Raw genomic sequence first — 288358 nt, forward strand, 5'->3', positions numbered from 1 at the left:
AAATGAGGCGCTGCACGTGGCAGTCTGCCTTTCTTTAAAAAAACAAAAACAAAAACAACAACAACAAAAAAAACTAAAAGTCGTATAGTAAAGATTTATCAGACTAAGAAATAAATAATCCTACTTACAATAGCAGCAAAAACAATAAAATACTTAGAATAAATTCAACCAATGAGGTGCAATATCTGTATTAGAAAATACTGATGAAAAAAATTGAAAAAAAAAGATAAATGAGTATCCCATCTTCATGGATTTTTAGAATTAATATGGTTAAAATGTCCACACTACACAAAGTCATCTATAGATTCAATGTAATCTTTGTTTAAGATTTCAGGGGGCATTTCTTTTCACAGAAGTGGAAAAAAAAGTCCTAAAATTTGTATAGAACCACAAAAGATCCTGAATAGCCAAAGCAACCCTGAGAAAGCCAAAGTGGGAAGCATCACATTTTCTGATTTCAAATTATATTATAAAGTTCTAGTAATCAAAACAGTATGGTACTGGCAAAAACAAAGCAAACAAACAAAAAATACAACAAGCAAGCACATAGACAAATGGAACAAATAGTAAATATACCTTCTATATGGTCAACTAATATTGAAAAGGCAGCCAAGTCTACTCAATAGAGGAAATAATCTATTCAACATATGGTGTTGGGCAAATTGTGGATATTTACATGTACAACAATGAAACTGATCCCTAATGTCCACCTCTCAAAAAATTAACTCAAAATGGATTAAAGACTTAAATGTAAGACCTGAAACCACGAAATTCTAAAAAGAAAACATGGTTTTTGACATGGTTTGTGGCAATGATTTTGGGGGGGGGGTATGAGAAAGCACAAATAACAGTATAAAAAATAAACAAGTAGGACACATAGAACTAAAAATCTTCTGGCACAGCAAAAGAAACAATAAACTAAATGAGAAAACAACCTACAGAATGGGAGAAAAAAATTGCAAATTATATAGCTCATAAGGGGTTAATATCCAAATATGTAAAGAACTCATATTACTCAATAGAAAAAAAAATCCAATTTAAGAACGGGCAAAGGATCTAAATAGGCATTTTTTCCCAAAGAAGACACCTAATGGCCAACAGATACATGAAAATGTGCTCAAAATCACTAATCACTAAGAAAGTGAAAATCAAAACCACAATGAAGTATCACCTCACACCTGTTAGAATGGTTGTCAACAAGACAAGAGATAGCAAATGCTGGATAAGGTGTGGAAAAGGGAAACTGTGCACTCTTGATAGGAATGTAAACTGACACAGCCCTACAGAAAATAATATGAAGATTCCTCAAAAAAGTAAAAAAATAGAGCTACCTATCATATGATCCAACAATCCACTCCTGGGTGTGTCTGTGTGTATCTCCAAAACAAATGAAAGCACTATGTTGAAGAGATACCAGCACTCTCATGTTCATACCAACATTACAATAGCCACACATGGAAACAACCTAAGTGCCCATTGACAAATGAATGGATAAAGAAGTGTGGTATATTTGTACAATGCAAGGTTATGCAGCTCTAAAAAAAAGAAAGGGATTCTGCCTTTTGTGATAAGCTGGATGGACCCTGATGTCATTATGCTAAGTGAAATAGGTCAGAAAAAGATCAATACCATATGGTCTCATTTATATGTGGCATTTTTTAAAAAATTCATAGAAAAAGAGATCAGATTTGTGGTTACCATAGGTGGGGGGTGAGGTGGGGAAACTGGATCTGGATGGAGGTGGTAAAAAGGTATAAACTTTCAATTCTAGGATGACTACTGGGGATGTAACATGTAACATGGTGGCTATAGCTGACGTATTTGAAGTTGTTAAGAGTAAACCCCATGCTCTCATCGTAAGGGAAAAAACATTTTTCCCTTTTTTCTCTCTATATGAAATAATGGATGTTAACTAAACTATTGTGGCAATCATTTACAGTATATGCCAATGATTATGCTATACATCTTAAGCTTAAACCATGCTGTATGTTGATTATATCTCAAGAGAAATTGGAAAAAAAAGATAAAGTCAGACAGAGTGCAATTTCACAACTTGTCTTGAACCGATCAGAGAGCTGAGGTCATAGGATAATCTACTGGCCTCAAATCTCAGGAAAGACATGCATTTATAGGAAGAGACAGGAATGCAAGCACTTATTTACCTAGAAAAGTTATAGTTGCACAAAAGTAAAAAGGGTTAGCTAGATTTGGTTGGAGAGAGAGTGTAGAGACCTAGGGTGCTCTCATGTAAGATTTCATCACACACCCCACATGGAACTCACAAAAATATTGGTAAGAGACATAAGAAAGCATTTTTACTGGGGTGCCTGGATGGCTCAGTCATTAAGCATCTGCTTTAGGCTCAGGTCATAATCCCAGGGTCTTAGGATCAAGCCCCATGTCAGGCTCCCTGCTCTGCGAAAGCCTGCTTCTCTCTCTCCCACTGCTTGTGTTCTTCCCTCTCTTGCTATCTCTCTTTCTATAAAGTAAATAAAATCTAAAAAAAAAAAAAAAAAAAAAAAAAAAGAAAGGATTTTTCTTGGTACAAGACTGGGAAAGCAGAATAGCAGCCACTGAGGGAGGAGCAAAAATACCACTTGACCTCCTTTCTCTTGTATACTCTATAGACAGAAAGTCAGAATTCGTGAGAGAAATGGCAACAGGCTGTGTGGCTTCCTATGCAGTGGTGACAACCCATTTCAGATGGGGGAATATATTTGCAAATTATCTATCTCAAAATTTGGATATATATATTTGGATATATATAATTTGGATAATATATCCAAAGTATATAAAGAACTTCTCCAATTCAATAGGAACAACACCACCAAAAACCAATCCAATTAAAAAGTGATCAGATAAATGGAATAGACATTTTTTGAAAGACGTCCAAATGTTCAAAAAAGTACATGAAAAAATGTTCAACATCACTCCTCATGAGTGAAGTACAAGTCAAAACCACAGTACAATATCACTGCCCACCTTATAGAATGGTTATCATCAAAAAGACAAGTGATAAGTGTTGGTGAGAATGTGGGGAAAAATGGGAACGCTCATACACGGTTGGTGGGAACGTTAATTGATACGGCTACTATGGAAACCAATACGAAGTGTCCCGAAAACAGTTACAAATAGAACTACCATAGGATCCATGAATCCCACCTCTGGGTATATATTGAAAGGAAATAAAAACAGGATCTCAAAGAGCTACCTGCCCTCCCCAGTTGTTTGTAGCAGTTTTCACAATAGCTGAGATACAGAAACAACCTGTGTGTCCAACAATGGATGAAGAGATAAAGAAGTTGCAGCATATGGCAAAATGGAATGCAGCAATGGCAAAGAAGGAAATCTTGCCATGTGAGATAACATAGATGGACCCTGAGGGCATTATGCTAAGTGCAATAAGTCAGATAAAGTGCAATAAATATAGCACTTATATGCTAAGTGCAATAAGTCAGATAAAGATAAGTACTGCATGATATCATACATGGAATCTTAAAAAGCTGAACTTACACAGAGTATAACGGTGGTGTCCAGGGACTAGGGGAAATGGGGAATTGTTAATCAAAGAAATAAACTTCCTATTATAAGATAAATAAAGTCTGGGTTCTAATGTACAGTGTGGTGATTACAGTTAACAATACTGTATTATAGACTTGAAAGTTGCTAAGAGTAAATCTTAAATGTTCTTACCACAAAAAAAAATTGACAATTATGTGATATGATGGAGTTGTTAGGTAATGCTATGAGGGTAATCATTTTGCAAGTGTAAGTATATCAAATCAACATATTTTACAACCTAATCTTACACAACGTTGTCAATTATATCTTAGTAGGGGCACCTGGGTGGCTCAGTGGGTTAAGCCTCTGTCTTCGGCTCAGGTCATGATCTCAGGGTCCTGGGATCAAGCCCCACATCGGGTTCTCTGATCAGCGGGGAGCCTGCTTCCCTTCCTCTCTCTCTGCTTGCCTCTCTGCCTGCTTGTGATTTCTCTCTGTCAAATAAATAAATAAAATCTTTAAAAAAATTATATCTTAGTAAATCTGGGGAAAGAACAGCATAAAACCACCCAGAGAATGTTAGAAATGTTTGCAAACTGTATCTGATAAGAGGCTAATATCCTGACTATATAGAACTCCTAAAGTCAACAACAGAAAACACAAATTGACTTAAGTGGACAAGAACTTGAACAGATTTTTTGCCAGATGATATTCAAATGTCCAATAAACACATGAATAATTGCTCAATATCACTGATCTTTAAGGAAATGCAAATCCAAACCACAATGATAAAGTACTTTACATTCATTGGGATATCTATTATAAAATACACATACACATACACATACCAGAAAACAACAAATGTTGGTAAAGATTTACCAACAGATGTTGGTAAAGAAAATTGGATATCTGTGTCCTGTTTGTGGGAATGTAGAATGGTACACCTGACGTCAAAAACTATATGGCAATTACTGGAAAAAATTGCAAATAGCATTATCATACGATCAAGCAATTTAACTTCAGCATTGAAAACAGGAACTAGAAAATATATTTGTATACCCATTTTTATGGCAGCATTATTTGAAGTAGCCAACAAGTAGAATCAACCCAAATGACCACTGATAGATGAATAGGTAACAGAATGTGGTATGTACATACAATGTAATATTATTCAGCTTTAGAAAAGAAGGAAGTTCTGACATGTTACAACATTGATGATCCTTGAAGATACTATGCTAAGTGAAATAAGCCAGTCACAAAAGAACAAATACTGTGTGATTTCTCTTATGTTAGAGCCAGAAGAATGGTGATTGCCAGGGACAAGATGTAAGAGAAAAGAGGACTAATTTTTCATGAGTACAGAATTTTGGTTTTGCAGGATGAAGAGATTTCTGTGACTGGATGTTGGTGATGGTTGTGTACAATGAATGTGCATGATGTCACTACACTACACCTAAAAATGGTGAAGACGATAACTTCTTTTTTTCTGGTTATGTGTATTTTACCACAATTAAAATTTTGCAGCACATTTTGAGTAAGAAACTTTTGTTTTCTTTAGTCTTCATTCTCTCCATCATATTTTATGCTCTTTTTAGAAGGAGGAGCAGAAATTTTGTTTTTTGTTTTTGTTGTTATTGTTGTTGTTGGTTTTTTTTTTGTTGTTGTTGTTGTTCTTGTTTTTGGCTTACTTATACTGGCGGCATGATTACTTCAGTCTCTAAATTCAAGCAGTGAAGACACCTTCTTCTTGTACTCTTCATGAACTTTAACCCCTATGATTTTATTGCAGAGGAGTTGAATTTCCAGTGGGCAGAGATCCTTTCTGGGTCAGTACACAGCAGACCAATACCTTCAACCCCACCCTCTTCACAATTCAGTTTTATTTCTAACTCAAGGTAATGTTTGCCTTGTTTTGGAACACTGTTAAGTACTGGGGGCTAAGTTTTTTAAGATTTTCTTTATTTGTCAGACAGAGATAGAGAGAGAGAGAGAATTGTAGGCAGAGAGAGAAGCAGGCTCCCCCTGAGCAAGGAGCCCGGCACAGGACTCAATCCCAGGACCCTGGAGTCATGACCTGAGCCAAAGGCAAATACTCAATCAACTGAGCCACACAGGCATCCCTGGTAGCTAATTCTTTTTAATTATTTATTATTGCAGTGAATTTGTATAAGAGATTATAGTTTAAAGAGACAGGTTTACCATCTGATAAGAACTGATGAAACTCTAGTAACTCAGAAAATTTAATGAGATTTATTATGATTTTAGCACAGTGGATGCAGCAGAAATATGCTATAGATCACACAATACTAGAGATTCCATGAATCTGGACCCTGATGAACTAAAATACATTCATGCAAATATATACCCTAGAAGTCATTTAATAAATTTAATTGGTTCACAAAATTACTTTTGCAAATTTAAAAACATAAAAACAAATATTATTACTAATTTTGCATTTTTATGGCTTTACATTCATATTTGTTTTTCTTGGTTTGAATATCTACTGTCTTTCTAGAAGTCCTACCCTATGCTGTGTACCTGTTACTCAATTCTTTAGAAGGAAATGAAAAGAAAAACTATCTTGTTCTGAAATATTTTATAGTGCCCAGAAAGACACAAAAGCATCGAATTATAATTATCCATTATTAAATAATCAAAGATGCTACTCATTCTGGCTCATAATACAAACTCATTATATATCAACATCTATAATTTGTAGCAAGTTGCATTGTAACTTATAATATTGGCTCTTATATTTGAAATCTCTTGACCTCTTCTCTGTTCATATTTTACTAATCTATTGTCAAGCTTCTCCCCATCAATAATTGTATGGATTTCATAATACAATACAATTTAGTCCGTTGCAGAGAACACCTGTTATTTTCAAATGTTCACTTCATTAATCATCAATTTGAATTGTATCATATATAACCACAATTTTAAATCAGACTATCCTAAACATAACATCAAAAGTTAAGTGAAAATCCGTCTTCAATGCTGAGTATCAGTGAACATGGAGGCTAAAGAAAATTATCCAATGCTAGTGAAAGATTTCTCCAAAACGAGCTGAGAGAACAATTCATGAACCTTACACAGAGCCAAAAAGACAAAAATCTGGTTCTTTAAGAAAATCACTAAGTTGACAAATATTTAACAGAGGGATGAGGAGAAAAAGGTAAAACACACACAAAAAAATGCTAGAACCGGAATGCAAAAAGTGATGTACTACAGAATTCAACAGATATTTAAAAAATAAGGGGATATTATGAATAACTTTATGGCCTATTATTTAACAGTGCATAAGCAATGGACAAATCTCTTGAAAGACAGAATCTATTAAAGCTTACTCAAAGGAAACACAGAACTTAATTAGCCCTGTATACAGTGAAGACACTGAATATGTAATTTAAAACACTTTCAAAACAGAAAGTTTTAGGCCCAGATGACACCACTGGTGAATTATACCAAACATAAAGGAAAGAAAAAAAATACCACCTGTACCCGAACTATCCCAAAACTTGAAGAGAAAGTCATACTACAAAATTCATCCAAAAGAATGTTGATTTTCTAATACCAGAGAAAGCAGACCAACAAAGAACACTACAGAGCACGATCCCATGTAAATATAGATCCAAATTTCTAGCAATTCAAATCCAACAATTACATAGAAATGGTAATACATTATGACAAACTGGAATTTATCCCAAGAATGGAATGTTCATTTAATTGTAGAAAATTAGTATTTTCACTATATTGAAAGTATAAAAAAGAAAGGCTATATGGTAATCAAGAGATTCACAAAAAGCATTTCATAAAATCTCATGTATGTTCCTAATCATTATTTTTTTAAAAGATTTCATTTATTTATTTGACAGACAGAGATCACAAGTAGGCAGAGAGGCAGGCAGAGAGAGAGAGGATGAAGCAGGCTGTCCGCAGAGCAGAGAGCCCGATGCAGGGCTCGATCCTAGAACCCTGGGATCATGACCTGAGCCAAAGGCAGAGGCTTTAACCCACTGAGCCAGCCAGGCACCCCACGTTCCTAATCATTATTAATAATAAACAAGTATCAGTTAATCAACTACGGAGGGAACTTTCTCAGCCTGATTAAAAAAAATCCCCCCAAATTCTGCAGTTAACATCTTATTTCATGGTTCATGCCTGATGCTTTCTCACTAAGACTGCAAACATGATACGGATGTTTGTCCCGCCACTTCTATTAAACAGTATCCTGAAGGTTCTTGTAAGTGCAATAAAGCAAAAAATAAGTAAAAGGCATCCACATATGGAAGAAGTAAAACTGTCTTTATCCACTGATATGATTGTTGATGTAGAAAAGCTATGGAATCTACAAAATAAAGTACTGTATCTAATAAATGAGGTGAGTAATATTGTAGGTCATAAACTATATAAAAATACCTAATCATATTTCTATGTGCTAGATACTAGCATTTGACATAAAGGTTTTTAAAATACTATTAACAATAGTATCAGAAATATGAAATACTAGATAAATTTGTAAAAATAGGTCACAAATTTGTGTATTGAACACTACTAAACAGATCAATTTTAAAACTAAAGGTTAAATAAGTGAAGAAATAGATCATCTTCATGGATCAGGATACTCAATATTCTTAAACTCTTAATTCTCTAAAAACTTCATCCATGGATTCAGGATGATTTTTTTTTTTTTGCTTTAAAAAATATTTATTTCTTATTTTTTATAAACATATAATGTATTTTTATCCCCAGGAGTACAGGTCTGTGAATCTCCAGGTTTACACACTTCACAGCACTCACCATAGCACACACCCTCCCCAATGTCCATAACCCCCTTCCCCTCTCCCAACCCCACCTTCCCCCAGCAACCCCCAGTTTGTTTTGTGAGATTAAGAGTCACTTATGGTATCTGATAGGAGCTTAACATCTACAATATTAAAAACATATAAAACTCAACACCAGAAAAAAACAAATAATCCAATTAAAAATGGGGAGAGGACCTGAATAGACATTTTTCCAGAGAAGATATACAGATGGCCAACAGACACATGAAAAGATGCTCAGCGTCACTCATCATCAGGGAAATGTCAATCAAAACCATAATAAGTTATCGCCTTATACCTATCAGAATGGCTAGAATTTAAAAATAAATAAATAAATAACAAGTGTTGGCAAGGATGTGGAGGAAAAAGATGCCTTATGCACTATTGGTAGGAATGAAAATTGGTGTTAGACGCTCTGGAAAATAGTGTAGAGATTCCTCAAAAAATTAAAAATAGAATTACCATATAATCTAAAAAAAAAAAAAAAAAAAAAGAGTCACTTATGGTTTGTCTCCCTCCCAATCCCATCTTGTTTCATTTATTCTTCTTCTATCCCTCTAACCCCTCATGTTGCATCTCCACATCCTCATATCAGGGAGATCATATGATAGTTGTCTTTCTCTGATTGACTTATTTCACTAAGCATGATACCCTCTAGTTCCATCCACGTCGTCGCAAATGGCAAGTTTCATTTCTTTTGATGGCTGCATAGTATTCCATTGTGTATATATACCACATCTTCTTTATCCATTCATCTGTTGATGGACATCTAGGTTCTTTCCATAGTTTGGCTATTGTAGACATTGCTGCTATAAATATTCGGGTACACGTGCCCCTTCTGATCACTACGTTTGTGGTAAATACCACAAACTATTTAGGGTAAATACCCAGTAGTGCGATTACTGGGTCATAGGGTAGTTCTATTTTCAACATTTTGAGGAACCTCCATGCTGTTTTCCAGAGTGGTTGCACCAGCTTGCATTCCCACCAACAGTGTAGGAGGGTTCCCCTTTCTCCGCATCCTTGCCAGCATCTGTCATTTCCTAACTTGTTAATTTTAGCCATTCTGACTGGTGTGAGGTGATATCTCATGGTGGTTTTGATTTGTATTTCCCTGATGCCGAGTGATGTGGAGCAGTTTTTCATGTGTCTGTTGGCCATCTGGATGTCTTCTTTGCAGAAATGTCTGTTCATGTCCTCTGCCCATTTCTTGATTGGATTATTTGTTCTTTGGGTGTTGAGTTTGCTAAATTCCTTATAGATTTTGGACACTAGCCCTTTATCTGATATGTCGTTTGCAAATATCTTCTCCCATTCTGTCAGTTGTCTTTTGGTTTTGTTAACCGTTTCCTTTGCTGTGCAAAAGCTTTGATCTTGATGAAATCCCAATAGTTCATTTTGCCCTTGCTTCCCTTGCCTTTGGCAATGTTCCTAGGAAGATGTTGCTGTGGCTGAGGCCGAAGGGTTGCTGCCTGTGTTCTCCTCAAGGATTTTGATGGAAAACTTCCAAACTCATTTTATGAGGCCAGCATCACCTTGATCCCAAAACCAGACAAGAATCCCACCAAAAAAGAGAACTACAGACAAATATCCTTGATAAACACAGATGCAAAAATTCTCACCAAAATACTAGCCAATAGTATTCAACAGTACATTAAAAGGATTATTCACCACGACCAAGTGGGATTTATTCCAGGGCTGCAGGGTTGGTTCAACATCCACAAATCAATCAATGTGATAGAATACATTAATAAAAGAAAGAACAAGAACAATATGATACTCTCAATAGATCCTGAAAAAGCATTTGACAAAGTGCAGCATCCTTTCCTTATCAAAACTCTTCAAAGTGTAGGGATAGAGGGCACATACCTCAATATTATCAAAGCCATCTATGAAAAACCCACCGCAAATATCATTCTCAATGGAGAAAAACTGAAAGCTTTTCCGTTAAGGTCAGGAACATGGCAGGGATGTCATTATTACCACTGCTATTCAACATAGTACTAGAAGTCCTAGCCTCAGCAATCAGAGAACAAAAAGAAATTAAAGGCATCCAAATCTGCAAAGAAGAAGTCAAACTATCATTCTTCGCAGATGATATGATACTATATGTGGAAAACCCAAAAGACTCCACTCCAGAACTGCTAGAACTTGTACAGGAATTCAGTAAAGTGTCAGGATATAAAATCAATGCACAGAAATCAGTTGCATTTCTGTACACCAACAACAAGACAGAAGAAAGAGAAATTAAGGAGTCAATCCCATTTACAATTGCACCAAAAACCAGAAGATACCTAGGAATAAACCTAACCAAAGAGGCTAAGAATCTATATGCAGAAAACTATAAAATACTCATGAAAGAAATTGAGGAAGACACAAAGAAATGGAAAAATGTTCCATGCTCCTGGACTGGAAGAATAAATATTGTGAAAATGTCTATGCTACCTAAAGCAATCTACACATTTAATGTAATCCCTATCAAAATCCCATCCATTTTTTTCAAGGATGATTTTCTTTTAATTAATGGTCAAGTATATTCTGGGATGTGTATGAACCCATAATATTTAAAACAACTTAGGGAAAAAACCTTCAAAGATTTACTCTCTTGAATGTTTTCAAGATTTCCTAGAAACTGAGCCTAAGATCTGGACTCATATGATTTATAGAAAGGATGCTCTCAGGGTAACAGAAGCAGATTAGGTTACAGAGAGGGTCTGAACAAGGATACTGGCTCACCTATAATCCAGTCTGATCCCAAAGGGGAGTGCTGGTGTATGAATTACCCCACAGCATTGGTCCGACTTTGTGGCGAGGAAGAGAAGCCACCTTTTGCATATACATTTTTCTGGTCATTAGCTAATAATTGCTTCTGAGTGCAAAATAAGGAGCATAAATGTCAGAGCCAGGCAACTCCTACTGGCCAATAAGAAGCCTGTGGAGAGGGGGCAGCTGTCAATCTCCAGAAGCTGACACCCACAGGAGCTGAGCAATGAGTAACCTGGCCCAGTAAAGGGACTCTGGTTGGGCATCAAAGTCATTCACTAGAAAGGGTGAGTACATGGAATTACAGACAATCTCTTTTTGTGGTGGTAATAATAAAATTGATATGCGAAAAGGTGATATGCACAACTAAGCTAATAATATGTGACATTTAATGAATTGCAATGTCTTGGATACAGTGTTAAAGCTTTATACTTCTGTATCTTTTTTGAAAGATTTGAATTAAATATGCTACAGAAAAATAATTTAATCTAAAATATTTTGGAATACTAAGTAGCTCTTACAAATCATGTTTTACTATATCAGGATATGCTAAATGTTAATGATTGATTTTTCTATCCATAAAGGCACGTTACAAGACAAAACATACAGCAAAATTTAAAGCTACTATTTAAAAAGGATAAATGCATACATCTATTTAAACATCTTGGAATGACAAAACATTAACATGTTTATCTCTAGGTGTTCAATTAAAATTATTTTTATTTTCTAACTACTCTCTTAGGTCTCCCAGCAATTGCACTACTGGGTATTTACCCTAAAGATACAAACATAGTGATCCGAAGGGGCACGTGTACCCGAATGTTTATAGCAGCAATGTCTACAATAGCCAGACTATGGAAAGAACCTAGATGTCCATCAACAGATGAATGGATCAAGAAGATGTGGTATATATACACAATGGAATACTATGCAGCCATCAAAAGAAATGAAATCTTGCCATTTGCGACGACGTGGATGGAACTAGAGCGTATCATGCTTAGTGAAATAAGTCAATCGGAGAAAGACAACTATCATATGATCTCCCTGATATGAGGACATGGAGAAGCAACATGGGGGGGTAGGGGGATAGGAGAAGAATAAATGAAACAAGATGGGATTGGGAGGGAGACAAACCATAAATGACTCTTAATCTCACAAAACAAACTGGGGGTTGCTGGGGGGAGGTGGGATTGGGAGAGGGGGAGCGGGCTATGGACATTGGGGAGGGGAGGCGAACCATAAGAGACTATGGACTCTGAAAAACAACCTGAGGGTTTTGAAGGGTCAGGGGTGGGAGGTTGGGGGAACAGGTGGTGGGTGATGGGGAAGGCACGTTTTGCATGGAGCACTGGGTGTTGTGCAAAAAGAATGAATACTGTTACGCTGAAAAAATAAATAAAAAGGGAAAAAAAATAAATAAAATAAAAAATATTTAATTTGAAATAGAAAAGAACCACCTATTGTATACTTATATGCAAAAATAGTAGTATTTGTAAAACTAACATATATTATTATCATAAAATTGCATATGTACTAAATATGTGGGTATATAATGGGATTTTTATTAAAGCATATTAAAACAACTATAATTTTGATACTTCAAAAAAATTTTAAGACCTTAATTTGAATGAGAGATCAGAAGGGGTAGGGGCAGAGGGAGAGAGAGAAGCAGGCTTCCCTCTGAGCAGGGAGCCTGATAGGGGGCTCAGTGCCAGGATCCTGGGATCATGACCTCAGCTGATTGCAGACACTTAACTGACTAAGCCACCCAGGCACCCCAATTCTGATACTTTAAAAAAAATCTATCATACTGTTATTTTGTGTTTGATCCTAACTATGTGCTAGATACTAAGCTAAACATTTATTTTTTAATATGCATATCTTATTTCATTTTTCTAAGACCGCTAATAAAGAGATTTTATTTTCATCCCCATTTTACAGACTTGCTCAAGGTTAAACAGTTACTAAGAAACACATCAAGATGGACATTGGGGAGGGGAAGCGAACCATAAGAGACTATGGACTCTGAAAAACAACCTGAGGGTTTTGAAGGGTCAGGGGTGGGAGGTTGGGGCAACCTGAGGGTTTTGAAGGGTCAGGGGTGGGAGGTTGGGGGAACAGGTGGTGGGTAATGGAGAGGGCACGTTTTGCATGGAGCACTGGGTGTTGTGCAAAAAGAATGAATACTGTTACGCTGAAAAAATAAATAAAATGAGAAGAAAAAAAAAAAAAAAAAAAAAAAAAAAGATCTGTATCCAGGTAAGGGTATACCAGAGCTCCCTGACCATAACAACGGTTCATATTCAGTTCTAATTTCTTCAATAAACTGATTTTTATCTCTTTGCATTTGCTGCTCTCTCTACAGATTTCCAGCAAATGAATCCATTTTGAGACTGCATTGGAAAAGGAGATGAAAATATAAGTCATTAACATAAAATGTCTATCTGACCAACAGGTGTTAAAAAATCAATCATAAAACATAAAACTTTTAGCCTGGAGGCAGTGTATTTACTGGAAATGGTCTTGATCATGTAAGGCAGGACTTCCAGAGTTCACCAGCTTACAAAGAATGAAGTAGCATTACAAGGTCATGTGAGACATCGAGAATTCAATTTCTTGTTTTCTAAAGGCACAAGCACCTTTCTATTATAAGATTCTATTTTTGAGGATTAGTCACTAACCTGCCAAGTTATCAATTATTTAAGTCAAAGCAATTATGTTACCATCTCTGAACTGAATGCTGTCTCCCTTTTGTAACTCTTACCCACAAAAATTCCATTTATCATTTATATTTCAGGCCCATGTGACAATATCCTGGATGTACTTTCCAGTCATCACAGTTTACTTTGCTCTTTCCTCTAAAGCGCATGTCACTTATTGGTGATACTCACATAGCACCTAGCATTTGATGCTTTGTTTAGTAACTTTAATATAGCATCATTAGATTATAAACTCATGGAGGACAAAAGCACATCTTTGTTTCGTTCGTAGTACCTTCTGCAGTGCTCCAGACTCAATACACAATTGTTGAATAAATCATGATAGTTGCTTTTAATCAGCTGCTCTTCTAAGATGCCAGAAAAGGAGTCCATTGTGATATTGAATTAGAAACATGCACAAAAGAGCTGCTGCTTCTACAGATAAGAGTCACTACTTCAAAGCTCCATAGGGAATAGATTCTTTGGAGACAGGAAAAGCCCATTATCAGAAAAACATGACAGGATCCAAAGTTTATGCACATAGCTATGTGGCAATTTTATACTGTTGAATTTGGGACTTCATTATCATAATTTTGAATAGAGGCTGCTTAATGTTTTCTTTTTACTTTATCTCGAAGCTATTTGTTCTAGTTCATATTAATTTCTAAGGCTAAAACATTAGAAAACACAAAATTTGAATTGTTTTTCTCATTTCATGGTTTAAAATCTACAAAATGTAGGTATAGTATAAAGCAACATAAACACTTCAAAAGTACATCCATTTGGTAGATATCAACAAGCAGGACAAAAAATGACTTCTGGAGTTAAAGTCTTATTATAGACGATATAGGATGTGCATCAGGTGTCTTGTTTTAGACACTAGAACTTAAAGAAATTTCACAGGACAGTAGATACTTCTCACTAACAGCCTTCTATTAATGTTTGCTTTTGAGCAGTACATTAAATAACTGAAAGAACAGATCAATGTAACTTTTCAAGTCCAGTGCACAGTTTTGCGAATTTGCAACAGTAATTTGTGAAAAAATTACTTCCTGGGAAGAGGTTTAAATTATTCTTATTATGGGATTTTCATTTTTAAACTATTAACAGACTTTGATGCGTGGTACAATTATTTGTTTAAGAGCATTGCTCATTGATCAGAAAGTGTACTGTGTTTTTTTGTGTGTGTGGGTGGGTTTTGTTAAACATGCTGCAGGGGCAGTCTGTTGTAAAGGTTTCATGTTTTATTTTCAGCTTTTATGTAAGCTTCACCATGCCCATTTTCTAATATGATTAGATGGTTGTAAATAAAACGCACTGAAGCAGATACAATCTAATAATAACAATGCCGAGCAACTGGAAAGACTCTATAATAATAGCAATGAGATTCTTCGGAAAGGCAAAAAGAGAAGTACATTTCATTTGAAGTATCGATAACAAAGCAATACCAAAAACATCTGAAATATCATAAAGAGCAGCCTGTGTGCAGAGACCCCTTTTCTAATTTCATGAATTGGCTTCCATTTACTCCTCCAAGCAAGCAGGAATGTACTTTTGGAAAAGCAATGCCATACTTAATCCATTCTGACAGAATCTTTAGTAGTGCAGTCTGGTGACAAGAGTGCTCAAATGGCTGTGGTACCCAGTGAAACAGAGCCTAATTATCTTATTAAACCATTGTAGAAGGCTGTATTTATTTATCAGTGGGAGGTGTGAAAGAAGGGCAAAAAGGAAACTTATTTGGATGAAGGTTATGAAATGTGCAGTTTAACTGTCACTATAAAAATAAAATGTGCGTGGGAGACAGATTTAGAAAAAAATGTGTTGTCCTTTTTTTACTTTAAACAAAAAAATTGCTGGGGTTAGAATACATTCTAACTTGCTTTTTTTTAACATTTTAAATGATTTTTTTTGAGCAAGTAGGAAAGTAATCACTTCCATTTCTATTTAAATATTTTAAATTATATTTTCAGAAAAGACTCTATGAGGGCATTTTTCATTGCGATAACTGAGTTCACCAACAAAGTGCCTTACTTAAATAAAAATCGTAGTAACATTTTCTATGACTATAATCTTTTGTAGCTTTATCTTTTATATATTATGTGTCTCAGAATAGAACCCTGGGAATTGCAAAAGTAATACAAAGAGGCTGCATGCCTGGTCTAAAGATTTTCTTGAAGAAATAATCATTTTAGGTGATTAAATTGCTGAGGTTTTAGTTTGCAAATAGTGAGTGAATAAGAAGTAAATGTTTTAAATTCGTCCTGTGTATCAACTATCATATGTACATTATCCCTCTTACTAGGTTTATGTTGGTTGTACTCCATTTCCTTTTCTTTTTTGTATTAACCCTTTCTTCTTATATTTGTTGTTGCCTTAACATATCTGTTTCAAACCTATAATTTAACTCCATTTATTTTTTCAACATTGGAAAGCCATGTTGAAAGCCTTTGATCATCATCGTAAATAAAACTCAGGATGGGTATCTTTGTGCCAGGAAAGAGTTCTAGGACACCCCTATTTTTCTTTCCCCAAATTCACACAAAACCTACATCCACACACACCTTCCTTCTTTTTTCTCATGTGTTCAGTTTTGTCATATTCCTATAGCTTGACTAAACACTGTGGGTTCTAAATAATCATTTGCATTATTATTTGCTTTTTCTATTTATTATGAGTTACTTGAGGCTAAGAAACATGTTAAACTACTCTTTCACCACAGCTGGGTTAGTAATGAGCAAGCCTTCACTATACATTTGTGGAAGGACTATATAAAAAGACCAAAGGTATATGAGAACACGTTTAGTATACCACCATAATTTTTATATTAACCTCTGCATTTTTGGTATCTCTTCTCCTGTACTTATCTTTCCTTCTCACTAGATAACTATGGCAATTTTATTCAGAGTTATAAGTGTCTTGAAATTTTTTCCTCCTCTTGTGAAATATACAGCAACTTTCTATTTTTTAAAAATGTAATTAAGGAAGAACATAGGTAAGTGTAAAACATATTATCACAGGGAATATCTTATAAAAGTCAATTATTCAGAAAGACAGAACAAGTCATTTTATTTTAGAGATCTGTCATGTTAAATTTCATCATGAGGTGAATATTTTTAATAAAGCTGTATACATCCTCTTGAAAATAAATGGCTTAGGTTGAAAAGGCAGTCAGGTCTTTTAGTAGACTACCAAAACCTGATGTGCAATTGGAAGCTGATTAATTAACTAATTTTATTCACATGGCTAAGTTATCTTCCTCTTTTTTTATCAGAGCTATAGTTATTGAATTTGTATGCAAAATAGGAGTAATTGTAAGCATTCTTTCTAAGACCAAGCATGGATATAAAGCAGAATAGTTTAGTTGAATTTTCAAGAAGTAAGGGTTTTTGAGTATTTTCCTCAAGGAAGCTTGCTGTACCTACTCAATTTTTAATTTTCTAAGATATAAACTTAAGGGAAAAAATACATGTAATTTTAGATACCAGAGTGTTCTCGGAGTCTGAGCCAGAAGAAAGGGCTTTGTCGCTTTTGCTATGACTTATGATATAGATGACATCAGTCAAGCTGCCCATCTTTCCTCTGCATCATTTCCCTCATGCACAGTAAAAAGATTAAAAAATGCTAACTATTTCATAGATTTTTAAAAGTTAAAAAAGGCAATGAATGTAAAGAAAATATGCAGTGTCTGGGGCGCCTGGGTGGCTCAGTGGATTAAGCCTCTGCTTTCCGCTTGGTCGTGGTTCTGGGGTCCTGGGATCAAACCCGCATGGGGCTCTCTGCTTGGCGGGGAGCCTGCTTCCCCCTCTCTCTCTGCCTGCCTCTCTGCCTACTTGTGATCTCTCTCTGTCAAATAAATAAATAAAATCTTAAAAAAAAAGAAAGAAAATATGCAGTGCCTGACAAACTAAACACTATATGAAGAAAATGATTATTTTATTTTTGTAGATGCTTTTAATAACATTAATATTACTAAAAATGATTCATGGATATAATCAAGCGTGCCTATTTTTACCATTAAACATCACTCAAAAGGATAGAAAACAAAGTACTAAAATTGAACATAGGAACCTTGTCACTTAAAATTGCAAATTATTATCAGCCTTTCAGTAAGTCTGTACTTTGTTTCATTTATATAACTAGGAGTATATGAGATGATTTAAGAGCATAGAATATTTAATATATATGGTTAATGTGTTGTTTATAAATTTGTAAATTTTAAATGATTTATTATTTTATTATATTTGTAAATTATTTTATGTTCATGAAAGTGCTTTAATCATAAATCCAATTTCAAGGATCCTAGCATGGGAGTCTTTGAAAAGTTATAATTTATATCTGAATGTAAAACATTAATATGCAAAAAATAGCAAAATCTAATTCAAATAGGCACATTCATGCATGCATGGGCTGTTAGTGAAGGCTATTTCTTCTCATGCATAATAATCTTAAATAATCTTTCTCAAAATAACGAAAGCAAAGAGTTGCTCAGTTGGGCCTTTTTTCTCATTTATTTTGTAATTTGTTGAATTTACACTTAAGTCATAGAAATTTTATTTCCCATGAAAACTGAGAGAGTAAATTCATGTAATTATTTACTAATGTCTACAATGCCTCAGTTTGGTTTGATTCCCATGTACGTTAACAAAAATACTTTGGTTGATTGCAACATCTGGAAGCATAATTCATTACATGAACTCCTTTCTCCTTTTTCTTTCAGAGAGAATTCAAAAGAAAGAGAATTTCCAAGACATTTTTATTCTCCTATGGTGTCAGGAAATATTGATCTCCTCCATTTTACTTAAATAATTAATTCTTCATACGTTTGCTTGATCACTGCATTATATGAAACCTACATATCTGGGGCAACATTCTTTTCTGACTATGAACTAGATTTCTATACATTATAAAATCCAAAATGATTACCATGAGTCTCTATAATAACAGATTTGTAGTCAGTGTACACAACTGTACCTAGAATGGAAGTAAACCTGCGTAAGAACATTGCCCCCCTACCTTTTTTGAAATTACCTACTCTCCTATTGCTACTTATTATTACTGAGGCCTTATTTTTGTTAGGTAGACAAAAAATTTTAGTCCATATTTTAGGTGAGACATACCAAAGTGTAAAGTCATATCAAATCTGAGATGAAGGAAAAATATATCCTATTTTCTTATATGCCACCTTCCTGAATCTAAGGCAGGGAGAGGGATGTTCAACCCGTTAGTCAACTGTAGAGGAAGGATTGGAGTTTTCTCTCCCCAAGCATGTGGGAACTGTGTGGCTACTAGAAAGAAAATTGAAGTTATTCCTAAGACAAGATGCTTTGGGAGGAAATGGCCATGTATATGTTAGGCCCTAGTAGCCAAAGAGTCTAGATAGGTAGTGTGCATTTGGCTTATCAAAAAAAGGAAAGCAGCATGTAATAATCCAATCTTATGCCATAATCATGTATCTATATGAAAGACTTAAAAAGAGCTAGCAGGGTACTTTTTTAGGTTAGATGTTGTTTTAAGTACACAAAAGGTCTTTTTGAATCACAATTACCTAAAGAGGTAAATACTTTCTTAGCATCACTCAAAACGTTAATGATACAATGATGATGTATTTGATATCAGGATATTCAGAAAGAACAAATTTAATATGTACTTTAAGTTGTGTTTTTGGTGTTCATGTGTACATGCACACACAAACCTGTTGCTCCCAGGGCAAGCAATAACAAAGCTTAGTGGAATCACTGGAATAAGCAACAATGTCAATTATATAACAGCTAATCCTGGCTATTCAGGAGGAATAGAAAGATAACATTGTAAATTCCAAAATTGGCAATCTAGTTTTATTATTTATTTTAAATTATCTGTGCCTGACAAGTAAAAGATGATAGAAGTTCAGTGTTCTGCAACAGTTATCTCTTAGTACGCAGTGGTCCAGCTCATTGACCACATTCACGCAAAGAGAATAAAGTTGACAATTTAGTGGGCATTAGTCCATTATCTCACCCCAAAATGTAAAATCTAATGAAAGGATGATAAAAACTTAATTCTTGGGGCGCCTGGGTGGCTCAGCGGGTTAAAGCCTCTGCCTTTGGCTCAGGTCATGATCCCAGGGTCCTGGGATCGAGCCCCGCATCGGGCTCTCTGCTTAGCAGGGAGCCTGCTTCCTCCTCTCTCTCTCTCTCTGCCTGCCTCTCTGCCTACTTGTAATCTCTATCTGTCAAATAAATAAATCTTAAAAAAAAAAAAACTTAATTCTTCATCTGGTTTAGACTAAAATATATGTTAGGAGGTTTTGCTCATTTTTAGATGCAACACCAACACAACAACCTAATATGTCAATCTCAGAATATTTTCATTTAAATTTATGTGGAGGTTTCAGTGAAATATGAAGAAAAAACAAGTTAAATTTTTGTCGTCATCTTAAGATTTATTCAGATATTAGAATTCTGGAGAACTAATTTAAAATGTTGATCCTTAAGTGTCTTTTAGTATGGGGTTTGGGCTTTGGCAGGATTCCAGAATCACATATAGTTTGTAACAAAATATGCATATGAAAAAATCTGGTAGAAAACTGTTAACAATAACTTCACAGCAGTCTGTATCAAGTAGTTTTAGTTTGGCAGTGTCGTACAGGGAGATACCTCTTGCCAAAAAATCTTTTGCTGATGTACATATGGGGAAAGTCAGTGTACTCACAGCATGCAAATTTCAGTATTGATAATAAACTCTACATATATACTGTGTGTGGTCTTTGCGGGCATCTGAATACATACTTGCCAGAATTTGCCAAGAGTATTTTGACAGTTCTAAAATATTTATTTTAGTATATGTGTTGCCGAAGCGAGCACCTAAAATATTTATTTTAAAGTAATATATCTTGGCTTATGAACTCTTATTAATGCTATCTGAAGTTAAACATTGGTTGAGACTAATGGGACAAAAGAAAATACCAATAAGAGGGAAGGTTACTCACATATGTTACCGCCAAGAGAAGATTAAATCAGAAAGAGGATGAATTAGAGTGCATACTTTGTGGGAGTGTTGAAATTTATTGTGAAGCTATATCTCAAATGATTTAGACATATTAAGTCAATGTATAAAAACAGAATCCCCTGATGGATTTTTAAATTATAGTTGTTGTATATAAAGACAGAGTCTCAGAGTCCAACTTAGAATAAGATCCGGAAATTGCTGAAAAGGTCTAGTTAAGAAATTACTAAAATATATGGGACAGAAATAAATATGATGGGGATAGCTACGCAAGAAAGAAAAAGAGGGAAGCTGACTCTCTGACCCAGCACAAAGATGAATATGACAATTTTATAAGGGAAATAAATTTAACTCTAACCTAGAAAAAAATTAGTTTTTACAATGAATATCCAGCATTGCCTTATGCTATGGGGTTAGAAGATGAGACAGTGTACAACTGGGTACTTAGTTTCTAGGGTTATTTTCCCTCTCATTATTTCAGAATAAACTTAAAAGCTAAAATGTATGATATGGATAATTGATTTTGTCTATTCTCTTAACACATCCAACAGAAATTTCAGAAAATATACCATGAAGTATTGTATGTCCCTATTAGTCATGTTATGCAGTCTTTTGTAAAGGTATATTTGACCTCTTTTATTCAAATGGTAATGTAGTAGTAATCAGAATCAATTTAAACCTAAAGAAATGAATACGCTTAAAAGAAAGAGTTCAATTCATAAAGAAATGGATATAGGCAATGTTTATGGGTTTCCGTCTCCATTCATAACTAGTAAATTATTCATATAATGTTGATTAATAACAAGACTTTCAGATTGTGGTTGTGGTAAAAAGATTTCAATGTTGCTATATATGCAAATCTATAGTGGTTTTTTTTGTTTGTTTGTTTTGTTTTGTATTTACATGCTCTATCTTTAGTAGAAATTATGTAAGTAGAGAATCTAACAGACAGAAGGACCAAAAAGGATATTCTACTAGTAGCTTGTTCTTCACTTGGATGGAATTTAAAATGTCCCACTGCATTTGAGTATCTTGAGTATACCATCATGTTATTGTGCTCTCACTTAAGGCTATAAAAATCATACAAAATTCCAGTTCGTAATGTCATCACTAAAGATTAGTTTCTTCATAATCTCATGAACACCTTTCCAGAAACAGCCCTCTGATTGTTTAGCTTCAAGACAAATTCTTTAACACTTCACACCAGAGTTCTGCCACGCTGTCACTTCTTCAAGGATGAGAATGGTAATATCAGGATGAGTATGACTGCTCTAGTCAGAGGCATCTATCCATACCATGCTCTAGTCCTTCTGAGCTACTCAAGATGTGGTTTCATATCTTCAGTACATATCAAAGGCACACCACTAAGATCCAGAAATCTGCTATACAGACATTGTAAAGCCAACACAAGACTGGGTAGCCCGACCCAAGAAGCTGGCTACTTTTGTTATCACCTCGTATATTCCTGCTCTAGCAGTTCCATATATTTGTATAAACTGACCTCTTTCTCCCATTATAAAAATACAATAATAGCAGTTAGCCTTTATAAAGTTACTATATGTCAAGCCCAATGCTTAATACCTGAAGATTTTTATAATTATAATCTTCATAATCATCTTTGTGGGATGAGTTACTATCCCATTTTTAGCTAGGAATACTTCAGGTCAGTAGGGTAAATGATTTTCTTCAAGATACATAGCAAGTAAGTATCAGCTTTAGAATCAAAATCAGGTCCTCCTCATACCAAAACAAATAGCCACGCCCCCCCCCCCCTTTTTTTTTACTGTGCCAAAATCCTACTTTTACTGTGCAAAAAAATCCTACTCTCTATCGGTTTCAGCACCCAAGGTAATGTTTTAAACACACTTTAAAAAAATTAAATTAATAAAATATAAACAATACTTTTTATATAAGTAAAAGACCATATGAATATTTCATTTAGTCTATACTTATATGGCAGAGAAAAAGATAGTAGATGGAGTGAGTTTAGATTCTCAACACCTCAGCTGCTTGATCTGAAAGATGCAAATTTTTAAAATTGACTTGAGGTTGGCTCTGCTTACTGTGTTTATAAAAACAGAGTCTGGGTATTAGAATTTAAAAAAAAAATTGTTAAACAACTTCACTTAATCATGGTTCACTGTTAAGACCACAAAGAACCAGGCAGTTATTTTTAAAAGCTTTAGGAGCAATGGCTGTGGACATAAAAACTCCTAAATGCAAACTGATCATAAGCCATTAGACCAGGACTTTTAATCACCACTGCAACTATTATCAGTCTTATATAGACTAAGTAGAGTTCATTAAGACCATCTCTTTTTTTAAATCCTATAATATTTTAAAAGTATCTATTACTGAAATCATCATTGCCAGTTTTATGTCCCAGGCAATATGAGCTAATTTGGGTCACTATAGACCCTGTTGCTTTGATCCCTTTGTCCCACGGAACACAACACAAAAACTTAGAAGCTTTAGATCAAAATTTAACTGGTTCCTTCACAAGGAAACTTATTAACATAAAATACTGTGCTAGCATTGACTTTTCAGCATGAAAAAAATGTAGTATCTAAAAACATTTAGTAATATTTTGCTTACTTAAAAAAGCAATAATGTTTACAAAACTAGGCGCCAATGCAAATTTTCTTTTTTTTTAATTTGGTAAAAAATAATTTTCATATCATTTGCAATTTTCCCCATAGTTATCACTTTTAATAACAACACAAGATTTCATCATGTGGAACAATAACTTATTTAACCCTTCCTCCCCTTAAAGTTAGATAGTTCAATATAATAATATGATTGTCAAAGTGATTTTTATTTTTTAGTTATTTATTCTGTTACAGTACAATAAATAAATTATATAAACAAATTTGGTTACTATTAAGGCTCTCGATACTTTACATACTGCATTTACTCATTCTCTCATTCCTTGTTGAGTGCTAACTATTTGATGGTGCTATTCTTGGGGCTGGTGAAATAAAGGATGAATAATACATGATCTCGGAATTCATGGAGTTTCTTCTAGCAAGGATGGGTAAATCCATGAACAAATATGCAGGAGATAGCCTGAAAACCTTGCATTGCAATTCAGTCCTAATATTCCCTTAAGGATAAATGTAAAATAGGGAGGATGCATTCATTGTAGGTTGTGGCATGATTATGCCTTTCCAAAAAGTTTTTTTTTTTTTTTAAAGATTTTATTTATTTATTTGACAGACAGAGATCACAGGTACACAGGCAGGCAGAGAGAGAGAGAAGCAGGCTCCCCGCTGAGCAGAGAGCCCGATGCGGGCCTCGATCCCAGGACCCTGAGATCCCAGGACCTGAGCTGAAGGCAGAGGCTTTAACCCACTGAGCCACCCAGGCGCCCTCCAAAAAGTTTTAAAGCACAACAAACACCCTGATGTAGAATGTTTCATTTTATTGTCACCTCCCCTTGAATTATCAGGTATATCTTGTGCCTTAGTACACACAATGCATCGACTTAGTGACACATTATAGCAGCTTCAATCTTAGAACTCTGTTGCAAATATAATTTCCTTTATTTGCCCATCCACACGATATTTTACAAGCACATTCACGTTACTTTTTATTTCTCAGTTTTCCATCAAAATATCTAAGTCCTTGCTCCTAATTTAGTGGTACAGTATGGAATTTTTTTTAGACTTTTTATAACATTAATTACTTGTTATTCTATCTCAAAGTTTAGATTTTAAAGTACTAACACTAACACTCCCACTTATTGAAAAATTGAAAGTCAATCTGACACCATATTAAATTAGTTTAAATTATAATTGTAATGCATGTTAAACTATTAGCACCATGTTAAATAACAGCTTGGTTCACACATTGCTGTCTATTTTCTTTACTAGCTAAAGTGGGGTTGCCATTTGCCAATAGTTTAAATGCAGTTTTTAAGTCATTCAGCCCATAGCTTTAAATGCACTCATGATAATTTAAAACATTTCCAAGAGACGTGCATTATTTCAAATGTCATGCATAAGGGTAAATTTTCTTAATATTACACAACAGATTATTTCAAATACACACAATTAAAAGTTACATGCAGCATTCCACAAGCTATTAGCTTAGTCAGGGTAAGCCTGGAGCTAACACAAAGTTAAGGAATCAAGTGGAACTCTCACAACACCCACCAAAGGAGGTAAATGTTAAGAGGGAGATTTAAAGAGAGTGAGGAATAAACTAATGAAAGAATCGTGAGCAAATGCAAGGCTATGTTCTTATTAGAAGTGATACCTTGATAGAGTGAAATTGTATTTTTATGAACTTGTGTCAAAAATTAGACAAAATCACACCTTTGTAAAAGGTGTATCTTTGTAAAGATATGATTATTTTAATTTTAATTTTAATCAAACTCTGGGGCATTTTAAGTTGTAGTAGTGTATAGCTTTTCTCCCAAGTTGGCACAGTGACAGACACCAGGGGAAATATGGCCGTGTTTTTAAATAGACTCCTAATGTTGAGTGACCTCTGGTACTGAGCGTTCTGTGTTTCCTTTCACTGAGAAGGAAGGTTTGTGCATTTTCAAAAACTGACAATTGTCACAAAGGAGCCAAAGAATAGTTATTCTCTGAACCTTGAAAGTGACTTTTGTGTGGCATGCAGCAAAATAGGGTGAGCATTTACCTTGTGGAACATTTCAGTTTTTCAGGACAAAGCTATGTTATTAAGTAGCTAAAAATTTATAAAAATGCAGGGAAGTTTAAATCTGTATGCACTCTTGGAAGAGACATTTTATTATAACAAGAAAAATGTGTTGATCTAGAGGGGAGTGATTAGGTCATTTGTCAAATAGTGTTACTGTTTCTGATAACACTTACAGGTCGCATACACTTTTCAAATCTCAATAGAAGTAAGCTTGCTCAAATGGAAATAACCCACCTGAATTCATGCGATTGACTGTTATAAGTAATTTGAAACATTCTGTAAAACATTTTAAACCATTCCCTTTATGAAGGAAAAAAAGTGTGAAATTAAAAAGTTGAAAAGAAGTGTTTTTATTGAACAGTTTTAATTAGAAGGATAATAATTTATTGCATTTTCATTATGAGCCAGACAATATGCTATGGGTTTATATATGGCTTATCTCATTGTCAAAATAATCTTGTGGCATGGGAACTAATGTTATCCCTGCTCGTACATAAGACACAAAGGTTAAATAAGGCTACATAGGTTACCCAAACTCTTGCCCCTGCTTAAAATATGTGAATAGATTTCCATCATTTCGAAGGAGCAAGTGTGTTCTAAAAAAATTAATAAGTCTAAAATAAGCTTAAACTACTCTTAAAATCTCTCACTATCCAAAACAGAGCATTCTTGTTAAAAGTCACTAAAACCAGAAATATTGTTTAGATTATTTCTTAGGTGCTATTTTGGGTTATATTTTGGGTATGTTATTTTTGGAAATAAGTTCTTAATGTTATTGAATATTTAGTTCCTTTATCATATATCATTTTAAAAATAAAACATTGTTTATCTCCTTAAATGTATTTTTGAAAAATCCCTCTCCTTGGAGAAATAGTTTTCTCTTACAAAAATGATAAAGTGATAGAATGGTAAAAATAATAATGATAATAGTAACTAAATCTACATTTCATTTACTCGTTGACAGGCACAGTGTTAACAGATTTTCATACATTGTCTAATTATATTTTCTAACGATTATCAAGTGTTTGCAGGGTTCCCCAAAATTCCTTGGTAAGACTATTGGGAGACTTTCTTAATGTTTTACGAAAAACCACACTCCAAGTAACCAAACTGACTGTAACCATACTTTTTGTTTTAGCAACTATTTTTTTCTTAGTCACTCTAATTTCCCAAGGAAGGGGTTTCCAGTACTCATTTAGATATAAGTCAACATGGTAAACATCCATCTAAATAATAAATTTAGGGGCAACCTGGCAGGCTAAGTCAGGTAAACTGCTTTCAGCTCAGGTCATGATCCCAGGGTTCTATAATCCAGCCTGTTTGGTGGGGAGCCGGTTTCTCCTTCCCCTCCGCCTGTGTTTTCTCTCTTGCTCTCTCTCAAATAAATAAAATCTTAAAAAATAAATAAAAATGAATAAATAACTAATAAACTTAGGAACCCATTTTGAGAGATCAAAATTGATTTGTTACTTATGAGGAAACTGTTTCCTAAATTTTTTAATGATTTTATTTATTTATTTGAGAGAGAGAGGGAGACAGAGAATGAGCCAGGGAATGGACGAAGGAAGAGGAAGAAGCAGACCATGCTCAGTGTGGAGCCTAACATGGGGCTTGATCTCAGGACCCTGACATCAAGACCTGAGCCAAAGTCAGAAGCTTAACTAACTGAGCCACCTGGGCATCCCTCACTTTTTTAATTTTTTCAGTGAATTTTGACTTATTTTAACAATATACTTACAAGATAAATAGAATAAATTTTAGTTTTGAGTAACTGCCTGAAGTTTTGAAATATTTAAAATAATTTTTATATTTCTTGGGTTTATAATTCTTGCACTTATACATCATTTATCTCCTTAACAGAATCAATATTTTATATACATTTTAAATAATTTGAAGATAGTAATGAATCTTTGGGACTCTTTTGCCATCTAGAATCTAGTGATTTTTGTGTGAAAATTAGAAAATTCTATTTAATCTACTGAAATGGAGTCCCAAAATAGGATTTTGTAAGTGACTTTTTAAAGAAACTTAGTTTAATAATAATTAAAAGGAAAGTTAAGTGTTTAGTTGACTGTTTCTTTTCATAAAACAATAGGAGAAGACCTTAATTTTTGAGGAAAGTGGTTTTTTTTTTCCAAGAAAAAGCACAAACTACGTAATTAATGATTATTTAAATTAGTGTGGGGATAGAGTTGGGAGAGTTAAAAGAATAATTGTGTTAACATTCTTTTGAATCTATAAAGTATTAGTTAGAAATAAGATTTTCCAAAGTGTTATACCATTACTTATTCCAATTATTTTTGTGATAGGTATCTCAGATGTTGGTAACAAAAAAAAGGAACCATTTTAACACTGATATAATGACAACTATGGGTCAAAGCCGAGACTTAAAATTGGCTCATTTAACAACTGGAATTTGTAATTAGACACCTTTTAACTTGACTAATGTAAATTCAGTTTGAAAACTTCTAAGGCCAGATCTAAAATATAGGCAATATTTTAAAAAGTCTAATTATGTGAAGATTGACTTGCCAACTAATGAAATATAAAATATATAAGTCACAGATCATATTGTCCAAAAAGCAGTTATTTTGTGTAAATAAGGAGAAACAAAGATTGTATTAAATATGCTAGAATTTAGAATGCATTAGTTTGTTGAAAAGAAATTTCAGTTAAACTTGCACTTACTATCAAGAATTAGTTCAAAAGTTATGTTGATTTTTAAGGTAAAGTCCTATTTATTAAACAACATTAAGTGTTAAGCAACACAAAGTAACAATGTCTTTTATCTTCCTATTGTTGTATCTATTGACAATAAAAATGATTAATATGATTATATACAGCTTAGTATATAAACTCTGAGACTTTGCATCATACCTGAAACATGGATTAATCTCCTGTAAAACTTTAGTTTATGAATAGCTTAATGGCAAGATTATGCTGTCATGCCATATAATAATAATAATAATAATAATAATAATAATAATATTGGGAGAGGGGGAGGGGGCTATGGACATTGGGGAGGGTAAGTGCTATCGTGAGTGCTATGAAGTGTGTAAACCTGGCCATTCACAGACCTGTACCCCTGGGGATAAAAATACATTATATGTTTATTAAAAAAAAAAAAAATTTGGAAGGGGAGGCGAACCATAAGAGACTATGGACTCTGAAAAACAACCTGAGGGTTTTGAAGGGTCAGGGGTGGGAGGTTGGGGGAACAGGTGGTGGGTAATGGGGAGGGCACGTTTTGCATGGAGCACTGGGTGTTGTGCAAAAAGAATGAATACTGTTACGCTGAAAAAATAAATAAAATGGAAGAAAAAATAATAATAATAATGGCATGCATATAATAATAATTATTTAAATGAATGCATTAGACTAAGACAAAGGTTTTACAAAGAAATATTTTTACAACTACAGTTTTCTATCCTGACCTGTACATTTGTAAACTTATGCTAATGTTATAAAATTATCCACATCTGAGCTCTATCTCCAGAGTCTCAAGTTCAGTTCTCTGGTATGTGGCAGTGACACCGAAAACAGCATGAAGTATCAAACCTCAACATGTTAATCACATAATTGGGCACATTCTCAATTCATTTTAAGTGTCTTACTCCCTATTTCTTTTTTCTGTTACAATTATGAAATCTGCCAGTGCTATTCATCAAATATTTCGAGCTTTCTGACTTAGACATTTAGGGTGAAAGTGTACTTTATGCCCCCACTACCCCTACCCCTGCCAGCCTCTGTGGAAGTTATTTTTAGTCATGTGATTTGTCTTGACCAACCTGTGAGTGAGAACATTATATGTAACTTCTGAGTGCAAGCGTTTAGAAGTAGAACAATTTACCCTATTTTCTTTTTTCCTAGGTTGGGTATTTAGGGACCGCGTTTTAACACAGAGCTCTCTTCAGCCTGTGCCTGCAAGTAAGGGACTCCTTGCTGTCACTTATTCAAGTTGTAGCATGAGCAACATGGGAATTTACTTTGCTAAAACTAGGAGATCCTGGAGCACTATATTACTGCAACAAAACCTAGACTGCCCTGACAGATAGTGAAAATAGATACTCTGTGAAATCACAGATACTCTGTGAAATCAAATGTGAATTGATTTCCCATCCCCTGCACCCTGCCCTCTGGTGACCATCAGGTTTTTCTTTAGAGTTCAGGGGGTGGGTAAAATAGGGGATGGGGATTAAGGAATGCACTTGTAATGAACCCTAAGTGTTGGATGCTATTGTTAAGTCACTGCATTGTATACCTGGAACTACTATCACGCTTACAGTAACTAACCGGAATTAAAATAAAAATCCTAAAAAATAAGTGGTTTCAAATGATCCATTTTTAGTATGTAATGGAATTCACATTGCATTTAATTGTTGCAAATGGTTCTTATATATATTATATATAATATATATTATTATTATATAAACATATATCTTAAATTAATATGCTTAGTTAATATGCTTGATTAAACTATGAATTTTCTTCAAAAATCTGTATCAATTGGCAATCCTGCTATTGATTAATCAATAAAGCAATATAATGTGAAAAAATGTGAATTCATCAAAACAGATCAACAGTAAAGAATGACTATTTGACAAGAAAGATGTTTCTGTGTGGTTGCCATTAAAAAGAAAAAGATCTTGGAGCTGATCCTCAAGTGATCCAGGATCATGAATAGTGTGTAATACCTGCTTATTTAATAATTAGCCTATATAACCGGCCCATGCATAGTGACAAATTAAATCCAAATTGCTGAAATCACTAAGCTGAAAAAAATAAGTTAAAAAACACTGTCTATAGACCAGAATAGTTTCAACCTGTGTTATTTTCTTGTTACTGAAGCATTCAATAATGTCTTCTAATCATTCCTTTACCCAAGCTCTATAAACAACACAATTGTTATGTACACTTTTATAGTGTATTGTGTGGGTTTGAATGTTTTTCTTTTTTTTTTTTTTCTGAAAACTCTTTCTCCTTAACTCAAACATATATTCTTAAAAAGCAGCCTCATGAATTCAGAAACAGTAGAATGGTGGTTGCCAGGGCCTGGGGGTTGGGGGAAATAAGGAGATCTTGGTCAAAGGGTACAAACTCTAGTTAGAAGCTGAGTAAGTTCTGGGGATCTAATATACAGAAAAGTGACTTAAGTTAACAATTCTGTCTTTATATACTTTAAGTGCTAAGATAGTAGATCTTAAATGGTCTTAGCACCCACACAAAAATTATAATTATGTAAGGTTGATAGACACGTTAAATAACCACATTGTGGTAATCACTTGGCAATGTATGTGCATGCCAAATAATCTTGTTGTGTACCTTAAATTTATATAATGTTATATATCAAGTATATCTCAATGAAGCTGGGGGGGTAGGTAATGTAATCATAGTTTTCTTTTATATTTTATAAAATTAGTGCTATAATTTATTTAGCAATCTTATAAAACAGCCTGAATTTCTTATGAATGCCCCAGTAGATTATTTCCCCCCTATGTTTGTCTAATTTATTCACATTTTTTTAAGCTCCTTAATAGCTCATAAACTCTATAAAGGGAGTTAAAATGGATACTGCAGAAAAAAAAAGACAAATTTAAATTACACAAAGTGTTCAAGGAAAGGTAACTGTTTGAGAGACCCCTTTCCAGTGAGATACAAAGGATGAGTGACATTCATTGGAGGGACAATCTAACAAGCTTCTACAGATTATAGGCTATGGCATAGACATTACAGAAAACATGTAATTTATCTCATTCTTTTCCTACTAAGCTATGTCACCAGATGGCAAGTGCGTTTAAGTGTCTGATTATCAGGATAAGTTTGGATTATTTTAATTAATTTGAAAGCAAAGCTAATCATTTAGAAATATAACAATTTTTACCTGTTAGTTGTAATTTATAACCCTCTCAAATTATTGCACACTATCTAAAACGAGAATAAGAACTGCTGGCATATAGAACCTCCTGAATTTTAGTTGCTTTATTACTGTGTAGGCTTTCATATGCTCAGAAACTTTCTACCCAGTCCTAAAACACATTTTTTAAATCACTACTTAACTTTCCCCCTACTTTTTAAACTGAGATTATTTTGATGACATAAATATTCTGGAATATAGAGAGAATAGTCTTTGATTAACATCTTTCTCCCTTATGATATTATATTTTCTAATGCAAATAAATTTAGGAAAAATATTTTCCTTCTCAGGGCAGCAAACATGAACTAGCTCTGCTGAAAATTCACTTTTCATCACAAATTTTTAATGTAGTCAGCAAAGGAAAAGAAAACTATGAAAATGCTTCTGAACAGTGTGCATCTCTGTAGATTTCCCTGTTAACTATTACTACCATGTTTTTTAGGCTGTATGTCTTAAGATGTTCAGGCACTAGAAATGCCCTCTATTTTTTCTTTTTTTAAGGTTTTTTTTTTTTTTCACTGCAGCACTTTTTTATTTTCCTCACACAATGACGCGTTGCTGGGGCCTAATGTTCTCACATGACAGTAGAAAACCAAAAATTTGTTGTCATCTCTTAAAGAATTGAGAATTGTGTACAAAAACCTTACATAAATTAAAAGGATGACTAAATTTACAGTTGTAAATGCAAACCGTTTTCCAACTCAAGGAATTAACCCACGGTGTTCTGGCAGGAAAACATCGGGTAAGAAAGCAAAGTGGGTCCTACTGCTTGGACCTTCCCGACCCTGTTAGACCGGAAGACAGAAATGACAACTCGTTCAGGACTCTTGCCAGCCTCGAGAGAAATCCTGGAATAGGCAGCTCTTACACGTTAATACCCTGCACAGATCAAGAACCTCACAGCCTCGCAGGTTCTGCCATCAATGGATTCTCTTCCATAAACGTGTTCTGGACCTCAGCCACGAACTGACCGAGCCTCATGTGCTAAGGGTTTAAACCAAAGATATGTACAGGGTATTGAACATATACCAAGGGAACAGTTAACTTGGATACAAGGTCAAGATCAGCAACAAGTTCTACATCCAGTGCTTATATCAGATACAAGCTTCAAGGACAAATTTCGTTTCAAAGGCTGATTCCAGTTTCACGAGGCCGGCAGGAGGCGTACACATCTGCCCTGCCAACTGCTACTCCGGGTTCGCTCACGCAGCAGGTGCTACGCAACTGCGCGCAGTCCGTTTAGAAGCATTTGCGGTGGACGATGGAGGGGCCCGACTCGTCGTACTCCTGCTTGCTGATCCACATCTGCTGGAAGGTGGACAGTGAGGCCAGGATGGAGCCCCCGATCCACACGGAGTACTTGGGCTCGGCAGGAGCGATGATCTTGATCTTCATCGTGCTGGGAGCCAGAGCGGTGATCTCCTTCTGCATCTGGTCAGCGATGCCGGGGTACATGGTGGTCCCGCCAGACAGCACCGTGTGGGCATAGAGATCCTTCCGGATGTTGACCTCACACTTCATGATGGAGTTGAAGGTGGTCTCGTGGATGCCGCAGGACTCCATGCCCAGGAAGGTAGGCTGGAAGAGCGCCTCCGGGCAGCGGAACCGCTCGTTGCCGATAGTGATGACCTGCCCGTCGGGCAGCTCGTAGCTCTTCTCCAGGGAGGAGGAAGACGCGGCCGTGGCCATCTCCTGCTCGAAGTCCAGGGCCACATAGCACAGCTTCTCCTTGATGTCGCGCACGATTTCCCGCTCGGTGGTGGTGGTGAAGCTGTTGCCACGCTCGGTAAGGATCTTCATGAGGTAGTCCGTCAGGTCCCGCAGACGCAGGATGGCGTGGGGCAGGGTGCACCCCTCGTAGATGGGCACAGTATGGGCGACCCCGTCCCCAAAGTCCATGACAATACCAGTGGTGCGGCCAGAGGCGTACAGGGACAGCACAGCCTGGATGGCCACGTACATGGCTGGGGTGTTGAAGGTCTCGAACATGATCTGGGTCATCTTCTCACGGTTGGCCTTGGGGTTCAGGGGGGCCTCGGTCAGCAGCACGGGGTGCTCCTCGGGGGCCACGCGCAGCTCATTGTAGAAGGTGTGGTGCCAGATCTTCTCCATGTCGTCCCAGTTGGTGACAATGCCGTGCTCGATGGGGTACTTCAGGGTCAGGATGCCCCTCTTGCTCTGGGCCTCGTCGCCCACATAGGAGTCCTTCTGGCCCATGCCCACCATCACGCCCTGGTGTCAGGGTCACCCGACGATGGATGGGAACACGGCCCGGGAGGCGTCGTCCCCAGCAAAGCCCACCTTGCACATGCCAGAGCCATTGTCGATGACGAGAGCGGCGATCTCCTCTTCCATTGTGGTCGGTGGAGGTGGCGGCGGTGGACGCGAAGAACGAGCGGGAGGAGAACGCGAAGCACGGGCCGGCAGCGGTGAGTGAGACCTTAAGTTTTTATTTTTTTTTTAAGTTTTTATTTAAATTCCAGTTAGCTAACACACAGTGTAAATTAGTTTCAGGTGCAAAGCCCCTCTTTTTAAAAAATACATGTCCAGTGATTCTCTTTTCTCAGGGTTTTTATTCATTTTTAATAGTGGCAGCTTACTTTAGTAAGAAACCAAGAATTCAAAAGTAGTCATTTAATACAAAGGCATTTAAGTGATTCACTTATTGATTTTAAAGAGATCTGAGCTTAATTAAACATTGCTGCCATGCATGATATTAGTAAGTTGTAGAAACTAATTCTAGGACAACAAAATAGTGGTATCCTCGCATTTAATTTTAGAGAAATGTCTATTAAACTACAACATGCTAAACAATATTTATTCATTTTCTGAAATAGACATTTAAAAGGCTGACTAAAGAACAATACACATTTATGCCAATTCAGAATTCAGTACTTCTTATTTGAGGAAGAGAATACATTGGGATTTTAATGTCATTTTCCATAGTCTTATTAACCACGTCATAATTACATTATTAGGTTACTTATTTTAAAATTCCTAAATGTTTTAAAATAAATAAAATTTTAATTTGTAATGTACTAACTTATAATATAGATTTTCAATAAATGGCAACAGAAAATAACTTTATTTTTTTGAGTGAGGCACAGTTAAGTATTTTACATTCGCTATTCTTTCATTTAATGAAAAGAGTGACTTCTAACCACAAACGAAAGACAAATGTGGAGAGAGTTTGTGTTCTTCTCCATCATCCACATTTTAAGGGGAAAAATTTTTATTTCAGAGTTAAAGCTGAAATTAGACTTGATTTTATACTTCCAGTAATGTGTTTTATTTTTAAAAACTCTAATAATCAATGAAACTTGAAAAATTTTGATGATTAGTACTACCAAAATGAAGTCCTATAAGTGCATTAACCCATAATAAATTTGTATCACTTTCTTGTGTGAGATATTTTATACAAGTGTAGATTAAGTATAAATATAAAGAATAATAAAATTATAATAATGAAATCCAATCCTCTATTATTTAGAATGGAACCAAAATAAAATTCTTTCCAGGTCTGTTTTCCCTGAGGATAAATTCATACATCAAAATGTCATGATATTTATATTGCAATTTTTGTCCAGACTTTTTGCAATGCAAGGTTTTACATGATACCAATCCATCAAGATTCTATATCATTATGTTATGTCAGCCTAAAGTCCCTGAACATGATTCTAAAACTGTGCCCTCTCTGTGAATAGTACAGAGAATTATCCCAAATAGCATGAGAAGTATTGATTGATATTAGAGGAAGAAATATAGGCCTCCTCTTACTGGTATACAGAAATATATCAATGAATAGGATTTTGTAGTTGAATTGTGTCAGCATAACAAGTAGCTACATTTGGTAAAATTAATACATTTAGGAAAAACAAAGTTTTAAAACTGTCATAAAATATAGCTCATCAAAGCTACAGCAAGCACATGGCAAAATAGGTCTTACCCTGTGACAGGAGAAAGACACCAGTTCCAGACCATGGGTGTTTCATGTACATTTAAAAGGAAATTAAATTTAAAAAGAAAGGGACAGTTTTGTGTTTTTTTTTTAAACAAGAACATATGAGAAAGACAAGAAGAAAACATTTTTCTTCTATATAATACATACAAAGCATATTTTGCCCAAAGAAGCCATTTGTCTAAGTTTCAAGGATGACAGAGGTAGAACGAGTAACTCAAAAGAATGCAGATTCAGAGAAAATTTGTCCAAAGACCTACCTATTTTAAATGATTTTCAACTATCTAGGATCTGGGAATTGATATTAGTTAGCTGGTGAATCTAAAGATTTTAATATAATCATGAAAAGATTAAATTAAAACATTAGCTCATATTAAGGAATTCTATCCATGTTAAGAATAAGGTATAGTTACAGGAAAACCTTAAAAACCTATTTTTAGCATTGAAGAATAATCTATTTTGAAGAAAGAACAACTTAAGGGAGAAGATAAAATTAGAATAAAGTCATTTCAGATTTTGTCAGCACAGTGTTAAATTAAGCGTTCTGTCATTGTAATTGAACGAGTGACCTAGGATGTCCTAGTGCAAACAAGGAAACAATTCCTTTTTGAAATGAAATATTCTGTCACTTAATTGTAGCCACAGAATTTCGGGTACATACTCCTATTGTAGAAGAAAACTACTACAATTTCATCCTAAAAGGGCAGAGCCACGTGATCACTCTGAGGTAGTCATCTGCCCAAAAGCAGACAGGTAGGTTACACATTTTTAGTATTTTTTTTTTTTAAGATTTTATTCATTTATTTGACAGACAGAGATCACAAGTAGGCAGAGAGGCAGGCAGAGAGAGAGGGAGCAGGGTAGAAGCAGGCTCCCCGCTGAGCGGAGAGCCCAATATGGGACTCGATCCCAGGACCCTGGGATCATGACCTGAGCCGAAGGCAGCGGCTTAACCCACTGAGCCACCCAGGTGCCCTTAGTATTTCTTAATGCTCTTTTCACAAATAGATCACTCTTCCTTGCCTCACCCCCAAAATTAAAACAAGTCGATTGGTGTCTCTTCCCAACAAAATGCTATATCCATAGCCGATGTAGAAATTAATGTTGTGACCTTACATTACAAATCAAATGGTGAATCCAGTGACTCCAAAAATAAAGCTGAGTGATCCCAGACTGCCCTGAAAAAAATATCCATCAGATAAGACAATCCTAACGTTTACTTACAAGAATGGGTTTCAAGTGAAACCCTGAAACTCAGATCAATTGGCAATTTCTGGAGGTAAGGACCATTCGGTTACCTGAGCTTTTAAAAGCTCATTTGAGTGTCATGTATGAGCTAAAGTTGCACTTGATTGTTTCTGACAGTGGTGCACTCAATGTAGGCAAATGCATACAAAAAGAGAAGGAAGCAGCAGCCTAAGACGTGTGAGAAGAAATATCTTTAGACAGCCTGAATTCAATTCTGAATTCAGAAACTCTGAATACACTAAAAATATTCCTGTCTAGATCTAGATATGGCACTAGACAGATTGGCAAGCAATAGATTAGAATGGAAAACGTAATGAGAATTATGGCAATGCTCTTTTGACTATAAATTCTCATTAATTGACTCATTACACTACTATGTCCTATAAGAGAGGTTTTAAAGAATGTTTTCTAGTAGCTAGTTCTGACTCCAGAAAAATCAAACAGACAGCAAAATGTTGCTTCTCTACGCTCCCACTCCCCATTCCCTGCATGAGAATATAATTTTGAACGATTTGGAACGGATCTTCATTCAGCAGGTGAGCCTGCTAGAGTGATTATAAATTCCATTTATAATATTCAAACTGCTAGAGGAATTTTATGGATTATGGCTGTGGGTAGAATTTACTGTCCAGAGAATGTTATCTTTAATTTAGTGAACAAACCAGCCTCTAATTTATTTCTTGAAGACTCTACAAGAATAAAATCTTTTTTTTTTTAACAAAAGATCTCATGGGTGCTTTTTTCTTATCATATTTAAAATATTTGGTTCAAAGGTCAATGTTTTTATAGCTGTGGTGATACAGTGGAGTTATTTAACTGGCACAAAATCCATTTAAAACAAAGCAAAAGAGAAATCATTATAAACTCATAGGTTGTTGCTGATGTACCATTAATTGTACTCTGTCCTTAATTTATTTTTTCTGCTATTTTTCAAGCCTGACTATCAATATTAAACCTCGAGTATGTGTTTATCCCTAGGAATATATTAGAAGTTATTTATTTTATGGACTCTGCAGATCACTGTGAGACATTTTACTATTTTTCCAGTCCCTCCTTAGAGCAGAGGCTTTGATACAGCTGAGGGATCCTCTCTCACAGTTCCCTGGGCACTATGGCAGCCCAGACCCATCACCAACATCCATGAGGAACCATCATTAATGTAAACTCAGTTTCCGAAAACGTTTAGAACTAATGTGTTTTTGTCCACAAACTGGAGGTAGTATCTCAGAGAATAAGTAAGAAGAATTTAACCTTGGTTATTACACTTTAGACTGAAGAACGTTAGAGAAAATAGGACCTATACTTTAGGGAAACTTCTGTTCTAAATACCCGACTTGGAATCCGAAGGGCACTGAGGTGTTTTCCACTGAAGAAGGAATGAAATACTGTTGAGAGAATACTGGAGAGATGAGATAATCCCTACTTTTGGGCCTACTGAAATTTGAGTTGTAACAATTTTGCTTTCTCAGTATCACAGCACAAAGTGTCAGAATCATACCGACTTGGAGTTACTATAAACGTACTTATGAGAATTTGAGGAATTATTCTAAGTTCTTAGAGAGTCTGAAGACCTTCATACCCATCAAATAGGACTTAACAGCAAGTTTTTGTCAAGTAGAAAATTCTGCCAAATTGCAATTAAAATTTGGGAGTAAATTTTGGCAAAAGGAGGATATCATCCAGGGGCATACATGATTTCTTAAGTCTCAGAGTGACAACAAAAATAAAAGAGGTTCTATCATCTAAACTGAAAATGGTTAAAATGTAATATTTGGTCAAAATAAAATTGACACTAGGCATTTTTGAGGTTACAGCATTTGACAAATACTGTACATACTCAAAGACCTTCTTATTAAAATTATACGTTTCCTGGGGCTCCTGGGTGGCTCAGTGGGTTAAAGCCTCTTCTTTCATCTCAGGTCATGATCCCAGGGTCCTGAGATCGAGCCCCGCATTGGGCTCTCTGCTCAAAAGGGAGCCTGCTTCCTCCTCTCTCTTTCTCTGCCTGCCTCTCTGCCTACTTGTGATCTCTGACTGTCAAAGAAATAAATAAAATCTTAAAATAAAATAAAACTATACGTTTCCTGATAAATTTATCAATGATTGATATTTTCTGAATTTCTATTTAAAATGCAGTCATGCAGTTCATCAAGACTGGGTATTACTCAAAGAGGTGCTCAAAAAATGTTTTCTCTCTCCCATGATGGTTTCAGGAAGTCCTAGGCCCTAATCTGCCAACATTTGTTGTTGTTCATGAGCCATAGTTTCCAGCTCTGAGTATCTTTTAAGCATATACCTCTGAATAGGTTAAGTTACTTTACTTTATTTCCTAGGATAGTAGAAAATAGTGGAAGGAAAAAATGACCTTTTGAAGTTTCACAGAGTCAAAGCTTTTCTGTAGGTGCTGTTTTCCTTATCTTTGGTATCAGACTTTTAAAAAAACTATTTATTTTCCATACAGGACAATTTTGTGGGTACTAATAAATCAAAGGCATGAATCTTACCATGAAATGGGAATATGAAAGGTGCACACAAAAAGCTCTACAAATGCAAGCTACTGTATCCAATCGTTTAGAAAGCATTTTACATATTATAAAAAGTCCAACTTCATGAAGAAGTAAGCCCTACAACTCTATAATCACAAAATTATGAAACTCCTTTCATTTATTTGGTTTCTGAAAGAGTCACACTATGAGAAGATTGTTAAATATTAATTGTTAAGTTATCATCATCATTTAACAGGGGAGAGATTCTGGGACTTCCTGACAGGCCTATAAATCTCCACATACCAATGTTAAGTCTCCTTTCAGAATGTCCCTGGATCATTATGAAAGTTTTGCACCATATCCCAAACTAAATTCAACATCCATTGACCTGGCAGGTTCCTCGTTCTTTGCTTAAATATCAAAACTGTCATCCACTTGGTTCCTCAAGCCAAAGACCTTGACAAATACATCCTAGCCTTTATCTTTTCACCCGTCCAATCTCATGTAATCAGTCACATAATCACTTTTCTACTTTCTTGTTACCTGTAATAATAGTCATCCCCATGCTCAGTCATTTTTTATTCAGGTCCTCATTACTTTTCACCACAATCATGAAACAGTACTTAACATGTCTTTCTGTATCTGGGTTTGCCCATGTCTAATCTACAGCTTAAGAGTTTTGGGAAGATAGACATTCCGTCATGTCATTCTAGAGTTTAATGCTTGAGGGGACATTCAAGAAGCTATAGCTTTCGGGGAAGAGTTCATTCAACCAATATTTAGAGGCGTTTACCAAACGGCCAACATAGTTCTTGGGGCTATGTGCATAACAGTGAATAACACAGCAAATTAGAAGAGAAAGAAGTACAAGGAAAGTGAAGGAGAAGATTCAGGAAGAGGAAGAGGAAGAGGAGGATGAGAGAGAGGGAAGAAAAATGTTCAAACCTCTTTCTAAACAAGAATTTTCATTGTTTTCTCCGGTTTTTGTTAGATTAGATAGAGCGGTTCACAGCCAAGATAGGACTCATATTTAATATACTTCTGAGCTAATTTTTCCATCTTTTACTTGAAAATACTACATTTCTAAATGGATTCTATTGCAATGCAGTTTGTTTTATTTTAAACTTCAATTTTCAGTTATTTGAGATAGATTCATTGAGCACTTCTCTGATACAAAGCACAGTACTAAGCACTGTAGAGATGTGAAAATTATCTTTAGCAAAAGAGAAAATCCTTATGCATAAACAGTAATACAAAGATACAGGTAAATGTGTCTTATAGTAAGAAGGCATTCTAGAAATTCAAACAGAATTTTAACAGAAAAATTACTTTCTGAAAAATTTTAGTATGTAGGAAAATCTATTTCAGTTAATCACTGAACATGTATGAGATACAGAGAATAGTATTCCAGAAAAAAAAATCACAAGTAAAAAAATTAGGAGGTTTATATTATTTATAAATATAGTTTTACAATTTAAGTTCATATTCTGAAGTTTTGGGCTATTAAGTTTTTACAGTTATTTGCATAACAAATTGGGAGCCTGAGCAATTCTTTAACAGAAAGTTGAGATCGTCAAAACCATGCTTTGAGAAAAATAATTTATCTTATCAGCAGTATTTGTAAGAATGGGAATTCTTAAGGAAGGTCATTTAGACCAAAGATGAAACATATGTAGAGAGATGGAAATCTATTGGAGAGGAAAGACTCAAGAGGAAGAGGGAATATGCGATGTACAGAATTTCCTGAAGAGGTTTGCCAAGATGAGGAATAGTGAAGATGTGTACCTAAGGAGTGAGATAGAATGTTCATTAATAATAATATGTTGTAAAGTATTTTTTTCAATCATGTTTCTAATACCCTGTGCTGTCATTGAGAAAAATATTATCTTTTTCCTTTGAGAAAACAAAAGATTGGAAAAATTAATTTTCCCCAAGGTCACACAGACAATACACAGGTGAAATTCAAGTTTCAACTTACATATTTTCATCACAAATTCAGTGTTCTCAATGTACATGTGTCCAGAGCTCCATATTTTAAAAATGTGGAGTATAATGATGAATAAAACTCATTGTCTTTCTACAAAGCTCATTACACTATTTAGCATCAATTATGACATGATGTAATGGAGATTCAAAATATAATCAAATAAGGCAGAAAAGTGGAATCGTCTTTAATTTATTTGACTCCATAGACAGATGGTTATATGGAGGAAATGGCAATTATGCTAAAATAGGAGAGATTACCAGAATCTCTCTACTAGCTAAGAGAGGGGAGGTTTTTGGAGGTCTTGGTAATAGTGTTACAAAGTATTACAAATAAAGGAAGAAAAAGGAAACAATTATGTTCAGGGAAAGTGAGCTTTCCTTGTGAAGGACAGCTCAGATGTTTTGTAGTCATGGTGAATTCATTCAGCATTTCTCTGGCAGCGTTTGACATGATCAGGAATACGCATTAGGATAATAGTTATTGTGTGGACAACAGGGATTGACTGTGGGAGGAGTGAGGATATGTTTGTGCGTATGTTTGAGTATAGAAGGTTTGTACTTCAAGGAATTTACTTTCAAGGAACTATAGGAATGAAGAATGAACCTAAGAACACAGAATGCAGAGGTTAGACATAGAAAACAGAATACATATACACACTGTCCTCTGAGATAGTTGGAAATTACAAGACAGCAAGTGAAAATATGGACAGATGCTGACAAAATGACAGAAGTTGAGACAACTCCAATGAACTTTCAAAAAAAGAAAAATTCCCTGAAAAGAGTTATCAACAAGTATTGTTAAGAAGTATTAATGTTCAACTGAAAGTTTTCTGACTAGACTAGCCATTGGATGCTCCCAGTTCTGCCTCTTGGAGCTCCGGAAATGTACACTCGCCTTTCATGCATCATGCATCAATTATCTCCAGACTGTCTTCTGTAGAAAGTGTGCTAGTCACATAACTCCTTCTGTAATTTTCTTATTATACCAACTTTTCTAGGCAATCATGTTTTAGCTATTGTTGCCATCCTTCTCAGGGTAGCTCTACCATTCACTACTCTAGACTTTGGAATATTAGCCTCAATACTGTGTATCACGTGAGTGATATATACATTCAAATATCAATATGTATCTATACATCAAGTGTCTATATACATTCAAATATCATTAGTGAAACTCCAGAGCCTAAAATTCCCTTGAATGTTACCCAAATCACCTTCCAGAGCCTAAAATCCCCTTGAATGTTACCCAAATCACCTTTGAAGTGTCATCTACAATTTTGAGGGAATGCTATAATTCTAAAATCAAAGTATATATTGCAGGTAAATAAATGATTCTTTAATGTACACTGTGAAATTTTTAATATTTTTTTGCAAAAGTTTTATGTGTTATCCACATTTAATCAAGCCTGTGATATATTAGGTAATTTCTTTCAAATAGATTGGATTACAACCATAATACGAAACCATGGAATAAAAACCTAAAATGTCTAAGGAAAGCTTGTGAGATTTCTTAAAAATTAACTTAATTTGCCTTAAGATGGCAGTATTGTTCTTCTTAAGATTTTAAATAGTTTGAGGAAAAGGCTTCATGAGGAAAGCAGAGGCTTTCTAAACACTGTCTTACCCTCACATAGACACATAAACCCACACTTACCAAAGAAATCAGTAAATGTAATATACATACAGATTAAATTAAAAGTCTATACAAACAGTGATAATGGTTAAAAACACAAGCAGCGCAAATCTGATTGACATGTTAGTTAATTAAAAGCAACAAGGAGAAAAGGTTTTGGATCACAGAGGGGATTACACACAACGACAAGTCTTCTAAATTATTTTGTTTCAGTGAAGAAGGAAGAATCAGTACATGAAATTAAAAACAAACAAACAAAATCCTCCAGGAAAATATTCCATGTAAATAAATGTGGTGAAAATACCGGTTTATTTGAAAAAAATCTAATCAGGCAGAGGCCAAATTATGATATTTAAAAATGGGATGTATAATTTTGTGAAAGGGTAAAGATTCCTGATTATCAGTCGCCGGGAGTATTTTTCACACAAGTTTCATTAACTTTCAGTGTGACTGACCCATGTTTGGCCAAAAGCCTTACAAATCTTCGTAGCGTGATTAATTTGAAATGTAAAATGCAGCAACCCTTACTCAGAGTTTCTGAGTTACTCAGAAGAAGAATCTATAAACACTTGGAACATGCAAGTCAAAGTCTTGAACACTCTAGAGGATAAAAATGACCATGAATTTATAGCTCATTACAGGTCACATATATAAAAAAAAAAAAATCACAGCAGCTAAAGGCACAATGGTAAAGAAGTTCATACAAAAAAGTGTTTTTAGGGACTGTATGCTAAGTTAATGGAATTGTACACTGTATATAATGTATTGCATCAGTATAATTGTTTACTTTATCAGGCAATTTTAATCTTATCTGTAGCCTGAATGGCTAGGATGTTCTATGGTCTGTATTAGTCATTTAGTATATTATGGCCTTTTGAATCAAATGTAATTTCCTCAGCTTAATGTTGACCAACCTACAAAATCTCAGTTCTTAATTCCCACTTTACCCTTACCTAACTTTATACCTAAACAACCATCAAAACAGAATATAAGGCCTTCAAAAAATTATAAGCTTCAAAATACATATATATGTTGTACTAGAAGGACATTTTTCTACATAATATTTACTTTTTACAGAGTTTTGTTTGGTTTTGTTTTTAATGAGATTATATACTATTTCTGAAATATCATTTACATGATAACCCCATATACCTTGGAACAATTATCCAGGCACCAAATTGCCATGATTAGCCCACTTAACATAAAATTAACACAAAGATCAATGTCCAGAACAAATAAATGGAATCTCAACACGGAAATAAAAGTAAAGAATTATAATCATTCGTTCAAATACGGAGAGTAATTTGAGACATCATCTTAAATAGTAAAGATACAAGTCAAAAATCACTTTTTTTCCTTTGAAATTAGACAAAGAAATTTACAAAATATAAGACCTTCCCTAGAAATTAGAAATATTTTTGCCAAATTCCCCCAAATGCCTCTTTTTTGGACTTCTAGTAATAGTGATTACACTATTTAGACAGGAATAACTTGTCACAGGACAACTCAAAAACTAAGCATGTTTGCTTTAATTTCAATTTTCAAAATGATCACTGAGACTTCTATACATTGCCTATGCTCAACTCCTCAGTCAACCCATGATGGTCGATATAGCACACAGTTTTGTTTTCAGAAACATTTTATATATTTTTTTCTTTCGGAAAAGATAGTATGATTCCACCATTTTCAGTTATCAGAAAAAAATTGTTTGACACTTGAAAATAAGACAAAAAGGTAGTGCATCCTTTCATTATCATATGAGGGCTTTGCCTCCATATGCTATGTCTAATAAAATGTATTTAATTCATCTCTTTGTTTACTATTGATTAAAGGTCTAAGATAGCGATGTCACATTTTTGGTATCTAGGAATCTTTAATTTCAACTTTACTGAGGTACTTCATTTGTAATCATGGTAATTTGATTGTGTATACATCATGAAAGGATATCCCTATCTAATAAACACAACATTACCCCCATAAATAATAACTATATCTATATACACAGAAGTATACATATGTGAGAACCTTTACTTACATTCTACTCTTAGCAAATTTCAATTATACAGTACAGTGTTGTCAACTACAGTCACCGTGTTTTATATTAGATCATATTCATCTTAAAGCTGAAAATACATACCCCCTTACCCACCTCCTCTTTCCCCCCACCCAATTAATATCACTGTTAACTATCGATTTTAGTCTGAAAGAGATGCATACAATTTCTTTTTTTTTTTTAAGATTTTATTTATTTATTTGACAGTCAGAGATCTCAAGTAGGCAGAGAGGCAGGCAGAGAGAGAGGAGGAAGCAGGCTCCCTGCTAAGCAGAGAGCTAGATGGGGGCTCCATCCCAGGACCCTGGGATCATGACCTGAGCCCAAAGCAGAGGATTTAACCCACTGAGCCACCCAGGTGCCCCAGAGATGGAACAAACTATACCAATTCTTAATGGCATGTGGGACATTAACCAGTTTGCAATCTAACTTAGCAATTTAGTCCTTCCATAAATAGTCCTAGCTTCCAAGTTTCCTTCATTAAATGAGGTGTTAAAAACTTTAGCACATGTTTGTTTTGTATTTGCCTGAGTGATAATTTTGCCATTTAGATAATTGTATTTTGATATATTATGTACCTGTATCAACATCCAGTCTATACCTACATCTTATCTGGTGATTATCTTCTATCTGGTTGCATTAGTTTTCCACAGTTTGGCTGAGTAGGGTATTTTGAACCACTTGATGGGAGCCATCAGTCCCAGATAGGGTTCCAAGCAGGAAATGTATCAATGCCAAACTTTTTGGTATCCATAAAAACTTAGTACATTACTCTTTATTGGTGCACTTCTCATTATTTGATGACTATATTAGCTACAATATGGTGATAAGTTTTCTTAAATAATGAACTGCAGTTTATATTATGCTATCATCAAAAAATACTGATGATACATTCATAAAACATTAATTCTCCATATGGAAGATAACACACATATGTAAATTAATAAAATAAAAACCATTTTAAATCTTAGGCATTATCAATTCTGTTAGAGCCAAATAAATTAACATAACTTTTCAGAGACCTCCAACAATCATGTAAATCTTTCTATTTTGCCTCTGTTATATAAATCTACACCTTGATCATATGCTAACTGTAGATTTAAAATCTGATTTTTTTACACAGAAATGACTATTAACAACAATATTTTCCAAATATAACCTTAAATTCCCTAACTTTTTTTTTTTTTTAATTTGAAAGACAGAGATCACAGGTAGGCAGAGAGGCAGGCAGAGAGAGAGGAAGGGATGCAGGCTCCCTGCTGAGCAGAGAGCCAGATGGGGGCTCCATCCCAGGACCCTGGGATCATGACCTGAGCCAAGGCAGAGGCTTTAACCCACTGAGCCACCCAGGTGCCTCCCTAATGTATTTTTGAAAGACATTTAAGACTTGAAGTGAGAGTGAAAACTAAGTGAACCCTACTTACAAAAAACAAAATAGTATTCAGTAATTTAATGCATCAGACATGCATCATTTAATTAAAGAACAATTCATCCCATCAACAGTGCAACACATTAAATACAAAAAGACTTTACTTTAAAATGTTAACTTGTACAGGAAACAACGTGTGTTGGAGAGGATGTGGAGAAAGGGGAACCCTCTTACACTGTTGGTGGGAGTGTTACACTGTTGGACTAACTGCAAGTTAGTGCAGCCACTTTGGAGAAAAGTGTGGAGATTCCTGAAGAAATTAAGAATAGAGCTTCCCTATGACCCTGCAATTGCACTGCTGGGTATTTACCCCAAAGATACAGATGTAGTGAAAAGAGGGGTCATCTGTACCCCAATGTTTATTGCAGCAATGGCTACGGTCGCCAAACTGTGGAAAGAACCAAGATGCCCTTCAACGGATGAATGGATAAGGAAGATGTGGTACATATACACAATGGAGTATTATGCCTCCATCAGAAAGGATGAATACCCAACTTTTGTAGCAACATGGACGGGACTCGAAGAGATTATGCTGAGCGAAATAAGTCAAGCAGAGCGAGTCAAGTATCATATGGTCTCACTTATTTGTGGAGCATAACAAATAACATGGAGGACATGGGGAGATGGAGAGGAGAGGGAGTTGAGGGAAACTGGAAGGGGAGATGAACCATGAGAGACTATGGACTCTGAAAAACAACCAGAGGGTTTTGAAGGGGCCGAGGGGTGGGAGGTTGAGGAACCAGGTGGTGGGTAATAGGGAGGACAGGTACTGCATGAAGCACTGGGTGTGATGCCAAAACAATGAACACTGTTATGCTGTAAATAAACAAATAAAAAATAATAATAAAGAAATAAAAAATAAATGTTAACTTGTGTATTTGTGTTTTAACTGCAGTCTTGCAGCATTTCAAATAACACTACAGCCACAGCATTTGCTATGAGCTCAGCACACACCCCAAATCTTCCTAAATTGTAGATTGTCCTTGTGCCTAACACTACACAGTTACTCTTCATCCAAACATCTATATTGCCGTATAGGCCAAATCACAAGTCCTCATTTTCAATCTATATTTCTGTATTAATTAGTCCTATATTTTTTGCTCTCCTTTATTCTATATCTATATTACTTCTTTATAAATTTCACTGCTATATCTATTTTCCTGTAATTAAATATTTAATACCTAAAAAGGATATAAATTATGTATTTAAAATTATTCAAGAAATTGTGCTATCAGATATAAATTACCATTACTCACACACACAGTTTGGAAATAAATTGGCTTTCTCTATTGATTTATTCAGAATTGTCCCCCTATAAGAGTAAATGAAATTATTGTTCATACAAGTTTCAATCTAAACATTATGCAGAAGTTTTTATTGAGAATTACTTTGGAAGTTGATAGTATGTATTCTCCTGTCTTCTCTCCATTGCCGTAAATTTATCTTACTTCAGGATCCTAAAGTAAGTTTTATTGCCAAGTGTCTTTTTTCTGGAAACACTTAAAAAAAACATTGTTTTCTTTTCTCCCTGATAAATTTTCTGAATTAGGCATTTGTCTAGCACAATCAAGAATCTCATCGAAAGAAAGAACATCACATTTGGTCAAGGAGCAGCCAGTGGTATAAAGCAGATAAAGTGCTAAAAACATCAATAAAGACTCCACATTCACAGAGCATGTAGCAACAAAAGTGAAAGACATTTAACAACTTACTTAAAGTGTGAAGAACATTATGAAGAGGTCATAAATAATTATGGATGTTTAGAGCAAAAAATAAAATTCACCGACTCAGAATCTTAGGACATGTGAAAGTTGAAGAATGAGCAGAAATGATCTGTGCCATATAAGGGATGATGTGATGAATGGAAAGGATGACAGAGTCCCTGAAGATGCTGAGCACCTGTGTGATCCTGATGCCCAGCAAAGGGAGAAACAAGGAGATGCAGCTGCAGACACAGGAGGCACCCGTCAGACAGTGTTTGAAAGGAGAAAATCATTTCTTTCTGCGTGTCCTGGGAAGATAGGGATTTAAATTATCAGATCTGTGTTTTTAAAACTTCTTTGCTGACTCCATGTGCAGCATGAAGGGGAAAGTAGCAAGGATAGTAGAATTTCTTATTTTGTAGCCCTAATGAGACACGATTATTTTATAACACCAGTGGAATAATGGTTCTAAACAATGATTACCAATGGCTCCAAAAATAGCATAAAGAGAGTTAATCAGGTATCGTTTGTCTCTTTATGGAAATACACAAAACCATGAAGAAGACTTGCCAAAATACTTAAACCTAAATCTGAGGAAGACTCTTGCTCTATTCACTAATTTCCAGAAATATAAGAATCAATAGAGTATGTGAAATGATATCATAGAACAGACCAGCGAGATCTATACCAGGGGAAAGCATAAATCGAGCAACTATTTCCTCCAAAATAAATTAGAAGGAAAGGAAAAGAGGTTGAGGGCACTATAGATTAGTGATGTATCAGTGACTGCAGTATATGAAACTGATTTTAAATCTGATTCAATAAAGTTCAATTATAAAAACTCATTCATGTAATAATTTGGAAAAATTTAATACTGAATGCCTGCATAAGGATATTTTTAAAAAATAGTTTCAGGTTGGAAGATCAGTATTATATGGTTTTTTAAAAATCCTTGTCTTTTAGAGATACATGCCAAAATACCTGTAAATGACATAATGTGATGTCTGAAATTTTCTTGGAAATAATCCCAGGAGAAAGTCAGACTTGAATAGGAATCATAAAGTGACAATATTTTGGCCTGGGTAATAAGGATTTGTTATACTATTCGATTTTTACATGTATTTAGAATTTTGCAAAAATAAAAGTTAAAGATAAATCTCAAATGAGCACCAGGCTTAGAACTTGTGAATGTCACAACCTCACAAAGAAATATTTTTTTAATCTGCATATTAGGGATAACAGAGTATTGATGGAAGATAACTTATGCAAGCTATTTAGGAATTCCAAGAAAAATGCATGTGTTCTTGTTATTTTAATCAAATATACATTATTATAGATTTATTCAGTGCCTGACAGATTTGGCATGTGAACCTAGATTTTTGCAATTGATATATGAGAGCTGAGGAGCATGCCTAAATTATAGTATACGATATGATTGCTAGTATTTCCCTCTTTTCTCCACTCTGTTCTTGAAAACAAAAATACCATAGTTTTAAATGTTTGAGAGTAAAGTCTTTATCTTACACATTCATCGACAGCCCACTACTTGTATCATATTTGATGCTATTAGCTGCAAAAACAGATTTGAAAGATGAAGAGGAAGATCCAGAGGAAAGGGATCAGAAAAAGAAGGTATAAATGGTACAGTGGTACCCCAGAGAAAGAGATTCTGACACCTGTATGGGTGATATTATAGGACTTTTTCAGAAGATTTAAAAAAAATAATTGTATTTTCTCTGTTAAGAATTAGAGAATGCCGGGGCGCCTGGGTGGCTCAGTGGATTAAGCCGCTGCCTTCGGCTCAGGTCATGATCTCAGGGTCTTGGGATCGAGTCCCGCATCGGGCTCTCTGCTCCGCAGGGACCCTGCTTCCTCCTTTCTCTCTGCCTGCCTCTCTGCCTAGTTGTGATCTCTCTCTCTGTCAAATAAATAAATAAAATCTTAAAAAAAAAAAAAAGAATTAGAGAATGCCATCTGATGAGGGAGAAGTGAGTAGAAAGGAAGCAAAAGACAAGAGATCTTCTACAGGTATAAAAAGTGAAGTAAAACTAATAGGTAAATATGGGGTGCCTGGGTGGCTCAGTTGGATGTCTGCTTTCAGCTCAGGTCATGATCCCAGCATCCTGGGATCCAGCCCCACATCAGGCTTCCTGCTCAGTGGGGAGCCTGCTTCTCCCTCTCCCTCTGCCATTTACTCCACTTGCACTCTCTAGCTCTATCTCTCTGTCAAATAAGTAAATAAAATCTTAAAAAAAAAAAAAAAGCCCCCCTCATGAATTCAAACTCAGGTTTCTAGGAGATAACCACAGTATTTTTTTTTTTAAACACAATGGAGAAATGCTACTCTATATTGGCTGAGGCTTTTTTTGACAAACTAATTCAGATAATGAAGGTATTGGCAAAGTAGCACATACAGTATGTATTGGGAAATGTCATACCAATGCACCTAAATGTAAAACTGTCCAGTTAAACAAGAACTGAACAGTTCCTATTGATACCTGGTGATATATACTTCTAATCCATGTGAGACATATGAACTATGCTTTTATAATTTGTATTCATGAATCTTTTGAAAGCTATATTATACTCTTTTATGTCTGTTTGAGATCATTGTCATTATTTACAATTCTTGTGTAAAATTTTCCAAATATTAGCATTACACATAAATACATTAATGGATGTTTTTTCATTAAATTAACTTTAAATGGACATCTTCTGCTATATAGTGTCTTTTTCTGCATATCTCAGTACTAAAATTTAATTCACTTTTAAAAAATCAATTAATTAATTTTAAGCAGGCTCCACACCCAATATGGAGTCCAACACGGGGCTTGAACTCACGACGCTGAGATCAAGACCTGAGCTGAGATCAAGAGTTGGATGCTTAACCAACTGTACCACCCAGTTTCCCCAACAATAATTTAATTCAAATCCATTTCCAAGCAACCAGGATCTTCCTAAAGACTGTCTCACTCAAACATTTACCAGCTTATATTATAAAACTAGTATCAACCCGGCTCATTCTACATTAAGGGTTGAAAACATTCCTATATCTTTCCAAAAAGATATAAGGTATTTTTTTAAAGGTTTTTGAATCCCCGTGATCGTATTTTCTTACATGGACACCTGAAACTGGCCATGCAGTTTGATATCTGGATTTAATCCTCAGCTGGGTATCTCAGCTTTATGCTTATCTTTTAAAACAACTAAGATTTTTATAATTTATTATGGCTCGACCTTTCATAATATTTCATTCTCTTTTTCATCATCAAATGGTCTTAATTCCCATTAATTCCCTTAATTCCCTTAATACAGAGGTTTGTATGCCACTTATCTACAGGCACGTGAGTATAGCAATTGCTTCTGAAAATAATTTTTTAAAGACCTGGTTGAAGCTGAAATATGAGATAAAGCTATGTAGAGCTGCATACTGCAAAGCTTAAAAATTAAATGACAGTAACTATTATCTACACAGTGCATAGTAGCTACCAATTTTACCCTAAACTCTTGTCACCAAAAAATACTCATTAAAAAATAATCATTATTACTAGGGTCAAAACTGCTGCTCAGAGCCAAGTCCCATTTTCAGATGTGGAGTCTCTGCCTTTTTTCCCCCCTCCCAGTGATATGAACTATCTTTCCCAAAGAAAACATGATCTGAGTGCTTTACACTTTTCTGACAGAATTCAAAGATTGAATATTTTAAATGATAAGGGTCTCTTACTGACTTCTCATTTAGAGTCGTTAAAGAGGTGGCTTATATACTATGTATGTAACAGCAGAATGATTTCTTAAATGTACTGTTCAATACTAAATTATAAAAAAGTTGGTAAAATTTTATTTAAAGTGTGCTTTTGAAATTCTCCATTTCTCTAACAGGAAGGTTGGAGAAAGGTTATGAACTGACACCATTATCTTGATATCTGTCAGGGAGTTGGCTATTGACATGGAAAAAGAAGACTACTCTGTCTTTCCAAATAATAAAAAGCTCTTTACATTTTAAAATGTAAGCCATTTATGAGAAAGCCTTTGAAAAGCATGTTTCTCTGAGTTTTAAACACAAATCAGAAAGGCAAGTAATCATTCCAACTGCACTGCAGTTGCTATTATAGGGATCTTGCCACGAGGCCGCCATTAAAATTGAGCTGGTTTGATTATAAATGACAATCTTCCAGAATTAGCTCTTCAATTATTTTAATTGCTGTAAGATTTCAAAATAATTATAAAATATTGTCCCTTATTCAAGTACTTATTCATTTTAGATTTTATTGCTATAAATTTTTTAAAGTTCAAGGTATATTAAAAAGGAAAATATTCCTTACAATGCATGTAATTTTTAAGTTTCTTTTGTAGTTTAAAAGTTTAAAATGTATGGGAGAACACGTAAGACCTAAAGATATTTTTAAACCAATAATTGATATTTTATTATGCAGAAATGTGAAGGCTATATGCATTAAAGGAGAAGGTGTTTTGCAGTGAATACGGATTCAAACTGAAGACATTCTCATTGAGATACAATATAAAAATAAACACTAACCAAGAGTTGCAAGAAAGACCTAAGATATTTTTAAGCAATTTTAACTGAAAAGGCATGGCAACTGTTTTAAAAACAAAACAAAGCAAAACAGAACAAAAAACCATGGCCTGATTTGGTTAATAAAGTTTTCTTTGGAGTGTCTGGAAAAAAAAAAAAGGATAAAGTTCAAAGGAATTATGCTAGATCTAACTTGTTGAGGTGTAATCAGTAAACGGCTTATATGGAGCTAATGAAAATTTAAAACTTAAGACAAGTACTTAATGTCTATATTTAAAGGTGTTCACTATGGTCTGGATCTATTTCACAATGGATTTAATCTGTTTATACCAAATGCTGGTACCCAAAAGAAACTGCTTCTTATGGACAATAATTTTCCTACCTGTGTTGTATAATAGCATTTAAAAAAATTTTTGAACTAAATGACAATCTTGTTATCTACTGTATGTAATCACAATCAAACATGAGATACACAGGTAAATCAATAGGTATATATTGAGTTTTTCTTGAATAATTTTCAACTTAATATACTGTAGAAACTTCCGAAAATCTGAAAAATTTCCAAAAATTCTTGGAATTTTTTCCAAGATTCCAAATTCCAAAAAATTCCAAAAATTAAGCACATAAAGGGAAACCTGTAACACACAGTATTGTGATTTAGTACCTGTTTGACTGTGTTATGAATTAGCAGCTTCAAGATGTAACTTATGAGCCCATATCAGAAAACTATGGGAAACAAATTAGTTTGAGGGGAAAACAAGCTGAAAGCTGTCATAATTTTATTTTTTTAGTTTTGTGGTGTCAAGCCATATGCTAATAGCTGAAAAATTAGAAACCTGCAGTAATCAAATCATTTATCTTTTGACAGACCAGTAACAAGTGATAACAAGGAAATGTGAGTGTCAGAGTAACTATTCTGAAAATATCAGCTATCTATTTTAAACAGAATATAAAAATAAGAATTGATAAAACTATTATTTAAGAAATAGAAAAGGGTCTCCTATAGTGCTCTGAATAAAAAACGAGAAACTAGATAATTAGAAGTTTCTTTGCATGAAATAGATGTGGATTAAATGAGGTGTATGTGTGGGGAAGAAAACAGTGAGGACTTAAATGGCTCAGGGATTATATCCAGCAGACTCTCCATAATTTAAGGCAGACCTGGTGTTACTACATCGCATAACTCTGAGAGAGTCTGGTTTTTATGGGTATGGGAATCATACAGAAGCATAAAATTTCATTCATACACACCTAAGGTTATAAATGTACTAGGTTTTTAGAAATTATTTTTATCTGGATAACCACAGCTATATATTCTATCGGTTATCTATATATACATTAAAATAAACAAAAACACTAGAATTTAAAACATGGCATGAATCTGTGAGTTGACTGTTCTGTTCTTCTGGTCTTGTCTAGGCCCACTTTTATAGTTGCACTCAGCTAATAATGTCACTTGCACAAAAGAGTCTCAGAGAGTCTCAGCAACATGTCTTGAACCTTTGCAGAATAACTAGGTCTCTGTCTACATGCAGGTTTTCATGGGCACCACCTCACATGATGACAGTAGTATTTCAGGGGACCAAAAGTAGAAACTGCAAGTCCCCCTGAGGCTAAAACATTCTGTTATTCAAAAGCAAGTCCCAAGGATGGAGCAAGAGATTCTGTCTTATAAGGGGTAAGCTACAAAATACAGTGCCCATGTTTCTCAATCCACCATGAAAACTTTCTAGACATAATAGCTACTGGGAAAAGAGAGGTACACAGTCACAACACGTTGGCAACAAGAATTTTTCTGAAAACAGAGTTGGATTCAAATTCTCTCAATTATTTTCACCAGCTCTGTGAAGTTGGGCAATTTATACTCCAAAAGGGAATAACACCACCTCCCAAAACTGGTAAGATTATTAAATGAAATGCTCCTATGAAAATCACTTAGATTATTCAGCATGTAGAATGAACCACAAAATAGCAGTTATTATTATTTAACCAATCTAGAGTTGGTTTGGATCCTGTAGGTACAACAGAAAGCAGTTATTTTTATAGTCAAATCTTTCATCAAATCTCCTTTACTGTTATGCCTCATCTCCATCATCACTTTGGATAAATCATCTAGAGCTTTCTGGTTTTTCTCAGATATTAACAAGAATCTTCCTTTAGGTGTGGAAATACAATTCTGTCTAACATAAAGTTTCAATCTCGCAGCTAGTTCATTCCCATTTTCTACAAGTTGGCCTTATGCCATTCAACCTCATTTTGGCAGCTCATAGCGGATTTTTTTTTTCACCAGTGCTTTCTAATAAACTTATTTTTCTCTTCTATTCACTATGTCTGGTTCCACCAGAGTAGGTTTGAAGGAAGGAATTTCCAGCAAAGATCTTCCTTGATATCCTAAGGAATCCTCTAAAACTAATGCCACCTGTTAGTGGCAAATGTCCAAATGTCCAAATGCTACCTTTGAGAGTAACCATCAGTTTATCATCTCAACTAAGACCATTTGAGTTAAAAGGGCTCTAGAAGTCATTAAGAGGTATTAGCTGACAGAAAGGATAACCTAGGGTTCATGTCATGAAAACTTAGTGAATCCTTTACCCTATTCATGGAATGGTTTCATGAATTCCTTGGAGATACCCTTACTGGGCACCACCAACTAGAATCCTGGGCACAATCACAGTCTATAGCTGGGTGCATGTAACTTCTGGAACTCTTTCTTCCAAGATTGCTTCAGATGGCAGCCCACTTGTGTGGAATCTTATTGAAGATGACTTTTTCTGTAGGATAGATATAGACTTTTTCCATGGGATAGATACAAACCATCATGAAGAACAGACATGTATTTAAACAGCTGCCAGTGGTCATGCTCATATTTTTCTTCCTCAGAATGATCCCAAGCTATTTTTTTTATTTATTTCTTATTTTTTTATAAACATATAATGTATTTTTATTCCCAGGGGTACAGGTCTGTGAATCGCCAGGTTTACACACTTCACAGTACTCACCATAGCACATATCTTCCCCAATGTCCATAACTCCCCTCCCCCTCTCCCAATCCGCCCCCACACCCCAGCAACCCTCAGTTCGTTTTGTGAGATTAAGAGTCACTTATGGTTTGTTTCCCTCCCAATCCCATCTCGTTTCATTTATTCTTCTCCTATCGCCTAACCCCCCATGTTGCATCTCCATGTCCTCATATCAGGGAGATCATATGATAGTTGTCTTTCTCCAATTGACTTATTTCACTAAGCATGATACCCTCTAGTTCCATCCACGTTGTTGCAAATGGCAAGATTTCATTTCTTTTGATGGCTGCATAGTATTCCATTGTGTATATATACCACCTCTTCTTTATCCATTCACTGGTGATGGACATCTAGGTTCTTTCTATGGTTTGGCTATTGTAGACATTGCTGCTATAAACATTTGGGTGCACGTGCCCCTTCGGATCACTATGTTTGTATCTTTAGGATAAATACCCAATAGTGCAATTGCTGGGTCATAGGGTAGTTCTATTTTCAACATTTTGAGGAACCTCCATGCTGTTTTCCAGAGTGGTTGCACCAGCTTGCATTCCCACCAACAGTGTAGGAGGGTTCCCCTTTCACCGCATCCTCGCCAGCATCTGTCATTTCCTGACTTGTTAATTTTAGCCATTCTGACTGGTGTGAGGTGATACCTCATTGTAGTTTGATTTGTATTTCCCTGATGCCAAGTGATGTGGAGTACTTTTTCATGTGTCTGTTGGCCATCTGGATGTCTTCTTTGCAGAAATGTCTGTTCATGTCCTCTGCCCATTTCTTGATTGGATTGTTTGTTCTTTGGGTGTTGAGTTTGCTAAGTTCCTTATAGATTTTGGATACTAGCCCTTTATCTGATATGTCGTTTGCAAATATCTTCTCCCATTCTGTCAGTTGTCTTTTGGTTTTGTTAACTGTTTCCTTTGCTGTGCAAAAGCTTTTGATCTTGATGAGATCCCAATAGTTCATTTGTGCCCTTGCTTCCCTTGCCTTTGGCAATGTTCCTAGGAAGATCTTGCTGCGGCTGAGGTCAAAGAGGTTGCTGCCTCCATTCTCCTCAAGGATTTTGATGGATTCCTTTCTCACATTGAGGTCCTTCATCCATTTGGAGTCTATTTTCGTGTGTGGTGTAAGGAAGTGGTCCAATTTCATTTTTCTGCATGTGGCTGTCCAATTTTCCCAGCACCATTTATTGAAGAGGTTGTCTTTTTTCCATTGGACATTCTTTCCTGCTTTGTCGAAGATGAGTTGACCATAGAGTTGAGGGTCTATTTCTGGGCTCTCTATTCTGTTCCATTGATCTATGTGTCTGTTTTTGTGCCAGTACCATGCTGTCTTGATGATGACAGCTTTGTAATAGAGCTTGAAGTCCGGAATTGGGATGCCACCAACTTTGGCTTCCTTTTTCAATATTCCTTTAGCTATTCAGGTCTCTTCTGGTTCCATATAAATTTTAGGATTATTTGTTCCATTTCTTTGAAAAAAATGGATGGTATTTTGATAGGGATTGCATTAAATGTGTAGATTGCTTTAGGTAGCATAGACATTTTCACAATATTTATTCTTCCAATCCAGGAACATGGAACATTTTTCCATTTCTTTGTGTCTTCCTCAATTTCTTTCATGAGTACTTTATAGTTTTCTGCATATAGATTCTTAGCCTCTTTGGTTAGGTTTATTCCTAGGTATCTTATAGTTTTGGGTGCAATTGTCCAAGCTATTTTTATTTTTAACTACTAAAACTAAATCATGTTCCTTCATTTCATATTTCATATAAAAATATACATTTCTTCTGTTTATTAACTGTTGTGTGGTTATCTGATTAATGCTTATTTCCCAAAGGATGCCATGACATGAGGTACAGATTACCTTTTTATCATCATTTTAGCATGGTGCTTAAGCATAGAGAAGTTATCCTGTATCTTTTAAATAAATGAATAAAATCAAGAGTAGATTCATGAAGATAAGGAAAAGGGAAAAAAATAAAAGTATTTAGAAATTCATGACAAGAGCTATTCTGGGACAAACAGATTCAACTGAAAAATTTTCTTTAAGGATTATGTAATGCTAAGAGTATTTTTAGATCTCTGCAAAAGTAGTAAAATGAACCAGATTTAAAAATTGGGATTTCTTAATAGGAGGTCATTTTAAATTATGTATTGATTTGGTCACAAAAAATGTCATTTGTTTCAGAAAATTATTTCTTATGAGGGTAAACTATTTTGATATTCTGTAAGCCCAACCTAAGAACACTTTGAAGGTAGAAGGCAATGTGCATACTGAATTAAAATAGAGCAATAATGACCCACAGTGCTACCACTGAATGAAACAACAAAAGAAGTGTTATTGTGGATTTATCCACTCTCATAAGCACACTGGTGTAGTGGCATAAACCTTACAATTCATTCTTGTATAGGAGAGTTAAAATATCTATGGTTATTATAATTATAATTTAAAAAGTCATTTCTCTATAAAAGACATTAAGAAATCATTGAATGTGGTATCACATAGTTCCATAGACTTTGATATCAATGGTGTATCTAAAATAATTTTTTTTTCTCCAGGAAGAAATGTAAATACTCAGAGTATACTTCAGTAGTTTTAAGTTTGCAGGGAAGAAAAAATTACACAGAAAAACAGAATTACATAATTTTGGAACAAATCTATAATTTAAGAAAAATAGTAGTATACAGATTTGATTTTGCCAAATTAAGGAATCAGGATAAACATAAAAAGAAAATGTAATCTTAGTGATTATGAATATTGGTTATTATTGACATTGAGAATGAATTATAGAAAAGAAAAACCAAAAACATATTACTTATTTAAAAATATACAGAATCAAAACAGAATAATAAAAAATGTGGGGTGATAGATGATTTAAAATGTTAGCAAATGAGGAATGCATACTTTCTTACATGAGATTGATGGTTATTTTAATACTAAATTTAGAAGTTATTTGAGAAAATAGAGGCATATTTTAAAATATATTGCAGAAATATAAAATAGTAGCAGAAGAGTTTTAAAAACTCACATGTTTTTCATGTTTTCTCACGATTCTGTTTATAATAAAATAATGAAAAAATAAACCTGTTAATTTTCAACTATGCAAAATGACAGACTAGGAAATATTCTGAATTAGATACAAAGAATTATTTTAGCAAGCTACTATTCTAAAACAATAAGGAAAAAAGGTAGGAGTATTTATACATTGTTTTCCTCATTGATACTGATGAGGCTGCACAAACTTTTAAATTCACAAATCTGCAGGGTATAAAATTAAGAAACAAAAAGAACTACCTGCTTATAAAAATATATCTCCTATGTATACATGAGAGTACACTAATCTGATATGTTGTAAACAAGGTAAACTGGAATATAAAATTTCATACATTTGGGAAAGTATCAAATAGCTCAAACAATATTATGTGCAATATTAATTGATAGAAAGTGCAGGGAAGTAGGAATGAGGAATCTGGAATGAAGTGCTAAATGTGAACTCTAAGAGTGCTAACTTGCTATAATGTTTTATGTGTGGGAAACATCACTATTTGAAGTGGTCAACAGACAATGTAGGACAGTACTTAAACTGAGCTATATTGTGCAATATAGCTTATAATGTTTAAGCAATAGATATCACATTCATATTTGAGAAATCAAAGGCAGACTGAGAGTTAACTTAATATATTCTAGGGAAAAAGGCACCATATCTGTTGAATGGTATTTGAATCATTCAGAAGTGCTGAATTATTTATGTGTCTCCCGAATCTAATAGAATGCATATGACAATTGATCTGCCCATTGAATGGCAACAATTACAGATCCACTGTACATGTGCAGACACACAGAAAGAATTAAAAAGGGGGTAGCTGTCAACAGTATTTCAACAGACAGACTTGGACATAGATGGTACATAGAAATGGTAAAGTGACAATTCATTGTTACTGTCAACATGGGGAATGGGGTACAATGCAGGCTCAGTAGGATAAAATGCCATGATCAGAAATCAACTACCATAGTTGGTTATAGGCACGCAGAGTAGGGATGTGGCAACAAGGAAAGTCCTATTTATTTTCCACTCCCAGCCCAAGTCAGTACATATCACTGGAAAGAGACAACCGGCTTAAATGAATTTGTTGAGCATACATCAAGGCTGAAATGAACTCTACTTTAACTTCCAGTTTCACATCAAACTAACATGCCCAGCACTGATGTAAGTAGCTCAAGTTTTTAAGTAACTCTACTCCCAAGACAGTATTTCTGTATATTTTTCTATTAAAACAGATATTTGAGCCAATTGTGGAAAGTTTCAGTGATAACAGGAGGGACTGTTTGATAGTCATTAACAGTAAATACTTTATAGATTTTTTATAAGTTGTATTAAAATAATAATTTTACTTGTAATTAATCAAAAAATCAATAAGAAATTGCTCCTGTTATATATTCTAGAATCTATCTTAAAATGTATTTTGTATAAAGGAAAGAGTTTCATCATTCATTTATACATAAATGTAAATATTTTATATCTCATGTATTAAATATACTCAAGTATAGAATATTTTGAAAGTTTAGGTGAACTTTGCATTTGAGCTGGCTGACTGAGTATGTGTGTTTAGTTCTCAATCCCAAAAGACAATTGGAAAAATAAATGAAATAGAAACAATGAACATAAAATCCAGAATGAGTGCAAGATGACTCAAGTACTAAGAGTTTTTTTGGAATACACTAAGAAAATTAAAATAAATTGTTATACACACTCATTAGAGCTAGAAAATATGGTCAAAAGTGGCAACGTCCAGAGGAATAAGTTTCCCTAGCAGAGCTTCATAACACCCTGTAAAAAAGAATACTACCAGCAGTAAAGTGGATGCCCAGCATTAATTTGAGTTAACTACGTACACAAGAAAAATGATATAACAATTACTGATTCTTCAGTTGTCAAAACTAGGGTTTGTTTACTAGGATAAATACATATGTACTTCTCTAAATAATTCAGAAATGCAAACCACAATTGATTAAAATAAACATATGTTTTGAAGAAAAGACAAAGGCCCATTTAGCTATATATCCTTTAGCAACAACTCTCACATCAACATATGTAAACACAGATACACACTTTTGTACATCCATGCACTCATCTACAAAAACATGTATGCATATCTCCTGTGTACGGATACTCATATGTGAACACATGCATGTATACACACATATGTCCAAATGTAAATGCATGCATCACACATGCACATCCACTTAAACTGGTATGAATGTAAACATGCACTTATGCAGAGTAGATACCCAGTAACTAAAACCTGCACACTGAGACAGATATAACCTTCTTGAAGGGAAGGACACAATAGGGTAATTATTCCCATTCTTTCCACAGGGAAATAAATGAGACTAAATAAATTGAAACTGTATTAATTATGATCCATCATGAAAACCTATACTATATGCCGAATATATTTAAATTCACCTTAAAATGCTTTTAGAAAGCAATGAAGATGGAAAAAATCAACTAGATATTAAAACTAATAAAGCTATAAAAATAGTACCCTTGAAATAGAAGAATAATGATAAGTGCTCTGTGATAATTCATATTTGACTTCAGTTTGTTTGTGGTTTAATATGTAGTTATGAACTTTACATGAATTTACTCATTCAGGAATATGCTATTTCTCATGTCTTCCACTTTTCTATATGGACTTTCCAATCACATAAACTATTTATTGTTATCCTTTTTCTTGAACTACTATCATAGATGATTATAACAACAGTAATGGTGATATTGCTAGTGTGTTAATGACTTCAATGGAAAGGACTAATATTTCTTATCTAAGCATGATTTTTATTAGAGGTTTCTTTTCTTTATCTTTTTAAAGATATTATTTATTTGACAGACAGAGATCACAAGTAGACAGAGAGGCAGGCAGAGAGAGAGGAAGGGAAGCAGGCTCCCCACTGAGCAGGGAGCCTGATGCAGGGCTTAATTCCAGGACCCAGGGATCATGACCTGAGCCAAAGACAAAAGCTTTAACCCACAAAGACACCCAGGTATTCTTTTAGACACCTGTTACCCCATATGGAAAATATGCTTATTTCCATTTTTATTTAAAGTTTTATAAAAACATATTTAAATATTGTGACAAACCTCCAACATCTATCTAAATGATAATGTGATTTCCTCCCTACTTTTCTCCATTATTGCAGTGGATTACACTTAGTTTCTCTCCTTAGGTTACACTGCATGTGCTGGATAAATTCTATTTGTATAAAATGTACTCTAATTGATTCGATGCTATAATTTAAGATGTATTTGGAAAAATGCAGTTATATATATGATTCTTTAATTTTCTCCATATAACATATTACATTTGATGAAAATCTCTCAAACATGGATAACCACATAAAAACTGTCCTGATTTCTCTTTTGTTTTATAATAAGCTAAATAATGAATTTTATTTTGACATTGATAATTGGTCAAATTTACTTAAATATGCTGAACATCTAGGAAATTTTTAAAATGTAAAATATAAAATTTCAGAGAGCTATATCATACTTGAAGACAAAGAACCTGTTTTATGTTTTTTAAATTTTCCACTTCCAGCAATAAGCAATATATGACTCAAATATTTTTGTGGAATAGTCATTTAATTTAGTTTTTTTAAGAATGTAAAAAATCATCTTTCCAATATTTCAGAAAGTAAAATAAAATTACTATATATTTTTATTGAATAAAAAGCAATTGAGGGGCGCCTGGGTGGCTCAGCGGGTTAAAGCCTCTGCCTTCAGCTCAGGTCGTGATCCCAGGGTCCTGGGATCGAGCCCCGCATCGGGCTCTCTGCTTGGCTGGGAGCCTGCTTCCTCCTCTCTCTCTCTCTGCCTGCCTCTCTGCCTACTTGTAATCTCTATCTGTCAAATAAATAAATCTTTAAAAAAAAAAAAAAAAAAAAAAAGCAATTGAAAAGAAAATTTATTTTTGCTAAGTTCTGGCATACTTAAACCAGAACTCCTAAATGTAACAATAGGAAACAAATTGCCTGCCAAAAAAACAACAGGCAATGAAAAATCTATCTGGTCCTGCCTGCAGTTCTGAGCCTCGTTTCCCAACAGCTGTTACTAGAAGATCTTTTAATGAGTCCCTTTTGTAGATGTATAAGGTGAAAAGCCAACCAAATACATGATGAAAATGAATCACAGGCATATTTGTAGTAGGATATAATGGAAGAAATTAAGTATTACAAATTAGCAATAACATCTCCACAATTGCATGGACAATAACAATCAGATAATTTCAGTCAATGTTGAGCGATAAGATGTTTTTAATACTGGTAACATTAGATTTAAGCTATTTATTGGGTTCATAGATGTGGTTATGTAAATCCAGAATCACAGTGAGGAAACCCAGTTTTCCATTTTCACTAATGGAGAAGTTGTTTCAATCGTTACTTATATATATTCCAACTTTTTTTTCCAGAGATAGACATTTAATTACAAAGTTTAATCCCAAATTTTTTAAAAAATTACTTTATGTTTAAGAATTAGTAATGACAGATAAGGGCACCTGGGTGGCTCAGGGGGTTAAAGAATTGGTAATGACAGAGATGATAGGTCTTATCCAATTTCTGGAAAATACATACAAATCATTGTTATCAATATCTGTTTCTGGTTGGTTCAGTTCATTGAAATTTAGTGTTGATGACAATCAGATCATAGATCTAGTTATGTTATAAACCAACTTTTCCATTTTCTTGACCATACAGCAAATTCACAAAGCATGGACCTATTTTCAAAGACCTATTGGTATTCAGAAGATATCAAGAAATAGGTCTAAACAACTCCAATTCTACCAGAAGGAAAAAAAAAAGGTCGTAATTTATTGATGGTGTGTGAAGAATTGTTTTTCTGTAGAGTATTGGACAGCATTCATCGTTACTCAATGTCACCGTTTACACTTATATACTTTTCAGGACAAAGGAACTAAAGTTGAAAAAGTCTTACTTCTAAGAAGGAATGCTAAAGAAAAGAGATTGTTCTTTAATTTGAATGTTTGAGTAAAATCACTTACCATAATTGAAAAATAGAATATGATTAAAGGATGCTTTAAAGTTTTCATTCAAGTTTCAAAAAATATTTTTGATCGAAGTCATGGAGTTATGGTGGAGTCGCTCTAGATTTAAGAAAGCATGGTGAAGCAAAAATATTTCCCTTGTTTGGTTATCAATTTATTCCTGAATTAAGATTTGATTAACACTATTTCCCTTTTATTCTACTCATCACTGGACCAAGGAATTATTTCTTGAGGTCTTCTACAACTCAGTTACCTGAAGAAGTGATTCATCAACTTCTCCAGTCCATGAATCCTTTAACTGAGCATAACGTTTGATGCAATTTCCTCTAATATAATTCTATTAAAACAGTATCTTCCAACATTACTGAGAAGAATGTTCGTTTCTGATGAGCTTCTAGAGAATCTTTGTATACTAGTGGAAGAACTACTGTTTTGTTTTTAGATTTACTTGAGAGAGACAGTGAGCGTGCATGCACGAGAGAGAGAGAGCACGCACAAGAGCAATGGTGGGATAGGCAAAGGAAGCAGCAGACTCCCCACTGAGCAGGGAGACAGACACCAGGGTCTATCCCAGGACCAGGAGACCACAACCTGAGCCGAAGTCAGACACCTAACTGACTGATTTACCCCTGGTCCCCCAAGAATTATTGATTCATAAATATAAATAGGAGAATCATAGCGAGTCGGTTTATGAGAATAGTGAGAACTGAAAATTCCAGCAGAGAACCAGGAAACAAAGAAGTAGCAGCAATGGAAATAACACTTTTGTAGATGCCTGATCTATCTTGATTATTCCACTTATAAGAAAATTATTAAGCAGTGTATGTTGGGGAAACTAAGTTCTATATCAACCACCCTTTTCAAGTGCACTAAACAGCAACAAAAACAGATTTTGCTTGACGCAGTAGGAATTTCAGGCATCACAATTAGATGCTGTTGGATCTATACTCTTGCACATCTTGTCAAAGAGCCTTTTTATTTTGGGGTGACTGGATGGCTCCGTGGGTTAAAGCCTCTGCCTTCAGCTCAGGTCATGATCCCTGGGTCCTGGTATCAAACCCTGCAGCAGGCTCTCTGCTCAGTGAGGAGCCTGCTTCCCCTTCTGCCTCTCTACCTACTTGTGATCTCTGTCAAATAAATAAATAAAATATTTTTTTAAAAAGTCTTTTTATTTCATATAGTTCTCTAAATATTATTGCATGTCTTGTTTCTTATAGCTTAGACCACTGGTGTTGTAAGAAGGGCAAGACTATTAGGCTCTGGAATCTCAAATTGTGACTGTTGTCTCTCAAGCATGGTCTAGAAAGTGTTCAGAGTTACTGGGCACTCATGGATTCTCTGGACAGACTAGTATTAATCTCAGTAGTAATCAGCAATGTTTATATATTTAAAAAATATGAAAAAGAATCTTCCATGTTTTACTAGATTATCATATATATTTTCCTTTGTTATCTATTATATCCTACTATTTCTATCATCTCTAAAACCTTAGAGTTAAGTTTTATTTTAGGTTTCCTAATTTCTATTTTACCATGTTGTATTACTTCTTACCAACTTCTCAAAACTATTGGATTCAAAAATTTTTAAAAGCATAATAAAGTTTCAGTATGCACGTTATTAGAATACTCTAAAAACAGGCTATGACAATCAATATTATATTCTTTACCGATAAACTCCAATGTATAAAAATAAGTCATAGAACATAACATTTTATCAGGGGGCTTTTCCTAAGACCAGAATTCCAAATTTTATGAAGCTCTCTGAGCAGATGTTTCTAAAGTACTATAAGAAAATACCTTTTTGAGTTATTAGAGTAATATAAAGTCCAACTATGTTGCTTTTATATGTCCGTTTTAACTTTTCTGTTTCATAAGCAATAATTAAGTACTTTTTTAAAAGATTTTATTTATTTATTTGACAGACAGAGATCACAAGTAGGCAGAGAGGCAGGCAGAGAGAGAGGAGGAAGCAGGCTCCCTACTGAGCAGAGAGCTCGATGCAGGGCTTGATCCCAGAATCCTGGGATCATGACCCAAGCCCAAGGCAGAGGTTTTAATCCACTGAGCCACCTAGGCACCCCAATAATTAAGTACTTTTAAAAGTACAAATTAAAATACACCTATAGCTCATTGAAAACAGATGCTCATAGTATATTATTTAAAATACTGAAAGAATTTGGAGACTACTTTGTAGCAAATTCAGTAATTGGTTACATTGTTAGTTTTACCACAGTAGTATATAATAAATGTAAAATCTTTGTTAATACTTAAGAAAATCAGATCTAAACTATGGAAATCAGTCATCCTTATAATGTGGTTTAATCTGTGAGTTTGAAATTAGAGGCAGGACTGAAACAGGACATTGAAATACTGTTTCTTCACAAATCCATTTGCCTAAATCACTGTTATCACAAACCTGCCCCACTTTTTTTTTTTTTTAATGCAATTACGCTTTCTCATGACTATCATTTAGTGAACCTTCACTCAGCATTGGTTAGGCATTTTATAGATACTGAACCAAATTTCTGTCCAGCAGAATGTTATTATACATATTACAAAAACAGTTCAAAAACAGTATAATAATGACACTCAGGAGAAACAATGGCCAAAACATAATTATTAGTAATTTTGCATGACAGTGACTAATTCTTTGTCGTTGCCTCTTCTGACGATAGTAAAAGATAGAAGACGGTTTTATGCTTATGGAAGAATAAGGCTAACCCTCAGGGAAGGAAGCCCTGAAATACAAAGATCAAAATTTTGAAAAATAGGTGAACCATGCCTATTGATTATATATTATATATGAATTGCTTCAAATGACAATATTGGATATATATTTTTTATAAAAATATTTTATTTCCTACTCATACAGAATTTTATATCTAGTGTATTTTATGAATCCGTGTTGATCAACATCTTTAATTTTTCCGTATTTGTAATGTCTGTGACTCTGGCTACTTAATATTTTTACGATTTTATTTTTAAAGATTTACTTACTTAGTTACTTACTTAATAGAGAGAGAGAGCATGAGCAGGAGGGGCAGAGGGAGAGGGAGAGAGAATCTGAAGCACACCTTGCACTGCGTGTGGAGCCCAAAACAGGGTTCGGATCTCATGACTCGGAGATCATGACCTGAGGTGAAATCAAAAGGCAGACATTTGACTGAATGTGCCACCAGGGGCCCCTAAGAAGGACTTTAAAGCAGTATTATGGGGGCACCTGGGTGGCTCAGTGGATTAAGCCGCTGCCTTCGGCTCAGGTCATGATCTCAGGGTCCTGGGATAGAGTCCTGCGTCAGGCTCTCTGCTCCACAGGGAGCCTGCTTCCTCCTCTCTCTCTGCCTGCTTCTCTGCCTGCTTGTGATCTCTCTCTCCGTCAAATAAATAAATAAAATCTTTAAAAAAAAAAAAGCAGTATTATGAAAAAGGAACAAAAATAGCTTGGAATTCAATTCATACTTTTTGAAAGTTTATGGGTAGCAGAAGGGAGAAAAGTAAAGCTTTGGCACAGTGATAGATACAGTTTAAAATATAGTTGGAAGGTCGCATTGAATATAATGCTGCTATAGACATTGAGGGGCATATATCCCTTTGAATTAGTATATTTGTATTCTTTGGGTAATAGTGCAATTGCTGACTGGTAGAGTAATTCTACTTTTTTGAGAGTTGTTGTAGTAGTGCAATTGCTGATTTGTAGAGTAATTCTACTTTTAACTTTCTGAGGTAACTCCATCCTATTTTCCAAAGTGGCTCATCAGTTTTCATTCCTGCCAACAATATAGGAGGATTCCCTTTTCTCCATATCCTTACCAGTACCTGTTGTTTCTTGTGCTGTGGATTTTAGCCATTCTGACTGGTAAGAGGTGGTATCTCATTGTAGTTCTGATTTGTATTTTCCTGATGAGTAATGTTGAGCATTTTTTCATGTGTCTGTTAGCCATCTGCATGTCTTCTTTGGAAAAATGTCTATTCATATCTCCCCCCATTTTTTAACTGGATTATTCATTTTTTGGATGTTGAGTTTTTTTTAGTTCTTCATAGATTTTGGATACTAGCCCTTTATCAGAGAAGTCATTTGCAAATATCTTCTCCCATTCCTAGATTGCCTTTTAATTTTGCTGATTGTTTCCTTTACTGTGCAGAAGCTTCTTATTTTGATGAAGTCCCAACAGTTTATTTCTCCTTTTTTTTTCCCTTGCCTTTGGAGACCTATCTAGAAAGAAGTTGCTATAGCCAACATCAAAGAAGTTATTGCCCGTGTTCTCCTCTACAGTTTTTATGGTCTCAGGTCTCACATATAGGTCTTTCATCCATTTTGAGTTTATTTTTGCGTGTGGTATAAGAAAGTAGTCCAGTTTTATTCTTCTGCATGTTGCTATCCAGTTTTCCCAACACCATTTGTTGAAGAGACTGTCTTTTTTTCATTGTGTTTCTTTCCTGCTTTGTCAAAGATGAATTGACCTTATAAGATGGGTTGGTATGAAATGTGGTTCACATTCATCTCTTGATTATAGATTTTACATTTTCAGTTCTCATATTCATTTATCACTTTTCACAGAATATTTTCTCAGTTTAACTTGTGCTGTGTATCATGCAATGCATATAGGAGCTATCCTACTTTAAATGACACAGCTAGCTAACTTTGTGACTATCAGTTTTATTATTTTCCACTGTGGACATTATTTTTTTTTTACTGAATCCCATGATAATTTAAGGCATAGTATAGTATACATATATAAACACACACACACATATATATATATACACATATACACATATGTGCCACATACACATGAACACATTTAGACATTTCTTTATTCTCAGTTACCTAGGATATGCAATTATTTATTGAAAAATAATTCTACTAAGAGTTTTTGGTAATTTTTGATAGACAAAGAATGCTATTGTCTTCCTAAAATATTCATCTAGCCACTGTATCATCAACCAAGTTTAAATTCTCTATACTACATTTTTCCATGCATTTTTGAAATTACATGTTTAATTTTTTTCAGTGTTATTTTTATTTCTTCATTGATCTAAATGGTTTTCACTATGTCTTTTATGACTGTAGATGAAATTTAAAAGTACATTGAGTACTTTTTTAGCACATACATTTGTTTAAAAATTTTTAAATTTTATTTGTCAAACTTTTTTTTCTGCTTGGAATTTGCTATAGTATCTTTGGTATCAAAGAGAATTAGTGATCTGGAATATTTATATATGAAAATAAATAGAATACCTTCAGGTTATATCCTATAAATAATTTAAGAGCTACTTCTCATGTAACATATTCCTCTGAATATGCCATCAATAAAATCAATTTCTAAATTCTTAGTTAGCATATCTAATTAAACACAGTAGCTTCTTATCTGTGCCCTTTCCTTCTTGTTATTTCTGAGTTTTCCAAGTATTTTGCAATTAAAATCATGGTTGGTTTCTTTCTTACTTTTGTTCTACTAAACAAGTCATGAACACTTAACCTAACTGTGAGAGAATGCCTTGTATATAAATAATAACTGATAAGTAAAATCTAACTATTTGTATTTCCTTACATGATATTTCCAAAGTTGGATTTTAGTTATTCTTGAATTCTCTTAATATCTTTAGGTTTTTACAATAATAGTATGTGTTTTCTCTCTCTGTGACTCATAAATCATGGATAGAGTATTTAAAAAATGAAATGCTTCAGGTTAATATTGTGTATCAGGTCGTACCATGAGTGGAAGAGCAATATGTTAGAACACAGGAGATAGGAACTCTACATGCTAATTCTGAGTCTAGAGAGATTTAGTTGCCATTTTTTGAGTAAGTCTTGTAATGTAGTTAGTTTGCAATATTTTTATTAGTAAAATGCAAATGTTAGCCTAGGTAATGTCTAAGCCAGCTCTTATTTTTGATAGTTGTTTTCTTTATCTTATAATATCCTATGGTAAAACACTTATGACTTCAGTGAATCGTTAAGATAACAAAGTTCAGTAGATACCCTAGAAACAAGATGATAGAGTCTTTCTATATTAACAAAAAAGTTTTTAAGTTTTACATTTACCACGCAGCTAGCTGCAAGCTAAATGACAGACTTCTTCACAGGAGCTAACGTTTGAGGACCATTAACAAAAACAGTTCTTATCTACAGGACATGCTATAGGTAAGTCAGTTCCTAATGCAAGAGGTTACCAGGAGAATTCAGGGAGAAGGAGGAATAGTGTTGATGATGCTTTAGGTGTTCCTTGAGTTTCTGAAGCAGGTTTTTTAAAAATCTCAATAAGATGAGAAACAGTTGGCTATACAAGAGTTATCACATTTTTTAACACCCCATCATTTAATAGGTCATTCGTTTCAGTTCAATACAATTGAGAAAATGTGTTTTTTTAATACCTATGCAAATCCTTGCATTACAGGAAGTATTGGAATACGTGAATAATGCATAAATATTCCAGTGAGAGGCAGGCTAATGTAGTGGTCATGAACCCAGATTTCGAGGCAAATTGTGCTCGATCCCAGCTCCCTTCTCATTACCTATGTGACCTCAGGTAACTATTCTTCTTCATCTTTCAAATAGGGATAATACTAATATCTGCCTCACAGGATTGCTCTGAGCATCAAGTGAGTTAAAATGCATGTACAGTATTAAGAACACTTCTGTCAGTAAGATTTTTTAAAGCCTTAGCTAGCACTATCATTATACTTGATCCTTACTCCTCTTTTGAACTTACTTGCTATTTAATTGAAGAGGGATATATACATTACAAAAACATTGTTAAATGTATATATACATTAACAAGCTCTGTTAGCCTTAAGCTTCAATTTCAAGGACTCGGTGAGTAAAATAGCTAACTTTAAATTATTCCCTAGTTTTATGTTTCTTTATATTTTAAGCACTTACAAACTGTTCTTTATTAAACTATTATTTCCTCCTAGATAAGTTTATAGTTTTTAAAAGGTATTGTTCAATATATAACAATTAAGTAACTTTGTTTTTTCAACTCTGCCCACTTCATTGCTTTAAGGTCACATCTTATCACTCTAGCATGCCTAGGTAATAATGTTTGGCTTGTAAGGCATTCTCTGAAGGAGGCAAAAGAGCTCATTTAACTATCTATGAACCATTGTCTTGTATAGAATAGGAACCCAAACCACATATTCTATGCCTTTAACATCAATTTACAATAACTGAAAATGTTTCTGATCACCATTTAAATTGCTTTTTAAAAACTAAGTAGCATTAGGAAGATGATAGCATGGCGAACATTCTCTACATACTAATGTGAAATTTCTATTGAAAACAAATAGCAATGCAATTTAATAAGGTGATCCTGAAGTCTCTCTCTCTTTTTTTTTAAGATTTTATTTATTTATTTGACAGAGAGAGATCACAAGTAGACAGAGAGGCAGGCAGAGAGAGAGAGAGGGAAGCAGGCTCGATGCTCAGCAGCGAGCCCAATGCAGGACTCGATCCCAGGACCCTGAGATCATGACCTGAGCCGAAAGCAGCCGCTTAACCCACTGAGCCACCCAGGCGCTGATCCTGAAGCCTCTTAAACAGAAATTATTGGATACCAGTACCCTCCTCTCGGATACGCAGAAGAGCTAGAGCTTATAGTAACTGACATATGCCTAAAGTTTTATATTCCAGTTATATTTTAATCTTATCTGACCCTGACAACAACCTGTGGAATAGGAATTAGCATTTTAATTTGTATCTTACTTAACAACAAGTCTATGAGCAAAATGATTTTGATTTGCCAGTGGCCATAAACCTGACAACTGCACAGCTTTGACCCAATTTTTTTTGACACCACTTTGAATTTCTCTACTGTATTACTAGTTCTCAGTCTTGGCAATAATCACAATCATTTGATGAGTTAAAACAAACAAACAAACAAAAACTTTTGTCTGCCCCAATTCCAGATTAGTTGAAGTAGAATCTGAGCATAGAGCTTCAGTGTTGGATAGTAAAAAAACAAAACACAACAAAAAAACAGCAATTAAGCACATTTCTAATTCCAATGTGCCAGTCAGTATTGAAAAGCAGTTGCTTAGTTACATTTATTTTCAATAAACCTGGCTGAATGAATGCCAGTATGGGAAGGGGGGAAAGCAAATGCTAATATGTAAAAGAAATCTCTAATCCACATGGATATATTAAAGCGTAACACATAGCTCAGAACTCTGTCACTGGTGGGAAAGGAGCACCAAAGAAGCGTTTGTGCCATGAGGAGAGCAGCAATATGTGTGTCCCTAGGAGGCAGGTATCTTTTCCAGGGTAGTGGGTGTACTTAGTAAAGAAAACAATTGTTCTTTCAAAAACCAAAACATTCTCCTTGAATGATTAATTTTTGTCATCATTCCTTGGGGGTTCCGACTTTTCATCACTTGCTCTTTCTATTCTACCTTGTATTTCCATTACTCATTCATTTTTTTCCTTGCAATTTTTCAAATGAATTCCTTGCTTTCATTTTATAGCATCAGCTTGTCCATGTTTAAAATGCTCTGTAAAGACTCTTCAAATCTTAGGGGGGGAAGTGCAATAGCAGTCTAATCAATCAACCACAGAACACAGAGCTTTGTTGGGACACTATACTTGGAGTGTTAATAAGAGCCTTTAGTACTCATTTGCCCAGACTGTGGTTTTTCAACAGTAATATAGACAAGTGATCCATTCTGCCAAGGCCACTACAAGAAACCTACTATGCCACTATTAGCCAATAAAACATGTCTTTTCTCTATTCAGAATGCATTGTTTATCCTCTTCTACATGTTTTTACATCACAATGATCTAGAGGAGCAGAACTAAGTGCTTTTGCTTTAAGGCATATTAGAAATGCAAATCTTAATTGTTATCTCCTCCTATTCTTTAACTGGGTGGTTTTATTTGGTCCTGAATGTGCTTGCATCAGTTAACTTTAAGCAACTGAGAAAATCTGTGCTGGTTGTTTTGGAAACAAGCAGAATAATTCACCTAGATATGTGGTCTATTGGATGTGTAGGTCAACAGAATTTGATGTGCAAGCTTTTGAGACTTTAGTGAAGTTAGAAAGTTGTAACAAAGAAAGTTGTCTGGTGTTAAATACTTCTGATGTGGAAATACTGGGTTTTGGAGACAATGGTCAAGAAAGAATTGTTGACAAGTCTTTGCTGCAAAATGTGCTTTCATTAAAGCACAGGGTCAGGACCCATGGGCAGACAGAGCTGCACTGGGATTGTGAGGAGTGGTCCATTATATCCTTTCAAGTTGGGAGGGGGTTAGGGATAGCTTAAGTCTCCAAGCAATTTGGAAGGACACTCTCCAGGACACTGAGGGCACCAGCTATTGTTAAGAAAACATCATTTACTACTGTCTAGCAAAACCAGTCATGAGAACCTTCAGATGTATATCAGTGGGCCATATGCTTGGAGGAGAATTGTTAACATAGATCTTGGGGGACAGAGATAAAGGTAGTTTCCAAAGGAATTTTTGTATGTTAAAGCAGGCTTCAGGATCCTGGAGGTTGGGATAATGTTAAGCTAAGATTACTTTTTGTCATTAGCAAAAGGTCAATGTCAAGGCAGTTGAGTTTCTAGAGGAAGGTCACTCTGCCTGTCTCAAGGACTTGTCAATGGGATATAAGTTGTAAGGAAATTTAATTTTTTTGGCTATTGTTCTCCACATCACTACCACTAGCACCACCTAAAACAATTATATTTATGTAGCATTGACTAGAAATTTTTTGCTTATTGAAGAAAAAAAAATCTGTATCTTAATTTTTTTTCATACAAGGTCTTAAAAAAAAAAAAAAGACGACCAAGTTCCTCTGGGTTTTTAATAGCAATTTTACGTCAATATGAAGTTTCCTTTAAAACTGTCTTAAGCTTGAGGAATTATGGTTGATTGTTATTTGTTTGATTTTATTGTGCTTTTCTGTTGTTGTTAGTCTTTTTTTGTACTGTTCTCTTGCTCTAAATTAATTTTCATTACATTTATATCCTGGGATATTATTTTGATTAGTTTCCTAAGCTTTACTTCACATAGCCCTTGTTGATGATTTGACATGTATAGAGATGTTGGATTAATAATATAAAACACTTAGAGACAACAATTAGGTAAAAAAAAAAAACACTTTAAAGTACAGGAGTGGTACACTCTCTATACTTAGGTGAATATTCAATCCTGAATCTTATTGTACATTATACCAGAGAGCAAAGAGACATTTTTAAATAATAATAAACTGCACCATTAGTCACTTGTTAAATGGCATATTGGCTCTGAAGGTTGTACATCTGACCCTCAAGTTAACTAAACAAAGATTCAAGAATTGTTTTCGGAAGGACCTTATCTTTGCCATTCCAGGTTATGATATAGCAACATGAAGGAGTTTGGAAAGAGCAATATTTGAATTCCATTTCTGAAAAAAATTTGTAATGTTTCCATATGAGTGGATTGAATTTAGAAGCACACATTTCACGGTGGTCAGGCTTTTTGATAATATGATTAACTGCTTAAAAGTGTACTATATACAGAGTACGTTTCCAATATGAAATGTTAACATTTAATTCTGTTTCTGTTCACAACAGAAAACAGATTCCCTATTTTCTCTCTAAATATGTTACTCATAGTGTAACTTAAATATCATTTAGCAAATAACTTATGGTAGCTCTCAAATCTATCATTAAATATCTGATTCTGATTTCAGTGGAACTTCTGTCTAGGGAAGGAATGCAGAATAGACCCCAATTGGTGCAGTATTTTACTCTGGCAAAACTTTTAGCCTGTGGTTTAGAAAATAAGTCTCAGTTTTATGAATTGCTTGCTTCACATGGAAAAGAAAGATATAGATTTAAAAAAATTCATTTTCTGTCATTTTTATTTATTTATTTTTTTAAACAGAAAAAACTACCCGCTGAGAGGCACCTGGGTGGTTCAGTGGGTTAAAGCCTCTGCCTTCAGCTCAGGTCATGATCCCAGGGTCCTGGGATTGAGCCCCACATCGGGCTCTCTGCTTAGCAGGGAGCCTGCTTCCTCCTCTCTCTCTCTCTGCCTGCCTCTCTGCCTACTTGTGATCTGTCAAATAAATAAATAAAATCTTAAAAAAAAAAAAAAGAAAAAGAAAAAAGAAAACTACCCGCTGAGCAGGGAGGCCAAGTCAGGGTTCGATCCCAGGACCCTAGGATTATGAACTGAGCCAAAGGTAGACGCTAACCAACTGAGCCACCCAGGTGCCCCTCAGTCATTTTATTTTTTAATAGTTTTCTCCTTATATTATAAATATACAAATTATAAGAACATTGGTTGTCTCTCAAAATTTGATGTTAGATATTCAAAGACCAATGAGAAGGGTGCTCACCCTACAATGTCATTGGTTGGACATTGTAGAGAATGGGGATAATAATTAAGAAAAGGAAAATTTCTATATTACACTGAGTTAGAAAATACACCATATGGAAATTTGCCTTCAATATTAGTCATTTGATTTTCAAATTCCTGATTTTCAGCAAAGATACACACTAATAATGAAAACTTTTTTACACACATGGGGAACATTATCTATGATCCATAGGACTATCTACATCTTAGAGTTTTATCACTTATGAAGTCTACATGTACTAAAATGTGGATAAGCCAAATTTAGGTGAATCTAAATTTAAATCGTGTTTTAAAACATGATTTCAGTCAACTTTCAGCTTTATTAAATGATAGTCCAAAACCAGTGTTTTAGTTAATCCCATATTTAATAATTTCCAACATTCAAAGGTTATCTTGTTATAACAGTGATTTTGGCAACCAGCATTGAGTTTTTTCAAGTTGATCTATTTATACACAGTTATTTCACAGTTTTATATGTCATATTTTATTAAAATTTAAAAATTTGAAAAGAAATGCTATTTCCTGGGGTTGTCTTAAGAAACTATGAAACTACCTAAGTTTATCATTTCTCATTTCTAGAGTCTAGAAGTCTGACATCAAGATATCGGGGGGCCATTCTCCTACACACAGCTCCAGGGCAAACTTATTCCTTACCTCTTCTAGCTTCTTGTGTCTGTTGGCAATCCCTAGAATTCCTTGGATTGTAGATGCATCGAGCGAGTCAGATGGTCATCTTCTCCCTGTATCTTCCCATAGTCTATCCAGATTGCCCCTTTTAATAAGGGTGCCAGTCATATTGGATCAGAGCCTACCCTAATGACTTCATTTTTATTACCTCCATAAAGTCCCTGTTTCCAAATGTCACATTCTGAGTTAATGGAGATTAAGACTTCAACATATCTTTTTTGGGGGGGTGGGGCGGGTGGAGAAGAGATATGATTCAACTCCTAATAGCTGCCTAAATAAGGAAAAAAAAATAAGAAAAAAAAATCCTTATGAATAAGAATTCATAAAGAATGAATTCTCCTTGACAGATTTGGCAGTATATTGAGATTTTTTTTTTTTTTTTTAAATCCTAACCTCTATAATCTTTTCTTTTTGGGCAATTGTCACCCTAAAGTATTTCTTAAAATTCAGTGCTTCCATTAGCCTGAATCTTCAGTAACTTTTTTATGGTATACCTGTTAAAATAAATGGTTTTACCTGGCACTAGATTTTATCTTTGAAAAAGTAGAAGAGAGGTGCCTGGTGGCCCGGTGGGTTAAGCCTCTGCCTTTGGCTCAGGTCATGATTTCTGGGTCCAGGGATTGAGCCCCACATCCAGCCCCACACTGGGGCTCTCTGCTCAGCAGGGAACCTGCTTCCCTCTCTCTCTCTGCCTACTTGTGATATCTCTCTGTCAAATAAATAAATAAAATCTTTAAATAAAAAAGAAAAAGTGGAAGAAATTCATCCCCTCACCCCCACCAAAGTAGACTAGGTTAGAGCAAGAGAGCTTTGAAAGCATTCCAATCTTTAAAAATGACAGACATACACTTCCTTCTACCTAACAGGGATGAGGAGACGTGACATGCAGCTGGAGGAGACACACAGGCCATGTCAGAAAGGAAGAAGTGGTCTAAAGCACAGTTATGCCTTTCATTTTTATAAATTATTTCAAGTTCAGTAACTTTTCAGGAATAGGTATCATTAATACATTTTATTATTTGTGTTTCTTTTGATCCTTAGTATTTTTAAACTTCATTAATCCAGAAAATTAAAGCATTAAACTGAGTAAAATGTATCCAAAATTAATGGTATAAAAAGGAAAAAGTGGAGCTAGTAGACCACAGTAGTTACTGAGAAAAAAATGCAAAATTTGTGATTCATTTGTAGTATCCTTTCCAATATATAAATATGCTCACGTTCTTGCCAAAAAAGGAAGATGAAATCACAACAGAGGACCTTTATTAGGACCCTACAATGTACTAAGAGATGTGGGTATGAATATGGATCAGATTTTGCATTCTAAATTTAGAAGTTCACATCCCAGTAGTCAAACATTTCTAGGGACAAATAATTATACAGTAGTTGTGAGAAATTCTATATTTGATATATGAAAAACCTGTTGCTTTAAATATTGAGGTAATAGTTATCACAGATCTAATTATAAATAGCCAGTGAAAAATGTCTAAACCTAAATAATGTATGATCTGCAGATGTTAGGCTTCAACAACACAATCCCTTTATGTTGTTTGTCAGAGAATGAAAGCTTATTCCAACTACATAAGCCAAAAATGGTCTTTGAAATATAAAAAAGGTTATTCTTATGGTGAGTCATTTTGATGTTGGTCTTGTATGCACAGTCCTATAAGTATATTATTTACATTGATAATTCAGTTCTTCGCTAATGTTTTCTGTTGTAACTATGAATTTACAATTTAAAGTTGTTATCAAAGTATTCTTTTGACAAATTACATTATTATTCTCTATCCCATTGTCAGAAATCTAGAGATCATTACAGTTATTGTGAAAATAGATCTAAGCCCAAAGGTTTATATTTTGCAATAAAATACTGTGTATTTGCTCTGGCCTTGAGGAGGGGAAGAAAGTGGGGGAAAAACACTACATAAAGTTGTTCAACATATTAATGCTCTAATATGTGGAAAAAATCACATTGTGACCCAATCCGTCAGTCTCATTGGCTTCCAGATTGCAGCAAGATTTATTTCTTTAGTGTTTTATAGAGCCTCGTCTTTACTTACTTACTGCCATATGTTTCTACCTCCTCACTTTTAATCAGTCTCACTACACTGTCTGAACAATCAAAATTTAAATTGTTTCATAACTATTCAAGCATAGAGCTTTTTATGTTCCCTAACTATGCAATTCTCTGTGATTATTTCTAGTAAGGACAGGTGGCTTTCTATTGAAAAAATAAGTTTCTGTAAGTTATGCTTTTGATTTTTTCATCTAAATTAAATTGATGTATTTTGATAGTTGGCACACATTGATTTGCTATCAAATTATATCTTTATGATTTGCAACACTTTATATAAACTGTTTCTTATAAACTGATCTGCAAGCATCACTCTACTTTGCAGTTTATTTTATAAGACTACTAAATAAATCACTACAAAAAGAGAATATTTTTAAAGGAAAAAAAAACTAGTTTAAAAAAGCCCAGCAGAGGCATATAAAAGAGAAGAGGGAAATAAAAAGACAAAATAATCCAAACTGATTCTTTTTATGTGCTGAAGTAGGTATATGGAAATATTGTTAGCACAATATAAGCAACGAAGCAGTTTGGTCGAATAATTTTAGAATCCCATCTTTTGACTATATCTATAGTACTCTGACACTGACAAAACAATTCAAAATTATTTCGTGTGTGTGTGTGTGTGTGTGTGTTTACCAGGAGAATAGAATATGGAGTACATCGATATAGTATAGCCTTAATATACGGGGTCCTACAAATTCCTAGAACATTTAGTGTGAACATTTAGTGTGAACACTGTATTTTATTTTATTTTTACATTTTTTAAAATTTCTTTTCTGTGTTCCAGAATTCATTGTTTATGCACCACACTCAGTGCTCCATGCAATATGTGCCCTCCACAATACCTGCCAACAAGCTCACCAAACCCTCTACCCCTCTCCCCACCAAAACCCCCAGTTTGTTTCTCAGAGTCCACAGTCTCTCATGGTTCATCTCCCTCTCCATTTCCCCCAACTCCCTTCCCCTCTCCAGCTCCCCATGTCCTCCGTGTTATTTCTTATGCTCCACAAATAAACAAAACTATATGATAATTGACTCTCTCTGCTTGGTTGTATTTTAGTAACTGGCCTTCCTGACTGGACCGAGTAACTAAAAGAAAAAAAAAAAGTCCCAACAGGAGGATATAATTGAAGGCACAGTTTTGGTTTTTTTTTTATCTGATAGGAGTGACCAAAAAATAGGTTGGATGTTCATGACAAATCGCGATCAGTGATAGAACCTCTCTCAAGAGTAAAAGCCTCATTTGTTTACTGTTTCTAAGATTCCCTGACCTGCATTGCTTGATGTCTAGTATCTTGAAGAACAATGTTTAAAATAGTTATTCTATTCCTCTTCCTTAATTATTTCAGTTGAGAATAAAAGCTAACCCTAGGGGCACCTGGGTGACTCAGTTGGTTAAAGCCTCTTCCTTCTGCTTAGGTCATGATCTCAGGGTCCTGGGATGGAGCCCAGCATCAGAGGGGGGGGGTCTCTGCTCAGCAGGGAGCCTGCTTCTTCCTCTCTCTCTGCCTGCCTCTCTGCCTACTTGTGATCTCTGTCTGTCAAATAAATAAACTCTTAAAAAAAAAAACAAACTACTTTCCATCTTGGCTGGATACAGAAATTATTTGTTCTAATATATTAATGGCATTTAAAAAATAGCAAGGTTCAATGAGCTCAAAATTAGAGTATCACCTACTTTATTCAGAGAATGAATTAGACTAATAGAATTTGATTTTTGGACTATCTTGAAGTGCTTAATGAATAGTACAGTTACATATCCACTTATTAGCACATTTTTCATCAGTATTGAAATGTTTTCTTTTTAATTCTTATTCTCACTTTTTTGATATGTATTTCTTCAGTTCAAGTGTTCAACTCTTTTTGAAGGTTCACTTTCTTTCCAACCACACTCATGATTTGTTACACCATTTTATCAGCTTTCTGAAATGAAAGTTCAAGAGAAATTGGGATGTAACCATCACTTATTCAAATGTCAAAATTAAGCCAATTAAAGGAAAAAAGAATTTAGTGCTAAAAAGGGATAAGGACATTATTCTGAAAGTCTCTTCAACTTTTTTGATTTGTCATATTAAGCTATGTAGGAATATCTAGAGGACTTAAAATTTCAGAACAGTTCCACATTATCTCAAAGTTATTTTTAATCTACAGCTGTGAATCTCTCTATAAGGAAAAGACATTTTAGGATGTGGCAATATTGGGAAGGACAAAAAAAATTGCTTTATAGACTGTTTAAAATTGTACATAGTAAATATAATCTTTTTTTTAGAATTTCAAAATATTCAAAAATCTACACCCAAACAATTTTATTTGGTATATTGTAGACTTAATCATAAACTCATGGCATTCAAGAGCTGTTAAACACCACAAAGATTATATAGCTCAATCATTTTTACCTATAGATAAGCAATCTATCGCCCAAAGATTGTCTCATTCAGGGCCACAAAGGTAGTTAGAGAGTTATTCATTCAGCCAAACATTGAAAAAGGAACTGGTTTTACAGGGCTGAAAATAGTCTCTGCCCCTATAGAGGACTTGAGCCAGTATTCTGGTAAAGACAACAAAACATATATATGGATGAATTATGGGGTGCTCTGGGAGTTCATGGAGTGGGTGGGGAAGGTGAATGTTTAGGCTTTCCCAGAAGGGAGATACAAAAGCCAAATGTTGATGATGACTGAGTTTAACAAGGATGGGAGGGGAGAACAGAGTGATCCAGGAAAGAAAATTGTGTGGATTAAAAAGCCATAAGTTTAAAAAGAGAATATCACCTTTAAAAAGTTGCATACAATTTAATAATATGCTAAGAGTGGAGTCAGTTTGGTGGTGGTGTGAGATGAACCTGGATAGATAAATAGGCCATGAAATGACTTTAGATTTCTTTTTTTTTTTTTTTTTTTTGGAAGGATATTGAGTCGTTGAAGCAATTTTTGCAAGGGAGTGAGAGTAGAATAAACAATACATCTCAAAGTCAGTTCCAAATTCAGGCCCTGAAAGTGTGTATTTTACACAGGTTTGTATACATTAAATACACTACCCTTGGTGCAAAGTCTTCAAGATTATCTTCTAACAGAACATTCTCCTATTATATAAATACCTGCTACTTTTACTAAATGGGGGAAGTGTTAAAATAGGAGACAGGAGATATAAATAGCAGATACTAATAGGTGTCCTTGATCATAATTCCAAGAGCTAGAACATGGGGGTATTTTCCCTGTCATTGACATAACTAAAATAATTCATAAATGGGGTGCCTGGGTAGCTTAGTCAGTTAAGTGTCTGCCTTTGACTCAGGTCATGATCCCAGGGTCCTGGTTTGACCCCATGTGGGGTTCCCTGCTCAGAGAGGAGTCTGCTTCTCCTTCTTCCTCTGCTGCTATGCTATTGTCCACCCCTGCTCTCTTGCTTTCTCTCAAATAAATAAAATCTTAAAAATAAGTTATAAACTTTTATCAAATACATTTATTCAATAAAAAAATCCATAGTATGTGGCCATTTTATTCATAACACTTTGATCATATTTTACATTAGAAAAAATGAATAGCTTTCTAATTTGTCTTATATAGAAATAGAGATTTGATTTTTTTCAACTTACTTAGACATAGTATAAATGCAAGACCGGGCTGTGAAGTGTTAAACAAATGAAGATGTATAGTCAATTAACTAACAAGTTTTTTATTAAATTTTTTATTTGTGTATGGTTGACACATGATATATTAGTTTTAGGTGTACAATATAGTGATTTGACCATTTTATAGGTCATGCTATCCTTGTCAGAAGTGTAGCTTCCATCTGTTACCATCTAATACTATTACAGTACCATTGACCATATTTCTTGTGCTGTACTTTTCATTCCCATGACTTATTCATTCCATCTGGCAGCCTGTATCTCTCAAACCTCTTCCTCCATTTCTCATTTCTCATTTGTCATTTCCCATTTCTCATCTTCTCCTCTTTCCAAAGAAGACATACAGATGGCCATCACACACACGAAAAAGGGTACAGTATCACTTATCATTATGGAAGAACAACTCAAAATCACAAGGAAATATCACCTCACACCTATCAGAATGGCTAAAATAAAAAACAAAAGAAATAAAAAGTGTTGATAAAGAGGTGGAGAAAAAAAAGTATCCTGGTGCACTGTTGGTGGGAATGTAAATTGGGTGTAGCCACTGTGGAAAGAAGTATAGAGGTTCCTCAAAAATTAATAGAAATACATATATAGTCTAATAATTCCACTACTGCATATTTACCCAAAGAAAACAAAAACACTAATTCTAAAAGATCTATTCACCCCATGTTTGTTGCAGTATTATTTACAATTCCAAGGATATGCAAGCAACCTAAGTGCCCATAGATAGTTGAATAAGGAAATTGTGGTGTATACACACACACACACACACACACACACACACACACAAATACTATGCAGCCATAAAAAAGGACAGAATTGTGCCATTTGTGACAACATGGATAGACCTAGGGGATATTATGCTAAGTGAAATAAGTCAGACTGAGAAAGACAGATACCACATGATTTCACTCATATGTGTAATAAAAAAAAAGAATATATAAATGAAAAACTGAATCAGACCTATAATAGAACAAACTGGTGGTTGCCAGAGGGAATTTAACATTGTTTTTTGTATTTCTACAGTATTTATCTATTAAGAGTCCTTATTTGGGGTGCCTGGGTGGCTTAACTGGTTAAACATCTGACTCTTGATCTCAGCTCAGGTCTTGATCTCAGGTTCTTATGTTCAAGCTCCACATTGGGTTCCACAGTGGATATGGAGCCTACCTAAAAAAAAGTTATTATTTGAAGTTTTAAGTAATCTGAGTTTTTTCCAGTGCCTCATCATTTAAACATTCAACCACTTTTCATATGAAAATTATACTTTCATTTTTGTTCCTTTAGAAGGAATAAGTTTAAGATTTTATTTTTAAGTAATCTCTACACCCAATAATGGGGCTGAAACTTATAACCCCAAGATCAAGAGCTGCACTCTTTATCAACTGAGCCAGCCAGGCATCTCTAGAAGGAATCATTTTAGAGGGACTAGATAGAGAGGGAAAGAATTAGAAAAGATAAAATTTTTCTACTTTCCTCAGAATGAAATATAATCACTTCCTCAGGCTTGACCCTCAATAACTCAAGGAGAGAGCCATCAGTTAATGTGCTAATGATATTACCCTAAATATACTAACAATGTAATTCTTATTGATAGAATAAGAATGTGAGGAAAAGAAGAGATCAGTACCTTTTTTAGTAGAAAGATTATAAGCAAAAACCTGGAGGCAACTGGTGGGGAAAGTGGGTCTTTATGTACTGAGAGAGGCAAGGCTGGATTTATTTTCACTAGAGAACTAGTGGAAGCTTGGCCCACTTAAAGAGTAGTGCTGCTAATAAGGACAGACTAGTTGAGTGGGCCCAGGGAAGGTCAGCTACAAGTTCTAGTGCCAGAAAACTGGTCTCACAGATAATCAGTTTCATGCGGAAGACTTCATGGCCATGGTTCTAGTGCTTTTGCAGCTTGCTGGAGTCATGCCCAAGTACTCCCTCTGATACCAGCTAGAAAGAAACTGTACAGAAATAGAGCTACTACATAAAATAGAGGATGTCCAGTTACATTTGTATTTGAGATAAACAACTTTTAAATATAAATATGTCCAAATATTACATGGGACATATTTATATATTTTTTAAAAATCTACTATGTTTGATTCAAATTTAAATGAACATACTATATTTTATTGTAAAGTCTCGATAATCATTAACATGTTTTTACAGTACCCAGAGGACAAGGCAACTCAAAATAAATTCTGTTGTGGAATAAAGACAAAGAATAGTCCATTCATCCATTCTTGGGTTGAACCAAGCATTTAGAGCCCCCTGAGCTGTGTAATAGAAAACACATATAATAGACCCCACCAGAGGAGGGGTAAACTACTATAACTGCACTCTTTTCCTTAATAAATACATTGAAAAAGAAATAAAGTAGTTTTCCTCATTTTCAGTCAAACCATTTCAAGTTGAGATACAAAACTTCATCTTACTCTCTGGAAGGGGGACAGGTCTTTAATACTTTCCAAACTCAATTTCTCACATTCAGAACCCTGCTTTGGTAGCTTTATTTATATTGCTCTTCCTGTCCTTTTTCTAGAAGGGAAATAAAAGATTTCTTCAGATCCTTGTTTATGTGAAAATCTTAAGAGTTAAATGCCTTACTCATGTTCAGAGCTTTTTTGTGTTATAAACTGAAGAAAATTTAAAGAAACAGACCTGAATAGAATGTACAAATGTTTAAGATTTTAAACTAGTTTTATTATAGAGTTGCTGGTATAAAGCTAATCCTTTTCTTGGTCTTAATGCCTCTGGCCAGAAGATTCAACCACTTTGTTGTTGATTTGTAATTACTCATAAGTACAAAATATCCATCTCACTTAATTATTAATAAATTGTTTCACTTTATTAAGCTCTCCTCAAAGTATCCCAATGCATGGATTTGAGAGAAGTATTTGGAATATTTCCTATATTTTAAAACTAACAACCCTGTGTATCAGTCTATTTCTGTGATTTCTGTGATTCTGTGAAAAATCTGGGGTCCCAGATTTTTGTACATTTCATGGCATATAAATAAATACAATTTCAACATGTTAAAGATAGGGGGACATACACTGTAAGTGATTGAGAAAATCCACTGTGGTTCCACAGAAAGTACATGACTCTTACACGTCAAGTTGATTAGAACTAATTCACTGTGGAAAAATGTTCAGATTATCTATTGAAAAAATCTAGTCATTCACCACTGACATAGATCTGCTTCCAGTAATGACTATTCTGGTTATGAAGATGAATAACCTGCTTTCATCTTAAAAAATTATAAGGACAACTGCTGTGTGTTTAAATCCATTATATGTTTCCCGGAGTCCTAACAATTAGAAATGGAAAGGAAGGTTTGGTCATCTGCCCCATCTTTCCGTCTAGGCAGGCTTTTATTCTTAAGTAAATTCTCCAGTGCTTTATCTAATCTAGTTTTACATAACTCAAATGGAAAACTTGGAAGACTTTACCATAGTCTAAAAGATCTTGCTGCTGGGAATTATTATAATGATAATAAGCATACTTTGACTCTGCTTAATTCCCCACTACTTTTATCTATGACTCCTGGGAACAGCCTTGAGCAATTCCACACACACTCTCCTCCCCCTTGGTGTACTACCATTCAAATAATCATAAATGTTGATCACACCCAACCTCACACACTTAATCATATTTGGAAAAATGATTTGGATTTCTTTTAGCAACTCTAAGTCTGCCAATCCTTCTAGCATCTTTGAAACTAATGAGAACCCTAACATATGAAGATGAACTTCTAATAAAATACAGAATGAATAATTTTCATTATAAGAGCTCTTTTGAACATTTGAGGTTTTAGTTTGGCAAATTTTAGTGATTATTTGTTAAAGATATGAAAAAATATGAAATATGCCAGGAATATCTTCAGAAACAACTCTATTTCCATTTATGAATTTTTCCTGCTCCAGCTTCCCAGGACCCATGCTATTTATTTAGTGCCAGCTGCTTTTCAAAGTGCATTTTGTCCAAAACAGATCTCATCCCAATGAAAAAGTCTTCTGTCTACAAAGAACTCACTTAATGGCTACTTTATTGTAGCAATAAATTGGATTGTAACAATATGTTCAGACCACGTGGTATTGAGTGACAATGCCCATCTTCTAAGAAACATTTACATTTGGATATAATCATGACAATTTTAATTCTATTTAACAATAATATATCTAGGCAGGATAGAGAGAATGTCTGGTGGCTCAGTCAGTTTAGCCTCTTACTTGGACTCAGGTCAGGATCTCAGGATACTGAGCTCAGGCCACTATCTGCCTGGTTCTGGCTAGGAATGGGGAATCCCTGATCAGCAGAGTGTCTGCTTGTCCCTCCCCCCACTAGTGAACTCATGTGCACTTGGGCTCTCTCACCTAAATAAAGTCCTTAAAAAAAAAAAAAAAAAAATCTAGGCAGAGAATTAGTAGGAGGCAGGGGCATAGTTTAAGGGACAATCATATTGAAACCTCCCTCAGGATAGAGATTTTTGTTTTACTAGTCCTAGTTGCTAGATCCATGCATTCAAGTTCAATGGATAGTTTTTCTTTCCATAATTCAAGTCACCATTGGTAGGGCAACTGAAGACAGTATCACTTACTGCTTAACATTAAATCATTAACTGAAGAATTTGTTTTGAGTCAACATAGTTATCTTCTCTGCTCATTATTCAGACACTAGTGTTTCAAGGTTTTCTTGTGGGACTGGAACAGCTATGAAAATCCAGCAGTGGTGCAAGGTGAAGAATTGCCTGTGAATGTTTAATACGTGCTAGATACTCTTAATAACACCAGACAGGGGAATTCATAGAAAATAGAGAAATTACCCTGGAAGTTCTGGAGAAAATTTTTGGTCTGCTTAAGAGGTAATGTACATTTCTAAGTGATCTGATTTGTGAGTATGGAATTATTTATAGTAAACTGTTATCACACTATGTATTTCTGTGGTTATCGTTTTCTCTTCCATTTCTCTTTTTGGCTTTTGAGTATTCTCAGTTTTTTCTTTGTTAGTGTAGTTAAAACATTGCCAATTTTGTTTATTTTTTAAAAAAACTGGTCATTACTTTCAATGTTGTATTATTGTTTATTCTAGTCTCTAGCTTTTTACTTCCAGTTTGTGTTATTATTTCCTTCCTCTACTAAATTTCAGCTAAGTTTCTACTTTTAGTTCCTTGTGTTTATTTGAACTTTTCTCAGTGCAAGCATTTATAGCACAAATTTCACTGTAATATATGCTTTTGCTATATCCATAGGTTCTAGAATATTGTGTTTTCTTTTGTTTTGAGACATACTTTGATTTGCTGTTTGGCCCATTGCTTTTGTGGTAGTGTGTTCTTTAATATTTACATACTAGTATTTAACATTTATGTTGTAGACTCCAGTTTTATTATTGATTTTTAATTTTGTACCATTGTGATTAGAGAATATACTTAGTGGGATTTCAGTCTTCTTAAATTTGTAGTATTTGTTAAATCTCTTTTTATGTGGTTTAACCAGGGCATTCTTATATGTGTACTTGAAAATGTATATTCTATTTGGTGAAAAAATATATATCTTAGAACCATGTATTCTGAAGTATGCTTCAAGTAAAAAATATTCTTATTGAAAGAAAAAAAAAACAACTAACTGAGGGTACTTGTTTAAAATAGAGCATATAAAGAGGGGAGATGGGATGGGTAAAATAGGTGAAGAGGATTAAAGGGTACACTGGTCATCATGAGCACTGAATAATGTATAGAATTGTTGAATCACTGTATTATACACCTGAAACTAATGTAATATTGTATTTTTTCTATACTGGAATTAAGATAGAAAACTTAATTTTAAAAAAAGAGGTAATCAACAGTGTAAACTGAGGATCTGAATTTATCAAATGGTCAAGTAGATCTTAATGAAGAAGTCATCAACTCATTGACAACATGGTTCAGACTTCTTTCTTAACCAAAAGAAACTTATAGAACACAATGTCATCATTACCTGATTAAAGATAGGGGTTTTATTAGGCCTGGTACGAAGTATAGCTATGCTCTCTGAAAGCAACAGCTTTAAAAAGATGGCTGGTGACCATCAGATGCAAAAAAGAAATTGAACTTTGTATCACATTACATCTTTTCTTTAAAGAAAAGTAGATTCAAATTCAAGCCTTAATGTGTTCTGCTGTATTTGAGAAATTAAATGCAAAATTGCACACAGATTTTCACTCATTTTATTTACAAAGGGACATGTTCAAAGAAAACAGAACATTCAAAATAAACATTCATTTTAGCAGTCATAAAGTTTTATAGCTATTGTCAAAATCAGACGACTTAAAATGGGAAGCTGTTTTATGTTCAAAGTATGGCTATGTTTGATCAATTAGGATTTATAGAGATGGAAATCAGTTTCTTTTATTTCTGCCACTAAGAAAAATGTGCATGAATTTTTATAATAGAATCTGTCAGTTGTCCTAAGTGCTGACCATCTCACTTAGATTGTTGAGAGCAGTATGGGGAAATTTTCCTGTCAAAGCATTCATTGTGATAGGGTAGGATTGGAAGACTATTACTAATGTCATGGGCAATGATTAAAAAAAGCTCTAGGTTTAATCCCTTCTGGCTTTACTGAAAGAACTACCAAAGTGACATAGTGTCTTAACCCACAGGCAGATTTATTAGGGTGGAAATCGCTCTTGCTTTGTATTTAATTAGCTTAGTCTGTGGAAGGAACCTGGTAGCAGGGAAATCTCTCACTCTGACACAAAACATTGAACAATGAACCATACTTCAAGCTAGTAAAAGAGAGGCAAGGACATTCTAATAAATTAACTACTAAGGAGAAAATATTGTTATCAGATCATATCTTTAGAGCAAGAATGTATCCCTACATCTTTATTACTTAATTCAAAAACTTTGGTTTGCCTGATTTTGCTTGGGACACTAAGTGGGAAAACAGGATAAAATGGGATCATTGGTATTACTGTAATAATCTGGATCCAACTTGTTACAAACCCAGTTGTGGAAAATTGACTATAGCTTAACTTATATATAATCATCTCATTGTTGAGTTACTACTTAATACTGGCAAAAAAGCAAAACTAAATATTATGTATCAGAGGATATAAAAATTTGATTAAGAAATAAATGAGGAAAAAAAATGAGGAAACCATCCAGATTCTTCTTAAATTTTAGTCAGTTCACCAAGATCCTAAGTGAAAAGACTTTGTTCAATGCAAAATAGAGGAAACAATACATAAGCTTAATTGTGACAATCTATGACATTAAAAAAATAGATTTTCATAGTTTTTTTTTTTTTTTTTTTTTTTTACCATGTTATCTCGGAAACTTTGTCATCTCAGTGTACTTACGGGAGAACTCATCTTTTGAATCACTAGCACAGATAAGTACTTTAAGCATGTGAGAAGCAAAAAAAAAAAAAAATCAAACATCAAAAATATTATCCAAAATGAAAGAAGATCCCTGAAGAAAAGTGATACTCAGAATCAATCTAACAAGAGATGCGAGTTAAAAAACAAACAAACAAACAACAAAAACATACTGAGAGAAACTGGAGACGTGAAAAAGTGGATGCAATTTCAATTAAAATCTCAGCAGAGTTTAAATAATGGACAAGTTCTATTTTTATAGTGTTAAGTGCAAGAGAACAAACAGCCAAGAAAATTGGGAAGAACAACTCCTATTTACAAATTGTAGGAACACTTTTTAAGACTTATCATAGAGTTATAACTGAGAGTATACTATTGCACCAAAAATAATGATTAAACCAATGAAACAAAACCACATGGAAGAGACACCTGGGTGGAGCAGTTGGTTAAGCATCTGCCTTTGGCTTAGGTCATGATCCTAGGGTCCTGGGATCCAGTCCTTGCTCAGCAGAGACCCTGTTTTTCCCTCTGCCCACCCCTCCCCCTGCTCGCACTTACTCACTCTGACAAATAAATCTTAAACAAAACAAAAACAGGGAAGAGATGAAAAAAATCTTTAAATACCTTTATCCAAACTCACAAAATTCATGGAAATTAATTCCAGGTAGATTAAAGATCTTAATGAGAATAAAGTTTCTAAAAGAGAACATAGTGAGAATCTTCATAAAGTGAGATTGGGAAACATTTTTTAAAATGTAATAGAGAAAAAAACGCCCACAAAACCCTAATTAAGTTGGGCCATACTTATATTAAGGATTCCTTTTTTGAGCATATCATTAGAGTATCCTAAAGGCATATCAGAAAGAGAAGGTTTCACACTACCTGTATCATTCATTATCAAGATCATGAAAATAAAAACTATAATAACATAATATATGCCTGCCATAATCACTAAACTTCAAGACAGAAAATGCTAAGTGCTGGCAAGGATATGAAGTAACTGGGTCACCTGGGAGGCACAGTCAGTTAAGCATCAGACTCTTGATTTCAGCTGAGGTCATGATCTCAGGGTGGTGAGATCAAGCCCGCGGTGAGAGTGCCATGCTCGCAGCTCAGAGTCCGCTTGAAATTCTCTCTCTCCTGTACCCCTCCCTCCCTTCCTCCCTCCCCCTACTTGCAATCTCTCTCTAAAATAAATAAAATCTTTAAAAAGTGAGGGAGAGATGAAATGACTGAAAACTAATCCTCCGCTAGGAAAAGGATGTTCATAGTATCTACTGAAAGTGGAACATACGCAAAGCTTAAGAAGAAACATTTCTATGCCCCAGTACGTATCAAACGCAAATCTCTGCATGTGTGTAACAACAGCAGACACATATTGGTGAGAATGCTCAAAGCAGAACTATCTGCAACAGCCCCAACTACCTACTAACAGTAGAACAAATAGTACCATTCCTAAAACAGTGCAATGGATACCTCACAAAAATTAACGAAATACTCATACCTGCCATACCGTGGACAAATCTCACGATCATGGCCTTGAACAAAATAAGCAGACAGAAAAGATTACCTACTTAAAATCCATTTCTGTAATAAACAAAATCAGACAAAACTGATCAATTTTGATAGAAATGAGGTCATGTTTACCTTTCGGTAAAAGAGGCAGGTCCTTGAGAGGACTTCCCAGGGTAACGATAGTTCTGGCTTCTGATATAACACCACACTTCCTAGTGGTAACATTTGCATAGAAGTAAAAAGTTTACATACCTTTAAGAGGGTTTACAGAAGTGGCAAATGCCACCCCACGAAGAACACAGCCTTGTACCAGTCACTCCTCACCTGGGATATGCACAATGACAAGAAACAAGGCTGAACGATGTCAGATGAACTCAGCTTGGAGAATCTCTCAGCTCTGACGCTGCTTCCTTTTTGTACCTGGCATGTGTGTGGGTGTACATGTGTGTGCGTGCGTGTGTGTTAGCATCTACTTTTATAACCCCTTCAGCTGTATGTCATTAGTGGTCACTCTTCGGCTCAGATGTATTCAATCAATCCCAGTTACTCCCATACAAACCATCTCAGCTGCTAGTTGAGGTGTTTTGTCTGGTACATCAGCTTGGAAGTGATAATAAACTCTTAATGATTAGATATTAATAATTCAAGGAGGATTTGGCTGAAGGTAAAATTCTTAGACTTCCTTGAGGCTGGAGGAAAGACCATCTATTTGGCTGTCTTTTCCACTTATACTTTAGTTTTTTAAATTACCTAAATAAAAAATATTTTACTCTTCTACTTAGAAATTGCTATATTTTTTCTTAACATGCTTTTGCTTTGTTTTGGAATCAATGGTTCTACTCTAAACAAACACATTGATTCTTTTTTGTTGTTTCATTATTATGTTGCATAATTCAGATTACCATTGAGGATATAGGATTTGTTGGCTATAAGCTAGCAATAAAATATTTTATTTTAAAATGAACAAAATGGGGGCACCTGGTGGCTCAGTGGGTTAAGCCTCTGCCTTCGGCTCAGGTCATGATCCCAGGGTCCAGGGATCAAGCCTCACATTAGGCTCTCTGCTCAGTGGGGAGCCTGCTTCCTCCTCTCTCTCTCTGCCTGTCTCTCTGCCTACTTGTGATTTGTCTGTCAAATAAGTAAATAAAATCTTAAAAAAAAAAGAACAAAATGTATTTAGAAGAGTTTTATGGTAAAATTTGATCTAAAAATGATTTCTATCAAATTTATAGACTATATGTAAAAGGTATTTAAGAGGTTACAGTTACTGAGATGTGTATATAGTATAATAATTCTTTTTAATGTATATCCATTTTATAAAGTATCTACCTGGATTGGTTAGAAAATTCTTATCCTATTTTTTTAGAAAATTCTTTTTTAATATACTTTTAAAAATTTTAAAAAAATTTTATTAACATATAATGTATTATTAGGCCCAGGGTACAGTTTTTAATATACTTTTTAAAGCAACATACTTTGTAATTCTCTACAGAAAATCCATACATTTTTATACTAAATCCCTAGTTGTATAATGCCATAAAATCTTTTTTTAATTATAGGAAAATCTTATTATTCATTGAGAGTTGTTTATTTTGCATCCCACAGAACTGGAAAGTTCCTTCTTTGTCTCTGGCCTTCTCTAGGCTTAATTGGTTTACCACTGACCACCAAGTTGTCCAGGTGAATTCCACCTGCTCCTTCCCTATGTCAGTTACATTTGTTAACTATTCCTTTGGCAGTCCTTCTGTTTAACAACTTCTTGCATTTACAGAAGTACTGTGATTTCATGATGTTATATAATGACCCTATACTTTGCCCCTCTTTCTTTCTCCAAGAATCTGTAGTTTTTTTTACCTACATAGTGATACCACATGCCAAATACTATGGAAGGAGGAGAGAGTAGGTGTGGGAAAGGCAAGCAAGAAATCTGGAGGAGGCAGAGAAGTGAAAGTTCATATATTAGTTCATATATTAAAAGAAAATTTATTTGCACAGAGAAAATGTCCAAAGGGAGAATCAGCAAAATTTACCATTGTGGGGGGGTATGGCAGGTCATTACAATTTTGTTCATTTGTGTTGTACATATTTATTTCTTCCAAATATTATGTTTGAAGATGTATCATATACTTAATGCTTTTAGTGATTTTTTAAAAAAGAAATTTACTTATAGTTTAGAACTATGTTTAAAGTTGATATTAGTTTATTTAATGATAACTTTACAATTAAAATTTCAAATCTGAGCATTTGGATACTGAATCTCTTTTATCTGTTTCTTCTGCTAATATTTATTTTTTTCTTGTAAGCTTTTCTTTCTTTTATACCTTAACTACCACAAGGTCGAACTTACAGGGGAAGTGATGAGAGAGCAGATTGATGACTGGAATGTGGAAGGAGAAGCAATGGAATTTGTTTTTTCTACTGTAATCCGGAGTTTAATGAGCTTAAGATAAAGATACAAATGTTATCTTTCAGCCCCACTTGTACTCCTCTTCCTCTTCTCTGCCACATTCTTGAAAACACTTTCTACTTTCTTCTTTTGAAAACACTTGCTCAAACACACACCTTCCATTTGACTAAGAACTTATAGAAGTTTATTAAATAAATAGGTAAGTGTAACAAGAAGTAAAGGTAACTGAATGAATTCCCCATTAAATGGAAAGGCTAGAAGCAGGTCCATATGTATACTGAATGAATTACGGTGAAAATCTGTTTTTTAGTTCTCTATATTAAACCTGACACTATTGTGAACTATTCTTACAATATTCCATCAGAAAACATTCTCCTTCAGTTCAGGTAAGGAAAGATAAATTAAGTTTATGAATTTTTCTTTCTCCTTGATATTATCACTTCTAATGTAGAAAATTTTTATATTATTTACCTATTCCTTGAAATAGTATTGTTATATTTTTTCCTCTCCATTGGACATTTTTATTTGATTTTTATAAAAAGTCATGTCTATTAAATTTAAAAAAGCCCTAGATATACCATATCTCTCTTTCTTTTTATCATTTGAAGGTCTGACATCATGTTTAAAAGGATTATTTAGTAGGAATATCAAACTTTTGCCTTGAAAGTTCAAGCTTGCTTTGATCTGTGTATAGATCTAAGTGTTCATAAAAATCAAATACTGCAAATGATTCAGCTTGTTATGTTTAAATGAAGATGTGCATTTTTTTTTTATTTTGGATACCATTAGTTTGTTATAAAAGAGACATGAAAATTATTTACGTGATGAAGGATTTCACAACTTCACTGGAATGGGCAAGATGTATGTATATTTCAAACTAAACTGAAACATAAATAAAATATTCAGTGACTCCATCAACTTCAATTTTATAGGGCATACATAAATAGTTGTTTGTAGAACAGGTAATACTGTGAAAATTTAGGTTGAGAATGACTGTAAAAATGAGCACGGTGAGTGTTAATATCTTCATCATATATATTGAGCTGAATCATCTGGGGAAACAGTATTTGGAGGTAACAAAAGTATCAAAATGCATTAAAATTTTTTTTGTTCTTTCCTATAATATTACCATGCTCTAGAAACAAGTTAATAAGCTTTAAAAAACTTAAATAACATTATTTCAAAATCTTTAGAAACTTGAAACTTTTCTCCACTAAATTTGGATCTCTGTAGAATAAAATATTTAAACACATCTACATAGAAAACTGTAGGAGCAGTTTTTCTTCTTTTTTTCTCCTATATTGATAATTTAGAAATAAAGCAAATATTTAAAAACGTGAAGATATTTTTAAAAATTGACTAAAATAATAAACGTTTATTTATATTTTAATTGGAACAGATGTAGACCAAACCTGTTTTCATCCTCTAAATTTATTGTGATCTATAACTTTCATTCTTATGGTGCATGTAAGAATAGGCTCGTCAAATTTAGTTCTTTATTTTTTCATTTATGTTCAATTTAGAATCATTAAAGAATCAGTTTAATTTATACTCAAATAATAAAATCATTATTACTTTCATTTATCACGTTTATTATTGGAATTAACAGGTTCAAGAAATATTTTCAAATGCAAGTATTGAAAAAGAAACATGCTTTCACTAAATCTCAGCTGGAAAATGTATCACTTTTATGAACATTATCATTAATAGCTTTTAAAAAACGTATTGATTTACTTTTTATTTTCTTTGTGATTGTTAATTTTTTCTGCTTAGCTATCATTTAAGAAATGCTTCTAAAACAATCTTTTCTGTCTTGCAATGAATTGGTTAAATGTCTTAAAACTAAAGAATTCCTTTAATATTATAAAAGTTGATGAAGGAGCCTCCATTGACAGGATTTAACTCCTCAACACAGTTATATTAATAAATGAAAAAGAAAAAATTTATTCTCAACATTAACCTCACACAAAAATAATCCCTAAGATGGGGCATCTGGGTGGCTCAGTGGTTAAGCGTCTGCCTTCTGCTCAGGTCATGATCCCAAAGTCCTGGGATCCAGCACTTCATTAGGCTACCTGCTCCCCAGGAGCTTGCTTCTCCCTCAGCCTGCTGCCCCTCCTGCTTGTGCACTCTCTCTTGTTCTCTCTCTATTTCTCTCAAATAAATAAAATCATCAAAAATAAAATCCCTAAGGATATCTCAAGAACAAAAAGATTACTTAGAAAAAAGTGTTTGGGAAATGACCTTGCAGTTTTGCATTATTTCCCCAGCATCTATAATGGTGCCTGGCATGTAGTAACAAGCTCAAAAAATACCTTTAAGTAAATTTTGTTCAACCATTAACAGTCTCGAACCACTTTATTGTTATTACTGGTAGACTATTAAATAAGTTGGCAAACTATTTTAAAAAGCATAATGCATTGTCTTAGAGTGACACAGAGGATGTGGAGGAAATACAACATTACTTTAAAGTAATATATTATGATCTGAAAATACTAGTTTAAAATCAAATACAATAAGAAATTTCTCTGGGTTATGTTCTCTGATCCCTAGATATATTTTTACTCCACTGGCTTTTATGTGTACAAAGAATGAAAGTTGAAACAATCACTAAAAATGCCTGATAACCTCAGATGTTATGTAAATATATGAGCCATTTTGTTAAGGTTTGTAAAAATAGCTCCCATTTAATAAACATTCTGCACCAAGCAATATACCAAGGACTTGCTAATATATTTTCCTATGTAATCCTCACAATAATATTTTAGGTAATATATTGTTAATTCTATTTTATAGGTCAGCAAATCAAGGGAGAGATTAACTTTCCCAAGGTATCATAGCTAGTAATATCAGGAACATCATAAACACACAGTATTTTGTTCCAAAACTCATACTCTTAATCATCTTGGCAAATTGCCTACTTTTATCACCCTTGACAGCAAGTGGACACAAAAATATAACATAGCCCTCAGGCCAATGTTTTCCTCTTACCATCTTGGTGCTGACTATTAATAAAATGCATATTTCCATAATGTGACTAAGTGGATTTCTTTTAGTGGAAAAAATACTTTCTCTATTTTCTCATATTTATGCTACTTATTGGTTCTGCTTTTCTTTTCAATTTGAGATATTTCTACTTTCTATTTCCCTTTCTTTTTCCTTTTCCTGTTTATTAGAGACTCATCTGAGTCTCTAATAGAGAAACAAACAACAGCAAGAATAGCTTAATATAAAGAATCTTTTTCTTGGTAAGTATATTCCATGTTGGTGAGAGCACATAGTTTCATTCTTGCTAAGTTTGCTTACTAGTGCATAACAACCAAAATAAATGTGAAGTAGACAAATAGCTTACATTAAAAGAAACAAAATATTTTTAAATATAATAATTTAAAAGATTTGTAATTATATAATTTTTGGATTAGAACAACAGGTAATATTATATATATATAAAATATACATAAATATAATAAAAATACTCTGATTTCTAATATCTAAAAATGTCTCAAGGAGAAAATTAGTGCTGATGAAAGGTTAAAAATAATCTAGTTTATTATTCAAATGTTGACCATTGTTATTTAAAAGAGTATATAATTAAAGGTTTGTGCTTTTTTTGTTCTTTTGGATTTCTGTTCATAGTAGAGTCTAGGTGTGATTCCAAACCCTCTATCAAGTACAGTTTTTATCTAATCATTCACATTATCTCCATTTTGATTCTCTAAATAATGTCAAAAAATAACCACCAAATTTGAAATACAATAGCCATTAAAAGAATTTCTCCATTTTTTGATGAGAAGACATAACGTTTTTTCTGTAGAAGGCTAGCTGGGAAATAATACAGGCTTTGTAGCCCACACGGTCTGCCATTGTTCTGTGAAAGCCACCATAGAAAACACATAAATAAATAAGCAAGGGCATGTTCCCATAAAACTTTATTTTTGGACAATGAAACTTGAATTTCATAGAAATTTCACATGTCAATAAATATAACTTATGATTTTTGAAGAAATGTTAAAAAAATATCTGTTCTTAGGACATATAGAATCAGCCATTGGGTCTAATTTTGCCATGGGCCATAGTTTCCTGGCTCCTTAGGTAAATAGGAAAAACCAAATAAGGTTATTATCCAAATGAGGATAGGGTGTTTCCTGAGTGGTCACTGAACAAAATGGATTATTCCTCAGATTTTACCATTTTCGGCTAATAGCATTTGATGTTCAGATCTTTTATATTGTCTAAGAATCCATTTCTATTTAAAATGTTGTAAGATATCAGAATATCTTATTATATAAATCTCATGTAAGTCAGCTTTTGAAGGATAGTGGCCATTTCATATTTGGCTCTGATTTTAATATTTCCTCTTATATATTAACTTATATTTGTTCTCTCCCAGTTAGGCTCAATTCTTTTTTTTTTTTTTTTAAAGATTTTATTTATTTATTTGACAGAGAGAGAGAGATCACAAGTAGGCAGAGAGGCAGGCAGAGAGAGAGGAGGAAGTAGGCTTCCTGCAGAGCAGAGAGCCCGATGTGGGGCTCGATCCCAGGACCCTGAGATCATGACCTGAGCCGAAGGCAGCGGCTTAATCCACTGAGCCACCCAGGCGCCCCGGTTAGGCTCAATTCTAACACCAGTGCATTTTTGTTCAGTTTTTCGTTCAATTTCAACGAATAAAAGGGATATTTTAGTTTTTAAAATTCCCCTTAATAGTTTAACTACTTTGAGAATCAGAAGAGAATATATTGGTTTAAGAGATAACACAGGACATATGGAATAGGTGTCATTATGACTTCATCAGTTGTCCATTTATTCATAAAGATGCCACTATCAGCCTTATTAGCTCACTGCAAATTAGGCAAATTGCAGGGTGTTCTAGAGCTCTTCCAGACATCCTACTTTGAATTATCATGCCTTGGGGAATTTCAAGTTAATGACAACTTAAACTTCATCTCCTCAAAACTAGTTTATATCTAATTATAATAAAGCATGTTCAATTCCCCATCTGAAGTTGCCATCAGAACTGTTAATAGATCCTTTACTTCCTGCTTCACTAAGTGGGGAATTTCTAACATACAAAGGATGAACTTACTGATTCTTTCCACACAACACCCTAAATTTGCCCTTTCTTAAAAAAGAGTTCTATAGGGGCGCCTGGGTGGCTCAGTGGGTTAAGCCACTGCCTTTGGCTCAGGTCATGATCTCAGGGTCCTGGGATCGAGTCCCGCATCCGACTCTCTGCTTGGCAGGGAACCTGCTTCTCTCTCTCTCTCTCTCTCTGCCTGCCTCTCTGCCTACTTGTGATCTCTCTATGTCAAATAAATAAATAAAATCTTTAAAAAAAAGAGTTTTATAGAATCAGTCAATAAAATTCCTTTTGCTTTATTTTAACAGAAAAAAAAATGTATCTTAAAAAATTCTAAAATCTTCTTTTAAAAACATGAATGCAAAAATAAGACTTTTTCCTCTTCTGGTGGCTTGTATTCAGAAGTTTCAGTAGTTTCTTATTTCATTCAAAAGTATTTTATATAATCTAGTAATAATAACTACTCTGATTTTAGAAAGGAAGAAAATGTATGGTGTGAATGTCCTAAATGTTTAAAAGTCAGTATTACTAAAAAAAAAAGTAAACCCTATTTTTAGTACTGGTTTTATTATTCCATCTTACATTATAGTATCAAGTTTATCATACCTTTGAGCACTATTCTCAGTATGATCTATATGTGCACTTAAGAAAAGTTTATTTTTTTCAAAAATCAAACACGTTTGGAGAAATAATTCACAGACTAATTCTGTTTCAGTATCCATTCCTACTTCTGAAGTTTCATCATTTAAAGACATATCCAGGAGCACCTGGGTGGCTCAGTTGGCTGGCATCTGCCTCCAGCTCAGGTCATGATCCCAAGGTTCTGGGATCAAACGCTGCCTTGGGCTCCCTGCTTGGTGGAGAGCCTTCTTCTCCCTCTTCCCTCACTCCTTCCCTCACTTCCTTCCCTCTTCACTAATGCTCTCTCTGGCCCTCTCTCTCTCTCACTCTCAAGTTAGTAAATAAAATCTATCAAACTAAATAAAAATAAAAATATATCAATAGAAATATTAGTGATAGGATCTTGGTGGGTATAAGGCAAACATAGGCTTTTCCAACAGAACAGAACAAAGAAGTTCACTTTTTTTAAAAAATATTTATTTATTTATTTATTTATTTACTTGAGAGAGAGAAAGAGCATGCGAGCCAGGGGAGGAGCAGAGGGGGTGGGAGAGGGAGAGAGAAAGAATCTCAAGCAGATTCCATGCTGAGCGGGGAGTCTGAGGCACGGCTGGATGCAAGGCTGCATCTCACCATGCTGAGGGCATGACAAGAGTCAGAGGCTTAACCAACTGAGTTACCTGGGCACCCCAGCTTTATAAATTCTTGCATATTACAAGATATAGTAAACATTACAATTGTGGAATGATATCAGAGAATGTCAAAAAGCCAGTTTATTTCAAAGAATATTTCTGTGTTGTTTCCGCTTAACAAGAACTTAAACAATCTCTAACCACTCTTCAGTTTTCCCTTAGCTTGATTCTTATCTTTAGTTTGGAGTGCCCAAACTCGGACTGTGGAGTTTTTCACTTTATGTGTGTTTCCTCCTGGTATTATCTGGTCTTTGTGCCATCTGTATGCCAGATAGTCCCATCATGTGCCCATACTCAAATGTTCTCCTAAATATAACCTGTAAGTTATATAAAACTTACTTATGGAAATCTTCACTTGAATTAATAGTAGAATTCTCAAACTCCGATTGTGCAACATGATCTCCTGGTCTCCCCATCCCTAAACACATCCCTAAACACTGTCTCTTCCATCTCAGATGACGGCATCACAAGCCTTTAGAATTCTCAGGCCAAAAATATTGAAGCCATCCTTTTTTTTTTTCCCCCAATCACACTTCATGTTCAGTTCACTAAAACAGTCAGCTGACATTAAATACAAGATATTTTCCATAATAAGAGCACTCCCTCACCCTCCACCTCTATTATAGGCATCCCTGTTTAAGCAGCCATCATGTTTTGTCTGGTTTAGAGCAAAGCTTCTTAATTATTTCTGCTATCACTCTTACCACTTTACCATCTTGGTTTTTGTTTGTTTGTTTTCCAATATGGATAATAAGAGGAATTCCTTTAAAAAATAGATGATATTATTTTTCTTCTCATATACCTTTATTGGTTTCCAGTTCACTCAGTAAAGACAAAATTCTAACAAAGTCCTATAAAAATCAATTTAATGTGATCCTCAGCTACACATCTGATATTTCGTCTCAACATTTCTCACCTCATCTTTGCTATGTTAGGCTTTTTGTTGTTGTTGTTGTTCTTCAAATACACTCACGTTCAATTCTTATGGCCTTCACGTTGTTTCCTTGGTCTAGAATGCTTTTCTTCCATAAGCATGTGGCTCCTCCCTTAGCTCCGTCATATCCTTGTTCAAAAGTAACTGGACTGCCCTATCAATCCTATTTAAAATTAATACCCACATTCCTGTTGCCCTCAACTTGCTTGGATTTTTTGTTTTATTTCATAACACTTACACCTTCTAATAAAACGTATAATGTTCTTACTTTATGTGTGTTTATGTGACTCAACCAGCTAGAAAACAACTGTGCCTTACACATTGTAACTTGTAATAAATGAATGGAAGTCACAGGAATTCCAATAGTAGGCCCATATAATTTACAATTAGTAAAACAAAAGTTTTAGTATGAACAAAAGTTTCCTCATCTCATCTAGATGAGAGAGACAATCAAGCAGTCCATTTTGATATGGAATTGTAAATATTTAAGCAGACAAATTTTCATGGAACTACATTTTCACAGAAAAGAAGTTTAGGGTCAAAGGGTGAAAGAATCTTACCCACCTCCCACCCCCAAAAAACAGCATCTGACAGGGCATTTTAAGAATCACTGGAAATTATCAAAGTAATAAAATCTGGAAAGTGAGGGAGGAGCAATGAAATAAATAGCATAGAGAATTCAGAAAACTATATCCAACTTCAATGAACTGTAACCAATGTCAACATGCAGTTGGAAATGCAGGAATATCGCTGACCAGTATTTCAGGGAAGTTGTCACAAAATTGTTAGAATTTTAATGAAAAATTATATATCTCCATGAAATGATGGCTACTGAGCCTGGAGAGGTAAGAGAAAGCAATTGTGATGTCCGTCATAAATAATGTCAAAGGATACATACCTTTCCTTAAAAAAAAAAAAAAAAAGTGAGAGCCATGTGTGTGTTTAGATAGATATCTGATTATATTTAGTTTAATGTTTTATATATTTCTAGTGGCTAGACAAACATGAAACTGATGAAAGCTAAACTATAATGGAGATATTAACTACTAAACTGTTGCAAAAATGCAGGTAAGAGATGATGAGACATGAACCGAGGTCATGGTATAAAGTTGGAATGAATTTTAAATAATTGCCAGGTATTGCTAACTATTTGCATCAGATACATCCAAAATTTACCATGACTTAGTGTGGCACAACAAAATGTAATCCTTGGCTGAACAGCCACTTTTAAGCAAGAATTTCACCCAACTGACTTAATAATCCTTGATGGTCAGCTAGCAATTTTGGCAGTAATGATGAATAGAAGAAAAATAAAATCTATGGTACATAAGATTAACTAGACTTGGCAGTAAAAATGGGAGATGTGGAGGAAAGTAGGAAGATGCCCAGGATTTTTGGTTTGTGTTCAACAACTAGTCACTGATGTCTTACATTAAATGCAAATATAAATAGAGAATTCATTTTAGAAGCTGAGGACGATGCATTTGAGGATTTGGATAAGAAACAAAAGAAAACCTCCAACATGTATGCACAAATCATTTAAAAGCAGTGGGTGTTTTCTAGTCCAGGATGAAGACTCACAAGTCCACAAAACAGAAAATTGGTAAGATTGCCTAGAGGCATGGAAAGTGAAAAGTGGTCAAGGCTACCTATGAATTCTGGAATGTAAATACTTAAATATGGACAGAAGAAAAAATAAAATAGAAAAAATAACTAGTTGCTAATCTATTGCGTAATTAAGCACACTGATGAGAACAAAGAAACAAATTAATGAGTGTTTCACATACCATCTTATTTAATATAATCCTTGTATTCAACATATTTAATTGAGCCTAAGAAGTAGCATATCTTTATAAAAGATACAGAAAATGGATGTGCCATGTCTTCAATTTATAGTAGTAGCAGGAGGAGAATTAGTGGTATGTGCTTTGTAATATTTTCTCACTTTTCTTTCATATCTAAAATGTTCTCCTGAAAATAATGATGAAGGCTGTCCCTTAAAAAACAAGAAGCCATGGCTTGAAAAGTAGGACATTAAGAAGCAGGGTGCCTGGATGGCTCAGTCAGTTGAGCACCCAACTCTCAGATCATGATATCAAGCCCCACGCAGAACTTGCACACCAGGCCTCACACCCCACATGGAATTGGTTTGAGATTCTTTCTTCATCCCTCTCCTTCCCCCTCTTCCTCTCCTTCTGTTCCTCCTCTGCTCCTTCCTCCCATCGTGTGCATTCTCTCTCGCTCTCTCATAAATACACAAATAAAATCTGCAAAGAAAAAAAAAAATTAGCAGAGTCAACATGTTCAGTATAGCCAGTAGGTCTAGAAACGTAAGACAGAACAGTAAAATACCTCTTGGTTTTTGAAAAGCCAGAAAGAGTGCTTTTAGTGCCTACCCCAAATTATTTTTCTTTCCAATTATCAAAATTTTTACCATTAGAATCCCCCTCTCAGATCAAATTACTTTCTCAGGTCTACAGAGAAAATTTAGTCATAATGTACGGAACTGAGATTTGGAAGTGTTAGTTCTATCAATTAAAACATTATACTGGTTGTTAACTTTTTTTTCAATTATTTAACAGGTATAAAACCATGTTAGACCAATTAGAATCGTGTTAATATACAATGAATAGAAAATTAAGGGAAAAATGGTTTTAGCTATAGCTTGCTATAAATAGCAGTGGGACTCAAAAAAAATGTCTTACTGTCTCTAAGATTAAGTTTTATATTCTTTTAAAACTCAGTTCAGATATAATTTCAGGCTAGAAGTCAACTTTTAACCCCATAGGCTGAGATTATTTACTCATCCATTGCACTCTGTACAGTTGTCTATGCATTCTTCTATTATTATACTTAGCACACTGAACAGAAATTATAATGTTTGTGCCTTTCACGAGATTCTAAAGTTCTCAAGGACAGGCTTAGGATTTAGTCATATTTATGCCTAGTGTACAACACAGTGTTTACCATTTAGGACACTCCCCTCAATGACTGTGGAACTATAAATATGAGTCATTGATATGTGTTCATATCACAAAATTTTTGTTTATTTCTTTACACCCTAACACCTTTCACAGAGGACTTAGGAGCCTCAGGGAAACACAAAAGATTGTAAACACAGCAAGGCCAGAATAAATTCACATTAGAACAAAAGGCTCAGACTAGGAAGGTTTTCGCTTGCAAAGTTCCTAAAAAAGGCTTTCATGATTAGGGTGTTGCAATGTACCCAGTTTCCCCCAAGTGAAACTACTTAAGGCCAGAGATACAATGTTTCTGAAGAGAGAGGCCACACAATAAAGTAATGGAAAGATCTATTGACTAGCTCCCAACACTGCCCAGAGCACTACTTCCTGACCCAAATGCAACATCATTCTTCCCCACAGGTTTTAGGACAAACAACCAAGGAGCATCAACAACTTACACAGGCAAGCATCAAACTGTAGCAGCTGCAAGGGAGAGAGCCATCCAAAATAAGGCATGGCCCAGAACCCTTAGGGGGAGAATGCTTCAATTGCTTTAAAAAGACCAAAGAGTTCTGGGTTGCTATGAGTGCCAAGTAAGAGGGGTTGTGATTCAGGAGAGTAAGGAGAGGTGGGGCTGCTCAGGCAGTTTTGTCAAAACATAAGAAATCTTTAAAAGTCACATGCATAGGGGTGCCTGGGTGGCTCAGTGGGTTAAAGCCTCTGCCTTTCACTCAGGTCATGATCCCAGGGTCCTGGGATAGAGCCCTGCATCGGGCTCTCTGCTTGGTAGGGAGCCTGCTTCCTCCTCTCTCTCTCTCTCTGCCTGCCTCTCTCCCTACTTGTGATCTCTGTCAAATAAATAAATAAATAAAATCTTAAAAAAAAAAAAGTCACATGCATAGGTGGGGAACATGGGTGAAATAGGTGAAGAGGATCAAGAGGCACCGAGTTCCAGTGATAAATAAGTCAGAGGTGAAAACAGCACATAGGAAATGTAGTCAGTAATATTGTCATAACATTGTATGGTGACAGATGGTGACAGCATTTATCATGGTGAGCACTGAACAAGGTATGGAATTGTTGAAACTAATATACCGGAAACTAATATAACATTATATGTATGTTAATTCTACTTCAGTTAAAAAAAAAAAAAAAGACAAAATTGTAAGAAATAAGATAAATCAACTCATTGCATATAAACAATTGTAAACAATCATTGCTCGAGACTCTAGATGGATGTCCAGATTTCGGGAAATTACAATTTCATATCAAAGCTATAACCTGTAAATTGTGCATTAATAATATGATAATAGGAAAGAAGATCCAGAAGATTTACTTACAATTGTGGTATTGGAGGAGAAGTTCCATATGATTTTTGTAAGACACTTATTAGTAAAAGAAATAAGACTTAGAAAGATTTGTTGAGAAAGAAAAGTGCAGAATATTAAGACGTATAGCTTGCATTCTGCCCTGTAGGCAAATGGAGTTGTAAGAGAAATAGTCACAAATGTGCAAAATGAATTAAGGAAGGAAAACTGGAGGAACGCCAAAGGCAGTGTAATTATAACATTATGCTTGCAGTTCCAAACTGGATGATTGTGTGCATATGGATGTTTGTTTATCAGTTGTAAAGTGGCTTTGAAATAATTATTAATAAAATATAAATTAATAGTACTTTTAAATAAGCTGCTTTCATTCTGTAAAGCTGAAAAAATTTATTGTAATCTCTATAACATTACTATTACTAAAATGATGATGCAGCAAAAACTGTTTCTGAGAGGGAAGTGTATAGCAATCCAGATCATCCTCAGGAAGCAAGAAAATCCTCAAATAAACAATTTAACCTTACACCGGAAGGAGTTGGAGAAAAGAAGGAGGACAACAGTGAAACACCCAAAACTCAGTAGAAGGAAGGAAATCATAAAGATTAGGGTAGAAATAAGCAAATTGGAACTAAAAAACAATAGAATAGAACAATGAAACAGGAGCTAGATGAACGTAATTGAAAACAGACAGACCAAAAAAAAAAAAAAAAAAAAAGAGAGAGAGAGAGAGGACTTAAATAAACAAAGTCAGAAATGAAAGAGGGGTAATAAACAACCGGCACCACAGAAATACAAAGGATTTTTCTTTGGTATTTATTTTGTATTTTGTATATTATTTTTTAATTTATTTTGTATTATATATGTATAATTTTGTATTATGTATTATGAAAAACTATACGCCAACAAATTGGACAACTTAGATGAAATGGATAAGTTGCCAAAAACATATAACCTCCCCTAACTAAATTAGGACAAACTAGAAAATTTGAACCAACCAATTATTAGCAAGGAAATTGAACCAGTAATCAAAAAACTGCACAGCCCCACAGAAGTCCACAACCAGAGGGCTTCACAGGTGAATTCTACCAAAAATTTGAAGAGTTAACACCTATTTTTCCTAAAAACTATTCCAAAAATTGGAAGAGAAAGAAAACCTTTCAAGTTCATTCTATGTGTCCAGCATTACCTTGATACCAATACCAAATAAAGACACTACGAAAAAAGAGAACTATAGACCAAAATCTCTGGTGAATGTGAATGCAAAAATCCTCAATAAAATATTAGTAAACCAAGGGGCGCCTGGGTGGCTCAGTGGGTTAAAGCCTCTGCCTTCGGCTCAGGTCATGATCTCAGGGTCCTGGGATCGAGCCCCGCATCGGGCTCTCTGCTCAGCGGGGAGCCTGCTTCCCCCTCTCTCTCTCTGCCTGCCTCTCTGCCTACTTGTAATTTCTGTCTTTCAAATAAATAAATAAAATCTTTAAAAAAAAAAAAAAATATTAGTAAACCAAATCCAACAATACACTAAAACATCATTCGCAATCAAGTGGGATGAAAAGATGATTCAGTATTTGCAAATCAATCAATGTGATGCATCACATCAAGAAAAGAAAGAATAAAAACCACATGATCACGTCAATCAAGGCAGAAAAAGCATTTGACAAAGTACAACATCCATTTCTGATGAAAATCCTCAGTAAAGCAGGTTTAGAGGGAACACACCTCAACATAACAAAGGTCGTATGTGAAAGGCCGTATACTACAGCTAACATCATACTCAATGGTGACAAACAGAGCTTTTTCCCTAAGCTGCAGTACAAGACAAAGATGGCCACTCTCACTGCTTTTATTCAACATAGTTCTCGAAGTTCTAGCCATAGCAATCAGATGATAAAAAGAAATAAGAGGTATTCAAATGGTAAGCAAGAATCGAAACTTTCACTATTTACGTATGACATATCTAGAAAACTCTAAAGATTCCACTGAAAAACTGTTGGAACTGATAAATGAAGTTAGTAAAGTTACAGGATACAAAATCAGTATACAGAAATCTGTATTTCTACACACTAATAATGAAGTAGAGAAAGTGAAATTAAGAATACAATCCCATTTACAATTGTATAAGAAAATAATAAGGGATGCCTCGGTGGCTCAGTCAGTTAAGTGGCTGCCTTTGGCTCAAGTCATGATCCCAGGGTCCTGGAATCGAGCCCCTCATCGGCTCCCTGCTGGGCGGGAGCCCGCTTCTCTCTTTGCCTCTGCCTTCAACTCTGCCTGCTTGTGCTCTCTCTCTCACTGACAAATAAATAAATAAAATATTTTAAAAAATAATAACATACATGGAATAAATTTAACCAAGGAGGTGAACCAAGGACCTGTACACTGAAAACGATACAACATTGATCAAAGAAACTGAATATGACAAAAAACAAATGGAAAGATATTTCATGCTAGTGGAATGGGAGAACAAATATTGTTAAAATGTCCATCCTACCCAAAGCAATGTACACATTTAATGCAATCCCTATCAAAATGTCAAAAGCATTTTTCACAGAACTAGAAAAAAAATCTTAAAATCTGTATGGAACCACAGAAGATCCCAAATAGCAAAGCAATCTTGAAAAAGAACAAAACTGGAGGTATCACAATCCCAGATTTCAAGATATACTACAAAGCCATAGTAATCAAAACAGTATGATACTGGTACAAAAATACACATATACATCAATGGAACAGAATAGAGAGCTCACACAATTATATGGTCAAATAATCTATGACAAAGGAGGCAAGAACATACAATAGGAAAAGGAGTCTCTTTAAAGAATTGATGTTAGAGAAACTGGACAGCTACATGCAAAACAATGAAACTTGATCACTCTATTTTATACCACATACAAAAATAAACTCAAAATGGATTAAAGACCTAAATGTGAGACCCGAAACCCTAAAAATTCTAGAGAGCACAAGCAGTTATTTCTCTGATATGGGCTGTAGAAACATTTTTCTGATATGTCTCCTAAAGTGAGGAATACAAAAGCAAAAAACGAACTATTAGGACTACAGCAAAATAAAAGGTTTCTGCATAGCAAAGGAAACAATAGACAAAACTAAAAGACAACCTTTTGAATGGGAGAAGATATTTGTAAATGACATTCCAATAGAAGGTTAGTATTCAAAATATGTAAAGAACTTATACAGTTCTTCACCAAAATCCCCAAATAATCCAATTTAAAAATGGGCAGAGGACACAAATAGACATTTCTCCAAAGAAGACATTCCAATGGCCAACATACACATAAAAAGACGCTCAACATCACTCATCATCAGGAAAATGCAAATGAAAACCACAATGAGATATCACCTCACATCTCTCAGAATGGCTAAAATAAAAAATAAAAACAACACAAGAAACAACAAGTGTTGATAAGGATGTGGGGGAAAAAGGAACCCTTATGCGTTGTCGGTAGGAAAAAAAAAACCTGATGCAGCCACTACGGAAAAAAATATGGAGTTTCCTCAAAAATTAAAAACAGAATTACCCTATGATCCAGCAATCCCACTACTAGGTATTTACTCAAAAATACAAAAAAAAAAAAAAAGTTTGAAAGACATATTCACCCCTGTGTGTGTTACAGCTTTAATCACAATAGCTGAAATATGGAACAGCCCAAATGTCCATGGATAGCTGAATGGCTAAAGAAATAGTATATTTATACAATGGAGTATCACTCAGTCATAAAAAAAAAATGAAATCTTGCCATTCATAATAAAATGGATGGACCTAGAATTATAATGTTATAAGTCATTTAGAGAAAGATAAATACCATATGATTTCACTCATATGTGGAATTTAGGAACAAAACAAATGAACATAGAAAAGAGACAAAAAAAAAAATCAAACTCCTAGAAAGACAATTATCATACGATCTCCCTGATATGAGGGAGTGGAGACGCAATGTTGGGGGTTTTGGGGGGTAAGAAAAGAATAAATGAAACAAGATGGGATCGGGAGGCAGACAAACCATAAGAGACTCTTAATCTCACAAAACAAACTGAGGGTTGCCAGGGGGAGAGGGGTAGGGAGAGGTGGGGTTATGGACACTGGGGAGGGTATGTGCTATGGTGAGTGCTGTGAAGTGTGTAAACCTGGGGATTCACAGACCTGTACCCCTGGGGCTAACAATACATTTTATGTTTATAAAAAATTTAAAAAATTATTAAAAAAAAGAATCATTGCACTGAACATATGCTGAATTCTGTAACTTAATACATATAGACCTACTGTGAGGAAGGTGTTACCATTATATTTACAATGAGGAGTGTGATGCTTAGGTAGTTCAATAGCTTGGCCAATCTTCATGCCTAGTAAGTAACAGGTCGTAGATGCTTTTAAGAACATTGCAGTTTAAGCCATTACAGTTAGTACCACTATCAGCCTCAGACTGACAACAGATTGTTACAGTAGCTAAAAGAAAATAAAATGTGAAAAGAAAATTTAAAAAAAAATCAAATTCCTAAATACAGAAAACAAACGTGGTTATAAGAGGAACGGTGACTGGTGGGGGGTGGGGAGGGAGGGTTGAAATAGGTGGAAGAGGTTAAGAGTATACTTACCATGGTGAGCACTGAATTATGCCTAGAGTTGGTGAATGACTGTATTGCACACCTGAAAGCAATGTAACAGTGTTATGTTAATTATATTGGAATTAAAAATAAAATAATAACCCCAGCATGTTGTATAACCCAAACACACATTTTTGTCAATCATATCTTAATAAACCTGGAACAAAAGAATCTTCATGAGATGTAATTAAATATTAAATATCCAAAAAGAGGAAAGTATAGATATATAGAGAGACAAGAGAATGTGTACACACATATATTTAAATTTAATGTATACATGCAAATAAAGACATATATCATTACATATAATGTATATACATCATATACTCTACATAATATATATTTGTACTTTTTATACATATATATATTTACTAGTCATTAACAATGACTACATGATGATGTAGACCAGTGTATGAAACAGCAAACTTTTCCTTTAAAAAGAAGCATAACAAAACTTTACACTTTGTAATTCCCTGGTATTTGGTTTGGTTTGGTTTGGTTTTACTGGTCTTAAAATCCTTTAAAAATGTAAAAGCCATTCCAGCTCACACATTGTAGTTTGTCAACTCTGGTATAAACTTCTATTTATTAATTTGGAAAATAGTCAAGTAAAAACATTTTGTTATGTTATGCTTTTTAAAAATGTGTGTAGTGTTGATTTGCTTCCTGGAAGATTTAAAGTGTGTGTTGTTAAATGAGTGATTTTCTAATTGATACTTAACCTTTTTCTGTTTTTGCCAAGTTTCTATTCATGGACAAAACTTGTTCAATGAATCCAGACCAGTTTGAGTTCTTCATGGTTATATCTCTAGTACGCAAAATAATATCTAACCCATATTGGTTTGTCTTACTTGTACATGAAATATCTCTTCTTGGGTAAATGCAAAATAAATTATCATATTATAGTTTCTAAAAATTTCTCAAAATACATCATTTTTTCCTGTTTAATGGGTAAACAAGACACTTTCTACAAAATCCTTTTTACAGCGGAAAGTACTATTTTCAACTGGTCTACATATTTTTTTTGTTCTAAATATCAAAGTTTATTGAAATAAAATATAATCTATAATAAAAAATACTAAAGGTGTTATCACTGGTTACAGTTTTAAGTACATTAACAAAAAATCCAACATTTTAATCGAAGAATGACACTATCCTTGTGGTACAATAACAAACATGAAATTAAATGTTGAATAATACTGAATAATTCTGTCATAAATATTTTATACTTTCCCATCTATGGTCACTATGACTTTTTTAAAGGAATATTTTCCAAAAGTGAAACTTTCAAAACTTGTTTAAAACATAGTTTTTACAATTAAATAGTTTAAACATAGTCTACATATTTTTATCCTTTAAATGAGTTTTGCCTAAAACTAATTTGAAAAGAAAAGAAAGAAAGAAAAAAAGAAAGAAAAGAAAAACTAAATCTGTGTAGAAATGACTCATTCATAAAAAAGGTTGGACAAACAACTGGAGTCCCAACATGAAATTGTTTATTTCTATTAAATGAACACCAATTCAAATCATTCTGATTACTTTAAAATAGCTATTCAAAATGTGTATGAATTGTCTAGTGGTAAACATTATGGATTTCAGTTTCTCTTTACATAAAACCGATACCTAGAGAGACAGTATGATTGAATGTATATAATTTACTTCCTGGTTTCAAAATCTTTACATAATTTTAGCCCATTTGGAACTCATCATAGTTTTCCCTTTTAAATATGTTTAAAAGATTGTGACTAAGAAGTCTGTTTATGATTATTTTTAAAATTTTATATAAAAATATATTTTTGGTGATTTATTACTAAATCTAACAGTTTTAAAGTAACATATGATGAAAACATTTATATCTTTTAAATACATAAGATAGAAGTATAGGGTTATTGAGGGAAAATTTAATTTTAATAGAGTTCTTCTAAGATAAGTTAGATATATGACACTTTTTCTTTTGGTTGTAATACAATTTAATACAAATTGTATTTGTATTAAAATTGTATTATTGTTGCAGTACAAATAATACAATGCCTACCCATTTATTTTCTAATTTTCTCTTCTTTTGCAGTATATTTAACTCTCCAAGTGCTCTTTAGTGAATAATGGACAATGTTGACAAGGTATAAAAGAAATAGGATCTATAGATTACCATATCATTTTAAAGTGATTTTTCATGGTTTAATTTCTTCAGTCCCAGGTGAAATAAGCACTCTGCATATAGATTAATAAACCTTGATCTGTCAATGAAAGTATGATGGTTATTAAATGATTAAATTAAAATAATAGAGGCTGCTGCACTCCCTACATTTTTAAGCTGTTTTTCAAAAGAACAAGTGAAACACAAGATACTCTCAAAATCAATCTTTCTCCATGTCCTCATATCAGGGAGATCATATGATAGTTGTCTGGAGAAGCAACATGGGGGGGTAGGGGGATAGGAGAAGAATAAATGAAACGAGATGGGATTGGGAGGGAGACAAACCATAAATGACTCTTAATCTCACAAAACAAACTGGGGGTTGCTGGGGGGAGGTGGGATTGGGAGAGGGGGAGGGGGCTATGGACATTGGGGAGGGGAGGCGAACCATAAGAGACTATGGACTCTGAAAAACAACCTGAGGGTTTTGAAGGGTCAGGGGTGGGAGGTTGGGGGAACAGGTGGTGGGTAATGGGGAGGGCACGTTTTGCATGGAGCACTGGGTGTTGTGCAAAAAGAATGAATACTGTTACGCTGAAAAAATAAATAAAAAAAAATTTAAGTGTCAAAAAAAAAATCAATCTTTAAAGATAAAAATATAATTATAGCATTACTATTGCTCTACAGACTATTTTCAGAAGGCTTAAATCATTAAATGTAGATTTCTGATGCTCAAAGTGTGCAAGATGTCTGAACCAATAAATCAGTAATGTCCACTGCCTTAGACAGATGACATCTCTAATTACACATATAGAAAATCAATAGAATAATTGAAAAAAAATGAGCACAAAAAAATCTTTCATTGCAATCTGGTGAAAGTAGGAATTCAGAATTCCAGTATAAAGTCATTTCTTAGGTTACAGACACACTGTAACAGTGTAAATTCAGATGGTAAGTTAATTTCTGTATTTCAGAGATTAAAACCATGACCTAATATCTAAAACCAGGACTCTAGAATCAGACATCCTTGAGTTTATAGCCTGGTTTCAATATTTACTACTGACCTTTTGTAAGTTACTCAATATGGTCAAGTCAAAATTTTAAAACCCTTGGGGGCGCCTGGCTGGTACAGTCAGTTAAGTGTCTGCCTTCGGCTCAGGTCATGATCCCAGGGTCCTGGGATTGGGCCCACCATTGGGCTCCCTGCTTGCCAGGAAGCCTGCTTTTCCCTCTCCCACTCTGCCTGCTGTGTTCCCTCTCTCGCTGTGTTTCTCCCTGTTAAATAAATAAATAAAATCCTAAAAAAATTTTTTAAACCCATATAATGGAATAAAACTATTATCTCCCTGATAAGGTAGTTTTGAGAATCAAATGAATTACTGTACTTAAAAAATAAAAGACAAAAATTTAACATTATTCCTGGAATGTATTAACTACTATAAAAAGAGTTACCCTTATTATTTTTTACAACCTGAAAATTAAAGGTAACAATAGGTCTATCTACATCCCAGAATTCTTGTCGAAATTAACACAACATGAGAATGGAAAAATCGCCTTTAAACAGATAGAATTGCTATCCCTAAACTTAAGAAGCCTGACCTGTTTTTTCCCCTCTCCTGCTTTTTTCTGTCTTTGCCAAGCACTACTTTTTAATCCAAGTTTATCTCTTACATGGTAATTTCCATCTCCATGTCCTTGTTAATTTTTCCTCCATTACCTCATATGTAATTTTCACTCTTCTTAAGCAAGTGAAAGTGCGACATCCCTGCATTTACTAGAGGACTCCAATCCTCTAGTAAAATTTCAAATACAACTTCTACTTCTTCATATATCTTCTTCCCTCCTCCTTTGTATATTTTACAGACTCCCAAAGACTTAAACATCTGTGATGCCATTATTGCTCTAAGATTTTTGAGTGTGGTATCTTATCATATAAACTGGGTCATAAAATGTAGACTGTCTCCTCCCATAACTGGCATCTTCTGGATTTCTACTCTTTCACATTTTCAGAAGACTATACAGTATCACAGCTTTTATAGACTGGATAAAGGAACTATGATTTTATGTAATTCCTGTGTTTTCCGTAATACTCATTGTGCCTTTAAAAAATATTTGTTATACTTCTTTTCAAAAGATATTTGTAAACATTGGTCCTTCCTTGTTCACAGAATACATAAGGATAACAATCTCATTTGGTGAAGAAAAAAAAGCCAAAACAAAACAGAATCAATGTTCATGTAGTCCTGAACCGTGTCTTTGCCTCTTGCATTCCAGTAGAATCAAAACCACATCTTTCTAGAGATACCAAAAATGGAGTTCACTGTAATATATGTATGAAATATTGTCATTGATTAATTTCATTGCTTTATTTTTTATTTTCATTTGTTTTTGGCACAAAAATTGGTCTTGCTCCACAAGCTCAGGGAGAATGCAGGTTATTAATGCTCCAGAGCTCTAATCTTGACCTGATGAGTGAGTACTGACAATGAAGAGCCTCAAAGAAGAGTAACTTGGTGACAAACATTTGGAAATCTGTGAAAATATAGAAAGGCTAACGCGAAGCTCAAGAAAATAGTTCCTGGGTGTCAGATATATGTCAATATTTCTGGTTATTATCTGGCTGTAGGGAGAAGTTTTGACTATTAGAATTGTTATACCAGGAAGAATCTGTGGCGATCAAGGTAGGTCTCAGGTTTTGTGGACCAGAGTAATCTGGGTGGATAAAGAAGAGAGGTAATGAGTACAACAATTTGGTCTTTTCAAAGGTGGGTAGATCCACTTATCATTCACTAGCTGCCATAAGGATTTAGTTGGCAAAAATATATATCTCAGGGCGCCTGGGTGGCTCAGTGGATTAAGCTGCTGCCTTCGGCTCAGGTCATGATCTCAGGGTCCTGGGATCGAGCCCCGCAAAGGGCTCTCTGCTCCGCGGGGAGCCTGCTTCCTCCTCTCTCTCTGCCTGCCTCTCTGCCTACTTGTGATCTCTCTCTCTGTCAAATCAATAAATAAAATCTTTAAATGTATATATAATATATATATATATATATATATATCTCAGGCAAAAAGGTAGCCTAGAAGTTCTGACTAGTATTACTTTTTTTTCCCTTCTCTTTCCTTTTTTCTTCTCTAATGAGTTTTAATTTTTTTTGTTTAAATTGAAATTCCATTAGCCAAGGTATAGCACATCATTACTTTTTTTTTTCAGAGTTCTCAGTCTTTAATTATGGCAGGTCAAATTGATTAGTTATTAATTGATTAATTACTCAAAGACATGTTGATGCCCTTGGTGGATTCTTCAGGGCTTTTGTTTTCCCCTCTTCTGCTTCCTGCCCTTTGGCTCTTGCTCTGTTGATGGACCTCTAGCAGTGGGAAGGGGAAAGTAGAGGCACATCATTATTTTTTGACGTAATATTCAATGATTCATTAGTTGAGAGTATCACTCAGGGCTTATCACATCATGTGCCCTCTTTAACGCTCATCACCCAATTACCCACCCCATCACCCCATCCTTTTCCTTTTCCACAACCCTCAGTTTATTTCCCAGAGTCAATAGGGAAGAAATCAGAAAGGGAGACAAACTATGTGACTAGTATTACTTAATGATTTATTTTAAGTGTTTTTCTAAGGGGCACACCTTACCAACCACAGACCTGAAATGCAAAACAAACAAACCAACAACAAGAAAAACTGATGTCTATATGAATTTCATTGTTTTAATATTGTTTTCTAGTACACTGTGCCATCCAGCATACATACTTTAGAATTAAAAGAATTGTGCCCAAGTTCTGATTTTTGCTCAATGCTATCTGTTCAACCCTATGCAAATTACTTATTCTCTGTATGTTGTTTCCTCATCCATGATTCAGAATTAATAACACAATTTATAGATTTTTTTTGAGCACTAAATAGAATAATGGATAGAATATGCCTAGAATAATGCCTGGTACATAAAATATACTTGTGTTAGGGATACAAAAGACCACCCTGCACATTTGTGATTCATAGGATTCACACAAGAACTCACAGGACTGAGAATAGAATTGTACTCATGGCTAAGATTTATTTGGAGAGAATGAAGTGCAAGCTTCCAAGACTCCTCTCCTAGTAGAACCACACAGGAAAGGCTCACTTCCTCCAGCAACAAGTTATGACAACATGTAAGAATTGTTGTCTACCCAGGAAGCTCGTTAGAGAGAGCATTAAAAATTTTACCGAAAGCTAGTCACATAAATACCCTCTGCCTACAGAAATTACAGAGTCCCAGAAGGAAAGCAAGTGTTCAGTTGTTTTATAAGAAAGTTAGGCCTAGCAAGCCATTCTTATCAGGGTCCATAATGTCAGCCAAGTGAAATCCTGGCAATCAGGCCTTTTCAAAATTAGCATTCTCTGGATTGCTATGTGAACTCTTTTCTGCAAAGTATTCAATACTATCCTTATTGTCAGAAACATTATTACATCCTAAATAATAAAAGGAACATATAAACAAATATGAAATGAAAATCTATCCTCCATTGCAACATCAGAAAACCTTGAAGAATATTATTGCCAATAAATAACATCTGGATATTTAGGACACAAATTATAACATAGTATTATCGATAATAGTCTACAACACATGCAAAGATCTAAAAGCATTGGCTTAAAGTCAATGGCATGCTTTACATTCCCTCATGCAGGTAATAATGGCAACACTGGAAGGATATAAATCACCTGACAATCCTTCTATAAGTAGAAAAGCATAACCAAGCCATCTTAGGATATGTTTTAATTTCTCCCTATTGACATACTATAATATTCTATGGTATTTTCACCATGTTAAACAGAGGTGAAATACTGTATTGAATGATTAAGAGAATATTTGGTTTTCTTTAGGTATAAATAGTATGTAATGACCTAACAACTACTTGCTACTTTATGAAAAAACTCCACGCACTATACTATGCAAAAATACTAATACTATACAATAAAATTTTCATTTTAGATACACTAATTTCATAAATAGTTTTCATTTTTATGAAAATATTCTAGATTCTTCCATTGGATTTGGTTACGCCAGTTGTTAAGCAAGACTCTAATGGAAGCATATTAATTCTTTTATAATCTTCAGATTACTAAATAGTGTCTATAGATAACCAGGAAATCCTGAAGATGTTGTATCTAGAAACTATAACTTTATCATCATAGGAAGTAGTCTTTAAAGATTAAAGAGTTCTATTCAGGCCACTAGAACACAAGTTTTTCCTGTTCAAATACTTTTCTTTTTTCTTCTCTTTTCTTTTCTTGTCTTTTTTTTTTTTTTAAAGATTTTACTTATGTATTTGTCAGAGAGAGGACACAAGCAGGGGGAGAAACCGAGGCAGAGGGACCAGTGTAAGATCCCAGGGTCCTGGGATCATGACCTGAGCCAAAGGCTGACACTTAACCAATGAAGTCACGCAGGTGTCCCTCAAAAATACTTTTCATAAGGGAAATTTACCATTGTATTTCAGAATGTAGTGTAGTTTTCCTCTTTTTTGTTTTGTTTTTTTTTTTCAGCTGGATATGGCTTTTATTTGAGCTATATAATGTATGAACATATTAGCAAGTCAAAGCTTGCAGAAAACAAAACTCACTGACCCCTACATCCACAGATCTCATTTTTAATCCTGGTTTTGCAAGGCTTTTGGAAGCTTTCCAAATCTTAAATCTTTATTTTTTCAAGTTTTTATTTAAATTCTAGTTAGTTAACATATAAGTTAGTATTAGTTTCATGAATAGAACTTAGGGTTTCACTTATATATAACAACCAGTGCTCATCACAACAATGCCATCATTTATACCCATCACCCAGGGGCACCTAGGTGGCTCTGTGAGTTAGGTGTCTGACTGTTGATTTTGGCTCAGGTCATGATCTTAGGGTCATGAGATCAAACCCTTCAATGAGCTCCATGCTCAGCACAGAGTCTGCTTGTGACTCTCTCTCCTGCTACCAGTGCTTTCTCTCTCTCTCTCTCTAATATAAATATATCTTTGAAATAAATAAATATATCCTTAAAAGAGTACTTCACCCATTTAGCCCATCCCCCTGCCCACCTCCTTCATCAGCTCTCAGTTTGTTCTCCATAGCTGAGTGCCTCTTATAGTTTGCTTTCCTCTTTCTCTCTTTTTTCTTTTCTTTTTTCTTTTCCCTTCCCTTATGTTCATCTGTTTTGTTTCTTAATTTCCACATATAAGTGAAATCATATGGTATTTGTGCTTCTCTTATTGAGTTATTTCATTTGGCAGAATACTCTCTAGTTCCATCTACATAATTCCAAATGGCAAGACTTCATTCTTTTTGATGGCTGAGTAATATTCCATTATATATAATGGAATATTACTCCATAAAATACCTAGGAATAAGCCTAACCAAAGAGGTTAACAGTATAGTTTTTTTTGAAAACTTGCTATATATAAAATACCATGTTTAATATAATTGAATGTTTTTATCATTGCTTGTAAGACAAACTATATGTTGAAAAAATATATATGCATGTGTCTATATGTGTATGTTCATATGATCTTAATACTGTAGCATTTTAATTTATTTATCATTATTGTGGTAAGAACACTCAACAAGAGATCTATCCTCTTCACAAATTTTCAAGTGTACAATACAATATTTTAAGCTATAGGCACAATGTTGTACAGCAGATCTAATAATTTATGTCATCAAGAAAGAAAACAGAACTCCCAAATAAACCAAGACACAATGCTTTCTTCTCACATGTTATTTTTATTCTGTATTTGTGAAACAGCTGTTTTCAGATATATTTAGCCATATATGTTTAGCTTATTTTACTGTTGTAAAGCATAAAAATAAATAAGTAAAATTCTTTGGGTAAGGCATACTTGATATTTCTCTGAAATCTGTATGACTCAGCTGAATTAGTCTTTGACTCAGATTCATTGAGGTTCATGATTTCTAAATGGTATTGTTTTACTTGGTTTATTGATGCAATATTTATGAACACAGTGATCTGCTGTTGATTCTGAATATATTCGGCACATCTTTGACATTCATTATTTTAACCTTAATGGTTTTATCAAGGAAGCCAATGGAAGCTTTTGAAAAAAACTAGGTTATCATATATCTATATATATAATAACCTAGATTTTTATATATATATATACACATATATACACACACACACACATACATTTTTATATATATATACACCCATGTATATGTAAACATATAAAAACATTTTAAAATTAGATAGATAGATGATAGATAAACATTTGGAAAGTTCATTTGTAAACTAATCAGATATATGCCCTCAAATGTGTTAAGAAGTACCATGGTAGGTGGTTAGTTAGAGCTCCTGAACTTCTTTAACCAAAGAACTTTGATCCATGCAACATCAGTTCAGCCATCATCTATCTACTTTTTTGGATTTTTTTGGTCCCTTCACAGTACGATTATGGGGCTAGATTTAATTCTGTGGCTTAAACCTAAATCTGGTGGCAATTTATTTTTGGAAATTATTATTAAGCAGAGCCTCTCAGTAATATCTTTTTCTGTAATTAATCCTTATAATCTTGATCTCTTTAGGACTTTTAGCATTGATACTACATGTTTAGCATGTTGAAGAATACTGAGTAATCATTAATATCTCCTAGTTGACTAAACTAATGCTATCACTTTTCTCTAATTAAACTACTTGTCACTGTAAGTTAAGAATGTTCTACTCAAATCAGCATGAAATATCTGGAAAACATATTTTGAGGCTTTATGTATAGTTTTGTGAGATGCACGAATATGTCACAACAACCTTTCTTCCTTTGAAAATTTCAAGAATTTTCTTTTTTTTTTTTTTCCCAAGGCATTCAAAACATCTTCTGGCCTCTGTCACATTGCTTGGTGTATGATATTATTCCCTGATACTGTTTTATAGGAAAATAGGAAATTGCAGTCATTACCCCAAAGAAAAATATATGCTTCACTAATGCCTTATTTGTGCTTCACCACTGTTTTCATATTTGTTTCTTTCTCAAGAAAATGTTGTTTCAAGAATAATCATGGTGTATGCTTTTAAATGGTACCTCACTCATGTGTCATAGTTAAAATGCATGTGAATTGCCATGACAACCATATGTTGCCACACAACCAATAGGTGTGACTCAGTACCCCCAAACATAGGCATGAGAACTACATCCCTATTGCCACCTGGTCAATTGTTATTATAGGACACCATTACATATGAAATAAATTCCAATTCCACACCTGTTAAATTGTGAATACATATGTGTGTTAGTTAGACCCAAGGACAGAGCCCAAGAAAGCAGCTGAGCCTCATGAGGAAGAAAAACCCAAAACAGTGTTTATAGATTGTCAGTTTCTAGTCTCTATCTCTTTGTGTCAGCTTCATTTTTCCCTTTCCCCAGACCAAGAGCTGTTTCTCAGGGCTCATGTTTGTGAGTTTTCTTGTCCTGCCACAGTTGACTCACTTAGACTGACTATAATTCTACTTTCCAGTTCTAGTATCTCAGGACTAATGGACTGACTCAGTGGTATCAGCTCACCACTTCTAATCCAGTCACTTATGTGAGGGGGGTTGGGTCACAATTAGCCAGATACATGTATATTCTAGATGTATATTCTGATGTATATGCTAGAAATACTTTTTTTTTCCCCCTATTTGAATCTTCAGCTAGATACAGTATCCTGGAAAATAAATCTATATCCCGTTCACTCTGTTAATCATGCCCTTTGCCTAGTTCATGGTAAAAATTGTCACTGAATAGTTGATTTCATTCACTCATTCACTGAAACAGTTGTTATATAAAATTATTCCAGGAATCTTTGCTTACTCCTTAAATATGATTTGCTGCTTTCAAGCAGTGAATTTTTCTAAAGTACATTAGTATCATTTGTCAACTGGAAATACAACATTTTTAAATGAAAGTAGTTACTAGTAGTACTAATCAAGCATTAAGAAACTACAGTTATGTGCTTCATTACCAAGGTTGGCAAATGTCTACTGCAAATTAATCAGTCACTTCTCCATAAATGCGATGAGAATCAAGGTAAGACCTAGTATTGATAAAATGTATATAAGAGAGTTACGATGAATGTGTATGAGAGAGGGCACAATTCTATCTCTGCTCTGTTGCAAGCAGAGGTATAATTACCTCTACTTCTACAAACAGTCCAGAAAAGAACCTAGCCAGAGCCATCTCTTAGCTCCCACAAAAATAAAGAAAGGAAAGTACTTATGCCAAATGGAGTAATTTAAGCCATTGTGGCAGGGGGTCTTCTCCTCAACCCAGAAAACATCTGTTAGGAACAAAAGTTCATTTTGATGCCTGTCACCTGCAATGCCCATCTGTTTACAAACCACACGCAGTCCAGAACAGTCTTTCTTTTGCAACACTGTTTTGCCCATCAGTAGAACACTTGAAACTATACTGATGCAATTGAAGAAAGATTCTGTTTCTGGAAAAACTAGTAGGATGGTGAGGAGTCCATCCCTGGTAGCTCAGCTCTTTTAGGCTCAGCCCCTGACAAACTGGTGCAGCAAGGAGGAGGGTCCATCAAGATCAAGCACACTGCCATTTTGGAGGAGAATGCCTGCAGGTCCCATAAGGCACTTTGGGTAGGTGCTAGCCAAGTCAGTGGGGGCGCTGCAAGGGGTGGTAGTGGAAACAGAAAGAGTCTGAAGGTCCCTTGAGCAATTTGACAGTCAGTGAGTCTTTGGAAGTTCTAGCAAGAGCATTGTTTATATAAACTTTTCAGTTCTGAGAATAGACCACTGATCTTTCCCTTTAGTCCCTGACTCACTGGCTGAGCTCATCTATTGATCCAACAAAGGGATACCCAGGAAGCAAGGAAAACTTACACCATTTGTTTGATCAGGCTGTCTGTCCCCTTCCTCAATCGTATGATCTTATGTTACAGCTATTGACACCTTGGGCACTGTGGGGAATACTTAATTGACCTTCCATCCTCTTTGATCCCCTTCCTGGAGATGCAAATAGATATGAGGCCAGCATGGCTTTTAAACAGCAAAAGTGGAGGATGATGTAAACCTATTTTGAAATCTTTTAAAAATCCAAGATTTTTTGCATTCTTTCTGATGTATCTCTCCACTTCAATTATATAAACACATTTTCTCTGTAAAAATGCTTTGTCCTTTTTGCATATGTCCATTTCAGATGAAGAGCTAGATAAGAATAGGAAATGACTGAGAAAATATGAAGTTTTGATTACTAAATGAGACACACTCAGCAAGCACCACCATAAGGAAAATCAAAACCCCAGCAGTAGGGCAGGTGTGAGAGATGGGGGAAAGGACATTAATACCTTGATTTATCAGAACTGTTCCTGAAAGCTTTCTCTCCTTCTGAAGAAAAACTCCCATGCTACTTTTCCAAGCTGTTGTGACTACTTTGAGAACAAATGAAATTCTGGGTCCATGCTCACACATGGCAACTTAGTGACACAAAAATGACCTCACTTCCTACAAATCTCCAACACAACATCTCCATATGTCGTCTACACTCATGAAGTTCACAGCTGATGTCACAGACAAACCCAAATATTTGAAACTGAATGCCTCAGGTCGTCCCTCTAAGACAAATGACTGAACTAAATTATTTGGTCTGGACTGGGACCTTAAGGTAGAAATATCTTGATGGCAGGCTACCCTGGGGATCCAGTTAAACTGACTGCCTCATTAATGTCTGTCTTCCTTGAAGAGTCCTAAACTCTTCATTTCCAGGTGACCACATGGACCCTCTGGGATTGTATTTATTGTACGTGCACCCTGACTATCATGGAGTCACCTCAGCCTTGGAAAGCATTTATGTCACCTTCAACTTACCAGCCAGAGATGTGCTCTGCTGCAGTTGATGCCTCAACTCAGTTCAAAAAAGATTTATCCAGAAGCTTAAAGAAGAAACTTCCTGGCTCTCTAAGGTGACCCTAATGGGTATGGACATGTTTTCCTGGCTGGATAATAGTTGGTATTCATGGCTATGTTTACTCCACCAGCAAATGTGATCATCCTGTTTAGAGTAATCTTGATTACTCTTTTTTATGGCCTCTCAAAGTCTGACTTATTTGGGACCAGACAGAGTAGACTGTTTCTCACCCAGGCACCAAAAAACCGAATGATGGAGTGGAGGAGTCCAGCTACTGGCAAAAACATTATGACTGATCACTGAGGTTAAACCAGAGGCAATGACAAAGGCTCTTCCTGTCAAGCCTCCCAACTGAAAGCTGCTCTCTGTAAACCCATTTGGTGTACAGACAGTGCATTTCAACCTCTTCAGGGAGTTGCATTGAAGGACCCAGGCTCCCATTCCTGGACATGCTATATTACGTATCTGCATTAATAGCCTAGGTCGCACCAATCACAGGCTTCTGTACTGGGGTGCTGGCCTGAGGTCTTACTCAGGTGCGTTTGTAGAGATGTCTTTAAAGACATTTTCTCCACTCAGAACTCAGAACTTCCTAGCCCTTCTCCCTCTCCTTCCACGTAGTCCCGGGGTCCATAAAACGCCAGAAACCTCTTGTTTGGGGGTTTCCTCAGCAGTGAGAGAGTTCCCTCATCTGTGCTAATATATCTAAGCCTTGCCTGGTATCATTCATGGGAAACTTAACCCTCTTTCTGGACTTTTGCTTACCACTGCTACAGATGAATAAAAGCTTGACTAAAACTTTCATTTTGACTTGTTTTCTTTTTTTTTTTTTTAAGATTTTATTTATTTATTTGACAGAGAGAGATCACAAGTAGATAGAGAGGCAGGCAGAGAGAGAGAGACAGGGAAGCAGGCTCCCCGCTGAGCAGAGAGCCCGATGCGGGACTCGATCCCAGGACCCTGAGATCATGACCTGAGCCGAAGGCAGCGGCTTAACCCACTGAGCCACCCAGGCGCCCCTTGACTTGTTTTCTTAATCAACCACCTGACACTTAGAGAATTTCTCTCTCTCCAGCTCAGCTCTTAACAGTAAAAACGGGTAGAGGTATCTCTATATCATTTCTTTTTGACTATGGTACCCTAATGTTAGGACAGGTATTTTGGGGCTTATAGATCAAGAACACTCAAATTGATTGCTTTTGCTCAGTTAAGAGAAATGAAGATTGGATGACAAATCAGTTTCTCACAGAAAAAGAAGAGGAAGGGAAGAAAGGAAAGAAGAAATGAAAAAAGGAAGGAAGTGCAGGAAAATTAGACTATGGGCCTTGTAATAAATAAGATTTTTTTTTAAAAATCAAGCTATACACTAGTTGATATGATAGTAGAAAGAATACTATGCATTATGATCAGAATGGATAAAAAATGTTCCATTATAATGATCAATATAATACTCTATTTAAAATGTTTAAGGTTCTGAAAAGGAAGCAAACATAGGAATTATAAATATGGTAGTTACACCCTAACCAACTAATGACTGATTTTCCTGATGATTTTAAATTATATTTACCCACAAAAGAATGAGGAAAATAAGCTCCCATACACTATTGTTTTGTCATCCATGCAGTATAGTACATTATATATAAATCATGCTCACAAATTACTTGATAAGCCATTGGATGAACAGATAAATCTATAACATTACTATGGTCTGGAAGAGAGGGTAGAATAAATGAAAGTTTCCATAAATGATGTCACTTCCAACCTTAAACTTGTCAGTATATAATCTTCAATCTAGAATTAGGGGATTAGGTCTACTTCACATGCATGCCACATTGATTTTAATCTCATATTTCAACTAGCTATTCTCTTCCAGATCATTTTCTTATAGAGTGCAAGGTCCAATCTCTATCCAACATTATTTGCTTTTTTTAAAAAAATATTTTTTTCAACATTATTAGCTATTTGTTTCACAAGTAATACTAGCTCCTAAGTATGTGTCCACCTCAGAAAGAATTGTGTCCATAATTCTGGTATAGACAACATCCAGAGGAAAAAAGAAAAATGTTGGTCACTTAATCTATTTGTGCATTTTGAAGAATTTGAAGATGACTCATCATAGTACTGAATAACAGTAAAATAGATGATTTAGGAAAGAATAAGTACAATAACTCCACTAATTAGACTCTGGTGAACCATCAAACATCAAAGCAAATCATTAATGAGCAGAAGCAAAGAAGAAAGAAGGAACACAGACTTGACAGCTTTTGCAATAGAAAATTCTGTCTGAAGTCCTTTCCATAGCAACCAGACGGAGGTGGCTAAAGAGATGTGCCTTACCGTCTTGCAGACTTTAGATAACATGGTCGTGGAAACTTCTGCAATTGTTACTCTTGTCAGAAAGTCACTAGCATTGGCTGGAGATGGGATGGGGCAGACAAATACCAGAACTAGGCAGTTTTCTGAAAATTAGCATATAGCATGTTTCTATGTACGTCTATTTTTGAAATATTTTTTTGTTTTTTTTTTTAATTTTTTAAAAGATTTTATTTATTTATAGGCTGAGAGGCAGGCAGAGAGAGAGGAAGGGAAGCAGGCTCCCTGCTGAGCAGAGAGCCCAATGCCGGGCTCTATCCCAGGACCCTGAGATCATGACCTGAGCCGAAAGCAGAGGCTTAACCCACTGAGCCACCCAGGCACCCCAACTTTTGAAATATTTTTTTTTGAAATATTTTTGATTGAACACCCATACATTCTTATTCCAGGAATGTTCAACATACATACTTTCAAAGATGTAGTAATCAATTATTTCTAGTAAGTGTTCTTTTTAAAGGTGTCCAGAATCGTCACTATTAGAAACAATACAATATTGCTAAAGATTGGGTATATAACCTAAATATATATTAAAATTGAAATCTTTAAATTAGATAATCTTCCTAGGATATTTTCCTCCCTGAATCTCATCTTAACTAGTTTTAATGTTTACTCTATAATCAGACTATAGCTTATAAATCTAGACTAAAATTAATGTTGTTCCAAATGGGAGCAAATCAATTTAATTCAATATCTGGGAGGATTCAAATGATGCATCTTTCTTTTGCTACCTCATACAGTACACATATTGATTTGCACAGCCTAAACCATCATAAATAATTGATTTGAATCCATAGTTGCACACTTGGAATTTTATTTCTCATTTAATGTTTTGTATCTCAAATGAGCCATGCTTAATTTTTTTATATAAAAACTGTACATTTTTTTAAACCTCACATTCTCTCAATTGTCTTTCTTATTCCTTATATTAGAATCTATGTTCTCATCTACTTTGTTTCTCAGGTTTAGTACTGTGCTTACAGTCATTCTTGAAAGTCTGAGCAGTTGTCATGATCTATGATTTAAAATAGTGAAGAAAATTTCTCCATTGAAATAATTACCATATAAATTTTCCCCAGATTTCTTGGACTTTAAGACTGCATGACTCTGACAATGTATTTTATGCTAATGTAATATTCTTCATTACAAAGGAATCTATCCTTTATGTAATGTCCTGTGCCATATATTTTAAAATTGAAAGACACACAAAAAAATTTATTTTAGTGATTCTTAACATGTCACTTTCATATAGTTTTAAATGTTTTTTTATATAGAATAACTATAAGAAACTTCTTTATACATTCTTATCTTCCTGTATCCTATCAACAAATAAGAATTCACTGTGTCCTAGTTAGATATAGGAGGTAAAAAAAAATGAACAAAATATAGTCCTTGTCTTTCAAATGCTCAAAGTCTAGTGAGGGGAAATAAGAAGTAACAAAAAGGGAAATTATAATACAACCTAGTTAGTGCTACAGTAAAATATGAATAGTGGTTATAATTGTAAAACACATCTATTGATGTTACAAAATTACTTGTATATAATTTTTGAATAGCAATCACTGAAAGAAGATATTTCCTATAAGAAATAACTAATACATTCTTGAATTCTAAATCATAACATAATTTTCTGAAATGGTTTTTGATTGATCTAAAGCTTATTCACAACTAGAAATAGTCACAACTAAAAAACAATATTAAAGCTTATTATACAGTATGTTAAATCCTTTATGTGAGTTTTTTCATTTCATCCCCATTATGACCTTAAGAGATAGTCAATTTAATTTAACATTGGAGATTAACAATAACACTCAAAGTGTTGCAAACCATAGATGTTTGAGAAAAGACCTTGAAAACATTTTATCACAAGAAACTTGTATCACAAATATGAACATTGATGACTTATGTGCTGTAATTAAAATTACAGCGAATACTTAGATAAAAGTAAAATATATTACTTATAGCATAGGAGAGAATAACTGAATTTAACTTAAATTTGATTAATTGAGTAGTCACATTAACAGAAATAATATGTAAAAGAAATAAATATGAATTGCCTTTTTAGAGAGGAAAAAAACCTCCAATATTACACTTTAAACAGTTGCGAAGAGCATGAGATTTGGGTCTACATGCAAGCTCACATGTAAACCTGAGATGCCTCTCGAGCTGGTCTGGGAGTTCTGGAATATACATACCACTTACATTTGATAAGAGAGGCCACTGCGGTCTCCTCTCACCTTGTCAGTGGTTGTATTTGGAGCTGACCTACTCCCAAACTGGAGTATCAGGCTACAGAGTCAATAGTCCTCCAACGGCTGGGTTTATTTATTTATTTATTTATTTTTTTTTTTTTTATTTTTAAGATTTTATTTATTTATTTGACAGACAGAGATCACAAGTAGGCAGAGAGGCAGGCAGAGAGAGAGAGGAGGAAGCAGGATCCCCGCTGAGCAGAGAGCCCGATGTGGGGCTCGATCCCAGGACCCTGAGATCATGACCTGAGCTGAAGGCATCCCATTTAACCCACTGAGCCACCCAGGCACCCCATGGCTGGTGTTTATTTTCAGCAAGAGCACAGCAGCAAGTTTATAACTGCTTTTTCACAGCTGTGTACCCAGGGATCCTGTCAGGAAAGATCGAAGGTGAAAGCTAGAAGGGGATTCTCTGAGATGGAGGCTGCTGCTTCTCTTTGCTGGAGACTCCAGTGAAAATCACCAGTCACTGACACTTGTATTGTCTCCAATACCCAGTGAGCAATAAGGTGCTGGGACTCCAAGTTAGTAGTAGGGGCTGGAAGAGACAGAGTTTTTCATTATGATTCTACCCACACTATTTAAAGAAAGTTTAGCTGTCAAGTGGACACCAGAATTTTGTCAGGGTTTATCAGTCACCCCTTCTGAAGGAAAAGTGGTAACACCACAGTCAGGCCATTGAGTCAAACTTCTTACTTTCCCATCAAGAGAGCATCACTTAGGTTGTGAAAGCTTCTTTTGACATGAGACGGCAGAGGCACACACACTAAATACTCATCCACTCCCTAGTGACAAATTTTAGGAGAGGGTGTCACATTAGCATTTCCCTGCCTGTAGCTCTTAACAGTTGAGGATAATGTCCTCGAGCACTTGTGGGACAGGATGTACACAAGCACAAAACACATCAATTCCTACTAAACATCAGATGTACAAGCAATAACATACACTGAATTGGCCCAAAGGGGTTCCTTTCATAAGGACGAATTTTTCTCCTCTTTCATGTTTTATTATTTAACATTCCTTTTTTTTTTTTTTTTTTTTTAAATCCTAGAGACAAGGGCTTTTGTTACTCACAGCGCAACAGGCAATAGAACTTCATGTTCTCATCCCTGGAGTCCCACAGCAGAGAGGAAGAGGTGTGTTCAAGTGGAGGTTGTGCAAATAGCAGGTTTGTGTCACAACTGGGAAACCACAACTTAGAAAATCCAGTTTTTTAGAAAGGGTTGCTAGAAAACCTGTTCGAACTTTATCTGGGAGAAAGATAGTATTTTTATGATCCTGGTCAGGAAACAAATATGCTATCCATCCTGGAGGGAGACACTTTTCTATCCTCCAAGACTGTTTGGTATACTAACATCCATGAAAAAATTATATGGATCTAGAGCTCTTACAAGACATGCAGAAATATGTCAGACCCATGGAGATCCATATTGGGAGACATCCTGTAATTCTGGATTTCTCATGGACTCTAGCTTCACTAAGGCAAGGACCAAATCTCTTGTGCCCATTGATTTAATCAAATGGGTGTTGTATATAAACAATGGATCTTGGAAAACTGTATCAAAAACTAATGATGTATTTTATGGTGACTATCATAACACAGTAACAAAAGGAAGAATACACTTATTTAAAAACGTTTTCAAATTCCTTGGAACATAACAGGAACTTAATATTGTCAGTAAATGAATGAAATGAAGGATAATAAAATCAAATCTGTATTTATAGTAAGAGTATGACATACTTTAGAACTATAGAGGCAACAGCAGTCTAAAATGAATGAAAAACTTCACAGTTAAAAGCGATCAGTATTAAGCATGATCTATTAGGGTATATCTTTGATTGTGACATGGTTAAAATTGAGCCAAATTGGGGGAAAAAAACTTGTCATATTAAGTAGAAAAAAATTCCATGGCAAATGTTGGAAAAAAAATGCATTTTTCAGCCTAGATAGGGAAGTACAAAGAGGAAATAATAATCCTTTTCTATCTACTCTAAACCTAATACTTATAAAATTATAAAGTATCTAAATATCCAAATTAGAAGAAATAAAAATAAACTCAAAGAACTTACTGGTTTAAAATGAAGACATTATTTATAATAACAATAGTGAGATGCTGTGAGAATCTATGTCTGAAGAATAATACTCAACACTATTTATGTTGCCCATGAAATTATGACCAAAACCTGCAACTTAACCTTTAAAAATCTTTTCCAGACTTATTTCTCCATGTTTGGCTATATATTGTGTATCCTACTATAACCTAGGCTTCTAAATTTGTGCCTAAACTCTTGTTCTACCTTCCATCTACAATATACTGCTGTTCCAACACTCTCTGTTAAAATGTTAACATTTCAAGGACAATTTCAAATGCTAGGTTCCTAAAGAAACATGGTTCCTGGTCCCATAGTGTTCCTCTCTGGAATCCACAGAGTGTATTCTTAGATTCTCTTCCTTCCTTCTTTTCTTGGTCCCTTCCTCCCTCCTTCCATGTCTCTTTCTATTTTTGTTTTCCTTTTGTCCATTTTTAAAAAACAGAAGTAGTTCTTTCTTTGAGTTTTACACTAGCAACTGTTGCATTACATCATTGGATTATTTATCAAAACAATGTTAAAAATCTATATGAATTTTAAAGGTCAAGTTCTATCTTTCATGTTAGATGTAAATTGAAACAAGAATCAAAAAGTGTTTTCCTTCTCTCTATTTTAGAATTTTAATTCACTCTGTTTTTAGATGATTAAGATGGCATTTAGCTCTAAACTTCAACATATATAAATTTACTTCTGATATTGAAAATCAATAGAGAATCAAGACTTTGGTATAATTTAGAGCTAATATTATTTTAGGAAAAGAAGCAACTAATTAAATGCTGATTATGAGTGGCACATCTTTTCAGACAATTGGCAAATAATAGAGCAATAGTAGAAAACTATAGAAAATTATTCTGTTAAATATAATAAAAATACAAAATTAATTATAATTGTTGTATAATCACTCTTCTTAGTACACATTTGAAGAATTTCTAAATGTTTTTAAATTTTGAGCTTAGTAAGTCCCATCAATATGTGAAACTAAAAACGTATTCCTGAAGGCTGTAAGGATATCATATTTCTTCATAGAAATACATAGAAACCAAGACAAGGACATTGCTTATATTCTGAGGAAAACTTGTAACAATATTTGTATAATTGTCTTGAAGATACACATGTGAAAATTTCATTGACAGATGAGAATTAAGGAGCCCTCAATATATATATATATATAGTTATTTAAATATTTAATCCTTGTTGGAAATTTCATTTGTTCCTCAGTCCCTTATGACATAATTTAGGTAATTTTCATATATTTTTACTAGATTGGACTTATGTTTATACAATAATAAATAAAATAAGAGAGTGTTTCTTAAATTTCTAGGCAAACATAGAAAAGATGGCAGCCCTAATATAAAGAAATATTTCTCTTTTCATTGTCTTATTTACGAGAGTTCTCCAAAGAAAAAGGTGAGATGTTTTATAGCTTTTCTTGTCAACAATGATAAACACAACTTGTAGAAGTAATTTTAGACTATAAGGTACACTCCTGAATATAGAAACAATGATTAAATTTAGAGCAAAGGCATAATCTATTACTTATTGAATATTATTGGAAAAATAAAAACAATCTGCAAAAAATGGGGTGAAAACTAAGGAAACACTAAGAGTCTACTCCGTTATGAATGTGTGGAAGATTTCAGTTAAAAAATATGTACAGGGCATCTGGGTGGCTCAGTAAATCATCCAACTCTGGTTTTGGCTGAGGTCATGATGTCAGGGTCCTGAGATAGAGCCCTGAGTTGGGATCTGTGCTAGGCATGGAGCCTGCTTTTAAAGTCTCTCTCTTCCTCTCCCTCTGCCCCTTTCCCACCACCACACACCCTCATAAGCACATGCTCTCTCTCTCTAAAAAATTAAAATTAAAATTAAAAATTAATAAATTAATAAATGTATACAAATATCTGAATTCAAAGCTTTATCAGCACAATCTTCTCGTAATTTTGAAAATATAATTTAATTTATTTTATAAAAATTACACATGTAATAATAAAGTAAAAAAAGTAAAAATAAAGTAAAAAAATAATTTAAAAAAAATTCTTCCAGATGTAAACATTGACATTTAGCCAATAATATTCAAGATATCTTTGAATATATAAATACAAATCTTTAAAAACAGAAATACAAATAGTGAATGATAACTATCTTATATTTATAAGGATAGCTTCATTAATATAGATAAATTTCATCTGAAAATGGCAATAAGGGACAGACTATAGTTCAACAAAGGTAGATTTATTAATTTGCCACAGCAAAGGAGGGTATCTGAGAAGAACAACTGCATTTTTATCACCACAAAAAAAGAAGAGGAAATATTGATATAGGATTTGGGAAAAAAGATTTGTGATTTAGGTCAAATTTAAATGAAACTGTGGTTTGACAGTCTTAGCAAGGAGGGCTGTTTGTAAAGTGTATGTCAAGTCTTGGAAGTTTAGTTGGAACCTGTTTTTCTTAGCAACTAGAAAGTTAACAATGTGGTATACAGTTTGGAAACCCCTTAGTTGGAGACCCATTCCTGGATGGGAAAGGGAGGCTGCAGCTGCTTGTCATAGTGACTTAAGATCCTCCAGGCAATAGTGTGGGGCTCCATTTCATGCTTCTTTTTTTTTTTTTTTTAAAGATTGTATTTATTTATTTGACAGACAGAGATCACAAGTAGGCAGAAAAGCAGGCAGAGCGAGAAGAAGGGAAGCAGGCTCCCCGCTGAGCAGAGAGCCCAATGCAGGGCTCCATCCCAGGATCCCGGGATCATGACCGGAGCCGAAGGCAGAGGCTTTCACCCACTGAACCACCCAGGTGCCCCCATTTTATGCTTCTGATGGTATCTACTTTCAGCGAATGTTCCCCGGCACCATGTCTTTTTGTGAACTGACATAAGCATAATTCACAAGTTCACAATGGAATCACACTTTGGCAAACATATTTTATTTTTTTCCTTCCTGTATTTAACAGAAGAGAAAGACTATCACATGATATTATTCAGTCACAATCTCTCCCTCAGAATAAGATAATCATCACTCTATTGTCTCTTAGCATTGAATCTTACCATGGAAAAACCAAACACCAGCTTGATGTTTTCCTTTAATTTACATTTTTCCACCTATCCACTGGACAACTTTTAAAAATTATTTTTGGTGTCTCTGAAGTGTTTCCTGAGGAATTTTAGTGTTTTTTTCCACCTAGCCACATAGACCATAGTCCTGTACAAATATAACTTCTGGCATCATATTGGCCAATAATTAAGCACAGGCTTAGGAATTTACCTTCCATCTGAACCTTAGCTTAGTTATTTTACCTCCCCTACTTTACTGAAGTGACTTTTCAAAGGTCCTCAGCACTTGACTTCAAAGATGGATGAGGTAACAGTACTTGTATTTTTATACCCTGTTTGTCATAGTTTGCAATGGAGAAGGATCCTTTCCTGGAAATCTCAGTTTATCTTCCTCCTTTTCAGAGGATCATTTGCTGCTTATTGTGTCTTTGTTTTTAGGTCTCCAAAACACCAGGTTATTGCAGGGTGTTGATTAGATCTGTGAATACCAGTCATTCTGACTTTCTTTGCTCCTTACCTACTATTAAGGCTGCTGGAGGATGAGTTCAGGGACTGACACCTCATTCTCCTGGGATCTTGGTGGAGAAGTAGACAGGTTTAAACTCATGGGCTTCCTCCACATTTTTATTTTTCCTCAGCTAGCTACCTGAGTATCTTCTCCTTTCAATTATCTTGAATTAGAGTATGTTGATAAGCAGTTCCAGGATTTGGCCAAGCTGTCTTCTTTTCCAACTTTATTTCTGTGGTGTTAGTGTAGCGATATAAACCAGAGAGCTCTGCCAAAGTCTCTTTTTCTTTGACCTCTTACTGTATACGAGATTTTGGTAGCTTTGCTTTTTTTGTTGCAGATAATATCTTTCATTATCTTCTTGCTTACAAAAAACATTTTTGGGTGCAGGGATGGGATAATTCTCTTCGATAGAAAATGTGGAACTATGTGAAATCTAGAATCATTCTTGCATCTTTATCCAGATCTTAATTTATAACATTTAAAGTATTAGAGGTTAAGACTGATTAACACGATGGAGTATAAAATAAGGAAAATTTTATTTCTCTTATCAAGACTGTTGTATGATTTACATATTTAACTGCATCTTTTGTGTTATGTTCTTATTTTTCAAGGTTTTAATTAAAGCATGTAGAATTTTAAATCCAGTAAATAAAATATGTAATTACAATCAGTTTCTCAACATTGTTTAATGTTGGTAGTCTTTGTAATGAATATCACTCTACTGTCACTGTTCCTTGAAATCAATTATTTTTAAACTGTTTAAAATATTTTTATGAGTCATATTTCAGAATTATGATTATAATGTTTAAATATTATAGATAGAAGATGTGAAGTGAGAATCTGATGAAATATCAGAATATCTAAATATTCAAACATAATTGTTGCCATTTTCCGCATAATATGAAAAATATTCCACATTAATGGTAACCATAATTATCAAGAGATATTCACCTTCCCTAAATAATTCCCATAGTATTGATTATGCAATTATTTCTCACACACCTCTCTCTTTCGTTGTGTTCAATAGTATATTACTGAAACCTTGCAAAGCTTTTTATCATGTTATCACACCCCATCAACTTTTTCTAACTAATATGACTTTGATTTATCCTTCATCAAAGTATTCCAAAATACTCCTCGTTTTCTTGTGAAGATTCATGACAGTTCTAGAACCAAATCACATGTGCATAAAGATTCATACTGTTTGGCAAAGCTATGTGTTCTAATTTATTTAGTTCTTTTTTTAATTTGTTGAAAGTTCTTAGTTTCCTTCCTCTCTTGTTTCCTGTCCCCCTTTCAGACTCCCTCTCCCTCTCTCCCCCTTTCTCTCTCTCTCTCTCTCTTTTTTCTTTACTTAGAAACATTCGTAGAAACAATCTTTATATTACATATATCCTTTCAGTTTTGGCTTCTTTTATTTTTGCCTTACGTATGCAAAGGGAGTAAATACTATTTTAAAACTTGAATGTAAATAGTGTGTCAGTTTCACTTAATTGTGCTTTGATAACATGACTTGACCTACCTCTGAAATTAAAAACCCCTGAAATGAATTGTCAGAAGCTACAAAAGTTTTTAATCACTTTTTTTGTAAGTTCATATAATTTGTATAAATTTGATCTTTTTCCAAATATGCAATTATATGCCTCAAATACTCATTTCAGACTAAATATAGCCTCTGCCTGCCCATATCCACTCCCACTCCTAGATGGAAATTCCTTTAGTCCTTTTTTTTTTTTTCTTACAAGTAATCTTAACTACGAGGACTCAAATTCTCCAATCTTGGATTTCCAAATATTACTTTTCTTCTTTAATCTAGAACTTCTCTTTGTTGGTCTCTCTTCATTTTTGTATCTCTGAATTTTTCTAGTTCAAACCTCTCCCAGAAACTCCTCTCCCACAAACTATATTCTTGCTAAAAGCCTTCCCAATGAGTTCAGCTAATTATTGTTTATTTGACAGTAATTTTCTTGATAGATATCCATAGCTTGTTAATATTAAGTAACTTGCAGAAAAATAATATACCATATTACACTTTCACAATTTTATGTAAAACCCATATTATATACTTGCTTTCAGTGTTATCAGAAATGGATGTTTTTAATTTCACTGTATCTATTTTTATTCTATGGAAATTTCTATATATGACCTATTTTTATATTTAACATTACTTCCTCCAGTTGAATTAATAAGTTTAAGTTTAACTGCAAGAACAACCAAAAACAATGATAAAGGAACTAGAAAGTTGCATATACTTGTCCCAGTCTTTTTATAGGATATTGTCTCATATTATCACATTTGAACCTGCAGATGTTTAACAGACTTTTCTTTTTTTAGAAATCGTAAATATTCACTATACATTTTTAATAATATTGAAAAAACAGGAACTGATAAAAATGTTATAGTCAATGTACTGCAGTGGTAAAGCTCTTTCTGTCACAAAATAATGTACTAAGAAAAAGCCATTCCTTTACATTTGCATGTACTATGAATGACTATTTATGAGATTAAGAAGGTCAGTGTCTTGTTTTTACAAATGCTAGGATTTATGGGGGTGCCTGGGTGGCTCATTCAGTTGTGTCTGCCTTTGACTCAGGTCATGATCCCAGGGTCCTGGGATGGAAACCCACATCCCCCTACCTGCTCAGCAGGGAGCCTGCTTCTCCCTCTTCCTCTGACTGCCACTCCCCCTGTTTGCGCATTCTCTCTCTCTAATAAATAAATGAAATCTTTTTTTAAAAAAAATTCTAGGATTTATGTGAGAACAGTGACAGTGGGAGGTACAGCAAAATTTAAATCAAACAGAAAAAGAGACCTCACAAAAATAATAGGTCTTATATTATCTAAGTATTATTATCATAAGTAATTAGTAAACCATTTATTTTTATTCATTTCTAGATCAGTGAAGCCATATAACAATTGAAATGAATTCAGTTTGGGCACATTATAAAAACTTGAATAAAAATAAAATATTTAGCATTACCTTGGGTATGAAAAAGCCAAAGCCCCTATTTTTATTCTTAAATTTTCAAAAGCTTAAGCTAAATAAATGATTATTTTTAGCATCTAAAGTGCATTATCAATCTAAGCAAAAAAAAAAAAAAGGTGAAAGTATAACCAGGAAAATTTAAAAATACTACTGTGTTTTTATTTATTTATTTTTTAATATTTTATTTATTTGACAGAGAGAAATCACAACTAGGCAGAGAGGCAGGCAGAGAGAGAGGAGGAAGCAAGCTCCCCGTGGAGCAGAGAGCCCGATGTGGGGCTCTATCCCAGAACCCTGAGATCATGACCTGAGCCGGAAGGCAGAGGCTTTAACCCACTGAGCCACCCAGGCACCCCACTACTGTGTTTTTAGCTTTTATATCCTTGAGTATAATTTTACTCTACACCCACTTTAAAAAAATATATATGCTCTAATATAAAAATGCATGACTTTTTTCCCTTTGAGTTAATAGAATATGGCTTTTTAAAATTTTATTAAGTTTTTTATTTTACTTTCCAATATAGTTAACATACAGTGTTATATTAGTTTCAGGTGTACAATATAGTGATATAACAATTCTATACATTACTCAACACTCATAATGATAAGTGTACTCTTCATCCCCTTCACCTGTTTCACCCATTCCCCACGTACCTCCCCTCTGGTAACCATCTGTTTTCTCTGCAGTTAAGAATCTTAGTTTGTCTCTTTTTTCAGCCTGTGTTTGTTTTGTTTCTTAAATTCCACATATGGGTGAAATTATATGGTATTTGTCTTTCTCGACTTATTTTGCTTAGGATTATCCTCTCTAGATCCATCAAAGTTGCTGCAAATAGCAAAATTGCATGCTTTTTTATGGCACATAATATTTAATTGTATATATATATACCACCTCTTCTTTCCCCACTCATCTATCTATGGACATTTAAGTTGCTTCCATAATTTGGCTATTGTAACTAATGCTGCAATAAACATAGAGCTGTATATATTTTTCAAATTAATGTTTTGTATTCTTTGGGTAGATGTCCACTAGAGCAATCACTAGATCATAAGTTTGCATTCCCACCAACAATATGCAAGGATTCCTTTTTCTCTACTTCCTCTCCAATACTTATTGTTTCTTGTGTTTTTCACTTTAGCCATTCGTACCGGTATGAGGTTACATCTCCTTGTAGTTTTGGTTTGGATTTTCCTGGTGATGAGTGATGTTGAGCATCTTTTCATGTGTTTGTTGGTCATCTGGATGTCTTCTTTGGGGAAATGTCTGTTCATGTGTTCTGCCCATTTTTTAATTGGATTATTTGTCTTTTGGTGTTTAGTTTTATAAGTTCTTTATATATTTTATATACTAACCTCTTATTGGATATGTCATTTGAAATGCTTTCTCCCATTCAGTAGGTTCTTTTAGTTTTGTTAGTTTTCTCTCTTTTTTTTTTAGTTTTTAGTTTTTTCTTTTTAGTTTTGTTTTTTCTTTTTTGTTAGTTTCCTTTGTTGTACAGAATCTTTTTATTTTGATGTAGTCTCAATAGTTTATTTTTGCTTTTATTTCCCTTGCCTCAGGAGAAATATATAGAAATTGTTAAAGCTGATGTCAAAGAGATTACTTTTTTTTCTTTTCTAGGATTTTTATGGTCTTAGGTTTCATATTTAGGTTCTCAGTCCATTTTGAGTTTATTTTTGCGTATAGAAAGTAGTTCAGCTTCATTCTTTTGTATGTAGATATCCAGTTAGAACATGACTTATATATATATACGTATATATATATATATGTGTGTGTATACAAATATATATATTCTGAAGCTTTAACATTTTGTAATACCAAAATACATCAAAGAAATTTTATCTTTGCATTATGTACATATTTAAATTTTTAGAAAGGATTTGAAGGTTTGGACAGTGATATCGCAATCCTTTCCAAAGCAATACTTGTTCTATTAGTGGGTAGTTTCAAAAGATTACGAATGATAATTTTAAGTTAATGTGTGAGTTATTTTAAAGTGCCATGTATAAGAAGAAAGGAAATCTCATTGACAGTCATAAATAAAAACATTTTGACTAAAATATCTATTTTCATCTTTCCCCTGAGTGTTACCTTACGTAGGTATGACCTTAAAGCATGTCATTTGGTCATAACTTAACAATGTAAATAAGATAAAAATTTTAACAAATTCAGAAAATTAAATTCACGGGGAGGAGTCAAGATGGCGGAGAAGTAGCAGCCTGAGACTACATCAGGTAGCAGGAGATTAGCTCGATAGCTTATCTAAACATTGCAAACACCTACAAATCCAACGGGAGAACGAAGAGAAGAAGAAAATTAAATTCACTAAAATAATTCTTGTTTCCTTTCTTCCTACATAAATACCTGTTTCCTCCCTTCTTTTACAAATATTAAAAGAACATAAAGTATAAACAACCTCTTACAATATTCCAAATTTAGACAAAAGCACCTTCTTTAAGACATGAATGTAGTATGGTACATCCATCAGCCACTGCCAAAAGAGTGTGCTTCTCATTCCAGTCATTCTCCCCTATCTCCTCAGAATAGGTCAACAGGAGGGAATTTTATCAGAAAGATCCTCCTAATACACTGCACTGTGATCTCAGTTAAAAAAAAAACAAACAGAGAGAGAAGAATTAAGGGCTGTAAATGTACTTCAGTATTCATTTCTTCCTTTGAGTAAGTAATCAAATTGCATATCCCCTAAGCATTTACTAGGTCCTCGCTTCCTCTCTTTCTCTTTTAGAAAGTTATAACATGATAAAGATCCAGCTTAAAGCATGCAATGGACATCAACCAATTTAGAATTAATAAGCAAGTTGAAAGAAACTAGGTCCCTGAATGACATCACAGAACTGAGCTGACTGCACATGTTTGAGATTATTTGCTAATAAACATAATAGTGCATTTGTTCACAATTCTGTACAGATGTATTTTGGAAATGTTTTGACATATTTGACATATAAAAAGCTTTGACATATTTTGGAAATGTTTGTAGATCAAATACTGTGACTAAAGCTGTTAAATTTTTTCTTGTAATTAACCATTTAAATTCATTTCCCCAAACACTGCTTATCAGGGTTTTAGCTAGCTTTTTTGAAAGTTAGAGTACACACCTTCCTTAGTAATCTACCTATAATGAAGATTTGAGAAGTCATGTTTTAATAAGAAATGAAGAGAATATATACATTCATTATATTTCCAGGTTTTATGCTTTCCTATTGTGAGAGAGGGAGGAAAGGAAGGAGAATTTAGGAAGACTGGGAAAAAAATAATAATTTAAAAGAGTTTTCTAAAAATATAGAATAAATTAATCATTCATTGGCCCAAACTGAAGTAATATTGCTCATACTGATGTTAAGTTAGCTTTTAATTTAACTTAAAAACTCAATAGCTAATTAATTTCAATGATTTTACACCATATTGTTCATCAATATTATCATATAGCAAAGACTTTCAACAGGGTTAAAATAAAAGAATTTGTGAGAGTAATGCCAAAAAATGGGCACTGGTGATTTAAAGAATGCTCTAAATATATAGTGTGTTTAATGATTAACTCTTAAACTTTAGAGTCCTAATTTGGTACATAATTACTAATGAATACAAAGGTGACTTGTTTTTGCTATATAATGAATTTCATTAGAGGTGTGAATTTAACCACAAAACGGGGTGAATGCAATTTTCGATTACGTATGATATCACAAAAGACTTTATATCTTTCAATACATTTAATTGCCTATTTCAGATGAGAAAAAGATAATAGTTTATATGGAAAATGAAATTAGTTCTCGCAGAAATCTTTTTATCTAATAGATGGGCTGGTATCTTAAGTCTGCACATATTGCTTTAACAAAATCCCATAGACTTCATACCTTGTAAAAAACAGAAATGTATTTCTCACAGTTCTAGAGGCTACGAAGTCCATGGTCATGGTGCCATCATGGTTGCATTCTGGTGAGAGCCCTATTTCTGGCTTCTAGCTGGCACCCTTTTGTTATATCCTCACATGGCAGAAGAGGCTAGGGAGCACTGTAGGATGCTTTTATAAGAGCATTATTCTTATTCAGGAAGGCTCTACCATCATAACCTAAGCACCTCCCAAAGTCCTCACCTCCTTAAGTCATTTCATCAGGCATTCAGATTTCAACATATGAATGTGGTGGGGACACAAGCATTCAGACTATACCAACTGGTATTAAATAATCTATCTAGCAATATTCAGCCACATAAGTTCAAACATGAGATATTAAACTTAATCAAATGACATAAAAATGGCCAGCAGACACATGGAAAAATGCTCAACATCACTCAGTATCAGGGAAATACAAATCAAAACCACAAGATAGCATCTCACACCAGTCAGAATGGCTAAAATTAACAAGTGAGGAAATGCTAGATGTTGGGGAAGATGTGGAGAAAGGGGAACCCTCTTACGCTGTTGGTGGGAATGCAAGCTGGTGTAGCCATTCTGGGAAACAGTATGAAGATTCCTCAAAAAATTAAAAATAGAGCTACCCTATAATCCAGCTATTACACTACTAGGTATTTACACAAAGGATAAAAAATATTGATTTGAAGAGGCACATGCACCCCAATGTTTATAGTAGCATTATCAATAATAGCCAAATTATGGGAAGAGCTCAAGGCCCATTGACTGATGAGTGGGTAAAGATATTGTTGTATCTTTGTGATATCTATATATCTATATCACATATATATGGAATTTATATACATATATATGTGTATATATAAAATCTGTATATGGATATATACATTATATATGTATGCATGTATGTATAAAAATATATAATGAATATTATGTGATGTATATATGTGATATATATGTGAAACATATATAATAGAATATTACTCAGCCATAAAGAAAGAATGAAATCTTGCCAATTGTGACAATGTGGATGGAACTAGATAGTATTATGTTAAGTGAAATAAGTCAGTCAGAGAAAGACAAATGCCATATGATTTCAGTTAAATTTGGAATTTAATAAACAAAATAGAGGAGCATAGTGGGAAAAAAAAGAGAGAGGCAAACCATAAAAGAGACTCTTAACTATAGTGAACTAACTGAGGGTTGCTGGAGGGGAGGTGGGTTGGGGGATGGGTTAAATAGATAATGGGTATTATGAAGGGCACTTTTGATGAGCCCTGGGTATGTATAGAAGTAATGAATCACTAAATTCTATACTTAAAAATTTTTTCACAGTGCAATTTAAAAAAGAAAAAATGCATTTGTTAATTCTTCAATTGACTTGAATCATTTTTTTAGCATTATAATAAAAAGCCATAACCACTAACTATAATTTACTCCAAAGAGAGTCAATAATTTTAAATGTTATTTTTCTGGATCTAGAAATCATGATTAGTGAAATAAAAAAAAAAAAACTACCAGAAACCTCTTAATATACATTTTTTTAGGTTTACATCAATATACTTGATTCTCATTATTCACATTTGTAAATTCAATTGATTTTCATTATTTACAAATTCCATATTTGAGAATTCTACTCACTCAGATTAGTTTGTCATGAGTCAATACTGGCAACAAAAAATTTAAGTTGCTAGATGTGTATGTTCCCAGGGGAGGGAGAAAAAACTGATGCTCTGCCTTCTCGTTTTAGCCCTCATACTGTAAACAAGTAACCTTTTTTTTTTCCATTTTATTTATTTTTTCAGTGTAACAGTATTCATTCTTTTTGCACAACACCCAGTGCTCCATGCAAAACGTGCCCTCCCCATTACCCACCACCTGTTCCCCCAACCTCCCTCCCCTGACCCTTCAAAACCCTCAGGTTGTTTTTCAGAGTCCATAGTCTCTTATGGTTCGCCTCCCCTTCCAAATTTTTTTTTTTTAATAAACATATAATGTATTTTTATCCCCAGGGGTACAGGTCTGTGAATCGCCAGGTTTACACACTTCACAGCACTCACGAAATCCAACGGGAGAACAAGTAACCTTTTTTGCAGTCTACCTAGTGCCATGCTTTTCACATTTTTTGAGGTTTCTGTTAGTGTTTTCACTGTTTAAAATAGCCCCAATCTTACTGAAGTGCTCTGTAGTGTTCCTAGGCATGAATAAGGTGTGTTGTGCTTTACAGACAAAATACATATGTCAGTAAGTTTTGTTCAAGCACAAGCCATAGTGCTGTTGGCCATGAGTTCAATATTAATGAATCAACTGTATATTAAATTAGATATCATTGGACAAAAACACACCAAAACAAGTTTGTATACAGATCAGTGGACAAAAACGTTGTGACAAGAGGTTTGCAGGAACCTGACTTCGTATTTCCCTTGGGATCAGTGGATCAGTATTCATTAGCTAATTCAAGGTTCATGGCAACTTTATGGAACATAGCTATGGCTAGTAATGAAAATCAATTGTATATTTGTAATAATTTCATAGAAATGCAAATGAGTGTGATCCTCTGTGGAATTTTTAGTAAGATCAGGATATGTGATGGATGCAACATTACATGCTAGGCCCTCCTCCCCTTTCTTTTTCCTTTGTTTCTCTTAACTATGGGAGTTGATGATTTCTTTATCTTTCTATTTATGTCTCCCTTACCAAGTTCTTATATACAAGATACTTGCAAACTCCTTACTTTTAATACTCATTCTTAAGGATTAGAAAGATAGTTTTCTCATAGGAATATTAAATCATCATCTATTTACCATTTTTCTACTTTGTTATGTCTTAGTTGATTATGCCCTGAGAGAAAATGGATTTTCCTTTCATACATTTCATACATTTATTCATTACTTACTCACCTGCCAGCTATATTTGGACTGAAGTGACTATTCAAATACCTTGCCCATTTTTGACAGGGTTGTGTGCTTTCTTATTATTTAACTGTAAGGTAATTTTTATATTGTTACCTGGATATCAATCTTTATTGATCTATATTTCTCCAACATTTTATCCCAGTCTATGCATTTTATTTTCACTTTCTTAGTGTCTTATGAATAGCTGAGGTTTTATATTTTAATGAAGTCTTATTTATTAATTTTCAAAAATAACTTATTTTTTTTTTGTTCTCTAAGCAATCTAGCCTAGCCCAACATCACAATGCTGTTCCTCTACACTTTCTTCTATAAGTATTAGAAGTATAGATTTTCCATTTAAGCCTATGACTCATTTGAGTTCAAATAGGCTTAAATGGAAAATCTATACTAATTTTTAAATGTTTTGTGAGAAATGCATGGAGGTCTATTAATTTTTGGAGATGGATGTCCAATTGTTCCACGGCCATTTGGTAAAAATTCCATTATTTTTCCATTGAACTGGCTATATTCAAACGTTCTTTTACATGGACCTATTTCCAGAGTTCCATTGAACTATGGGTCTTTCTTTAGCCCATATGATACTGCAGAACTACGTTTACAGCAAACATTAAAAATCCCAGTGTCATCCTAAAAATTTTTATTTTTAATTTAATTTAAAATTTCCCCTTCTATTCATTTTCTTTTTTTTCATTTTCTTTTATTTTTTTCAGTGTTCCAGCATTCATTGTTTATGCACCACACCCAGTGCTCCATGCAATATGTGCCCTCTATAATTTTTAATTTTAATTTTGCTTTAACTATTCCATCAACTCCTCAATCAAATTACTGCACCTTGATATGTCTGTTATGTCACATATTTTAATTTCTCTGCCAGTCCTGAATAGTTAGGTTCTGTGTAGTTTTCTCACATAGTGAGATAATTTTAATAATAGTAATAATAATAAAATAATAGTGACAACATTTTCAAAAATTAGTTTCAATCAAAACAAAGGTAAAACACCATATGCAAAGTTCATTCCAGTGTGTATGTATGTGTGTATGTGTATATAGATACATGTATATTATATATGTGTATATGTGAGTGTATATATACATATATATGTTGTATATATAGTGTGTGTATAGTGTATATGGTGTATTTATAGTTTATGTATATAGTAAAAAAGACTGATTTTCCCAGAGATAGCTATATAAAGACAATAATGATATATCTTAAATTTCCTTCAAAGTCCATCAATCTAATGATTTATAAAGTATGTTTGGATGGTCTTTGAGTGAGATTTGTTGACAATATCTTTACTATAGACAGGACCCTAAAATGGATGCTCTAGAACATACTGAGAACACACAGTTTATTGTATATAAGGTTTCCTATGAACACTTGCCTCTTTAAACAATTGTTACTTTGACCATTACTTTATTTCTAACTTATGATGTTTCATCAAAAGGTAATTTTTAATCTCATAATCCATATATTTATCATGTCTGTGATTATATCTAATTATATGTGTATGTTTGTGTGTATGTGCATGACATAAAGAATGGCCTTAAGTACCAGGAATATCTATATCTTTAGTCTTTTTTACCTTTAGAAACATGGTTAAAAAAATGTAATTATGGGGTGCCTGGGTGGCTCAGTGGGTTAAGCAGCTGCCTTCAGCTCGGGTCATGATCTCAGGGTCCTGGGATCGAGTCCCGTGTCGGGCTCTCTGCTCGGCAGGGAGCCTGCTTCCTTCTCTCTCTGCCTGCTTGTGATCTCTCTCTGTCAAATAAATAAATAAAATCTTTTAAAAAAATGTAATTATGTCCAAAAATTCACACTGCTATAGATTCAGTAGGAACTAAGGGCATGAGATAGAAAAATAGATTTAAGAATTAGAAGAAATGAAAATTAATAATTTCAGTTATTACCAGTGTCGTTATTTAGAAATGTTACTAAGCATTGTCCAAACTATCCTCCAGTTGATATGTCATACTAGTGAGACAGGACATAAAGCATAAATATGATTTGAAGTTAGTTGTTTGAAATTAACTCCAAAGGAAATATAGATTTGAGAACAAAACCTTACATTTGGCAAGATCAGAAGAGAGAATCAATAGGAATTGTAAGTGAGATTGTTCACTTGAGATTTGAGTATACCATTAGTGAAACTGTTGAAAGCTAACCTTGTTAAAGAAAAAAATGAATTATTTTCAGGGCTATCAGCCTTTGCCAAGAACTACATTTGATACCCACTGAATCTTGGGTAGAGATTTTGCTTTGTAGTTTAAAAGATGTTTTTCCATAAAAGGATAATTTCAGTCTTAAGAAAACAAAGTTCAACAAAGTAAATTTTAAAGATCTTATTGGCTTTATTCAATGTTTCATGAATTGGGCAGGTTCTCATTTAGCAAATATAAAGGAGCTGCAAGTCGCCACACAAAACGGAAGACTTTTAGAGGCAGAAGTGGGCAGGAAAAAGAAGTTACTCACTTGGAGTACATTGTTTCACATAAAGTCACCTTCTGTTAAAGGAAAGCAGAGGGTCTATCAGGCAAATTACCTCACTAGCACTGACCAGGTAATCCCGGATTGACTGGTTAAGAATACATTTCCAGGGAAAGCTGAAACTGCAGTTAGATTAGTATTAAGTCTTGGTTTGATGACATGAGTTTAGCACAAGTGACTCCATTTGAGGACTGTGGTCTCCTTTTAACAATACCAATTTACTCAGCTTCAACTTAAACGAGAAAAGAAGGCAATAAAAAAGAAAAAGAAAACCTGAAGAAAGAGCCAATTAAGTACTTAGAAATCACGTGCCTGTGTCATTGTAGATGATGGCTGTTCTGTATAAACTGTGACTCTAAAACTTGTACTTAAATTAAAAATACATTGATTTTTATGATATTTCTCTTCACAATTGTATGAACACAATTACTATTTCTAAAGATGGATATTTAATTTTCATGCCTCCAAAATAGAATATATTTTATTTTCTACATTGACATCTTCTTTTTCATCAAATTTATTCTCGAAGTTATGAATCCCCTATGACTACTTTCTAGCTTGATCAAAAGCTCCTACTGAGTGGCTTGAGCTTCTCATGTCTCACCAGCAATAAATATTGCTAGGAAGAAAATCCTCTAAGTCTAGATGCTGTATGTGAGATGTTAGATGAATAGAACCAGATAACATTAAAATTTATTATGATTATTGACTATAGCATACTTAATTATTGATTTTCTTCATCTGTATTTTGAATATGTACAAATATCTAACTAATAGAAGAATATGGGTTTAATAGTAAAACCTAGTTCAACTATTTATGAGTTATGTCTGAGCAAGGTCCTATAAAGTCTATGTTGATTTTCCCATCTGTAAGCAGATATAATATTATGATGCATTGCAGAGATCTGTTGCAGGGACTAACTGAGTCTCCTTGAATGCCTCTCATCCAGTGAGCACTTGATAGAAACAGCTACTATTATTAATTCTTCAATTTTCCTATCAATACAATTATGGAGTTAGTTGTATTTATGCCACTTACAGAAGTTTAGGTTTTGGAGTGGTTAAGTAACTTGTCCAGTAGTACAAAGTTTCTTTGTTTTTGTTTGTTTGTTTGTTTGCTTGTTTTTTCAGTAGTCTCCATGCCCAGCATGGTGCCCAACACAGGGCTCAAACTCTGAGATCAAGACCTGAGCTGAGATCAAGAGTTGAATGCCTAACAACTGAGCCACTCAGGCACCCCGCAATAGTATAAAGCTTTTAAAAGTTAGACTGAGTTTAACTGTGTTTAGATTAATTGAATTCAATTCTGTTTGGGAAAGTTATGGCTTTATTTTTAATAAATTTTTAAAAATTTGATTTTAATGAAACCCAAAATGCTACCCAACCCTTGGCTATCACTTGTATCTTTCAGGAAGTGCTATCGGACTTTACCACGTACTTGAATTGTTTTGGGCATTATTTAATACATACATATGCACACAAACACACACACACTCATATATATATATACAGTTCATGTATATATTATATTTATTATAAACCATTGCATATATGTAAATACATCATATATACACTGAATATATATTTGAATAAATATTATATATGAGTGTATACTATATATAAGTGCATACACGTGCACACACACACACTGAATATGTATTTGAATATATGTTATTCTACATGATAGTCCCTAAATTAAGTCATTTTCCTAGTTGGATATATGAAGAGAAGTTGGCAAATATGCCATGTTACCTATCATTTGTAAGACTAGAAACTATTTCAGACTTAGAAATCTCATCTGACACAAAAATCTTGTTCAAACAATGACCAACTACTTTCTTTATTTCATTCCATACATCCTGGTCAACCATGAACCATCAATAACTCCTTTTGAGTACTACACTCCAACAACTTTTACATCAAGCCAACAACTACATGACCTAACCCATATTTTCCTAGCTTGTTGATGAGTATGCCATGTGGGACAGAGTTAAAAGACTTCCTGAGGTCAAGCTCCATTTCACTTATTGTAGATTGAAGGAATCAAGTCCATTATTCTGTCATAGTAGGAAATATGTTTGGTTTGACAATGATTTGTAACTCAAGTCATACTATTTATAACCCAGCACTTTGTGATCCTCAGAGGGTTTGCAAATTGCCCCTTGGATGATGACATACAGTACATTTCCCCATTTAAGTTAAAATAGCTAGTCTCTAGTACCCAGTACTATTTTTCTCCTTTGAAAGGTAGTTTCTTTTTGTTGTTAATGGTTGTGAGAATCGTAATTGGACTGTGAACATGGTACTTTTATAATAAAGAGTTTTAGTATATATAAACTTGCTATATAACAAGATAAATAATTAAACAGTTTGTGAATATAGTTTTTCACCTTCTGAGTGATTCTACTAAGTATTTAAATCAGGTATTTCTGTAAACTCTCAGCTGATTGTTTCATAATAGCTAGCAGAACACAAGATCCTAATTTTCAAATCTGTCCTTGCAAGTTTGAAGGTTACCTACCAACTGATTAGAACTGTCAGGCCTCATGACATTTATTATATAGTGTTCCTGTTAAGGTTGCTTATGAAACTATTAGCCTTTTCCTTCGACATTTGCTGTTCTGCATGAATGAGTATATTTATATTCCTGTAAACTTCGTATTGTTTTAACAATAGTTTAAGCAGCGCCCAGGTTAAATGAGTTGCTACAAGTTATCTTCATTGAATTGCTTCAGTTTACAACTAGAATCCATTGTTTTCCCTAATGTGTTTTTTTTTCTTTTCTTATTATTAATTTAAAATGACTAATACTAGCAATTGAAAGCTTATCTGTAAGGATTAGAATACTAATAATTCAAATGTGTTAAATAGTGTTTAGAGAATATAAGTACAATGGATACATCTTTTTAAATTTGCTTTAAAATTATAAAAGTTTAAGACTATACTTTCAGGGATCATTTCTATAGTTTGTTAAAATTATAAAAGTTTAGTGCTTCTCAGAAGACTAATTCGACAATCCAAAGTACTTATTTTAAAACCATGTGTAATTTATGTCCCAAATAACAACTGATCTCTTTTTCTTTCATATTCCAATAACAATATATATTTATATATCGTATATCAAATGTCTGCCTTATGGACAAGTAGGTACGCATTTGCTTAACTTGATGGACTGTGAAGGTAGGGTATTAGCTATATTTTTACCTTCTCAGTTCTGAACACAGTGTTTTAACTTATATTCATCCTTAAATTTAACTAACATGAATTAAAATGGAATTTTAAAAAATAATTTGCAAAACTATAAAATAATTTACTAATATTTCCTTTTGAGTTACTTTAAAAATAGCTAAAATTGGAAACTATTTTAAGAACTGCAGTAGATTATAAACGTGATATATATTTATGTATCTATGAATGAAAAATCTTGATTTCAAAAATTAAAGGAATATATCGTCTGAGGCTAAAGATTAAGTTCAGAGATCTGCTTTGGCAAAATATATAGTAAAATAGCAATATGTGCCTAATTTCATCCAGAAGAAATTTGAAAATTAGGACAATATTCCCATGTAAATACAGAGTGATTTTCTAAATCTCATTTAACCCTCTCTGAAGGCTAAATACAGCATAAATTAAAAAAAAAAGTGGACAACAGATTTTCAAAGCCACTAAAATAAAAGAAAAAAGAGAAAGTGTTGAGATGGGAAAGTAGGTCCTTGTGGGGTATTATTATTAATTTAAATCCAGTATATTCAAGTACATTCTACTTTAAGCTTTTCTCACCTAGAGGGGAGAGACTTCCCAAAGGGTCAGTTCCTCTATCTGGTAAACCAATATAATTAGAAACAACAGCCAAGATCTGGAAAGGCACATTTCATTCACTGATTGACCAATAAATGGGTACAAGCAAATAATAATGAAAAAAGAGATATTTTAACTAATTAAGACCAGAAACAAAAGAAAAACAGTTTAGAAGTTGGGCTCAGAGCAATATTTTGGGTTTGTGAAAAATCAATTTTGAATCCTTGGGAGTTCCAAGGGTCATAGCTTCAGAGCAACCAAAATAGATCTTTCTTGTTTGATGTCGAAAGAGAGAAATAGAGAAAATATGAGAAAGCATGAATTTTAGATTATAATAACATTAAAATGAAAAACTAAAATTGTCAGTGAAGGAAGCAGAGGAGGAGTTCCTCCAGGAAAAACAGGGATTCTGTAACTGTCTTTGACTATTTGGAATTCTTTTATATAGTTTGCTCATGGTCTTACAGATTGGATGTATTGTTTATTTTTCTATACTCTACAGTGTTGAATAAATTTGTCCTTTTCTAAGATTTACTCAAACAACTCACCACTTTATCCTCCAAGCTATAGTTTTACATGATGACAGTACAAGTGAACACTTGTTAAGAATCCTACATGATGCAGAGGGAGTTTTATTGATGTGTACAAATTCTGTCCTGGCTATCCCATTTAGATGTCTTGAATCACTTTTGAAAACAATGTTGTAAGATTTTTTATTATTGAGTAAAACTACTATGGAATAGATTGCTATTTATAAGGAATAAAGCATTTCTTACTCCACTCTTTGTATTGACTTATATTAGTGACATCCACAAACAGAAGCCTTTTACTTATAATTAAAATTCCTGTACAATGTGGTGTAAGTATTAAGGGAAAAAGCATTATTGCCTATATCACCCAAAGCTCATTAGCTACCTGATGTTCAGAGATATACAAGTCTCGAAGGATAGATGAATGAATCTCAAAGCTTGAGATAATTTCACCATGGCAGATTCCAGAAGTTGAATATACTTTTTTAAAGATAAAAATTATATAAAAGCAATGCATGTGAATGTTAAATTTTATTTTAAAGATTCATCTTTATCATTATATATTGAAATCTGAATAAATAATTTGTAAAATTAGTGGTGTCAACACAAAAAGGCCAGCTGACCATGTACTAGGAAGACTGTGTAGTATGTTGTTATCTAGATTATCTCGTAATGGTCCTGTGTTTTGTTTTCAGGTTTATAAGTCCAGAAAAAAATATATGTACATGCACATAAAACAACACACACGTATGCACATTTATTTCCAAGCTGATTAGATTCAGATTGGTTAACTCATAATATCCAAATATCTAAGAGATGCAAAGAGTTTTGCTGAAATACTCAGAAACTTAGATGTTCTGATAATACTAACAGATAACAAAATGCAGAATTATTCCATGGACCAGAATTCTAAGGGAAGAATCCATTGACTGTGTAGGCTATTCAGCTTCCAAAATGATGTTTGTTTGTTTTTTTACGTTAGAATAAATGTACTGGGTTGTGGTTTAGAGCCGGGACTTTTTAATAAGCCTGACTTGGTTTAGGAACCTGGCTTTGACACGTGCTAGTGATATGACTTTGGACAAGTTATTTAACATCTTTTTACCTCAACTTTGTTTTCTGTAAAGTGGGACTACTTATACTGATCTTCAGCATGATTGTTATATGTTTAAATGCTAGCCTTTGGTAACTCATATAGTGTCTAATATTATGTAAGCATAACGTGTCCTGGGTAAATAGTGATGAATGAAAGAGGCAAGGTGCTTTCTCCTAAGGAGCAAACAGAATGGAGGGGGAAGAAACAATAGACTGGTAATTATGGTAATAAACATATAATTATAAATTAAATGGGGTGCCTGGATGGTGCAGTCGGTTGAGTGTGGCTCAGGTCATGATGTCAGTGTCCTGAGCTGGAGCCCCAAGTCAAGCCTGTACTCAGCACTGAGTGTGCTTGAGATTTTTTCCCCCTCTGTCCCTCTCCCTGGCACTTGTGCTTTTGTTCTCCCTCTTTCTCTCGCAAATAAAAAAATAAGTCTTTAAAAATAAATAAATTATAATACATTCTATAAGGAAATAAATGGGGCCCACTGAATAGCAGGAAAGAAAATAATCTTCATTGAATGAACCATGTGGTTAAAGATTGCCTCTATGAAGCAAGGATATCCATGCCTTAAGAGAAGAGACAAGACAGAACCAGCTTCCCAGGAGTGGTAAGAAAACCCGCAGGCGCCCGCGTTACAATAAAGAACCTCTTGCTGTTTGAAAAAAAAAAAAAAAAGAAAAAAAAAAGAAAAGTGGGATCTACATAAAATTTAATATATGTTGAACACTGGGGCAGTCAAGGGCTTTGAAAATCTAAAATAAGTCTGCCTTGTCTGGTTGAGGGAGGACAGAAAGAAAGAAATGAGAAAGGAGAGAGAGTGTTTTGAGTAGGAAAGTCTCGCATCTGACTTAGTCTAGCTGCTATGTAGAAATGGATAAGAGAGAGGCAAAACTGGAAGTGACATACTGATTAGGCTACATACAAAGCACATACAAAAGCTCCCACATACCTATCAGTAAGTGATAGCTATTATCATTGCTGAAACAGCATTTTATATATAATTAGGAATTCAGCATTATGGTGACTTACCTAATAGGCTTATAGGTCTTTGACGAAAAGGTCAAATTATCTGTCATTTTATCTCCTATTTCTAGAATGCTCAGCAATTCTAGGAAATTTCATATAACTCTGATATTGGCTATAATAAATTTTACTAAGCCATGCTCAGGTTTTCCTCAACCCTACTTCCCCATTCATTTATTCGCCCCTAGAAGATTCCTTTAGCATTCTTCATAGCCACACACATGAACCACATAGCTTGTCTCACTGAGTTACGACTTGCCGCAGAGGACCCTGTTCCTCTCATTCATTGAAAAAAAAATGTGATCTTTAAATTAAAATGTACTCAAAACAATACTATGTTTTTAGCTAAACTTTTTATTCTTTCATCTTTCTTTGAGAAATCTTTTTCCTCCTCCTTCATAATGCTAAAACCTATCTAATATTTCTTCTGGGACCTAGCATCTCCACATAACTGTAATATTTACTCTTAGGTTGAACCTGATGAAAGTACTATTTTTGTAGGACAAAAATGAAGTATTGTCCATTTCCTGTGATTCAACTTAATATATATTAACTGTAGTCTTCTGTTTCCTTCTCTCTCTACCCCCTCTCTTATAGGGTACTCATAGTTTAAACAAAGATCGTGTTCTATATATAAATAATCTTTCTGTACTAAAATAAGACAATGTATTTTTTTGGGTGTATTTTCTATACAAGATATGTCTTTCTTATTTTCTTCCTTCATCCTTGACGTTCTAGAAAGTGTAGTCTATATTCTGTATCTAATTCCTTCATTTGGTACAATCTGATTTTTTGTCACCATTCTGCTCTCATGAAGGTCATTGGTAATAAACTATATTGCAAAATACAAATGTGTCCCATTTCTTCTCCTTTCTTTTGTTTTATTATAATGTTTTGTCTATGCCTTGATGTCTTTTATGTAAGGGATAAGAGCCAATGGTGGGCAGAGGAACCCTCCAAAGCAGACCATCTGGGTTCAAATTCAGGCTTCACAGATTACTTGTTATTCTTATTGCCAGTTTTTACGAACAAGTGAATTGCAGGTTATTTAAGTTCTAGAATTTTTACATGCAAATATGGGATAATAATTGTACCTATTCCTTAACTTCTGAAGATTAATTTAGTTACTTTAATAATGTTAAATAGCCCAGAAGCATGTGTGCTGCTTTGTAATTCCTCAATATGTGTGAACTACTGCTATTATTGATGGCATTCTTACTGACAGTCTTTCCTTTGCTGGCGCTGCTCCATGACAGAGTTCCTTCCTTCAGGCTGGTAAATCTTCACAGTGACCTAAGTATCTCTACTGTTTACAAGTGATTTGCCAGCCTAGAAAATGTTTCCAGGTTTTTCAAGCATAATGAAACTTCGTGAGAACAGGGCCTTCATCGATATCTGTTTGCTACTGTGTATACCATTTACAATACAGTGCCTGGCCCATGGTAGATACACAGTCAGTACTACCACATGAACGAAGGAATGAACACTACTCAGAATGCTTAGTCCAGAATACTCTGATAAAATTGCAAATAAAACCTTAGAAATGATTAATGGTCATTAATTTATGTTAAAAGTTACTTGATCCATAGATGGTAAGAATTGTTTTATCACATTTCCTTCCTTGGTGATGGGAAGCCCCATTTCTGATGTATATATTGCCACATGGTTTTATTTTCTCTTATTTTATTATTTCCTAAATCTGTCGCCACAAAAAAAGTATATTTAAATATATTTTCCAGTTAATTTGGTACATATGCCATGCTCATTTTTACCATACATGGGAACTGACAGATGCGTACATACAATTTCTTGCTTTCAGAATGTTCTATCTCTCACCAGTTACTATGAAAGGTACTTTTGTGAAATGAAAAAAATTGTGACAACAAAAAGAGCAAACAAAATATTTTATTACTATTTGCTATTACTATGTAGCAGGTAAGGTGGTAACAACATCTGGTTTATTCACAGACTTCTTCCCTCTGACTTTTACCAACATGGCCCTTCGCAAGAATGTTCAGATCAAGGTAAGGACTGAAGTAGAGATGGTGAAGGGTGATTAAGTCAAAACTGATGTGCCTCAGAAAGTCAAGACACTATTTAAGAAAAGTATAGTAGAAGATCCTATATTCAGGAAGGTACAGGTTGGAGGTAGAGGAAAGAAAGGACTGGTAGGGGTAGAAATGGGGGAAAAATGCAATCTGAATTTTGGGGAGTTTTAGCGAGTTTTGAATCAGCAGAGAGATGTAAGGTTGACTCCAGCTTCCACATGTCTGAGATACATAGACACAGGAGGGACAGAGCGGGGAAAGAGATATTGAGAACAATGGTTTTAAAAGGATTTTGCTTGTGTTACAAATAGAATCCTCCTTTTGCATTTCTGAGAGCCTTTGATAAACTTAAATGCTTTTGCAATTACTTAAATTATTGAACTGGGATATTTTTTAATGTGATTCTATGCCAAAGCCAGTTTTAAAGCAAAGGCAAGGGCAATTTTCTTCATGTAGATTATATCCTTATTTATGGTGTTGAAATAAATTTTTAGGCCCAGATGGGGCCTCTCCAGCACAGGGTGACATGTCAGCAAACTGAATTTCATGTTCCTATAAATGTTGAGCTTAACCAGAAAAGCAATATATCCAGTCAGCCAATCCCAAATGCCAAGCCAACTCGGAGAATCTAAACTTATTTCCTTGTTCCTTGATCTTTCTATATAAGGTCAGATTACCCAACCCCAAACAATCATTCCCTGTGTCTGCATTCCTGCTTCTAACACTATACAAATCTCTCTCTTGCCCAAAATCCCTCCGAAAGGAATGCTCCATTGCTTCTGAAACACTGGCTCTCACAGTCCATGGATTGTTTTTCCCTTGAATAAAGACATTAAACTCAGTACAAAATTGTTTTACTTTTTGATTTGGCAACGGTAACAATAGTTTAAGAAAAAATAGTGACTTTTTTCAAGAGTTAAAACATTTGGAATAGAATATACACAGACAGATTTGACAAAAATAACAATTAAAAAAGAAACTTTGTGTAAGTATGGTTAATTTCTCACAATTAGGGATAGATATGTTTCTTTTTGCACACATAAATGAAGTGAAAGGTATCCAAGTGAAGTGACTTCCTTAGCAACAATTGTATGGAAAGCTCCAGGTAAAGGTTACGAAATGAAAAAAAAAAATTAATAAATTTTTAAATAAATAAACAAGTAACTAAGCCAATGCATATATTATTAACATAACAAACGGGGTTAGATTTAAGCAGATGATTTTTAAATTAAATGATTTTTTGATTCATTATAGCGTTTTCCATTTCCATTCTATTGGGAATGAATTTGAATTTAGAATAGAAATGTCTTTCTTAATTTTATGATTACTTATTGCCATGCATTAGAATAGTAAAATTTTACATATCTCTTTGAATAACTCAGTATCAAAAACATGGTGCGTATTTTTCTCCCAGATCATTTTTATTCCTAGTTACCAAGCCCATTAATTTCCACTTCAGAATGGTTAATTAGGTGATGGCTTTCTCTCATTTTTGATTCTTTAGTGGGATCACACACTGTCATCTTCCTTCTCATTATGAAACCGCAATGGCAGTCTTGAGTTTTCCACTAATAATTGCGAGTATCTGGATAGATATCATTTTAAGTTTGCATGGAAACCAGCTTCTCTAGGCTGCACACAAAGAGTGATTCAATTCCTTACCCTCGATTGACAGTGGGGCTTGTGTCTTTCACAGTTTTAGTAGGAGGAGAAGCAGTGGGGGAAAAGATCATTAGGATTTGTTCATAGACATTCTCTGTATCTGAACTTGGTAGTGAGCAAGAAGACAAAGCTTATCTTCTGGGGTACTTTTTTATCCCACAGTCCCATAATATCACTGGAAAAATCAGCAAAGCAGCAGAGTGGGAGAAAATGTACCTTCGGAAACAGCAGAGTTTGACTTTGCCAGAGTCATTCAGTTACATTTGGCACTTTGAAATTATTTTTCTTCCTTTTTTGTTTTTGCTTTTATAAATTATTGGTATATGTGAGCAGATAAGAAAGCAAGGGCTCTACATACAAACAGAAACTTTCACTGAAATCCAGCAAGTAAGCAATAATTTAATAGTACTTTCTCTCACAAACCTCTTCTATTGTTGGACTTTTTCCTAAACTGAAATTAAATTAGGCTAAATTGGCCTTAATTCTTTTTTTTTTTCTTTTAAGATTTATTTATTTATCTTAGTGGGAAAGAGTTTGATCAGGGGAAGGAGAAGAGAGAGAGGGAGACAAGCAGAATCCCTGCTGAGTGGGGAGCCTGGGCACTGGGCATGATCCAAGGACCCTGAGATCATGACCCAGGCAGAAACCAAGAGCTGGTCGCTTAGCCGACTGACCCACCTGGGCACCCCTAAATTGACCTTAATTCTTCACTCTCTGTGATGTTACCTTCTTCCTGTGTTGAATCAAAACGTCATCTGCTGAAAGGCACAGCTCAATTCTATCACCTTTTTTATGAAATCATCTGCAGATAAAATCCCACACTATTAACTTTACATTTTATAAACTACAAAGATTGTATGGTGCCCTAAAGGGGGAAAAAGTAATAAAGAATAATGTAAAATAATAACATATTTAATATTCAGAAAAATTTTTATTAAATAGTACAGTACTAATAGGGGGGTTCTGCTCATTAAGTAAAAGAGGTTTGTTTTTTATTTAAGTATGTGTTATGGTGTTGCAGATGAAAAAAGGGTTCTTTTGAACTTTCATAGAAACGTCTATGAAGTTTCATAGAACTTTCTTTTTCCAAGAAAAATTGGGTCTTTTTCAGAATTCTTTGATAAACCTATCAAAATATCAGCTTTCCCTCATCTTCTGTAATTTTATTTCTTTTCCTCTCACTTTTTTACATTACATCAGTCAGTAGGTCAGCAAGTATTTGTTGTGTCTGCTCTTTGACACTCATTGTGTGAGGATAGGGCTAGGGAATTAAATAAGATAGAAAAGAGAAGATAAATCTATACCAATATGATTTACGTTATAGTTGCCAAAAAATATGAAGGCTCTGAGTGAGATATTAGCCTACATGCAAGCTAACAACTTACCCCGCCACAATTTCCTGAATTCTCACAGGAGGCATGAGACTGCTGTGTTAGAGGAAAATTACTATCGTTCACAGGAATGCAGGCAGCAGGAACTTTCTGTTTATATCCATTCATCCTATCCCTCAAGTCTTACTGGGTCAGTGTGAATGTGGGCCCACATGGATGCAACCCATAGAGTAGGTTTGTATACAGCCGAGTGACTCTGAGTTAAAAGGCCCTGAATATTTCTATTTCTTGACCATTATTCAGATCATAAATTTGTTGTTTTCTTTTTGTTTTTGTGAAGATTTTATTTATTTATTTTATTTTAGAGAGAGAGCAACTGCATGTGCATTAGTGGAGGTGGGGGGGGGGGGGAGGAAAAGTCTGGGAAAGAATCTCCAGTGCACAGAGCCCCACGATGGGCTCAATCTCATGACCCTGAGATCACGACTTGAGCCCCCAGGCACCACTTTCATCTCTCATCTCAATTCTCTTGTTTTTTTGTTTGTTTGTTTGTTTGTTTGTTTTAGTTTAAACAACAGACATTTATTGTTTCTGTGTGTGTTTGTATCTTAATCTTCTCTCTCTATATATATGTGTGTGTGTGTGTGTGTGTATACATATATATATTATTTAAATTCAATTAATTTACATATAGTGTATTATTAGTTTCAGAGGTAGAGTTCGGTGATTCATCAGTCTCATATAATACCCACTGTCATTCAATCAAGTGCCCTCCTCAATGTCCATCATTTACCCCACCATCACCCCTGCCCCTCCTACAACCCTCAGTTTATTTCCTATGATTAAGAGTCTCTTATGGTTTGTCTCCCTCTCTGATTTTGTCTTGTTTTACTTTTCCCTTCTTTCCCCTATGATCCTCTGTTTTGTTTCTTAAATTCCACATGTGAGTGAGATCTCATGATAATTGTCTTTCTCTGATTGACTTATTTTACTTAACAGAATATCTTCTAGTTCCATCCACATTGTTGCAAGTGGCAAGATTTCATATTTGATGGCTGAGTAGTATTCCATTATGTATATATATACATAAAACATCTTCTTATCCATTCATCTGTTAATGGACATCTGGGCTCTTTCCATAGTTTGGCTATTAAGGACATTGTTGCCATAAGCTTGGAGTACAGGTGTCCCTTCAGATCACCACATTTGTATCTTTGGGTTGGATACCATAAATAGTACAATTGTTGGGTCACAGAGTAACTCTAACTTCAACTTTTTGAGGAACCTCCATACTGTTTTCCAGAGTGGCTGTACCAGCTTGCATTCCCACCAACAGCAGAAGAGGGTTCCTCTTTCTCTGCATCCTCCCCAAGATCTGTCCTTTCTGGACTTGTTAATTTTAGCCATTCTGACCATTGTGAAGTGGTATCTCATTGTGGTTTTCATTTCTATTTCCCTAATGTTGAGTGATGTTGAGCATGTTTTCATGTGTCTGTTGGCCATTTATGTCTTCTTGCAGAAATGTCTGTTCATGTCTTCTGCCCATTTCTTGATTGGATTATTTGTTTTTTGGGTATTGAGTTTGATAAGTTCTTTATAGATTTTGGATATTAGCCCTTTATCTGATATGTCACTTGCAAATATCTTCTCCCATTCTGTCAGTTGTTTTTGCTTTTGCTGTTTCCTTTGCTGTGCAAAAGCTTTTTATCTGGATGAAGTCCCAATAGTTCATTTTTGCCTTTGTTTCCCTTGCCTTTGGAGATGTGTCTAGCAAGAAGTTATTGTTGCCTGAGGTCACAGAGATTGCTGCCTATGTTCTCCTCGAGGATTTTGATGGATTGCTCTCTCACTTGAGGTCTTTCATCCATTTTGAGTCTATTTTTGTGTATGATATAAGCGAATGTTCCAGTTTCATTCTTCAGCATGTGGTTGTCCAATATTACCAACACCATTTGTTGAAGAGACTGTCTTTTTTCCATTGGATATTATTTCTTGCTTTGTCAAAGATTAGTTGACCACAGATTTCTGGGTCTATTTCTGGGTTCTCTATTCTGTTCCATTGATTTATGTGTCTGTTTTTTTGCCAATATCACATTGTTTTATTGATTACAGCTTTGTAATATAGCTTGGAGTCCAAAATTGTGATGCCGTCAGCTTTGGTTTTCTTTTTCAACATTCCTTTGGCTATTCAGGGTCTTTTCTTGTTCCATACAAATTTTCGGATTATTTGATCCGGTTCTGTGAAAAAAGTTGATGGTATTTTGATAGGAATTGCATTGAATGTGTAGATTGCTCTAGGTAGCATAGACATTTTAACAATATTTGTTCTTCCAAACCATGAGCATGGAACATTTCTCCATTTCTTTGTGTCCTCCTCAGTCCCTTTCATGAGTATTCTATAGTTATCTGAGTACAGATCCTTTGCCTCTTTGGTTAGGTTTATTCCTAGATATCTTATGGTTTTGGGTGCAACTGTAAATGGGATCAACTCCTTAATTTCTTTTTCTTCTGTCTCATTGTTTGTATATTGAAATGCAACCGATTTCTGTGCATTGATTTTATATGCTGCCACTTTGCTGAATTCCTGTATGAGTTCTAGCAATTTTGGGGTGGAGGCTTTTGGGTTTTCCACATACAGTATTGTCTGTGAAGAGTGAGAGTTTGACTTATTTGCAGATTTGGGTGTCTTTTATTTTTCTTTGTTTTCTGATTGCTGAGGCTAGGACTTAAAGTACTGTGTTGAACAGTGGTGATAGTGGAAATCCCTGCCATGTTCCTGACCTTAGGGGAAAAGCTCTCAGTTTTTCCTCATTGAGAAAGATATTTGCTTATGTATATGGCTTTTATGATATTGAGCTGTGTTCCCTCTATCCCCACACTGTGAAGAGTTTTAGTCAAGAAAGGATACTGTACTTTGTCAAATGCTTTTTCTGCATCTATTGAGAGGATCATCTGGTCCATGTCCTTTGTTTATTGATATAGTGTATCACACTGATTGATTTGAGGATGTTGAACCACGCTTGCAGCCCAGGAATAAATCCCCCTTGGTCATGGTGAATAATCCTTTTAATAAATGTATTTTTAAAACAAAATAAAACAAAACAAAAAGACAGTTTTGAGATATTTATATACCAAACACATCTCCTATTAAGTGGGAACATTTTGGTTTTTTAAATTTTGTTTGTGTGTGTGTGTGTGTGTGTGTGTGTGTGTGTGTGTGTTTTGGTATATTCAGTTTCATGAAACCAATGCCACAATCAATTTTAGAATATTTTCATCGTGCAAAATATTAATTCATACCTCTCATTAGGTACTCTCCTTTTATCCATCCCCTTCCCACCAACCTTGGCAACAATTAATCTACTCTCTGTCTCTGTAGATTTTTCTATTCTATACATTCTATCAGTGAAATTATACTATATATGTTCTTTGTGACTGGCTTCTTTCTCTTAACATAAGGTTTTTAATACTTATCTATGCTGAGGAGGCCTCAATTTTATATTGGGACAGCTAGTTAATCTGCCCCATCTTAGCCATAAGACAAAGAGAGATAGTATCTTAATTATATTGGTAAGGAAATCTATCTTTCCTCTGGTCTAGTGAGAGACACAGTTTATCTTTGAAGGCTGTTTGATATGCAAACATCCTTGAAAAGACAGTCCAGGACAAAAACAGATACAAGATGTAAACAAAACTCCATGGAGAATTGTTCCCCAACAATCACAAATAGACAAAATGCTGAGAAAGGAAAGGAAAGCTGTTCTGAGAACACATAAGAAGGCCATAAAAGCAATCTGAGGGTCCCCAGAGGCTTCTACAAGAAGTTGATATTTAAGCTGGAACCTGAGAAAAAAGATAATTAAGTGAAGAAAAGCAGGAGAAAAATAACTTTAGGCAGCAGCCTGAGACATTTTTATTTACCTCTACTCAGGTTATAAACACATTTGTAAAAGTAACAGCTTTATTTATATAAATATCATGTATAAAGGTGAAGAGACAGAAGATAAAAGGGGCATGTGTCAGGTATGGAAGCAAAGTAAAGCAAGAGTGGAAGAATGTCATGAGATGAAATTATCATTGCAATAGATGAGAGGTCACACAGGACCTGTGGGTCACAACTAGACTTTCCAATTCATTCCACAACAATGGGACACAACTGAAAGAATTTAAGCAGAGAGTGAAATTATCAGTTTTGTTTTCTGAAGAAATATTCAGGAATATGTGCAGTGTATAAAAATCTTGAATAAGAAAAAACTATTTTTTATAGAATAAAAAAGAAAAAGGAAAACGGTTTGTGTTGAAGTTCTGTTCAGTTTATTGAACTGTATTATTTTGAAAGTGACCACTGATCCCAGACTGAAAATTTTAGTTACAGTGTTTTTAAATGTTACCTACAAGTCATAATATAATTATTGAGACATATCATTTAGGAAAAGACTATAGAGTGAAAATAGAGACAAAGACTAGGTCTGGGAAATGGAAAAACAAAAGGTAAATAAATATGTGGCAGAGGAGGAAGAGCCAGTGGAGGCGAAGAAAGTAACTGAAGAGAGAAAGAAACTGAGAGAAAACAAGAAGAAAACTGGGGACTGTGTTATATTGAAAGGAAATTCAAAAAAGTATTCCCAGTTTTCCAGTTTTCATCTTCAAGCCTCAATCAATTAACCAAATCCTTTCTTATGTTTTCTTATGCTACTTTCCCTGTCTTCTGACCCAATATCTTTTTTAACTTACGAGAAACTAACTTTATTCTCCATTTCCCAAACATATCAGTTCCATATCCTTTGTTACCTCACTCTCCAATATCATAATTTTTTAGGCACACTTTACATAGTCACCATTTCAACTTTTTAAAAAGTTGAACATTTCTTGTAAAAATATGCCCATGTACACCAGTGTCTGCAGAAATGTTAAGAACCCCTATCAGGTTTGGGATGCAAGAATGTCCTGGAAGATTTATGACACTAAGAGGCAGAGAGGCTGGTTGTTATACTCCAAGTCTGCCACTTAACCTATTATATAGCCTCAGGCATAAACCATGCACCTTGATTTCCTTGTATGAAAAATAGGATAATTATACCATTACCCAGACTGTTAATAAGTCTTAGAGGGGCAATATTTAACAGGCAATGGCACATATTTTAGAAGAGTAAATCAGAGAGAGTGGAGTTTGACATTTACTGGATGCCTTTTAAATGCAAATATTTCAAGGAAAATTGGTTCAGAGTCTAAATGAAGGAGGTCACTTAGAGTCCTGCATGGGGATTGTCACTTCATACATCTTTAAATCAATGATTATATATATTAAATGTATTATATATACAATTTGAATATATCTATTTTTTCCTGTGTCTATACCCACATCTATCTACATCTACCTTATATGGACATGAAATAGGCAAACAATCATACAGAAAACATGCTTTTTTGCCTTACTCTACAAATACACAAAGAGCACTTTAGGTATGTTGAATCAAAACTACTCTGTATTATTTCTGCTGTAGTTCATTGGAAACCATTAAAGAGAAAGGACAGTTGGAGAATAGAAACAACCGTGCTTAACAGTATGTTTTCAATTTTGCTTGGAACAAAAATAGCCTCAACATATTTGCAGGTTGTAATTATGACTGGATAGACCATAATAGTTTACTTTGTCCATAAAGCCTTCAAAATGAGTAGTTCTAGCAGTTTTTGAGTCAATTTGTCCCACTCCACTAGAGAACAAAAATACCAAAACGCTAAATAAACTAAGAGAACAGGACACACGCCAAATTAGATAGCGCCTAAGTGCTTTCTCCTGTGTAGAAGAAATCGCAGTGAAAATCACAACTACTTGTCTGTCCAGAAATGTTTCCATTGCCAGTTACAAATAGACCTTTGCAAACTTTCCCAAGGGGAAAATAAGTCACTCACTTTGATTGTCTAAATCTTCCTTAATGCTTAAAATAAAGTAGCCAGGCTATGTACCAATCTGTTTGGCTTATTTCCACCCATACCCAGTCCAGAAAGCAATGCACCCATTTATTTCAATATGCCAGCAATTACCAACCAGAGAATGTCTGTAATAGACCATTAGTAACAAAAAAGGCCATGGCCTGTTTTCTCTTCCTCGGCTGCTTCTAATGCAAGCGAACATTTCAAATATCAGGTCCAAGAACTGTTCGAAGCCAACAAACATTCAAAGACATGCAGCAGGTGGGAGTACCACCTGTTCATGTCTTATTCCAGAAAAAACAATTGCCTCTCAGAGTCCCCAGCTGTGGCGAATTCAAGAGTGACTTTGCATGCAAGCAAATACTGAGAACGGCTTTCTTTCAAAGACTGAGCGGGTTAGGGAAAGTGATCACTCATGTATTATAGGTAAAATGAAGGGTTAAAAACCACAACTCAGAGCAGTAGGCAAAGGCTAAAACCACTACAGGTGTGAATCTTAATGGCTGTTAATTAGGTAGAGGTTCAACACAAAAAAGAAAAGGAAAAGCAGCAGGTGTGAGGTGTGTGTTTTTGCTGATATAAGGAGCAGTGTAAATATTCAACTCTAACAGAAAAACAAGTTCATTTTTATTTTTTCTGTGGTGGAGACTTTGTTTCAATTAGTGCCAGATGATTACTTCCTTTTATGATTCAAAAAAGGTACAAAATTCTTTCTCCACTAAATATTACCAACTAGGAAATACCAAGTGGCACATCTGTGTGTACTTAATTTTGATTCACGTTGAAGAGAGGGCAATTTTGCATGTCTGGGTTAAAGAAAAGAGAAGGAAATTGTAACCTCGAGCACTAATAAGGCTTTAAGAGCTAGTCTTGTAATTTTTCTCTGGATGATGAATTAAACTTATTTACTGATCTAATCTAACCTGTAGCACTCTCTCTCTCTTTGTAGCACTCTCTTTGCATCTCTCACTAACTCAAAGTTAATCCAAGATAGTTTCTCCTAAGAAATGTCCGTGCCAGCTGTCTTCAAAGTTTCCTATTTAATTTACAGTTGCGGGCTTTCTGAGTATATTTTTAAAATCACTTTCTTAGCTAGAAAAGAACTCTTAATATTAACACAAATTTCTTCATCAAACCTTCTTGTCCATTCCTAAATTTTACCCAGTTATGAGTAGACACATTTACTTTTGGTGGTGTGAAGCTATCTTTGTGTTTATGAAGTACTTTGTCATTATAAAAATCAATTCAAACTCTGGTATTAAAGACTCAGAATGGGTTAACACTGATTACTAAAAAAGTGTTGAAAAAGCATTGGTCCATATAAAGTGTAGTCTACACTCTGTCTATACTACAATCTGAAAAACATATATATGGACTTGATATTTGAAATATGTTTTTAGATTGTTTATTATATTTCCTTTTAAATTTTATCCAGTGTCCACATTCACAAAACAGAAGATCCATGTTTAAATAAGGGATACTGAGGAATTAGGATATACAGTCACGTATGTATAATCCAGTTTAGCTCAAACCAACTGTATAAATTAGGTATTACTATTGCTACTGTCCAGACAATAAAATGACATGAGGCGTGAGACGTTCAAAACATATTTGTGCAACAAATAACTGGATGGATTAATGAATGATTTATTCCAAGTCCCATAATGCTTATCTCAAGGCATAAGCCAGATGCCAAGACACGTAATCAGACATGTAAGACATATAAGCCATATGTCAAGACGTAATCAGATTTCTGTCACTTTTATCAATGTTCTTTACACATGTTAATCGCATTTTGTATCGCATTTATACAAGAGGAGTCATTTGCCAATCTGGAAGACTTCAAAAAGGTTTTTGAGGAGTTGCTTCACATTCTGCTCTCCAAAATAGCTAAATAACTGTGATTACTTTCACATCCATGTTTAATTGAACTAAAAGACTGGGAAATATGATATTTTCATGGGGTTTTATGAAACAATGTAACTAGACTAAAAGTACATGAGCAGATGGGGAGTGCCTCCAAGATTTGAAAAAAAAAAAAATGCCACCACTTTGGTAGAAGTAGTTCAGTTATAACATCTACTTGATCTGTTAATATTGAATGCAGTTAAATATTATTCCAAATGTTACTTTTGTATGTGTGTGCAGCATTAGCCCATCCTATTGGCATTTTGAAACAATTTCATATATAATTAATACTTAAAATATTTAAATTTAAGCCCAGAGAACTTTCCAAAATTCTTTTTGAAGTTTCTTATGATGATGTGTCTCTATTACCTAGAAGAAGCTTACTGAGTATGTATCATCTATTCCCAAACATGGATTTTATGTCTCTGTATTTTCACATTTGTATGCCATAATGAAAACATTCTACCAATGACAAACTGTTCTTTTTAATTAACAGACTACTAAAGTTCAGAATTTGTAATCTTAGAAGAGTGTGATTAACCTTTAAGAATTCTGTGCTCATTGTGTAGGCCAGTTTTGATGTAATATTGGAGAACTCAGTATAGTTATGTTCATTTCACTGGCTTTACTATTGGCCTATAAATTAATAGATGAAAAATAAAATCTTACGGTGAAATAACATGAATGTAATTAAACCACATAACCTTTTCTATTTTGGGAATGACATTTTGATAAATTGAAACTCTAATTACTTTAACTTTTAACAGGAAATGATGCTGGACAGAAACCTTTATTCCTTTTTCATGAAAAAAAATGTATTCAAACTTTTAAAATTTAACTTAAAAAAACTTTGAAAGAGAAGATTGTTCCATCTGCTAGGACTCTAATTTTTGTGATAAAAGATAACAGAAGTTTAGTCATTTGATTCACTGAGAAACAGGAAGAATTGCTTATAATGGTTATAAACACATCAGGGTCATTTTTAGAAATTTCTTTTCAGATCTTTTAAAAATTTGACTTATGTAGCAATTTGTTAGACAGGATAGAACAAATGAAGCTCTCCCATTACTTATAATTGCATGATATTTTTTCATAGTTCATTTGTGTATTCAGGAAAATATTAAATAGTGATAATACTTTAACTATTTTGAATAAAATAGTTTAACAGAAATTAATAATAAATTTAAAAAGATTTTAAAAATATAAAATCTTTATTGAAAGTAATGGCCACATCCCAATCATAAAATACAGCAAATCACTTTGGGTTTGTTACTATGAATTAGCCTCAGCTTTTTCCTTAAAATTATAAAGCTAGAGTCAAACATCTAAAGATGTCTCTCAAGTCTGAAATGAAAAAAATAAATAAATAATAATGTTTTGAATTCCAAAGTTACTATTTGTTTTACTCCTTTCATAATCTTCATAAGATCTCTCAGATTTAAATATTATTATAAATCACATTGTATAGATATGAACTCAGATACCTTAGGATGTTCTTTTTTTTTTTTTTAAGATTTATTTATTTACTTATTTGACACAGAGAGAGAGATCACAAGTAGGCAGAGAGGGAGACAGAGAGAGAGGAGGAAGCAGGCTCCCGATGCGGGGCTCAATCCCAGGACCCTGAGATTATGACCTGAGCCGAAGGCAGAGGCTTAATCTACTGCGCCACCCAGGCACCCCCGCTTAGGATGTTCTTATTTTAACCCAGGATTTTCTGTACTACATCTCCTTTAATGCCACTATGCTTTATCATTTAATGTTCCTGGACTTTGAGAATGATATTCAATCCCTAATTTAAATTCTGAATTGCCAACAAGAATTGTGAGAAATGTGCTCTGCTCTTACAACCCTGGACATTTATATCTCTTGAAATGAATATTCAATAGGACATTCTTTTCCCAAAATGGACTGTTTCATTAATATTGAAATGTCTTCATTTTTTCTTTTATCCTTCATTGGCCTGATACTAGAATAGTACTTATCTATTCTATACTTTCAGCCTTTTCCTCACATTCATGCATTCATCACATGGAAGGGTCTCTGAAAGAATTGTCCACACAATTTATCCAGGCTTCTGTAACATAAGCCTTATACGGGCACCTGGGTGGCTTAGTTTGGTAAGCGCCTGCCTTTGGCTCAGGTCATGATCCCAGGATCCTGGGATTGAACCCATATTGGTCTCTCTGCTCAACAGGGAGGCTGCTTGCTTCTCCCTCTCCCTCTGTCTGCTACTCCCTCTGCTTGTGCTCTCTCCCTTGCTCACTCTCTGTCAAATAAATAAACAAAATCCTTTAAAATATATGTGTGTATATATATGTATATATTATACCTGGTAGGTTATAATAAGGCTGGAAAATGAGATATGCTTATATCTTTAGTAAACTGATATTTGAATCACCAAGCACTATTCTCCAGCGTTAGAACTATGTACTGTCTGGTCAACATCCCTAACTAAAAATGACTCTAAAGATCGTTGTTATTAATTGAATGTGCTTTTATGATTTTAATATACTTAGTGTGGACAATACTAGAAATAAAAGGTACTAGAAAGATTATACACTGATACTAAATGGAAAAGCTTTTTAATGTATCTCTAGTTATAAAGTGAAATCCAAATGTTTTTAATTTTTAAATATAATCATACTATAAAATGATAAACATGACATTAATTATAGTCAAGTATTATTTTAGAACCTTTTTTTTTGCTCTCATTAAATCTTCATTAGTCTGACATTCAAAATTAGTTTTGTTAATTAGAAATGGTACACTACTTGGGCTTAATAAAAATTTTAGTCATAATGTGAAACTACTTCTAATTAGACTCATACTGTTTTTATTCTTGTTTTAGAAACAAAAGTACAAAAGTGACCTAAAATGGATGTGTTAAAGGTTTTGTTACTATTACTACCTCCTTGTTTTAACTTGGCTTTGGAATACTTTTGAAATACTGGTGCGTAGTGCAGTCAGGGGTTGCAATCAGTGAATCAGGTTTCAGTCCGTGAATGCTACAGAATGTGTTATCGCCTCCTTAAGAACAGGCTCAAAGCAAGAAAGGAGACAAGCAATAAACACTGAGCAGACATGTAATGCCTTTATTACTATACTTGCTGTTATTTACAAAATGAAGTTTAAAATATTAGCATGCATACACATTTGGATTTAACAGCTCTGCAAAGGGTGCTGCTTCTTTGCTCTATAATAAAGTCTAACCAAATGAGGAATCAGCATAATAGCACAAAAGTGCTATTTAGAGTGAATTGATCCAATATGTTTTCTAAGAAATAATGAGTCTTTTTGCCTTAACATGGGAATTCTAGAATGTAATTAAAATATTAATTATAAATGACAGAAATCATCTCATGAAATTAACTGTTCATCATTTTGTAGTTAACATAGATAAATATATATTTGACAGAAACCTTCCAGAATTTACCAGCTTGTTTGATCATGTTTCTTTTATTTCTTGCCTCTGACAGAACATCTTTTTAGATTATACTTTCATTGCTTTGGGGGCATATTTTTTGATTTTCTTAACAATATGGTAGCCTTCTGCAGAGATAAATTCAAGCATTTCCTTCTGGGGAGGTAAAAAATGTCTGTAACTTTACAAATGTCTGTAACTTTAAGATTATTATAAAGCCACAGCAACAATAGCAAAAACCCTAATACCTTATAACAGGTAGACTCACTTTGTTAAATAAACTTGCACATCCTCATGCACTAAAATGGCAATCTCTTATTTTATCTGTTTTAAACTTTCACTATTTCTTAGTAAGTAATGTACAGATAAAACCCAAAGCCAAGGGGTACCTGGGGGGCTCAGTGGCTTAAAGCCTCTGCCTTTGGCTCAGGTCATGCTCCCAGGGTCCTGGGATGGAGCCCCACATCGGACTCTCTGCTCAGCAGGGAGCCTGCTTGCTTCCTCCTCTCTCTCTGCCTGCCTCTCTGCCTGCTTGTGATCTCTGTTTGTCAAGTAAACAAATAAAATCTTTAAAAACAAAAACAAAACAAAACAAAAGAAAAAAACCCTAAGCCAAAACTGGCTATGGCAAGTTTCTAGTTTCCTATCTTATCTGGTCCTGTCTGGATTGTCTTTAATATCTCTGTAAACTGCCTCAGATTCTCTTCTGTATCCAGTACAGTTAAACGGCCATTAACAATGTAACAATTTCTTTATCAAAGATTACATTTTCATTGATCAAAATTATGCCACACCTATGCCACATTCTCACTTTTTGCAGTTCCAATAATTCCTTATGTTCTTTTTTTTTTTTTTTTTAAGATTTTATTTATCTACTCAACAGAGAGAGAAATCACAAGTAGGCAGAGAAGCAGGCAGAGAGAGGGGGAAACAGTCTTCCTGCTGAGCAGACGGCCCAATGTGGTACTCGATCCCAGGAGCCCAAGATCATGACCTGAGCTGAAGGCAGACGCTTAACCCACTGAGCCACCCAGGTGCCCAGTTCCTTATATTCTTTTAACTTTGGGATTCATAGATTATTGTAAAGCACTTTAAAGTTCTCATATTATTGGTTTTCTCAGTATCTATTTACTCTCATCGTATCTTTATTGTCATCATATCACACCCTCATACATAAAACTAATGCCAATTGAATGAAATAAAATACAAACTTCTACTACTTACTCCTCATTAACCAGAATTCTTTCATTTCTGACTTATTTGCCCCATGGCAAAAGGCTCAAGTTTCTTCATAATTCTTTTTATTAGCAAGCATCCCTGATGGTTTAATACTAAGAGCATTAGGTTTGTAGCAAATTAACAATGAAGAAGAGCAATAAAAATACCTAGTCTATAAACACTGTAGTCTTAAGTAAGAAGATCACAACCTTATTTCTTTAATGCCTTGTTCCTTCCTTAACAATGAAAATCATAATAGTTCTCCTTTGAGGACTGTTGGAATTCAAGGGATGAATCAATGGTAGTAGTTAGCATGATCATTAAAAATCCATAGATACTTCTTAAATGTCAGTACTTTTCCCTTTCCTTTGGCAACACTTATGGGATGTCGAGGCTCTGTTACCTGCTATGTGTCCAAACAAAACTACTTTGGATACTTAAGAACCTAAACAAGACAATTTCTGGTCAAGACTGCCATATTATAAGGCTGTTATTCAACAAAGAAAATTATCAGAAGTAGTTCACAGGGGCTGGCACAAAGAGGTGATAAAGCAAAATGGTGTTGGAGTGATATTTCTTTTCATCTCAACACCTAGGTACTGAGAAATCAGGAGAAGAATGAAAGGGATGAGAAGGAGGATAATATTCTACTGTGCTCTCTGTTCCCTTCTTGATCCTGTTCTTTTCCTGTTTAGTCATAAAAACTACCAATACATGTGATGTGGCATTTGGAACAAACGTTATAAACGACTAAAGATAGCAATTGGGGTCTAGAACATAGGCAAAAAGAGTATAGGTACTTCAAGAATAGTTGTTAACACTAAGAAAATGTAGCTTCCGTTCTCTACCCTAACACTGTCTAAATGTGTGATTTTAATCATTTCACCAAGCCTATTCACCTGGTCATATAACGCTCATATAAATGAAGGCATTTCCATTAGAGGTAATATCTAAATTCTAATTCTATATTTTATTAGTTTTGAACCATTTTAATGCCTACCATATTGTCAGGGATAAAGTAAGCCAATATATAAAATACAAATTTAAACCATCAATTCATTGACAATCTTTTTAATTTAATTAAAATTAAAATTAAAATTTAGAATTTAAACTATATAGTTCATAATAAAAACACATGCTGTAATAAGTCTTTTGATTATAATCATTTCACTTGACTTACACAAAAGATGTTCTTTTTGCTTATTTTGAAATAGCATTGAAAAGAGATGAGGAAACAAGGAAGTGGTGGAGTTTACCTGGAAAGAAAAGAGTTCAGGTAGGTCCTGGCCATGCAATGATTAGCATGAAACTAGCCATATAGTGTGCAATGTACACCTCCAGGAGTGGACAATGACAGCTTGAGTGAGCAGATAACAGCTGAACAAAGTTTACCTTAACAATGACGCATATTTTTTTCACTGAGTCCTGTAATTGTCTGCTTTATCTGTTTTAATCTTATCTTTCTTGAGCACTCTCCTGTTTTCTGTCTCTTTTCTTTAAGAGATTTATTTATTTAGTTTAGAGAATGTGGGGAGGGGCAGAGGGAGTAGGAGAGAGAACCCCAAGCAGACTCCCTGCTCAGGATAGAGCCCGAATGCAGGGCTTGGTCTCACAAGCCCTGAGATCATGATCTATAATTTGGCAACATGTTTATTACTTCGATCTCCTTTTTTTTTTTTTTTGATCTCCTATTATTTCAGTTAACTCAAATAATATAATTTTTAATATATTTGTTAATTTGAAAGATCCTCTTCAAAATTAAGAGCCATTTTTAGGATTTCTTTGGGAAGTAGTGATTGCAAATTGGTGGCTTTACTGGGATTAAAATATAAGGAAGAAAATGTAAAATATGAAAAATAGGCAGATATCAAAAATCCTGTTTGCAATATCAGAAGAAAATATCTTAGGGGTGCCTAGGTGGCTCAGGTCATGATCCAAGGTCCTGGGATGGAGCCATCCATCTGCCTCTCTGTTCTACAAGGAGCCTGCTTCTCCCTCTCCCTCTGCCTGCCACTCCCCTTGCTTGTGCTCTTTCTCTCTGTCAAATAAATAAATAAAATCTTAAAAAAAAAAAGAAGAAAACAGTATCATAGTAAATGTCTTTTAAAACACACCTAAGAGTTACTTAAAGGATTTTTCAAATGTATTGGATATTTGTTTATTTACTTGCTTAAATGTTTTTTAGCATTATAAAGAAACACTGCAACAAATGAAAAAATGTCTTCATAGTATAGACTTTAAATGTATCTTTTCATTCCTTAATGTTCTCCAGAAAACCCAATTTAAGTAATATAATGGCTGATTTCATGCACTTTTTCTGACACAGCTGAAAGATCCAGATAGAAACAGACCAAGATAGACTAACAGTAAGTTTGTGCTTTCTCTACTGGTTTAACCTAAAATTTCAGGATTTGACAAATCCTTTTATTTAATTATATAAAAATATATATGTGACCTTTCTGTGTCCATTTGAGAAAAACACATTTTTTTATTCCTTTGACAATGTTTGGACTAAAGTTATAGGAAAAAATGCTTTTTTATACAAATATGGATATTTTATTATCATATATATAACTGATTTTCAACTTCTATATCAAGTATTATCATTTCTCTTTCATCGGTAACAAGACCCTTTTTTAAGATTAATATCATAAGGTAGTTCATAAACTCAAGTGCAAAGGAGAAAACATTTTTGTTAAATTATTATTTTCCATAAAATTTAATTTCATAGTTAAAAATAAGTGTGATGAATTGATGCTTTTGCCATCTCTTTTATGTGTTTAGAAAATAGCTTTAAAATCATGTAATTATAACAGGGATGTATTATAATTTTGCATTTATATGGTAAAACCTTATATATTGGACTGAGTAAATAGAGCTATTATAGTGAACAATTGCCTAAATTAGTGGGTATTATTAGGACAATGAAATTTTTTATTCATGTGTTTAGTATACATAAGTGTTGTAAACTAGAGATTCAATTCATGTTGATAATTAAATTAGTCATTAGGCGAGGATTTTACATTATAGTCTTTTGAGTATTTGTGTTTCTTTGTAGGTTATAAGGATTAAAAATTGTAAAAACATCTTCAGAATACATTCAGGTCAGTTTTATTTTGATGATTGTAGCCATACTCTCATTAAGAGTGGTCTAGACCCTAAAAGATCATGATAGGATTAGTTTTCCATGCAAATAAATTATTCATCCCATAGTATATAGATTTTTAAATTTTTTTTATTTTAGTATATGGATTTTTCTTAAAAATTTTTGAGCAGGAAGATGGTCATGATTAATTAAACTTTGTACTAGATAGAGCACACAGGTAGCAAGGATGATAATGAAGTAATGTACTGAAGACAAGGAAGAGTCATAAGACATTGCCATAGTCAAGGCAAGAGCTGAATAAAGAGAGAACTGAGAAGGTTATATCAGAAATAAATAAGAAGGGGCGCCTGGGTGGCTCAGTGGGTTAAGCCGCTGCCTTCAGCTCAGGTCATGATCTCAGGTCCTGGGATCGAGTCCCGCATCGGGCTCTCTGCTCAGCAGGGAGCCTGCTTCCCTCTCTCTCTCTCTGCCTGCCTCTCTATCTACCTGTGATCTCTCTCTGTCAAATAAATAAATAAAATCTTAAAAAAAAAAAAAAGAAATAAATAAGAAAGTAGAATGGGGTCCAAGTTATTCTAAGATCATTCACACAGACGGGCTGAGTCTCACTCACAATAAGATCAACCCAGGAGAAATTAAAGAGATGGGAATATGGTTTTCAGGGACTGACAAATACAACAAAAAGCAGCAACAAGACAAAACCGACCAACTTTTGAGAAAACCACTAGGGAATTTAAAAGTTGCCTTTAGGGGCATCTGGGTGGCTCAGTGGGTTAAAGCCTCTGCCTTTGGCCCAGGTCATGGTCCCAGGATCCTGGGATCAGCCCCGCGTCGGGCTCTCTGCTCAGCAGGGAGCCTGCTCCCCCTCCTCTCTCTCTGGCTGTCTCTCTGCCTACCTATGATCTCTGTCTGTCAAATAAATAAATAAAATCTTTAAAAAAAAAAGTTGCCTTTAAAAAGTTTGCATTGAGGAGCTATAGGGGAAGTAGAAGGCATGATTAGTAATTGGGGAGTTAGCAGAGACAGCAGTGAGACCTGTTGAAGAAATATTTTTGAAATCTAGTCTTTGCCTGAGTTTACCCTCTCTCCTTCATAATCTGGAAATTCTGTCCAGGCATTAAATTGCCACAGCACAGGGCTCATTGCATTTGTTTCTCATCTTTTCTTGCCTGATGTTCAGTGCCTTAAAAACTATTTTTTTTTATCTATTTTGTCTCACATTTTAGTTGTTTCGGGCATGTGTCTGTGTCTGAACCCTGTAACTGTCTTGCGTGGAAAAGCATTCACATTCGAATTTGATAGTTTATTTTCTATGGCAAAAGTAGGCACACTTTTTCTATAAAGGGACAGACAGTAAATATTTTTGTCCTATGGGCTACACAGTTTCTTTCACAACCACTCAGCCCTACCATAGTAGTGCAAAAACAGCCAAAGACAATACGTAAATGACAGGCATGGTGGATTTGGTTTACAATGGGCCAGAATAGCTGAACCCTGTTTTATGACAACCAGTAGAAGTCTGGAAACAATACATAACTTATAAGCTAATAGAAGTAAAGTAATAAAATGAGAGAATAAATGTAAACATGCAATTCCAAAAGAACCCAAACTTTGTTTTATTTTTTTTAAAGGAAAAGAAGAACATAAACAAAAGGACAATTATAAAGCACATAAAAAGATATATTTAGATAGATTTAGATGACTTGGATCAAACATATCTGAAATGACATTAAGCATAAATGGACTAAATGATCTGTTTAAAGACAATAGCTATCATTTGGATTTAGAAAGCTTATTTCTCTTTGTAAATGATGCACAAAAGATATAGAGAAATTTTACCTTTGAATAATGGGAAAAAGAAAGGCTTTACAAAGTGACAAAAGGTGTGTGTCTATATTGCAATCAGACAACAAGGCCTAAAGCAAGTAATAACTAGAGTGACTTCATACTAACAAAAAGTTTACAATTTCTAGGAAAATACACAGACTTTAAATTTTCATACATCCAGTAATATGATCTCAAAATGTATGAAGCAACAAAACTACAAGGAGAAATAGATTCATAAAGCAGGAGATTTTTACACTACTCTCAGCCCTTCATAAAACAAGCAAGGAAAAAACAATTTAGCAAGCAATCTTAACAATGAAAATAAATAAACAACTAGTGTAAGAAGCCATTTTGAGGAGTATTAGGAACCCACTAAACTTGAAAGGAAGAAGAGAGAAAAGAAAAACTGTATGTAATTCCATTTATTAAAATTCCACTTGTTAAGGAAAATAAAACCAGCAAAATTAAATCAGAAATTTTAAGTAGCACAAGGGATTAGGGTAAAAGTCTAGATACTCATTTATTTGCGCTTGGTGCAGGAACACTGTAGGTTTCTCCTGTCTGAACAGAAGTCCTCCGGCACCCTGAAGAAGCATCCTATATTGACAGTGTCACACCCACCTTAAGTGCAGAGGGGAAAAATGCAGAGAAACATTTGGAGCCCTGATCATGTTAATCACAAAACAGAATATTTAGGATCACAGGTTTCCCTGTACCAGATTTGTACTAGCAATCTGCCAACTGGCAGAGGTGCCCAAGTGGTAATCTATAAATTTTATGCATGTGTTTTCCTGTGAGGGCCCTCTAAAGCACGGGATCTGGGTAGGTAGCCACTCTTGCCCAGGGCAAAGCACAGTATTATTCTAAGAATATTGAAGCAAAAGTAGATATAGAAAGGAAGGTAATTGAAGAGGCTCTTGGGTCCTCTAGAATTAGTTGTATAGAAAATTGTTGAATATCTTAGATTGCAGAAAATGCAGGTCTATAAACCCTCCTTCTGTGGGGCTACTGAAGCATATAGAAAAGTGTGGTGAAGGCAATGTAGGGTGAGTAGACAGTAGAGTTGAAGACAGCTGTATGGGACAACAACATGGAAGGCAGGAAAAAAACCAAAAAAACAAAAACAAAAACTCCTTAACTATGATCAAGATATGTACCCAAGAGATGCAAGAAAAGAATAAAAAGTGTCTGAAAAACTAAAATAAATATATAATAAGACTTTCTATTCTGAAACTCACAAGGACCAACAAACTAAGTCAAACAGAGAGAGTCAATTACCATATGGTTTCATTTACTTGTGGAGCATAAGGAATAACATGGAGGACTTTGGGAGATGGAGAGGAGAAGTGAGTTGGGGGAAATTGGAGGGGGAGACAAACCATGAGAGACTGTGGACTCTGAGAAACAAACTGAGGGTTTTGGAGGGGAGTACGTAGGGGTTTGGGTGAGCCTGGTGGTGGGTATTATGGAGGGCACATATTGCATGGAGCACTGGGTGTGGTGTGTAAACAATGAACTTTGGAACACTGAAAAGAAATAAAATAAAATAAAATGGAAAAAAAAAAAAAAAAAACAAACTCAATTGCTATTGAGAGACCAAGATGAGGATTGACAATTGTTCCCCAAATATAGTACATAGTTACTAGTGAACTAAACGAGATCATTTACATGAAAACACTGAATTTATATCATAGGTTTGGGTGATTTGATGAGTAAATGAGATACGAGGAACAAAGGTATTAGGTATAAAAGAGTATATATATATAAGAGATATATGTATGGGTGTGTCCCTGTGTATCAGTGTGCATGTATGTGTCTTTGTGTATGTTTCAGATGTAAGAATAATAATGAGGGCATTTTTAAGGTTAATGAGAACCAAATGAAAATTCTCAGTGAAATGTAAATCTCTGGAGGGCAAAAGTTCTGTCTCCTTGATCAAAAGATGCTGATGAAATAATCCTGACATGTGTCACTTGGTCAACCCTTTATTTAGATAGATGAAATATACAATTATCTAAAATTCATTAAATCTGAGACACTGCTGATTATTAGATGAACCATCATTTTATATATCGCTAGGGAAAACAATAGTGTCAAGCTATTTCACAATGCTTTTGTAACACTTACACTTGTGATTAAATACCGAAAAACTGAGTCATTTAGAATAGATTTCTATCATATATCACTTGTGACTCCAAAAAAACAAAAATACATGCAAATTAAACTGTTCAGAGTAGACCTAAAATATCCTTTACATTTAGTAACTATATCTTTCAAGACACTTTTAATTCGGAGTTTTTAAAATCTGTGTTTTATCTTATGGTGTCATTTCCTGGGCCCTCTGGAGGACAGTGAGCACAATGTTTCTCAACAAGCTACCCATAATTCTGCACCAGACCTGGCATAAGTATTTATATAAATTGTAATATATACTGCAGGAGTTAAAAACTTCCTTGGTGATAGCAATTGTCAGCTACATCTTAAATTCAGAGTAATATAAAAAATGTGATTCTTAGAATTGATGAAATGCACTAGGAAAAACAAAGCTGGGATCTAAATCAAGTGGTCCTTATTTTCCATGCCCTGCTCTTCTAAATAGTCCATACCTGACATTTTTGGAATTGTGCTTGCTTTTTACATTTGGGAAATAGATATTTTTTATGAAGAAAAATCAAGCATTCATAAATGAAATACTATATAGCCATTAAAGTGATGTGGCAAAAGGACACATTAAGACTTGGAAATACATTTGTGATATCTAAATAATATATGAATATGTACAAATATATATGCAAGTGTATATATATACATATATACTTAATCTATATTCACGTAAAATAACTTATTCATATATATATGAAATATTCATAAAGATATATATAAAATATTAACCATGTTATCTGTCTTATAGAACCATGGGTAACTACCTTTTGTGTTTTCTTGATATATTTGTATTTCCAGTTTTTTACAGTTTATCTGTATTGCTCTTACCAATTAAAATAAACAGATTAGGGGCGCCTGGGTGGCTCAGTTGGTTAAAGCCTCTGCCTTCAGCTCAGGTCATGATCCCAGGGTCCTGGGATCAAGCCCCGCATCGGGCTCTCTGCTCAGCGGGGGTCCTGCTTCCTCCTCTCTCTCTGCCTGCCCCTCTGCCTACTTGTGATCTCTGTCTGTCATATAAATAAATAAAATCTTAAAAAAAGAATAAATAAATAAAATAAACAGATTAAATTCTACTATGTTCTCAGTGCAGAATTTCCAGAATTTCTTTTTTCTTTTCTTTTTTTAAAATTTAATTTTATTTCTTCAGCGTTCCAAGATTCATTGTTTATTGACCACACCCAGTGCTCCATGCAATATATGCCCTCCACAATACCCACCACCAGACTTCCCATCCATTCCAACCTCCATCCTTCCTCTCTCCAAAACTTCTTGATACAGTTTCTAATAATTTTAAACTTCAGAGTAAACTTGAATTAAATATTATGGGGCAATATATTATAAACATTGAAGTTTGCACTTTCTATACCAGAAACTTTTGGCAAATTTCCGTATTCTTCTCTATAATTTTATAATAGTCAAATGACTGATTATAAAAATTTTATTGGATTATCTTCTTTGAAACAAGTATATAACTAAAACCTTCCAGGGAAAGTTATACAAAACATAGTTCACTTGGTGGTAACTTTTTGATTTTTAATTTACATTTATAATTTTGCACTAAATAACTCTAAGTATAGAGTAGTAGTTACACAATGCAAATAACTTCAGGAACATATTAACCATTAATTTGTACTTTATGCTATAATATTAAAGGTGGGTGGGACTGAAAGTGCAAATATATATTTTTCAGTCTTTGTTAATATACACTTGATATATACTGAACATAGAATTTTCATTTGTGTGTCTTTGCACATATATTTTTAAGTTACCTGGTTTTTTCAAAACTTAAAAGAAACCTACATAAATTACTTACTTTTTGTCTTTTCTGTCAATACCTTTTCACTCCTCTTTATGGCAACAGATCTAAATAGTCAAATCTATCTAAAATTTACTTACTTGTTTTAAGCTTTCTGTCCTCTGAAGACAGAATTTCTAAAAACCATCAAATTCAATGGCAAATTAGCTATAGATAGCTTTTTACTACTAGAATAATTATTTCAAAATCTTAAAAATGAAATAAGCTTTTCTAGAACACTAAAAGAATATATGAACATGCCTTCTCTGTCAGATCAAAACCAATTTTTTTTACCCCCAAATGATTTATAAACTTGCAGTACATATGCAGTTATAGGAGAGGAAGATGCTCAACTCTGTGTATCCATCTTGATTATTTTCCCTTTTTTTTCTGAGAGGGGTAGGGGTGAGAAGGAGAAGGTGGGGAGAGAATCTTTAAGCAGACTCCATGTCCAGTGCAGAGCTAGACATGGGGCTTGATCACACAAACCTGAGATCATGACCTTAGCTGAAATCAAGAGGCAGATGCTTAACCAACTGAGCTACTTATCTTGATTTTTTTAGTGTCTTTTTTTTGACGGAGAAAGAGATCACAAGTAGGCAAGGAGACAGGCAGAGAGAGAGCTCATGGGGAAGCAGGCTCCCTGCTGAGCAGAGAGCCAGATGTGGGGCTCGGTCCCAGGACCCTGAGATCATGACCTGAGCCGAAGGTCATGTGATCTCTGTCTGTCAAATAAATAAATAAAATCTTAAAAAAATGAAAAAAGGAAATCTCTCTCTTTTAAGACTATCATTCCTTAATTGGGGCATCTGGGTGGCTCAATCCTTAGGCGTCTGCCTTAGGCTCTGGTCATGATCCCATGGTCCTGGGAAACGAGGAGCCCGGCATAGAGCTCCCTCCTCAGCGGGGAGCATGCTTCTTCCTCTCCCACTCCTCCTGCTTGTGTTCCCTCTCTCCTTGTGTCTCTCTCTGTCAAATAAGTAACATCTTTAAGAAAAAAATCTATCTATTTTTAAGACTATCAATCCTTAATTCTATAATTTGGGATACTTGCATGACTCTGAGAATCCTCCAAATCAGTAAAGGAATCTTAAAAGTTTGTGTATTTCCCACAAGCCCCCTAATAACTCTGCAAGCAGATAACACGTATTTGATATCTGTCCATCTATAACTACTACTATATTTTATCATAAAAAGTGATTTTATATAGAACCAAAATCAAAAAATGATTTTAAATAGAACCAGGTTCAGGTTGAATAGGAAAAGATCGGTCCATATCATACCTGTTCTATTGAAAGTTATAACTGCTGAAGGGGAAACTACTTTCTCCTAGAAGATAAAAGAGGCTTAATATTTGCTTTCACAATGACAGACTAGGCTATTGGGTCCAATCTTCTCACAAAGGACAAATAAAAAATCCAAATAAAACAATTTTTTAAAGATATTAAAATATTAGGAATAAAAGAAGGATCCCCACAATTGCTAACAGTATTCAACATTGCACTTGAGTCCTAATCAGAATAGTAAGGCCAAAAAAATTTGAAATATTTAAGTAAAATAGAGGGAAAAAATTATAAACAGATGATAAAAATGTATATGGAAAAAAGCCAAAAGAATTTACAGAAATTCATTAGGAGCTATAAGGCATTTAGATGTAAGGTGGTTAGATTAGTGTTCTAAATTGTAAAGCGAAAAACTATAAAGGTTATAGAATATAAACTAGGAGATATCCATGATTTTGCATTCGGGGAGAAAAAGGTGTATTTAACAAGACACAAAAAATCACAAACAAAAAGAATGATAAACCAACTACATTAAACGTAATGACTTTTGGGGCGCCTGGTGGCTCAGTGGGTTAAAGCCTCTGCCTTCAGCTCAGGTTATGGTTCCAGGTCCTGGGATTGACACCCGCATCAGGTTCTCCACTCAGCGGGGAGCTGGCTTCCCCCTCTCTCTCTGCCTGCCTCTCTGCCTACTTGTTGTCTCTGTCTCTGTCAAATAAATAAATAAAATCTTTAAAAAAAAAAAAGTAATGACTTTCCTTTCTCAAAAGGCAACACAAAATATGACATGATACAGATGGAGAGAAGATACTACAAAACATAAATTATTAATTAATACAATCAAAAATACATAAGTTGTATTAATTAATATTTAAAAATATGAAGGAATAATACCTGGAAGAAATTAACACCAATTTACTTTAATATTTCCTAAAGAAAGTATCTAATTGGCCTATAAACCTGTGAAAAAGCTAACTTTTTATAATGATGTTTTTCAATCAGGTACATTGTGTAGCTACCAAGGATCTCAAAATATTACACTTTTGTGTCATGATGGATTTTCATTATTGTTTTCCTTAAAATCTTATGAAAAAAAGAAAGTGAAATAGAGGAGGAAAACAAAGTGAAAGAGACAGAGAGAGGAGGAGGAGGAGAGCAACAATAATGGCGATGATAAGAATTAAGAAAAAAAAGGATAATTGAATGCAAGTTAATTACAAGGCAACCAAAACAGCCACATGACATGTATGCTTATTTCATTGGACAGACTTGAGTTACAACAACAACATGTAGCAAGGGAAGTAACATATAAATTCTTTTTTTTTTTAAAGATTTTATTTATTATTTGACAGAGAGATATCACAAGGAGGCAGAGAGGCAGGCAGAGAGAGAGAGAGAGGGAAGCAGGCTCCCCGCTGAGCAGAGAGCCCGATGCGGGACTCGATCCCAGGACCCTGAGATCATGACCTGAGCCAAAGGCAGCGGCTTAACCCACTGAGCCACCCAGGTGCCCCAACATATAAATTCTTTATGCTATGTTATACTTATCTAAAAATTTAGGTTTATTCTACTATGGTTGAAGGGAAGAACAAATATGGAGGGAAAGAAAGTAGTTGATGCTATAAATTATGTAATTTCCTGGGTTTACATGAATTTGTATTTTGAAACATTACTTCTGGACCCTATTAAAATATTTAGATATTGACTGGCTAATTTATGTCTTGGATCAATTTGTGATTTGCTCACTTATCTATTACGTGTAGCTTTTTTAACCAAAGAGAACAAAATATCTATTTTGAATTTGTATTTGTATAGTGTAGCCATTTATACTGTAGCTTTTCTCCCTTATTTATGAAAAGAAATTATCCCGTGTTGTGAACTTCATAAATGAACAAGAATGACAAATACTTTATTTAATTCATGTTTTTCCATCTCAGTGTTTGATTTTTCAAATCTATATCTTATTTATAAAACTAAAAATGGATATCCTTGTTTTTTGAATGTTTTCTTAATAATGTAAAGACAGATATTACCCTATTTCTGTTAGGATCCTGTGTTATTTCTTGATAATATCACAAAAGCAAGGTGAATGCAAACAAAATAAATTTCCTAGTGGTATGAATATCTAAACCAACTTTTAATCTTCAAAGACTCCCTGAAAATACTCTTTTCATGAGCTTTCAACATAGGTTCATAATGAGATCAAGTGAAGAAATTATCAGAAGATTGAATAAATATTTCTGTCATTTAACTAAGTCCAGTTGGGATATAACTAAGTCCAGGTAGGAAGGCATTAGTTCACTCCATGAATCCAAATTCACTAACCAAATACCAAGAGAAAAAAAAGCAAAGCATTATATACAATCTTCAGTATGATATTGAAAGATACCTTCAGTATGACTTGAAATATTCTACTTTGTCTTATGGATTGATTTATATATGTCTGCTTTAATTAGTGATTTTAAGAATTTACTTTCTTCTGATAGTTATATCAGATGCTTTGCTGCCTATCCATTCATTCTTGACATCAGTTGTCACTTAGCATCTCTCATTCATGTAATCAATCCTTACAACTCCATGAAAGAATACTTCAAAGTAAAACTGATCAATTTTTTGAATCGAACAAACATTGCACTATTCAACTCAGACTTTTTTTTTTAACACATACCCGTATTCACAATATGGGTCCCAGTCATCAAATGTGTATAAACTTCCTGGAGCTCTTTATTATATTAAAGGTGCATGAGTGTTATCCAGATTCTGAAGAAAATTGGGACAGAGATTCTTAGAAAAATTTGGAACAAATACTGGGGTGTAGGAAAAGAATCTTTTATGAATATTGCAAGTAGTATAGAATAACCTTCTATGAGTGTTATGTGAACCTAACTTCTAAAGTTGACACTGGACAGATTTCAAATTATGAAGGTTGTAAAAATAAGATTCAAGAGATTAGATTCTTCACATGAAAGTAAAGGGTATAGCAATGGGAATAGAAAGGATGGAGAGTATAGAAAGTACTATGATGTTATAATGATTCACTTATTAAATATATGCCAGGAATTTCACCAGGGGGATGGAGAAATGAGTGCATAGTTTCGATTGTAAAGGGTTAAACTCTGTACATGTAAATAGATACTGGGTAGATGGGATAGGGGAAAGAGAAATACAACATGAAAGCCACAGTTCGGGTTGGGTACACACATAGGACACACAAGTAGACAAGAATAATGGAGTCAGAGCCCTGACTCCATTATTCTTGTCTACTTGTGTGTCCTATGTGTGCAACCTGAGGGTTTTGAAGGGTCAGGGGTGGGAGGTTGGGGGAACAGGTGGTGGGTAATGGGGAGGGCACGTTTTGCATGGAGCACTGGGTGTTGTGCAAAAAGAATGAATACTGTTACGCTGAAAAAAATAAATAAAATGGAGAATAATAAGAGAAAAAAAAAACACACAAAAAAAAACCAAAAAAAAAAACAAACAAACAAAAAAAAAAGAATAATGGAGTCACATAAGAGTGATGGAAAGAGATGGAAGTGAGGAGAAATGGGAACGAGGGGTCGAGCAAATCTCCACTAAAGATACTTAAATTTTCTACTATTACAGGAGGTTAATTATTTTTCCACTTTGCTGAATTATCTCTATAAGACAGGAATTAGCAAACTATGGCCTGTGGACCAAATCCAGACTGACACCAGTTTTTATTAATAAAGTTTTTATTGGAACACAGCCAGTCATTTATACGTTGTTTGTCATTATGTCTGCACTACAACATCAAAGAGACCATTTGGCCTGCAAAGTAAAAAATTTACCATCTGGCCTTTTACAGAGAAAAGTTTGCTTATTGCAGGCCTAGGAAACGATTCCAGTTGTGGAAAACTAAGTTTGAGTGGCTGGACTGTTATGGTCTTACTGTCCAAAATGAATTTGATAGCTAGATCTGAAATCCAGTACAGAGCTATCCAATATCATTTGGGGAATTATCAGTTTTCCGTTTCTGTCGTAACTATAACATAGATATTTCTATTTATTATAATTATTATATGATATGTGATATATAATTAATATCCTAATAATACTTTATAAATAAATACATTAAAATGCTGCAAATTTATATTTATAATGTATATGATGAATAAATAAAAATATACTTTAAGTCAAAATCTCCTTCTTTGGTTATTTTAATTTTTTTCCTCTGCCCTATTAATCTATATGGGATAACATTTTTCAGTCAGTTATCCTACAACATTTGTAGTGTCCCTATAATTTCAGCAAGTTCAGTTTTCAAAGTACAAAGTCTTGGCCAAATTTATTTTGTTCTGGCTATGTTATCTCAGTTATCTAGACAGTTTGGTGCAAATTCTGGAACAAAGAATTTATAATTTTTCTCCAATTCTGTAAAATATCTGCTGCAACTACTTACTCTAAATTGCCTTCTCTGTTTTGTGACAATGGTGATGATGGGCAAGATTTTATATACTAGCACTGGCTTTTTGGCAGTAATAAGGTAATTTTTTTAAAAAGTTTTTATTTTAATTCTAGTTAGTTAACATATAGTGTTACATTAGTTTCAGGTGTAAGTAACAGAATAACTTCTAAGCTGAGAACTACCACAAAGTATCTTCTAATCACAAGTCATTTATATTATTATTACTTCATATATAGCTTTTAAAAATATTTCCTTTAGCAGTATTTGGAATTTTAGTGTTTTTTTCCCCATATCCAATTTATTAATTTCTACACAGTAAAATAAATCAAAACAAAGCAATGATTTATTTTAGTCCTATTACTTAAAATAAGATGTGATCATTTTTTTTAATATGATAATGTTTTGGTCTTCCTTTTTAAGGTGGATATATGCTAAAAAGTTGCCATGATAGGAAAGTAAATTTTTCTCATTAGTTTTTTGTCAATTTCACATCTTAATTATCACTATAATTATAAATTAATTAATTTAAAGACTTTTAGTTATAAAGCAATTCTAGTCATGTAAGTATATTGGCTAACTGGTCAAATATTTTGATAACAACAGGAATGAGACATATATTTTATTTACCTATTCAGAAATAAGCAATATTGTACTTACTTAAAAGGTAAGGAAATTACTTTTAATCCACTCTATTTTATAAGTTTATAATGCTATTTAATTGAGATAATGTACCTTATTATTGTTTCAATCACAAATTATACTTGGATATATCCAAATTTGTGCAGGCAAAAGGAGTTTATAGATTTACTGAGAATAAATGTAGATACTATACTAACTTCAGATATTATTGATTAGATTTCAGTTATTGATAACTTTCAAATATGGACAGACAAACCCAAAAGAGGATAAATATATATTATTTTGCCTTACAGTATCAAGCTACAGAACCAAGGAGTTAATATAAACTACATAGCTAAAAACATTATTTTTATAAGAATGGATGAATAAGTATGGATGAATAAGTATCTATGAAACATTAAGAATGACTTTTTTAAATCCCATTTAGAGTGAAAATTAACCCTTCTATTTTGCATCAGATACTATAACAACTTCACATATCTTCATAAATAAATTTCAATATGTGTAACATTACAGTAATCTTATCAAAAGGAAATTGTGTTAAAAAATGTTTATTTGAATCATGGAAGCACTATTTTTTAATTGGCAAAATTTAATGTAAAGAGGAATTTCTATAATATGAGAAATAAAGTGGCAATCTGTATTTGGACACTTGACTATTTAAACTTTCTATAAGCTAGCCATGATCCTGACTTCATTTTTCAGTGTGTACCTTGTTTTATAATTTCCATAGCCAATCCATGTGTTAACAGTTTCTAAATTGACCTTCAAAACATAGTTTCAAAATAGTTTTTAAGTTTTAAAGTAAGGTCTTAAAATATATAAAGGTGAAAATGCATAGTTTAATTAGACTTGATGTGATTAATACCATAATCTTACATAACACACAAAATGAGGAGTTGCAGTATTTGGCTGGGGCAGGCAGATTTCCTACTGGGGTTACCTCTTGGAATCCTAAAAACAAAAGGCACTTTATATATATAACATAACCCTTCAATGTGATGTAAAACAAAAGAAGAAATAATTATCTATAAAATCACACATCTGAAGGTAATGATAGTCTTAAAATCAGCAGAAATTACAAAATATTAATATTAGAAAGAAATTTATTTAACATACATAAATGTGTTTTAAGTAGATGTTATATATTTTTTGTAAGTGTTAAGGATTTAACAGTGAACAAAATAGACAAAAATCCTGTTTTCACAAACTTTGCATTATAGTGTAAGAGGATAGACCCTAATAAGAAACATTTTTTAAATGCACTGCATTTATTTGGCAGTTAGGGAAATGGATAAAATTAAAATTGGGAAGGGAAGACTAGAAGGTAATTTTAAAAATTAAAGAGTCAAGGAAGCCTCACAGAAATATTTAAAGACACAGTGTGAAGGAACAAACAATGCTGACATTTGCATACCTATGGACATAGGACCCAGTTAGAAGAAATAGAAAACAGAAATTTCCTAAGGAAGGCGATCTTAAAGATTTGCAAGGAAGTCAGTGTGGCTGGAACTGTGTGAGCAAGGAGGAGTGCAGGATATTATTTCAGAGACGTGAGGGAGGAGAACAGCTGGAGTCTTACAGCCCATTAGAATACATTATTTGTTTATTCTGAATGAAATGAAAAGCTATTGCTGGTTACTAGCAAAGAATATCAATGATTAATATATATGAATAAGATTATTCTGACTCACGAAATGGGTACAAACTCTAAGACAGAATACTATGGATAAGAGACTAGAGTGGTTTGGCTCACATTATAAGTGGGAAGTAATAAGTGGTAATCAGATCCTACTATATATTGGAGGTAAAGACAACTGGCTTTGTAGTTGCATTGGACTATAGAAACTAAAAGAAATGAGTTGAGAAGTTTATCACTATTATTGCTCCAAGCCATGGAAAAATGGATTTTCATTGACCAAATTCGAAAGGGATGCTAGAGGGAAAGGTTTTGGACAAAATACTATGGTTTGTTCTTGGACATATTAAGTTTGTGTTAAAAAATGTGTAAATATTTATATTCTATTAGTAGTGTAAATACTACTGTTGTGTCTTTACACAACAGATTTACAGATTCCTGTTTTTCCATATCTTTAGCAATAACTGGAATCATCAGTGTTTTAAAATTATAGCCATTCAATTAGTAATGGTATATAATTATGGATATAATTTGCATTTTGCAGATATCTGATAAAGTTGAGAATCTATACATCTGGTTATTTGCCATGCTTTTCTGCTGTTCAAACCTTTTGCTCATTTTTCTGTTGAGATATTTGCATCCTTTTTATTGAGTTATGAAAGTGATTTTATGGATTCTGAATTGAAATTTTTCTGATATGTGATTTGAAAATATTCTCTCCCAACATGTGCCCTGTCTTTTCCTCCTATTAATTCTGTGTTTTGAAATGCAGACATTTTGGGGGCACCTGGGTGGTTCAGTTTGTTAAGTGACTGACTCTTGATTTCAGCTCAGGTCATGATCTCAGGGCCGTGAGATTGAGGTCCACATAGATAGGTCTCCATGCTCAGTGCGGAGACTCCTGGAGATTCTCTCTCTCTCTCTCTCTTTCTCTCTCTCGGTCTGTCTCTTCTTCCCTCAAATAAATAAATAAAATAAATCTTAAAAAATAATTGTATTCAAATATTCATAGGAACATAATCTGTAATAATCCAAAACAGGGTAGGAGGGTGACAAAAGTGCATAAACAAGTAAATGGATAAACAAATCATGATATTTCCATATAATGGAATGCTACCTAACAATAAAAATCAATGAACTACTGAGAAAAGATGGCGGGGAAGTAGGAAGAGGCGCCATTTCAACCTGTACCCTAAAGTGAGCTGATTACCTACCAACGAACTCAGATCACCCATGAAATCAGCCTGAGAGCAGAATTACACACATCTGGATCTCTACAGGAGCAGAAGATGCCAGTGGGCAGGTAAAGGGGAGTGGGAATGTTGGACTGATATTGGAAGATAAACAAAAGGGGGAGGGAGCCACCAGAGGCGGCCAATTGGAAAGTAATACCCCAATACGAGAGTGCCCTGTGTCTGGGGACAAGCATTAACTTGGAGTCTGGTTGAAAGCACTCAAAAAGAGCAAAGAATCACAGAGGGAAATTGTGGGAATCGGGGCGGTTGGGGACAGGGGCTTAAGCCTCCCCTGGCGCTGAGCCAGAGAGATTGGGCGGAGAAACCAGGTCTTGCTCCCTGAGCCACCAGTGCACCTGAGCCACCAGCGTGCCCGATAATGCATGGGGTCCAGCTCTTGTGAGGGCCTGGGAGTCTCGCCAGACAGCAGAACACCGGCCCGCCAACAGAGCCTGAGACGCTCGAAACCCACACCCTCCCTTGAGAGAGGTGCGGGCAGGCACCAGCCCGACGCTCACTCTTAGACCCGTGCCACCCCATGCCATTAGAGCCTGAAAAGCACGCGCTCCACACCCTCCCCTGAGAGAGTGCACACAGGCGCCGGCCAGGAGCTCTGGGACCTGGAAAGACCAGGAATTCCCAGCCTGGGCCAGCAGGAAAATCTCAGTGTGTGATCTCTGCTTGGAACCTCTCTGGTGGTCTGGAGATGCCCAGACAGCCTCCGCTGCCTTGGTTTTGGATACAAGTAGGAGATCTGTGTCCCCAGGGACCTCAACTCAGAACCTGCTCTGAGGCTTCTCTCTGAGAGGGAGGTCGGGTGCAGTTTGCTTTCCTCTAAACCTCCAAAAACCATCAAAAGCTGTCAAGGCGAGAGAAAAAAAACAACAAAAAAACGAACAAACATAAAAACCTCCAGATCACAAGCCTGAAAAACCGGTTTCCTCAGAGCCCGCCCCCTTGACAGGGGCAGGAGGACTTAATTCAGGGAACATCATTGACTGAAAATCCACCTAGCAGGCCCCTCCCCCAGAAAACCAACCAGGAAAGAAGAAAAAAAAAAAAAGACAACAAGAGAACAACCACCACTACTTCATAGATACAACTTTTATTTTTAACTCATTCTCACTGTTCTGGTTCATTTTTTTCCTTTTATATAGATAATTTTTTAACCTATTTACCATCACAGTGAGATGTCCAGTACATCAAATTCCATAATAACCTTCTAACCTGAACTTTTTGATACAAGCACCCGTGTTTTTCTTTTGCTTTTCTATTTTTTTAACTTTTTAAAAAAATTTTAGTTTAGTTTAGTCTAGCTTATTCTTTTTTAATTTTTATTTTCTAATATTCATATAGAGTTAAACTTCAAGGTAATCCCCTTTCCCCAATCAATGCTACCCCTATAGGTAAACCAATTTTTAATCCCCCTTTATCTTAGGAGAATTGAGTCCTTTAACAAAGATATCAAGATACATCCAGGAAGAATCAAAATAACCTTCCTCACCCACACTGAGAACTTATAACCACTCTCCCATATTTTTCTTCTGTCAGTGTTTCTGTGTATTTGTGTTTGTCCTGATAGTATATAAATCTTACACTTGAGGTTCCTTTTGACGAGGTTCTTCCTTTTTTTTTTTTTTTGCATTTATATATATACATATATATATTTTTTCCTCTTGTCATATACTTTTATCAGTCTTTTTGTTTGTCTGTTTTTGTCTGTATACCTCATAAATCTCACCTTGGGGCCCATTTGGGCTGAGCCTTCTCTTTTATCTTCCCTTTTTTTCCTGTCTCTCCCTCTCTCTCTCTCTTTTTTTTTCCTTCTTTTCTTTCCTTTTTTTTTCTTTTTCTTTTCTTTATTCTCTCGTTTGGGTGGGGGATCCTGTTTGCTCAGAAGCATTCCAGGGTGCACCTTGACTGCACCATGGTTGATACATCCAGCTACATCTGATCAGTCATCTCTCACCAAAATGACTAGGAGAAGGAATGCCCAACAGAAGAAAAATACAGAGGATGGGCCTTCTACAACAGAGCTAATGGCTATTGACATAGACAATATGTCGGAAAGGGAATTCAGGCTAACAATTATCCAGGCAATAGCTAGGTTGGAGAAAGCCATGGATTACCAAACGGAAATGATTAGGGCAGAACTGAAAGCCACCAGGGATGATGTTCACAATTTTAGGGCAGAACTGAAAGCCACCAGAGATGATGTTCAAAATGCTCTCAATGCGTTCCAATCGAATCTAAATTCTCTAAAAGCTAGGTTAACTGAGACAGAAGATAGAATTAGTATTCTGGAGGACAAACAGATAGAGAGAAAGGATCAGGAGGAAGCCTGGAACAAACAACTCAGGAGCCACGATAACAGAATCAAGGAAATAAATGATGCCATGAAACGTCCCAACGTCAGAATTATTGGAATCCCTGAAGGGGAGGAAAAAGAAAGAAATCTAGAAGATATAGTGGAACAAGTTGTCTATGAAAATTTTCCCAATCTCACGAATGGAAACAGTGTTCATGTACTAGAGGCAGAGCAGTTTCCCCCCAAGATTTTAGATTCTCAAAAGTCCTCGTGACACCTGATAGTTAGAATGAAGAATTATAATTCAAGGCAGATCCTCTTGAAAGCAGCTAGGACAAAGAAGCTCCTTACCTACAGAGAAAAGCCCATTAGAATAAGGTCAGACCTCTCCACAGAGACCTGGAAAGCCAGGAAGGACTGGCAAAATATATTCAGGGCACTAAATGAGAAGAACATGCAGCCAAGAGTACTTTATCCAGCAAGACTGACATTCAAAATGGATGGAGAGATAAAGAGTTTCCAAGACTGGCAAGGCTTAAAAGACTATACAACCACCAAGCCGACACTGCAGGATATTAAGGGGGGTCCTACAAAAGAGAAAAAATCCTAAAAATATCATTGAACAGAAATATAGAGACAATCTACAGAAAGAAAGACTTCAAAGGTAACACGATGTCAATAAAAACGTATCTATCAATAATCACTCTCAATGTGAATGGCCTAAATACGCCCATAAAAGGACATAGGGTTGCAGATTGGATAAAACGACATGACCCATCCATATGTTGTCTACAGGAGACTCATTTTGAACCTAAAGATACTCCCAGACTGAAAGTGAAGGGATGGAGAAGCATCTTTCATGCCAATGGGCCTCAAAAGAAGGCTGGGGTAGCGATTCTCATATCAGAAAAATTAGATTTTAAACTAAAGACTGTAGTCAGAGATACAGAAGGACACTACATAACTCTTAAAGGGACTATCCACCAAGACGATCTAACAATTGTAAATATCTATGCCCCCAATATGGGAGCAGCCGATTACGTAAGAAAACTATTAATCAAGATAAAGAGTCAGATTGATATGAATACACTAATAGTAGGAGATCTTAACATGCCTCTCTCAGAAATAGACAGATCATACAAGCAGAAAATCAATAAAGAAACAAGAGCATTGAATGACACATTGGACCAGATGGACTTCATAGATATATACAGAACATTCCACACTAAAACAACAGAATACTCATTCTTCTCAAGTGCACATGGAACCTTCTCCAGAATAGACCACATACTGGGTCACAAATCAGGACTCAACCAATACCATAAGACTAACATTATTCCCTGCATATTCTCAGATCACAATGCTTTGAAACTGGAGCTCAATCACAAGGAAAAGTTTGGAAGGAACTCAAACACCTGGAAGCTAAAGGCCACCTTGCTTAAGAATGCTTGGATCAACCAGGAGATCAAAGAAGAACTTAAACAATTCATGGAACCCAATGAGAATGAAGACACTTCAGTCCAAAACCTATGGGATACAGCAAAGGCGGTTCTAAGGGGGAAATACATAGCCATCCAAGCCTCCCTCAAAAAAATTGAAAAATCCAGAACACAGCAGCTGTCTCTACACCTTAAAGAACTGGAGAATCAACAACGAATTAAACCAACTCCACACATAAGAAGGGAAATAATCAAGATTAGAGCAGAGATCAATGAGGTAGAAACCAGAGATACAGTAGAACATATCAATGAGAATAGAAGCTGGTTTTTTGAAAGAATCAATAAGATAGATAAACCATTGGCCACACTAATCCAAAAGAAGAAGGCCCAAATTAATAAAATTATGAATGAAAAGGGAGAGATCACAACTAACACCAAGGAAGTAGAAACAATCGTCAGAAATTATTATCAACAATTATATGCCATAAGCTAAGCAACCTAGATGAAATGGATGCATTCCTGGAAAACTATAAACTCCCAAAACTGAACCAGGAAGAAATTGACAACTAGAATAGACTGATATCCAGCAACGAGATTGAAGCAGTGATCAAAAACCTCCCAAAAAACAAGAGCCCAGGACCTGACGGATTCTCTGGGGAATTCTACAAAACTTTCCAAGAAGAAATAATACCTATTCTCCTGAAGCTGTTTCAAAAAATTGAAGCGAAGGAAAACTTCCAGACTCTTTTTATGAAGCCAGCATTACCCTGATCCCCAAACCAGGCAAAGACCCTACCAAAAAGGAGATTTTCAGACCAATATCACTGATGAATATGGATGCTAAGATTCTCAACAAGATCCTAGCAAACAGGATCCAACATCACATTAAAAAGATTATCCACCATGACCAGGTGGGATTCATCCCTGGGTTACAAGGATGATTCAACATTCACAAATCAATCAATGTGATAGAACAAAGCAATAAGAGAAGAGAGAAGAACCACATGGTCCTCTCAATTGATGCAGAAAAAGCATTTGACAAAATCCAGCATCTGTTCCTGATTAAAACGCTTCAAAGCATAGTGATAGAGGGAACATTCCTGAACTTCATAAAATCCATCTATGAAAGACCCACAGCAAATATCATCCTCAATGGGAAAAAGCTTGCAGCCTTCCCGCTGAGATCAGGAACACAACAAGGATGCCCAGTCTCACCACTCTTGTTCAACATAGTATTAGAAGTCCTAGCAACAGCAATCAGACAACAAAGAGAAATAAAAGATATCCAAATTAGCAATGAAGAAGTCAAACTCTCTCTCTTTGCAGATGACATGATTCTTTATATGGAAAACCCAAAGGACTCCACCCCCAAACTACTAGAACTCATACAGCAATTCAGTAACGTGGCAGGATACAAAATCAATGTACAGAAATCAGTGGCTTTCTTATACACTAACAGTGAAAATACAGAAAGGGAAATTAGAGAATCGATTCCATTTACTATAGCACCAAGAACCATAAGATACCTGGGAATAAACCTAACCAAAGAGGTAAAGGATCTGTACTCGAGGAACTACAGAACACTCATGAAAGAAATTGAAGAAGACAGGAAAAGATGGAAGACCATTCCATGCTCTTGGATCAGAAGAATAATCATTGTTAAAATGTCTATATTGCCTAGAGAAATCTATACTTTTAATGCCATTCCAATCAAAATTCCACTGGTATTTTTCAAAGAGCTATCGCAAATAATCCTAAAATTTGTATGGAATCAGAAGAGACCCCAAATTGCTAAGGAAATATTGAAAAACAAAAACAAAACTGGTGGCATCACGTTACCTGATTTCAAGCTTTACTACAAAGCTGTGATCACCAAGACAGCATGATACTGACATAAAAACAGACACATAGACCAGTGGAACAGAGTAGAGAGCCCAGATATGGACCCTCAACTCTATGGTCAAATAATCTTCGACAAAACAGGAAAAAATATACAGTGGAAAAATGGCAGTCTCTTCAATCAATGGTGCTGGGAAAACTGGACAGCTATATGTAGAAGAATGAAACTCGACCATTCTCTTACACCATACACAAAGATAAACTCGAAATGGATAAAAGACCTCAACATGAGACAGGAATCTATCAGAATCCTAGAGGAGAACATAGGCAGTAACCTCTTTGATATCAGCTACAGCAACTTCTTTCAAGATATGCCTCCAAAGGCAAAAGAAACAAAAGCGAAAATGAACTTTTGGGACTTCATCAAGATCAAAAGCTTCTGCACAGCAAAGGAAACAGTCAACAAAACAAAAAGGCAACCCATGAAATGGGAGAAGATATTTGTAAATGACAGTACAGACGAAAGGTTGATATCCAGGATCTATAAAGAACTCCTCAAACTCAACACACACAAAACAGATAATCATATCAAAAAATGGGCAGAAGATATGAATAGACACTTTTCCAATGAAGACATACAAATGACTATCAGACACATGAAAAATATTCATCATCACTAGCCATCAGGGAGATTCAAATTAAAACCACATTGAGATACCACCTTACACCAGTTAGAATGGCCAAAATTAGCAAGACAGGAAACAAGATGTGTTGGAGAGGATGTGGGGAAAGGGGAACCCTCTTACACTGTTGGTGGGAATGCAAGTTGGTGCAGCCACTTTGGAGAACAGTGTGGAGATTCCTCAAGAAATTAAAAATAGAGCTTCCCTATCACCCTGCAATTGCACTACTGGGTATTTACCCCAAAGATACAGATGTAGGGGCGCCTGGGTGGCTCAGTGGATTAAAGCCTCTGCCTTTGGCTCAGGTCACGTTCCCAGAGTCCTGGGATCAAGCCCCGCATCAGGCTCTCTGCTCAGCAGGGAGCCTGCTTCCTCCTATCTCTCTCCCTGCCTCTCTGCCTGCTTGTGATCTCTGTCTGTCAAGTAAATAAATAAAATCTTAAAAAAAAAAAAGATACAGTTGTAGTGAAAAGAAGTGCCATCTGTACCCCAATGTTTATAGCAGCAATGGCCACGGTCGCCAAATTGTGGAAAGAACTAAGATGCCCTTCAATGGACGAATGGATAAGGAAAATGTGGTCCATATACACGATGGAATATTATGTCTCCATCAGAAAGGATGAATACCCAACTTTTGTAGCAACATGGATGGGACTGGAAGAGATTATGTTGAGTGAAATAAGTCATGCAGAGAGTGTCAAGTATCATATGGTTTTGCTTATTTGTGGAACATGACAAATGACATGGAGGACATTGGGAGATGGAGAGGAGAGGGAAGTTGAGGGAAATTGGAAGGGGAGGTGAACCATGAGAGACTATGAACTCTGAAAAAGAACCTGAGGGTTTTGAAGGGGTGGGGGGTGGGAGGTTGGGGGAGCCAGGTGGTGGGTAATAGGGAGGGCATGTATTGCATGGAGCACTGGGTGTTGTGCAGAAACAATAAATACTGTTATGCTGAAAAAATAAATAAATAAAAATTTAAAAAAAATAGACACAGAAAAAAAAAATCAATGAACTACTGATGCATACAACAACATACATGAATCTCAGAATAATCATCCTGAGTGAAGGAAGCCAGTCAAAATAGAATATATACTGGGTAAATATATTTATCTCAAATTATAGAAAATATAAATTAATCAATAGTAGCAGAAAACAGATTAATTGCGACCTTGGGACGAGGGCTGGGGAGTAAAGTATGAGAAAGAGAAAGGATGGAATACAAGCATCTCAAAGGATTGTGATAAAAAAGAGTAACAGGTATCATAATTTTGGTGATGGTTTATATATATATTTGTGTGTGTGTATAATATATGACACAATTTCTCAAATTATTCACATTAACTATGAATTATTATAAGTAAAATTTACTTCAATCAACATGATAATTTCTTGATATATCTATTGGACTTCCAAATTGAAATGTCAGAAATGTACTTTGTTGTTCAAAGGAGTATAAAATGCAGAAAATATAAATGTTGAAGACATCAATTATAGATGATGTTTAAAATGACATTAAAAATGGATAATATATGGAATATAAAGAAAGAAAACTGATCCAAAGCTCAAGTTCTGGAACCCTCCAATATTTTCATATTAGACTATGAAGAACTAACAAATGTGACTGAAAAGGAGTATCTAGTTAGGAAGAAGGAATTACAAAGACTGTGGTGTCCTCAAAGCCAATTAACACAGCTATTTGAAGAGTATGAGAATGATCACCTATGTCAATTGCAGCTGACAGTAACTCATGATTATCAAGACATAGGGTGTTTGAACATAGAGATGTGGCTGTCAGGAGAGAAGTGGTGAGGAGATTGACTAGGTTACATTCAAGAGAGAAATTGGAGCTATAAAGGAGAAAAATAGTGGAGCAGAAGCAGGAGAGAGGCAGGTTAAAGAGAGTATGACTTTTTATCATTTTATTATGTTTGGGGAAATCACAAATTTAATGTTGCTAATGAGAATGACATAGTAGAGAGGGGAAAAAATGTTGATCCCAGAGAGAAAAGACAAATGATGAAATGATGTTCCTGAGGGGAAGGAATCTATTCACAAGAAAAGGAACATAGATATTAATTAGGAACATTGATATAGTTCATCCACAGTGGCAGGTAGAAAGGCAAAATATATCATCCAAATGTGGGTGGGTGGATAAATGTCTTGGCAGGAGCCTGTAGGAGTTCTTTTATGATCTATGTTCTCAGGGAAACAAGAGGAAAGCTCAACAGGTAAAAGAGAATAAGAAAGAGTAGTACCTGACTTGATAAAAGAGAATATAAGAAATAGTAGCTAGGAAAAATGGAAAGTTAGTCGACTATGAAATGCAAAGCAAAGTAAAGGCCTGCTTGTGTTTAGCAATTTAGATTTAAAGTGACATTTGTTTTGAATTTTTAAAAAAAGTCTTTCCATTCAAGAAATGTTAAAATGTTTTTCTGAGTTTAGTTTCCAACCAATGCTAATAAATAATAAAAACAAATGCTATGAAAGGTTTGCTTTTCATGAAATAAAAATCAATGCAACCCATGATTTATTTGTGCCTTGCCTACCTTTAATTTGATTTATATTGCTAACATATTTTATTGGGAAATATGCTTGTTTTGAGATATTTTATATTAAGAATACTCTCGTCCTTCATGTTGACAGAAAAAGACAGCCAAATGACATGCTGTTCTTAAAACAGTTATTTAACTAAAACCATCTACTAAGCTATATACAATTCTTCAAAAAATTGGAAAAAAAACCTCTAGAAACTGCTAATATCTCACGTACAAGGTTTAAGTTAAACTTACTTCCATTATTATTCATAGGAAGAGTAGGCAATCGATGCAAATGTGATAGCAAGAATGCTGGTGCAGTATTTTTTTGGAATTATATCAGTTTCCATCTATAGACTGTTAATTGTGGGTTATAATGAATAATATTAGGATTAATTATGTGATAAATTTTAGCAACAGAATTAATAGAATTGAATGACACAATTGATTTGAATAGCTAATTATACCTTAATCTTAATAATTCTGAATCTAGGTTATCAAGGTTTAAATACCTAATAAGATAGGTGTAACTAATTAAAATGGGAGGCTAAACTAATTTCTTTTTGTTTTATATGATCCTTTACTACTTTTACTGATGAAGCAATGATTAGAAATGTGAATCAGCTACATTTTCAATGTAGCGAGGGCTCAAATAATAAAATTCCATTTACAAAAAAGCCATATAAAAAAACTTTTTTCATATTTCTGTTGGAGGTATTAAAAGTTTATAAAATCATTGAATGAAAACTTTTGTGTATATGTCACATTTTGGCTCATATGTGTGGCATATTGTAAAGACAGATGGAAAATTAAAATATATGGTTAGAATATGAAGGATCAAAGAGAAAGAAATGTGTTAGGCATTCCCACTTTGAAAGGAGCATAAAAGGAACTGCAACATGTATAAATATATTATGAAATTATTTTTCAATTTTGTATATGCATACAGGTTGCCTATTATAGAACAATTTTTAATGCCCAAATAATACACCCTATGACTTTCTAATAAAATACTGTCTCTAATTTAAATACTTTCTCTTTTAGCCTAATAAAATCAAATAAAGTTTAATATATATATATACAGTTTATACCATCTAATTTTACTTTACTCTCTATAGATTTCTTGAATTATCATCAAACATAATATATCTTACATTTCTTTAAAAATTTGAGTAATTGATAGTTTCATTTTAACTGATAGTTAATACATTAACCTAAAGGAATATTTATTGCAGGGAAGGGAAGCCTAAAAGAACAAGTAAGATCAACTTTGTGCCTAAAGGTTATTTGTTTATCTCTGACTAGAATATTAATCAATAATTATTTAAATAGCTATTAAGAATATAATAAACTAGAAGATACAGCCCTTTAGATATGATAGGTATTCTCAGTTGGTTTATTATGAACTTATATTAATTATTAGGGGATTTAAAGAGTGGATTTTCCTATGAAACCAAATCATACAATCTTTTCATCTTTTCATTTTATCTAGCAAATTTTATTTGAATACAAAGGAATTGTGGCATTTATTTGTTAAACGGATTCTCTAATGATGTGAACTGTTCATGTTATTTTCTTTATTAGAGAGCACAAATGTCATGGATTGATCACTCTGTCATTTTTTGAGGGTACTAGGTTTTATAGAATGAGATTTTTATTCTACCAAGGCCACATGTTACGTGAAGATTTTACTTACAGCTTTGATTTGGGCATTTTTCTGCACAAAATTGAAAACCAAAAGCCAAACAAACAAAAAAAATTAAAAAGGTTAAAAAAAATAAAACCATATAGAAACTGAAATAAATATATCAAAGCATCATAACTCCAGTTTGACTTCATCTCTAATCCCATTTAAAAGTTTCTTATTGTTACTTTACTTTCTTCAAAGAAATGCACAAACTGGAGTTAAAAAAAATCAAGGACATATTAATTTTATATCATTCTCCCAAACCTTCGATTGCTTGCCTAATCCCCAAATCACCCTTATTCCATCACTTTTATGTACACAGTTTAATACAATTAGTACACAAGAAGTTAAATTCAATCTCATTATAAGCACAGTAGTGAGTAAAAACATATCCATTCTCTAAGAATCTGTTTATTTTACAACTAGCAACGAAATCTCTATGGCCTCTCTGTAGTACTACTTCTTCTTATAGTTTGAAAAGTCACTTCCCCAAAGAAGCATTTTATATTAGCTAGGGATTTTTTTTAATTACTTGCTGAAATTAAATGCTTTTGTTGGCATGGATTTGATTTACCATCCTTTTGTCCTATGAGACAAAAATAAAAGGGATAAAAATGACTGTGGCTTAACCAACTGATTGCATATGTGAATTTCTATTGTTGCTATTTTATTACTGATTTTATTTCCTTAAAGAAATAAACTAGTGAAACCTTATTTTGAAGGATTTTTCAAGTTTAGAATGTGAGTCTTGGATAGTGGAAAAATAGCAAAAACCATAAGTTGAGTATAGAAGTGGGGCTTTCATGTAAATGAATCAATATCCTTGGGAACATGAATGTTTAATGTGATATGCAATAATTAATTAGCTCTTATTACCTGAGATATTAGCTTTTCCTTTTTTTTTTTAATTTTCCTAATTGAAAAATAGACTTCAAAGTTAACAGTTGTCCAGCAGGAAAAATAAAAGTAAAAACACATATTTTTTCTGTTTTAAATATTTGCCATTCATCAAACGGAGTTTCTCCACTTAACCAGTGTTTCTCTTTTTTTCCATTACTTGAATTTGATACTTCAATGATAAGGCCTGTGTCGTTTTTGTCTTTAAAATTTGATGAACTTTTTTTCAAAATTTTGTTCACATTCTTCATCCTCCATAAACAATTACCTGGATTTTACTGTTTATAATATTTCTTTTATTTTTGTGTTTCTGTACTCAAATTGTACAGTCAGTCTTACTCAGTGGTATTTACATGTTGTCTACTTATTTTACGTTTTTATTTTCTCCCTCAATCTAGTTTGCAAACTTCAAAAAAAACTAAGACATATCCCTTATAGTCTCACACTACATCTAAGATAATAAAAAAAATGTGACTTGATTAATTTTTCACTAATGAATATAAAACAATATCAATATTATTATTGGATTTCTTTATATTTAAGAAATGGCTCAATGTCTCATAAAAATTAGATATTTTCAACTACTAACAACATAAAAATATAAGATATAGATCACTTGAATTCTAAACTTCTTGAATTGAACATACATATCTTTGCTAAAGACAAAGATAAGAAATCGCTATATTTGTGCTCTCTGTCTCCAGAGAGGGCATTATAAATCTCACCATCAAATCTCACCATCATATATTGATCCTGCCACAATAAAATGTGCCAGATACACAAAGTTAATGATTGTCATATTTGAAGTACTCTCCAGAGAGAATGATGTCTGCCATCGTAGCCTTCGTGAAAAAGCCACAGGGCATGACTATGTGACCTGATGTGCTTCTCATACCACAGCACGACGGCCATGACCCTGAGATCAATATCATGAGAACTGTTCAAAGCCTATATTTCTTGGGAAGGTTTGAAATATTATTGCTAAAGAATTCATGCAGGTTTTGTTTTTGTTTTCTAATCTCATTATTTACTGTATATACTTAAAGTAATATCCTTGATTGGTAAGACTAGAAGAAGACATACTCATCTCTGTGTATATTCCTGTTAACGGTATTGAAAAATCACAATTTAATTGGTGTGGTGCTGAGGGCAACAGGGATCTAGAGGATGACTTCTCTGTTACCAGCTTGCCTTCTTAAAATATCTTTCTTTGTGCCAATTCCTTAATGGTCTCTAGTTTTTAAAGATCCAGGCAATAGTTACACCACCTCAAAAGTATCTTATTTAAAGAATTCTTCCCTCAGCACCACCTCATACTATATAACAAACCACTCCCAATGGAACTGAGAGTTTAACCATTTTGATCCTCATCTGGACCTTCAAATTTCTGACCCTCCATCATTTTACTGTGTGCTGTTGTTCCACACTTTTTAGACAAATTCATTTTACCCATTCTTGGATGGCTATTCTACACTCTCCTCCCTTTTTAAACCTCCAAATCTCTCTCCCAGCCCTCTCATTCCCAATGGACACAATAACATCTTCAGAAGAGAATTAGTCATCTCTCCCACCAAATCTACCAACATGCCTAACTCTTCATCCATATTCTGCCTTTCCTCCTGTTTCTTTCTTTCCTTTTTAAACATTTTATTTATTTATTTGACAGAGAGAGAGAGTGAGATCACCAGTAGGCAGAGAGGCAGGCAGAGAGAGAGGGAAGCAGGCTCCCTGTTGAGCAGAGAGCCCGATGGAAGACTCATTCTATGGACTTATTTATTTGATTAGAGACCTATCTAGTGTACCCCTATGCCAAAATTCACCTGATAGGACAAGAACGTCCAGAGAAAAAGTGAGAGTCTAAGGTTTGTTGCTAGATTTTGCCTGAAATGTTGATAAGAATGGAAGCAGTATGGAAATGACTATCTCATTATACAAATTTGGTATGAACAATTCAATTCTAGAATAGGAACCAATTAGTTAAATATAAATTCAAGCTGTGGTTCCTGAGGAGCTTAATTTTAGGACAAAGCCCTGAAGCTGAGACAAGTAATGGAAATCGTAGAAAGATGCTGTCTGGAGATGGGGTTGTCTGGAAACCTAAAGTGTAGAAGTTGTACATTATTCAAGAATATTTTAGTGGGCATGGAAGCACTTATTTAGGCAGTACAGACCTAAAATCTCATGGTAAAACATTTTTTTTTCATTCTTTATAAAGCAATCGTATTCTTTTGAGAGGCTAATTCTCTGCTAATTGTAAGCTAGTTGTTGATATAAGGAACAAAAACACCCAAAATTGGTATAGAGCATTTAGGTTTATATAAGTTATTACATTGCTTTCTTTTTTCTTGCAACTAGAAAAAATCCCACATTTAACTATAAGTAACATGACTAGATGCTTAGCTTTCTAATCCTCTGGAAAGAGAATCTCACTCCTTCCAATATATGCTTTTACTTAGAAATAATTTTATCTCTTTGAGTAGGTGTTTTGTGTTTAAGATTTTTCTCTAACCTGTAACTTTTTGTCCTCTAAGCACATATAAAATATATGGATAATAACGTTAGATATTAGCAACAGATATTTAGGTTCTACAAAAGTTATGTAATGAGGTTCTGTTAGTGTGACAATGAACATACAATAAATTGAAAATATCAGTTCTACAGAACATTATACTAATAGTCGGAGGCTATCATCTACCCAGAAAACTGGTACTAAACTACCTCTGTAACTATGATGTATGAAATAGACCAGGATTCTGGTTTTAAAAAATAGAAAATTAAAATAGGGCACCTGAGTGGCTCATTCAGTTAAGCATCTGACTAGATTTTCACTCAGGTCATAAGCTTAGTGTCCTGGGATCAAGCCCTGTGTCTCTGGCTCTGCACTCAGCTTGGAGTCTGCTCGGGATTTTCTCTCTCCTTCTGCCTATTTCGCAAATAATGCTCTCTCTCTCCAAAATAAATAAATAAAAAAATATTTTTAAAAATAGGTACTTAAATTTTATAGAAAAATGAATTATAAAGAAAATCTATCATGGAAATTAGATCATTAAAGAAAAATTTCAAATTTGTACCCTCATCAGAGAAAGAAATTCAAAATTTGGGGGGGAAATGGGTTGAATTGGGAGATTGGTTTTCCTTTTTGGATTTATTGAATTTAAATTTCATTTCAGAGTTTGCCACTGAATAAAGATATCCCTGTATATAACAAAATCCAGGGCAGATGAGAGAGCATTATTTGAAAAACCTTATAATATAAAGCAGGGCCTAAGGATATAATAAAGACCAGGACAAGCATTAAATATGAGGAGTAAGGAAATTAAAAATAAATAATAAAAATAAGCAGGGAGTGCCTGGGTGGCTCAGAAGGTTAAAGCCTCTGCCTTCAGCTCAGGTCATGATCTCAGGGTCCTGGGATCGAGTCCTGCATAGGGCTCTCTGCTCGGCAGGGAGCCTGCTTCCACCTCTCTCTCTGCCTGCCTCTCTGCCTACTTGTGATCTCTCTCCCTGTCAAATAAATAAATAATAATAATAAAATAAGGTGAAAAAATAAAAACCACATTGGATGGAAAAAATGTCATAGGAACTTCTTCCTGGCTGAGACTAAGTGCTCAAAACAATGAAGAGGTTTCTATCTTTCATGGCACCATTATTGCATTATATCTATGGGTTGACCACCAAAACAATATTGGTAGGACTGGATAACACCCAATAATTACATGGTTTGAAGCATAAAATAACAAAGAATGTAACATAATTAGTGAAAAACCATCATGGGCACTGAAACACAAGAAATATATATTTATATTTATTTATATTTATATTTATATATATAGTTCAGAACTCCAGTATAATATAGCTCAATGACACTCAAACTACTTTGTCTCTACTTACTAAATTGTAAAGTGGATTGAATTAGGTATCTGACACATTCCAACTTGTGTCCTTTGATTCTATTTCAAAAATTAATTGTTTTCTTCCTAGGATTTCATATTCAAAAGCAGATATCAGAAGGTATCATAGGAAAAGAGACTGTGTAAGAATACAGATGATTTTTCATCAGTCTACTTACTTAATTATATTCCTAATGTACTTTTTAAAATTCACTCTTTAAAGGGCAATAATGAGAGATTCATTGTTTTGTTTTGGTTATTCAGAATGAAGCCTTGGGGAAGAAACAAATAAGCAAATATTTCTATAAATTCAATTAAGTTCAATAAACATTTAAGACATTGTGCTGATTCCCAAGGCTACCAATATAAGCAAGATGTGATTTGATACCTAAAGCAGGATAATCTTGTAGCATTTGAAATACATATATTGGTTTAAAAATTTGCTCCAATATATAAGGTATGCATCAACCTAGCTTCATCCAAAATATGTTTATACTGGGAAAAGTGTAAAAGACATATACAGGAAAATTTAAGATTAGATGATATAAGCCCAAAAGATCAGAGACATAGAAGAAATCATAAAATACAGATTACCTGAAGAAAATAAGAAATGAATAATATGTGAAGATGGCAGTAAGGTAAATTCCTTTTGGAATATGACATTTAAAACGTGGGATAAAATTCAAAAAATACATTTTTTAAATGCATGGATGACTTGACAGAAAATTAAAGGAATTCCTCAAAGTCTGAAAACTTCAAGAAAAATGCAAAACTGGAAGAACCATCAATCAGTAGAACTAGAATACTCTGAAGAGTATCTGCCACTCCCTTAAAGTCTGAAATCTGGACTTTAGTGAGCTATCTGTACAAAGCACAAGATACAAGAGAAGGGTTTTATTCAGATCAGACTCCAGATTTAAGTCCAGATCCATGAAGGGGATCTGAAAAGTACCCCCTGATTGCTTAAACCAGAGTAAATTCTTGTCACATAGAAAAACTAATGCTAAAAAAAAAAAGAAAAAAAAAAAAAGAAAAACTAATGCTTCAGCTCTTGATAATCCTCTCCAGAGGACTCCCAGATAAACTCAGACACTCACGTGGGGCAAATTGAAACTACGTATAGATAGTCCCAAATCCCAACCCTACAGTTTAGTTAAAAAAGGTACCAGGCTGAAGTGCACTTAAGTAAGAGGCAAAAAAATAAATAAATAGATAACAATATTTTTGGAATAATGTATTTTAAAATTAGGTCAAAAAGAATCCCCACAGAAAGTTGCCATGAATATTTACATTACCTCAAAATATCTATGGGAAGATACACAATATGAAAAAATCTATTGGTATACTGGATAAAATAATAGCTCTTAAAATATGTAGGTACAGAAAGTTCTAAATTTAAATTATTTTAAAATGTTACACTAGGTAAATATGAATTGAAAGAAATATGTGCTGTGGACTGAATTGCCCCTACTCTAGTTAATAATGTTGAAGCCTTAATTTTCTATGTGACTGTAATAAAGATAGAGCTTATAAGGAGGTACAGTTAAATAAACTCATAAGGGTAGTTACCTGACATGATGAAAAAAGAAAGAAAGAGGGGAGGCACCTGGGTGGCACAGTCAGTTGAGCACCTAACTCTTGATTTCAGCTCAGGTTGTGATCTCAGTGTGGTAAGATCAAGCCCTGTGTTGGGACTTAAGACTGCTTACGATTTAGGACTATCTCTCTCTCTCTCCTCTCTCTCTGCCTCTGCCTTTAAAATACATAAATAAATCTTAAAAAAAAAAGGTTTCTGGGGGGAGGAGTCAAGATGGCGGAGAAGTAGCAGGCTGAGACTACATCAGGTAGCAGGAGATAAGCTCGATAGCTTATCTAAACACTGCAAACACCTACAAATCCAACGGGAGATCAAAGAGAAGAAGAACAGCAACTCTAGAAACAGAAAATCAACCACTTTCTGAAAGATAGGACTGGCGGAGAAGTGAATCTAAAATGACGGGAAGATAGACCGCGGGGGGAGGGGCCGGCTCCCGGCAAGCGGTGGAGCAAGGGAGCACAAAATCAGGACTTTTAAAAGTCTGTTCCACTGAGGGACATTGCTCCAGAGGCTAAGCCAGGGTGAAGCTCACGTGGGGTCAGCGTGGCCCCAGATCCCGCAGGGTCACAGAAGGATCGGGGGTGTCGGAGTGTCGCAGAGCTCACAGGTATTAGAACAGAGAAGCCGGCTACAGAGACAGAGCCGAGGACTGAACTCTCAACTCAGGGTTACCTTGAACTGGTCGTGGGCTGGGTGAGCTTGGAGCGCGGCTAGAGGCTGGGGATATGGGAGTGATTGGGTGCTGTCCTCTGGGGGCGCACTGAGGAGTGGGGCCCCGGGCTCTCAGCTCCTCCGGACTGGAGACTGGGAGGCCGCCATTTTCATTCTGGTCCTCCGGAACTCTACAGAAAGTGTTCAGGGAACAGAAGCTCCCAAAAGCGAACCCGAGCCGATTACTTAGTCTGGCCGCCGGTAAGGGTGGTGCAACCCCGCCTCGAGCAAAGACACTTGAGAGTCACTACAACAGGCCCCTCCCCCAGAAGATCAACAAAATATCCAGCCAGGACAAAGTTCATCTATCAAGGAAAGCAGGTTCAATTCCTAAGACAGCAGCGCAATTCCAGAGGAGGAGAAAGCAAAGCACGGAACTCATGACTTTCTCCCCATGATTCTTTAGTCTTGCAGCTAATTCAATTTGTTTTCTTTCTTCAATTTTTTTCCTTTTTTCTTTTTTCTTCTTCTGCTAAATTTTTTAAAACTTTTACCCTTTTCTTTTTTAACATTTTTTGACTAGTTTATCTAAATATACATATTTTTTCTTTCTTTTTTTATATTTTTTATTTGTTTTATTTTTTAAATTTTTTTCTTTTTTTTTATCCCCTTTCTCCCCCCCACAATTTGGGGTCTCTTCTCATTTGGTTACAGCACATTTTTCTGGGGTTTTTGCCACACTTTTAGTATTTTATTTGATCCTTCATATCCTCTTATCTGGACAAAATGACAAGGCAGAAAAAATCACCACAAACAAAAGAACAAGAGACAGTACCAAAGGCTAGGGACCTAATCAACACAGACATTGTTAATATGTCAGATCAAGAGTTCAGAATGACGATTCTGAACATTCTAGCCGGGCTCGAAAAAGGCATGGAAGATATTAGAGAAACCCTCTCTGGAGATATTAAAGCCCTTTCTGGAGAAATTAAAGAACTAAAATCTAACCAAGTTGAAATCAAAAAAGCTATTAATGAGGTGCAATAAAAAATGGAGGCTCTCACTGCTAGGATCAATGAGGCAGAAGAATGAATTAGTGATATAGAAGACCAAATGACAGAGAATAAAGAAGCTGAACAAAGGAGGGACAAACAGCTACTGGACCACGAGGGGAGAATTCGAGAGATAAGTGACACCATAAGACGAAACAACATTAGAATAATTGGGATTCCAGAAGAAGAAGAAACAGAGAGGGGAGCAGAAGGTCTATTGGAGAGAATTATTGGAGAGAATTTCCCTAATATGGCAAAGGGAACACTCATCAAAATCCAGGAGATGCAGAGAACCCCCCTCAAAGTCAACAAGAATAGGTCCACACCCCGTCACCTAATAGTAAAATTTACAAGTCTTAGTGACAAAAAGAAAATCCTTAAAGCAGCCCGGGAAAAGAAGTCTGTAACATACAATGGTAAAAATATTAGATTGGCATCAGACTTATCCACAGAGACCTGGCAGGCCAGAAAGAGCTGGCATGATATATTCAGAGCACTAAATGAGAAAAACATGCAGCCAAGAATACTCTATCCAGCTAGGCTATCATTGAAAATAGAAGGAGAGATCAAAAGCTTCCAGGACAAACAAAAACTGAAAGAATTTGCAAACACCAAACCAGCTCTACAGGAAATATTGAAAGGGGTCCTCTAAGCAAAGAGAGGGCCTAAAAGTAGTAGATCAGAAAGGTACAGAGACAATATACAGTAACAGTCAACTTACAGGCTAATAATGGCAATAAATTCATATCTCTCAATAGTTACCCTGAATGTTAATGGGCCGAATGTCCCAATCAAAAGACACAGGGTATCAGAATGGATAAAAAAAAAAACCCATCAGTATGTTGCCTACAAGAAACTCATTTTAGATGCAAAGACACCTCCAGATTTAAAGTGAGGGGGTGGAAAGCCATTTACGATGCTAATGGGCATCAGAAGAAAGCTGGGGTGGCAATCCTTTTATCAGATCAATTAGATTTTAAGCCAAAGACTATAATAAGAGATGAGGAAGGACACTATATCCTACTCAAAGGGTCTGTCCGACAAGAAGATCTAACAATTTTAAATATCTATGCCCCTAACATGAGAGCAGACAACTATATAAACCAATTAATAACAAAATCAAAGAAACACATCAATAATTATACAATAATAGTAGGGGACTTTAATACTCCCCTCACTGAAATGGACAGATCATCCAAGCAAAAGATCAACAAGGAAATAAAGACCTTCAATGACACACTGAACCAGATGGACATCACAGATATATTCAGAACATTTCATCCCAAAGCAACAGGATGCACATTCTTCTCTAGTGCACATGGAACCTTCTCCAGAATAGATCACATCCTGGGTCACAAATCAGGTCTCAACCGGTATCAAAAGATTAGGATCATTCCCTGCATATTTTCAGACCACAATGCTCTGAAGCTAGAACTCAATCACAAGAGGAAAGCTGGAAAGAACCCAAATACATGGAGACTAAACAGCATCCTTCTAAAGAATGAATGGGTCAACCAGGAAATTAAAGAAGAATTGAAAAAATTCATGGAAACAAATGATAATGAAAACACAACGGTTCAAAATCTGTGGGACAGAGCAAAGGCAGTCCTGAGAGGAAATTATATAGCGGTACAAGCCTTTCTCAAGAAACAAGAAAGGTCTCAAGTACACAACCTAACCCTACACGTAAAGGAGCTGGAGAAAGAACAAGAAAGAAACCCTAAACCCAGCAGGAGAAGAGAAATCATAAAGATCAGAGCAGAAATCAATGAAATAGAAACCAAAAAAAACAATAGAAAAAAATCAATGAAACTAGGAGCTGGTTCTTTGAAAGAATCAATAAGATTGATAAACCCCTGGCCAGACTCATCAAAAAGAAAAGAGAAAGGACCCAAATCAATAAAATCATGAATGAAAGAGGAGAGATCACAACTAACACCAAAGAAATACAGACAATTATAAGAACATACTATGAGCAACTCTATGCCAACAAATTTGATAATCTGGAAGAAATGGATGCATTCCTAGAGACATATAAACTGCCACAACTGAACCAGGAAGAAATAGAAAACCTGAACAGACCCATAACCAATAAGGAGATTGAAACAGTCATCAAAAATCTCCAAACAAACAAAACCCCAGGGCCAGACGGCTTCCCAGGGGAATTCTACCAAACATTTAAAGAAGAACTAGTTCCTATTCTCCTGAAACTGTTCCAAAAATTAGAAATGGAAGGAAAACTTCCAAACTCATTTTATGAGGCCAGCATCACCTTGATCCCAAAACCAGACAAGGATCCCACCAAAAAAGAGAACTACAGATCAATATCTTGATGAACACAGATGCAAAAATTCTCGCCAAAATACTAGCCAATAGGATTCAACAGTACATTAAAAGGATTATTCACCACGATCAAGTGGGCTGCAGGGTTGGTTCAACATCCGCAAATCTATCAATGTGATACAACACATTAATAAAAGAAAGAACAAGAACCATATGATACTCTCAATAGATGCTGAAAAAGCATTTGACAATGTACAGCATCCCTTCCTGATCAAAACTCTTCAGATTGTAGGGATAGAGGGCACATACCTCAATATTTTCAAAGCCATCTATGAAAAACCCACCGCAAATATCATTCTCAATGGAGAAAAACTGAAAGCTTTTCTGCTAAGGTCAGGAACATGGCAGGAATGTCCATTATCACCACTGCTATTCAACATAGTACTAGAAGTCCTAGCCTCAGCAATCAGACAACAGAAAGAAATAAAGGCATCCAAATTGGTAAAGAAGAAGTCAAACTATCACTCTTCGCAGATGATATGATACTATATGTGGAAAACCCAAAAGACTCCACTCCAAAACTGCTAGAACTTGTGCAGGAATTCAGTAAAGTGTCAGAATATAAAATCAATGCACAGAAATCAGTTGCATTTCTGTACACCAACAACAAGACAGAAGAAAGAGAAATGAAGGAGTCAATCCCATTTACAATTGTCCCAAAACTATAAGATACCTAGGAATAAACCTAACCAAAGAGGCTAAGAATCTATACACAGAAAATTATAAAGTACTCATGAAAGAAATTGAGGAAGACACAAAGAAATGGAAAAATGTTCCATGCTCCTGGATTGGAAGAATAAATATTGTGAAAATGTCCATGCTACCTAAAGCAATCTACACATTTAATGCAATCCCTATCAAAATACCATCCATTTTTTTCAAAGAAATGAAACAAATAATCCTAAAATTTATATGGAACCAGAAAAGACCTCGAATAGCCAAAGGAATATTGAAAAAGAAAGCCAAAGTTGGTGGCATCACAATTCCGGACTTCAAGCTCTATTACCAACCTGTCATCATCAAGACAGCATGGTACTGGCACAAAAACAGACACATCGATCAGTGGAACAGAATAGAGAGCCCAGAAATCGAACCTCAACTCTATGGTCAACTAATCTTCGACAAAGCAGGAAAGAATGTCCAATGGAAAAAAGACAGCCTCTTCAATAAATGGTGCTGGGAAAATTGGACAGCCACATGCAGAAAAATGAAATTGGACCACTTCCTTACACCACACACGAAAATAGATTCCAAATGGATGAAGGACCTCAATGTGAGAAAGGAATCCATCCAAATCCTTGAGGAGAATGCAGGCAGCAACCTCTTCGACCTCAGCCGCAGCAACATCTTCTTAGGAAAAACGGCAAAGGTAAGGGAAGCAAGGGCACAAATGAACTTTTGGGATTTCATCAAGATCAAAAGCTTTTGCACAGCAAAGGAAACAGGCAACAAAACCAAAAGACAACTGACAGAATGGGAGAAGATATTTGCAAATGACATATCAGATAAAGGGCTAGTATCCAAAATCTATAAGGAACTTAGCAAACTCAACATCCAAAGAACAAACAATCTAATCAAGAAATGGGCAGAGGGGGGCGCCTGGGTGGCTCAGTGGATTAAGCCGCTGCCTTCGGCTCAGGTCATGATCTCAGGGTCCTGGGATTGAGCCCCGCATCAGGCTCTCTGCTCTGTAGGGAGCCTGCTTCCTCCTCTCTCTCTGCCTACTTGTGATCTCTCTCTCTGTCAAATAAATAAATAAAATCTTAAAAAAAAAAAAAGAAATGGGCAGAGGACATGAACAGACATTTCTGCAAAGAAGACATCCAGATGGCCAACAGACACATGAAAAAGTGCTCCACGTCACTCGGCATCAGGGAAATACAAATCAAAACCACAATGAGATATCACCTCACACCAGTCAGAATGGCTAAAATTAACAAGTCAGGAAATGAGAGATGCTGGCGAGGATGCCGAGAAAGGGGAACCCTCCTCCACTGTTGGTGGGAATACAAGCTGGTGCAACCACTCTGGAAAACAGCATGGAGGTTCCTTAAAATGTTAAAAATAGAACTACCCTATGACCCAGCAATTGTACTACTGGGTATTTACCCTAAAGATACAAACGTAGTGATCCGAACGGGCACGTGTCCCCGAATGTTTATAGCAGCAATGTCTATAATAGCCAAACTATGGAAAGAACCTAGATGTCCATCAACAGATTTATGGATAAAGAAGATGTGGTATATATACACAATGGAATACTATGCAGCCATCAAAAGAAATGAACTCTTGCCATTTGCAACGACGTGGATGGAACTAGAGGGTATCATGCTTAGTGAAATAAGTCAATCGGAGAAAGACAACTATCATATGATCTCCCTGATATGAGGACATGGAGATGCAACATGGGGGTTAGGGGGATAGGAGAAGAATAAATGAAATAAGATGGGATTGCGAAGGAGACAAACCATAAATGACTCTTAATCTCACAAAACAAACTGGGGGTTGCTGGGGGGAGGTGTGATTGGGAGAGGGGGAGGGGGTTATGGACATTGGGTAGGGTATGTGCTATCATGAGTGCTATGAAGTGTGTAAACCTGGCGATTCACAGACCTATATCCCTGGGGATAAAAATACATTATATGTTTATATAAAAAAAAAAATTGGAAGGGGAGGCGAACCATAAGAGACTATGGACTCTGAAAAACAACCTGAGGGTTTTGAAGGGTCAGGGGTGGGAGGTTGGGGGAAGAGGTGGTGGGTATTAGGGAGGGCACGTTTTGCATGGAGCACTGGGTGTTGTGCAAAAATAATGAATACTGTTACGCTGAAAAAATAAATAAATTAAATTTAAAAAAGAAAGAAAGAAAGAAAGAAAGAAACCGGAGTCCTTGTGAAAAGAGAAGAAACACCAGAACTCTCTCTCCCATGTGAAAGCACAATGAGAAAGTGATCTTCTGACCACCAGGAAGAAAGCTTTCACCACAATCTGACCATGCAGGCACCCTGATCTCAGATTTCTAGCTTCCAAAACTGTGAGAAAGTAAATTTCCTTTTTTTAAGCCACCCAGTCTATGACATTTTATTATGCTAGTCCTAGCTGAATAATACAGATTGCATATCAATTTGCATCCAATCAAGAATAAAGAAATTACATGGTAATTTGAAAAAGGGAAGTTTAGTATCAAGAATTATTAAATATAAATGGGTATTGGCGTATGGGGGATTAGGAAATAAGAACTAAGAAGAACTCTAAAAAATATAGGAATATCAGATATAAGGAGTCCATTACCCATAGGACTAAGATCGAGCATCAAAGCAACCTGTAACACAAGACTGAGATCCAGACTCTTGTAGTGGGCATAGCCATGGCTCTTTGAAGGGCAGAGAAATCACTGGGGTACTGCACTAGGCAAATTTGCTACAAGTTTACCATCTAGATGACAGAGGAAAGACCAGAGGAACTCTGCTATCTAACAGCCTAAGGCAGATGCTTGGGAGAAAGGGTTGACCACTGTGTGCTGCCAACCACTGTGTCCGGCAGAAGCCATGCATGCTACAGGAGCCAGGGGCTGGGGACACAGCCACACACACTATAGGAGCTCGGCAAGTGAGCAAACTCTTTACTCCAACCATGTCTCTCCAGGGCCCCCTCCTGATCAAGTTAATGTAGTAGCAACTGGCAAAGAAAAAGTAAGTGTTTAAGGGACATCTCTTCATTTTCACAAGGCAAGCAAAAGGATGAATTTGGGCAGTGAATCAATACTTTGAAAGCTGAAATACTTGGTTTAATGCTTATAATAATGCTTCAATAGTCTTTAATACTCAAATGCTTATCAGAGATAATGATACGTATTTGACAGAGATTTTAAATCACTTAAACAATGGTAACAATTCCAAGTAAATTAGCTTTGAATGTATCAAGTAAATTAATCTGAAAGTATTTGAAGGAACAGTAAGAAAACTCCAAAGAGAAATGAATAGTTGCATAATTGTTATGGAATATTTTTAACATACCTCTTTCTTTAGTAAAGAATAAAGAGAGATAAGAGTTTGATTATTAAGGATTTGGACAATGAGACAGAAAACGTGATCTAAGGGACATATATAAAATTCTGCTTTCTACACTAGTCAAATATAGTATTTCCATCATGCACAAGTAGTAAATAAACAAAATAATTGACCATATGCTAGGTAATAGAACAAGTCTCACAAAATTTAAAAATATATGTTATAAATCTCATCCAACCAAAGAAAGTCATTTTAGAAAGCAGTCACAGAATAATAACAACTATGATAGTTACAGAAATCCCAACTGTTCGAAAACTAGAATGCATACTCCCAAAGAACTTATGGGCCAGATGATAAAATTTTTTTAAAAAAATTTTGTATTCTAAAATTTTAAAAAATTCTAATAATTCTAATATTTCTTATAAAAATTCTAATAAACACCAGGATATATTTAGAATGGAATAGTAATTAAAACAAATGATATCAAATTGTGTGTGATACTGTTAAAGAACTTTAAAGTATGTATAGGGAACATGCTGGACACACAAGTTCCTGGGTTCCTTGAAACCAGAAAAGGGACTTTTCTCTCTGCCAACCAGCTACAGAGAATATTAGTACAAAAAGGTAAAAATCCTGCAGAATTATTGAAACAATGGATGACAATAGCAGCAACATGGTGTCTGGTCCCCAGGTATGCCAGTGCATTCCTGCTGTGGCCCAGTGATGGGACCATTGTGGCCATTGATGCTAAAGGCAGTCATCTACCTGCTTGGGAATGCTAGCATGACCTCATTTGGGCCTTGATCTGACTGTGATCTCTAAGGCCGGCTCTCCAGCCTTCCAAGAGATTCTGTAAACACTAGATTTCCTTTCCATAGAGTCCATTTGTGTTCCAGTCACCCAAGTCAGCTTTTGTAGCCTGAAACGTGTAATCCTCACTGCTAAAATAGCCTCAAGCTCTTTCATTATCTCTTCTGCAAAAAGATTTTCCATTAAACCTCATATAAATGAAATGTCTTGCAAGCCTTATTTTCCTTAGAACACTGATTAGATTTATACTTATTAGCAACACCAGAGATTGACATTTATTGAACTAATGAATCCATTGTTTGATGTGAATAGAAGAAATCTACCAGGCTTATGATTCTATAACTTTACATTTATTAAGGGTCAATTTATAGAAATTATTGTTGATCAGAAGAAAATGAGAGCAGACCTCAAGCAGTCATAGGTTTGAATTTAATAAATGACTTATCTTCAGAAATCTACTTATCTCCTATTTTTAACCCATATCCTTGTTTAGAAAATGGGGATAATTATCTCTGAGATTTTTTTTCTTGCAAGGATACTCAGTGCTCTGCCTACTACCTAATTAGTTATCAACAGCAGTTGTTTCTTTCCCCGTAACATCCTTCATGATGCTCATTGATCATCTCAACAAACTTCACTACATTAATAATGTGTGAGTGAAGCTATATATTTTTTTTGTTAACAGATTTTCTTTTTTATGTGCTTTAGCCCCATAGATTTTTTTCGATTGTGTAACTTTTAAGGAAAGGTCAAAGTTCTCTTCTTGCATTGACTAAGAGGTCTCTTGAAAGATCAGGCTTATGTTTATATCTGGAAGTGTACTAGTAGAGCGACTATTTTTAATGTGTTATCTGAATCAGAAGTTTGACCATTTGTCTTTAAATTTCTTTTAAGAACTTAATCCATTAGGTTCTTATAATTTAAGTATGCTTTGCCAATCTGACCTAACATACTTACATCTTAATACCAAAAATAATTTATATATGATTTAATTCTGTGGTCTTCTCTTCCTTAGGGGATTTTTTTCATTGTTCTTTACTCATAAATCATTTAAGTCTCTATTATTATGGATTTTAATAATTAAGTTCCAAGAACAAATTGAGTAATGTCATTGGTAGAAAACATGTTATTGGATCTCTCTCCCTTTGTGTAAGTTAGGAGCTGAGGGTCCCTAACCCAAATGTCTTTCAGAAGCTCCAGGGAATAGAAGCATACAACCTATTCCATCTTTTAATATCTGTAATTCCTTCACAGATAATCTATGCTAAAGAAACTATGAGGTATATATCTCATGATCCACACTATTTCTAGGGCCAAGATGAGCTCTCCTAGTATCCTCTAAACCCACGTTATGTGAAGTAGTATAGTGAGTTCCCTCCTTTGCCAGTTCTTTTCACAGTCCTATCTTTTCAAAATTTATTCCCAGTGGGGCCAACAGATGAGTGGATAAAGTATGGTATACATATGATTTCATTCATATGTGGAATCTAAAAAAAAACAAAACAAATGAATAAGCAAACAACATGCAGAATCAGACCTATAAATACAGAAAACAAACTTGTGATCGCCATAGGGAAGTAGGGTAGAGGGGATGAACAAAATGGGTGAAGGGGAGTGGAAGGTACAGTCTTCCAGTTATGGAAGGAGTCAATGGGGAAATAAAAGGTTCAGCATAGGGAATATAGTCAATGGTATTGTAATAGCATTGTATGGTGACAGATGGTAGCTATATTTGTGGTAAGCACAGCATAATGTAAAGAGATGTTGAATCATTATGTTGAACTCCTGAAACTAATATAACATGAGTATCAACTACACCCAAATAAAAAATGAAAATAAAGACAAAGTGTGGTATACATATATGCAAAGGAATATTAGCCTTTAAAATGAACAAAATCCTGATATTTGTAACAACGTGGATGAAACTTGAGGACATTATGTTAAGTGAAATAAACCAGACACAGAAAGATAAACACTGCATAATCTCACTTATATATGAAATCTTAGAAAAAAAAAGTTAAATTCATAGTAACAGAGAGTAGAACTGGTGTCACCAGGGGCTACAGGATGGAGGAAAAGAAGTGATAGTGATGCTCAATATCACTAGTCACTATGGAAACGTAGAGAATTCACCTCACTAGTTCAGATAAGGAGTTACCTCCTGTTATTTTATAATTTTATGTCATACATAACAAAATTGTTTTTACTAATATTAATAATATGGAAATACAGTAGTAATTTCCCTTTATTTACTTCTAAAAATAATTGTTGCCATCTCTCAAAGATTTTGTTATAAAGACATATTCTTTGGTGCCGGGGTGGCTCAGTTCGTTAAGCAACTGCTTTCGGCTCAAGTCATGATCCTGAATTGAGTCCTGCATTGGGCTTCCAGCTCCTTGGGGAGTCTGCTTCTCCCTCTAACCTCCCTTCTCATGCTCTCTCTCACTGTCTCCCTCTCAAATAAATAAATAAAATCTTTAGAAAAAAGATATATTCTTTTACTATATAAAGGATCTCAGGGCATTTGTATTATTATGGTAAAACCAGATATTTTCAGCCTATTGGACGCTTTCCCAATGCTCCAAGAACATACCACAGAAGTGCCTATTTTACTGCTATTCTTTACTCTACCATACCACAAATCCTATGGTTTATTCTATAACACATGGCATCACTAGAAAAAATAAATCACTTTCAGAGAGAATGGAAATCTCTGAAAATTTGCTCCCTGAGTGTAGTAGGCCAGTGGGACATCCCTGAAAATCATGTTTGTTTTCCTGGAAAGAAACAGTAGTAGAAAAGGAAAAATCTATCTATCTGTATAGATAGATAGATAGATAGATCCGTATGGAGGGAAGAGAAGAAATGATTTGGGGTACAAAAAGTAGTGGATGACTCCACAGGCACAATTTCATCAACCTTGAGAAGTGGTTTTATGTTTGAATAGAGTAAGTCCTGAGGAAGGACTTATGCTTCCAATCCAAACCTAGACATCTGTTGCCACCGAACAAACAAGACCTTGAATGATTTGCTTTTTGCCAAGATAGTCCTACTTCAGCATTCCCAAATCTACCAGAACAGCAGGCAAAGATTTTTTTTTTAATTAACATATAATGTATTATTTGTTACATTATTTGTACAGGGGTACAGGTCTGTGAATCACCAGGTTTACACAATTCACAGCACTCACCATAGCACATAACCTCCTCAATGTCCTTCACCCAGCCATCCCCTCCCTCCCCCCCAGCAACCCTCAGTTTGTTCCCTGAGATTAAAGAGTCTGTTATGGTTTGTCTCCCTGTCTGGTTTCATCTTGTTTCATTTTCCCCTCCCTACCCCTATGATCCTCTGTCTTGTTTCTCAAATTCCTCGTATCAGTGAGATCATATAATACTTGTCTTTCTCTGATTGATTTATTTTGCAAAGATTTTACCAAATCCTCGGGGACAACTTAATAGCTTAGAGAAAACCTTCTTTTCAGTAGTCAAATATTCTACTCCTATAAACTTATTTTTTCCCATTCTGAATATTACATGCCTTGCAAGTGGTGTCATATTATACAGGATCACAGGTTTGCTAATTCTCAGATGTATACTATATTATGTTTGAGAAGTAATAGGGAACTGAAAGAGAATGAAATTGAAGGGCCCTGGAGATTTTCCACTGGGTGTGACCTTGAGAAAGCAGATCACCTTAGTTATTTCAGTCACAGTCACATGAAAACTAAGATAAACTCTTCCCATTTGCCAGCAACCATTTTTCAAAAATAATGCACCAAGATAGGCTGAAGGTAGATTTTATCTTCTTTCCATTCATTGCCACAACAATAATTTCTTAGAATTTTAGGATTCCCATAATGGAATGGGATTGAACAAGCCTTGAACAAGGTAAACTGGACTTCAATAGACTCTTCCCAGTAGTTTCAAAACCACAGCATTTAAACTATTGCAGTGAACTAGGGGACATTAATTATGCCTTAAGTATCATGGATAGACACCTCAGTTACAAATATAAAAATAAGCAATAGGCGAAATTTGTCTAGGTTCTTAAAATAGCATTTAAAAAATCACTGTGGATTATTCTGATTATTCTTTGATCGATACCATATTGTAACCTAATTATTCAAAAGAATATATTTGACTTGAGTTTGGTCCCTATGACTTTCATCATTAAGTTTGCAACTCAGAACAATGATAATTTCTTTTTGTGTGTTTGTCAATGCAGCAAGTTAGTCCTCACTTAGCCAATATGACTCCAGGGATCTTTTCTTTCCTTATTCTACCCTGTACATAATTTTTGCTTAGTTCTTCATACTTAAAGCATTGTATTGGGGCACCTGGATAGCTCAGTCTGTTATGTGGCTGCTTTTGGCTCAGGTCATGATCCCAGGGCCCTGGGGTCGAGTCCCACATCTGGCTCTCTGCTTAGTGAGGAGTCGCTTCTCCCTCTCTCTCTGCCCTCCCCCTGCTCATGCTCGCTCTCTCTCACCGTCTCTCTATCACTCTTTCAAATAAACAATGTCTTTTAAAAAAGTGTTCTAAAAAGAAATAAAGCATTGGTTTTGTTTGTTTGTTTGTTTGTTTGTTTAGGATTTTGGTGTTTTATTCAGTAAAATTACCACTCTTATTATTTTTCACAGTTTAACATTAAAGCCTCTTGGATGATATCTGCCAATGAAAAATCATTATCCCTCCTCTGGTTTCCACACTTGACCTAGTCTTAGTCCCAGAGTCTATCAAATAAAGTAGAGTCCAGGTCCCCTGAGGATTGAAATGTGTAATTCCATACCAGCTGTATATAGTAGGAATTTCATTAATTTTCCCACATAGTGACCTATGACTTCCAAGGGAAAGGAAGAGTTACTGCATTTTGCGCTTGACATATGACATTTCATCATATACTACAATGTCTTTGGAAATCTAAAAATAAACTATAGTTATTTATAGATGGAGTAATTGTCTATATGCAAATTCCAAAGAATCTATTGACTAATTATTAGAAATAAGAAGTCCTTAGAAAAGTTTGCTGGAGGAAAAATCAATATACAAAGTCAGTTAAATTTCTATACCAGTTTGCAGCTTGTATTTTAACTTTCTGAAGTTTCTTTCTTTTTTTTTTTCCTGAAGTTTCTTGAGGGATACCAGTTCTTTTTTTTTTAATACTTTTTTTTAAGATTTTTATTTATTTATTTGACAGACAGAGATCACAAGTAGGCAGAGAGGCAGGCAGGGGCGGGGAGCAGGCTCCCTGTCGAGCAGAGAGCCCGATGCGGGGCTCGATCCCAGGACCCTGAGATCATGACCTGAGCCGAAGGCAGAGGCTTTAACCCACTGAGCCACCTAGGCGCCCCAAGGGATACCAGTTCTAATAAAGCATTGTATTAAAATGAACTGTATATATTTATATTTTTCCTTTAAGGTGATGTGTTTTTATCATAGCAGCTAACTATTTGCTGAAATGGCTTTCATTTCCACCAGAATAATATAGAGAACTATGAATTAACAGAATTGTGACTATCTGTGCCCTAAGACTGGAGTCAGAGCAATGAATTCTTGTCATTGACCTATTTAAAGAAGTTCTTTTTTTAACTCTGAAAGTTAAGTAGTCTCAGACTTCTTCAAATCTTATTCAGTTTTTTTTTTCTTTAATATCAGGAACCATATTTTTAATGTATTCACAATGGATCTCTAATGTTTAAATAGCTTTTATGTCTTCTAAAAATCCTTGGCAAAAGCAAATCTCAAGTTTTTTAGTTCACAGATCTTTTAATCTTTGAGAAATTTTATCTTTTAGGCCTTTGGAGTTCTTACTATTCTTTACGTCTTGCTTTCTGTCAAAGTTTCCATATTTTTCTTACTCTTTTCAATGACTACAATACATACTTTGTGTTCATATAATGGTGCATACTACAAAATCTTTATCACATACTGATTTATGTGAACATCCTTGTAGTACTATAATGAGGAAACAAACCTAGAGAAATGACTTGTTCAATGTCACATAGTTAATAAAAGAGCCTATACTAAAATCTTGACACTTTAGTCCTAAACCCTGTTCTGACTCCTATGGTAAATCTTTATCCTTGAATTCAAAGCTACTTCAAAAAAGAAATCTTTGCATGGATTTGGTATCAGGGTTTTAATAACCTAATAAAATTAGTTGGAGAATACTTTCTTCTCTAACTTCTGAAAGAATTGGGTAAAATTGCATTTATCTTTTTTTGAGTATTTATTAGAACTTGCCTTAAAACCCTCTAAGTTGACTGTTTTCTTGAGAGGAAAGTTTCAACTATTGAGTTCATTCATTTAATTGCTTTGGATTCATTCAGTTTTACTCTTTCTGAGTTAGCTGTGCCAATTTATATTTTTTATAACATTGTACTTTACACTTAGTTTCTAGGTGCTTTGGCACAAAATTTTACATACTATTCTCTTTTTCCCTCTAATATTTACTGAATTTTTAATTATGTCTCATTTAATAAAATAATTATTTTCTTTTTTAATGTCACTAGAGAAGTTTATTTTATTAAATGTAAATGTGGATAGTATGGTCAGATTTGGTGCAAAATAGTTTATATTTGAATTCATAAATAGACCTCATGAGTATTATCATGGACCTTCTCTTACTGAGTTCATTGAATAGACTCTGGAGAGGCTAAATAAATCCAAAGACTGGATCATTTTATTTTTCTTCAGTATTGAAAATTTTCTGCACAGAAGGGGCCTTGAGAGTTATAGTCATATGGAATAAAACTTTTCTAATATTCTGGGCTATCCTGAAGTTTCTACTGATATGCCTCTTCTGTAAATTTTCTTGTCATGAACCACTACTCATACAGATCCAGGGCTGGCTTATTTCTGATCACCACAGATAAATATTTGCTTTTCAGAAGTCTCAACAATTAACTTACAAACAAACTTCTGGGTATTTTAAATATATATTTTAGCCCAAATTTAAGGTATAATAGGTACATTTACATAAATATCTGCTCAACAGTTTTCTATAAGTGAACATGTACACACTGACTTTTGGAAGATGAAGTCTCTGGGCATTTCTTAATTCACAGCTTGTTGTTTATAAATATCCAATCTCTGAAAGTCAGCTGCTCACCTGATATTCTATAACCAGGCTTTAAATATTATTAAAGGTCCTGTAGCAGTCTAAAAGCTTTTCTTTAAGGGAAAATGATTATTAGCCCAAGAAGTTATAGCTTTATTTAAAAGTTCAAAATAATCCACTGTGATTTCCCATAGAAATTTGTCACTGGGTCAAGAAAGCTTCAAAATCAGACACAGTTATTTGATAATAACTTACACATTTTTTCATAAACACCAAGTGGCAAAGCTACTTGTATTATAGCGTGAGTGTGTTAAAGAAACTACTTTCACTTCTTGATCTATTCAAAGTGAGTAGCCATTTGAGTGAATTGGTCATAGGACACATAGATAAAGCATACGTTAATTCCAGATCAAAAATAGCCAGTTTCTAAGTGTAGAATTTGCAAGCTTCAGTAATTTGTCATTCAGTTTTTAAAAGAATGTTTTATCATGCCTAGAAATTTAAGTAAGGTGCTTCCAGTTTACGCATTGGATTTGTATTTTACGGTTTGAAACGCGTGTGTCTTATCAGAGCACCTTCTTTTCCTCATCATCCATTTTATAAGTATTTTACATCAACTAAGAGGAACAGATAATGGCCTTCAAATAGAAAGAAATACGTTCCTGTAGAATATGTTTTCTTTGGAGAGCAAAACAATATAATTCTTAAGTAAGGTGGGAAAATTTTAATGATATCTCACCTTATCAAAGTAAAATCACATCACTCCAACTTTATTCAAATTGAGTAACTATTACTTTGCCACTCCAATGGCTATATTATTGTTTCTGTCTGTATTTTCTCCAGGAAAAGGAATAAAACTTAGAAAAGTAAGTGAGGAAGTTACTTCCAGGGAAGCAGGCCAATCAATAAATTGTGATATTGTTTTTTTTTAAGATTTTATTTATTTATTTGAGAGAGTGTGAGTGAGAGAGCACAAGCAGGGGGAGCAGCAGAAGAAGAGGGAGGAACAGACTTCCCATGGAGCAGGGAGCCTGATGTGGGGCTTATTGTGGGGCTGGACCAAAGGACTCTGAGATCATGACATAAGTCAAAGACAGCCACTTAACTGCCTGATCCACCCAGGTGACCCAAACTGTGATATTCTTTTTTTAAAAAAATATTTTATTTAATTATTTGACAGAGAGAGATCACAAGTAGGCAGAGAGGCAGGCAGAGAGAAAGGGGGAAGCAGGGTCCTCACTGAGCAGAGAGCCGGATGCAGGGCTCAATCCCAGGACCCTGAGATCATGACCAGTGCCAAAGGCAGAGGCTTAACCCACTGAGCCACCCAGGCGCTCCCAAACTGTGATATTCTTAAAGTTGATTGAAATAGGAGTTTCAAATAGAATGGAGATGTCAATTTGAGTAAATGCTATTTATAGGTTAAGTAATAGAACACAGATAACTGGTAATTGTGGAGCTTAGAAATACTGAAATTTTTGCTAACCCTCTAAAAGTAATTAGATAATATACCTCAATATAATAAAAACCATCTATGACAAATCCATAGTTAACATCATCTTCAATGGTGAAAAATTGAAAACTTTCCCACTGCAATCCCTAGTTCTTTTTCCCTCACATAAGTAGTGTCTTCCTTCAGACATAACAGATGAAATCTCTAAGTAATACACACAATAGATCATGTACACAAAAAGCTAGTTAAGTCATAAAACATATCCATATTATACTCTGATAATTACTTAGCTAAAACTTATATTTTCTATAAGTCTGTGCTCCATAAATCCATAAATTGTAATTTTGTATTCATAGATATCATCAAGAAATTTGATGAACGTGTTTATAAAGAGTTTTGGCCAGGTCATTCTTTCTTTCTTTTTTTTTTTTCCTATCTTCCATGCTATTACAAGTTAGGAAATGTGGGTATTAGTGATGCTAACACTGGTAATATCTATCAAATATACTAAAAAAGAGTGTAAAAAGAAAGCACAGATTCCATTTCTCTTCCTTATCAAGAGTCTGTGATTGAGTCTTTTTGCAGTAAAAAAAGTAGGAGTCTTACTACAAGTTTGAAATGCTTATTAAGGAGCACCTGGGTGGCTTAGACATTAAGTGTCTGCCTTTGGCTTAGGTCATGATCCCAGGGTCCTGGGATCAAGCCCTACTTCAGGCTTTTTGCTCAGCAGGAAGTCTGCTTCTCCCTCTCCCAGTCTCCCTGCCTTTGTTCCCTCTCTCACTATGTCTCTCTCTGTCAAATAAATAAATAAATAAACAAATAAATAAATAAAATCTTTTAAAAAAATAGAATAAAATGCTTATTAAAAGCTGGTAAGAAATGGTTTTAAGTCAACTGCTCCACAAATAAACAGAAAATAAATGCTAGCCATTTTCTGTCAACAATAGTCCATTTCTGTTTCCTGGTAAGTCATTATAATTATAGAAAAATTAAATCTCAGATATTTGTCAAGAAGAGTGAAGAGTCTCACAAATTAGCCTGCCTTGGTTTCCCCAGTGCTGGCAGAAGACATGAGATATCTGGATCAGAGACATTATACATGCCTGTAATAGTGACCAGGATATTAGCATTTGATGTGGTTTCCAAAGTGACAATTCCACAGCGTGACTCGAAGTGGTCCAGCTTATACATACACATGCAATGGTATGTATTACAGTAGAAGAATGCCGAGTTTAGGGAAACCAAATCTGTTACATTTGGGAGTAAGCGTGTCTACCCCTTATTCCAGAAGGAAGTGCAATCTCTTTCTTTCAGATATTCTCTCTACTAACATCCTTCTAATGACAGTTCAGAAGAAAGAAACTTTGTCTCTCTGCCTGTAACACAAGCAAAAATGTGAAAGACTGATGGATGAATTGTCTCCAGAATATTAATGGTGTTCTTTGACTCATGTATGTTGTTAACCTTGAAAACACAATACTATAAGCAAAGCTGGAAGAGATATATATGCCAAAATGTCACCATAAAACATATAAGGGGCTTAAGCTGTAATGTCTGCTAACATGAATTATTTTGTCTTGTCTGTAGTTTTTTGTTTGTTTGTTTTGTTCCTGTTAACAAATTCAGCTTTTACACAACTTCTTTTTTTTCTTTTTCTTCTTTTTACTAGCTGGGGATAAATGTTGGTGAAGATAGAGGAAAATGACAGAGTTCTGTTAGTATAGTTGTTCGAAATTTTGCTATAAGGACCTGTAGATGTTAACAAGGAAAAGTTTGTTTTTGACTGAGGTGCCATTTGCATAAAAACATTTTAGTATTATCCTATTAAAAAACAGTCAATATAAGCATGAAAATGGTGTGTTTGACCCAGAGATTCTGTTGGGAAAACCAGATTTTAAGGTTTTTGTTTGGAAAGTTATATTAACAACAGAAAGTTTTCCATGTCTAGAAAAATTCTACCTTTGAGAAGCCTAGAGGAATTAAAGTCTCCTCCAGATTAGCATAACATCTGAGGGTTTCTCCTGGCTGAGGCAAAATAACAGAGCCAGGAATCTGGTTGGTTGGGTTGTCAAATGCTTTGAAAATATGCACAAATCAGACTTGAAGGAAGCATACAGCAAAACCCACTGAGAGGAATGACTTCTAAATATCTATCCTTGGTTGACCCTGGAGATAGGCCTATACTTCTCATTTGAACAGTACTGTAAAGTTATAGTATTCCCTAGACCAATGGAATATTTAAGAACCTTTAAGAAAAAGATTCTTTTTAGTAATTTACAAAGATCATATGTATGGTTAAGAGGACATGATCCACTGTGATTTGGGTTTTGCCTAATCCCTAATCAAAGTGTACAGCTAAATGAAACCAAGCAACTCTTCCCCTCTGCTTCTAAATTTTTAATATAATCATGCCGAGGTTTCCATTAGGGATAGTAGTAATGCTCAGAATGCCTCTTACCAAGAGAATAATGTGATGTAGAGAAATGTGCTTCAGCCTATCATTTGAAAGTAGATGTTATATCTAGAAAGCCTTGATTTATTTTATTGGTTTTAGTTTATTTAGATAAGTTCCAAAATGAATTTCCTAAAGGAGATATTAAAGAATGGAATCAATGAAATGTGAATAGAAATATATATTCTATTTAAAGAAAGCTGATTTTTTTCATGGATGGGAAAGAATATTACTGAGTCATATGGTCTAGTGGAAAGGATGATAGTCTAACTCTGTATACAATACTGCTCACAGTAGAGTGAAGGTAAGTGAGAGGATTAGTGATGTACCCCATGCTGGAAAATGCCAGGTCCCTCAAACTCAAGGTTTCTTTGAGAACCTGTAGATGGAGTTACTTAGTGAGCAAATTTGACCTGTGGGTTGGAGATACAAGGAAATGTCACACAAATAGGATGTCTCAAAAATAAAGGCAGATGGATTTTGAAGAGTGTACCAGGTTCTGAATCTGGTGAAAGTTGCTTAAGAACCAAGAAGATAGGGTCAGGTAAGGTGTGTCAGCAGAACAGTAAAGAGACCTGTAAAAAAGTAGCCAAGAAACAGTCACACAATAAAACCAGAGGAATTGGTTGAAAGCTTGGACAGTTGAGAATTCTACAATATAAAATACATAAAAACAATAGTTTATTACACTGAGAAGAAAGGATACAAATATCAGGATGCACCTGGCTGGGAGATACTGATTTCTATAATCTCCCTGATTTCTCATAGAAAAACATACTTCAATTGGAGGGAGAGTATCCCTCTGATCTATTTCTAACCCCATCACTTATTATTTACATTATAAGTTCATAGGAACTGCCTTTAGTACATAATAAGACATTTGGACTCAGGGTAAAATTTCTTACTATGCCCCTAGTGTCATCATGCTGTAGTTTTCACAGATTGCATAAAATGAAAGTATGATATATTTGCAGTTGCTGTGAATCTATGTAATTTTGTGCAGTCTTTCAATTTTCTGTAATTAATTATTCACGAGGTCTAGAAAGGAGCATCCACTTGTTAAATGAGGAACAGTATCATTGTAATGGTAAACATTATAACTGATATAATGATTCTAAAGCAATGAAGAAAACTACTTGAATTTAAGGAGGGAAATGGGCAAAAGGGAAAAAAAGAAAGAGAGAGAGGCAAATCAAGAAACAGACTCTCAACTATAGAGAACAAACAAATTGATGCCCACCAGAGGGGAAGTAGGATGGGGGATGGGTAAAATAGATTATGGGGATTAAGGAGTACACTTGCTGTAATGAGCACAGATTGATGTATGGAAACATCGAATCACTATATTGTACACCTGAAACTAATATTATGCTGTATGTTAACTAACTGGAATTAAAAATTTTAAAAATTAAAAAAATATATATATAGGGCAAAATGAAAAAATTCTATTTGAATCAACATTTTACAAATCAAATCTGGGAGTTAGTCAAAAAATCATTATCGTACCTTTGAATCCCATCACTACCACACCATCAACACCATGATCACAGACCACATCACTATCAACATTACCACCACTATCATTACCACCAAATATCTCTCTTCATATCAATCATTATTATTCTAATGACAGTACAGGAAGGTTTTTATTTTTGGAGCTGATTAAATTACAGGAAAAGCTCACAACATGCAAAATAAGAATCATGTTCCTACTATTGACATTAAATACATTGATATCATGGAACAAATGTCATTCAACAACGTAACATTCTTTTCCTCGTCAAATATAGTGATCATAATACTAGCAGTAATTTTCCTCAGTCTCTATAAGAGTGAGAGGATCAGTAAACTAATGAAGAAAAGAAGGGGCAGGTGGAAAAGCAGGAAGAGTCGGGGATGGAGGAACAGAAAGCTGCTGATGGTTTCTGAGCATTCACTGAATCCCAGGAATAGTATAAGGCATTTTGGCATATGTTAACCAACTAGATCCCAATAAAAACTATCTGTATATATATATATTTGTGATATATGCTTTCATTATTATTATTTTACAATTAAGAAAAGCTTAAAAATTTTTGCCAAAAGTATATAATTAATAAGTCATAGAGCAGGAATTAAAAAATCATTAATAGGGGCGCCTGGGTGGCTCAGTGGGTTGAGCCGCTGCCTTCGGCTCAGGTCATGATCTCGGGGTCCTGGGATCGAGTCCCGCGTCGGGCTCTCTGCTCAGCAGGGAGCCTGCTTCCCTCTCTCTCTGCCTGCCTCTCTGTCTACTTGAGATCTCTCTCTGCATCAAATAAATAAAATCTTTTAATAAAAAAAAATCATTAATACCGGGCACCTGGGTAGCTCAGTTGGTGAAGTGTTTGTCTTTGGCTCAGGTCATGATCTCAGGGTCCTGGGATTGAGCCCCATATTGGGCTCCCTGCTCAGCAGGGAATGTGCTCCTCCCTCTGCTGCCCTGCCAACTCTTGCTCTCTCTCTTTCTCAAATAAATAAATGAAATCTTAAAAAATAATAATAAAATGTCATGAGTACCTAAATTCAGGTACCAATTTTGAAATGCATTTTGATATGGTATAAGGGTAACAATAGATTGGCCACATTGTTTAGGACAGCAAAAAAGATTATTTTAAAACTACTATTCTCGTAAAATAGTTCCTTAGTTGCAAATTTATCACTTACCTTCTTTCCTCAATAATTAATTTATCTTTAGGCTCTTTAACCTTTTGCCAAAACTATGTTTGTGTAGCAGTGATAGCTACCATTTACCATCAAGTGACATGAAGTGCTTTCACTATTTTACCCAATTAATATATTACATGCTTTCACTGACTTTTCAAACAAATAAATGAAGTATGCCCTATTATCTGTTTGTATGCAGTGGAATATCGAGCCAACATCTGGGTTAGCAGGGTGACTTACTAGAGACTCAATTTGTATTCTAGTTTATTTTGTTTTGACTTTGTTATTATAGGGGCTTATTTTATTCATGTTTAGCACTGATAGCTAATAATATAATATGCTACACTTTCTAAATCATACGTACTTTATCAACCATACTTGTATTAAAACGAGACTTATTTTTCCCTCTTTCTGGAAAGTAGACAGAGTTTTGTGTGCCTAAAGTTTTGATTCCTCCAACTTCTGAGAAATATCAACAGGTGCTTGTAGATTCCAAAGTATAAGCACTTCTTGATGGACCAAAAAATGTTAGTGTTAAAAAGAGAGAGACGCCTAGGTGGCTCAGTGGGTTAAAGCCTCTGCCTTCGGCTCAGGTCAGGATCCCAGGGTCCTGGGAGGGAGCCCTGCATTGGGCTCTCTGGTCATCAGGGAGGCTACTTCCTCCTCTCTCTTTGCCTGTCTCTTTGCTTACTTGTGATCTCTCTCTGTCAAATAAATAAATAAAATCTTTAAAAAAAATAAAAAATAAAAATAAATAAAAAACGAAAGAATGCCCAGTCTCTGGACAAAGACAAGGAGGAAATGGGACACAGTTACTCTTAGGTAGAAGGATATTGAAAATGAATGGATAAATACTGGCTGATGCCAGTTGGGCTGGTTACACTGAACAAAGACCCTTGGGCATGACCCAAAGAGAAAACCAGGGTTAATCTTACCAGACAGAGTGGAGTCTTTGCTCAGAAGTTCTGATATAAAAGCCTTGTCCTATTGAAAGAAGAGTGGGCAGATGAAACTTCACAGTAACAGGGAACAGTATCTGGCAGACAGGAGGCGAAACTGCAGAGGTTTTCATGGATAAAAGAACAAATCACAAATGTGATACCTATAGTTAGAGGCACCAGATGTCTTTACGACCTGAGGGATGGGTGTCTAATCTGTTCTGAACCAACAATAAACTACTATGGGAATCCCTACTCTATGGTAGGTCGGTACTTTTTTAAGGTTTCCTGGACCCCATTTCAACATGAATTGTGGGATCCCCTATATACAACCGGAAGCAATTCTCAGATACCCTGCTGTGGTCAACTCATTTCTGACACTAGCTACCAGGCAGTAGTGTCAGATTCCACAAGTTAAGTGTTCAGTCCTGCAAAGTCTGCTCCCAGCCCCCCACTTCAGATGCCAGCCCCAGGACATAGGCTGTTACCTGTTCGGAGACTGGATAGATTTGCTGGAGCTTCTCTTAGAACTCAGGAAAACACTAATGTTTACCAGTTTATTAAAGTACATGAACCAACAACCAGGTGAAGAAATAGAGAGGGTAGGTCCTGAACAAAGGAGTGTCTGTCTTCCTGGAGCTTGCGCCTGGCTCTGTGGGACCTGGTGCATTCTGGAAGCTCTCTGAAAAGGGACAAAAAAAACTGTCCTCTTCAGTGTTTATAGATGCTTCATTAGGTCACAATTTACTGAACCATTGGCCATTGGAGGATTCAGCATCTAGAAAGTGGAGGAATGGCACTGAAAGTTCCAACCCTCTAATCACCTGCTTGGTCATCCTAGCAACCAGATCTACCCTTGGCTGGGGTCCAAAAATCACCTTCATTAATAACAAGATAACCATTTCATACCCTTTCTGGCTCTGAAAATTTTCTAGAAAGTGTATGGGAAAACCAAACATATCTGAGAAATATATATTTGGTTTTCTGAATGACCAAATATTTATTTCTAGGACAGGTTTCACATTTATTTATAGTATTGAGACCTCTCATTATATTTCACCGTTAAGTGTTGCAGACCATTCAGGGTTGTTGAAAACTGCTGAGCAAATTCATTCATATGTGGAACATGAGGAATAGTATGGAGGACCACAGGGAAAGGGAGGTAAAATTGAACGGGAAGATATCAGAGAGGGAGACAAACCATGAGACACTCTGGACTCCAGGAAACAAACTGAGGGTTACAGAGGGGGGGGAGGTATGGGGTAACCAGGTGATGGGTATTAAGGAGGGCACAAGTTGTGATGAGCACTGAGTGTTATACATAACTAATGAATCATTGAATACTACATCAAAAACTAATGATGTACTATATGCTGACTAACTGAACATAATTTTTAAAAGGAGGGGAAAATAGAATAAAATATTCAAGGAACTTATAAAAGCTCACACAGCTATCAATTTGAATATAGTTTTGTCTGAATGAAATCCTTTGCCCCGTATTTCTTAATAACATGGACTTTCTCCACTTTTCCTTTTTTTTTTAAAGATTTTATTTATTTTAGAGACAGAGATAGCCTGTGCATGAGCAGGGAGAGGAGTAGAGGGGAAGGGAGAGACAGAATCTCAAGAACACCCTCTCTTGGGGGGTTCGATCCCAGGATCCTGAGATTGTGACTTGAGCTGAAACCAAGATTCAGATGCTCCACTGACTGAGCCACCCAGGTGCCCCTCCCCCTTTTTCTTTTTTATATAATCCTTTACATTTTGTTTTGAAGGGTTGATGGTATGCTTTCAGCATAGGCATTGTAGCTCCTTTTTCTCAAAACAAAATGAGTATGTAGTCATTATACATATATTAGAATTTCATTTTATCTTGAGCCAGTCCAAACCCTGCCAATTAGTAGTTACTTGATTACAAATAAGTTATTAGATTTAATCTTCCTGTTTCCTTTTATTGAGACTAGGGGAAAGCAAGTATCCTCATGGCATCACTGTGAAAATTAAATTAGTGGCTGGTGTATAGTGTTAGCTATCATTGCTCTTTTATTTTTTTATTTTTTTGACAGAGAGACAGCCAGAGAGGGAATGCAAACAGGGGGAGTGGGAGAGGGAGAAGCAGGCTCCCAGGCAGAGCAGGGAGCCTGATGCAGGGCTCAATCCCAGGTCTGTGGGATCATGACCTGAGCTAAAGGCAGATGCTTAGGGACTGAGCCACCCAGGCGCCCCTGTCATTGTTTTTATCAGATGAACTTACACGGAGAAGAAGACATTCACATGCTGGTTAACGTGAATAGAAAGAGGAGTGAGAAATTACAAGGGGAAAAAAAAACCACCTCCAATTTTGTAGCTTTACTTATGGAGATGTAGTTAAAGCAGTCATTTTAAACAGGAGGCTTCTGTGCCAGAATCAGCTGTAGGCCTGTTCTGTTCGGCTAGCAAAATGTTAAAAATAAAATAAATCTGAATGTGATTTATTAGGCTTTTCAGTCCAATACACCTCCAACTACCTGGCCTAATTCACACTTTTGGGTTACTTACCTTGCCACTGTCTTAGCTGAGTGTGTGAACCCCGATTTAAATCTGTGCTCATTAACATGTGTTTTTCTTGGGTTAATGCCTAACATCTGATTGTTGCTGTTTGTTTGGCTTCCTTATGCTTTACACCTGCACAACCAGAGCAGCAGCGTCCTAAATTCCACCTTGTTTTATTTTCATTTTTACATTTTAATTCAGATGTCTGGAATCAGAACTCATGTTTGTTCTAAATTCTGTAGCCTGTATGTTCACTCTCACTGTGTAGTTCAGCAGTCTCGCTGGCCCCAGTGTTATAGCAGAGGTTGAATTATTGGCAAGCCTTAAGAGATCAGAGAGGATTTAGAAAGCTGGTGTGTGATTTTCTGGACTGGAATTTAGCCAAGAAACTATTATGTTTATAGTTATATTGAGAAATATCTCAGAGCAGCTTTAAGTACTAAAAATAGAGAGAAGAACTCATTTAATAGCACCATCAGTAGGCTGGCTACTACCTACACAAAGTTGGGACTTCGGAAAAGTATTTATGAGTGAACTCTCCTGAATCACTGATTTCACTTACTGCGGTAACTGATGTTCCCTTGGAGGTTTCCCATCTACTCAGTTCACTCAGCCAGGTTTATGAGATGTGACAGGGTTGTAGTGCAAGGAGATGGCTGCTATTTATATAGTAGAGAGTAAAATTTGACAGTAAACTTAGGGAAAGTTTTGCAAAGATTGTATCCTTCTCTAACTTCCTATGGTTTATTTTCTGTGATGTGTCCTCAGCTCCATACACTCTGACATTAAACTTTATTTTCTCTATTTGAAAATATAAGAGTGTGTTTGGAATAAATGTGTGTTTAAAGAATAAGAAATGGCTTTTTTGGTTTTGTTGTTTTTAACAGCTTTATTGGGAGCATAATTGACACACGAATACTTGTACATATTTGATGTGTCCAATCTGATAAGATTGGACATATGCAAACACTTGTGATACCACCACTGCAAACAAGGTAATAGAACATACAGTGGAGAAAGCATAGTCTTTACAACAAATAGTGTGCATATATAGGCTATCCATATGCAAAAAATAAAACTGTACCCTTACCTTACAATATACATAAATATCAACTCAAAATAGATTAAACATATTTGTTTCTAAGACCCGATACTGTAAAAGTTCCAGAGGAAAACCCAGGAGTTTCTGGTCTTGGCAATGATTTCTTGGCTATGACACCCAAAGTACAGTCAACAAAAACAAAAGGAAGTGGGACTATCTTGAACTAAGAAACTTCTGCACAGAAAAAAAGAAACAATCAACAGAATGAGAAGACAACCTGGGGTGGGGTGAGGAAGAACATTTTCAAACCAAATATAAATATTTTCAAGCCATTTTATTTAATTTTATTTTCAAACCAATTTATTTAATTAAATAAATTTCAAACCATTTATTTAATTTTAATATTTCCAAGTATATTGGAAACTTTACAAAATACATAAGGAACTCTTATAACTCAATAGCAAAAATAAATAAAATGAAAGAAGATAACCTGATTAAGAATGGGCAAAAGACTTGAATAGATATTTCTCTGAAGAAGCCAAACAAATGGACAACAGGTATAGGAAAAGATGCTCAACACCATTAATTATCAGAGAACCACGAATCAAAATTATAATGAGACCTCATCTCACACTGAATGTGGAATGGTACAGCCATCATTAAAAACAGTATGGGGATTCCTTAAAAAATTACAAAAAGAACTATCATATCCAGCATTCAGACATCTTGGTATATATCCAAAGGAATTGAAATCAGTATCTGCATTCCCATTTTCCTTGCAGCAGTATCTACAATAGCCAAGACATGGAAACAACCTAAGGGTCCATCAATGGAGATAACAGATAATGAAAATATGGTACATACATAAAATGGCATTTGTTCAACCTTATAAAAGGAAGGAAATCCTGCCACTTGCAACAACATGGATGAACCTAAAAGGTGGTATGCTAAATGAAATAAGCCAGTCCCAGAAGGACAATGATTCCATTTATATGTGGTATCTAAAAGAGTTAACCTCACAGAAGCAAAGTGTAAAATAATGGTTGCCCACAGCTGAGACTTGAAGGAAAAGGGGAGCTGTTATTCAATGGATATGATGTTTCCATTATGATAAGTTCCAGAGATCTGACAACATAGTGCCTTCTATAGTTAACAATATGATATCGTGTATTTCAAAATTTAAGATGGGAGGTGTCATATGTTAAGTGTTGTTACCTTAAAAAAGGAGAAAGAAATGGCTTCTTTTGATAAAATATACCCTAAACAGTGTCCCATAAGTAATACTTACATCACCCAACATGAACCAAGACATATAAACAATGGTTATCAAATTAGATATGTCCTAACATTTTAACTTTATATGTCTTGCCCAGTATTCTATTTACTGATATAGTTAACTTCAATTCCAGTGCAGTTGTACGTTTTAATTTAATCATCTCACAGAAAAAAAGAACCAAGGCATTTTTTTACGACAAATATTTGTCAGTCTTTTACTCTCTGAACATTATACCATTAGTATCTCAAATTTGAAAACCAAGTATCGGTATCAATATTGATACCAGTTAACTTTCTGTGACCTTCAATGAAAAATGTAATTTACTTCTGCTTCCCTCTTTTATCTTGATAGTCATAATGTTCTAGAAAAAAAATAAGAAAATTTCCAATTATTATCATAATCCCCCTTCGTTCAATGTCAGTCTTTTTTTTTTTTAAGATTTTATTTATTTGACAGACAGAAATCACAAGTAAGCAGAGAGGCAGGCACAGAGAGAGGGGGAGGCAGGCTCCCTGCCGAGCAGAGAGCCCGATGCGGGGCTCGATCCCAGGACCCTGGGATCATGACCTGAGCCGAAGGCAGAGGCTTCAACCCACTGAGCCACCCAGGCGCCCCTCAGTCTTTTTTTTTTAAAAGATATTTATTTATTTATTTGACACAGAGAGAGATCACAAGTAGGCAGAGAGGCAGGCAGAGAGAGGGGATGGGGAAGCAGGCTCCCTGCTGAGCAGAGAGCCCAATGCCAGGCTTGATCCCAGGACCCTGAGATCACGACCTGAGCCGAAGGCAGAGGCTTAACCCACTGAGCCACCCAGGAGCCCCCCATGTCAGTCTTTTACAGTAAATAGATATTTGAAGACTTGCTTTGACAAGCCATACACTTTTCTGTTTGATTGTTGGGGCCAACGTGTAAACCCATGGAGGATAAACCCACTGAGGTGTGAAAAGTTGTAACCACCACCCCTAAAAGGTAATTCCAAGCCTACCCCTTTTATCTCACTCAGTTAGCTTAATAACAAGTGACTGATTTAAGATTAAATGCCAGATATATTTTAAATTTTATATGAGGCAGGGGCATTACTTGAAAGGCACAGAGATTTAGGAAGTGTTAGATATCTGGGAGAACTAGATAGTGACAATAATCTAAGATATGAATTCCTGAGTTGGCAGTATTTTTTCCCACCCAGCACATTGAAGTATGAATGCAGAGTCTTCTGGTTTCTATTGTTTTTGATGAGAGATCAGTCATTTGAAGGCATTGATATGTACAAAATGCACTTTTATCTTCAGTTTAAAGTTATAGCTATTTGCTATATGTTCCTAGGTTATTTTGTTCATCCTGTTCAGAGTTCACTGAGATTCTTGAGTCTATAAATCTATGTATTTTACTAACTGTGGGAAATTTTCAGTTATTATTTATTTCTTAAAATATTTTTCTTTCTGCCATATTTTCTGTCTTCCTTTCTGCAACTCCAACTGCATGTGAGCACTTCGTGGTATTACTCCAGCTGGCCATGAGATTCCATTCATATTTTAACTCTTTTGCCCATTTGATCTTTTGTTCTTCTTTTTTTTCCTTTTTGGTTCTTTACCCTATTTGCTGGTTCCACACCCCTTTATTTTTTATTCTTCATTGAAATTCCTACATTTTCACTTATAGCCAGTATATGTTCTTTTCTTGAACATTGTGAAAATAACTTAAAAATCTGTGCTGATTTCAAAATCTGGGTCATCTCAAGGTCAGTTTCCATCAGTTGCCATTTCTCCTTCTTATGAGTATCATTTTTCTTTTATTTATTTTTATCTTTTTTTTTAAGATTTTATTTATTTATTTGACAGAGAGGCAGTAAGCAGAGAGGCAGGCAGAGAGAGGTGGGAAGCAGGTTCCCCACTGAGCAGATACCTGATGTGGGGCTCCATCCCAGGACCCTGAGACCACGACCTGAGCCAAAGGTAGAGGCTTAACCCACTGAACTACCCAGGCACCCCCATTTTTCTTTTCTTAGGTAGAATAATTTTGGTTTTTATCCTGGAATTAAGAACTACACATGGAATAAAATCTGAATTGTGTTGTTTCTCTAAAGAAACATTAATTTTTGTCATTGTTTTATCAAGCAGTTTACCTAACCTAACTAAAATCTCTGTTTCTGCTGCTGTGGGAAGCAGCTGGATTTTCAGTTCAGTATCACAGACTTAGTTATAGATGTTTATCATCTGTCCTGAATATTCATATTATGGAGATTAGGTTGGTGTATATATACATATAGAGATACATGTATCTCTGTATAAGAGATTATATACAGAATTTGGTGCCTTGTCTCTCTCAGGTCTCCTTTCCAAGATTCCTCTGTACTCTTAATGTGTTGTAAATATTCTGAAATGCATCTGCTGGTTCATCAGGCTGGTAAAATGAGGATATCTGTATCAGTTTTACAGCTCTACGCGATATAGAGTAGAGACCCTTTTCATTCTAAAAGTCATAAAAATGGGAAACTCATGCATGACTGTTCTGTTCTTCCAAGTGTTGAACCCTTCCAGAATTTGTTGACTTTTGGTCACTCTCCAGAGGTTTCAGGTAAGTTGTTTTATATTGTGAGTTAGTTTAAATAAAACCATTTAATTTACTTTAAAAAGAATTTATTAGGGGCACCTGGGTGGCTCAGTGGGTTAAAGCCTCTTCTTTCAGTTCAGGTCATGATCTCAGGATCCTGGGATAGAGCCCCACATCAGGATCTCTGTTCAGCAGGGAGTCTGCTTCCTCCTCTCTCTCTGCCTGCTTCTCTGTCTACTTGTGATCTCTCTCCCTCTGTCAAATAAATAAATAAGATCTTAAAAAAAAAAGAAAGAACTTATTATCAAATGTCCACTCCCTTGAAAGTCTCCACAAAATACCTGTTGATTACATGAATTTAAGTTCATTAGACTTTCACATTAAGGGAGAATGCCACATTGACAGAAACTTAGCATTGGCACGGAAGGTAGAAATCTCTAGAGAACATTTATACAATCTTAGGACCTAGACGAGGTGACTTTAAAAGAATCTTTCAAAGAGAAAAATTGACTGAGAATGTGTACAGTCTACAATATTAAGGTTTGGTTTCATGGTCAAAGTGAAACAAGGGTTTTTAAATAAGGATTCATGAGTAAGGTGCTAGTTTTTATATGTTGCTATTTTAGTTTGTTGAAAAGCTTATCTCCAGTAGCATATATTTCCTGAAGCAAGTGGCTATGTTATTTTTATGTGGTTCCAGTATTGATTAACCTAGAAACAGAAAAGTATGTTTGTTTCAGTTCCCAACACTTAGTCTTTGATAATGTATTGAAAGTTGTAAGTGGAATATTTGAGAAAATATTACAGATTAATAATAATAGACTTGCTAATTAATACTATTTTGGGGGCACCTGGGGGGCTTGGTCTGTTAAGCTTGTGCCTTTGGCTCAGGTCATGATCTCAGGGTTCTGGAATCAAGACCTCCATCAGGCTCCTTGTTCAGCAGTGAGCCTGCTTCTCCCTCCCCCTCTGCCTGCTGTTCCCCTTGCTTATGCTCTCTGTCAAACAAACAAATAAAACAACGATAACAAAAACTAACCCTCCAAAAAACCAAAACCCCCCACAAAATTTAAAAAAAGAATAATATTTTTGACTGTTTAAATGTATTTTGTAGCCTCACCTAAAATAAATATCTGGAAAACAAGAACTTAAATATTGGGTTTAAAAAATATGAAAAAAAATTTTAACACATTATTTTGATGTAAATTGATTACATTATAGCTTGTTCTTCAATTTGACTTATGTTAAATTTAACACTGAATTACTTAATGTTTGGATAAAGTTAATTCACATATCGGGACCCACAAAACGGCAGAAGTCTCCCAGCTGGTCCGGTGTTCTAAATCTGACAGGCTGCATTGACTGGACGTACCTGTCAAAGAAACCTAATTTACACCACTTAATCCTCTACTTCGGGTTCATCTCCTTAGACCCGCTGGCCCCGGAAGGAAATCCTCCGCCTCCCAGCCAATCATGCCTTGCTTCCGCCTTTCGCTTGGGATAAAGCTGCTCCGGGCCAAGTTTCTGCAAGCGTCTGTGCTGCTGAGAAGGCCTTGGGTTCCTCAGTCCCTTGGACTGTTTTGCCTGGAATAAAGGGTGTCAAACTGGTTACTAAACAGTCCGACAGGAGGAGACCAGCAGATGGCTGCTGAAGTTCCAGGTCCGCTCCTGCACTCGGGTGAAACTGCGAAACCCTCTGCTGCTGCTTCGTGCCTCCTGAGGTCTCGGTAAGCTTTTCTCCGAATGAGCTCACCTTATTTCCGCTTCTGAGCTCTTTGGGTTTTATGTCTTAAGCCTTCCGGGTGAAAAATGGGGATAAAAGAGACTCCATGTTTTTCACAGTGAGACCTAGTAGGGGCACACACAGAGTCTTTGGATTTGTACATAAGCCGCGCTTGTGTACATGGCAAGCGCCTTTGTGGCGACCTCATGGGACTCACGAACTGTGCGCCAGCAGCCATAAAACTTAATGTCTGGTTGAATTAGAGGTTTGTTTCCAAAGGGGAAAATCATGGGTACCTCAGGTCTAAAAACACTATGATAGCACCATTGAGGCTTCACAAAAGCTTTGAGGTAAGTCCACAGCTTAAATAAGTACAGTTTTCTTCCACTTTAGAATGTAAGCTTGGTTAACAATATTGAAGTGATCAGAAAAGTATAATTAAGAAAATAAAATTTTAGATATTTGCTAATAGCCAGCAGACTACAGTATGTATTTTAAAGCCAGTGTTGTTTTATTTTATTTATTTATTTTTTAAAAGATTTTATTTATTTGACAGGCAGAGATCACAAGTAGGCAGAAAGGCAGGCAGAAAGAGGTAGAAGCAGGCTCCCTGGTGAGCAGAGAGCCCAATGCCTGGTGGGGGGGTTGGGGGGGCGGCTACATCCCAGGGCCCTGGGATCATGACCTGAGCTGAAGGCAGAGGCTTTAACTCACTGAGCTACCCAGGCACCCCAAACCAGCATTATTTTAAATACTGTAAACCCTCATTATCTTTTGTTATAGGCAGTCTTCAAAGCAAGGTAAGGAGAGAGTGTGCTATCTTGTTATGACATTTCTTTTTTAAATACACCGCTTAAAGAGGAATGTAAAGAGAATGAGCACCTTTCCTGAAATAACAAAATAATTGGAGTTTAACCCAGAAAAATATCCTAGGGCCTTGATTAAAGGGCAAAAATAGCAACAACCCAATGGGCAATATAACAACTACCACCACCAAGGTAGGTGTCACTTTTTGGAAATTTTGGATTGAACTATGAGAAAAATATATATTGACAATCTTTATAATGAGAAACAAAAGTAGCCCATTTGAAAAGCCAAAATAAATGAAACAGTTTATTTGTTTTATGTATCAGAATGCCAGATGAGCACTCTGCATATATAAGATATGTACTTGGGGTTACTCATGTACCTACTCTGACGTAGAAAGTACTTTATCCTTTCTGTACATCTGAACACTTGATGCAGTCCCTGAACTCTTTTCCTTTGTACTCAGATCACCACTAATTTCTTGTCATGTTCCATATTCTAAATTAAAATTGCCAGTTAAAATAATTCCCATTTTTCTTCTCCCTAAGTAAGCTCACAGTCAAAATTATTGTGATAGTGTAATGATTTTGCAAATTCAAGTTCTTTTTGTGTGGAAATGTCTTGGAAAAACTGTAGCATATTTCAGGGTGCAAAGTGAGCCAGATTCTCTTGGATCTATATTTAGATCCCAAATGAAACTAAAGATATCAGATATGCTTTTTTTTTTTTTTTCCAAAAACTGGGTAACCTGATATCCTCTTTTTTTCCATTTTTTTTTAATATCTTAGATTATATTCTTGAAGTGAATTACAGACTGTGATGTATTTTCCTGAGTTTTTCAAAATATGTAGATATAAGCTCTCCAGCTAGGTTGTGAATATTTAGAGCTGGATTACTGACTCTCAGATTTACAGATGATGTTGCTGAGAATTCAGTTTCATTTTCATGTTTCTAGGAGACATTATTTTTTTCATTGTTTAACTGAAAGTTAATCTTCACATAGAGTATTTAAGGCATATGCATGTTTACTTAATTGACTATTGAGCTCTTAAAATATTTTGCTTTCACAAATAAGATGAAAAGATAATGTCCTAAGATCAAGTTCAACTGTGAAAAATACATTGATTCACTATGTAGCTAGAAAAGAGCATAACTTACTGGTTTGTAAAAATACGGTAGATGTCTACTCTCCGAAGAATTGTGGGTGGTTTAATGGAATTGACCATTGTTTTTCATCAACCAGTATTTTTATCATCTAAAATTTAATTGAACGTGTTATTTTAAGGAAATTAGGCCTAAACTTTCACTGTTAACAGTGGACACTTGCATTGTGTCAATGGAGGTCTCAGTTCTGTAAATCTCAAATGATGTATGTGAACATCCATGCTTGAATAAAGACAGCCAGAAGGAAAGTAGCAAGCACAAAGCAGTTTATTAAGGATTGTACACTCTCAAGGTGGAAGAACAGACAGGCCCAGAAGTGGCAACTACAGGGGGGGTTAGGGTTTTTATGTTTGCATAGGTCAGTGGTCATACCTAGGGCCATCTCCAACTGAGATTGTTTCCAACTGCATAAGGGACTCTTCTACTGGATGGAGGGGAAGTTTTTGGCCTTATAAGGTTCTTGCCAGAACCCTCAGGGCCATTTTTCCCCCGAAGTTTAGGGTTGTGGGGTTGAAACTGCATGCAAATATATTATAATAAAGCTATAGGTTATTGTAGGACACAAGATGAAAAGGAGAGCACAGATTTTGCACCTGCTGTTCTTGGTCTCATAGTCCCAGGAGGTGGGAAACCACAGACTACTGTTTACTGTCACCTTACCTCCAGCTCATATGTAGCTACTTACTTACTCTATCATTATTATTCATCTACCCTCATTCTAACTAGGTATCTTCATTATTTTGAACATGAAAATGTATTTTTTTAAAGATTTTATTTATTTACTTGACAGAGAGAGAGAGATTACAAGTAGGCAGAGAGACAGGAGGAAGCAGGCTCCCTGCTGAGCAGAGAGCCCCATGCGGGGCTCAATCCCAGGACCCTGAGATCATGACCCGAGCTGAAGGCAGAGGCTTAACCCGCTGAGCCACCCAGGCGCCCCAAAAATATATTTCTTTAGTGTTACAATACATATATGAATCATTCCAACTTTCCCATTATTGCTTACTTTACATCTCAGAATGGAGATGCCAAGGCATATTTTGGTTGCAGGAGTGAGATTTTAGCATAAAATATGTTATCAGTACTGTTAGATAGCAGATTTCTTCACCAATAAGTTTTTGCTGTTGAGCTAAACTATAAAATGGCCTCACCTAGTCTGTTTTCAGTTTTTCTCAAGACTTTTCCTTGATGTATGTTCTCTAATAGGATTTTGTTGTTTGAAACATCCTTGTACAAAACGAAGCAGTCTTTATATGACCACAATAGAATATAAAACCTATTTCCCACATCAAGAGGTAAGATTCAGAAAACAGCACCGTTAACGGAGTATTTCAGTGAAAAGTTATTACTCTTTATGATTAGTAATTCTTTTGAACTAAATCCCAGTCTTTTTATACCTGAAACCCTCAATCTCATAATAATTCAATCCTGTTTTCTTTGCTGCCACTTGCAATATAATTAAAGGTATCCATATCAACCAGAGCCATTCTGTTTGGATATATCTTTCTACCAGCCCTAAAACCATGTTACTTTGGGGGGAAATTTAATAAAAAACAAAATGTTCATTTGCAGTCAGGGAGATTCAAATCAAAACCACATTGAGATACCACCTTACACCAGTTAGAATGGCCAATATTAACAAAACAGTAAACAACATGTATTGGAGAGGATGTGGAAAAAGGGGAACCCTCTTACCCTGTTGGTGGGAATGCAAGTTGGTACAGCTGCTTTGGAAAACAGTGTGGAGATTCCTCAAAAAATTAAAAATAGAGCTACCTTATGACCCTGTAATTGCACTACTGGATATTTAGCCCAAAGATACAGATGCAGTAAAAAAAAAAGGCCATCTGTACCCCAGTGTTCATAGAAGCAATGGCCACAGTCACCAAACTCTGGAAGGAACCAAGATGCCCTTCAGCGGACAAATGGATAAAGAAGATATGGTCTGTATATACAATAGAGTATTATGCTTCCATCAGAAAGGATGAGTACCCAACTTTTATATCAACATGGACAGGACTGGAAGAGATTATGCTAAGTGAAATAAGTCAAGCAGAGAGAGTCAAGTATCATATGGTTTCACTTACTTGTGGAACATAAGGAATAACACGGAGGACGTTGGGAGATGGAGAGAAGTGAGATGGGGGAAATCAGAGGGGGAAACAAACCATGAGAGACTGTGGACTCTGAGAAACAAACTGAGGGTTTTGGTGGGGAGGGGGTTGGGAGGCTGGGTGAGCCTGGTGGTGGGTATCATGGAGGGCATGTATTGCATGGAGCACTGGGTGTGGTGCATAAACAATGAATTTTGGAACACTGAAAAGAAAATAAAATGGAAAAAAATAAAACCTTGAGAAAAAAATAAAAACAAAATGTTCTGTGTACTCAGAAAACCCTTACACCAAATTCGAATATAAATAAAACTGTTTAATTGTTGAATAGACATTAGACCAGAATGTGATGCATATCTTAAGCAATCCACTAAAAGATTACAAGACAGAAAGAGATCTTACTCTTTTATATACCCAGGCATATACACCCCATTAATTACATATTCCTTTTTTTTTTAATTATTTTTTTTCAATATTTTATTTATTTGACAGAGAGAAATCACAACTAGGCAGAGAGAGAGGAGGAAGCAGGCTCCCTGCGGAGCAGAGAGCCTGATGCGGGGCTTGATCCCAGGACCCTGAGATCATGACCTGAGCTGAAGGCAGAGGCTTTAACCTACTGAGCCACCCAGTCGCCCCCTAATTACATATTCTTGAAATGAATAATAACTAGTTCTCAAGTAACAGGACTTGACAGCACCATTTGTCACATGTACAGTGTCATAGATTCACTTGGTAATTGTCGTGGCCATCTGTGTTTAACTGGCTTGATCCAAAGGAAGAATAAACTTCTCTCTTCAGATCAGGAGATGATTTAGCAACTTGGCATGATGTACACATGGAAGTTAGGCTCCTACCATTCCATACACTGGGAGATGACAGAGCTATCTTCTTTTTTTTTTTATTTTTTTTTATTTTTTAATTAATTTATTTATTTTTATTTGCTTATTTACAGCATAACAGTGTTCATTGTTTTGGCATCACACCCAGTGCTCCATGGCACTTGCCCTGGCACGTGCCCTCCCTATTACCCACCACCTGGTTCCTCAACCTCCCACCCCACCCCACCCCCTCCTGCCGCCCTTTCATAACCCTCTGGTTGTTTTTCAGAGTCCATAGTCTCTCATGGTTCATCTCCCCTTCCAGTTTCCCTCAACTCCCTCTCCTCTCCATCTCCCCATGTCCTCCATGTTATTTGTTATGCTCCACAAATAAGTGAGACCATATGATACTTGACTCTCTCTGCTTGACTTATTTCGCTCAGCATAATTTCTTCCAGTCCTGTCCATGTTGCTACAAAAGTTGGGTATTCGTCCTTTCTGATGGAGGCATAATACTCCATTGTGTATATGGACCACATCTTCCTTATCCATTCATCCGTTGAAGGGCATCTTGGTTCTTTCCACAGTTTGGCGACCGTAGCCATTGCTGCAATAAACATTGGGGTACAAATGGCCCTTCTTTTCACTACATCTGTATCTTTGGGGTAAATACCCAGCAGTGCAATTGCAGGGTCATAGGGAAGCTCTATTTTTAATTTCTTCAGGAATCTCCACACTGTTCTCCAAAGTGGCTGCACTAACTTGCATTCCCACCAACAGTGTAAGAGGGTTCCCCTTTCTCCACATCCTCTCCAGCACACGTTGTTTCCTGTCTTGCTAATTTTGGCCATTCTAACTGGTGTTAGGTGGTATCTCAATGTTGTTTTAATTTGAATCTCCCTGATGGCTAGTGATGATGAACATTTTTTCATGTGTCTGATAGCCATTTGTATGTCTTCGTTGGAGAAGTGTCTGTTCATATCTTCTGCCCATTTTTTGATATGATTATCTGTTTTGTGTGTGTTGAGTTTGAGAAGGTCTTTGTAGATCCTGGAAATCAACCTTTTGTCTGTACTGTCATTTACAAATATCTTCTCCCATTCCGTGGGTTGCCTCTTTGTTTTGTTGACTGTTTCCTTTGCTGTGCAGAAGCTTTTGATCTTGATGAAGTCCCAAAAGTTCATTTTTGCTTTTGTTTCCTTGGCCTTTGGAGACTTATCTTGAAAGAAGTTGCTGTGGCTGATATCGAAGAGGTTACTGCCTATGTTCTCCTCTAGGATTCTGATAGATTCCTGTCTCACGTTGAGGTCTTTTATCCATTTCGAGTTTATCTTTGTGAACGGTGTAAGAGAATGGTCGAGTTTCATTCTTCTACATATCGCTGTCCAGTTTTCCCAGCACCATTTATTGAAGAGACTGTCTTTTTTCCATTGAATATTTTTTCCTGTTTTGTCGAAGATTATTTGACCATAGAGTTGAGGGTCCATATCTGGGCTCTCCACTCTGTTCCACTGGTCTATGTGTCTGTTTTTATGCCAGTACCACGCTGTCTTGGTGGTCACAGCTTTGTAGTAAAGCTTGAAATCGGGTAACGTGATGCCACCAGTTTTGTTTTTGTTTTTCAACATTTCCTTAGCAATTCGGGGTCTCTTCTGACTCCATACAAATTTTAGGATTATTTGCTCCAGCTCTTTGAAAAATATCGGTGGAATTTTGATTGGAATGGCATTAAAAGTATAGATTGCTCTAGGCAGTATAGACATTTTAACAATGTTTATTCTTCCAATCCAAGAGCATGGAATAGTCTTCCATCTTTTTGTGTCTTCTTCAATTTCTTTCATGAGTGTTCTGTAGTTCCTCGAGTACAGGTCCTTTACTTCTTTGGTTAGGTTTATGCCCAAGTATCTTATGGTTCTTGGTGCTATAGTAAATGGAATCGATTCTCTAATTTCCCTTTCTGTATTTTCATTGTTGGTGTATAAGAAAGCCACTGATTTCTGTACCTTGACTTTGTATCCTGCCACGTTACTGAATTGCTGTACGAGTTCTAGGAGTTTGGGGGTGGAGTCTTTGGGGTTTTCCATATAAAGAATCATGTCATCTGCGAAGAGAGAGAGTTTGACTTCTTCCTTGCCAATTTGGATACCTTTTATTTCTCTTTGTTGTCTGATTGCCATTGCTAGAACTTCTAATACTATGTTGAACAAGAGTGGTGAGAGTGGGCATCCTTGTCATGTTCCTGATCTCAACGGGAAGGCTGCAAGCTTTTTCCCATTGAGGATGATATTTGCTGTGGGTCTTTCATAGATAGATTTTATGAAGTTCAGGAATGTTCCCTCTATCCCTATACTTTGAAGCGTTTTCATCAGGAACAGATGCTGGATTTTGTCAAATGCTTTTTCTGCATCAATTGAGAGGACCATGTGGTTCTTCTCTCTTCTCTTATTGATGTGTTCTATCACACTGATTGATTTGCGAATGTTGAACCAACCTTGCAACCCAGGGATGAATCCCACCTGGTCATGGTGGATAATCTTTTGAATGTGCTGCTGGATCCTGTTTGCTAGGATCTTGTTGAGAATCTTTGCATCCATATTCATCAGTGATATTGGTCTGAAATTCTCCTTTTTGGTAAGGTCTTTGCCTGGTTTGGGGATCAGGGTAATGCTGGCTTCATAAAAAGAGTCTGGAAGTTTTCCTTCTGCTTCAGTTTTTTGGAACAGCTTCAGGAGAATTGGTGTTATTTCTTCTTTGAAAGTTTGGTAGAATTCCCCAGGGAATCCGTCAGGTCCTGGGCTCTTGTTTTTTGGGAGGTTTTTGATCACTGCTTCAATCTCATTACTAGAAAAAATCCTAAGAATATCATTGAACAGAAATATAGAAACAATCTATAGACAGAAAGACTTCAAAGGCAACACGATGTCAATAAAAACCTATCTCTCAATAATCACTCTCAATGTGAATGGCCTAAATGCGCCCATAAAACGACACAGGGTTGCAGATTGGATAAAACGACAGGACCCATCCATATGTTGTCTACAAGAGACCCATTTTGAACCTAAGGATACACCCAGACTGAAAGTGAAGGGATGGAGAAGCATCTTTCATGCCAATGGGCCTCAAAAGAAGGCCGGAGTAGCAATTCTCATATCAGATAAATTAGATTTTAAACTAAAGACTGTAGTCAGAGATACAGAAGGACACTACATAATTCTTAAAGGGACTATCCGCCAAGACGATCTAACAATTGTGAATATCTATGCCCCCAATATGGGAGCACCCAATTACGTAAGAAAACTATTAATCAAGATAAAGAGCCATATTGATATGAATACAATAATAGTAGGAGATCTTAATACGCCTCTCTCAGAAATAGACAGATCATCGAAGCAGAAAATTAATAAAGAAATAAGAGCATTGAATGAAACATTGGACCAGATGGACCTCATAGACATATACAGAACATTCCACCCTAAAACAACAGAATACTCATTCTTCTCAAGTGCACATGGAACCTTCTCCAGAATAGACCACATACTGGGTCACAAAGCAGGACTCAACCGATACCAAAAGACTGACATTATTCCCTGCATATTCTCCGATCACAGTGCTTTGAAACTGGAGCTCAATCACAAGGAAAAGTTCAGAAGGAACTCAAACACCTGGAAGCTAAAGACCACCTTGCTTAAGAATGCTTGGATCAACCAGGAGATCAAAGATGAACTTCAACAATTCATGGAAACCAATGAGAATGAAGACACCTCGGTCCAAAACCTATGGGATACAGCAAAGGCGGTTCTAAGGGGGAAATACATAGCCATCCAAGCCTCCCTCAAAAACATTGAAAAATCCAGAATACACCAGCTGTCTCTACACCTTAAAGAACTGGAGAATCAACAACAAATCAAACCAACTCCACATGCAAGAAGGGAAATAATCAAGATTAGAGCAGAGATCAATGAGGTAGAAACGAGAGATACAGTAGAACGTATCAATGAAACTAGAAGCTGGTTTTTTGAAAGAATTAATAAGACAGAGCTATCTTCTTGATGATTACTTTTCAAAGAGTTAGTCCTTAGGTCCTGGAGAACAACATTCCTGGGGCAAGCCTGCAGGAGCCTTATTTACCTTTTAAGAAAATTTACATATATTTTATAGAGACTGAAAGAACTTGCAAGTTTTCTTAAGTAAATGATCTAAGAAAAGGGTAGGGGGAGAAGTCTTTTTCCTTACTTTCAACAGAGAGATTTCAGTCTCTTACTTTTAATCAATATTTGCCCTTATACTACTATATTGTTTATCCAGAGAAAAATAATAATAGGATATTGATTCATGCAGTTATGTGGGCTGAGAAATTTCCAGATCTGCTGTCAGCAACGTAGAGCTGCAGGAAAGCTGATGGTGTAGTTCCAATCAGAATCCAAAGGCCTGAGAACCAGGAGGAGCTGATGATGTAGTTCCAGTCTGAAAGCCAGCAGGCTCCAGATTCAGGAAGAGCTGGTGATGTAGTTTGAACTGAAGGCAGGATAGATGCATGTCCATGGTCTAGTCCATTCCCTCTTATAGGAGGGTCAGTATTTTTGCTGTTCAGGCCGTCAGCTGGTTGGGTGAGGGAGAGGAATCTGCTTTACTCAGTCTATTGATTCAAATCTAAATCTCATCCAACACACTCACAGAAACACACAAAATAATATTTGACCAAATACTCAGACACCTGCTGGCCCAGTCAAATTGACACATTAAATGAACCATCACAGTGATCAAATTGAGTATCAAAGTACCTAACTTCTTTCTTAAAACATTAAGAAAAGATTATTTTCCTCAGTTTTCACATTAGCATAGCTCATCAGATAGCATTTGAAAAGAATGGATAATATTTTGGGAAACACTATAAGAAGTACATTACCTAGTGGTAATGCAGTAATATCCTACTGATCTCCAAAAGAAACTTTTTCTCCAGTAGCGTATGATATGAACATTACCCCTTTCTTTCCCAATCTTATACTAATTTTTATGAGAGAAATTCTATAACTCTATACTAACTTTTTTTCTTGTAAAATTTCAAATACTTAATTTTGACTTAGCTACACGTATGACTTTACTCTCTATTAGTTTATATCTTGTTTACCACCATGTCAAGCTTCTTTCTGAACAACTCCAGGAATGTTTCATTGGTAATTCAGGTAGTCAGAAATCTAATTTTATCCTAATTTTGTTGATGTATTTCTTCCAGTTTCATCCCATGTGCTCCTCTTAACTTGTGCCTTTCATTGTCCACGTGAGCTTCACTTTCTTGTCTGTTTCTTCGTAAGCCATTACCACAGTTAGAAATGGTCTCACCTCTAATTTTGTTTTTAGTATGATTTATCCTTCAGTATTCATGTCTGCAATTGTAATTTCCTTAAATCTTGATGCAGCCTTCCACCTGGAAGTGCATTTGTAATCTCTTGTATGTTATAAATACTTCTCTTACAGTGTTTGTCATATTCAAGTCTTTCTGTCATGCTTATGTTCATATTTTTGTTCTCAAATACTGTTAATTGATAGAGAGCAGGGAGCATTTTTTCTGTCCCTCATATTCTCTAGCAGTAGATCTTCAGTTATGTGTTAAATAAATGAATTTATGTGTATGATAGCTACACTTAAGGCTCTTTACATCTTTCAAACTCTGTATATGTCTTGCGTGCAGGTAGGTATTCCTGTGAGCAAATTTACACTATAAAGAAAAATACTGTAGTTAAATTCAGAGACAGTAACATCAACAGGCCCTTTAAAAAACATTTTTATGGAGGAAAAAGTGAGTAAATGTTTTATTCTCTTTACTAAGCTTCACTGTGTTTAAAAGCAAGTGATTTTGTTAAGAGCTAAAAATGCATTTTCATGCTAAAATGTTAGAACTTCTTTTTTAAACATAAACTGATCATTACCTACCATGGGATTGGAAAATAACTTTGTTGAAATAGATTTCAAGGTGAAAATCTTAATATTGTCATCATGATAAAGTATAAGAGCTGACTGAGGGAAGTTGGGGAAAAAAACTTTAAAGACTTATCAAGTGGGCGCCTGGGTTGCTCAGTCCTTAAGCATCTGTCTTAGGCTTAGGTCATGATCCCAGGGTCCTGAGATAGAGGCTCACATCAGGCTCCCTGCTTAGTGGGAAGACTGCTTCTCCCTCTCCCACTCCCCCTGCTTGTGTTCCCTCTCTCTGTGTGTCTCTCTCTGTCAAATAAATAAATAAAATCTTAAAAAAAAAAATCAAAAAACAAAAAAAAAACGCCAACTGATTTTTCACCTGTAACTTTTTTTTTTCTATCATAATTTTCAAAGAAACCTCTGGTATCAGCATTCCAGAAGTTGAAAAAAAAAAAGTGAGGGAGCATTATTTTGGAGTGAGTTAAATGTATAAATTTGAGAAAAAAAACAGTATTATAATTTATTGTTTTCACTTTATTTTGAAGTTGCAGTTTTGAATGCAATTTAACATACTATGTTATAATGGTTTAAATAACAAATTTAAAATCCTGTAGTTCATTTTTTCCCCTGACGTGTCAAGGAACGATAGAACAAAATGTAAATGCTGTTAGAAGCCACTGGTCACCATCTTGCCATTATTGGGTTGCTCCTTAAAATATACCCCCCAGTGATTTGTACAGTGCTGTTATAGCACTTTTAAATGGTTCAGTTGAAGGGTTTCACATTTTTCTCCTTGGGAACAATTACATAATGAAACTCAGTTGTTGTATTGCACAGATTTTCTTGTTTTGTTGCTTCCATTTCCTTGTTTTAAAATCACAATTCAATTTTCAATTTGTGTAATTTTGTTAAAAACAAAATGTAGATTATTGGGGCACCTGGGTGGCTAGTTTGTTAGGAAACTGCCTTTGGCTTAGGTCATGATTCTGGAGTCATGGAATGGAGTCCTGCATTGGATTCCCTGCTCAGCAGGGAGTCTGCTTCTCCCTCTGACCCTCTCCCCTCTCATACTCTTTCACTTTCTTTCTCTCAAGTAAATAAATGAAATCTTTAAACAAACAACAACAAAAATGAAGTGTATATTATTGATGTGTTATTAATGCTATATTAACTTTATATAATGTTGTTTTATATATCACCTCCTGGATAATAAGAACTAAGTAATTGATCGAATATACACTAGGTCAGAAAGTATTTTAAGCACTTGGCACATATTAGCACGTTAAATTTCAAAACTTTTTGAGGTTAATACTATTAGCTCCATTTTATAGATGAGAAAAGTCATATCAAGACTGAGTATTTCTTGCTCAAGATAGCACTAGGAAATAGTAGACGAATAAGTAGAGAATCCAGGCTATTGGTTGTGAAATCTGCCTCCTTACCCCGTGTGCTTCACTGCTTCTTAGCATTTAATTTTTAACATGGTTAGTATTTAACAATGATCAAAATGTAGGTTATTATTTGGAAAATGGTTTTTGTTCCTTCTCACTTCAAATTCCGTACTTACTTTTTGGTCCAAACTGCATATGTTTCAAAAAACATCTCTTGAATATTTAAATACAGTATCAAAGACCACATGTTTTATATGTAAATGCCTCATCTCCTAGTACATTATACCTGTGCATCATTAGTGTTACAATTTTGTAATCATGTTTAGAATATTTTGTTTAAAATAATTATACCTTTTTTGTGTTAAATTTCTGTCTACTATTATTATAGAAGTTACTCCGTACAATTAAATGTTGCCTTATTTCCAAGCTCAGTTTGGATTTTGTAAGGAATATTTATTCACCAGCTGCCAGGAATCTGTCCATTTGAAATCAGTATACCTCTTTCTCTTATTTTCCTTCATCAACATCCCTGCACAACCTTTTCCATAAAATGGTTGTTATTGTAACCAGAGATTATCTTTTAAGGGTGAAATAGTATTGACCCATAAACCCAGAAAATGTGGGAAAAGCCCACTTAAAATGTCCAAATTTCAAATGTCATAAAATAAGGTTTTTTCTCTTAAATGAATGGAATATAAGAACAGAATCTAAATGGGATGGAAATATCCTGCCACAAGGATATTATGCAGTATAGATGAGGATTTAAAAATAATTCTGTATAATTAGTTAATGAAATATTGAGCTATTTATTCATTTTTATAAAGTAAGAAATCTAATATGAAGTACTTGAAAACATACTTCTCCCTGCCAGATCCTTTAGCAGAAATTAGAAAACATAATTTGTTTCTTGCTTCAGCTCACAGATTTCTTGGATTCTATTACACCTTCAAAGATAAACTTTATAAAATTATTAAGAGGAAACCCTTTTAGTGAAAAAAATTACTTTCTAGTATCATTGATATTCAGAAATTATGTGGATATTATAATAGAACTTTATAAATTTCCCATTTTATACCCAGAGATACAAAAACATAAAAAGGACTTTAATGCAGCAGACTTATGGCCAATTAAATCCAATTTTCTATCTTGGATAGTGCTACTCTAGCAATTTAAAGGGTCATGATTGTCATCCGTAAGTATCAAATTATTAGCGATGTCCCTCAACCATTTTTAATGCCCTAGATAGCCTATTATTTATCTATCTGCTGTCTCTACTCTCTTCTGTGTGCAGTCTTCTTACTACTTTCCTCAAATCACCCTCAACTAACGCCTCATCCTGCAGGTGTCAAATTAAACATCCTTTTGAGGTCTTCCTTGATTTCTGAAACTAAGCTAAAATCTATTAAATGTCCTTTATCAAGTCCTCCTTAGGTTGCTGAGATTACTAGTGAGTTACTTCCTTAAACCTAGTCACTGCTCTTCATGTACCTGTTCGATGCATGAATTAATGCCAATCATTAATTTATTTTAAATCCTGCACTTTGTTTTTATACTTTATTGCTGAGGAGTACTGTCATCAGCCCAAACTGGTTATATAAAATTATATTTATTTTATGTATCTTCATTAATAACAATAGGTGTATTATTGTGATCTTCATGTTCTGTGATAAAGTTTAGAGGTCTTTGTTCTTTTTGCACGTTGCTCATTATTTCTATACTTTGACAATATCTTCCACTAGCTTTCCTTATTTAAAACATCTAACAGTTCTTTAATCTTTTTAAATGTCAGTTTCACCTCAGATCACATGTTCTTCTCAGAATATTTTGAAGTGTGATCATAAGTATATACAGTATTTTGTGGTCAGTAAAATAGTTTCATTAAGGGAAGTTTTGTTCATTTTTTTTTTAACAACCCTTCCTTCTGATCATTTGACAATGTTAGCACATTGGTTGATTATCTTCGAGGAACTATCAAATTCCTTCCTTGTTACGATATAACTCAGAGGAGGATGTCCTGTGAATGTTAGTCATTGTATTTTCCTAAATATAATTATGTGGTAATTGTTCACAGAATCATATGATTATCTCTCAACAAATGAAATAATATCAACTTAGTGAATGGTTTCCTTTAGAAGTACTTATGGAAATAAACTTTTGTTTCTGCTGTCTCCTGATGCGTTTTGTGTGTGTGTGTGTGTTTTTTAAACACACTGTTGAATTGGAAAACTCAAAAATCATGCTAAGTGTATGTGAAGCATCTGTAATATTCTTGGACATAAACTACAACTATGTCCAAATATGGTTTAGTCTTTAAGCCCATAAGTCCAACTCCTTGATGAATTTCAGACTGTGATTCTTCCATTCTCAACTGTCCTAGTAGTTTTCCCACATGGAAGAAGGAAAAAGACCAAAATAGTATTTGTGGGAAAGAGTTAACAGCCTTTTTCAATCTACGAATGCAGTAAAAACTTATTGAATGCACAAATTAAAACTATATAGAAATTTTTATGGTGGCACTTAAAATGGGATGAAAATGATTTAATCTTCCAAATTTCTATCCTGAAAAAAATTGGAAAAAAAACCCCTCATTAACAATATCTCAGTTCAGTTTAGACAACATTTTCAGCTATTTTAAAATTTAGTCCAAAGCAAGAACTGGAATTAATAGTGGTGTTGCTAGCATTTTAATGCTGTTTCTCATTTTTTTCTGAATTAGTATTTCTCTTACATGTTACTAAATTTAGTCATTTCAGAATGAATTTACCTCTGATCTAGGATAAGAAGCTAAACTGAAGATTGATTGTAGACTGTTCCGCTTGGAAGAAAAAAAAAGTAATTTATAGGAAGTAAGCTGCTAATTGAATACTATTGTGTTCTAGTCATTATTTCCTAACTTCAAGGACAGGACTCCTCTAGGATTCTACCCAGTATTGAGCTTCTATTCCTCTTGGTAAGTAATGACCTCGTAATTACTTCAAGCTCTAGATCAATCACTTCTCTGGTGATTCTTGATAGAGTAAAAACATTTACACATTGATTTTCCTTGTTTAATTCATCTTCTTTCCTATCTTGTTTGGATTCCTTGATCTATTCAGTCTTTACTAAAATTCATTTAAAGATAGCACAGATGACCTTTCTCATATGTTCTGAATTGTACAATAGATTGCCCCCAGTCTACAATAGTATCAGAACATACCCAGAGAAATAGAATAATATATGAAATGTGTGATTATGTATTTACCTACATTATGGAATTGAACATGTACCCTCCCTTTTAGGGAGAAGGTGGTTAGACAGTGATGGGGGTAAGCACTTTAGTAAGGTTGGTAAGAAACATAGGGATAGCTGGTAACTATTTATTCAGGGTTGCTGTACTAAGAAAATCACCATCAATTTAACAAATTCACTGAACAATTTTACTTGTCTAAGTTTATTTAGGGACCAATTTAGTTGCAAAGACTTCAATTCCAGCCAGAAAATAAGTGAGAAATTACTCTGTTGAGTATTCCAAAATTTTTATATTGAGTCTATTTCTGCAATACTGTTGGCCACAAGAAGTTTGACTTTCTTGAAATATTTTAATAGGTGATGTTGTTTGCATGTGTACCACTTAGAATAATTATTATTCCTGAGCTCTGGGGACATTTCTACACGTTCAAATACTCATTCCACAAATGATCAGTTGGGAGAACTTGGGCCAATTTTGCAATTTCCCTATGCCTCAACACTCATGTTTTTAAGTGGAAATTATCATGTGTATATCATCAGATTACTGCAAAATTTAAGTGTGTCGTTGGCCTTGATATACTTAATGCATAATGTTTAATACATATTCCATATAAATTGGCTATCATTCTGAAATTTTTAGACCTAAGACTGAAAAGATAATCAGATAAATTTTTAATAAATACAAGGAGTTTGTTTCTTGTTGTTTTATTTTGTTTCCTAGCAGTCAATAGTTCATCAGTCTGATAAAACACCTCAAAAAGTAGCTAAGCTGTTTGATCAGTTCTCAGGGATTTTTGGGAGGAGTCAAGAAATTGAACTAAATATTCAAAGTACTTTACAACACTTAGTTTATTAGAGTCCTTTATTTTGCAAGTGACAGGATCCCAGAAAGAATTATCTTAGGCAAAAAAAAAAAAAAAAAAGCACTGTTAGAAAGGTAACTTCTGATTGAAAAAAGTCTTGTGAACAGCCTTAGAGCAGGGCATTCAGAGACGTAGGTGGGTTTCAGACAAAACAGACTCAAATGGACAAAACAGGCTCAAACACAGTCATAATCCTATCACTCAGGATCTTATCTGTGTTCTTATCTAAATGTGAACTTTGTTTCTATCTGGAAATTGTTCCTTATATATCCCGGAAGAATTTCCAAGTTGCATATGCTATATAATATCTACAAAAGGGGAAAGGTTAATTCTTTCTAACACCAGTTCCATAGTTTCTACAATAAGTGGTCTGTACTTTGTATATCCCTCATCACCTTTTTTGTCTTTTACCCACTCTTCTCTGATAACCACTTTTTCCATTTGGAAGGACTGATCTCAGGTAAGATCACCTGAATGCCAAACCCAATGATCCATATCCAGTCTGTATCTAATTTGGCGCAGTTTACTTTTTTTTTTTTTAAGATTTTATTATTTATTGAGAGAGTACAAGCAGGGGGAAGGGCAGAGGGAGAAGCAGGCTTCCTGCTGAGCAGGGTGCCCAGTGGGATACAGGGCTTGTTCCCAGGTCCCGACCTTAGCCAATGGCAGCCACTTAACCCACTGAGCCACACAGGTGCCCTGGCACGGTGTACCTTTAGTAACTGTAGCTTCACTAAATGTCTCTTCTCTAATATGTACTCAGAACAGTCTTTCAGACTTTATCCTCAGTCCTTTTTAGTGTTTGTTTCTCTAGCAATCATGCAGGACCTTCTTAACTCTCATACTATTCTCAGTGGGCAGTTTTGTTAACATGTTTCTCAGTGAGTGTTGCCCATTCCCTTGAAGCATCTGCTATGCCTCGTTTTTGCCCTTCAGATTTATTCAGGACCATAGTATTTTGATTAACTTCTAAATACCTGTTTGAGCTGTTAGTTTGCATTGTCTTTCTTTCATCTGATCAGTACATTTATATGTGTTGTGCTCCTGTAATGTAATAGGCATTGTACATAGGTCCTGGGAGAAAAATGTGTATTTATGACAAAGCAGGTAAGTTATGATTTAAATATATAATCACATAATATTTCTTTACTAAGTGTAATAGTGCAATGAGGTAGTGAGACATACAGTCGTACACTTGAACAGCGTAAAAAGGTGATCACTGCCTCATTAGATGCCAAGAGAGGATTGTGGTGCATGAATTGGCCTTATTACTTATAGTTCCAGGTCCTCATATCTGTTCAGTGTATCATGTTCGAGACTGTCATTGCAAACAAAATTTAATTACTAGACACACCTTCAAAATTCTTAGAATAATTCCTAGACTTTTTATAAAAAGTTCATGTTAGGAGTACTGTATTCTTGCCCACCTTTATCTCTTGTCTCTCTTCTAATAGTGCCACACTTTTTGTATCTCTTTGAAAATGCTGTGCTAGATTAGGCCTTCCTAGTTTCTATATGTCCTGCCATATGATTTCCACTGAATATGCAGACTCATTTCTCCTGTATTACTTAAAAAGAAACCTGAGTTTTGCATATTTTCTTAATGATCATGGCGGTCTTAAGGCTATTATTTTCCCTTGTGTTTTCCACAGTTTTACAAATGGCTCTGTTATTGAAATTATTTTTATAAAAAAATTTGAGGATGATTTCTCTGCTGTTATAAGCTTCTTGAACTTAACTGTAATTAAAAAAAAATCTTTATATCAGTACAACATAAGGTATCTTGCTAATTCAAATATAATCTTAATTTAAATTCTTATCAAATGTACTTATAATTATTTAAATATTTATTATCTTATGTAAATATATTTAAATCTCCAAAAGTTAGAGAAGCTATTTAATTAATGTTAATATACCAAGGATATTATTTTCCAGAGTTGAGTTATCAAAGCAATTTATTTTAATTTTGACTGAGCTTGCATTTTTGAGGGACTAATTTCTGTTGAGTTAAACCATCCCATTCAAAAATCTGACCTGATAAGACACATGTATGAGCTAGGCATGTCATGCAAGCCAATTTAAACTAAGTAATTTGTTTATATATTAATGTGATCTGTGGAGATCCTTTCCCTTCTCCATTTGAAAAAATATACCCCCTCCTATCTAAGAGGTGATAGTACATCCCATTTTTCTAATGAGGTGCCTTATATTTTGCAATTTCTAACCAAATAACAAGCTGATATAATTATGTCATAGTAAAAATAATGAAGCTGGATTAAATATCTCTCCTAGTTGGACTCTTTTATTCTTTTTCTTTGCTTTCAATTCCCAACAGCTAACCTTATTTTAAGGAGTTTGCTCTTTAATGATATCTGTTCATGAAACTTAACTGTTGGGGCTTAGACTTCCACTATAAGTTTCTGAGCTGTATTGCAGCTTAGGGAATAGTGAGATATAGAAAATAATGAGACAAATTAATTTTCTTTTCCCAGAGGTACTATATTCCCCATAGCTATCACTCAGAGGACAACCTCTTTTCTGAAAGATTGATATAAAAATAATTTATGTCAGACTAAGAGGCAGAGCAAATCTATCTGCCTGGAAAAGCACATAAATGCCTTTAAGAAAAGAGTAGTAGCTCGTGGAGATAGAGCTTCTTGGTAATTAGGGGTGTTTATTATCCTTGTCAGGCTTTAACAATCAATTCTGGATTTATATAATGAAAAGGATTTCAGTATTTAATATATAACTATACTATCCAGGTCCATCTATAATTTAGCTTCAGATAATTCAGGAGTTGTAGATTAGTAAACTAGAAGGGTTTTTTTTGGGTGGGGGGTTAAAATGCTGCAGTGACAATGAGAAAATACTGAAAATGAATATCTCACTATGTTAAAGTTAATAATAGAATCCTAGACTTTGAATAGCCCAGGTGAGGTCATTTATTTCCTTGCTTTTAATAAAAGGAATAATGCCACAAAACCAAACCATCAGAAATTATAACTTTGTTATAAATATCTTCGGCAACATATTTTACGTTTTTTTGTAGAAGAACTCCCAAGTATGTAGATGTATAAATACCTCATTCTAATGTGTTTTGTGGCCTGTGGTTTTTAAGGAATAGAACCAAGAGGAATACCAATGAAGGGAAAATACCCATGTTAGATGATTCCAAGGGAAATGAAGAGAAATTAATTCACAAGAGCTTTTTGTGAAGTAAATAAATTCATTTATTTTTTTTTCCAGTTTGAAATAACTTCAAATAAGACATCTGGCATACTTGGCTAGAATATCATTTTACCAGGTTGTTGAGGTTATTCTATAGTCCCATATTGCAAGTAATAGTATTGACTTACTCTTATGCACCGAGCCAGATAGTTGTGATCACTCATTATCTCTTTATATATTTTGTAAATGCTCAAACTGCAAGACTTAAAATCTAGGTATCTACAGCATAGCTCCTTATTGAAACTCTACCAAAAAATTTCTCTTTTTATTACATTGATAAACTTATTTTCATTTTAGGTATCGGCAGAGAAGACTAGTTTTGGTTCTGAAATTGACACTATATTATTTCAGCTTTTTAAAAGATACTCTAATGCACTTGTTTCAGTTGTCTTGTTCTTAACACCAAATTAACAGCATGTCCTTAACTAGCATCATTCAGCCTTGTTTAGAAAATGTTGTATAAAGACATGTTTTTCTCTTTAGTTCGGGGGTAGAAAGAAGTCATCATTTGAAAAAGTCATCATGGCAATTTGGAAGGAGTGCAACCTAGAGTTAAAAAATTGTATTTCGAAGTCTGCTCTCTATCACTATAGTCATCTAGAGTATTTGCTCAATTTAACACCCCTGAGACATTTATTTCCTAAGATTGCAGGCAACTTTCAGGGAATCTCTAAGTATTTTTAAAGTCTAAACTTGAGTAAAATAAATCTATTCAGTGTTTATATGTATGTAGCTAAATACTACTACTGTTGGTTAAAACTGAATCATAGTTACTTATGAAGGTAGCAGCAGAAGAATTTACCTCCCGCTTTTAGATCCCTTCCTGCAACAAGTATTTTCTATAATTGCGCATTTCCATCAGTATTCCTTAAGAGTTATATTTTACACAAATTGGAAAAACTGGATATATATCTTATCTCTAATAGCTAGCACATTATTAACCTTTGTTGTTATTCAATAAAAGTATCAATCTAAAAATATAGTAGCAATCCCCCACATTGCCATGTTTAAGACACAGAGAAAATAATTGACATCACTTTCATATACATAAGCATACTGTATCAACAAAGCCAAATAAGCAAAACCCCATATATTTTTTTAAAGATTTTCTTTATTTATTTGGCAGAGACACAACAAGAGACAGAACACAGGTGAGGGGAGTGGGAGAGGGAAGAGCAGGCTTCCCGCCGAACAGGGAGCCCAATGTGGGGCTTGGTTCCAGGACCCTGGGATCATGACCTGAGCCGAAGGCAGACAGCTTAATCAATGAGCCACCCAGGTGCCCCCCAAGCCCCATATTTTAAAAAAGTTGATTTCAAAGTAAATTCTGATATTATGTTAACAAAGGGACCGAAAATAAGACAAAAGTGATTGTAATAGGTAATAATTGCCCTTTAATTATGACTAGAAGGGTTAAACACTTAAAAGGTAAACTTAGTATATTGCAAATATTTTAAAGAGATATGAACCCAAACAAAATATCACAAAAAGGATTTAGTAATATTTAAACCAAATTGGAAAAGTTGATACAGAATTGTGACCTTAATTATAATTTAAAACTCTGTCTCCAGAGTGTCTGGCAATTTTGGCCAGTGGTTTTTCAGTATGTGCTAGCATGAATAGTAGCACCAACATTTTTCTAATATATTTTTTAATTAAAACCAGAGATAATTGGAAAATAGGTAATTCCATACTGAAGCAAGAAAAGTCCCAAAAATCTTCCAGAAAATAGTGGCAATTTCAAATGTCGGGAGTAGGGCTGAAGACAGTACAGCTAACTTGTAGGGAATCCTGTTTACTAAGCTAATGAATTGAGATTTAAGAAAATAATGTATTTAATTGGAACATGGTTAATTGTAAAAGGTGTCCACAATATTAAGGAAAATTACACATATAAACAACATTGTCTATAAAAATAATGACTATAATATAAATGGGGACTATTAATATGTGTATGGTTTATTTGATGTAAGTGTGCCTTTAAAGTATATAACTATCTACTCTTTAATGTTTTTCTACCTAAGGGAAAAAGAGAAGACCAATTCAGGGACTTCTATGTAAGTTAACCAAGATAAGAACCAAGATCAGGAAAAGCTGACTGATACTAGTTTTTTTTGTTGTTGTTGTTTCTGATCTTTTTTTTTTTTCTTTTAATTTACTTATTTTAGAGAGCAAGAGAGAGAAAGAATGAGTATGAGTGGGAGGGTCAGAGGGAGAGGAAGAAAGAATCTCAAGCAGGCTCTGAGGTGAATGTGGAGTCTTATGATCACAAGATCATGACCTGAGCTGAAACCAAGAGTCAGACACTTAACCCACTCTACCAACCAGGCACCCCTAACTGTTACAAGTTTTAATGTAAAAATAATATTCTGCAAATGTATGCCCAATAATATCAATATCAGATAATGATTTAGTATCTGAAAAGCAGGACACTAGTAACATTGGGGATGAAACAATTTCTCTGTTACAGCAGCTCTTTGTGAAAAACAAGTACATGACAAATAGCTACCCACCTTGTAGGGAGGTGATATTCTGTTAAACTGAGAATCAGGAGGACCTCTGATTTTGCAGGCTTCTATCTGATGTCTTGAATTTGGACTGATCATTCAGCTGATTCATTTCTGGGAAAGACATTTGGTTGGAAAACATTAAAAGTTATATGAAAGACCAGGGATTAAAAAGTCTTGTTTAAACAGCAATTGTTAAAGTTTTGTTAAAACAATAAATGAGTAAGTTCAAGGGAACATCTAGGTTTGATAACCCAATTGATAATCAAATGTTTTCCTATTCTACATTCCGTAAAGAACAATGCTATATAGCTTATAAATTTAATTCTAAAGAGAAAACAGTAAAATTTTGGATGACATTGAAATAATATTAATTGTAGTAGGGTATGAAAAATATTTCTTAAGGATCTAGAAATGATAAAGATTAATAAATTGAACTACATTTAAGTTAAGAATGTGTGCTTATTAAAGTGGAAAAATAAGCCACAGAATTCAAAAAATGCAGTTAATTTAACTGTCATAGGACTTCTTTTTTTTCAATTAAAATTTTTTTTAAATTGACATATAATGTATATTATTAACACCAGGGATATTTCTGGCCTGTCAGGTCTCTGTGGATAAGTCTGCTGCCAGTCTAATATTTTTACCATTGTATGTTACAGACTTCTTGTCCTGGGCTACTTTCAGGATTTTCACTTTGTCACTAAGACTTGTATGTTTTACAATTAGATGACGGGGTGTGGACCTATTCTTAGTGATTTTGAGGGGGGTTCTATGCACCTCCTAGATTTTGATACTTGTTCCCTTTGCCATATTAGGGAAATTCTCTACAATAATTTGCTCCAATATAAACTTCTGCCGCGCTCTTTCTTCTTCTGGAATCCCAATTATTGTAATGTTTTGTCTTACGGTATTGCTTATCTCTCGCATTCTCCCCTTGTGGTCCAGGAGTTGTTTGTCTCTTTTGCTCAGCTTATTTATTCTCTGTCATTTGGTTTTCTATATCACTAATTCTCTCTTCAGCCTCCTTTATCCTAGCAGTAAGAGCCTCCTTTTTTTTTTTTTTTTTTTTTTTTTTTTTTTTTTTTTCTCATTTTATTTATTTTTTCAGCGTAACAGTATTCATTCTTTTTGCACAACACCCAGTGCTCCATGCAAAACGTGCCCTCTCCATTACCCACCACCTGTTCCCCCAACCTCCCACCCCTGACCCTTCAAAACCCTCAGGTTGCCCCAACCTCCCACCCCTGACCCTTCAAAACCCTCAGGTTGTTTTTCAGAGTCCATAGTCTCTTATGGTTCGCTTCCCCTCCCCAATGTCCATAGCCCGCTCCCCCTCCCCCAATCCCACCTCCCCGCAGCAACCCCCAGTTTGTTTTGTGAGATTAAGAGTCATTTATGGTTTGTCTCCCTCCCAATCCCATCTTGTTTCATTTATTCTTCTCCTATCTCCTACCCCCCCATGTTGCTTCTCCATGTCCTCATATCAGGGAGATCATATGATAGTTGTCTTTCTCCGATTGACTTATTTCACTAAGCATGATACGCTCTAGTTCCATCCACATCGTCGCAAATGGCAAGATTTCATTTCTTTTGATGGCGGCTGCATAGTATTCCATTGTGTATATATACCACATCTTCTTGATCCATTCATCTGTTGATGGACATCTAGGTTCTTTCCATAGTCTGGCTATTGTAGACATTGCTGCTATAAACATTCGGGTACACGTGCCCCTTCGGATCATTCATCAAGATCAAAAGCTTTTGCACAGCAAAGGAAACAGTTAACAAAACCAAAAGACAACTGACAGAATGGGAGAAGATATTTGCAAACGACATATCAGATAAAGGGCTAGTATCCAAAATCTATAAGGAACTTAGCAAACTCAACACCCAAAGAACAAACAATCCAATCAAGAAATGGGCAGAGGACATGAACAGACATTTCTGCAAAGAAGACATCCAGATGGCCAACAGACACATGAAAAAGTACTCCACGTCACTCGCCATCAGGGAAATACAAATCAAAACCACAATGAGATATCACCTCACACCAGTCAGAATGGCTAAAATGAACAAGTCAGGAAATGACAGATGCTGGAGAGGATGTGGAGAAAGGGGAACCCTCCTCCACTGTTGGTGGGAATGCAAGCTGGTGCAACCACTCTGGAAAACAGCATGGAGGTTCCTCAAAATGTTGAAAATAGAACTACCCTATGACCCAGCAATTGCACTACTGGGTATTTACCCTAAAGAGCCTCCATTTTTTATTGCACCTCATTAATAGCTTTTTTGATTTCAGCTTGGTTAGATTTTAGTTCCTATTTCTCCACAAAGGGCTTTTATTTTTCCAGACAGGTTTCTCTAATATCTTCCATGCCTTTTTCGAGCCCAGCTAGAACCTTGAAAATGGTCATTCTGAATTCTAGATCTGACATATTACCAATGTCCATATTGATTAGGTCCCTAGCCTTTGGTACTGCCTCTTGTCTTTTTGGTGGTGATTTTTTCCACCTTGTCATTTTATCCAGATAAGAATATATGAAGGAGCGAATAAAATACTAAAAGGGTGGCAAAAACCCCAGAAAAATGTGTGTTAAACAAATACCCCAAATCATGGGGGGAAGAAAGAGGATAAAAAGTAAAAATAAAATAAAATATAGATATTAGACTGGTGAATAGAACAGAGCCACCCACTTAATTTTGGGAGTACTTTGGTCTCTTAAAGGAAACTACCTCCCAAAATTTTAAAGAAAGAAAAACGTTACACACACACACACACACACACACATACACAAATAAGGGTAAACACGATGAAGGGATGGAATATGACTGTAAAGATGAAAAATTTTTAAAAAATTCTAAGAAAGGAGTTGATGATAAGTTGTTTGGGAAAAGAAAGAAAAAGAAAGTGGAGAGAATTTGCTCAGGCTGGAGACTAGAACAAAGCCTGTCCTAGATTTGGGGTATATATTTTGATCTATTAGAAGAAGTTGTATCCCAGATTTTTTTAGGAAAAAAACCCTATGTGCATACAAAAAATAAGGTTAGATACAATGAAGGAGAAAATACGACTATAATAATGAAGGTTCAAAAAGATTTTTTTTAATGAAAGGTATTGTTAAGATAAACTAGTTAAAAAATGTTAGAAGAGGAAAGAGTCAAAGTTAAAAAAAATTAGCATAAGAAAAAAAATAAAATAAAAAAAAATTAACTTTGCAAGACTAAAGAATCATGGGAAGAAAGCCATGAATTCCATGCTTTGCTTTCTCCTCTTCTGAAATTCTGCTGTTCTCCTTGGTAAGTGAACTTGGTCTTGGCTGGATTTCTTGCTGATCTTCTTGGGGAGGAGCCTGTTGTAGTGATTCTCAAGTGTCTTTCCTTAGGCAGAATTGCACCGCCCTTACCAGGGGCCAGGCTAAATAATCCACTCGGGTTCCCTTTCGGGAGCTTTTGTTCCCTGAATGCTTTTCGTAGAGTTCCAGAGGATGGGAATGAAAATGGTGGCTTTCCAGTCTCCAGCCTGGAGGAGAGGAGAGCTCGGGGTCCCACTCCTCAGTGTGCCCTCAGAGAAAAGCACTCAATCACTCCCGTCTCCCTGGCCTCCAGCTGTATCCCAAGCTCACCCAGCCTGTGACTGAGCGTCTCTGTCTCTGGCACACAACGCTGCCTGGAGTTTCCAATCCCAGAAGATCACTGCCACTCTTCCAGGGAGGTCTCCCCGAATCTGCCACTGCCACCAAAGAGCAGTGGTCTGACTGTGCCACGGATTACAACAGTTTAAGGTAACCCCAAACTGAGAGCTCATTCCTGGGCTCTATCTCTGTAGCCGGCTTCCCTGCTCTGATACCTGCAAGCTCTGCAATACTCAGATACCCCTGATCCTTTGGTGACCCCGTGGGACCTGAGACCACGCTGCCCCCATGAGGGCTCCACCCAGCTTAGCCTCTGGAGTGATGTCCCTCAGTGGATCAGACTTTCAAAAGTTCAGATTTGGGGGTGCCTGGGTGGCTCAGTGGGTTAAAGTCTCTGCCTTCGGCTCAGGTCATGATCCCAGCGTCCTGGGATCGAGCCCCGCGTCGGGCTCTCTGCTCAGTGGGGAGCCTGCTTCCCCTCCTTCTCTCTCTGCCTGCCTCTCTGCCTACTTGTGATCCCTGTCTGTCAAATAAATGAATGAAAATCTTCAAAAAAAAAAAAAAAGTTCAGATTTTGTGCTCCATTGCTCCGCCAGTTGCTGGGAGCCGGCCCCTTCCTCCGCGGTCTATCTTCACTTTGGATTCACTTCTCCACAGATCCTACCTTTCAGAAAATGGTCGATTTTTTGTTTCTAGAATTGCTGCTCCTCTTCTCTTCGATCCCCTGTTGAATTTGTAGGTGTTCAGAATGGTTTGTTAAACTATCTAGCTGATCTCCTGCTACATGATGTCATCTCAGCCTGCTACTCCTCTGCCATCTTGACTCCCTGTCATAGGACTTTTGATTACAGTATTCTTTAAATTCAGTAACAAAAAAACAATCCATTAATAAGAAAAAGATGCAAGAGCCACTTTATAGTTCCATATCCCAGAAGTGCAAAGGAAGAAAAAAAATCACACATGAAAAGTAGATAAGACTCCTTAGTTATCAAGAAAATGCCAAGGAGGGGCGCCTGGGTGGCTCAGTGGGTTAAAGCCTCTGCCTTCGGCTCAGGTCATGATTCCAGGGTCCTGGGATTGAGCCCTGCATCGGGCTGTCTGCTCAGCAGGGAGCCTGCTTCCTCCTCTCTCTCTGCCTGCCTCTCTGCCTAGTTGTGATTTCTCTCTGTCAAATAAATAAAATATTTAAAAAAATGCCAAGGAAAATCATTATCAAACTATTTACTAACCCACACAGCTTAAACTAAAAGGACAGCTAGTATCAAGTGTTGACAAGAATTTTGAATAATAATATACTACCTGCAGCAATATGAATTATTGGAATCAATTGAAGTAATTGTTAGAGATGAGATAAATTTCTGTTGACTGGGGCAGGGGGCTGATCCCACACTAATGTGTCAGAGAGAAGGATCTAGGAAGTCTGCAGTGGAAACATTCTAGAGCTGGGCAAGTGCTAAAATTGCTGGAAAGGAAATTACAGAGCTTCTCATAGGTGCTGGGATTCTCCTTATGTGAAGCAGTTTTCCTCAATAACTAAGTAAGGGTTTCCAATTTATGCTTTGAGGATTGGTTCTCTACATGAGCATTATTTTAGATCTATTTTTGGAAAAAGCTGGAAACTGATTTATTTACATTTTATCATTTAGAATTATGACCTCTAATTTTTGAATCAATATGCCTTTTTTCTTTAAGGCATATTGATTTCTTTCTTTTTATTTAAATTACAAATAGTTAATATACAGTGCAATATTAGTTTCAGGTGTAGAATTTAGTTATTCATCACTTATTGCAACAAGTGGTCATCACTATAAGGGCCCTCCTTAACCCGTCACCCATTTAACCCATTCCCCCCAATGTGCCTTTTAATAAATTAAATATTTGTGAAGGTAATATTGGAATTTCATTATAAACTGGACAAAAATAATAAAGATGCATCTGTTTTTGAATTTATGAGAGATAGAAGTTAATGCAAGTTCATTTGAGTGTATGTAGTAATCATACACTAACAAACAGTGGACTTCTCATCTACCAATGATCATGCACAAGTCTCAAGCAAGAGGCTTCAAAATTATTTCAGATTAACTTAAAGCTATAGACTAGAAAAAAAATGAATTAACATGCAATTTAAAGGTTTTTATGGCATTGATTTCATGCTGAAATCTAGTGAAATAGTTGAATGGGAAAATTTGATGAGAAACTAGAATCATGTGAAATTTATTTTTGATATCTATTAAGAGATTCTGTGAAATTTTTAGAATTGTGGAATTTATTTTTGGTATCTGATAAGGTTCTGTGAAGTTTTTTCCTTTGTCATGCTGAAAAAAAAAGTGGAAATATTGGGACAAATATATGCATGTTCTTTAGAGATTGAACTTTAACTTGTATTCTTATATTTTCTTTGACTTTCATATTTAGAACTTAATGTAAATTCAACACAGAAAACTTTGTTGCTGGGGTGCCTGTGTGGCTCAGTAGGTTAAGTGTCTGCCTTCAGTTCAGGTCATGATCGCAGGGTTCTGGCATTGACCATAGGCTTCCTGCTCTGTGAGGAATCTGCCTCTCCCTCTGTCTGCCACTCCCCCTGCTTGTGGTCTCTTATGCTCTCTCTCTCTATCAAATAAAATCTTTAAAAGAAAGAAAAAGATAGAAAACTTTGTTGCTTTTCTGGACATCTAATTTGTGGCCATGTGGGATGTATACTTTGCCCCACTTTACCCCCATCCTCAGGTTCCATTTCCCTGTCTTTCAGAAGTAGGTTTTCTGACTCTTCTGGGTTTCAGGTGGGTTTAGACAATGGTTAGCCCCAGGAGATTAGAGAGGTAGAAATAAAGTTGATATATTTATTCCTGAATACTCCTTCTGTGAAGTCACTGTGGCATTGTACTTATCCTTAGGCCAGTGTTTAATTTGGCACGACTCATATCAGGTGATCTTTGACCTTTTTGTGTACTACAATTTCAAATAACTGTTCCCTCTGCCTCTTAAGCATAAGACTGGTCCTGTACCCTGCAGGTAGTAACCATGGGATACTGCACTATCTCTTGTGGCTTCCAGTACTGTATACTTTTATGAAAATCTTTAATATTTTTGCTCAGATTATATAATTTGAGTCTTCTCTTTTCTGAAAATTTCCTGACTTATATAGTCAGTTACTACTTTTCTTTGAGATAACAAAAATTTTCCTTGCAAGGAGGAAAACACTTGCTGATAGTATAGAAAGATAGTTATTAATCAGTGCCTGTGATTTGGATTAATTGTACAGATACTTTGTTAGGATAATTTGTATCAGAATTTTAAGGTTTTCCTTGGTCCTATAATGCCAAACATGCATGCTTTTTTTGGGTTTACCTTTCATTTTAAGATCTACTAACTGTGTTTGAAAATAGGCAGGACAGTTTGGATGCTTCATGAGATCAGTGAAAACTTACTATGCTGCTTGACATTGATGCTTTCAGACCCCATAACTTTTCCTGGGACACAAAATGTAACCAAGGAAAATGTCTATTCTAAGAAAATAATTTGAAAAGTTTTTGCTAACTATGGTGATCAGTTCTGAAAGCCTTGACTCAACTACTCACATCGGTGAGAGGAAGAGAGGAGGAGGATGGAGGAGAATTTAAAAATATATTCATAGAAAAGAAAACATGTTTTAGAGGGAATGTTCTTTTTGAAGTAATAGTTTTGAGTCTAAAGCATTGAGTTTGTGAAAGTTTTTCAGTCCTTCCATTATTTTGGTCTTAAAGTGTTACTTTTCTTGGGTGCAAGACTTACAGTATGCTTAAGAATGTACTATATAGAGGCACCTGGGTGGCTCAGTGGGTTGGGCCTCTGCCTTTGGCTTGGGTCATGATCCTGGGGTCCCAGGATCGAGCCCCGCATTGGGCTCTTTGCTTGGCAGGGAGCCTGCTTCCCCCTCTCCCTCTGCCTGCCTCTCTGCCTACTTGTGATCTCTCTCTCTCTCTCTCTGTCAAATAAATAAATAAAATCTTAAGAAAAATGTACTATAGAGGTGTCTGGGTGGCTCAGTGGGTTAAAGCCTCTGCCTTTGGCTCAGGTCATGATCTCAAGGTCCTGGGATCGAGCCCCGCATCGGGCTCTCTGCTCAGCGGGGAGCCTGCTTCCCTTCCTCTCTCTCTGCCTGCCTCTCTGTCTACTTGTGATCTCTGTCTGTCAAATAAATAAAATCTTTAAAAAAAAAAGAAAAATGTACTATATATTAAATCTCTGGTTTATTATGAAATGCAGAATACTACTAATTCTTTGTTTAGACATTTATATCTACTTACCTGCTTTATGTACTCTGTTGTCCTCCTATTTACCTGGTCAGCCTAATCATATATCATCATTTTCTTTCTGTGTTCCTTTATATATAATCAGCATGCTAGATAAGATAGAGTTGGATGCCATAACAGAGGTCATGGTTGTTTTACACAATAGAAATTTATGTCTCATACAAATAAAGTTCAGTCCTTGGGAGAATGTGACTGTGGGGACCTTCCTTTATTGTTATTCAGTGGCCCAGATTAATGAGGCTCTCCATATATTACATGTGAATGTTTTATGAGGCTAGGTCAGTCAGTGGTGGACGTTATTTCTATTCAGATTTCATTGGCTGGAACTTGTTGACACACTAACTTCAAGGAAAGCTTAAAAAAAAAAAAGTACTAAGATTCTTTGCCCAGAAAATTGAAGAAGTGGGTTTAGGCAGAGCTTGTCAATTTCTGCTAAAATCAGTAATAGTTGAAGTAAACTCTTATTATCTGTGGGTGATGACGTCTAAATCTCCTAAGTGTTTTCCCAGCCTTTGGTCTCCAGACAATGCTCTCTGCACTATGTTTTTTAAATATCCGTATTTTTAAGCAAAATTATTTACCTTCTTTACGAAATAATTTAAAGATTTTCCTATCTCTACTGCACAAAGTCAAAACTTCTTAACTGATGTATAAATAAGGTTTTACACTGAGCGAAAATGCCTTCTGTGCCAATAATGTGTCAGAAATCATTTAAGCACAGAGCAGAGATACATAAAGGAAAACCTAGATCAAACCTAAATCAGATAGCAGTTAGAAGATATGTAAAGTTGTATACATAATGTTACATTTTCTGTTAAACAGCTAATGATAAAATCCTATGGAATCTTAGAAGCATAGATGTTGAAAAGCATATTTTAGAGGATGATTAATGTTTGCCTGGTAGGGAAGAAAAAGAACATTTCCTGGTAGAAGAAAAAAACACATTGTAAATCACTGATTTCCTTAAATGATTCCTCTCAAAGGCATGGGGATACATTTCTATGAATAAGGGAGTGGAGGTATGTTTTATAGTTGCATAATAGATGGTACTATACATAAATGACATGTGGCAATATAATTGTTCTGTTTTATGTGATATAAAGAAAAAAATTATATGCCATTTTTCCTCAACCCACTTTCCCTATTTTCAAGTTGCTAGCATTTAGAGAATTTATCTATCTTTGCACACACACACACAAAAGTGTAGCTGAGAACTTGTGCTTTTTTAGAAGTGTTTTAATGAAAAACTTCAAATGGTCAAAAAATCAGTATTTAATGAACAGTGGGCATTTTAAAAGAATATTTAAAAAGAGACAAGACCTGAGAGGTAGGATGAGCAGTGTGAGGACTAGCCTCATGACAAAGCTGACCTGCAATGTAAAGAAAGATGAGTGTCAAATCCAAAGAGACAGGGTGGGTGGATGGGGGAGAGAAAGGAATGAAGGTGAGGGAGAATAAGGAGGGTATATGGAGATGTGGAATATCTATGTAGGCTAAAACTGGAAATAATTTGGGAGGTTTAGCTTGAAAAGATCTAGAGAAGTTGGAAGAACTATGTCCAATGGGACATTTGAGGAATGAAGGACCAGGAACTTTATTTATTTATTTTTAAAGATTTATTAGAAAGAGAGAGCATAATCACAAGCAGGGAGGAATGGAAAGTGAGGGGAGGGGTGGAAAGAGAGGGATAAGCAGTCTCCCCACTGAGCAGGGAGCCCGCTTAACTGACTGAGCCACCCAGGCACCCCAAGGACCAGGGACCTTAAAAGGTGGTTTGGAAATGCAGGTAAATCATAATAACTTATGCTGTTATTGCCTGGGGTGTGAATAAACTCAGGGAAAAATCCGTCTAAAAGTCTGAGTTTAGTTAATCTATTTTAGTTATTTAAGAGCAGTTTAAGATCTTTGGGGTGACCAAGAGGCACTTTGAAAATGGAGGGACACTAGTATTTTGTAGTGCTGTCTCTGTTTTCCTTTCCTTTTCTACCATGTATATACCTGTCCTTGGATCAGTTCTAGGCCAATTTCATGGCACATTCCTACTTGGATCTTAATATGTAGCTGAGTCCTGATTAGGGCTTACTTCCTACATAGACAACTTATAATGAAGCTTAAATACCAAATGAGATATGTGGATCTTTGATAGACTCAGCTGAAGTGAGATTGGTGTCTTTCTAGTTGGGGTATCTCAATAGTCGGTTAATTGTCCCATTGGGAAGCTCCTATTTTCTTTCAATAACAGATTCTCTTAATTTCTTTTATAAGTAGTGTTTGTCTCTTTTAGAAAAAATATAGTTAGAAATAAATCAAAAATAATCACCCACATCTTACTACCCAGAAAAATATCTCTCAAGTTTAATACTTTTCCATGTCTGTGTTTGAATGCTTTCCTCAGTATATGCATTTAAAAAATACAGCCATGGGACACCTGGGCGGTTTAGTTGGTTAAGTGTCTGCCTTCTGCTCAGTTCATGATCCTGGTGTCCTGGGACTGAGTCCTGCATCAGGCTCCCTGCTCAGTGGGGAGCCTGCTTCTCCCTTTCCCTCTTCCTGCCACTCCACCTAACTTGTGCACATGCTCGCTCTCTCTCTCTCTCAAATAAACAGATAAATCTTAAAAAAAATAGCCATGATCTATGTACTATTTTTATATAGTATTTTATTTAAATGATAATATTTCTACCCTATAGTCTACCATGTAAATCCATTTAACTTTATAATGTATTTTAATATCAGTAGGACATCTGATAATTTAGATTCCCCAGAATTTACTAAGTCATATTATTGAACATTATTTTGTAAATATTTTTATTATAAACAACTTGGTTAACATTAAATATTTATGCATGTCTTTATTCCCTGAGAAAAATTTCTAGATGAGTTTCTGAGGCTAAGGTTTATGCATACCTTTTTACATTTGATTCATAGTCTCAAGTTTTCCTTTAGAAAAGTTACATCTCATAGGCAGTGTTTGAGGGTAACTATCCTTTGCATTTGATTGCAATCTTTAAATAAATGAATTTTAAATTCTTGGTCTGCAATGTCTACGTTGCAAGGTATGAATAATTGTTTAACTATCCTGCCATATACTCATTGGCTTGAATAATTATGTCGACACTCCAGCTTTGTTTGTACTAGGGAAATAATGCTATGTTTTTCCATTGGTTAATATTTTATATGGCTGAATGAGATCATCCAAAAACATGTAAGGGCTTAGAAAATACAGGAGCTTCATGATAAAACATGGCTATCTCAGTAGATTGTATTGATTTATACTAAACCAGACACTAGGGTACTGGTTGTTCTATTATCTATCTGGAGAATGAAATATGGCATATTAGGAAAGAACACAAACATTCCCTCAAAGTATTTTTCACATAATAATTAATTTTGTTGATTAACTCAAATTTATTTTTGATATGTTAATGTTTTCATAAGTAATTATTTTTAATTTCCAAGGAAATAATAAATCCATGAAGCTAAAGCTCATTTTTCTTGTTTGCTTTTGAATGCTTTCTTTCCTTTTTAAAAATCATCTAATAGACTTGAGTATTTGATTTACAATTTCAAGAGATGGATAGAAAGTTTGTAAATTGCTTAAGTATATTTCACATAATGGGACCTCTTCATAGAGAAGTTAAATTGCCCAGATTGCAAAAGAGATCTTTCACAAAAATTAATGTATAGATAATTAAGCTACTTGCTTATGATAATTAAATGGTTAATTTAAGGAGTTATTATGACATATCTGAGCAAAACCATGGAAGATTCAACATTGATAGAATAAGATATATTACAGCCCATCCCTGCTCATGCACACATTCACTCAACTCTTCTCTTGTCTGTCATATAGGATTGTAATGCTCTTCATGACATTGTTTTCCATGAATAGGAGTGTGATGGGATGGAAGGAAGGTGAATTAATTACAGGCATGGTTTGTCCTTAGAGTAATAACTCTATCTCCAGCCTGCAGGGCCTGTCACTATTTGTGGCACTGCCTCTTAGTCTTGACAATCCAAACACAACTTTTGCTAAAAAAGAGCTGCACTACCTCTCATTTTTAGAATGCTGTTGCTTAAAATTTATCAATTTCTGTTATCTCCAAAGTATTGACAGGGGTATTGTCATCTTCTCTATTATTCTATTTAATGATTTTAATGTTGAATATGAAACAACAGTAATTAATAATAACAAAAGTAGAAACCTTTATGACTGTTCCCTAATTAGAGGTAGGCTGGTCAAGAACTTTATTAATTTAGCTTACATAACAATTTATTTAATGTTTTTTCATTTTAGGGAGATACACAGGAAATAACCTGGTGGTAAAGACACCCACATTTCTTATTTATTCATCAGCTCATACTGTCACACACGCCCCTCCAGAGCTCTCAATCATAACTGATCAACACTTGCCAATGTAATACTATCTGTCATTTGAAATGAAGGTTCCTCAGGTTTCCTCTTTCTTTGTAACTAGACTCAAATGCTAACTTTCACTTGAGGGGTAGAACTTCATTTCTGTATCATGGTCTACTGGAAATGAGAATCTAGGTAGGGGACATACAGAGCAGGCCTCAGAAATGTGAAATCAGATAATGGTGGGTGTAATCCTCTATAATAAAGTGGACACTAATATATAAAATGTGCACATATATGTGTGTGTATACATATATTTATATATGTATGAAAAATATTTCTTTAAGTGAATACATCATGTTCTCCAGAGTTAGGAAAAAAAGGTAGGACAAATGTATATGAAACTGCAAACAACAACTTAGTTTTCAGAGTTCACTATTTAACTCTGAGGATTCCTTTAGGATAATAATTTGGACCTTTGTAGTTTCCCCAATACCAGCATGAAAATACGAACATTCTATCATTACTAATAGCCTGCTCTGCACCTCTTTAGTGCCATAAAGCTGCTTGAGCCAATTATCTGAGTCAATTGACAGGACAACTAAAGATGCCTGAACTCTAGATTGAATGACTTTTTTTCTCAGTAGAATTGTATGGATTCCTATCTAGAGATGAATCTACAAAGTAAAAACTAAACTTAAAGAGAAATTTTTTTTTAAAGATTTTATTTATTTATTTGACAGAGAGAAATCACAAGAGAGGCAGGCAGAGAGAGAGGAAGGGAAGCAGGCTCTCCGCTGAGCAGAGAGCCCGATGTGGGACTCGATCCCAGGACCCTGAGATCATGACCCGAGTCGAAGGCAGCGGCTTAACCCACTGAGCCACCCAGGCGCCCCTTAAAGAGAAATTTATTGGTTATTAAGGTTTGATGATTTGCCAAGAAAATAACTATTATTTTATAATTTAAATATTTATGTCACAGTTGAATAACAAACCCTTAGCCCCAAATTGTACTCTTTACTCCGATCATCTGACAAGCCTACATTTGATATTTTTCACATAAATCATATAAATCAGATATAGAAAAATTTTATTGATAGCCTAGCAAAATCTATTCTATATAATGGAATTAGTTACCATGTTAACATTTTTTCCTTATAATCTCCAAAATGATCTAGATCTATGTTCAACAAAATAGTTAAAGGGTAAGGTTTAATGTATTTCATTAAATAACTGATAAATATTTCAAAATGTGTATAGGTTGCAATATTACCAAATGAAACAGCATTTTGTGTGACTGATATAGTCACATACTTGTACAGACTTGCCAATCTTTGCTGTGCATGGTATAAATGTGTTAGTAGACTTGGATAAACCAAAGACTTGAAAATAACCAGTTGCTGCAATAAAATTAATCTTAGAATGATTGAAACTTACACAGTACACAATCTAAAGTAAAACTATGTTCAGGAAATAGAAGAAACGTTCTTTCTAAAACTGTAAAAGAGAGTTTGTGGAACCCATAAATCTAAGCTCTTACTCTGAAACTTGCATGAATTGTGCATTAAAAAATTCTAGAATGATGATTTTTAACATCTTCGTTTTAAGGGTTACTTACAGCTTTAATGTATGAAACAATTTGAATATGAAGTAGTGTAATATCAGAACATCTATTCTGGGAAACAGAAGAATTTATTATTGTGGTGATATTTTCCAAACTTGTAGTTAAACTGTAGGAACTGAAAAGAGTGATATATTTCTTTCAATACAATATTGATTATTACTTGATTTTTTCAAGTCTATGATATTTTCTTCATTTTTATATCCTCTAGTTTTAAAAAGAGTAGAATAATGAAATCTTGATTTTATTAAGAATCACTTTTTTCCCTATTTTATGGAATTGATATAGCCTGTTGAAATTGTAAAATTTGTTATATTTGTGTAATAATATTTGCATAAAAATATACACTATGGCAAAAATAGTCTAGTAAGGGGTTTGACTGAAACAAGTTGGTTGCTTTGTAATAATGGACATTGAAGTCTGCAAGAAAAAAGTACATCAACTTAGTTTAGGAAATTTTATAGCTGTATTACCCTAAATGAACATGGAAGATAAACATTTGAGAAATTTAACAACAGACAGACTATACAGGTACCACAGTATGATATTTCCTGTTAAAAATAAATAAGAGTAAACATTGCATGGAGCACTGGGTGTTGTGCAAAAACAATGAATACTGTTACGCTGAAAAAATAAATAAAATGGAAAAAAAATAAATAAGAGTATTCTAAATTCAAGATTGTGCATATGGAGAACACACACACTGAATTTAACTTTGAGAGCAAAAATAAATTAGTAGTACAAAATATTAATATCCAAATGTTTGAATGGAACTGAGCTGTCTCTTTTTTGTCTCTTACCCTTAAGAAAACTTACCTTCATTATATAACAAACATTTTATGCTGGCTGTATTGAAAGGTAGTAGGAGTTTTGGAAATGCAAGCTGAATGATTTATTTGACTACTACAAAACCTAACAGAAGCAATTGGCCTATATATTTTGCTATGTAGTTTCTGGCCATTTCCAAATAAGTTCCCATGCTTTATTAAATGTTCAGGAAAAGAATAAAACACACACATATGTATGCGTATATATGTTATATTTCTGTGTAACTTATATATGAACTGTAATAAACATAAAATCTAATATTTAATATACAAATAAAATATTAAATATATCAACATGTTATTTATATATAAATTATATGCTTGTAGATTATATAATTCAAAATCGATGTACATCCCTAGTACATTTTATCAAGTTAGAAATAATACAAGAATAATTATAGTAATTACAGTAAGTCTTAGAAATAGTTTTTTAACCTAAAACCAGCTAAGTATTCTTATGCATAAATTCCAATTTTTGGTGAATTATGTACCTTAATTGACTTGTGAAATAGAATAACTTTGGGGTAGATTTTGGTCTTCTGTATGAAAGAAGAAAAAACAGATGAACAAAACTATATTACATTTAAAGTAGGAAGAATATCTAGAAATGGTAATGAGATCTAGAGTAGAACTTATGGAGATCTCTTATCTATGATTTGGGAAGGCAAATGTAAATAAATGATGATTTTGATAAAAAGTGGTCAAGAATATAAATAAAATTCAGCTAAGTCCAATCTTATGGAAAGTAAGAAAACAAAATTCTGTGAGGAATGAGGACTGTAAACAATGTCAAATGTGACTAATATTCTTTGTAACTTATTTGTGATATTGGTGAAATCTGGCTTACTGGAATGTTGTGTGTGGGCATAGATTGCAGTTAGCTAAAAGGATGAGAGGTGAGATTTAGTCAGGGGATGGGTCAGTATAGTTAGGGCATAGTAGTGGTGAGTGTAACCTACTTTTCCCCAGACTTTTGCAGTAAAATATTTTGTAGATGAAGGGGAATATTGAAGTTCAAGAGAATATTTTGGTTTTTTGTTTTGTTTTGTGGTTAATGTTGTTCTTTCAAATGGATAGATTTGAGAAAAATGTTGAAACATTGAATTGAAATTGTCAGATGAGACAACCAGAAGGTTTAATCCATGGAAATAAGTCTTTGGTAGAATGAAAGCAAATGGTCTTGAAAATTCAAGGAGATAAATTTGTACAGAAGGGGTAATAATAATTTCAATGCATGTCACAGCATGGCAAAAAAAATTCAATATGATTGAGATAAAGGAGAGAATAATATTTGTGAAATCAGCTGAATGTATATGCTTATGCATAAGAAGAGGAAATAATATGTTAATTATATTTTCTCAATAAAATAGAAAAATGTGACTTGCAAAGAGAGGGGTGAATTGTCAGATAAAGAGTTTGGGGCAATATGGATAGCTTGAAATTGCTAATGTGGTAATGTGAGTGAAACCTGATTAAGAAAATTAGGTCCAATTGGCAGGAATTCATGAACAAAGGAATAATATTGATACATAATCGATACTTATATCTCTCAAAAATCATAGAATATCTTGCTTTCTGAATTGCTTTTATTCACTCTCAAGCCTTATGAAATCAAATAATACAATTATCATTATAATTGGTATAATATAGTCACCCCAGTGATTAGTAAATTCTTTATAGATTGAAAATACCCTCAGGTTGTTAATATAAATGGACTTATATAAACTATAGCTCTTAATTAGTTTGACAAACAATTGGAGTAATTGAGACATCTGTTATAATAGGAAACAGTAGTCAGAGTCTGAGGAGTTTATTATTTATTTATTTTTGAAAGATTTTATTATTTGAGTGAGAGTGAGAGAGAGAGCACACAAGGCGGGGAGAGTCAGAGGGAGACACAGACTCCCCACTGAGCAGGGAGCCCTATGCAGTTCACTATTTTGGGACTCTGGGATCATGACCTGAGCCAAAGGCCAACTGAGCCACCCAGGTGCTCTGAGACTGAGGAGTTTAAATATGAAATATCATATGTGTTTTTCTAGATCAAAAGCACATCTTGTCTTGTCAGTGAATGGCTTAAATAAAGTAGAAGAGAAGGTCATTGTAGGTGATGATGGAAAGGAACTTGGAAGTTTTAATAGAGAGCAGATTTCTTCTGTGAGTATGTGAATATTATACCAAAGAGTAATTGGACATGTAAGTAAAACCTATGTAATACAAGGGAGTCCATTGATTTAGTTGGTAATAAGGACACAAAACATCCTTTTTGAGTTGTGAAATACTTCTCAGAAAAGTTAAAAATCATACTGATTTAGAAAGTAAGAAAAAAACAGTGCATTTTATGGGTCACTTTAGTAATTCTAGTAATGCAGTGCAATAAAGAGGGGAAAAGAAGATAAAAACAAAACAAAAATAACAATAGATTGAAAGCCAATACATTATGCATATGAGAGAATGTATAGCCTATCAAGACTAAAGTAAAATGTGAAATAGAAAAATATTTTAGAATAGAGCATAGAGAAAGGGACTTTGGAGAATTTTTGCTTATAATATCAACTGTTAATCATTGAACAGCTGAAAATATGTCAATACCATACAAAGAAATTTGCATTTATTAAATTTTCCAGTTCTTGCACAAGTTCCCTAAGTATATTTTTTATATTTTACAGGTAAGGTAACTCATGTTTGGAATAGATAGCAGAGTCTTAAAAGAATAATGTAAAATTGGAGATTGAACCTTGCTTGTCTGACTCACCAAAGCAAAAGTGCTTAGTACTACCCACCATAATTTATCAATAATGACAATGCTCTTCTCTTACTATTTAGGGTAGAATATGGGACTAAATAGATAAAATTACACATATAAATATGATAAATTTACACATATAAATAACAACCCCTGTAGTAGAATAAAGGAAAGGCTGATAAATTTGTGTGTGAGGAAGGGGTATTGATGGCATTTGACATGGCAAAATGACATTTTACAGGAAATGGAATTGGTAAATATTCTCAGTGTTCAAATTAAAAAGGCAAATTAAATATCTAAGTTTGAATTCTCATGGGAGCAGACTTTGAGAGGAAAACGGAGTGCAGATGTTTATTTTGTAAGGAGTAAACATTCCTCTGCAGGAAATACCAGCAGAGGGTATAGAGAAAAAAGTGGAAGGGTATATAAAAGATATATTTTCAAGCAGTCGATCACTGTGAGTAACTGCAACTTAACCTCCTAGAGCATGCTGGAAAAAGTTTTAGAATCTGTACTCAGAGTTTTGTTTTCCAAAGGATTAAGGAGCAAAGACAGGTAACAGCCTTCCCCAAGTCATTGGTAAGAGGTTACTTCCAGGAGTTCTTAATTCTGTGGTGCTTCTGGCCTGCCATGCATATAGGCTGAGTGGGCTCTATCAGCCGGAGTAAGTGTGTGCTAACATTTGGAATTTGATCAAATTTGTGATAGTAAAGACCAAAGGGATAAGGATAGAGTATCAACAGCGTCTGCTACAGGTGACAGAATCTAGAGGTATAAGACGTGTCAAAAAGTATGGACTATGTGCACTATTCTAGAAAATCTAAAGACTAGATCTCATATCTTTTAATTTTATTATTATAGTATTTTACCCACTCATTGAACAGAGAGAATGAGTAAGTATATAATACCACTTTATCTAAAAGCTATACATTTTAGTGGAGTTATATAATAGAATGCTTTATCAATTAATGTAATTTATTTGAAAATAAATTATACATGGAACATCTTAACCTGTCCTTTCAGTTTATTAAAAAAGTTAACATGCATAATTCTTAAGCATTTGAAAGTGTCTCTGTTAGATCTAGATTATTGTGCCAACACATAGTACATATACACAGAATTTGTGGGAGCTTGTAATAAAACATGTAATAGAAGAAGAAGAAAACTCCAATGACAGAATGAGGAAACTTGTATGCTAGGCAGTGAGGAAACATGAAAACAAAAGCATCTTTCATAGCTACAGAAGTCAACACAGAGACTTCTAAGATTAGTTTTTGAAGCTTGGGCAGCCCCAGAAATGTTGAGTTGTTGGACATCTATCTAGCGTTTTCCCTCCTTAGGAAGAAGCTGGGACCTGGAATTTTTTACCATTCCTTCTGTGCTGAGCTAGGGGAATGTTAGATCAAACCACAGTCTTTGTCTCACTGGGTTCCCAGGTGTTAAGAGTTACCTGAGTCCTATAAGCACTTTGAAGTAAGCAAGATAGAGATACTACTTTAGACAGCTCCGAGAGAAGCTGGGACATTGGACACCTGGTTTATCCCTCTTTCTTCCAAGGTAATGTTAGTTTTCATCTCCTTGAACTGTGCTGAGTCAGGAAGAGGACTATGGTGACATTCAAGATGACTTTCCCCCTCTCTTCTCATTGACTTCCAGGATGCTGGAGTTTGCTAGGCGCCATCAGTGCCTTGACATAGGCTATGCTGAAGCCAGTCCTCTGGGAAGCTTATGTAAAAGTTGAGGCATTGGATACATGGTCCACCATTTTCTCTCTCTAGAGAGAAACTGGGAAATGGAGTTTTTCTTCAGCTATACTTTATAGAGCCTTCAGGAGGGGTTACAGCAATCGTATACAATCTGCCATCTTTGTTCACTCTGCCCCAGACAGGTAGAGTATGCCTGGTTCTGTTAGTATTCTGAAGCAGGCAAGACAGAAGCCAGTCCTTTGGGCAGAAGGCAGAAAACTAGAGCTTTTAATGCATAGTCTAATTCTTTCCCTCCTCAGGAAGAAGTTGAGAGCTGGGAGTTTCCTCCTAATTATATGATGGTGTGCCAGAGATAAGGATTATGACAAGAGAATGTCTCAGGTTTCCCTACTGGCCTAAATGTAGCTGTTTTATGCTTGACTAGAATACAGGAGCCTCTTAGCTAGCTTCTGGATTTCTGACAAAGGGAATGGTCTTTATTTGTGGAACTGTATTTATGGAGTTTAGGAGGGTCTAGGGCTACCTATTCTGACATCTTGCTGATGTCACATCCTAAGCACTATAATCTCTAAAGCCAACTGAAATCTCTAGTCTCTAGGCTAGATCTTAACCTGAAAATTTCTCAGCATTTCAATTTATTTTACTTTTGATGAAAATGAATGTTAAATGTTTATAGAGGCATTATCAACTAGAGCTACATTATGGAACCAGGCCAAGTGTACACTGATGAATGGATAAAGATGTGTGTGTGTGTACACACGGAATATTATTCAGCCATAAAAATACTGAAATCTTGCCATTTGCAATGACATGGAAGGAGCTAGAGAGTGTTACGCAAAGTGAAATAAGATACTCAGAAAAGGACAAATATCATATGATTTCGCTCATGTGGAATTTAAGAAATGAAAAAGATGAACATAGGGGGAACAAAAAAAGAGAGGCAAGCCAAGAAACAGACTCTTTGACTATAGAGAACAAACTGATGGTTACTAGAGGGGAGGTGGGTGGTGTGGCCTAAATGCGTGATTGATATTAAGGAGGGCACTTGTGATGAGTACCTGGTGATGTATGTAATAAATCACTGAATTCTACACCTGAAACTAATACTGCCCTTTTTGTTAACTAGCTTGGATTTAAATAAAAACTTGAACGAGAAAAAAAAAATAGTGTTTGAAGCAACAATAAAAATAAGATTTCCCTGCTGCAGACTCATTCACAGATTAAAATATCAGCTAAAGCACTGAAGTAACTACTTATCAAGTGAGTAGAATAAGCATATATTATTAGACTTCTCTATTATAAATGACTATTTCAGTAAGATAAATCATACCCTTAGGTAAAAAATTAATGCAACTTTCAAAATGTCACTCGTCCTTCCTCCTTGTTTGCCCTTAGATAGTATTTGATTCAGTCTGTGTTATTTCGACAAAATTCTCTTTTAACACTTGAAGCAACAAATGGAATAACATACTAGTTAGCAAATGAGAGATTTCTCCAAAGGAAATTATTAAACAGGGAAACTGTAACTGTAATTATATCTAAATGTTTGAGATATCCTGGGGTAGCTGATCAAGGAAATGCAGCAAAACTGCTATATGAACTTGAGCCTATTTTTCTGGGTTAATCAATCAATTAAATTATATGTCAAGTAACATTTGTTGATTAACTCATGAAACTTTGTAGAAGACTTTTGTAGGGTTCATTTTATAACTCTGAGTCGAAGTATTTTCCTCAAAATCTCTTGTGAAGTATTTTTAGCTATCTCTAAAAAAATAAAATAACTGTCTACTATTGAAAGGAAGTCAGGTGTACTAACCTTTAGTTGCTGAAACCATCTTAAGTGACCCAGAACTTAAGAAAGAACATTGGCTTTTTCCAGAAACACTCAAAAAAACTTCTATTAGCAAGACTGACTTCTTGCCTACTGCTGTACTTAATAGCTTTTGCTCTTAAGAATCTCATGGAAAATTCATCAGATATTATGGCAGAATGGATCATATCAGCCTAGTGTGCAAAGGAGGAAGGGGAGTGAGAATGGGTCTTATACTTAATGCTTATGACACATTGCAAGTGGCACGTAGAAACACAGAGCTGAGGGGGAAAAAGTAAAGTTGCTGGGCTTTGCAAATGAGCAATATTTCTAGAGTTGTCATATTTCATATCTATAAATGCTGATATTATTTAGTCCAGTTTGTTGTGTGGACCTGAAGCAGAGGCAATTCACAGGAAAATTCTCAGGCTTAGATGTTACATGTAGAATATAAAGCACATATATAGATACTTCCCTGTGAAAGGGATAGAATTAAATTCAGAGGTTGAATGGATATTTTTTCCTAAATGCCAGCAGACATCAAGTTAAATTTAAATTTTCTATTCTGCAGACCACCAAATATTTGCTGTTTGAAGTCAAACAAATCATAAAATGAAATGCCCACAAAGAGATAATAAAATAGTTTGGTAGATATTGTTTTATCCTCAAAATCCATTTTAAGTTTTCATAAAACTACCAGCATGATGAAAAAAAATGCAGTCAAGGTGAAACTCTGCTAGAATATTAGAAGATAGTGAAATGCAAATAGCAACAAAATAAACTCAGCTTTTTGAGATTCCACACTATAAGAGAGCCTCAATATAATAAATGGTTTATTGCAAATATATTTATTTTAAAAATTGACATATACCTTTGGAGATCATGACATAAAATATAGGAACAGCTACTCTAAATTTCTCTGTCAAAAGCAGTTCCATTGATATAAGAAGGAAAGTGTGAAATTTGCACACTGAAAATCACAATTTCTGTTTTATTATGCTCTGGGTACTAATATTAAAAAAAGTTACATAGATGAATGATTTTGAATCTAGAAATGTATCTGGAGAGGAAAACATGATTCTGTATTGTTTAGAGAAGTTGAACATTCCCACTTGTAAAATGTTTTAAGGGAAGTCAGTATTTCTTGTACTTGGGATTATCTTTTCTTAAATCAAGCCAAGGTGCTGTACTATATGATCACTTAATAACTTTTCTTGTCATTCATAGCTAGAGTGTATTTATGTAGAGTACTACAACAGAAATTGAATGTATTTAAAGAAGTTAGAAAAGACTGCTCTTCATGTGATGTCTTGCCATCAGAGTCCAGTGTTCATCCATGTTAAGAAAGAAATTATGCTTTGAGGCAGGCAGGCCTGGGTGCAAATCCTAGCTCTCTTCTTGCTGTGCAGTACCTCTTGAACTCTCTTAATCTGTATTTCCTTACTTTCTCTTTTCTTTGTTTGTTTGTTTCTTTCTTTCTTCTTTTGATCACTTATGTCTCATTTTGCATAGTGATGTGTAAGGAAGAGAGGTTGGTGTGATATAATCATTTGGAGAAAGCAGTGGCAATGAAAACTGAAAGGAATCAAATTCAAGAGACACTTATGAGGAAGCGTCCAAAACATATAAATGGTTACTTTTTATTTTTCTCTCCAGCAGCCTGTTCTTCTGTCAATCTTATTTTTATCAGTTAACTCTGTTTTGGAATACACACCTATCTTCTGTTTTTTTTTCTTCCTATTCACCCATACTTCACCAGTCTATTATTAGTTGATACTGTCTCTAATATGGTTCTTTAATGTTTGCAAGTTTGCACATTATTTTCCAATCATAGTATTTTGAATTTGATATTACTTATAAACTAATAGGTTAGTCAATGTTTCATGTGTGCTGGCAGAGACCTGAATCTCTTCATTGTATGAGCATTGTGTTTGAATCTATTCCTGCAGTTTCATGGGGACAATGACGAGGAACTCAAATGGATGCTGTATATGCGCAGTGGTTTGGGGTCATAGCTGAGGAACACTAAACTTGAAGAAGTCACAGTATTAATAGTAAACACTAAGCAAGTTTACTCTTGGCTCCTAATGGAGATTGTGGTGGTCTGCTATAATAATGTGCCACAGACTGAGTAACTTACAAACAGGAATTTATTTCTCACAGATCTGCAGACTGGAGGTCTGAGATCAGAGTGCTGGCAGGGTCTAATTCTGTTGAAAGCCTGCTTCTAGGTTGCAGACTGCTATCCTATATTCTTACATGGTCAAGAGATGCTCTTTTCTTCTTCTTATAAGAACACTTATCTCTTCATGGGGGCTCCAACTTCCTGACCTTATTACCTCCCAAAGGCCCCGCATCCCAATACTATCACATTAGGGGTTAGGATTTCATATATGAATATTAGTCAGTCCATAATAGAAACATTGTCTTAGTGTTCAGGGTTTGCTATTGCAAACAACCCTGAAAAATGGCCCAAGTAGAGCATGTTCAGGGCTTTGCATTCTTGGCATACTCAGAGAATAGAGTGGACTTCAAAGGCATGCAACCTAAGCAGTCATCTAAGGCCCTGTGCTGTGAAGTGCCTGGTGTTTTTCTGTTTGTTTGCATTCGATCCTATAAATTATTTATCTAGCCTTGCCCATAAGAACTTAATGGAATGTGTAGCACCTATGCCAGGTTGCCTTTCCCGATAGCTGTTACCCTAGATCAAGTTCTCAGTCACTTCTACCTCAGTTATATTATGAAGGTTTTTAGAAGTTTTTCTACTTGTAGTTTTGTCTTCCTGTATAATGATGTTAAATTAAATTTAAATCCAAATTCAGTACTGTATTACTTGGGAATCCACTGTCCTGGGATTTCAGATATTACCTAATATCACTAGATCTGTTTGCAGCCTTCTCCCTACTGAAAACACATGGAGGTATATTTTTCAGAATTGTACAACTACTCCGTTTTCCTTGAACATTGTTTTTTTTGCATTAGTTCAGATATTCTTAAAAGCAGACACTGAGATAGGATTAGACATACATGAGATTCAATGGGAGAATTTCATCTTAGAAGTCAGAAGGAACTGGAAAGGTGGGAAAAATCATTAGACATTTTATAGATCTGAACACTTTAACACATCCATGTTATGTTCTACCCATTGTTTAAAGTCTTACTTTATGAGGTCTTCCAAAATTAATTGGCTATTATTTTCCCTTTGAAAGATTATAATTCTTCTAACTGTGTACACACACACACACACACACACACACACACACACACACACACACACACTAATATGACAAATTCGATTTCAGTATTTGGGAAACGGATTTAGCTTTTACTGAATATCAAGAGATGTTAAAAAAGAGAAAAGAAACCACAGTGTCTGGCCTTATACTAGTCAATGAGGGTATTGGGTGGCCATGATGATTCAGGGGGATAAAACAAACAAACAAACAAAAAACCAGATCCATTGTATAAACATGTAAGCTACTTAGCCTTTTACCAACTTAAAAAAATGTGGGTTTTTTTGGTTATATTAACTATGTATGTAGCTGCCTCCAAAAATTTTAGTCATGTTGTCTTACTAATTTGTAAAGTGAAAGTGATAGACATAGATACCATAAAAGTTTCTGAGGACTAAATGAATTATGTGCATATAAATTGCTCAGAACTTAAGTAGATGATAAATGCACAATACTGGCTAATATTGTTTATCTCACTTTTCAAACAGGAGTACTGGTTGCTACTGTTTTGTAAACTCTTAAAAGTACTCATTTTCTATGAAGTTAAAGCAAGGACAAAATTTTATTTTTATTAACAAGTATTTTATAATGCCATCTTTACTATTATGAAATGTATTTTTTTTTAATTTATTTGACAGAGAGAGATCACAAGTAGACAGAGAGGCAAGCAGAGAGAGAGAGAGGGAAGCAGGCTCCCTGTTGAGCAGAGAGCCCGATGTGGGGCTCGATCCCAGGACCCCGAGATCATGACCTGAGCCGAAGGCAGCGGCTTAACCCACTGAGCCACCCAGGCGCCCCATGAAATGTATTTCATAGATATTATATATACATATATATATAAGTTATATATATACATATATATGTATATATATAACTTAAAATACCAATTTATTGTTTATAAAAGGAAAATGAAAAACATTACTTATTTTAATAAAATAATATTGACAAAACATAAAATGACTATAACTGTAATGTGTAATAGCATATAAATGGTCAGATCTAGCATTACAAGATTTATAGGGTTAGTCACACCTACACCTCTGTATAGATATAATAGCTATAAATGCAAACTACATGTTGTATTGGTATATCAAATACCAGTGATATTTGATGAAGTAATTTTCAAAATATTGAACCATGTTTGTGAAGTTGAAAAAAAGCAGAATACAACTATTAGAACTGATAAGTGAATTCAGGAAGGTCCAGGATACAAAATCAATATACAGAAAACCATTGTATTTCTATACAGTAATACACTATAATGAAGTAGGAGAAAGATAAAATAAGGAAACTGCCACAGTTACTACACCCAAAATAATAAAATACCTAAGAATAAACCTAATCAAGGAATTGAACACCTGTACTGTGTAAACTATAGGACATTGGTGAAACAAATTGAAGATGACCCAAATGGGAAGATATTCATGCTCATAGACTGGAAGAACAAATATTATTAAAATGTCCATCCTACCCAAAGTAGTCTACAGATTTGAAGCAATCTGTCAAAATAACAACAATGTTTTTCACAGAATTAGGAAAAATAATCTCAAAATATGTATGGAACCAAAAAAGACCCTGAATAGCCAAAACAGTCTTGAAAACAAAGAGCAAAACTGGGAGGTGTCACAATCCCAGATTTCAATATATGCTACAAAGCTGTAGTAATCAAAGCAGTATGGTACTGGCACAAAAATGGACACCTATCAATGGCTCTCAGAATAGAGAGCCCAGAGATAAACCCACAATTACATGGTCATTTCATCTTTGACAAATGAGGCGAGAATATGCAATGGGAAGAAGAAATTCTTTCTCACAAGTGGTGTTGGGAAAACTGGACAGCTGCAAAACAAAAGAATGAAACTGTCTCGCTCTTACACCACATGCAAACTCAAAATGTTAGGATTAAGGAGTTAAATGTGAGACTTGAAACCATAAAAATCCTAGAAGAGAGCACACCCAGTATGTTGGGACATGGCTGTAGCAGCATTTTTGTAGGTATGTCTCATGAGGTAAGGAAAATAAAGGCAAAAATAAACTATTGGGGCTACATCAAAATAAAAAGCTTCTGCCCAGCAAAGGAAAAAATTGACAAAACTAAAAGTCTACTGCATGGGAGAAGATATTTTTATGTGGCACATCTGATAAAGAATATCCAAAATATGTAAGGATCTTACACAATTCAGTACCCGCCCCCCCACAATAATCCAATTTAAAAATGTACAGAAGACATGAACAGGCATTTCTCCAAAGAGTACATACAGATGGCTAACAGGCACATGAAAAGATTCTCAAATAACTCATCAGGGAAATGCAAATCAAAACTACAAGGAGATATTACTTCATACCTGTCCAAATGGCTAAGATTAACACTGGAAACAACAGGTGTTGGTGAGGATGTGGCGAAAGGGGAATCCTCTTGCACTGTTGATGGGAATGCAAACTGGTGAAGCCACTCTGAAAAACAGTATGGAAGTTCCTCAAAACATTAAAAATAGATTGACTCTATAACCCACCTATTGCACTTCTAGGTATTTACTCAAAGGATAAAAAAGTACTGATTTGAAGGGGCACATGCTCCCTGAAGTTTATCACTGCATTCTCAAAAATAGCCAAATTATGGGAAGATCCCAAATATCCATCAACTGATGGTAAAGGAGAGGTAATATATATGTGCAGTGGAATATTACTCAGCCATCAAAAAGAATGACATCTTGCCATTTGCAATGATGTGGATGGAGCTAAAGTACATTATGCTAAGTGAAGTAAGTCTGTCAGAGAAAGGCAAATACCATATAATTTCACGCATATGTGGAATTTAAGAAACCAAAAAAGAAAAAAAAAAGAGCAAATGGGGAAAAAGAAAGGCAAACCAGGAAATAAATAATTTTAACTGTAAAGAATAAAACAGGGTTGCTGTCAGGGACGTGGATAGGGGGATTGGTTAACTGGGTGATGGGTATTAAGGAGGACACTTGTGATGAGCACTGGGTGTGTCATAAGTAAATTATGAATTTAATTTATGTTATTATAAATAACACATATATGTATCAGTTATGAATTCTAACATATAGTGTAATATTAGTTTCAAGTATTACTCATTTCCTTAGGGAAAATATTATACTATATGTAATATTAGTAATACCTGAAACTAATATTACACTATATGTTAACTAACTGGAATTTAAATAAAAACTTGAAACTATTAAAAAAAAAAACTAGATCTCCCATTTTCTTGAAATGCTACTTTGAAGTTTACAAAGCTCCTCTGTACCTCACATCTGTTTCGTGTAAAATGGGGGACTATAATACAGCTTCTTTCTATGGTTAGTAATATTAAATGGGTTAATATAAATAAAAGGTCTTTGAAGAATGGTTAGCACATATTAAGTGCTTAATAATTTGACTGTTGGATCATTCACACTCAAAAAAGTGACCAAAGTAAGCAGTAGAAAGAATATGCAGGGTGCCTGGGTGGCTCAGTGGGTTAAAGCCTCTGCCTTCGGCTCAGGTCATGATCTCAGGGTCCTAGAATCAAGCCCCACATTGGGCTCTCTGCTCAGCAGGGAGCCTGCTTCCTCCTCTCTCTCTGCCTGCCTCTCTGTCTACTTGTGATCTCTGTCTGTCAAATAAATAAATATAATCTTAAAAAAAAGAATATGCAAAAGAGGGCATAATATTAATGTGTGGAGTTTAGGAAAATAGATCTGGAAGACAAAAGTCCATATAGTATATAGGGCAAAGATTAGGAGGAAGAATCATTAGCGGAAAAAAATTTGTTCATTTGTTTGTCAATTTGTTATAATTACCATCTTTATTAATATGCATCCTGAGCAATTATTTCTTTTCAGTGTATGTCAGTAAAACTTTACATATATTTGTATGATTTACTAAATTTGTCCTAATTTTCAAACTGTATAATAATTTAATTCATTTTACATATAAATATAAATATAAAATGAGTGTGTAGCTGAGTCTAGCAAACCATGGCCTGTGAACCACAGTGTGTGTTCCACAAATTAAGAATATTTTTATATATTAAATGGTTATAAAAGAAACACAGTGTAAGAAAAATAATGAAAGAGATTATAAAACCTTTAACATTTACTATGTTTTCCTTTATAATGAGTGTTTACTGACTCTTGGTATGTAGGTAAAAATTGTCAAGAATGATGGATAAATTAATATAAAAATATAAGAAATGAAAAAAGATAAAAGGAAGGAAGAAACAATAAAGGAAAATACTTTTTTTAGAGAAATAGAGGATCATTTTTAATTGTTCTTTGCTATAGGGGTCTCAAAGTATTGCAAACAAATGTTAGTGTAGGTACACTGTTACCTTGGGCAATACTAGGTGAATAGGAGGGTTGAAGTAGGGAGAAGATATTTGTTATTTGAATTATCAAACCAACATTTATTGTGTTTCTACATTGAAATAACTTCTGGTCTTCGAAGACATTTAGACAAGAGAGATCAAGGATATTAAGCCAGAAACTGCCATCTGTTATTAAATAACACTAACAAAACTAATAAAAATAGGGCATAAGAAACCTATTATAGGATAGATATGACATCTGGAGATAAATTATATCTAAGTAAAAGCTACACAGCATTTGTGATCATGCTGATTATAAGGAATATTTGTGTACTTATTATTTTACAGGTATGTTACTCATTCATTTTCATCTTTTGGGAAGTCTTTATGGAGAGTAAATTATTGAGAATTCTGTATAGTTCAATAGTATCCTTCATTTTTTTAAAGATTTTATTTATTTATTTGACAGAGAGAAACACAGGAAGAGAGGAAACACAAGCAGGGGAAGTGGGAGAGGGAGAAGCGATGGGGGGCTCAATCCCAGGACCCTGGGATCATGACCTGAGCCGAAGGCAGAGGCTTAACCCACTGAGCCATCCAGGCACCCCATCCTTCCCTATTTTATAAAGATATTACATTTGAACTTTTAAGATAAAAAGACATGAAGTTTTACCATCCTGAGTTCATCCTGATGAGGAGTTTGTTGTGCTGGTGTTGCTCAGGTGAGTGACTAGTGGTTGTTTAATTCTGAGTGACAGGGTGTCAATTTAAGTGACAGAAGTAGATGATCATGTTTTAGTTATGCTCTGGCTTATTACTTTACTCAAGGAATATGCTTTGTTATTTTTTCTATCTGTATTGTGTCCAGAAATCAAAATCTTTATTGGCCTTGACTATGTCATGACCATGTCTAAGTAAGTCTTTCCAAATCCGTTAAAACAATGATTCATGACTTGGCTGGAGGTAACAAGAAGTAAATTGAATTTCAAGTTACTGTTTTTTAAAATTAAAAATATAAATGTTGACATTAATTTATAATTTTAGAGCTGTAGTTCTATAAAACTGTAGTTTATAGTTTTAGAGCTATATAATCTATAATTAGTTATTGTTACAAACTTGCCAGCATCTTTCTGATATGGTAAAATAACTGTGCTCTTTGTTAACAAGAAGGGAACAATACAGAAGAGCAGAACATTTCAGAATTGAACTAATGTTACTCTATCCTCTCTCTCCAAGAGGACTTATGTAAAGTGCCAGTCACAACTGCAAATTGCAAGTAGAGCTCTCTAGAAAGTTTAGTGGTGCAATCAGTAACGTGAACAATGGTTGAGTTCCTGTTTCCAGTACCAAGCCAGCAAAGATGCTCAAAGCTAGAGGCAAAGTACTGCTGAGAATTCCATATGGACTCTAACAGTCCTCTCCCATGGACAAACAAAAAAAAATGCAGAAGCTGTAGGGAAAGGTGGAATGAAAAATCATTTGCAAGGCATTTGGATTCAGGTACTAAGACCACAATATTTAAGAATTTCAACAGAGATTTACTAAAATACATGAAAGTGTGATAGTTTAATATGGAAGCATATCATACATACTTAACTCCACATTCCCCAAGAACAAAATTATGATCAATTGTAGGGGCAAATGGAGAATAAATTCATTTAAAAAATAGGGAATGAAAGACATCAGTGTTTGGGTAGTATTATACATTAATTAATGATTTTCTCCACTTTTTTTTTCTTCTCTCATGATAATTCTTCCAGATATTTAGTTTGTGTATGCTCATTTCCTTAGGGAAAATATGAAGTAAGAAATAGAACAGAATCTAAATGAACTCGGGTTTGGAAAAGGTTCAGACTTGGATTCTTCAGTGCTTTAATGATTCTGGGATTCAGTGATAGTTATACTTCATCAGTGTTTGGGGTCATTTCATTAAAGGAAGTACACGTGTAACAGGACGCATACA

At 34.8% G+C, this 288358-nt stretch overlaps 1 pseudogene; it reads right to left on the reverse strand.

Moving 5' to 3' along the window:
* Positions 1–32346: 32346 nt before the first annotated feature.
* Positions 32347–33791, reverse strand: LOC123925170 (annotated as a pseudogene).
* Positions 33792–288358: the final 254567 nt, after the last annotated feature.

The sequence above is a fragment of the Meles meles genome, chromosome 14 (assembly GCF_922984935.1).
Source record: "Meles meles chromosome 14, mMelMel3.1 paternal haplotype, whole genome shotgun sequence".
Lineage (NCBI taxonomy): Eukaryota > Metazoa > Chordata > Mammalia > Carnivora > Mustelidae > Meles > Meles meles.